Below are 228,714 nucleotides of genomic sequence, written 5' to 3'. Positions count from 1 at the left end.
CCCTGGAGTCGGGAACAACTAGCACATATGTGCAAGGGGAACCTTTTTTATGTGAGCAAGGTGACTTCAGGGCATCACAGCCAACTGATCTGTGTGATGTAATAGATACTGCTGGTTTTCCCAGCTTCCTTCAGATACCGTATCGGAACGGGGGTCCCCTAACTTAGCGGCAATTAGAAGCATCTTGTATTTCTTTTTCATGTGGACTAGAAGCATCTTCTGATGTTTCATGCAGACTTATTCTATATTAACCAGTTGACTTGGCCAGCAAAATGTCAGCCAGACAACTCATTCTCCTTTGGGTGTAAATTGGTGGTTAGGGCCAAAGCGAGAAATTATTTTGCTGCAGCAGGCCAAGTTTTTACTTGGCTCCGTTCCCAACAGCTGATGGCCAGATGTTATACAGAAATGCCTGGGCAAAATAGGATGATGATTCATCTATTGTTTGTATCCAGACTAAATATATGTATAAAAAAGTTTTTAGAATTGTTTTTTTTTTAAATAATTATTCTCCTCCTCGTTTCATGGCATGTGTCTCCAAACTGTAGTTCTTTATTTATTTCATTAGTAAAAGCAGTCGATCTATCTTTATAACTGACATTCTGTTTCATATTAAGATAAGATGTGGCAGTTGTATAAAATAGGGGCTTTGGAAACGTGACATCAGAAAAAAGACACCGCTAGCACAGGGGGAAATTCAGCAGGTTCTGGAAATAGCGGAAATTTTGAATAGTTTGGAGAACCGGCAAATACCACCTCTGGCTGGCCCCAGACTGTGGTGGGAATGGGGATTTTGCAGTATCCTTCCCCTGCCACTCCCACTGAGCCATGGCCACAGAACCAGTAGTACTAAAAAAAATTGAATTTCACCAGAAGTAGCCCCCAGCTTACAACTGCTTGTATAAGGACCGTTCAAAAGTATAAGAGCACCGAAAATGTGATGTAAGTGTTCCCCTGCGGTCATGTGATTGCGATTTGAGCACCTGCCAACTGGCACGTCTTAAAGAGGGGTTGCAGCGTTCTTCAGCAACCAGAAGAGCAAATTTTGGGGTGGCTCTTTTGCACCTCTTTTCCCTCCAATCTTGGTCCCCAAGTTGGAGCAGGGCCACACACATCCCCCACCCCCACCCATGGGTGGGGTTTCCCACATTTCCATCTTCTGCTTTTGAAGAGTCCCTGTTGCGGGGGGGGGGGGGGCGTTGGGATTTCCTAGTGGTCTCCCATCCATGGATGTCTGGTCTACAGAACAGCAAGCGGGGCACAGACAGCCTCTTCAATGGTGCTTCTCAATTTGCTCGGTGTGCACAGGCAGATGCCCTCCCTTGCCAAGGGAGGCGAGATTTAAACATTTTTATTTTTTAAAAAAATATTTTGATTAGGGTTTTTTTCCCTTTTTTTAAAAGCATATCATCTTTGCAACATTTCTACATCATTAAGCATGCATTATACTCCTTTTATCCATACATATATAGCCTTTATATATCTATATTTATTTTTACAAATTTTTCATCTACTTATATATATTTCTTCTACACATATTATTCTTTCCATGTACTTATTTCTATACATCTAATATCCCTTGTATGTACATATATTTCTCTTATAATTCTTATTCAGTACTATTTTATATGCAAACTATCTTACATTTTTTCCCCTCTTGTTAATTCTGTGGTTTTATTAAATTTTTATTTTATTCGTGTGCTGCTCATCTCATCCAGATGTGACCCTGGGCTGCTTTTGCTCCCTGCATTGCAAACCAGACCCTTTAATAAAGGCCTTTTGGGGCTGCAAGCATGCGCACAAGGAGTGGCTGGGGATGATGGGTCTGGATCCCTGGCTGGAAGGATCTGTTTAAAAGGAATTTCCCATAATGCTTCGGGGTGGGACAGAGTCGCCCGCGCAGGGCATCATGGGAGGCGCTTCAAAGAGGAACCAACTTCTTCGCTTGCAGTCACTTTGGCCGGCTCTTCGCGCGCGGATTTCACTCCGGCCAATCAACGAGCAGCCTTTTCAGGTAACTCCGCCTGGCAGGGAAAGCGTAGCCAATCGGCGTCAAGGTAGCCACGCCCCCCTCCTTTACCTCAGTGTCCCAGCGTAGACTCCTTAGGCACCTTCACACCGCCGGGCGAGAAGATGCATGCTTTGTGCGCCTGCGCTGTTTTCCCGGCTGAGCATGCGCGACGGGACCCGCCTTTTCGCGCACGCATTTTTACAGGCCGCTACGATTTCCGGCCGCCGTAAGGGAAATAAACCATTGCATAACATTCACGGAGGGGCGTTTCGCAAGAATCGGGGAAACCCCTTCCTGCTTCGCATTTTCTTCCTAAAGAAAGCATCCCGTCAGAAAGCATCTGACTCTGAAACAAACCCCCTCACCTCACAAACACACACCGCGCGCCGCTCTACCCCCCCTCCACTCGTTGGTGGCGAGGGCCGCATGCGCACAGCCCTCCCGGGCAAGAGCCCGCTTCCTTTCGTCGCGCGGCCGGGGGGCGTGGCTTGCCCGCGCCTGCCCAGTGAGGCGCGCCGGCAGCTGCGCCTGCGCGGGAGGCGCGGCTTGCGCTCTGAGGAGAAGGCGGAGAGGAGGAGGAGGAGGAGGAGGATGCCCTGAAGTTATTTATAATGTCGGGCCGGCCGCGGGTGACGTAGCGAGCCGTCCGGGCAGCGGGAGCAGCGGCGGCAGCAGCTTCGTCCCCCTCGTCCGCCGCGCCTGCGCCGCCATGAAGGGAGCCGGGCCGGCGCTGCGGCCGCAGCCGGGTGAGGGAGGCGCGTGGTGAGGGAGGGCGAGCCGGCCGGAGCGCGGTGAGTCCGGCCGGGCAAGGCCCCGGCGCCCTTCCTGGCCTGACACCCCACCCCCCCCCCCCGTCCGGAGGTCCCTTGGGGGGGGTGGCGGTCGCCTCATTGACTCTGCTGGGGGGGGGTCGCAGCCTGACCACGTGACAGAGAGGGGGGAGGGGTGCCCCAGGGGGTCCTGCGGGGTCTCCCCCTCCTCCTCCTCCTCCCTGGGGGAGGGGAGCCTTGGGGAGAAGCGTCCCCACCTGGCCAGACCCCCCACCCCACACAGACACCTTTTGGGGAGGGGGCGAATAAGTGGCAGAAAGCAGAATCGGGGTGGGGGGGGAGGAGGATGTGGAAGGATCCGCAGAGGAGGAGCTGCCCCCCCTTCTCATTGCGGGGGGGGGGGGAAACGGCAGGAGCATTCCTCCCCTCCCTCCACCCACCCCTCCCAGGCTGCCTGAGTCACTTGTGGGAGAATCCCCGTGGCCGCGCTTTCCCTGCTGGTGTCAACGGGGCCACTTCCTGCTCTGAGCCTCATGGAGGAGGAAAGAAGGGGGAAGGGCCTAAGCGGCTCCTTTTGGGGGAAGAGGGGATGGCTTGGCTTGCCTCCTTCAAGGGAAGGGGGGAACAGGGTGGGTGGGCTTTGCCCTTCTCCTTGTCAGCCCCTCCTGACTTTTATCCTTTTGCCCAGGGAAAGAAGGCTGGCAGGATGGGTTCCCCGGGGCATGTAAGGACTTTTTCTCAGCATCCTGACCGACTCCCGTAACTTCCTTCTCCCTGCAGGTGAGATCTCTGAGGTCTTGGCACAAACGTCGGAGGAATAAAATTGGTGGCTACAGGTGGAAATGCCGGGCTCGGCGCCCGCCTCCTTTCAAGCCTTGGGCTGAAAACTGAATACGTAGCTTTCTCACCAGACTTGGGGGTCCCCTTGCCCCTGTTCTGGTGGTGGGCAAGGGGAAACTCTTGGAAGGGGGAGGGGGCATCCTCCCCATCCGGAAGGGCCCTTGATTCGGGGCGGAGGCCAAACTGTAGGCCTTTGGCTTTCTTTCCTCCCGAGGCTCATTCTGCAACGCCGGACCATGCCGTGAACATTATACCAGGCCATCCCGCTCACCAGCCCTTCCAGCCGCACCTCAGGGGATTTAACCGAGAGGGCAGCGGTGACCAGGGGACTGGCCATGGCTGGGAGTGGATATACGGACCTACGAGAGAAGCTCAAATCGATGATGCCTTACCGGGACGGCTACAAGAGTAGCGGTGGCGGCAAGAGCAGGCGGGATCCTGCCGAGTCCCCCTACGGGGCTGGGGGGGGAGCCCCCGAACGCAAGCGCAAGCACCACCACGATTCCGACTCCGAGCCCACCGACTCCGAAGACCCCCTGCGGGGGGAGGAGGAGGAGGAGGAAGAAGAGGAGGCCCAGAAGGTCAAAGGCGGCATCCGGCAGCTGCGCTTGTTCAGCCCTGAGGAATGCGTCAAGATCGAAGCGCGCATCGACGAGGTGGTCTCCCGGGCCGAGAAGGGCCTCTACAAAGAGCACACGGTGGACAGGGCCCCGCTCCGGAACAAGTACTTCTTTGGGGAGGGCTACACCTATGGGTCTCAGCTGCAGAGGCGAGGCCCCGGCCAGGAGCGGCTGTACCCGCGGGGGGAAGTGGACACCATTCCTGAGTGGGTTCACGACCTGGTCATCCGCAAGCTGGTGGAACACCGGGTCATCCCCGAGGGTTTTGTGAACAGTGCGGTGATCAACGATTACCAGCCGGGGGGCTGCATCGTCTCCCACGTGGACCCCATTCACATCTTCGAGAGGCCGATTGTCTCGGTGTCTTTCTTCAGTGACTCAGCCCTCTGCTTCGGATGCAAGTTCCAGTTCAAGCCCATCAGGGTCTCCGAGCCGGTCTTCTTCCTGCCCGTGCGGAGGGGGAGCGTCACTGTACTCAGGTAAGGAAACGCCGGAGTGCGGACTCTGCCTCCCCTGCCTGCCCAGTGACTTGGTTTGCTCTGAGCTCTCTGCTTTTTGAGCCATTTTCCCTCTCTGCAGTGGATTCTGAAAGAGGGGATGTTTGACCGCCATATTAGAACAGAATAGAGCTGGAAGGGACCTTGGGGATTTTCTAGTCCAGCCCCCTGCTCAGACAGGAGAACCTATGAGATTTCGGACAAGTGGCTGTCCAGTCCCTTCTTGAAAACCTCCAGTGACCCACAACCTCTGAAGGCAACTTCTGTCCCACTGTTAATTGTCCTCACTGTCGGGAAGTTTCTCCTTAACCACCCAAGTTGCTTCTCTTCTCGATTAGTTTCCATCCATTGTTTCTTCTCCTGCTCTTTGGTGCTTTGGGAAATGATTTGGCCACCTCTTCTTTGTGGCAACCCCTCAAATATTGGAATAAATATTGGGTTAGGGGATTCCTTGTTGAGCCACGAACGGTTTTGGTGGCTCAGTCTGCCTTGGATGCAAGTGGTTCTCGTTTATTGAAAGGCTGGTTTTCAAGCTGTCTTCCGGGAACTGTCTTGAGTCTTCTAAGTGAGGCTTAGTTCACAAGTTCTGTAGTGATGAACAAGCCTCAATATTTGGTTTTAGCCATGTCGCTCGTACGCGGTCGGGCACAGAGAAGTCGTTTCACAGCACCGTCCCAGATTTGCGTAAGAGAAGACCAAAACCCGGTCTGTGAGGTGAACTAAGCGTGCAATTTAGATTGCAGCTGGCAGAACATTTGAGTTCCAGACTTGCTGTGGGGTGACCCCACGGAGAGCAGGCAGCCTTGAGAACCGTAGAAGCCGAAGGAAGCTTGACGTTGAGCAATATGGGCGGTGGAAAGAGAATAATAAGGGTGGAAAGTCGTTCCTTTTAAGATAAGTGCAGAGCAGTGGGTCCAAAATAAAAAAAATAGCTAGTGCCTTCTACGTTAGAAGAAAGAGCAGCGTGGGGAGGAAACCCCAGAAGATCACACTGTAGACAAGGGGAACCGAGGCAGGAGAAGGGACCTCCTACTCTACTCTGTGCACCTTCTGCAAGAGGCTCGTGTGGGTTTGTGCCTCTGCTGGAAATGTTTTGACTGCCAGGGTGCACCTCCCAGCTGAATGGGAGCCTAATGACTTGTTTGCGTTCAGAATGCAAATCGGAGAACGGCATGACTGATCAGTTCCCTACGGCAGCATTTTTAAGAACAAAACGCAGCCTCGGCAGCGCACACAGTAAGGCAAGGGAGCCAATGAAGGCTGGCATTGCTAGGCCCGAGGGTCTCTCCTGAGTCAGCAGTTGACCCCTGGCTTTGGCCCCTAGGGAGGGCAAGGTGAGGAGGACTTACCTGCCATGCTCGTCATCCAGGGCCCAGGCTTCTCCTTTCCTATCAGGTGGATTTTGCAGACGGTCTTAATTCTCTTAAAACAATGAGTTCTTTTTCTGGAGGAGGGAATAATCATTCAGCCATTCTATCCAGAACAGTTTCTGCTAAAGCTGTAAAGCTGCCGCTGGAACTTGCAATCCTTGGCTCTTTTTTCCTTTTCCTGTACATCCCACCACCCCCCTGTAAAACAGAGGATGGAGATGATCCTGGTTAATAAAGAGATAGCATTTCCTGTGGCAATTAGGACCTCGTGAAGATGGTGCTGCTGCTGCTGCTGCTTCTTCTTCACAAGCCCCGAGTGTGAATGAGTACGAAATGCTGGGTCAGGACAAACTCGTGACAAACTGTATTTATAGGCTTGTAAGCCTGAACCATTTTTCTGTCGGGATGAGTCAAGCCTCTCCAATGATTCAGGGTTGCCATGGTAAATGGGAGGGCAGCCGATCTTTTTTTTGGGGGGGGGGGGTCTTAGGAGGGAAAGCTTGGAAGTGCTCCGTGAGGGGGTAAGGTGATCCCCTGCTTGCCTCGGTAAGCTGATCTGCACACGGTCTGGGAGGAAACGTAGCACAAGCAGGGCCTTACGCAACAGCCCAGGTGCATCAATAATAAAGAGAAGCAAAAGCTGAAGTGTTACATCCAGGGCGCCTCGTACATATTAACTAAGGTTCGTGCAGGAGGCCAAGTAGCCTTGACGGTCAGGAAGAGGCCAAGCCGCCGCGTGGAAAAATGACCTCTAAATCTCAGGTGGTTTAGCTAGCAAAGGAGTTTTAGGCAGGTTGATAGCTGGGGATACTTCGATTTGTATTTGTACAGGTAGCAAAACACATTCTTCTTTTAGTTGGCCAATTTTCAGGTGGCAATTGACCACCTGCTTTCCAACAGGAAGCTCCTAATTCACCTGCTTTTTCACCTGCATGGCACAGCCAGCGCCCCCCCAAAGATACCAGGACAGTTGCCCCAGGAGAGCATTTTTACTAGCACGGGTAGCTGAGCAGGTATTATTTCCACCGCTTTTGCATTCTGTCTAGAAGTTGCTCTTTGGGGGGGACCTTCTGGTTGTTGATTTTGGCTGGTGGGGGGTCACCGTGGCGCTCCGTTTCCTGGACCTTATAAGAAGATGGGTATTGCTAAGCCCACCTGTGTTTCGGATTAACCCAAGTTGGGAGAAAAAAGGGGGAGCCCTTTGGTGAGCAGGTTTACAAAGTCACCTGTTACAGGGAGCTGCTTGACTCAAGATAACCTCCACTTCCTCTGCCAGTTTACCAAGGCAACCAGTGGGGTGTTCCCCCCCCCCCCCCGGTCCCCCCGGAAACCTTGTCTGGTTGCAATAGGGCCAAGGGCGCCGTGCAGCGTCTTGACATTTATTTCCTGGCAGGCTGGTTTCCAAGGTAAGGGGCAGACATCTTGCCACTCGATGTCCTTTAAACAAGGCGTTTATACTTCAGTCTGCGGGGAGTAAGTAGAAGCAGCCTTCTCAGGCATTGAATTAAAGGAGGCCTTTAAAGTTGGAAGCTTTGCTGGCTCAGAAGGGGGACAGATTCTGGTTTTCTTGAAACTCCCCGAAGAGTCTTCAAATCCAGCCAAGGAGCCGGATCTGAGCCTTCAGCCGAAGAAGCAGCAACTTCTGAATGCAGCTGTCTTTTTAGGAGCTCTGGAAAGGAGGAGGGCAGGTAGGCAGGGCCAGCTTCTTAATCCTGCTTAATCGGAGGCCTCCTGCCAAGGTGGCATTAGACCAGTGTTTCCCAACCATGGCAACTTGAAGATGTCCGGACTTCAACTCCCAGAATTCCCCAGCCAGCGAATGCTGGCTGGGGAATTCTGGGAGTTGAAGTCCGGACATCTTCAAGTGGCCAAGGTTGGGAAACACTGCATTAGACGACAGAAATTGCGGCCTGTATGCTTTCCCCATAACCTCTGGTGGTGGAGTGTTGATTTCTCTTGGGTTTCCCTGCCTTTCCGTCTTCCGACACCGCAGCTTCTCCAAACCCATCCCCTGCTTCTTTGGCAATGAGGCTTCTCGGCTGTGCTTTCTAATACTGACAGCTGCGAGGCTTGTTCCTGCGTTTGTGTTGTTTGCGGTCGGAAAGGACGAGCCTCGCACAGCTACACACAGCCTTTTGCAACTCATCAACCAAGTTGGAATGTTTTCTTTCTCTTAATAGGTAGCCAAGAATTTTTTTTCTTTTCTTTTGTTTTTTTTGCATTAAAGACAAATGAGAACCGTTCCGTTTCTATCCAGTTCTGGACAAATCTTGATTGTGGACACTGAGTGAACCGGATGAAATTTATAGGGAATGTCACCCTCTAAAGGTGTGCCAAAATTGTGTGTGTGCGTGCGCTATTGCACGCACATGCGTGCCCACTCATTTGTGCATGCGTGCGCGACCCCACCACCTGCTCATTTTCGTGCGCCCCCTGCATGGGGTGGTGGTGGTGGAGTTTTTGCCCTCCCAGGCTCTGGAGGCTTTCCTGAAGCCTGGGAAGGGGGAGGAAACAGCCCAATGGCCCAACCGGAAGTTCAGGAACAAACTTCCGGTTCGCCCGTTGGGTATGTTTTTGCCCTCCCCAGTCTTTCCTCTGGTGGCTTTCCTGAAGCCTGGGGAAGGGGTGGGGTGGGGAAACCTCCTGCCCTGGACCTCCGGAAGGCTGAAAATCAGCTGGCCGGCGCTTGCAAGCACACCAGAGCTGAGGCGTGGAACAGATTGGCCATCCAGGCCCTATGGTGACACTCTTAGAATAGCCGAGATGGGAACTCCTATGGGAAGGCAATGCAATTGACGTGTGTTTCCACTGCAGGCCAAGGCCGGATTAATAGCCGTGAAGGTTCCAGTGGATCTTAGTCACAAAACCAGAGTCTGAACCACACTGCCTTTTTTTTTTTTCTTTTTCTTTTTCCGTTCAGCTGCGTCCAATTCTCAGAAACTGCCTGGCCAAGTCCCTGCAGTTTTCCTGGCAAGGTTTTTCAGAAAGGATTTGTTGCATTGCCTCCTTCCCAGGCCTGGGAGAAAGTGGGCTAGTCCAGGGTCATTCCACTGCTTCATACCCAAGGCAGGACTAGAACTCGGGTCTCTCCGATTTCTGGCCTGATGCCTTAGCCATTTCACCAAACCGGCTCTCATGGAGAAGTTAGCAGGCTGCAAATCAAACATGCCCCGTAGGAGGCTTTTTCTTGGAGGGTCTTGCCGCCAAGCTGTAACAGCTGGTTGTAAGAGAGAAGACACCCCCCTCCCCAAATTGTCACTTCTGTCTTCTGGAGATACCTGCCCCAAATCCTATTTACCGGCCCGGCCTTTTAATCTACCCAATCTTTCAACTTGGCACTCACCTGTTTGGCCTCAAATTGTTTTCATTCTGTTTTTACTTCACACATGAGTGTTGCTTAAAAAAAACATCCTGCGATCCATAGGCTTGGTATTTTCTTGCATTTAAGTGTACCAGACATACCTTTGGGAGGTGTGTCCCAGTTAGTACCGGTTAGTACCGACCAGATAACTTACAAAAGAAGAAGAATTGGAGTTTAGTCCTGGAACTTTTTTCTCCGAATTGGGGTTGATTCGGCAAAATGTTATCCTAGCTCAATACATTTCCTTAGGATCCTGGTAGCTGGCTAAAGAATGCCCGTGAGCTTATGCTACGTGATCTGCCTTGGCCTCTTGAGCTGCTGAGAGCCGCCCTTTTAGACCACAGATACTTGGTTACACAAGCTGTGCATAGCAAAACATTCCTAAGTTTGTCAAACTGACCAAGAGCTGAAGAGTATAATTTTTTTCACAGAGAGATCTAATAATCTAAATCTGGTATCTAGCAAAGTCAGGCTTGGCTACCACATGGGGGTCTCGATGATGACGTGGTGTAAATCCAACCTGCCAAGGAATTTCAACGCCGCCTAATTTTTTTGGAACTGTCATCCCTAGGAGAGCCGTTGCGTTCTTTTGTCTCCCATCTCCTCTGTAGCCTTGTCGGAATAGACGCTTACCTGACCTTAGGCCAGAAAGGGATCAGAATGGAATATCAGGATATAAATCAAACATCTTTATTACCGTCTTTGACCAACCCATGATATCAGGATATTGACTGGGGCTAGGAAAATTCAAAGCAAGTTGACTGGAGATCCGGAGCACGCAAGAGGACCCCACTTGTGGTGGGCCAGTATTTGTTAGAGTTAAGGATTTGGGGGAGCCAGTGGAGTGCTATAAGTAGTATTGAAAATGGGGGAGCCCCAGGTAATTTTTCCTGCAAATCTTTGACCAATCTTTGAAATGATGTTTAGCAACCCTCCAAGGAGCAGCTGTGGTCGCAGACCTGGTAAGAAAAATTCCCAAAGTAAACTCCTGTGCTCTAAAACCCCTTTTGTCTCACACAGTGGCTACGCAGCTGATGAAATCACACACTGCATCCGACCACAGGATATCAAGGAGAGGAGAGCCGTGATCATCCTTCGGAAGTGAGTGGCGGGATCTCCGGGAAGGGAAAGCTGTTTCCCTGTTGGCCTCATTTGCTGGTTTTGGAGTTAGCGCAACTGATGCTGACTCGTTGTCCGTGCTTCCCCCCGTCCTCCTGCTCCTGAGGTGTTGCCTCTTGAAACATTTATTTAAAGAGGGGGCAAGGCTTCTCGGTCCTTTCTGTGGATCTGTATCCCTGAACCATGAGCAGTTGGGGCCGGGGAAGAGGCCAAGAAAGGACCTCCTTGGTACACAAATGTCTTCCCTTGTTTCTTTTAAGAACTTGCAACTGGGGTGGTTGGAAGCCTGCTAGGTCAGCGCTTGGCAACTTCAAGCCACGCGGACTTTCAACACCCAGAATTCCCCAGCAGAAGGCAGAGGCTCTGTTTGAAATTGTGTTTGGAAACTTGAGCCGTTTTATACTCAAGGGGAACTTGGATTAAAGTCAGCCTTGTGATTCCACTATGGCATCGTGCTGTCATCCTGCCGATAGTCGCATGCGGTTATCCCAGGATTCCTGCCTCCTGCTATCAAGGTCTTCCGTAGGCTGGAAGTAGATTAATTACTGCTGTAGTCCAGAGGGAAGCAACGGTGTCATCTGATTTTCGTTAACCTTTTGAGATTAGCGTCTCCGGTAATTTGTATCGGGAAAGCAGCTAGAAAAAGAGGGAAGAGGCTGTGAGACTTGCATAGTAATAATTACCTTGCCCGCTTATACCTCGTCATTATGCTCCTGTAAGCACTTGAGGTTACAACAATGGATCAAAAGCCTAGAATATAAACTAAAATTATATCCGAAACTAAACCATGAAGATCAACAATTGAAAGCCTTTTATGGGAGAGTGGCAGCTAAAGGCATCTTCCCACAAAGTGCATTCCAGTACGGTATTGCATGCTGCAGCAATACCTGTGCTAGCCAAGTCGATTTCCTTTGTTGATTTCAAGCACCTGGGCAGATTCATAGCGAGAGAGGTGTTGCTTTTGCACTTGTGATGCCTGCGCCAACATCTTGAGTTGTGCGCGTGAAGCCTCCGGCTGCCAGACAAATCTTCTGGCGCACCTTCTGCCGGTCAGCACTGGCCCTGCGCTTATCCAGCAGTGCAGCACCGCACTGCGTGCCAAGATCGGTGCGCACGTCTCGGTCGTCTGGAGATCCGGCCTTTTGCCAAGAGAGACGAGAGAGAGAGAGAGCACGTTGCGTGGAAAGGATCTGGCATGGATGGAGTGGAAATTCCCTCCAGCTGCCTGGTTACCGTGTGGACATAAACACTTCAGGGCAGCTGAAGGGGTTTTTTTTGGGGGGTGGGGGAACTCTTCTTCCAAGCCAGGAAAGTCGTTGATGAACTTGGAGCAGAACAAAAAAAATGTGCCCCAGTTTATAGGGTAAACAAGAGACCAAAAACCACTTCGGTGCACTTTGGTCCTCGGTGGCTTCTGCAAATGATTGTGTGAATTTTCCGCTGTCCTCTTCTTACTGGGAGGCAGAACTTGGGTGCCTGTTTGAATGTTAAGGTCGGCACTGACATTTCTAAGGGCGTTTCGGTTTCAGGGCCATTGGTTACTTTTCCGTGGCTGCTTCGTCCCTTTAAAATCTCCTAAAAGTAAACCCGTCAGCATGGAGCAGTTGGGGCTCTTTAAAACACAAGGGAATTGGGACAGAAGCAGGTTGAAAGTGAAGGATGAGAAATGATAGAAGGGTGTTTTTTTTTCAAACTAACAACAAAAGGGCATCTTTTGAAGGCCTTTGCTCTAAACCAGTGTTTCTCAACCTTGGCGACTTTTAATTCCTGTGGGCTTCAACTCCCAGAATCCCCCAGCCAGCTTAAAAGTTTTTAAGGAAGTTTTAAGTTTTTAAGGAATTAAAAGTCACCAAGGTTGAGAAACACTGCTCTAAACTGAAACATTCCCCCCCCCCCCCGATGCTTCACAGAAACGTTCTTCCCATTTTAATGTGAGGTTAGAAGTTTGTATTTCGCCCTTATAGAATCTGGGTTTTTTAAAAAAAAAATTGCATTTATGTCCTAACTGCTGTGCTTCAGTCATGCGGGATGGCACAGAGGGCTTCACCTATTGCAGGGAGTCCTCTACTTACGACAGTTCACTGGGAAAAGTGACTTATGATCGTTTTTCACACTTACGACCGTTGCAGCATCCCTGATGCTTGGCAACTGTCTCCTCTCATAATCCTCTTTTGACGAGAGGGGGAAGCTGAGTTTCGTCCCTGAGCCCTTGGCCTTCGGGCTTGTGTGGCTGTGTGAGGTGCAAGGTGTTTTGTGTGTTGAGTGGCCTCTGGTGACAAATGCCGTTGTGTTGTCTCTAATGCTTCCAGAACCAGAGTAGACGCCCCCCGGCTGGAGACCCGATCGCTGAGTAGCTCTGTGTTGGTCCCCGGCTACGCTTCGGACCGCCTGTCGGGGAGCAACCGGGACCCCATCCTGAAGCCAAAGAGGTCCCATCGCAAAGCAGACCCCGACGCAGCCCACCGGTAAGAGGCTCCACGGGAGGCAGGCTGGCACTATGGGGGGGGCGGGGGGGATAAGACTCTGGTTGGGGGGGGGAATCTCGGCCTCTCCGAGTTAGTCAATTTATTAACCAATTTCATTGTATTTATTGACATAAGTTTTTATTTTCCATTTTCATAGCATATAATCACATGTATACTATTACATAGTCAATATCAAGTTGTATTATTAAGTAATTAGATCAATTCATCTTACCATCAACTACCAAAGGGGGGAAAAAAACCCAGTTATTGGCTCTTCTGCTCTCCATACACCTTATTTATACCTTATCCGACACTTTCTTCCCCCTCTCTCCTCCCCCTTTCTACCTCCTTTCTTCCCTCCATCATTTTCTACTCTACTTCCTTTCTCCTTCTCCTCTCTCCCCTTACCACTCCTCCTTATACACCTCATCTTCCCCCCTCACCCTCCCTCCTGTCACTCTCTTCCTTTCTTTCTTCTCTCCTCTGCTTCCAACTCTTCTACATCCTGTCTTCCCTCCATTATTTTCTACTCTACTTCCCCTTCCTTTCTCCTTCTCCTCTCTCCCCTTACCACTCCTCCTTATACACCTCATCTTTCCCCTTCACCCTATCTCCTATCCCTCTCTTCCTATCTTTCTTCTCTCCTCTACTTCCAATTCTTCTACATCCTTTCTTCCCTCCATCATTTTCTACTCTACTTCCTTTCTCCTTCTCCTCTCTCCCCTTACCACTCCTCCTTATACACCTCATCTTCCCCCCTCACCCTCCCTCCTGTCACTCTCTTCCTTTCTTTCTTCTCTCCTCTGCTTCCAACTCTTCTACATCCTGTCTTCCCTTCATTATTTTCTACTCTACTTCCCCTTCCTTTCTCCTTCTCCTCTCTCCCCTTACCACTCCTCCTTATACACCTCATCTTTCCCCTTCACCCTATCTCCTATCCCTCTCTTCCTATCTTTCTTCTCTCCTCTACTTCCAATTCTTCTACATCCTTTCTTCCCTCCATCATTTTCTACTCTACTTCCCCTTCCTTTCTCCTTCTCCTCTCTCCCCTTACCACTCCTCCATATGCACCTCATCTTCCCCCTTCACCCTCTCTCCTGTCCCTCTCTTCCTATCTTTCTTCTCTCCTCTGCTTCCAATTCTTCTACATCCTGTCTTCCCTCCATCATTTTCTACTCTACTTCCCCTTCCTTTCTCCTTCTCCTCTCTCCCCTTACCACTCCTCCTCATACACCTCATCTTCCCCCTTCACCCTCCCTCCTGTCACTCTCTTCCTCTCATTCACTTGGTGTGTTTCAGCTTCTGAGCAAACTCCCTTTTGTGTTGATGGTATTTATAATTCCATTTCAATATACATAAAAAAGAAAAAATAGCAGTATACATGTACAATAATCCAGCACCCCTCCTCCAACTTAGTAAACTCCCCCCCCACCCCCCACCCCCACGTTCCCCCACCTTGACTTCCCAGAACCAATACAAGGTATAAATCTTTAACAAAAACAGTTTAAAATATACTTAAAGAGAAAGTAGAAAGTTGTATTTATTTTGTACAGTGACACTAAAGGCTATACTATACTACAGATCTCTCTCTCTCTTCTTCCGGCAGACCTCGGATTTTAGAGATGGATAAAGAGGAGAACCGGCGCTCGGTCCTCTTGCCGAAACACCGGAGGCGGAGCCATTTCAGCTCTGAGAACTATTGGCGGAAGTCTTCCGAGTACACAGAAGACTTGGAGGAGGAGGAAGAGGAGGAGGACGACGAGGGGAGTCCGGCACGGAAAGTGAAGATGAGGCGGCATTGAGGAATTCTTTTGACACCCCCCCACATCCTCCTTCCCCAGCCTTCGAGGTGATGAGACTGGCTTTCAGGCTGTGAAATGGGATATTTCTTCCCCTTGACTTCCCCTCTCTGAGTTATTTCTCCTTTAGCTTCAAGGTTATCTTGCCCCTTCTCTTCCTGTTTTATCTTGAAAAAGAGCTGGAACAAATCTGGCTTCCTCCCTCCCTCCCTCCCTCCCTCCTTCCGCATCCGTGCTGGCTAGGAGGTCTGTGGTGCCGCCTGCCTGCTTTCCCGGGGCAGGTGGCCATGCCTCATAGCAGAGGCAGCTTTTCTGTTTTTTAAGAAAAAAGGAAATAAACAAAGCTCCGTGGCTCCCTCAGAGGCCTTGGGCTGGAGCGGATTTTGGAGATGCCAAAAAGCGATGCGTGGCGAGTACGGCCGAGGGGCTGCCAGATTCCCCTCTGCTCTGAAGCTGCTGCTGCTTCCTCCGAAGGCTCCCTGCCCCCCCCCCCTCCTCCCCGCGCAGCCTTTTCACACCGCCACGGACACGGCGACGACGCCTGCCTCTCTCTCGCGCCTCTCCCTCTCCCCCCACTCGCTCCGTCTTGCACCAAAGGGCTCCCAATGCTGACTCTCTTGCGAGAATTTTTCTCCCGCGGTGTTGAAAAAAAAAGCTGCTTTCCTCCAGCAACTGGAAGTCCCATCCGACTCCTCTCGACAACACCGGACGGCAAAGCGTATAGGACATGTTGCACTTTAGTGTCAGGGTTTATTCCCCCCACCCCTCTCTCCCTCCCAGCCCCCCCCCCCCTTTTCCCCGTTTTTGTGTGTCCTGTTCGATGCCATAACATTTCCCCGTTCCCTCCCTTGCTTGGGCTAGCAAGGCACCCGTGTTTCCCTGCGCTGCTGCTGCTGCTGCTAAGAATTTAGCCTGTTTTCTTTCTGTGGTCCGGCAGTCCCACCTTGGCTCTGCTGCTGCTGGAGGGCTCTTTTAAGGGAGGTGGGGGGGGGGGCGCTTGCCCAGAAACCCCAGGTTCTTCACACTAACAGCACGGGGGGCTGCAATTCCAGCATCGGGGAGAAGAGGATAATGACCTGTTGAGCTAGGGGGAGGGGGGGTCTCTTCGCTGCTCTCGTGCCCATGTTTTAGCAAAGAATTTTTATTAACATTGCTGTTGCTTCCGATGCCTGAAAGTCAGCCTTAGGCAGCTGTCCTCGGTCCTTCAAGCCAGGTGGTCAGTTATTAGAAAGCATTGATACTCCAGAGGCCGAGGGTGGAGCTGTTCTCGGCTCTTGGTCCTCTTCGGTCTGGAGTCTCCAGCCTTGGCACCCCTGAGACTCGTGGGCTTCGGCTCCCAGGATTCCCCAACCAGCCACTCTGGGAGTTGAAGTCCACAGGTCTTAAAGTTGCCACGGTTGGACACCTGTCTATTAACCTGAGCTATTTCCTGGTGAACAAGGATGGAGCTTTGCCCCACGTGGGAAGCGGGAAGGTCCTTCTGCCCCAGGCAGGAGGGGAGGTTAGGTGGCATAATCAGTCCGGTTCTCTACCCCCCCCCTCTGAGGCGTCCTGCCAATAATCCCCATGTCTCTGCCTGCCAACCTCACCTTCCGTGATTTTATTGCCTGTTCTACCTGCACGACAAGGTAAGGTCGCCACCAAACACCAGCCCTCGCTTAGCCTCCGACAGAGGGAGCTTTCAGGGAAATCAAGCCTGGATTTCCCTCTTTGCTCTGTTCTACTCGGGAGGTGGAGATGCCGTTTTCCCTGCGGCTGTGATCTGAGTGCCTGCTGATCAGGAATGGGCTTTGGGATGTGAGAAGGTCCTTCCTTCCTTCCTGTCTTCCAGAGCAGAGAGCAAAGTTTGTCCCATTGGTGGCTTTGAAGCACCTCCTTGTGCGTCTCCTTTTGTTGATTGTGCGACTGCCGCCGGGGAGCCGAGAGAATTGTGTTGGGAGAAGGAGCCCCCCCCCCTTTCTCGTCTCGCGTACCTGCCTAGGTGAGTGAAGCAGAAGACCTAACCCCGCACGCCTCAACCTGGGCTGCTTGAAGATGCGTGGACTTCAACTCCCAGAATTCTGGCTGGCTGGGGAATTCCGGGAGCTGAAGTCCCCGTCCCCCCCCCCATCCTCAAGCGGCCACGGTGGGGAGTATTCTCCCACCATCCCTGGCAGGTCCTGGAAATGGCTCTGATCAGCACCTTACGGCCGGGGTAGGATTTGGTATCTCGGAATACATTCAGGCATTTCCGCTTGGCTCTTTGCAGAGAGCGGCCAGTTTTGGAATTCTGACTAAGCCAAGACGGGCATTTTGGCCTTCTGGTGTTTTGAACCTTCTCCCTCTGGGGCTTTGAAGTGGCCGCGTTGTGTCTCTTTGCCCAGCAGCCCAGCCTAGCTCAGCCTTTCCCGGCAGGGAATCCCCGGACCTTGAGCAAAAGCGGAATCTTCTACCCTGGGAACAGCTGGCTTGGTGGGAAGGTCGGCCGCCCCCCCCCCCCCCGGTCCCGTTTTTAGTTTTTAATGTTTTGGCTGGAGGGTTGTTTCTCACGGCCAGGGCCAGGTCAGCTGAGAAAGCAGAAGGAGCTTGTTGTTAGCTAGATCTGCTGCTTTGTTTTTATTCGGTTTTATTTTATTTCTTTCGGCCTCCCCCCTGAAGCCTTTCCTGCCAGGAGGTGGGAATAAAATGCGTAGGTGGCTTCTCCGAGCATCTGGGCGACTTTGATAGTAGACCCGTGGCCTTATCTGGTCCTTGCACCTGGCTGCATCTCCCCGGGAGCTCCACCAACACCGCAGTGGCCGACATCTGCGTCCCCCAAGGCTTGATATTCTTGGAACAGCCTGCAGACAGTTGAACAGGAGGGGGGGGGGTCTCTACGCATGCTCTTTCCTTTCCCTATAGATCTCCCCACCCCACCCCCCGCCCACCTCCTCCCCTTTGTTGGTTGGTTTGGTTGAACGAGGCTGATGCTCCAAGGGAAACACTCCGTTGTGCGAGTTGGGAGACCTCCGAAGGAGAACCCAAATCCCGGTTTTAGTGCTGTTAGTGTGAGGTTTCAGAGGAGCCTCCCCGGAAAAAGGATCCTGCCTTAGCCTGTCAATCATGCCCAAACTGTTGCTGAAACCTGGAATTGGCACAACTGGGGTGGCTGGTTTAGCTTTTTCCCAGGGGGTGTTGAACCCGCGTCACGAGCTAAGACTTTTTTTTTTTTATTTTGCTTTAAAATGCACCTGGGTTTTCTCTCCTAGCACCACCCGTTTCCTTCCAAGCACACACTTTAAAAATAAAAGTTCTGGCTGACTTTTTTTTGTGTTTTTTAAAATAAATAAATAAAAAATCTAATTGTTTTGTTACAAATAAAATAAGTGGCAATATTTTTTTTGGTAAAATTTTTCATAGGAAAAAAAGTGTGATTTGTAAACAAATTGTACAGTTCTGAAGTTTGGGATACATAAAATAACTGTACTTGAGTGGCAAATGGGGTTGGGGGGGAGGGAGAGATTATTTTCCGTACAGTGTATTTGGGGAGAAATCTTTTAATTCGGGTTGATTTAGGAAGAAATATAGTTCCCTGTCAAGGGTTTGATTTTTTTTTTCTTGTATAGAATGCTGCATTTAACTAAATAAAAGCTGAAAGCACCACTTGATTGACTTTCGGTGTTTGGAACGGTGTTTTTGTTTGTTTTTAATTGTGCGATGCTAGTTCAACACTTGTTTATGCTTTGAAAGTTTTCGATGGGTTTCTTATGCTAACCGTAATACTTAATTACCATAGTAAAAAAAATAATACAAGCAGAAGAGATTGGAAAGAATGAATGAAAAGTGGAAAAAAGAAAAATATTATAAAGGATCTAAGGCCTGTGACTTCCAACCTTCATCACAAGAAGTATTGACAAATTTAAAAGCTCTCCTTCGCCCCCCTTTAAGGTTAAACAGATCTCTCTTCATCCCACATCCTGGCGCTCACCTACAAGCGAATCTGTAAACCAACTTTTCAATCCTAAGAGTCAGCAAAACTTCCACAAAGGGTTTCCAAAACGTTGCGCACAAATGTTTTCGTCTTGATCAAGTAAACCGACTCCTTTTACTTCAAAACAGGCTCCTTCAATCAATCAAATGTTCTTGTAGGACTTGATTTCTCCTTTTTCTCGGAGAAGCCGAGATTTCTTCAGGGTTTTATGACAAGCTTCTTCATACATCGGATCAGGAAAGCATTTTCCATGACAAATTCCCTTGCCTTCTCATTGGCATTCCCCTTTTAAAATTGAAAACTTTGTCCAGTTTTCCTTCGTATATCCAGTAAAGTGTTGTTGTTTTTTTTCCCCGAATCCTTCTCTTAGCCTGCCGTTTGAAGTTTCACTTTCGGTACTTTCTCCTGCCTTGTCGAATAAAATTTTCCCAGCCCTCCTGGTTTTGCAACGGGCACCCAGGCAGTTTCCCTTTCGTGAAAGCTGGACCTTAAAACGGGCAAAAGCAGCCTTTGGGTTTTTGCATTTTTCTCTCAACCCACAAGGTGGTGCAGAATGCCAGGCTGAAGGCTGGAAAGGAAGCGAAGAATAGGACGATGTGCAACAGTGCAAATAAAAAAGAAACTTGGGAGCAGTTTTGATTTGCACACCCGGCGTTCCACTCTTAGTCCTAGGAAGCCTTAAGCTGCGACGGGGAAAATTGGAACGTTGGTCGGATGATGGCCCAGATTTGCAGGAGGCAATTTTTTGAACATGGCCATGAAACGTGGAAGGGGAAGAAGGCAAATCCTTTCTCCCCACTACTGCCAGACTCAGAGAGGGGGACTCTGGCATCCCACAGTGGCTGAGCCTCCAAATAACAGAGGGAGCAGATGAGGATCCTGCCCCTGTGACTAACACAATTAATTCTGCAGGAAAAACCAAAGCTGTCGCTATATTTAAACTTGCCAAGGAAAGTTTATTTACAGAACTATTTCTATTCTGCCTTTGCTCTCCAAACAGATGTCCCTTTCATCTTTTATCTTTGTTTGGGGAAGAGTACAGTATACCAATGTTTCACAACCTTCCCCTCAGTCCCTTCTATGGGGCTGGCCGCCTCTTAGAAATCGTTTCTTTAAAAGCTTGAAATTTTAACCTGGGCAGGCACATCCCATCCTTACATTTAGAGAGTCCCCAGTTTACTGTCTCCGTTCACCCTTTCCTGGCACATTTCTCCATCCTGGTGGGAGGAGGCACCTCGCCCACACAGGTGCCCTTCCCCACCTGGTGCCTGGTCTTCTGCCAACATTGATTGAGCCGAGGTGGCGCAGTGGTTAGAGTGCAGCACTGCAGGCTACTTCAGCTGACTGCAGTTCTGCAGTTCGGCTGTTCAAATCTCACCGGCTCAGGGTTGACTCAGCCTTCCATCCTTCTGAGGTGGGTAAAATAAGGACCCGGATTGTTGTTGGGGGCAATATGCTGACTCTGTAAACCGCTTAGAGAGGGCTGAAAGCCCTATGAAGCGGTATATAAGTCTAACTGCTATTGCTAACATGGCCTCTCTCCAAATTAGGCCTTGAAGGTGCCTGGCTGTTAGGGATGGCGTGGGTCTCCTCGGAATAAAGCCACGCATGGTTGGAAGGGGGCCCCTGTTCTTTTCGACAGGGGAGGCCCCCTGCTTTTCTCAGGCTGGCCCCCCCTCTCCCCGCCACTCTGCCCTGCTTACGCCAGGCACCCGTGCCCTGGGAAATCTTTGCCATCGCAAGCACAGAGGAGCGATTGTCAGCCAGCATCTCCCAGCTGCAGTGGAACAAACGGTTGCTTTGACACACGTGTAGCTGAAGCTACTGAGGCAGCGTCAACAGGCTGGACCTCTTAAGCCCCCTCAAAGCAGCATCGTTGGGGGGGGGGAGTTTGCCCCTTTCAGTGGCTCCTGAACTCAGTTTAAGGATAAGCAATCATAATAGAGCTGGGAGGGGCCTTGGAGGTCTTCTAGTCCATCCCGCTGCTCAAGCAGGAGACCCTATATCATTCCAGCCAGTCTCTTCTTAAAAACCTCCAGTGGTGGAGCACACACAACTTCTGGAGGCCAGTCGTTCCACTGGTTAATCGTCTTCTCTTGTTAGGAAGCTTCTCAATTCCAGGTTCCTTCTCTCCTCGACCAGTTTCCATCTGTTGTTTCTTGCCTTAATGGAAATAAAATAAACCCAGGATAGGTTTGTTCCTAAGGATGCCCGTAGAGATCTGGGCAGGAAAAATAAAGGTACGTGTCTCGGGGGGGGGGGCTGCGTGCCCACCTCCTCTTGCAAGGAGCAAGATGGTTGATGTGTCTCTCTCAACATCTGATGCCCAGCTGCAGCCACAGGAATGCTGCTCAGCTCCCATCTGCTCTCTCTGGCTGCAGAAACCATCCTGTTGTCCCGCCACACTCTGTTTCTCTGTTATTTCTTCGATAAATGTTCTGTATTCACGGGGGGCTCAGCCGGCCTGCCCTCCCACCAGGAGCCCCGTTGTAGGCCCCGTGAAAGGGTCCGTCTCCCACTGTATCCCTGCAGACACTACACGGGAACTCCCTAGTTCTCCTCCAGGAAAGCCCAACCGTGGCAGCTTTTAAGACCTGTGGGTGTTCAAAGTTGCAGCAGCACTGAACATTGACTTATGGCCAGTCCTCGTACTTATAACCATTGCAGCATCCTTACATGTGAATTCAGGTACTTCAGGCAACGGGATTTACAACGTGATGTGAGGCATCCCAGAGGACATCTTATCATTGGTGGTCTTTTCCCAATTAAGCACAATTGCTGCTGACAAATTTATTTATTTATTTATTTACTTATTAGACTTATATACCGCTTCATAGGGCTTTCAGCTCTCTCTAAGCGGTTTACAATTTTTTTAGCAAATTGAGTCAGCAACTTGCCCCCACAGTCCGGGTCCTCATTTCACCCACCTCGGGAGGATGGAAGGCTGAGTCGACCTTGAGCCGGTGAGATTTGAACCGCTGAACTGCAGATCACAGTCAGCTAAAGTGGCCTGCAGTACTGCACTCTAACCACTGCGCCACCTCGGCTCACAAATATCCTGGCTTACTGCTACTCTCTGTCCTTGTAGCTTGTTCACCTCCTTGGGTTCCTCTCCAGAAACGGCTACCCTGAGGTAGACTGCATGTGGACATGGAGGCTTCATTCAAGGGCATCAACTGGTCTCTCGAGGCCTGCAAATTTGCTGCTGGATTTCCTGCTTTGCGCCAGGACCCTTAGCTGGGCCCTTGATGCCTTGATGTGCTCCTAAGCAGCAAACACCCCCTCCCCACCCTGTTTCCTCCCACCCCCCCTTGCCCCACTCTGGTCCTCCGTCACAAACTCTGAGTAGCAGCCCTTCCCAGCAGGTCACTGTCCTCATGATACAGACACTCAAGGCCGCTTGTTCCCTTCCGCGGCGACTTCAATGCTGTGTCGACACTCTCCGAACTGCTGACTGGAGAGCCGGGTGGCGTTGAATCATACGCAAGAGGCTTGTTTTGTACCCAGAAACTGCACATCTGGTTGGGTGGGAGGTGGGTTCAAGAAAGGGAAATACTGGAAGTGAACAGACATTGGCCCGGCAGAAAAGACCGACGTGGGTTAACAAGAGCCGGAAGCAAACTGCAATCTCTCGGTGTTGCAACAGCGTCAAAATCTGGAAGGATGCATGCTCGCTTCGACATCTGTGGCATCGTCTCTGCCATTTGAAATGCGCTCCTTTAGGGGTGCAGATGTGTTGGCTGCTTGTCCTACCTTTGCCTGACTCCCAGCAAAGGGTTGTTGTTGTTGTTGTTTTGCATCACTGCGCGAGATGAGCCAAAGACAGACATACGAACACAACAAAACCTTTTTAAAACTCCTGTGCTTCCTGCTTCCTTGCCTGACATCCCGGCCCTCCGCGGTCTTTTCCCGCAGGAACGCCTTCTTCCCGTTCCAGATGAGGATCCCAAGATGGCCTTGATTTTGCTTGCGCAACCAGCAGCCGGCTGGATCTCCCGCCGCCGAAGCATGTTGTTGTCGTCGAACTGGTTGTCTGTAGATCTGGCCCAGTGAATGAATCATCCCTTCCGAGCAGCTCGTTAGCTGCTCGGTTAATTGCGAACAGCCCTTGTTTTTTGACGGGACTTGGGGAGGGGGATTTGGCAGAGATCCGAGGGGAGCCTTATATGAGGGGGTGGGTGACAATGTCACCTTTAGGACCTGTGGATTTTAATTCCTAGAATCCTGGGAGTTGAAGTCCAAAGGTGGTAAAATTGCAATAGCTGCCTACTCCTGCCTTATGTGGTACCCTAGACCAGTGTTTCTCAACCTTGGCCACTTGAAGATGTCTGGCTGGGGAATTCTGGGAGTTGAAGTCCAGACATCTTCAAGTGGCCAAGGTTGAGAAACACTGCCCTAGACCCCCCGTTTCCCCTGTTAAAGTCCTCGGTCTTTGGGTGCGAAAGGCAAGCCGAAGACTACAACAACAAACCACACCCCACAGCACAAAACCACACATCCAGCTCTTCCTTTTCCATCCTGCCAAATAAAACCAAGCCGGCTTATCTTGAAATATCAAATAAAGAGCCCAACTCACATTCCGGGCAAGGCCTCCTTTAACCCTGATGGGACAGAAGGTAGGGACTTTCATGTTCCAGATTTTCTGGAGTGGAGGCGGATCTTCAGGCCTCCTCCAGGCACACGAAGCTGCCTGTTAATGAATCCAGATGTTGTTTGGACCAAGTCACCCCCAGTCTTGTCAACTCTCTCCCCGGCGCCACTCGGCCCTGGCGTGCCAGAGACACCAGTTGTGTTTGCCCAACTCACCAAGCCATTCTTTTGACCACGGTTTATTGAACCCAGCACAGTTAGCAGGATTCACACAGCCTGCTAAGCCAGAAGTAAAACCTGGTTGGAAGCTCAGGGTGTTGTGTGACCTCAGCCCTAAAGGTGGGATGCTTTCTTGGACTGCTGCAGAAATCAAAGAAGATAAATGATATTTTGGTATCTGATGCTTGCTACTTTCTTCATAGAGTCAGTTTGCAGCCAGCCTGCCTCTCTTTCCTCCTCCTCAAGCATGTGTGAAACAATTCTCCCTGGTTTTCCAGCAATCACCTCCGTCCCAGGTAAGCCAAGACACCATCCTGTTCTAGACCTTTGACTACAATAACTTACACTGCTTACAAAGTGGATCCTGCGAAGAGCCCCTTTTATTGCTAAAGCCTCCCCTGTAATTTACTCGGCTTACAAAGAGATGATTTACACCAGGTGTAGATGCGGGCCTGTTGGAAAGAACCGAGCACCAGATGCTCCCTTGTCTGCAAAGGCAAATGTTCCTAATTATACTTTTTCCACTGCAGTGCAATTTAAATCCCTTGGAACGGTGGCTCTGCTAGAGAGGGAAGCCACGACAGCAATGTTTGGAAAAGCAGAGCCGCTTCCACAACCCGGGAATCTCATCCTTGGTTTAGTGAATCCAGGATAGAAGATGGTCAGTTGAGGAGACTGAAAGAATGTGGAAATACTGTTGGGAACAAGAGGAAGAAATCTGGTTCAGCAGCTGTGCAACGTGACAGCATCTGGAAAATAGTGGTAGATGTGAGATGAAGCTTAACGATAGTGGGTCAAAAGTTTGGAAAGCTAAAGTCACATAATGGTTATATTTACAAATGACTCGATACTCCAGCATTTCACAAACAGATTGTGTGACATGCTCATTAGATATTCTGGGTCTTACCAAGCTTGCCCAAAGTATGAAACCACGATGGCCACTTGGAAAACTGGCCCTCTAATTTATTATTTATATTTATTTGTATTTCTAAATGTCCATCTCTCTCTCTCTCAAAAGAGGGGCCCTTTAAATTAGACATTCACTTGCCAAATTCCTCCAAGCTTGCTCATCTTCAGGAGCCTTGAAAGCACAAAGAGGCAGAAAAGATATTTAATAAAAACCTTCCGCTTCTAACCAGAGGGGAAAAAAAGTGGGAGGGGGGAAGGATCATCATCAGTGTTTGCAGTCACAGATCACATGGGAAGGAAAAACGAAATGCCTACAGGTTCCGTGGGGAAAGAAAATCAGCTGGTGTCAAGGCGTGGGGGATTAATCAAAGGAAATTGCCCCTGGCTGAACCTGTTTTCCACTTGTGGCCAAGATCCTTTAAAGGTAAACTCTGGTTGGTTTGAAGGAAAACTGGCTGGCCCAGCCAAAAAAATGAATCCAGCTAGTTAAATGAAGACAACAAGGGACAGCTGCCAATTCATTACGCTGATGTGTTTCCTCTGGAAAGCTAAAGCAGAATTGGTTGTCCAGCCCAGCATGAAACTTGGGTAGCCAAGAATGGCCGATCCCCTCCCGCTTTCTCACCCTCTAGAAACATACCAGATTAGAGGCAGTTTTACTTTTTAGGCCCCTAAACATCTACATGTCGGAATAAGAGAGACTGAATCCTGCGCGTTTCACTTTAGCTGGATGGTTTTTGAGTGCCTCTCCAACTTGCTAGTTTGACAGGAGACGTGTGGTGCGGTGCCAGAACGAAACCAGCCCACATTATGACTAAGTGCTCCGTGGGAATTGGAGGATGGAGGCTGCAGCCATGTTTGAGATGTTACTGGAAGTTCCTACACATTCTTGGCTCCCACGTAGAAGCCTTTTAATTTTGCCACATTCCTTTTTCCTTACAGCGTAATGATGCTCCCAGTACTTGTAAATAGGCACTGGAACTTATTGGGAAATTTTTAAAAAAGGACTACAGGGTGCAGTCTTGGTGGACTTCAACTCCCAGAATTCCCCAGCCAGCAAGGGGAGTTCTGGGAGTTGAAGTCCATCCATCTTAAAGATGCCAAGATTGAAAAATTCTGGACAAAAGAGACTTATAATATCCGGAGTGGATCTGCCCAAAAAGGAATTTATGTCCCATCTATACACTTAATACACACAAACCTTTGACCTCCGAGGTCCCTTCCAACCCAGATGTTGGAAGGCATCCATCCAGATGTGCAGCTGGCAAAGGGAGGGGGAGAGAAGCAACTTTGCTGCTGGAGAATTCTGGGAGTTGAAGTCCACAAGTCTTAAAAGTTACCAGGTTTGAAGACCTCTGGGCTAGATGGATGTTCCCTAGTTGGGCCATGATGAAACCTCTGCAAGGAAACCCACCTAAGCTCGAGACCACCAAGGACCACCACCCCCAGTCCTTCCTTCTCCTTCTCTTCCTCCTCCTCCTCTTCCTCCTCTCTTCTAACACCGATGATGTCGCCTTGTTGGGCCATGAGACGTCTGCAAGGAAACCCCCGGAGCACAGAGAGCACCAAGGAGACCGCACAGCCCTCCTCTTCCACTCTACAACCCCCCCTCCCTCCTAGCACTGACGATGATGCCCAGTTGGGTCACGAAACGTCTGCAAGCAAAGCAACCCACCCCCCCATTGAGAGCGCACCAAGGACCCCTCGGACCAGCCCCGCGCTCCGAAGAGCCTCCTTTCTCAGGACTACATTTCCCGGCAGGCGGCGGGAGCGCAGCAGTGCAAGGCACAGCTGGAAAGGAGGGGCGGGGCGGGATCACCTCCCTCCTCCTCCTCCTCCTCCTCCTCCCCCTCCCCTCCCCGCCCGTCTGCTCCTCGCGCTCGTCGGCAGCCTATTGTCTGGCCGGGGTCTCGGCTCCCGCGGGACGCGCTGATTGGCTGGGACCGGCCCCCCTCGCTCCCCCCCGCCCCTCCCCAGCGGCAGGAGCCCCCCGCCCAGCCGCCGCCGCCGCCGCCGCCGCTCCTTTTTCTGCTGCTCCCGCCACCGGGGCGCATCTGCGCTCCTCGCCCTGCTGGATGCGGAGGGCGCCGCCGCCGCCGCCGCTGCTGCATGGGGGAAGCGCCGCCGCGCCCCCCGCCTGGCCGCCTCGCCCCGCGCCCCCCGCGCCCCTCGGCAAGATGATGAAGTTTCGCTTCCGCCGCCAGGGCCACGACCCCCAGCGGGAGAAGCTCAAGCAGGACATCTACGCCTTCAACAAGGTGGGCACCCCCCGACCCATCAGCCCCGGCCAGCCCCGCCGCGCTCCTCCGCGGCCCCAGCATCCCCTGCCGGCCCGGGGAAGCGGAGGGGAGGGGGTCCCCGCGCCTCTGGGTGGGTGGGTGGGGGGCGCCTGGTTGAAGCAGGCGGGCAGTGGAGGAGGGAGGGAGGGAGGGGAGGGGGCGACGGCTCTTGGTCGGCGTGAGGGGTCCTGGGGCTGGAATTGGGGACGGGGGCGGGAGATGGGACGCGCTCCAAGGCGGGCGGCTTCCCTCCGCCTTCGGGGCTTGGGGGGAAAATGGGGAGGGGGCGAGAGAAGCCGGGCCTTTTCTTGGCTGTGGGATTTGCTCTCTTTGGCGCGAGGGGCTTGGTGGCTGGGGGGGGGGAGAGAGCTGAACTAGCCCACCCTTCCCCCCCTAAAAGGGGAGGGGGAGGCAGTTTTTAAATGCTGCGTCTCCAGGAAGAAAGGGGTGCTGGGGAGAAGACCCCCCCCACTGCCCCTTTTGCATGTGCTTGTTTCCCCCCCCCAATTGTTTGCATCTGGGGCTGCTCCTCCCTCCCTCCCTCCCTCCTTGCAGGGGTGAGAGCCCAAGGGAGGGGGCGCCGAGAGAGGCAGGGTCCTTTCAGGGTGGGTGGGGGGCTTAAAAGGAAAGGAAAGGAGGGCCGGGCATGGGGGCTTCGGGGAGGGGGGCACAGCCTGAGGAGGCAGCAGCTACATGCCTCTCCACGGGAGGGGGGAACTCCCCCAGCCTAGATGGGCTTTGTGTTCCTGGCATAGCCCATCCATGAAGCTTGGGAGGACCGCCAATGTGTGCTGTTGTGTGTCTCTGTGTTTGTGTAGCTGTCTTCTTCCCTTCTCCTTCTCCCCTTCCCTCCCTTCCCACGCGCTCTCGCTCCCAGCAAAGGTGTCTCTCTCCTCCTTTCTCTCTTCTCCTCCTCCTCGTCCAGGGAGGGGTGGCTTGGGACCTCCTTCCTTTGCTAAAGAGCAACTTTTACCGGCTCTCTCACCCCAAAAGCCAGCATCCATCTGACTCTGGGCTGAGAAAGGAACAGACCCAGCATCTCCCCCCCCCCTCCCACCCACCCCAGCTTCCAACCCCGCCCCCCTTTCACATGCACACACAGACACACACAAAACACACTATTGCACAAACCACGCTATTGCTGCTTTCCAGGAGTGGCTTCTCTGGAGCTTCCCTGCTCTTTCCAGCCCCTTTGGTCCAGAGGGGGAGGCCGGCTGTCCATTGTGAGGAGGCTGTGGAGTTCGCCTCCCCCCCCCCTTCCCTCGGCCATCTGCAGCCCTCCCGCCCCTTCCCCACCCTCCTTTTCAGCCCCTTCCCCCTTTGAGTGAATGGAAGCAATAAAAAAAACCCTGCAACTGTAGGATCTGTCTTAAAAGGTGCTTGGGGATGTTTGGCCTGGGTGGGGAGATGCTTCTCTGCCCCCAAATAGCTCATCCCTCCTCCTCTTCCTCCTCCTCCTCTTCCTCCTCCTCTGTAGAGTTTTAAAGCTTTCTTTTTTTATTTTGGTTGCAAGACGGTGTTTTGTCTTCGGCTTATTCGTGCCAACCAATTGGGACTGGTGAGGCACTTGGAAATGTCAAAAAAAAAAAAAAGTTGTACCAAGAAGAGCAGCTTCTGTTCACCCCCCCACCCCTCCCCCAGCCACAATAGTTTGGCCACTTTTGTCCAGAATTTGGAGCATTTCGGGAGGAGTGTGGGGGGAGGCTGGAAAGCACCCGTCCCCTTTTGAACTCCCTCCTGTTTGTTGCAAAGCCTCTGTTTTTGCAAAGGGTGGGTGCGCTTGCTGGAGGCTTGGGAGAGAGCCCCCTCCCGCATTTAGCCTCCCCTGATTGTGGTGGGCTTCAGAGCGCCTGGAGAGTTGGCCAGAGCTAGTTTCAGGAGGCTAAATGGCCCCAGTTGGCACCTTCAGGGATCAGCCAGGATTCCTGGTTTGTCACTTGAACCGCTCTTCTGGTGTGAAGAGGAAAGCCAGGCTGCCTGGGCCAAGATTTCGGTTAGGGGTGGAGGGGAGGACATTAGATAATACACTGCCTGGGCTGGGTTCAAAACTTGATAGCCCAAAAGATTTATTTCCATTGCTTGCTGGTTTTTCCCCCCCTCCTCTTAATAGTTCCACCCACTTTACAGTCTTCCTTTTTCCCATTCTTTACTTTTATTCTCTTTCGTGCTCTCCAATAACACTCTGGTGGCCTCTTGGAAGAAGCCTTCCAAGGTCTGCGTTGTTGGGGAGGGGGGAACGAAATCCAAGCGGTCTCTTGGATACCTCGGCTGCTGTGTTTGCGCCTGGCAAACATCCTGCTTCGCTTTGGGTCAAATTCGGGGCTATCCAAAATAGGGGCTGCATGAAGCCCACCCACCCCTCTTGGGAATGGCCGGCTGGTGTCCCTCCTCTCCACCCCCACCCCAGTAACGTTGCTTGAGGGACATTGTGATTTCATCTCTGTTTTCCTCGAGAGAAACCGAGTTAGGCCCAGTGGTGGGTTTCAAATAATTCACCAACCCTCGTGATTTCTTCCCACAACCAGTTCACCAAACTGCTCGGAAAGTTAACAGCCGGTTCAGCCAGTGCGAACTGGCTGAATCCCACCACTGGTTAGGCCTAAGCCTTGACACGGCTCCCGTGCAGGCCAGGAAACTGAAAACTGGAGGTCACCCCCCCCCCCCCAAATCTGGGATCTGATTCCATTCTTCCCTCATCCCTCCTGCTGCTTTTTTCCTTGGTGCAGGACGATACACTCTGTGAGCCAGTTGTGCTTCCATGCAGATGTGCATTTTATTTCTCTGCATTTCAATCGTGTCCTTCCTCCTGGTGTGCTCTCTGGACTTGTCTCTTTCCTTTCTCTCCCCCCTGTTGGGAATCCTCACAACGTCCCTGCGGGGTAGGCTGTGGCAGCAGCAACCCCCACAGTTCCAACATCACCCATCCCAGCATTGCTTCAGTGGGGAAACTGGTGGGCAGCCTATAAATTTAACAAACAATAAACAACGGGTGAGATTTGGGACGGAGGAGGAGTTGAGCTCAGGGCTGGCTGGGGTCGCCTCGCCCGGAATGCATAATTGGGGAGGGAGGGAGGGAGGGGAGGGCGGGTTCCAAATTATATTTGCACCCCAAGACACCTGTGTGCAGTGCAATCTCAAGGGGAGGCTGGCGTGCGTCTCCCTTGCAGGGCCAAAAAAATGAAATAATCTGCCAGCCGAGTTTCCCATCTTGGGGGAAGATTTCGAGCCCCCCCCCCGCCCTCTCCCCGCCCTGCATTGGCAAAGCAGAGACGCCCCTTCCGGTGTCTCTGCGTGTTGCAACACGGGACGGGGTGGAAAAGGTTGGGGATTTGCCCGAGAGCCTCTGCGTGGCAGCAGCCAATACGAAGAATCGGGAAGCGGCGTGACTGATCCTGTTCCTTGGAAGGATCGTTTTGAACTCTCCCAGGCAGCCTGTTGATCTCAGCCCAGCTCGCTCTGTGATCCCACCGGCGGCACGTGGGGCTTGGGCAAACACCGCAGGCGCACGGCCCCTTCGCGGGTCACCAAAGGCTCCCCTGGCTGGTGCCTTCCTGGATGAGAGGATGGCCATGTGCCCTGGAAGCACCTGGAAGCTGAACCCACCCCGGGCTGGGTTCAGCAACCCATGGTTCCCAGCTAAACGGGGACTGGGTGGCTTGGGGTTCAGCGGGTGACGGGGAAATCCAGGCAGCGTTAAGGCACCGCAGGGAATCCTCGACTTACGACCGCATTTTCGTTGCTATTCCGTAGAGTTGCGCCCGATGTGACAACCTGTTTTACCACGCTGCTACGGGAGCCGTTGCTGTCGTTAAGCAAGTCTGGCTTCCCCCATTGAGTGCTTGGTGGTGGTTGGGTGGGACAGTCGCGAATGGCCGGCGGTGACCCTTTGGCCACTCCAACCGTCCGGCCGTTTGCCAGGCGCCTGGATTTTGACCAGGTGATCCTGGCTATGCCGCCAACTTCAAAGGCTGATTGCGAATGAGCTTTTTCAGTCCTTTTGTAACTCTGAATGGTTGCTAAATGTTGGTTAGTTGAGGATTGCTGGTTTTCTTTTTCAAGTTGTATCTGAAAAGGTTAACTGGCAGCAACTGGACCAAAACTTACTAAAGTGAGAGGTTTTCCATGCCCCTCCAAGGAGCATCTTCGTGGAATGTTGGTTAGGGAAAGAGTCCGAGAGTCGTTTGAATGTACTAACTCTTCCCACAGTGACTGCAAGGGTTTCTCCCCCCCCCCCCAAATCTTTTAGATATTTGTGTGGCCCGGGTGATTGAGTCTCCCTTTACACGCAGGCAGCCAGTTGTATCGGCTGAGGACTTTTCGGCTGTTGACCTGAGATTAGTTTATTTTGTGATGCCGAATATTGACTAACAGTCCTGGTTGACTTTCTTCGGAAGCCGATCGGCTACCTTTAGCAAAGTTGATTTTTTAAAATGATGCTTGTCCCCTCCACATGCAGACTTCGGGGGACTCAAGCCCCTAGTCCTCATGGTTGCAAAAAAAAAGCAAGGCTATGCCGCCGATTCCCCGTTTTCTTTCCTCTCTGGAGGAAAGTTGAAAACTGAGCAGCCCGACTGCCACAGTGGTGCCGAGCAGATGGCGAACGTGTGAGGCCTTTCCTCGGCTGTGCTGTTCCTGGTGTATCCATGGAGCTCATAGCAGAAGGGAGACGTCAGACTTTTAATCGCTCCCCCGTCCAGAAGACGATCCAAAGATTTCTCCTGCCAGGTGTGCGAGGCCTCGAGTAGGATTAGCCAGGAGACGTAGTGCTATGCGCAGGCTCCGTGGGAAGATCTGGGTGTGACCTGGGTGTGTGTGGGTGGGTGTTACTAAATTTATGTCCGGGATGCCCACTGGACGCAGCTAAAAGGTTTCGCAACTCCGGGTCTGCTTGAGGAGATGCTGGGGGAGAAGAGGGCATCTTCTCCTGTCCCAGTTTTCCTTTTAAAAAAGAGAAAAAAAAGTCTTTGGGAATGAATATCCCAGAATAAGAATGTTCCTCCTTCTCCCCTCTCCGTCTTTCCCAAACTTGGTGACTTTAAGACGGGTGGACTTCAACTCCCAGAATCCCCCAGCCGTTTAAGATGGGTGGACTTCAACTCCCAGAATCCCCCAGCCGTTTTAAGACGGGTGGACTTCAACTCCCAGAATCCCCCAGCCGTTTTAAGACGGGTGGACTTCAACTCCCAGAATCCCCCAGCCGTTTTAAGACGGGTGGACTTCAACTCCCAGAATCCCCCAGCCGTTTTAAGACGGGTGGACTTCAACTCCCAGAATCCCCCAGCCGTTTTAAGACGGGTGGACTTCAACTCCCAGAATCCCCCAGCCGTTTTAAGACGGGTGGACTTCAACTCCCAGAATCCCCCAGCCATTTAAGATGGGTGGACTTCAATTCCCAGAATCCCCCAGCCAGCTGGAACTGGGTGGGGGGGGCATTGCAAATGCAAGGCTGGTTCCCTCTTTGGAAAGTGGGGGCATATTCCTGGGTGGGAGGGGCAACCGATCTCAATCTGAGCGTTTGCAGTGAATTCCTGCCTGCAAAGAGTTTTCGGACACAGGTTTCCCACGCTTGCCAGGCGACTGAAAACACAGGTGCAGGTTTTGTGGGAGGTTCCGTGCGGGCAGCATGCCAGGCAGAGGGCAGATTCATGGCCAAGGAGGGGCAGAGCTCGGCTGCTCTCCGTTGTGGTGCGTGTGTGCGTGCGTGCCAGGGGCTGCCTTGAGTCCTCCAGTGGAGCCCTTGTGGGCAAGGAGTCTCTTTCCTTGGGTGGTTGAGAAGGTCCCTCTGCACAAAGACCATTCCCTTGGTGGAGAGGAGCGTTTTGGAGCTCCCCGTTTTCTTGAGGACCAGATGCTTTCTGTCTCTGATGGGGGGCTCTGATGCTGGACTGGCTGTGTGTGGCTTTCCAGATGTTGCTCCATGATCACCACTCCCTGCCTTCCTTTCCGTTGGGGCTGTTGGTGGGGACAACTGTAGAGCCAGAACATCTGGAGATGTCCGATTCCGCCGCCGAGGTGGCCTCTTTCTGGCCTTTTCCTACAGGCTGTGCGAGGGCTGGTGAGGGGCAAGGGGGAAGGGATCTTGACATGAGCAAACTTGGCCGGTGGGGGGGGGGAGTCCAGCAACGGGGGGCCGTTTAGCTGACTGGACATGGGAAGGGGCCACTGGAAGGCTCCCTCCAAGGGTGGAGAGCTTGAATTGAGTCCAGAATGTAGGAGGACGTCTTCTCTGAAGGAAGGCAGTTCTCCTTCTGAACTGGTGCCAGTCTGACCAGGAAGTTGCTCTTCACCCATTCTGGAGGTGCTGAAGGTCCTCCTAAGATCTTATCTGCAGCCCCATCATCTTCCCTGCTCATCATCAAGGCGGGATCTGGAAGGGAAACATGCACTGGGGGTTGCACTCTTGACTCAACCCACGCTTGACTGTGAGGCTCCCAGCGTGGCTGGCTGGCAGGCAGGCGTATCTCCGATGTGGCAATGAAGGTTGGCACGACTTCCCCTATCTGGCCTTCGCCACCCACTTGGCTGCCTCTTTGCTCCCCAGTCCCGAGAGGGAAGTGTTGAAGCCGGCCTGGCCACTGCAGAGACCCGCATGGATGCCTCTGGCCTATTTCCTGCAGCTGCAGAACTATAGAAGAATCTTCTTTTTTCGATGATAATTTTTTTTAATTTTAAAACACATAAGCACATCAAACAGAAACAAACACATGACTTAAAAACAACATAGGAACAATAAGTTTCCATCGTATATCATACCGCAGTTCCGAATCGGTTTCTTTGCAGTTAGTGTTTTCCCTTCTATACATTTCTATCTTTCATTCATAATCTCCTTATTCGTTATCCATTTTTATGTACTATTCTATATTTACTTATACTTAGCTACTTATGACCAAATATTATTTACCTATATTATGCTTTATATTTTTACTGTCATTTATTCTCTTACATACAGATTATGGATATACATTCACATAGTTATTCTTTTTCTTTGCCATTCTTATATTATTATTATTCCATTTAAAAGGTTATAAGGTATAGTTTGGAATGCTTTGTTTACCAGCCTTCGCACCTGCTAAGACACCACCTTGTTTTCTCTTTCTTTTCTTTTCTCCCTCCCTTCCTTCTCTACTTCCTTCCTCATCTCCTTTCCCTTCCTTCTTCCTGTACCCTTTTCCTACTCCCGCTCTTCCTCTTCCCCTTCCTACCCTCTCTCCTCCTCCTTTCCATCCTCCTCTCCTTACCTCTTTCTTTTCACCCTCTCTCCCTTCTCTACTTTCTTCCTCCCTCCTCTCCTTCTCTTTCTCTCCCTCCCACCCACCTCTCCTTACCTCTTTCTTCTTCCCCTACCTCTCCTCCACATCTCACCTTATTTTCTCTTTCTTTTCTCCCTCCCTTCCTTCTCTACTTCCTTCCTTCCTCGTCTCCATCCCCTTCTTCCTTCCCTTACCTCTTCCCTACTCCTACCCTTTTTCTTCTCCTTCCTACCTTCTCTCCTTCTCTTTCTTTCTCTTCCTCCCTCCTCACTATAGAAGAATCTTCTATTCTTCTGCCCCGCGCTCCCAAGCGTTGTCTCTCTTTCCTGCTCTTAGATTTTGCTTCAGGATGCAGAGTCTTGTTGGCGCAATTCCTGGCTTGCAGGAAGCACCTTAGTCGGCTACAGTCCTCTCCGCACCTTTGCAGGAAAATGCAGTGCACCTTTTGCCACGTTGCAAGGTGATTGGCTGTGCGCTGCACTGTCTCCTCGCACTTCTCCCCTGCAGGGACCGAAACGCCGACGGGGTGAACCTTGCACAGCCAAGGGGTTTTTGATGTCTTCTTAATAGACCGGCTTCTGAAAAAGACCAGGTTGCGAGGAAGGAGAAAGAAAAACAGCCTTTCTTGCAAGCTCTGGTAGCTCTCCCTTGGCTGTGGTCCCTTTTAAAACCCACCTGCACGAGGATCAGAACAAGGTCCATACTGGTCCATTGAATTGAATTCTTATTTTAATGGCTTGGGATTCTCGGTTAGACATTTGCCTCGGAGTTCTAGGACTAGGCCAGGCGGAGGTCTCTGGAGAGCCCCCTTGGCACTTCAGGGGTGGGTGTTGTGCATTGGATGGTGAATATTATGGGAAATGGGCCGTCCCTAGAAGGCCTGGGCCGAAGGGACTTCAGGAAGTTTTGCTGAGTTTTAGGGGAAGGGAGCGAGGGAGGGAAGAGATGGGAGGAAGGGCAGGGGAGTGGATGGATGGATTGAAGAAAAAAGAAGAGTGGGTGAATGAAAGGAAGGAAGGAAGAAGAGGGAGGGAAGAAGGGAGGGAGAAGGAAGGAAGGAAAGGAGATGGGAGGAAGGGGAGTGGATGGATAGAAAAAAAGTGGATGGATGAAAGGAAGGAAGAAGGAAGGGAGGGGAAAGGAAGGGAGGGAAGGAGATGGGAGGAAGGGGAGTGGATGGATGGATGGATTGAAGAAAAAAGAAGAGTGGATGAAAGGAAGGAAGGAAGAAGAGGGAAGGAAGAAGGGAGGGAGAGGGAAGGAAGGAGATGGGAGGAAGGGGAGTGGATGGATGGATAGAAAAAAAGTGGATGGGTGAAAGGAAGGAAGAAGGGAGGGAGAAAGGAAGGAAAAGGAAGGAAAGAAAGGAGATGGGAGGAAGGGCAGGAAAGCAGATGGATGGATGGATGGATGGAAGAAAAAAGGAATAGGGGGTGGATGAAAGGGAGGAAGAAGAGGGAGGGAATGCCTTTAAAAGGCGTGTACAAAAACCCTTGAGACTTTAGGGCTGACTTCTTCAACTGGTCTCCAGTGAACTTGCATTTTTCATAAATAAATTCCACCCATGAAGATAATCTCGCCTCACCCAGCTTGAATCCTTAGACGTTCCTATTCTTTTAAACTAAGGGGAGGATCAAAACTCTCCTGCTTCCAGATCTCCTCCTCCTCCTCCCCCCCCACTCCTATAATCTGGGGAGGTTGGGGGCCTTTTACTTCAAACCTGCCAGTGATGGGGAGGGGGAAGGTTCCCAGTTCTGCTGCTCCTCCAGGGGGGCTAGAGACCTTCCCCCCCCCTCCGGCCAGGACATTCCTCGTAGGGTCCCCTCCCCCACTACGTCTCCTGTGTGGTCTCCTGGGGTGGGGGGGGGAAGGGGTCCTCCGGGGCTGACCAGGGAGAGGAAGCGGGGAGCGTTTTGCCGGAAAGCCCTTTAAGGGCTGCCTCCCTTCCTCCCTGCCAACCATTCACTCGCCGTGACCCCGCTGCGCCTGGGAGAAGGGAAGTTGGAATTGGCTGAAAAGATTCGTTTGTCCGTCCACTCCTGCCGGGCTGGGCTGAATGGGGGGGGGGATCTTGGACGTTGCTCTGGGCCAGCTCTTCATTAATCAGCCCTTTCTTTCGGAGTGGGCTCGGCTCCACCTCCGTGCGTGGGCCGCCTTGGCTTCCTCCACTCATTAGCCGAGGGGTCGCTCAGGCTGGGAGACCACCGGCGTCTCTGGACCGGTTCTGAGAACATCGGACCGAGCCTGCCCCCCCCCTTACAGGAGGCAGCAACCCATTCCAGCTCAGCCTCCCTGACTTTTGAGCCAGCTGTGCAGGAATAAAAAAAAGATGCAGAGTTTTTCTTTTTTCCTCTCCATCACTTTATTTCCAAGCCTGGAAAATCTTCAGCCGTTGCATTTCTGTCTCTGTGGCTCGATAGAAGTAGAGAGGGTGGGAAGAAGGAAAACATAGCTTGGCCTTCTGAACGCCTTTGGGTCAGGAAAATCAAAAAGCCTTGGCAACTTGGAAGAGGAGGAATCTTCCTTCCAGGGTTCTTCCTCTCTCTCTAAAACTGGTAGGGTCTAAAAATGGCTCTGGCCCGAGGCTTGTTTTCTGGAAGGGAAGAGATGGAAAGGACAAAGAGAACCAAAGGATTCTCCAACCCAAGTTGGGAATAGCAACTCTCTGGTGTTATTAAATCACAGCTGCAAGTTGAGATGACGGAGAATTAACCAGCCGAAGCTTCAGCGGGGCTCTGGCAGCCTCCCTGGAATCTAGGGCTGAAAGCTGGTGAGATAGTCCTCCTCCATGGAGGAGACAGCACTCTGCAGATCATGGCCCTTTTTCAGGGTCTTCAAGTCAATCACAGCACTTCTCTGTTAGGGTGGATGGCAGCTGGATTGGATGGTTGGAGGACCAAGAATTGAAGGGCCAAGGGTTGGGGGACCAAGGGTTGAGGGACCAAAGGGTTGAGGGACCAAAGGGTTGGGGGACCAAAGGGTTGGGGGACCAAGGGTTGAGGGACCAAAGGGTTGGGGGACAAGGGTTGGGGGACCAAGGGTTGGGGGATCAAAGGGTTGGGGGACCAAGGGTTGGAGGACCAAAGGGTTGGGAGACCAAAGGGTTGGGGGACCAAAGGGTTGGGGGACCAAGGGTTGGGAGACCAAGGGTTGGGGGACCAAGGGTTGGGGGACCAAAGGGTTGGGGGACCAAGGGTAGGGTTTGGCTAAGATGGGGAAGGAACAGCAGCAGGAAGAGGAAAGGAAGAGGAGGGGACAGATTGGGGGGCTTCATAAGAGTCTCTCCTTCCTCTCTGTGGCTCAACTGGCATGCCCTTGATAACACTTGATGATACGTTATTGAGACTCAACAATTGGAGGCCGGCTTGGTGCAAAGCAACAGGGCTTCCTGTCTTGTGCTGAGCGATCTCTGACCGGGAATGAAGTTTGGGGGTGAGGGATCTGAGAAGGATCTAGCTGGAATCCACTGTTTGAGAAGCTTCTGTGTTTCTTGGGCCAGCCAGTCTTGGAAAGGAGGCCCATCCACCACCACCTCCTGCTTTGATGAGCCTCCAACAGGATTCTCTTTCTCCTTTGTCTTCCAGATGGTGGAGCATGGCTTCCCCAACCAGCCCAGTTCCTTGGCCTTCGACCCCAAGCTGCGCATTATGGCCATCGGAACCAAATCGGGAGCAGTCAAAATGTATCCTTCTTGGCATGGCAACTGCGGCCTTTCTGGACATGGAGTCCCCTTCCGAAGGCGAAGAAGGTCCTTGTGAAGCCTGCAGAAGGGTTTGGAGAACCCCTGGGGGTTGGGAAAGGACCCCCAGTTCTCGGGGGGGAGACGGGGATGTGGGTTGGTTCGTCCTGTGGGAGGACCTGTGCGTTGGTGTCCACGGTGTTTGTCTCCTGGGAATGACGAGTGCGACGTTTTCCAAGGTGGAGTTCCCCAATTTGAGTGTCTCCAAAGAGGTTGGCATTGCAGCTTCTAACTCAGTGTTTCTCAACCTTGGCAACTTGAAGATGTCCGGACTTCAACTCCCAGAATTCCCCAGCCAGCTGGGGAATTCTGGGAGTTGAAGTCCAGACATCTTTAAGTTGCCAAGGTTGAGAAACACTGTTCTAACCTGATGGGGAATTAAGGTGCCAACTTAAGGACAGCTTGATTGATTGGAAAAACAGGCGCTCCCAGTTTGGCAGTCTGGTGATAATGGTCCCAACAAAAATACAGGTTGTCCTTGACTTACAGTCACAACGGAGCCCAAAATTCTTGCCGCTAAGCGAGACATTTGTGAATTTTGCCCCGCTTTACAACCTTCCTTGCCACATTAAGTGAATCGCTGCAGTTGTTAAACTAGTCACCCGGTTGTTAAGCGAGTCCGGCTTCCCTGTCGACTTTGCTTGTCAGGATCGCATGACCCCCCCGAAACGCTGCAAACCGTCACAAATATGAATCGGTTGCCAAGCATCCAGATTTGGATCACGTGGCCATGAATGGATGCTGCGGTGTGAAAAACGGTCTTGTCGCTTTTTCAGTGGCGAGTTAATTTTGAACAGTCACAAACTTTCGAACCGTTTGTAAGTCAAGGACTTCCCTGCACTGGGTCCTTTTTGTGAGCAAGGAGAGCAGAATTTCGCCACGATTGCAGGATTTTCTCGTGCTGATATTCCAGATTGCAGAGATTTAAATAGCGAAGGAGACCGTGGGCTTCCCTTTCTGTGGGCTCCTGGAGGTGGAGAGGTTTTTCCCCCGGGTTCTTGCCTGAACCCACAATCCACCGTTGTTGTTGCGTTGAGGCTGGCGGTCTGTGTGTGTGTGTGTGTTGTGGAAGGGGCATTTGGAAAACCACTCCAAATCTCCACGGCTTCAGCAGCCTCTTTTCAAGCTGCAGCCTTGGCATGCTTGCCCGTCGATGCCGCGTCTCCATGGAGTTGGCAGCTTCTGAGTACAATACGCCGCCGTTCTCCCCGTCCAGGTTGCTCCTGTTTGATCTTTCCTGCCTCCCCTCCCCTTTCCTGGGGAGGGGGGGCGCCTGCGGGCTCAGAGCAGTGTCCAGCCTGTGGGAGCGCTGCCCACTCTCAAATTTTTATCCGTTATAAAAGTCCTTTCTCCCTCTGGCTGAAATAGGGAAGTCTTCGATTCAGTGTTAGGAAAGAACCTCCAAGAGAGGAGCTGGAGACGGAGAACTGGATGGCCTTCCTTCCCACTGGGTCGAGTTTTAGAGAAATGGTGTAAAGAGGCCGCTTGGGATTTCTCTGGAGTCATGCTTGGCTAACCCCCTGTTTCTTGAATAAGCCAGCACGGGCTGGCTCCACAGATCTCTGCTTACAGGGACTCTTCAGTCTGGACTAAGATAAGACAGGGACAGAAATGTTTTGTTGTTGTTTTTTCAAAATTCAGTCTTTTATTATGGTTACAGACGAGCATAATGTGTACAAAATTAGTTGTAGGCTTCCGAGGCCGAACAACTTTGGAGTTTCATTGAGTCAATTTATTTGTTTATTGAGATTTGTGGACTTCAACTCCCAGAATTCCCCAGCCAGCCAATTCTGGGAATTGAAGTCCATATACCTTAAAGTAGCTACTATTGATTTAAACCAGAGGTGGTATTCAGCCGTTTCTGACTGGTTCTAGAGGACCAGTAGTAGAAATTTTGAGTAGTTTGGAGAACCAGCAAACACCCCACACTGGCTGGCCCTGCCCCTGTCTATTCGCTGCCTCCAGTCCCCAGCTGATCAGAGTCCCAGCTGATCGGCTGGGTCTTCTTCCGCACAGGAGAACGGACAGAAATGTTGAAAGCTGGGGCAGTAGAATCACATCAACAACTGGAATTTGATGGTGGCCAGGGGAATTTAAAAACCCAATGCCATTGTACGCATATATTTTAGGATCGCATCTCTTCTGCCTCCCCAAGGGTTAGAGTCCCCACTTCCACACCAGTTGCTGTTTCGTGTTTGTCGTGCACCCTCAAGCCCCTTCTTAGCCTTAGCAATTTTTCAATAGTTTAAATTTTTAAAGGCAATTTTTGAAGCAAAGGAGGCTCGGAGGGTGCAGCCGATGTCTTGGAGGCGTGGATGCCTCTTTGATCTGGGAAAGGGGCTTGCAAGGAGAGTTGGCCATTTGTCCGGTAGGGTTTTCAAAAGTCCCAGGAATGCTGTAGTTGGTGTTTGCATGTAAAAGCAGCTGGTGTGTTTGCAGAGCAGCTGAGGGTCCCCCACCCCACTCCCCGCCACCCCGGTTGTGTTTGGAGAATAAAGTTGGCGTTTGGGGCATCTTAAGTTGGGGGAGTTTTCCCCCAGTCCTTCTGCCATCAACCCCTTCCTCACTGCCCCAGCCTTTCCTTACAGCTTCTGTAGTGCATTGGAAGCCTGGCTTGGTGGCCGGACAGGATGGGTGCAGCTTGGCATGACAAGGTCTTTCTCTGTAGCTGCTCCGGCCCTGTGGAACGATCTCCCTGCAGAGATCCGGACCCTTCCCACTCTCCTGGCCTTCTGGAAAGCCATTAAAACCTGGCTGTTCCAGCAGGCCTGGGGCTGCCGACCCCTAAATACCGTCCAGCCCCATTTAGAAGGGAGTGCATGGTTTGCTGTTTTTTAAATCTATCTTTTCTTTCCTTGTATTTTATTTTTTTGATTTATTTCTGTATTGTAAGCCGCCCGGAGTCCTACGGGATTCGGCGACATATAAATGTTATTAAACTTGCAAACAATGGGGGAAGTGGCTGAAGATCCAGTCCTTTTAGGGGGGCGGTCTCAGCAGGGCTGGTTGGAAACAGCTGAGGCAGCTTTAAAACAAACTTTTGGTCCAGCAGTTTCTCTGCTTGGCATCTTTCCCCCCCCCTGTGGCCCTTTGGCAAAGGAAACCTCTGTGTGTGTGTGTGTGTGTGCGTGTGTGTGTGTGTGAATACTGGTGTCACATTCACCCCTCCGGAAACTGAAGTGCCAAACCGTGCCAATATTGGCTCCTGGCACCCTTGGCAAAGGGAAATGCCCCTGGTCCGGTGGTAGAGCACTAAACATAATTGCCAGTGAGATCTCTTGCAAGGGCATTCGTGGGTTTTTGGGGACTGGGGACGGCAGAAAGAATCGGAGTACATGAAAATCCTCCCTTGGGTTCTGCGCCCTCTGGGACTTCCCGAGGGGCAAGAGGCAATGTGCTTTCTGCACTGACCAGTCCAGCGTCCAGCCCCCACCTCTCCTCCTCCTGCAACGGGCAGGGCTGATGCCAGTTCTCCTAAGGCAGGCCTCTCCTCTCTTCCTCCTCCTCCTCTGGGCGGTTGGAGCAGAGGAGGCTGGATCCGCAGGGGACGGAGCTGATTCTCCACATTTGAATGGCTGAATGAATTTTGGGGTTACTTCCCCAGGAACCGGGGCAGAAAATCACGGGGTTCTTTTGCTTCCCCTTCAAATGGCGGCCTTGGCATTGCTCCGTTTGTCTGGCCTCCGGGTGCAGGAGGGGGAAGGCGGATGGCTTGGTTCTGCTTTAGTCTCCTCTGAAGGGTCCCTTCATCATTTTTCTGGGGGTGGGACAGACGTACCCCATTATGGGAACAGGCAGAGTTTGCATTGAGGTCTTGCAACAGCTGCCCTGAAAGGCTAATGGAGCAATTCTAGAAGGCTTCGGAAGTTTCTCAAACTGATCATTTCTTCTTTCTTTAAAGTTTTTTTTAATTTCTCATACATACATTCACAAATATACGCTCTCATAGCTATTATTAATAATGTGTGTTCCTTTTTAACATTTATAACAATTTGTCTCCCTCTACAATTAACAATATGATGGAGATTGCGTTTCTACCATCCGTTACACCCATCTTATTTTACAACATCCCTGCTTCTTCCTTCCTTCCTTCCTTCCCTCCCTCCCTCCCTCCCTTCTTCTCTCCTTCTCTCCTTTCTTCTTTCCTCCTCTACTTCTCCCCAAGTGGGAAGACCTGATTCCCTCCCAGTCAATATGGGGCTGGGGGGAAAAAAGGGTGTCCCTTTTTGCAATGCTCTCTCTTCGCCCACCAGGACACCCCAGGCAGTTCTGGGGGGGGGAGGGGGCGTTCCTTAAAAGTTGTGGGAGGGGTGCCATTGCCTTCTCCTGCTTCTCGGGGTCAGCCAGGGGTGCGGTTCTCCTTCCTGGCTTGGCTGCCGAACTGGGGTGTGGACTGTTTTCTCCGTTGATGCAAAGATTTTTCTCTCCCAGAGGAAGCTGTGAAGATGGCTTGGAGCATCCGACCTCTGGCGGACCTCACCTCTCCCCTGGTAGAATAGAATAGGATAACAGAGTTGGAAAGGGACCTCGGAGGTCTTCTAGTCCAACCCCCTGCCTAGGCAGGGAACCCTACACCACTTCAGACAAATGGCTCTCCAACATCTTCTTAAAGACGTCCAGTGTTGGGGCATTCACAACTTCTGGAGGCAATTTCTGTTCCACTGATTTAATTGTTTTGACTGCTAGGAAGTTTCTCCTTAGTTCTAAGTTGCTTCTCTCCTTGATTAGTTTCCACCCATTGCTTCTTGTCCTGCCCTCGGGTGCTTTGGAGAATAGTTTGACGCCCTCTTCTTTGGGGCAGCCCCTGAGAGATTGGAAGACTTCCATCATATTTCCCCTGGTCCTTCTTTCTATTAAACGAGACATCCCCAGTTCCTGCATCCGTTCTTCATATGTTTTAGCCTCCAATCCCCTAATCCTCTTTGTTGCTCTTCTCTGCAGTCTTGTGATGGTTTAAGGGGGCTGCTAAGCCCCAGCCCCCCGTCCCCCCGTCCCCTGCTGTGGTCCTCCATGTAATGACCCTATGGATCATCCCCAAAAGGACAGCTGTGTGGCTCTCCGTGAGCCAAGTGGGCTTATTATTATGGGATGCGACTGTGTTTGGGTCAGGGATCTCCCCTCCAGCCCTCTTTTCTCCCCCCTCCCCCCTCCCCCTCCCCACCCCCAATGTGCCAGCCCTTCATTGGCAGGAGGTTCTTTGGGGGAGAATATTTGCAGCTTGGAATGAAGGGGTCCTGGGGTGCCCTCTGAGCTTGCTGGTCTTCCTGCAGACGTTTCATTGCCGAACTAGGTAACTTCATCAGTGCTGGTATAAGGAGTAGCGTTTGCTCTCGGTTTATATCATAGTGCAGTGATGGAGAATCTTTCTCTTATGGCGTGCCAAAATTGTGCGGCTGCGTGCTATCACAGACACACCAATTAAATCATCCCTGCCCACACTGCGCATGCACCCACAACTACCCCCCCCCCAGGTTTTTTTTAAGCCGAGGGGGGGGAAATGGCCTCCCCAGCCTCCCCCTCCCTAGAGGCCCTCCGGAAGCTGGAAACGGAACCTCCGGTTGGCCCAGGAGAGCCGTTTTCCGCCCTCCCAGGCTCTGGAGCCTTTCCTGAAGCCTGGGGAGAGCCTAAACAGCCTAAAATCAGATGGCCGGTGCCCGACTGGCGTGACAGCAAATACGGCTCCCCGTGGCACCTGTGGCAGACGTGCCATGGGTTCTCCACCACTGTTGCAGTGGCTTGTCGTGTCGGTGCGGGCGAGGCTGGTCTTGGAAGCTCTGTAGGCCAGTTTTGCCAGCCCAGGTGCCCTCACAACGCCAGCCAGTCTCCCGGATCTCCTTTGCAGCCAGCTGGGCTTCCAGCAGCCCCCCAACAGCCCCTGTGCCCGTTTTTTCCCCCTCCGCGGCTTGGCCAGATGGTGTTTATTCTTAGAACCCGTCTGGAGCTTTTTCTGCTCGTCTGAGAGCAGCTCCGCTTGGGGAAGGAGGGAAGGGGCTGAGCTGGTTTGCTTTCGAGCCAGGGCTGCTTGTGCCCCTGCCTTGGCAACCATGCTGGGGCCCTACCTGGCCAGGGCAGGGCCTCGGGGGCTTCCTGGTGGTCCCCAAAGATTTTGCCTTGTGGGGTCAACTTGCTTTCCAAAGCCCCAGAAGGCAAGGCAGGGAACCATGGGTGGAAACTCATCAAAGAGGGAAGAAACCTGGAATGAAGGGGAAACGTCCTAAAGGTGGGGACAATTAACCAGGGGAACAGCTTGCCACCAGAGGTTGTGGGTGCTCCTGGAGGTGTTTAAGAAGAGCAGCATTTGTCTGAAACGGTACAGGGTTTCCTGCTTGAAGAAAGGGTTGGGCTAGAAGACCTCCAGGGCCCCTTGCAAAGCTGTGTGGTGGGTTTGATTGATTGAAATGACGTGTCATTTGTAGATGAACTCTTGTGGGAGGCGATGAATCATCTTCCCAGCAGTGGAGAGAAAAAGGGGAAAGAATTCAAACCTCCTTTGACTGTTGAGGGAAGCAAAAAAATCTTCTGCTCCGGCCTCTCTGTCTGGCGAGCACAAAGGGTGTGTGTGTGTGTCTGTGTGTCTGTGAGAGGCTGCCCTTTTGTGCTTCCTACGAGTCGCCCCACCACGAAGGGCTGGTGGTGCAAGGAGGGCCTGGGAGGAGATCTTGAGCAGAAGACGGACAAGGGGAGGAGGGCCTTCCCCCCCCCCCCAGGTCTTCTTCCCCAGCAGCTCCTGCCTGAGGAAGTTGAAATGTGTCGGTCAGCCTTTAGAAGAGGGGCAGGTGAGCATGTTCCTGCAGCTCCAGTTGCCCGAGCAGTGGGCATGCGTGCCCACCTTTTGTGCAAATGGGGCTGTGCATGCATGCTCACCCACCACTCGTGCATAACCCTGCCCTCTCCCTCTGCCCCTGCCCCCCCCTTGCCACAAGTCCCCGGAAAGTTTGGGGATCTGCATGGTTGAAAGGGGGCAATATCCAGGATCTTGGAAGCAGAGCAGTGGTGGGATTCAAGTAATTTAACAACCGGTTCTCTGCCCTAATGATTTCTTCCAACCACCGGTTCACCAAACGGCCCAGAAGGTTAACAACCAGTTCTCCCAAAGTGGTGCGAACTGGCTGAATCCCACCACTGAAGCAGACCAACCCAGGCGAAGTGCATAAGGAGTCCCCTTCCCGTTTTCCCAGGGCTGTGTGTTTGAGGGTGCAGGTGCCCCCCTCCGACACCTCATTTCTGAACTCCTCCTCGGCCACCCAACTCAAGAGGGATGCTGCTGCCCCTCTCTGCGTGATCTCCTGCTCCGAGGTTCACCTCTGCCTTCTCAGCCTGGGCCACAGCTGCGATTTCACTGCAAGTGTCTCACGGAGATGTCGGGCTTGCCCCTTTTTGAGAGGAAGGGTCTGCTCTGCTGCCTCTGTGGAAGACACACTTCTGACGTCCCCCATCCCCAAATCCACCTGCAGAGAGAACTGTTGATCCAACCTTTGCGATCCAGCGCAGAGCTCTGGTTCCCAGGGGGACTTGAGTCACCCGTGGACCTTCCCCTTGGAGAATAGGATTGGTCCCATAACCAATCCTGCTTCTATTCCCTTCAATCTACCAATACTAATGAGCCGAGGTGGCGCAGTGGGTAGAGTGCAGCACTGCAGGCCACTTCAGCTGACTGCAGTTCTGCAGTTCGGCGGTTCTAACCTCACCGGCTCAAGGTTGACTCAACCTTCCATCCTTCCGAGGTGGGTAAAATGAGGACCCGGATTGTTGTTGGGGGCCATATGCTGACTCTGTAAACCGCTTAGAGAGGGCTGAAAGCTCTATGAAGCGGTATATAAGTCTAACTGCTATTGCTATTGCTATGTTATATAACTAATCAAGGAATTATAGTATATTGTTAATTGTAGAAAACAACTGAAAGAAATGCTCTTTGTGTTAAAACTTAAGTAGAGGATATATATATATATATATATATATATATATATATATATATATATATATATTGCTTATAGTAAAATAGACCAATAGAGAAACATGAAGGGATCATTTGGTGTAATTTTGGAAGGGGCAATGGGAGACCCTGTCGATGTATTAAGAAAAAATAAGTATAACAATGGGAGAAACTAATGAAATAATGAAATAATGAAAGTGACAACTAAGCTCTGATGTAAAATGGATTAGGTCAAGGAGAGGATGTAAAAGGAAAGATCCAGTCAACATTCTTGTTTCAATAATATTGAGAATATGAGTGGTCCAAGATGCAGTTGAACTCTCCTCCCCCCCCCCCAGGGGGGGGATTTTCCCTATAGCTGGATTGTGGCTTGGACTGTGTGCACCGCCAGAGACCCCCCTCACCCCCCCCCATTCTTTGAAAAGTAGGTCACACATCAAGCGTGGTGGGGAACAAAAGCGCAGCGTGGTAATTTATGCCTGGGGTGGGTGGGAAAAGGAGGCTGCAGAGGGGAGCGAGGTGGGAGGGGGTGTGTGATGTGTGCCGAAATCGGATTCCTTCTAAGCCAGCAGTTAAGCCGAGGAGTCGACCTTAAGAGAAATCTCCCTCCTTCGGCGATTGGCTCCAGTTCTTAGATAAATAAAGCCAGCTGGTTCTGTTTGCGCCCGTCCCCTTCGGATAGTTTTTGCTGGTTTTTTTGTTTTAAGCAAGAAATGATTTTGGTTTTGCAAGGCAGAGAAAGCACTGGGCGAAAATCAAATGAGCTCTTTTTTAATTTTTCTCCTCCTCCTCTTCCTCCTCCTCCTCCTCTTCCTCCTCCTCCTCCTGGCAGCTTCGTTCAAAGATGAAGCGATGGTGTCATTTCCTCCCTTCGTGTAAACAGGCACGCTTTGGAGAATCCCCAGCCAGACCAGAAAAGTTGCTGAGTCTCTCTCTCTTTTTATTTTTTATTTTTAAAAAAAGTGCTTGGAAAAGGCTTCCCAACCTGTAGAATTGCAGTCGAAGCACAAGCGCCTTGTGGGTGTGCACACCACGTCCCCGTTTGAACCTCCTTGTGCAAAGCCAGGTGGGGCTGTCCAGCCTTAGAACTTTTAAGACTTGAGGACTTCAGCTCCCAGAATTCTCCGTGCTGGCTGGGGAATTCTGGGAGTTGAAGTCCTCAAGTCTTAAAAGTTACCAAGGTGGGAGAGCCCTGGGCTATAAGCCGTGGACTATATGAGCTGAGCACAAATGGAAAGGATTAGGTATTTTGGTGACTAGTATTATGAGATAGACTCAGGAGCAAAACAGAGCACGTAGCACACACCTTTAGACAATTAATAGTGGTTTATATATACATATATACCACCTATACACATGGTAGATGAATCCCTTATCATTCAGCTAGGGACACAAGGATTTGATTGATTTTGATTTTTGATTTTATTTGTCTTGTATGCCGCCCACTCCCGGAGGACTCCGGGCGGCTCACAAAAGACAAGGGAAAGGGGAAAACAAGACAAAGACAACATATTAAAAACAAGCCAACATTCACAAGGAGAGAAATGAGATACACTAAGAGAGAGAGAGAGAAAACGGCCTCTAATGGCCACATATATATATATATTTGAACTGAATTTTGAATTTATTGACATTTGTATGCCGCCCACTCCCTTGGGACTCTGGGCAGCTCACAGACAAGACAAAAAACATATATAAAAATTAAAATAAGAATACAATTATTAAAATTTCACACCATGCATACAGTTAGCGTGGGGCTGGATACCAATCAACAGCCCCATGCCTGCCGGAACAGCCAGCTTTACGGAAGGGATACACCTCTTAAGATGGTAAAAGACCTGTGCGGACCCCCCACCAGAGTCTTAAACTGGCTCTACATGTATTGCTGAATCATCCTCATTGCATCAGCTTACAGTTTACAGCTTACAACCTTACGTCAGCTGGCAGCTATTAAATCCTCAGTTCCTGACACTCCTCCCATTCAAAGCTGAACAGCTGATAATCCAAACGGTTTGACACAGTCTTTATCCTTTCCCACAGATACGGGTTCTGTTAACATATCAGCTATATTACACTAGAACAAGGCCGCAACTAGCCCCTTGCAGGAGATCCCTATTGTGTGAATGCAGCCTCTGGGTCTTTTTGCTGACCCGGGCAAACTTTTTGGAAGAAAGTAGGATCTTAAGGGGGTGGGCAAGATAGGAGTTGGGGGTCCTTTGGCAGTGGGTTGCCAGGTGTCCATTGTCGGTGATCTTTTCTGGGAAGTGTTTGGAGAAACCGAGTCGGCGAAAGACCCTTCCTGGGGGAATGTCCCGACCACAGCTGAAGGGTCAGCCAGGAAGCTTTCAGGGACGGTTAGGTGGAGTTGCAGGGCATGTAGTATTGGTCAAGAGGTGGGTAAGGGGATGGCAGAAAGAAACAAATGCGGGCAGCACCCTGCAGGGGTTTGCTTGTCCCAAGAGCTGGCAAACCTTTGGCATCTTCAAAGAGAATCTGGCAAAACCCCTGGAAGGAAATATCTTTCTGTTCTTGAGAAAGCCTCCACGCTCAAGAGTAGGCTATCTTGCATGCCTTTCAGTACCCTAAAAAGAGTCCCTAGTGCTTGTGCGTTGCACCCACGGGGTCTCGTCACAGCTTCCCACTGTCCCCAGCTGGGAAATGTTCAGCTAGGGAGGTTTCTCAGGGCTGCAGGGATGGTGGACCTGCTGGGTTGAAGTTCTTCCTTTTCCCTTGGCGAGAGATTCCTCCTTGACTCTGGGCCTCCTTAAGCTACGGGGCTCCCGGCGTGGAGTTCACGGGGCTGCACAAAGAGACAGCGACCGTCACGCAGATGCACTTCCTACCTGGACAGGTAAAATAAGATATAATGAAGACTTGGTGGGTGAGGTTGCAAAGATCCTCCTTGTTCGTGTGGCTGTCTAGACCAGTGTTTCTCAACCTTGGCAACTTGAAGATGTCTGGACTTCAACTCCCAGAATTCCCCAGCTGGCTGGGGAATTCTGGGAGTTGAAGTCCAGACATCTTCAAGTTGCCAAGATTGAGAAACACTGGCCTAGACTGACCCTCTGAATTAGGTTAGCAGCTGTAGGAATCATCTAATTTATTCATCTATTCATTTATTCAATTTTCACAGCCACTCAACTCAATGACTCTGGGCGGCTCACAGTTGTGAAATCATAAGACAATTAGAAACAAAACAACAATGAAACAATAACACCCAGGAGATAAATAAATAAACTGTAATATAGGTGCTCCAAGATTGGATTTAATAACCTGAAGGAGAGCCACTTTGGTTTACTGGTTAGAAACCACTAGAAACTGGGAGATGGCGAGTTCTAGTCCTGCCTTAGGGGGGCTTTGTGCCAGCCGCACTCTCTCTCTCAGCCCAACCCACCTCGCAGGGTGGTTGTTATGATGGGGGGGGGAAGAGAAGGAATGTGCTGGATGTGTTTGGCCACCTGGAGTTATTTCTAAAAATAATAAAAGGTGGGTTAGAAATGAATGAATGGTGAGGCAGTGGGAGGGAGGGGACTTTCTGGAGGCGAGGCTTGGGAGGGCCCTTGAGAATGACTTAAAAGCCCCCCTCCCCTGATTTCCTGCAGGGTCTCCTGCTTTCCCTTCTGGATGACAACACGCTGCACCTGTGGGACGTTTACCAGAAAGACGGCTACTCCCACCTGGAAGAGAGCCGGAACTTTGTCCTTCCCGGACGACCAGGGTTCGACAACGCTAAGTACTCATGGCTTCTGCCCCCCCTTTCCTCCTCCCTCCCTTCCTGGTTGGGGGTGCAGAGAAGGGGCAAGGGTATCCAGCCTCCCACCACCTCCTGGCTGTTTTCTTCTCCCTTCTTGGCTCTCTGCAGGAGAGGAAGTCCAGCTGGGTGGAGAAGGCATAGCCCCAAATGGGCAGGAGGGCTGCTGGGGAATCTGTGGGGAATAACAGATTAACAGAGTTGGAAGGGACCTTGCAGGTCATCTAGTCCACCCTCCCTGCCCGAGTAGCAGACTCTGCTCCAGATTTTGAAAGAGGGGTGGGCGGGCTGCAGGAAGTGCAGATGAGGGTTGGGCTGCAGGAAGAAGACACCATCCTGATCCTCCACCCCTTGCTGGCACCATGACACACCTTGGTGGCACGATGTGTTGAGGGAGGAGGTTTTTCCTTGCAAATCACCTTTGGGGGGGCTGGTTCCCCATCCTTGCAATGGGGACCTAGCACTGGTTTCACTGGTTTTCGGTGGGGGTGCAACTATGAGCCGAGGTGGCGCAGTGGTTAGAGTGCAGTAGTGCAGGCCACTTCAGGTGACTGTTATCTGCAGCTCAGCGGTTCAAATCTCACCGGCTCAAGGTTGACTCAGCCTTCCATCCTTCCGAGGTGGGTGAAATGAGGACCCGGATTGTTATTGGGGGCAATATGCTGACTCTGTAAACCGCTTAGAGAGGGCTGAAAGCCCTATGAAGCGGTATATAAGTCTAACTGCTATTGCTATTGCTAGAGTGCTGTACTGCAGGCCACTTCAGCTGACTGCTATCTGCAGTTCAGCGGTTCTAATCTCACCGGCTCAAGGTTAACTCAGCCTTCCATCCTTCCAAGGTGGGTGAAATGAGGACCCAGACTGTGGGGGCGATATGCTGACTCTGTAAACCGCTTAGAGAGGGCTGAAAGCCCTATGAAGCGGTATAGAAGTCTAACTGCTATTGCTATTGCTATCCACTTGGGTGTGTATGTGCCACAATCTGGGAAGGCCGTTTTCAGACTGGGTTCTGGATTCTGTTTTGAAGGACCAAGTTGCCAGAAGCATCTCAGAGACCCTGATTGATTTTTCCATGCAGTCTATGCTGTAGGGAAGAGCCAAAGACATCCTGAGTCCATAAATTATGCACCCTCAGCGCCCAAGCTGCCCATCTGCTCTGAAATAACTTTCCCAAACGATTCCGAAAACTGCTGGCCAGATGATCCAGCTGCCGCAACAGTCCTGGTTACAAGAGGCTCCCCTTTCTTCTGACAGTTCTCCTCCCAGCATCACCCGGGTGACGGTGATCCTCCTGGGCTCCGCTTGCAGTATCGCGTACCTTGGCACTGAAGGAGGTGGCGTCTACTTCCTGGGGCTTCCTGGTCTAACGCTGCTGGAGGACAACACCCTGTACCAAGATGAGGTCCTGCAGAGGTAAGCGGCTCTTAAGAAAGCCAGCGCGTGAGGTCAGCGGGCATGGGTCTACCTCGCAACAGTCACTTACGCCCTCGTGACCTCAAGACTGGACTACTGCAATGCGCTCTACATGGGGCAGCCCTTGAAGAGTATTCGGAGACTTCAACTCGTCCAGAATGCAGCCGCGCGAGCGATTGTGGGTGCACCTCAGTACACCCACGTTACACCTATCCTCCGCGAGCTGCACTGGTTACCGATCAGTCTCCGGATACGCTTCAAGGTGCTAGTCGTAACTTATAAAGCCCTTCATGGTATTGGATCTGGGTACTTGAGAGACCGCCTGCTGTCAATTACCTCCCAAAGACCCATTAGATCTCACAGGGTTGGCCTCTTCCGGGTGCCATCTACCAGCCAATGCCACCTGGCTATTACCCAGGGGAGGGCCTTCTCTGTGGCAGCTCCAGCCCTCTGGAATGAGCTCCCCGCAGGGATTCGGACCCTCACCTCTCTCCAGGCCTTCCGAAAAGCCGTCAAAACCTGGCTTTGCCGACAGGCCTGGGGGTGATGAGTTCCCTCCCCTCTCGACATGTATGGTTGTGCGACTGTTGTCTACTTTTATTATTTGTATTTTGTCTTTTATGTTCCCCTTTTTTCCCCCTTGAATTGTTCGCCGCCCTGAGTCCTCCCGGAGAAGGGCAGCATACAAATAATAAAATACCATACCATGGGCAGCAAGAAGAGCCTTATCAATGTGTGAAGACATAAGGTGCCTTCTGAGGGAAGCACCAAATGCGGGAACAAGAGCTCAGAGATCTTGGAGAAGGCTGCTGCTGATGTCAGGTCAAATCACCTAACTGGGGTCCTTCAGAAATGGTGTGTCAGTTGTCGAAAAACACACATGCCTCTGGGTGTCTTCATTGCTTTGGACACCACACGCATGAGGGGTCCTGATGTTGTGAGGTCCTTTTCACAGAAGGTTCTTCTGTCCTCACTCCTGATGCACACAATGAGGTCACATCCGCAGAAGGACACCTTGTGACACTCGGGTTCCCATAACTACCTTAATTCCCTGGAAAGGGAGACCACAGGCCAAGCGTCCCTCTTTCTCCCACCTTCCTAGTGTGCCTGAAGACTACCGATGCGGGAAGGCCCTGGGACCAGTGGAGTCTCTTCAGGAGCATCCTCAAGACTCATCCAAAATCCTCATTGGATACAGCAGAGGCCTGATGGTCCTGTGGGACAGAAGCTCAAGAGAAGTCCATCATCTTTTCTTGGGCAACCAGGTAGGTTCCTTGGCTGGCTTGGATGGAGCCTTCCTCCCGCCGTGTCCCCATCCTCTTTTTTCGCAGGGAGTTTCTAAGGTCGGACGGGACGGAGCTAAGGAATATCTCCTGCCAGCTGAGGCCTTGGGGAGCTGAAAGTAGCCATTAGGGGAGATAAGCGGGCAGTTAAAGGGACCGGGGAAGGACTTCACAGATTACCCGCCCTCATTACCCAGGATTAAAAGCTGATCCCTTTGGGTAACCAAGATTAAAAGTCTGCGGTGGCTGGAGGGAAGCCAGTAGGGCCCTCTCTAAATGCCCTGTAGCCATGTGACAGTGACCGGCCGGCCTCCTTTCAGCCTCTTTCTCTCCTCTGTGCCCAAGGCTTGGTGGCTTAGCTTGGGTCTGCGGCTTTTTTGCAGCAACTGGAAAGCGTCAGCTGGGAGCGGAGCGGCCGGACGCTGGTCAGTTCTCACAGCGACGGGGGCTACGCCTTGTGGTCGATGGCGAACGGTTCGGCCAAGACTCTGCAACCCACCACTTCCACCGTCCCTTATGGTGAGGCTAATCGGGGAGGAGCAGCTCAGGGAGAGGTGTGGCCCCTTTGGGGCGAGGGTTGGAGTCCGGAGGCCGTCTCCTGTCCCAAAGCGCGGAAGATTATTAGCCAACCCTACGGAGGGAGGGTTTCACGCCTGGAGAAACGGAAGGGACAACATTTAATCGTTGTGGAAAGTCAATTATGCCCTCCTGGACAAAGGTTTCCACTGCTCTGCAAAGCTCCTAATTTCTCCCCTGCTCAGTCCACTCAATGGATTTATCCCCTTTTGTGTCGATTGTCCGAGGTGACCCTGGGCTGAGCATTGCTACTGTTCCATGTAGAGACAGATCCTCTGAAACTTCATCCGCTCCCCACTGATTTCACCCCAAACTCTTTCAAATCCACCCTTTCCCCTCTCCGACTGGATGTCAGTTTTGTCCCCCTTCCAGTTCCCCATTTCTGGGAGAGAAAGAGCGAAATAAGGGCTTGCCACGAGGACAAGCGCCTTTTCACGGGGCGGGGAGTTTCCCTCTCTGCTCAGATGCCGATCAGTCTCTCCCTTCTCCCCTTCTAGGTCCTTTCCCGTGCAAAGCCATCACCAAAGTCCTGTGGCAGAACTGCGACTCGGGGTGCGTTGCGTTTGTCTGAGTGGTTCCCCCCCCCCCGGCTTTCCCCCTCCTCCTCCTCCTCCTCCTCCCCCCGTCTCCGATCTCCGCTTTCCTTTCTCATAGGACAGCATTTCCCTTACAGGCAGTTCTTAAGACTGCTCCCTTAGCGACTGTTGGAAGTTACAATGGACCTTCTTCCTTGGGGCTACTTACGATCCGGATTCTAATGGTCATCCCCCACCCCTCTGCTTGCCCAACAACATGGCAGTTTTACCGGGGGGAGGGGTACCAAAAAAGAGCCCTTCTGATTTTCAGCAAAGCCCATGGCAAACCCTTGATTTGCTTAATGACAATGTTAGCGTTCCAAGTATCATGTAGAATTAAATCAGAGTCCGAAGCAGAACGATACTTAAAAATGTTCCAATTTAATAGATCAGACATCTTGGCATTATGCTATGAAATCCCAATTCTGGAAGTTACGTCAGAATCCCACCCAGTTAAAAGTTCATGATCTTGTCACCACACCCACAAATCCATCACGTGGTCCAAACTTCTTCTTCCACGCTGGCGTAAAAGTGCGGAGATAAAAGATGATGTTGAGCTTCTAGAAAGGAATTTTTTATTTTGAAAACAACACATTCTACCCCTTGCTATTCCCCCCTCCCCTCTTAATGAGTGTGCGGCAGGCCAAAGATTCTTAAAGGAATCGCGGCAGACCACAGTGTTCGCTTAACAAACAGGTGTTCGGTTAACGACTTCTGCAAAATATATATCATAAAATCGGATCGATCATGTGGCCAACCCCATTTGATAACCATCACGACTTAATGACCACGATGAGCAGGGTTTGCTTATGGTCATAAATTGAGGACCTGCCAGAATCCTGCCGATTACTGCAGGCATCCTTGTTGGGGGGGGGGAGGAAGGGGGGCGCACAGTGGGAAGCCGTTGCACCCCTGGGTGACTGATCTCTGCTTCCTGGTCTTCTCCGAAGGGGCCACTTTGTCGTCTTCAGCGGGGGGATGCCCCGGGCCAGTTATGGGGACAGGCACTGTGTGACCATCCTTCAGGGCCAGACCCTGGTCACTCTGGACTTCACTTCGCGGGTGATTGACTTCTTCACGGTGGGCAGCGCAGAGAGAGAGGACGGTAGGTAGAACGGCCGGCCGGGGAATTCTGGGAGTCGAAGTCCACAGGTTTAAAGGTGACCATGATTGGACTCTCCTGATTTAAACCTTGGAGAGATTCCTGTCGCTCTTCGCCAAGAGCGTTTTTCAGGGCTCCAAAGCGAGACCTCCTCCTCCTCGTCCTTCCACCCCGGGGGGGGGGTTCTCCCCTGGCTGTCCCTCGTGTCCATTTCCCCCCTCCCTCGGCTGCATCCTGGAAGCCTCACTGAGAGGTGTGCCCTGTTTTAATCGGGTGGTTGCAGAATTCGACAATCCAGCGGCCTTGGTGGTCCTGGTGGAGGAAGAGCTGGTGGTGATCGATCTGCAGACGCCTGGCTGGCCCACCATCCCCGCACCCTACCTGGCCCCCCTCCACTCCTCGGCCATCACCTGTTCCTACCACATCTCCAACGTGCCCCTCAAGCTGTGGGAGAGAATCATCAGTGCCGGGGAGCAGCAAAGCCCTCGCCTTTCCTCCGTGGTGAGCTGGGAAATGGGCTCGTTCATCTCCGGGGCCAAAAGGGTGAAAGGGAGCCCCTCAGCCAAACCTAGAGCTAGGAGGGGGGGGCTGTTTGGGGGGGGCAGGGGCCAGAAGCAGCTAGCCCTCCCACGCCCGTCTTCTGCATGGAGGACTCTCCGGGTAGCAGTCGGAAGGTTTTGGGACCACATGGATGTAAACCAAAGCAAGTGTTGTGTTTGTGTGTTTGTGCCCTAAACAGCCTTGGCCCATCGATGGGGGGCGCCCCCTGGCTCAGGAACCCACCCAGAGGGGGCTGCTCTTGACCGGGTAAGTGGTCATCCTCCGGGTTGCTGGCTGCAGAAGGTCCCTTGCGGGAGAGGCCAGGAAGCCAGCAAAGCCCTTGAGGGTTTTGGGGGGCACCCACAGTTACAAGGTGAAGCCAAAGATTGGGGGGCAGTTTTTGTGCTAGGAAAGGCCGGAGAGGGAAGGATGGCCGAACGTCCGGAGGGGATCCTGGAGAGGGGAGAGAAAGAGCCGTCTGGGCGATACAGGGAGTCCTCAGCTTATAACAGTTTGTTTAGTGACCAAAGTTACAACAGGACTCGTGGCCATTTTTCACACTTACGACCATAGCGGCATCCCCATGGTCACGTGACTCACACTCGGATGATTGACAAGGGGTTCCTATTTATGATGCTCGCAGCGTCCCGGGACCACGTGATCCACTTTTGTGACCTCCTGATGTGCAAAGGGGACATGGAAGCCATAGTGGCTTAACAGCCAAGTGGCTGGCTTAACTCTGGTGATTCGCTTAACAAACGTGGCAAGAACGGTCGTAAAACGGGGCAAAACTCACTTAACAAATTTCTCACTTAGCAACATATAATTTTGGGCTCAAATTCTGGTCGTACGTTGAGGACTCTCTGAATGGCCCAATGGGAGGCTTCCGAGGGAGAGTCTCTTGAGTTGGCCAAGGCGGAAGAAATGCCAAGCGGGAGTAAGGGATGCTGCTTCCGAGTGCAGAAGCGGAGACGTTGACCACGAGGAGCCAGGATTAAATTCCTCCTGCGAGTAGTGGAAGAGCACCGGCGTGTTGTGGTTGAGGAAGGGTTCCCACAATGGCTCCCTTCCACTTCTGCCCCTTTCCTCCCCTCAGGCATGAAGATGGCACCGTGCGTTTCTGGGACGCCTCCGGAGTGTCCCTCAAGCCGCTCTTCAAGTTGGGTACGGCCAACATCTTCCAGATGGACTGTGAACACAACGACAGCTTGAATCAATCCTACGAGGAGGAATGGCCGCCCTTCCGGAAGGTGCTGGCAAACCTCCCAGCTTGCGTGTGGGGAGGAGGGGAACCCCCCCACCCCACCCCCGGATGCGAAATCATTGCGGGTGGTTGGCCTTGCTGAAGTCCATCACCACTGGGTTCCTCCTGGGAGTTTGGTGGCGCCTGGAGGCCCACCTTGGCCCAGAACGTGTCATTTGATGATGATGGAATCAGAAGGTCCCATCTTCGGACTCAGCAAGGAGAAGACTGCGCCCGTTTTGTGTGTGTGCAGGATCTGACGTTGTTGTTGTTTTTTTCCTTCTGCCTCTTTGGGAACAACCCTCCACCTCCCTCCAGGTTGGCTGCTTCGACCCTTACAGCGACGACCCCCGCCTGGGGGTCCAGAAGATCGCCTTGTGCAAATACACGGCGAAGATGGTGGTTGCTGGGACGGCAGGGCAGGTAACAGTTGTGGTGCATCTGTTGAGCTTCCCACATCCAGCCTTTCCTCTCCAGGTAGTAGTAGTAGTAGTAGTAGTAGTAGTAGTAGTAGTAGTAGTAGTAGTAGTTCTTCTTCTGCTTCTGTTTCTCCTCCTCCTCCTCCTCCTCCACTGCCACCGCCACCACCACCACCAGTAGTAGTAGTAGTAGTAGTAGTTCTTCTCCTTCTCCTGCTCCTCCTCCTCTTCCTCCTCCTCCTCCTCCACCACCACCACCACCAGTAGTAGTAGTAGTTCTTCTCCTCCTCCTCCTCCTCCTCCTCCTCCTCCACCACCACCACCACCACCACCACCAGTAGTAGTTCTCCTCCTCCTCCTCCTCCTCCTCCTCCTCCACCACCACCACCACCACCACCAGTAGTAATAGTAGTTCTTCTCCTCCTTCTCCTCCTCTTCTTCCTCCTCCTCCTCCCCCCACCACCACCACCATTAGTGGCCTTCTCCAGTCAGATGGAGAAGACTTTGAAATGGTAGAAGATAGAAATCACTGAACGGGGATGGTGGTTGAACTTTGGGAGAAGATGGAGAAGTTACTTGATGGAGCCTTGTAGGTATTTGGTGGAGGAAGAAGAGAAGGAGGTGTGATGGGGTTATTTAAGGGCGAATAAGGTCCGTGATGCCTCAGAAATTAGGGACAAGAAGAGAGAACAATGGAGTTGCTTGAAGTATGGGAGCTCCCAAGGAATCTTAAGGGTCACAGTCATTGAATCATAGGGCTGAAAGGGGCCTTGGAGGTCTTCTAGTCTAACCCCTTGCCGAGGGAGGAGTCCTAATCCTGGAAAGAGAACGTGAGTTGTGTCAAAGTGCGAATATTATTGTCTTCGGGTTTACAAACCTTAGGTCTACTCGGAATGAATCGGTCTCCAAGACTTAAATGGGGGGTGGTTCTCTCTTTGGCAGGTGCTGGTGATGGAGTTTAACGATGAGAAGTCCGAACACATGGTCAACATCGCTGTGGTGGACCTACTCCAAGACCGTGAAGGCTTCACGTGGAAGGGGCACGACCGGCTGCCCCCCAAGAATGGTGCCCTCTCCTTTGCCCCCGGCTTCCAGCCCAGCGTCCTTCTGCAGTGCCTGCCCCCCGCAGCGCTCACGGCCGTCACCCTGCACTCGGAATGGAACTTGGTGGCCTTTGGGACCAGCCATGGCTTTGGCCTCTATGACTATTACCGCCGGAACCCCGTGCTGACCAGGTAGGGAGCCCTCTGCCAGGGACGCATCTTTGTGACCCCAGAAACGGAGTTGGCGCCCCCCTTGGATTAGTGTTCATAGCGGAAGTCCTGCTGATTGGGATGGTCGGTGATTGATTGTTCCGCTTTGATAGGTGCACCCTGCACCCCAACGATTCTCTTGCAATGGAGGGCCCCCTCTCGCGGGTGAAGTCCCTGAAAAAGTCCCTGCGGCAGTCCTTCCGTAGGATCCGTAAGAGCCGCGTGTCGGGCAAAAAGAGAGTCACGGCCAGCAGCCCCTCAAGTAAGGTAAGCGGAGGGAGGAGGGTGGAGATGCTGGCGGGGGAATTCTGGGAATTGAAGTCCACGTAGCTTAAAACTACGGGTTAGGGTTATAAGAGCCGAGGTGGCGCAGTGGTTAGGGTGCAGTACTGCAGGCCACTTCAGCTGACTGTTATCTGCAGTTCAGCAGTTCAAATCTCACCGGCTCAAGGTTGACTCAGCCTTCCATCCTTCCGAGGTGGGTAAAATGAGGAGCCGGATTGTTGGGGGCAATAATGCTGACTCTGTAAACCGCTTAGAGAGGGCTGAAAGCCCTATGAAGCGGTATAGAAGTCTATCTGCTATTGCTAAAACCTGCGGAGGTTGAGAAACACTGGCCTGCAACCTTAGCCGAAAGAGATTTGTTTGAACGTCTGTCGGGGCCCATCTTCTCTCCTCTCCTCTTCGGGGCTTCTCCATTTAACTTTCCTCATGAGGTTTTGGAGAAGTTAACTATTCCCCAACTTCTTCCCACTCTCCGAATTCCATGGAGGGGAAGAGGGGTGAAAAATCGACTTGTGTTCAGCTGAAGGACAAGCCGTCCTTTGAAGGAGGAAGGAAATGGGTGAAGGCAATGGCAATAATAGCAATAACAGTAGACTTATATACCGCTTCATAGGGCTTTCAGCACTCTCTAAGCGGTTTACAGAGTCAGCATATCGCCCCCAACAACAATCCGGGTCCTCATTTTACCCACCTCGGAAGGATGGAAGGCTGAGTCAACCCTGAGCCGGTGAGATTTGAACCGCTGAACTGCTGATCTAGCAGTCAGCCTGCAGTGCTGCATTTAACCACTGCGCCACCTTGGCTCTTCCCGTGGGAGGGAGAACATGGGCTTCTGTCCTGGGGGGGGGGGGGGTGGCTGAGCACTTTTCAGGCTCTGCTGGTAAGTTGCCTGGATCTGGGCCTTGGCCTCACCTGCTTCTCCAACTCTCACCAGGTACAGGAAGCGAACGCCCACCTGGCTGAGCAGTCTGGTCCCCACGAGGTGGAGATGGCCCCCGTCCAGCGGCGGATCGAGCCTCGCTCAGCAGACGATTCGCTGTCCGGGGTTGTGCGTTGCCTCTACTTTGCGGATACCTTCCTCCGAGATGGTAAGGGAGGGGTACCCTGATGAAAGACAATGAACCCCAAAAGGAAGGAAAAGCAGTTAGCATTCACGGAGGGAGACCTGGCCTAATTTGGACTCCCAAGCAGAGTCGCAGGAGTCTTGCTGGTTGTGAGTGGTGGGAACTATGGTGTATTGTTCGTAGAGGGGCTGGGACAGGCTGGGGGGGGGGGGACAGGCAGCCCCTCACTTTCTCCTCCTGTCTCTCGGCAGCTGCACATCATGGACCCACCATGTGGGCCGGCACCAACTCGGGCTCGGTCTTTGCCTACGCCCTGGAGATCCCTTCCCAGGAGAAGTTTTCGGAGCGCTCAGTGGAGGCGGTTTTGGGCAAGGAGATCCAGCTCATGCACCGGGCCCCGGTGGTCTCGATTGCTGTCCTGGACGGCCGAGGGAACCCTCTGCCGGAACCCTACGAGGTCTCTCGGGACCTGGCCAAAGCCCCCGACATGCAGGGGAGCCACTCGGTGCTCATTGCTTCCGAAGAACAGTTCAAGGTAACTCCGAGCGAGGGAGAGGAATGGCCAGGACTGCAAGTCTTGGGACCTTAAGCCTGCCACACTTTCTATTATTCTGTTATTCCGCTATGCCTTTTCTATGGTGGAAAAATGGGAGGGGAGGTTGTACGGAGTTAGATGATATGCAGCCATAACAACATTCTTTCTAGAAAGCCAAGGTCATCTTTGCACCTCTGCACCTGACCGGAACTGGATGGGTGGACTCTGTCTTCGTGGCAGTGGGAGATTGGACCATGGGATGGACTTGTGGGTGTCGGGGGGGCAAGATCTTGAACTTTCAACTGGGTGGGGAAAACCGGGAAGCTTTCAGATTTGGGTTTTCCCAGATGTGCCACCATGGCTCTCTTCATAAATTGGAACTTTGAGGAATCCTTTGCCTTTGACTCTGATTTAATTTTGGATGCTATTTGGGACCCTGTCATTAACCCAAATCTGACAGGAACGTCTAGATGTTCTTGGTAGAGTCTCTTCTGGGGAGGCCCTGGCATCTCAGTAGCCATTCCCTGCTTTCTTACTGTGACGATGGAGCGCAAATGGGCCCCAGAAGGGACCGACCATGATTGGCTCATTCAGAGTCAGCACGGGAAGCATTTCCCTCCCTCTGAACTGGCTTCCTGCCACAGGAAGTCCTCGGCTTGACAAACACCCCAGAATTTCCATTGCTAAGCAAGGCAGTCGTTAAGCGAGTCACACCTGATTTCATGGCCTTTTTCACCATGGTCGTTAAGCAAATCTCTGCCCTGGATAAGTGAATCAGGTGGTCATTCAATGAATCCAGCTTTCCCCGTTGACTTGGCTTATCCGAAGATGGCCGGGAAGGTCTCAAGTGGGCATCACGTGACCCTGGAATTCGGCAACAGGCGTAGTACATGCCAGTTGCCCAGCATCCAAATTTCGATCATGTGACTGTGGGGATGCAGCGACAGTCATCCGTCACTTTTTCCAGGGCTGTTGTAACTTGCTAAACAAATTGTTGTTGGTCAAGGACTACCCGTATGGTGGAATCATTTCCTTCTGGGCTGAACTGATTGTCCAGTTCAATGCAGCCACTGGTCATGGTGGTCAGCGTCCGAGAGGAAGCCACTTCAATCCTCCTTTCTCCGGCTTCCCCAGGTATTCACCCTCCCCAAAGTCAGCGCCAAAACCAAGTTCAAGCTGACCGCCCACGAAGGTTGCCGGGTCCGGAAAGTGGGCTTGATCAGCTTTGCCAGCGCCACCTGCGACGACTACTCGGAGAATGGGCTGGCCTGCCTCACCAACCTGGGCGACCTCCACGTCTTCACGGTGCCCAGCCTGAGGCCGCAGGTCCACTACGACTGCATCCGGAAGGAGGACATCAGCGGCATCGCCTCCTGCGTCTTCACCAAGTATGGCCAAGGTGAGCCAGGGGCGGGGAAGGGACGAGGGAGGGACGAACCCGCCTGGAGGAGGCCTCCGAGGCAGCCCAGCACAGCCGAAAGGGGATGGTTGTTTTTTTTTTGGGGGGGGGGGTGTCGCTTTGAAAACATCTGAAATGGTGGGGAAAGCAAGGGGGGAGGAGCGCAGAGGATCGACGATGGTGCTTTGGGGGGCGACTCCTGCTACCGACCCTTCGGAGGTGGAAATTTTTTAAGCTTATTTATCGATCCAATTTCTTCACTTAAGTAAACGACATAATAAAACAAGGTAGAAACAAGACTTAAAAGCACAGGTGAAACCCAAATGACGAACAAGGCTGAATTTTACAAGGTAAAAGTAAGAATGAAAGTTACAAAACTGCAGGGAAGGAAGGAGGGAAGGAAGGAGGGAAGGAAGGAGAGAAGAAAGGGGAAGGAAGGAAGGAGGGAAGGAAGGAGGGAAGGAGAGAAGGAGGGAAGGGGAAGGAGGGAGGGAAGGAAGGAGGGAAGGAAAGGGAGTAGGAGAGAAGAAACGAGGGAAGGAAAGAGGGAGGGAGGGAAGAAGAAGTAGGACCGTTGTAAGATAAGATGGATCTATGGGATGTTAAAAAAGCAATCTTATTGTTAACAGTAGGGAAAAATTGTTATAAATACATATTATTAATAACAGTTATGAGATCATATAATTGTAAATGTATATATGAAATTGATAAAATTAAAAAAAATAAAAATTTAAAAAAAAAGTTACAAAACTGTAAAGGATTGAATTTAAAAAAAAAAAAAACCCGCAAGGCTCAAAAGATGAACAAGGCAACTCTGGCCATTGTTGAATGAGGACCAGATGGGCTGCTGAAGGGAGAGAAGTTAGGCAGCAGCTAAACCGAGCCTCCTTGGCTGGAAGAAGTTTATCTTTTAAGAATCGGGGGGGGGGGGGCTGCCAGATGCAGAGTGGGTGAGGAAGGGGGTCTCTCCTTCCATGGGAACAGGCTCTGCTTTTGCGTTGCTGTGAATATTTGGGGGGAAAAGAGGCCTGCAAGCGGATCTCTTTTTTCTGTTCCCGTTGCAGGCTTCTACTTGATCTCTCCATCAGAATTCGAACGCTTCTCCTTGAGCACTAGAAACATGACCGAGCCGCTGTGTGTGCTGGAGACGAGCCGCACCCACGACAGCCTTTCTCCAGGGTGAGGGACCAGCTGAGCCTCTCGCGGGGGGACACGTTGTTCCTTTAAATACGCGATGGGGACCACTTCGGTGCAGAAGAATCTCTGCCAAGGCTGCCATAGTTAACCCCCGAAAGGACGTAGAGCTGGCTTTCTGGAAACCCGAGCCACATTTCTCACGAGGCAGAGAGGGGGCTCACGAGCGGGTGTGCCCCCCCAAAACAGCTTTGCATTTAACGACTAAACTCAAAAGAAACAGGGCTAGAAGATTGTTGTGCTTCAAAATCAAACTTGGGGAGTTGGGGAGGCATAACCAAGCTGTAACGGGGTGCATTTTGTGGAGGATTGATTAACAAAACCCAGCCGGGATGGGGCCTTGATCTGTCGTCTGTCCCACTTTGTGACGGCTGCAGTCCGCACCCAGAGGGCAATTCTGCTGGATGTGGGGGGTGGGAGCCATCCAGGTGAGGACCCTCAAGTGGGCCGAGGCTTAAAGCCTCCCCTGTCCCACCTCACAACTTAAAGCGGGGAACTTCACAACTTGGCAACTTTAAGACTTGTGGACTTCAACTCCCAGAATTCTCTGCTGGCTGGAGAATTCTGGGAGTTGAAGTCCACAAGTCTTAAAAGTTGCCAAGTTTGGGAACCACTGGTTTATGGTGTTTATTTTGACCCTGGAAGGGAGACGGATGTGGGAGGCATATAGAGGGGCTGGCGGGGGGGGCTGGGGTAGTAGATGGCAATTGAGATGCTGTTTCCTTTTTTTAATTACAGAAATAACTTTACGGCGACGCCAAAACTAAGCCAGGCCAACGGGACGCATGTTTTACAAGGCTCCGAGGCTAATCATTCCCCTGCTAGCAACGACAGTAAGGAAAACATCTTTGCAGATATTCGGGTAGACTGGCACATCACCCGGTGTATGACTGCCATGGGAACGGGGTGCAGGACTGTCTCTGTGTGTGTGTGTGTGTGTGTGTGTGAGAGAGAGAGAGAGAGAGAGAGAGAGAGAGAGAGAGAGAGAGAGAGAGAGAGAGAGAGAGAGGGAGAGAGAGAGAAAGAAAGAAAGAAAGAAAGAAAGAGAAAGAAGGAAAGAAGGAAGGAAGGAAGGAAAGAAAGAAGAAAGAAAGAAAGAAAGAAGGAAAGGAAGGAAAGGAAGGAAAGGAAGGAAGAAAGAAAGCTGGTTCAGCCTTAGTTGCACAGTCTGAAGTCTCTGCAAACTCTTGGTTTTATCATAACTTCTGATTTTTAAAATGAAATTTTGGCGTATTTATTTGACTCAATTTTAAGAGAGCCACTGTGGCTTCAGGGCTGAACCGTGGAGTTCTTGGTGCCCTCTGAAGCTTCCTTGGGGATGTTTCACTACCTAACTGTGACTGGCCTTGAATATCAGTCTGCCCCCCCTTGAGAAAAATTGCTCTGTATGGGTTTGCATGTTTTAAAGATAGCAATAGCAGTTAAGACTTATATACCGCTTCATAGGGCTTTCAGCCCTCTTTCATTCTCTTGCCATTCTTTCCCCATCTCCCGTCTTTTTCTTTCTTTCTTTCTTTCTTTCCTTCTTTCTTTCTTTCTTTTTTCTTTCTTTTTTCTTTCTTTCTGTCTGTCTTTATTTCCTTCCTTCCTTCCCTCCCTGCCTCCCCCCCTCTCTCTCCTCCTCCTCCTCCCTCCCTCCATGCTGAAGCACTTAACTGGACTTGATGTAGCAATAGCAATAGCAGTTAGACCTATATACCGCTTCATAGGGCTTTCAGCCCTCTCTAAGCGGTTTACAGAGCCAGCCTCTTGCCCCCAACAACAATACGGGTCCTCATTTTACCCACCTTGGAAGGATGGAAAGCTGAGTCAACCTTGAGCCGGTGAGATTTGAACCGCCGAACTGCAGAACTGCAGTCAGCTGAAGTAGCCTGCAGTGCTGCATTTAACCACTGCGCCACCTTTGCTTATCCTCATTTTGGTAGTGCATTTCCCCACCATTGTCCATTAACCTATCTATTAATAAGGGATCTATCAAAAGTTTTGAGGGAAGTTTTGTAACAGATCCAGTCTCAAAGAAGGAAGCATTTTAAAGACGGAGGAGGTTAAATTGAAATCCTGGGTGTTTATGGGAATATTGAAAAGCGTTTCTACTTTCAGGGTCTCCCGAAGACCACCCAGCATTGTTTGCCTCAACGCCGGTTGACTCCCCCGATAGCAGCATCGACACCCCCTTAAATACCACTGGAGATATTACAGTCGAAGAAGTGAAGGATTACTTGACGTAAGTCTTTGGTAGCAATAAACTGGAACTAAGGACATGCCTACCACCTTTGCAGAGGCCCACCTAATCTGGGGGCAACGTTTACAGAATAACTGAGTTGGAAGGGGCTTTGGAGATCTTCTAGTCCAGCCCCTTCTTTTCACTGGACGAGCCCAACCCAATTCCGGCAACTGTTCTTCGTATGTTTTAGCCTCCAGTCATCTCTCTTGCTGCTCTTTCTGCACACTTTCCAGAATCTCAAGGTCTTTTTTGAAATGCGGTGACCAAAACTTGGATGTAAGATTCCAAGTTAGGTCACTTCTCGGTCCCGTATTTATTCAATCCATTTTTTCCAGTCTCGTTTATATCTCTCATTTGAATGATCTTTAAGATATGCCGATATTTTAGCCATCTCGGCTAAATTTGTGACTTTCAATGTCCATTCTTGAGTTGTAGGGAAGTTAGGTCACTTCTCAAGGCGTTGTAAAGATGACTTCACGTGATCTTGACCCCATCCCTCTGTTAATGCAGGCTAGGCCTGGCATTAGTTGTGCCTGAAATGCCCCTTGCAGGGAATGTAGGAGAGAAGGAAGGGAATGTAGGAGAGAAGGAAGGGGGGAAGGAAGGAGGAAAGGAAGGGGGAAAGGAAGGAGAGAAGGAGAAAAGAAAGGAGGGAAGGAAGGAGGGAAGGAGAGAAAGAGGGAAGGGGAAGGAGGGAGGGAAGGAAGGAGGGAAGGAAGGGGAGTAGGAGAGAAGAAACAAGGGAAGGAAAGAGGGAGGGAGGGAAGAAGAAGTAGGACCGTTGTAAGATAAGATGGATCTATGGGATGGTAAGAAAGCAATCTTCAAGTATATTGTCAACTGTAGGGAAAAATTGTTATAAATACATATTATTAATAACAATTATGAGATCATATAATTGTGAATGTATATATGGAATTGATAAAATAAAACAATTAAAAAAAATGCCCCTTGCCAGTGGAGCTCTGCCTAATCATAGCCTTAATTCTGTGAGATTCCACTTCAGTGGGAAATAGAGGAGGAGAGGGTGGCTTTTCCAGGGTTCTTGAGATTGTAGCTCAGAGAGCTAAAAGCTTTGGAGAAGGAGTCGGACTGCTTGTTTTATAATGTTCTCTGGACTTTTTTAGTAGTTCAATAAATGAACCGTATGTTGGGGTTTAAATTTTGCTTTGAGGACTTCCCTTAATGCAAGTAATCGAGACTCCACTGTTCTGATGACAGGTGTCAGTCTCTCACGAGGGAACAGAACCTGAGGGCCACAAGTGAGCCTTGAAGAAGAAAACAGATATTTAATGGTTCCCTCCGTTCTCTCCAATAAAAGCTCTTTAGGAAATTGGAAGTCCTTCTCTGGCCTGGGATGCCTTGACCCCCCCTTTCTCGTTCCAGGCCCTCCGAGGAATCCGAGAGGAATCTGCGGAACCTCAGTGAGGAGGAGGCTCGATCATCTCCAGGGATCCTCATTAAATGAGGCACGTCCTTCTTTGAAGCAAGGGAAAGAGGGGCAGCTGGTTCTCGGGACGTGGGCGCGTTCTGAGCTGGGGCAGAAGGCCTGGGGGCAGCCCAGGCGGGGAGGCCGGACGGGACGGTCTCTTGCAGCCCAACAAAGATTGCAGGGAAGAAAGGGCCTCCCTTTGACCGCTAGTCCTCGACTTACGGCAATTAGTGAACTTTTGGGGGGAAAAAACGCCCGGGGGGACAGTTCTTCACACGCCTGTTGCAGCCTCCCCCTGGTCACACGATCAGAATTGGGAAGCTTGGCAACTGGCATGTACTTATGACAGTTGCTGGGTCCCGTTGTGTGACAAGCAACAGCGACGGGGGAAGCCGGATTCGCTTTTGGCGACGGTGTCACACAGTTGAAGAAAGTTAAGCAGGGAGCCGCTTAACCACCGTGGCAAGGAAGGTTGCAAAATGGAGCAACGCCTCGCTTAGCGGCGGGAGTTGTGGTCATAAGTCAAGGACCCACCTGTATTGCAACGTGGAGTAAGATAGGAGAATGGACGAAAGGTGCAACGTGCTTCCCCAGTGCCACCCAAAAGGGAAGAGATAAAGATGGGGAGAGGGCTGAGTTTGGAGAGAGGGAGAGAGGGAGGGAAAGAGAGAGGGAGGGAAAGAGGAAGGAGGGAGGGGGGGAGAGAGGGAGCCTCTGCCCACCTGTTTTAAGGTCTGCTCTTTTCCTTCGCAGGGCCCCTGCCCCGTCCGAGGGGATGCTTGGAGCTTTTGGACGGAGACGTCTTGCTGTCTTTGCAACGGACTCTTGGCCCTCCCCCTCCAGAGGACCCCAGGCCCTTCCCTGTCTATTTTTTTTTACGAAAAGAGTTGTGGTCTTTTTCTAACACGCGGCCTGGAAGCAGACAGGCGGCCTCTCTTCCTGGGTACCTCTCCAAGTTTGCATTTTTGATAGATTATATATATATATATATATATATATATATATAAATATATGTAAAAAAGAAAAAGAGAAAAACAAAAACAGAAAAATGTGCCAACGTCCTAGAAGAACCACTTTGGGAGCTCCCACTCTTCCATTGCACAGAGACCTCTGGGGGGGCTTCTATAAGCCTTTTCTTTGGGAAAGGAAACCACTTGGGGGGAGGGGGAAGACCTGGCTGAGGACTCCCCTCCCCCCCCCCCCCCCCCAAGAAAGCAACCGGGATCTTTTGGCCCCACGGCTCCTCTGATATGGGGGAAAGGAGCTTCCGATGGACAGGAAAGAGAGGGAGGTTTTTTTTTGCTGCGATGCAACGCTGGGCAGTTGGATGAAGGTGGGAACGGCTGCCAAGACTCGGATTCTCCTGACCTCCCTTGAAACCCCCTCTGCCCTCTTCAGAGCCCCCCCACTTTTTCTGGGCTGAACTGAACTGAGAAAAGTTGTACTGGATCCAATGATGAATTAAGTGGTTTTTTTTGCTCACTGGTGGGAACTTGGAGGCCAAGAAGAGATCTGAAGAAAACCCTTGGTGATACTGATGGAAGCCAGCCTTCCTTCTCTCTCACCATCGTTCCCTTCCTTCTTTCCTCCCTCCCTCCCTCCCCCTTAATTTGGAGGGAACGGTTAAATACTTTTTTCTTTCTTCATTTCACAAGGTTTCTAATTGGGAATATTTATCCGAGCACAAAGCAGATTGTGAAATAGGAAGCCACAGAGCTGCTGCAAGAAAATTATAGCAGTCCAAGAAATACTATCAAACCTTTCTGATATTGTTCACTTTGCCTTCCTCCCCCGTTATTTAAACATTCAGGACGAGTGGTGAGAAAATCAGATTCCTCCTATTCGCTTTCCAAGAGTTTAATGTGCAAACGAGAGCCATCTCGCCTCCTCCTTAGCCGCCACAGGGCCCGATTTGACTTTAAAGTTTCGTAGATTTGGGGTTCCTTAGCAATGCCAAAGTAGCTTCCTCTTTCCTTTCTGAAATTCCAATTTCCCGGGATTTTTATTTTTTATTTTTGCCTCGGGGAGGGGAAAATTAATTGGGCTTGGTAACAGAATTGATGTATGTCTCTTCATTCCAGAAGAGGAGATGATGGTAAAATAAGATCGGCTGATGGTTTTGTGCTTTTTATTTTTCTTTTGATTTTCAACCGGAGAAAGGACTCCCCGAGACTAGAAAGCGAAGAGTTTTTGCTGGGCTCAAGATGGGATTTTGGTCTGATTTGGATGCACTGAAGAATACAGGGTCTCCCTCGAATGCAGGAAGCGAGCCTTGGGACCCCGATGGGTGGGCTTGCCTTCTCTTTATTTGGCCAACTCCTACGAATATCAGGGAACCTCTGAGCTGCCTGGTTCCCAGCATCCAGTTTCTCTGACCTCCAGCTTCCCACATTAGAAATCCCGGCTTCGGCTGCCGGTGGTCAATTTGGCTGAGCCAGCTCAAGTTTTGCCTGATGATCCCACTTTCTGCAGCGGCTGCAGTCCGAGGTCTTCGTGGGGTATTTGGGTGGGTGGGTGGGTGGGGGGCTTCTTTCCTGCCTTACAAGCTGGGATTTTTTGCAAGCCAGATGGACTTTCCAAGGAGGAGCTGCAGGTGCCGCTGTGCAGATGCTGTGGTGAGGGTGTTTTGTTGCCGAGATCCCATTTCAAGGAAGGGGGGCTTCAACCCGCCCCCCTCTCCCACTGCTGCTTGGCATTATGGACCCCGTTCTCTGGGGTGGAGGCGGGCTCTCTCCTGCTTCCGCTCCACGTTTCCCCGTTGAGGTGGGAAAACGTCTTGTGCCAAAAAAGCCCATCGCAGGACCTCAAGCTCCGTTTTCTTCTGGGAAGGATTCTTTTTTTCCTTAACAGATGTTTTTGTGCCAAGGAAACCCCCCCCCTCCCTGGAGGGTTGATAAGACCATTGGGTGGGGGGGAAGCTAAGAAGTGGGGCTGAACCCTTTAAAATAAACCCCTTTTTGATGTACGTGAGAACAGGGCTCCCCAGGAAGCCTTTGCAAAAACCCACTTTGGTACAACGGTACGATTCGATCCTTGCTCTGTGTGTGTGTGTGTGTGTACGAGTGCCTGGAGGGTGTGTGTTGTGGGTGCCTGGAAGGTGTGCCATTGTGAGTCTCTCTTGTGGTAGCCACTGAGGGAGGGGGTGGGCTAGTTTCCCTTGTAGAATGGCCTCTTCGGATCCCCATCCCCTTTTTTTTTTCGGTCCAGAGAAATGGGCTTAGCATTGTTTAGTAATTAATGCAGGTTTTTTAATAAAGGAAGAATAAAGCATTTACTATCTAAAGCAGCCTCTCTCTCTGTGTGTGTGTGGAGTTTCTCAGCCCCCCCTCTTTGCAGGAGGAGGCAGAGAAAGCACCGCTTGGAACTATCGAACAACGTTTTTCTACTACCAGCCAAGTTTGGGGCAGGGGGGAAATGCCACTTATAGGGCATCTAAGAGGGGAGGACAAGCATTAAAAATGTTGGGAGCGAACCGGGGTTTGCTTATAGCTGTCAGAAAAGAAAGACAACATGGCAGCTCATAAACATCCATCTTTGCAATCTTTATTGAGACCTTCAGAAGGAAGCTTGTGTGAAGCCCTGGGACTGATGCCCCCCTCCGCTGTGTTTGCGCCAGGCCAGATGCAAGCCTGCGCTTTGCCGGTTGAATTCCTGCTTGCTGCTATTCTATCTGTCTGGAGGTAGGAAGCCTGCCATTTGCAATGCCTTTGGCCATGCGTTCCGCAGCTGGCACCAACTCCTGCAGATGCTTGGCGGGCACGGTGCCACCTCTGCTGCATTTTACTATTTCTTCCCAGTGTTTTCTTTCTCGTGGCTTTCTTCCCCACCCTTTCCAAAATGCGGATGGGTATCTGGGACGGAACGGAACGGGGCCCACTGCAAACGGGGCGCAAAGCAGAAAGTTGTAAAAAGAGATCTTGCTTTTCCCGAACCTCATGAGGACTAGGAGCAAAGCAAGGAACACGACTTCTTTGTGTGATCGAGCTTTTTTTTTTTTTTTTTTGAAACTCTGTAATTCAGTGCAAAAAAAGAAAGAAGGAAGAAGAAGAGCAGGCATTTCAACTGGAAGGCAATAAAAGAGAGTTGTGCTTTTAGTAGTTGTAAAAAATAATCATAAAAAAAAGAATTTTAGCAGCCAGGGGTGGCTTTGAGGAGCACAGAAAGCACCTGCTGAAATTCTCCCTTCTCAGGGATGGAAGATGGGGAGGAATCTTACATTCGCTTTGCAGATCAAGAGCCTCCCCCTGCACCCCCCCCCCCCAAACGAAACCCCTCTGCTTCCGCTCCAAACCTCATTCGGAAATCTCTTTGCAAGCCTTTGCCAGAGACCCCCAAGCAGGGAGATCCTCCTGGGTCTCAGCCTGCACAAAGTTGGGGGGCTGCTGCTCCTGAACAGGGGGAGGGGGCTCCAGAGAGCACGGGGGGACGAGGGGGCAAAGGAGGGTTTGAGCGGGAGGAAAGCCAAGATTTCTCCCCTCTTGACGATGGCTAAGAGGGAGCCAGGCAAAGTCTGACCCTCAAAGGAGGCGTGAGGGGCCTTGGGAACGGAAGCAGCAGGGGAGGGGGATTGGGGGGGGTGGTAAGCAAGGCGGCTCCCCCCACTCTCTGAGTAACCATTCCTCCCATCCGCAGCCGGAAGAGAAGCGCGTTGCAGTGAAGGGTGGGGATGGTCCACCCAGTGCTGGCAGAAGACTACAAAGTCCATCCGTTGGGGAGTCCCCCGTGGGGGGGGCCACCGCGGGTGGCAGGTGAGGTCTGAGGTTTGGCGCTGTGGGGGGCCCCGCCGTTAAGCTGGCGGCTTCCGGAAAACGCTCCAGGCGTGGAAGCAGCGAGTGAAGGGAAGCGGCTCGTTGCCCTTGCGAACCAGGCGAAGCTTCCGGGGCCGGCCGGCGTCCTTGGACCGCATGTGCTGGATGTAGACCTGGGGAGGGAGGGAGGGAGAGCGGTTCAAGGCCGGCAGTGAACAACCGGCCCTAAATATATTCAGGACTTGACCTATAACCTCCAGGCCACTTCCTGGATTCCTCAAACCACCCAAGTCCTCCACTTACAGCCGTTCACTTCAAAGTTGCCACAGCACTGGGAAAAAGGGGCACCCGGGAGCACGTTTCACAGTTACGGCCTCTGCAGCCTCCCCCGGGTCACGTGATAAAAACCCAGAGCCTTGGCAACTGACTCGTATTTAGGATGGCCGCAGTGTCTCTAAGCGAATGGTCGTAAGTCGAGGACCCCCTGTGCACCTTCATGCCCTTAAGAGTGGAGGAGGCCAGGAGAACTCGGGAGGCCTTTTCTCCCCCTGAAGCCAAAGAAGGGGGGGGGTGAACACGGAGCCTCCTTCGGTCTCCGCCCTGAACAGTCAGCAAGACTTTGGGGTCCTTACCTGGCAAGCTTTGAGGCTCAACTTGATTTCCACCTGGCTGGTCTGCGTCCCCACCCACATGTAGACCTGGAGGAAGAGAAGGAGGAGAATGAGGAGGAGAAGGAGAAGGAGAAGAGAAGGAGAAGAGAAGAGGAGGAGGAGAAGAAGGAGAAGAGGAGAGGAGGAAGAGAAGGAGGAGAAGAAGGAGACTGAGGAGGAGAAGAGGAAGAGGAAAAGAAGGAGGAGGAGAAGACGAGGAGAGGAGAAGGAGGAGGAGAGGAGAAGGAGAAGAGGAGAAGAAGGAGAAGAGGAGGAGAAGACGAGGAAGAGGCGGAGGAGAAGGAGGAGAGGAGGAGGAGAAGAAGGAGGAGAGGAGGAGGAGGAGAGGAGGAGGAGAAGAAGAAAGAGGAGAAGAAGGAGGAGGAGAAGAGGAGGAGGAGGAAAAGAAGAGGAGGAGGTGGTGGTGATGACGACCGGGCGGGGTCTCCTCCAGAGGCGACCAAAGCAGGCATCTCCTCCTGGTTCCCACCACTTTGCAAGCCGTTCATGCCCTCCAGGCCGCAGCCAGCCAAGGGTCCCGTCCGGCTCCTACCCCAGACTGACCTCACAGCCGTTGTCCAGCAACATGATGTCGTCATCGGCCAGGTCATCCTGGCAGAAATCGGAGCATTTTTCCGAGACCGCGAAGTAGCCCTTCTCGTTGGAGCACCTGGTGGGTGAGGGACAAAGCCAGGAAAAAGCCTTGAGACGGAGCCCCGGGCAGAAGGAGGAAGAAGGGACCCCCCTTCATTCCCCGCCCCCCAGGAGGAAATTCAGTCTCTTTGGGAGCCTCTTGGATTCTGCTACAGATGGGAGGGTTTGTTGGATGGTGATGGGGAAAAAGGGCAGCTCCTTCTCTGGCCTGTTACTCTCCAGAAACTTTCCTTTTATTTCGTTTTTTAATTTATATTTATTTATTAAATTTATATGCCAGTAAAATGACTCAGGGCAGCTTACCAACAGTAAAAAGACCCATATAAAACAAATAAAAGCCATGTAAAGGGAGGGTGGGTTTTGGCTCTTAGGGGAATTAGGGGAGCTCTTTGGGGGAAGAAGGGACCCTCCCCAGGGAACCCACTGCCCACCTGAAAAGACGGGAGAAGTTCATGTATTCGGCATCTCCGTCGTAAGGTTTCTGGGCTCCAATCCCCACCCAAAAGAAATTCTCTGGTTCTTCTCCCTCATTGATCACCTGCAAACCAAGGAGGAGGGGAGGAGAAGGAAGAAGAGGAGGGGAGGGGAAGTGGGGAAGATTTGCTTGTGGGTTTTCCCCAACCGCATCATCTTCACCTGTGGGGTCCTTGGAGCTTGGTGGTTTTCTTGGGAGACGTTTCATGACCCAACTAGGTAACATCATCAGTGCTAGGAGGGGGGGTTGCTCTCTGTTTATATAGGAGTAGCTGGCCCCGAGTCGTGTTCCTTGTGGTTCCTCACTTAGGCTGTCGATTGCTGGCCAGGAGGTGGTGTGATCCAGTCGCACAGCTTGCCACCGTATGTAAATATGGAGCAATCCCCACTCCCTCCTCCTAGCACTGATGAGGTTACCTAGTTGGGTCACGAAAGGTTTGCAAGAAAACAACTCGGGGGCCTGGTGCTCTGAGCTGCAAATGTTCTCCCCCTTGTTCTCTTTACCTGTTTACTGTACGAGTCGTCAAACATGTGGTTCATGACATCTTCGGCCAGCTTGGCTTCATCCGGGTTGGCAGCTCGGCCGACCCAGGTGTAAACGATTCCCTGATTGTCGGAACTCTCGAAGGGAACCTGGAAGGAGAATTCTGGGAGTTGGAAGTCCACAAGTCTTAAAAAGTTGCAACGGCTGGACCTCCCGGGGCCAGAGGTCAGCCTTCTCCCACCTGGCTTCCACCCGAGGGCTTCAGGCTACGTGAATTCAGAGCCAGCCTGGGCGGTGGGGGGTACGAAAGTATTAGCATTCTGGGGGCACCCATTTTGGGGGGATCGGTGCCCCGGAAAGAGGCCTTGAATTCCAACCTGAGAGACCGCCTCCTGCCATTCATCTCCCAACGACCAATAAGATCACACAGGATCGGGGGACAACAAGAAGCTGAGCTCAACGTAGAGATCTTATTGACTCTCTTTTTCCCCCCGTTAATTTCCTTTGTTTTAACAAATTTTAGACTGTGTTTGTTAAAAAGCTATACCGTGTATGGGCTCTGGGAAGTCGGGGGGAGGGAAGGGAGGTGGGGTCTTAGGGGGGAGGGGGGAAATATAGTACATGTTAGATTTTAAAATAACACGATTGCACTTGTATACTGTTGCTCTTTAACTCTAGTGTTAAAATAAGACAAGCTGAATATATTGATAGATAGCAGAGATACACGGAAGGGAGGAGTAGAGGGATAGAAGAAAGAGGGGTAGAGAGGGTGGGAGAGAGGATTGGAGGGAGGGTGAGAAGGAAGGGAGGGAGTGTATTGGGAGAGAGGAGTGATAGAGTGAGAAGGGAAGTAGGATAGAGGGGAACGTTGGAGGGAAGAACGAAAGTTGGAGGGGGGGTGAAAGAAAGGGTGTATGGTGGGTCGAAGTGGTGTATTGGGTTTGTATTTTGGGGGGTATTGTTGACAAGAGGGTGGGCTGTGTTTATTGTTCAATGTTATATGCCCCGGTTATGCCGGCTGGTGGCCCCCCGGGGAAGGGCCTTCTCTGTAGCTGCACCGGCCCTGTGGAACGATCTACCTGCAGAGATCCGGACCCTCACCACTCTCCCGGCCTTCTGTAAAGCCACTAAGACCTGGCTGTTCCGGAAGGCCTGGGGCTGTTGATTAATATCCAGCCCCACTTAGACAGAAAGGATGGTGTATTATTTTAATAATTGTATCTTTCTTAAATTCTTTTAAAATGTTTTTATCTTGCTTGTGAGTCCCAATGGGAGTGGGCGGCATACAAATTCTATTAAACTCGAAACTTAAACCTGAAACTTCCGTGATGCATTTTACAAAAGAGCATGATTAAAAAAAAAAGGAAGTTCGGTTTTCATCCATTGTGTGGCTTAGGTTACCTTTAAAATGAAGCAGAATTCGGAGTTGAGAAGGCTGGAGTCCGTGTTGATCTGGATGCACCTGGAAGGGAAGGTGAGGAGACCATCAGCACCCACAGGGACAAAGGGAAGGAACCCCAGTACCTTCCCATGTCTGGGTTTTGGCCCGATTTGGGTTTGGGGAGTTGGGTTGATGGACCGATACGTGGCCAAAGAAGAATGACGAAGGGAATTCATTTGGTTCACAAAGAAAGAGCAGGAACATCAAGGGAGGCAGCTTTGGCCAAAGGCTTAGGGCAGTGTTTCTCAACCTTGGCAACTTGAAGATGTCCGGACTTCAACTCCCAGAATTCCCCAGCCAGCGGATGCTGGCTGGGGAATTCTGGGAGTTGAAGTCCGGACATCTTCAAGTTGCCAAGGTTGAGAAACACTGGCTTAGGGGTATCCTGAAGATAACAGCATTTGTTCCGGTGGTTTGACTCCAGAACATAACAAACTCTCTCTGGATGGTCTCTGGGTGGTGGTGGGGAGGTAGGATTTAGCAGAAGATGGCCAAGCTTCTTTTAGAAATGCCCAAACGACATTAGCTCTCCATCTCTCACTTATAAAGCCCTTCATGGTATTGGACCTGGGTACTTGAGAGACCGCCTGCTGCCAATTACCTCCACCAGACCGATTAGATCCCACAGATTAGGCCTCCTCCGGGTTCCGTCTACCAGCCAATGTCATCTGGCTATTACCCGGGGGAGGGCCTTCTCTGTGGCAGCTCCGGCCCTCTGGAACGAGCTCCCCGCAGAGATTCGGACCCTCACCTCTCTCCAGGCCTTCCGAAAAGCCGTCAAAACCTGGCTGTGTCGGCAGGCCTGGGGTCGATGAGTTCCCTTCCCCTCTCGAATCGTGTGGCTGTTGGTTGTTTTTACATGCCCTGTACTTTCTGTGTAGTTTTTGTGTTTCCCTTCCCCTCCTTGGGTTTGTGCGCCGCCCTGAGTCCCGCTGGGAATAGGGCGGCATATAAATAAAATGAACCTCGAACCTCGAACCATCTCTGCGTTCCAACATCCAAACTCTTGTGTAAACCCAGTGGGGGGTTCCCAAAATGCAAGGAGAGCAGAAATGGGAGAACTTCTCCTAGGTGTCTAGCAGGACCCTCCATCCCCTCCGAGGCTTTGAATGGTCTCAGCGAGTCCAGAGGCCCAAGACCCCCAACCCTGCCCACAGGGAATGGCACCCCTCACCGGGTACAGAGCGCGCTGCCGTTGGTGCGGATGTGGTAGAGGCTGGGCTGGAGATTGTCATCCCTGGCTTTCCTCTTCCCCTTGTGGACGATGAATTTCCTCTTGAAGTGGGAGAGGAACTTGGGGTTCTCCTGCTGCTGGGTCATGCGCACAACCTGGAGGATTTGGGGAGGGGGGTTGCAGAAATCTCAGCTGTACTTAGCTGGCTGGAGAATTCTGGGAGTTGAAGTCCACAAATTTTAAAGTGGGCACCTCTGCCTTAATGTGTTTGTGTGTTTTTTTTAAGAACGGTCCTTTCCAGGCCAGATTAATCAGGGAGCATTTCTCATTCTGGGTGGGGATGGGGGGGATTCTGGGAGTTGAAGTCCAGCACACCTGGGCAGGTGTGTAGTACCCCTGCCTTCCTCTGGCCAAAACATCCTGGTCAACGGTGCAGAGATATGGAGGGCAGGATGATTTATTCCAGCTCTGCTCCTACAGCAGTCTTTCTCAAACTTGGCTCTGAAGATGGGTGGACTTCAACTCCCAGAATCCCTCATGGGGCCAACCTTAAAGGGGCCAAGTTTGGAAACACCAGCCCAGAAGACTGCGGAGAGGATGGGCGCCCCCAGTTCCCCACTCTCCTTCGGGCCCCAGGGATGATCCTCTGGCTCACCTCCAGCTTGCCTGGGAAAAGGTTCTCAAATTTCTTCTGGAGGCTGAAAGTGAAGGTCAGCCAGCCCATGTTGGAGGCCTCACGGCCCTGCCAGAAATAAACCACACACTGGAAGTCTTCTTCTGGCTGCTTCTCTTCTTCTTCCATCTCCTCCTCCTCGTCCTTCTCCTCTCCTTCAGCGCCCCCTTCCTCTCTCTTCTTCTTCTTCTTCTCCTCCTCATCTTCCTCCGTCTCCACAGGGATCCAGTACCTCTCGGGACAAAACCAAAGTTACTCAGTTACTTCTCCTCAAGCAGCAGAAAAGAGGAACCTTTTCCAGCACCAGGATCAGCTCCGAGGAGTGGAGACTTAGGAGAACATCTCAAGGAAGGGATGGGGTTGGCCAGGCCTTGTCCAAAGGGCCCACGTAGGACCCAACAGGAAGGGCATCTCTTAAAGGTTGAGTCCCAGCAAAGAAAGGTCAATATCCATGATCAGAGTGTGAATTTCAGCCCACCAGGAATCGGGGAGGAGGGTCCCCCAGAGACTCCTACACTGGAATGGGAGAGGACCATTTCTGAAGAAGCATCTGCTCTCAACCCACTTCCCTGCTTTGAGGAACGCCATGCACTGATTTGGACAGAGGGAGAAGGCAGGATGGAAAGACACCTCCCCGGGAAACCAAAGTCATGGAGCACCTGGGAAGTTGGCGAGATGACCTACCGGCAGAGAAAGACGTAGCAATCCTGGGTGTAGAAGTGGCCAAATTCCTCTTCAGGCAGCCGGGTGAACTTCTTGTTCTCCAGGACAAAGCCTTCCATGCCGTCCAGATCTTCGTTCCATTCTTCCATGAGCTGCTCTGCCTGGGGGAGGAGGGGAAGCAACCACCCGCCCAAAGACTTGAGTCATGGAGGTGGCCTTCAAGCGAGAGACGGAGGAAGGGCAAGAAGGGAGGAATGCTTTGGGTGGGGAAAGGTTCTAGGTGTCTCAAAGAGATGCTTCTTGTTTTTGCCAGGAGCAGATCTGGGTCATAAATGATCCCATCGTCCAGTATTTGGAGGAGTGTTCCTCAAACCTTCAGCAAGTTCAAGATGGGTGGACTTCCAAGTCCCAGAATTCCCCAGCCAGCCAATTTCTCTTCCGGCTGGTGGATTCTGGGAGTTGAAGTTCACCCATGGTTGGGAAACGCTAGTTGGGAGAATGCTTTACCTATTTCCACACAAGGGCGCCAGAGTGGTGGGCCTAGCTTAGTTATCTCTCCACCTTGGAGGGCCTACCTCGCTCAGAGGCATCGGGGGCTGGCGTGGAAGAAACAGGGCAGTCAGGTCGGCCTTCAGCTGGTCCTTCTTCTCAGCATCCTTCTGCACTTTTCCTGAGAGGCCACCAGGCTGATGGACGGCCTCAGCATTGCGGGTGTAGTCCACCTTCAGGACGTCGTCCCAGTTCTTGAATTTGGATTTGAAGACCTGGCAGGGACACGGATCCCCATCAGAAAATCCAGACCAAATCTAGACTGTTTTTGTTAAAGATTTATACCGTGTATGGGAAGTTGGGGGAGAGAAGGCTGGGGGGAGGGGAGGGTTTGGGGGGGAGGGTGGAAGGGAGGGATGTATATTAGGCTTGACGAGGGGTGTTAGATTTTAATGTAATATGATTGCACATGTATACTGTCTTCTCTTATTTTTTCTTTAAAACTAAGATATGTTACGTATATTGATATGGAAGCATAAATACCATCAACATAGATTGGAGTTTGCTCAGAAGCTGAAATACACCAATGAGAGGAAGAGTGGGAAACAGAGGAGAGAAGAAAGATGGGAAGAGAGGGATAGGAGAGAGGGTAAGGTGGGAAGATGAGGAGGATAAGGAGGAGTGGAATGAAGAGAGAGGAGAAGGAGAAAGGAAGGGGAAGTAGAGTAGGAAAGGATGATGGAGGGAAGAAAGGATGTAGAAGAGTGGGAAACAGAGGAGAGAAGAAAGATGGGAAGAGAGAGATAGGAGAGAGGGTAAGGGGGGAAGATGAGGAGGATAAGGAGGAGTGGAATGCAGAGAGAGGAGAAGGAGAAAGGAAGGGGAAGTAGAGTAGGAAAGGATGATGGAGGGAAGAAAGGAGGTAGGAGAGAGGCAGAAGAAAGAGGTGTATGAAGAGCAGAAGAGCCAATAATGGGTTTTTATCTTTCTGGGCGTTGATGACAAGAGGAACTGATGTAATTACTACTTAATACAATAGGATATTGGCTATGTAATAGTATACATGTGATTATATGCTATGAAAACGGAAAATTATATATATATATATATATATATATATATATATATATATATATATATATATATATATATATAAAAGCTAGTTCTCTTTTCTTGTAGGATCATCTCTTCAGCAGAGACCTTTCTCCTCCAAAGCTTCACATCAGGCTAGGAGAAGCCCCCTCGCTTCGCAAATCCTGCCCCCTTACTTTCTGAACCCTGCAACCTTCCCTATAGCTTCCTTCTCCTGGCAAGTGGGCAAATGTGGCCCGAGTGACCCTTGGAGAGGGTTAGAAGTCCTTTGGGACCAAACCATTGTCCCTCCTTGCCAAATCGCCCTCCTTCCAACCTGGCACTCGTTGCCTTCCAGGTTCCGGATGACCATGGCATGTTTGGGGCGGTGAAGCATGCTGCACAGCTCCTGTCCCAGTTTGAGAGCAGCCGCCCGCACCAGGCGTGAGGACTTCCGGCCGATCCAGATGAAGACGTCTGACCAGCAGTCCAGAATGTAGACCGACTTGGTGTCCAACAGGCTCTGGAGCTACCAAAGGAGAAGAGAGAAGGAGAATGGTTGAGGCTCAACTGGACCACTTGGAATCTCCTTTCAGGAAGGTAAGAGAGGGAGAAACCATCTAGATCAGTGTTTCCCAACCTTGGCGACTTTAAGTCCTGTGGACTTCAACTCCCAGAATCCCCCAGCCAGCTATGCTGGCTGGGGGATTCTGGGAGTTGAAGTCCACAGGACTTAAAGTCGCCAAGGTTGAGAAACACTGGTCTAGAACTTCTACTCTGGTCCCATCAGCACTTCCCTTGTCCCTACCAGCCTCATCTCGGGCAACAGGTCCACCGGTGGCCTTTTCTTATGCTCCACGGAGAGCTTGTAGTTGATCTGGGGCAGCTCCAAGTAGCCCAGTCCCAAGCCAACCTGCGCAGGGGGAGGAACGGAGAAGAAGGAAGAGCATTTACCCAGAGAAGGAGGCAAGCCAAGCCCAGTTTGAGCCATCCTGGAGGTCATCCAAACCCACATGGCATCACTGGTTTTCCAAAGACCTGCTTTCTCTCACAATCAACCCCTTTAGGCACAAATGCCCCAAAACTAAAGTCTAGAGCAGGAGGGATTTGATTGGCAAGAACAAAGCAGGTTCCTGGAAACTCCCTACAGAAACGGGCGGAGGAGGCTGGCATCCACTCTTAAGATGTGCCGGCACCTCCTTCTCTTTCTCCTCAACTCCCTCACCTTGTAAAGCTTCGGCCTGGGTGGCTTGAAGTCATCTGGGACGTGGGCTTTGATCTCTTCTGCCTGCCCACCCAGGAGGTCCCAGAATTCCGGGGTCTCCTCGGTCTGAGTCAGCTGCAGGATTTCCGCCTTGCCTTTCCTCTCGTTCTTGTTGATTTTCTCAGCAAAGAGCCTGAGAAGAGAAGGGGTTTGGGCGGGAGGGGAATCCAGAAGCAGCAGAATGACAGAGAGCCTGGGTCTCCATTGATAAAAGCCTCCCTGCTTCCATCTCTGCCCAACGTTAGTAGCCTGTTCTGTCCCCCCCCCCCTTCTCCGCTCGTTAACAGACGACAGGCAGACAAACTTAAAAGGAAAGAACTTTATCAGTCCTCGGCTCAGACTGGCTGCGAGCCCAAAAATAAACATAAATAAAGTCTCTGGCAAGAAGATAACAGAATGCAAAAACAAAACTCTTACAAAGCAATTCACTTCTCCAAGTGTCTCCTTGAATCAGGGTTACAGAAAGCAAATCACTTCTCCAAGTGTCTCACCACAACCGATGAACAATGAACGTTGAATGAACGAATGAATGAACGTTGACTCCTGCAACCAGGGCGTGGCACCATCCGTCCTTTTATCACCAGACGACGCCACTAACGAGCCCCAGCTGCATTGTTAATCTTGCATCCCGACTCAACTCACAGCAAACTTCTGCTGAGTCACAACATAGCCTTCAAAGCTTTTGGCACAGTTGCTTTTACACAGCCAAGCCTTGAGAAGGAGACACACTGGCTGGGCTACCAGATCTCTCTCCCTCCCCCCCACCCATCCCTGTGATGGACTGTTGTCCAGATTCCCAGGAGGGAAGGAGCGGATTCCAGAGGAGCAAGAGACAAAGCAGCTTAGAGAGCTTGTGTGTGAGAAAGAGGGTGAAGTCAGCTCCTCCTTAACGGTTCCCAGAGTCTTTTCTGTTTTATGGTCCAAGTAGTCGGCTTTAGCTTGGCAAGGTTTTTATCCACGGGTGAGGAACAATAAATAAATCTTCCTAAAAAAATCTCTTTTAGTGCCTTTCTTGCTTTTGGGAGAGTGACATCACCATGAAGGTTCTATTTTTTGGGGGGTGCTGGCAGTAATGGCAAAGTCAGATAGCGATGTAGCTAAAATCAATGCACCTCTGCAGGCCTGGGGCTGTTGACCCCAAAATATGGTCCAGCCCCACTCGGAATGGAGTGCATGGTGTGTTTTTTAAATCTATCTTTTCTTCTCTTCTCTTCTTTTTGATTTATTGTATTATCAGCCACCCGGAGTCCTACGGGATTGGGCGGCATATAAATGTTATTAAACTTCTAAACTCCTCCAGATGTTTCAGAGAGCAGCTGGGCCACGCCCTTCTTTTGGCACTCACCTGGCCTTGGTGGTACCATTGAGAGTAGCCTGGCTGCCCCTCCAGATGTAGATCTCAAGGCCGTGATCCAACAGGAAGACAAAACTAGAAGGAAGAAAAGAAAAGGGGGAGCAGAGAAACGTGTTTTTTTTTAACATAGCCAGCGGGCATTTTCCCAGCCACCCCGCAGCAGCCGACGGAACTCAAGGCTTCAAAAGGCGGCTGCTCCGCGTATTTACCGAGGATCTAAAGCGGTTGCTTTCAGAGGAACTGGTTCCAATTTGATATTCTTCTTTCCATAAACACGGTAAAGCCTGCGTTGAAATTGCAGAAACAACAGTTTGATCAAATCCACTTTGGGGGGGGGGACGGGGATGGACAGACGGATGGAGAAAACAAGAAATGAACGCTGTGCAATTGATAATCCTCTCTCTCTCTCCTCTAAAGCCATTCGAAGAAGGAGGCATTTGAAAAACAAGAGGCTGGAACAATTCCTGCAGCCTCTTCAAAGGACGGATTTGCGGTTTATAAGTTGCCATCGCAAAATAGTCAAGCTAGAAACGTCCATAACTGGCAGGGTTCCAAATAGCACCCAAAAGTAAATCAAGAGTTGAAGGCAAAGTATTGCTCACAGCTCCAAATTATTAAGACCTTGCCCCCACACCCACAAGCCCATCCCATGGTCCAATCATCCAGTGCCATGCTGGCAGTTCCACCCATCCAGTTCCAGTCAGGTGCAGAGACTAAGGATGACCTTGGCTTTCTAGAAAGAATGTTGTTATGGCTACATAGCATCTAACTCCTACAATGCCCCCCTCCCATTTTCCCACCATAGAAGAAATGCGTAGTAGAATAATAGAAAGTGTGGCAGGCCAAAGGCCCAAAAGGAAAGATGGGAATAACTTGTAGATTTGCAAGCTGGCTCATTTGGGGGCGAGTCAGGATAGCAGGCAGGTCCCACCCCTAAATTGCCCAGGGAGCCACCAGTTTTGAGCCCAAAGACCCCAACGGTCTCCTGAAACTCCACCAGGTAATCTTAACTGCTGGGGGGGGGGGCTGCAGGTAGAGGAAGAGCAGAAAAGTTTAATGGGCCTGTGAAATCATTATTTTTGAACTGAGAGATTCGGGCTTCCTTTCTAACTCCCAATCGTAACCGCCGGCTTCCTCCTGAGCACCTGGAGCCAAGCCTGAATGATGGGGACGCTTCAGGTTTACCTGGTGACATAATGGACGTCTTCCACCGTGTAGAAGCCACTCGGCGTGCCCCCTTCGATGTAGGAGATCTCGTGATCAAACACCTCGCGTCCAAAAAAAGGGGATTTTCAAAAGCGGAAAGACAGAAACAATTGCATTAAAGCCAACCTGCCACCTATTAAGTCATTTTGCTCTTCCTTTGCCCTCTTTGCTCCTGTTCCCAATTTCTTGGGGCCGCTCCCTGCAGTTCGGAAGGCCTGGGTCTTTGCAAAGATCTTTGGAAGGGAAGCCCCTCTCCCCCCGCCCCCAGAGAAAGGTGGGTACCTGGCTGAACTCATCGCTCTCGTCCCCCATCTCTTCCCGAATACTCCGGCACTCGGCCCCCAGGAAGTTCCGCAGGTTGACGGCGTGGATGGCCGAACAGGCCTTCTTATCCAGGGAGGACTCCTGGCCGATCCAGTAATAGATCTCCCAGTTCAAGGATCCACTGTCATCCAGGAAGGTCTGGAGAAGAGCAATTAGGAGTTGGAGAGGGGTGAAGGCCTGCCTCGGGCCTCTCCCTACGCCTGCTCTTCCTGAACAGGTAGCCCTCGACAGGACCCTGCCTATCACACATGGCCATAAAACCACGACCAACCCAATTTGACCATCCTTTTCATGGTGGTTAATGAGATCTGGTTACTTAGTACTCAAAATTCGGTCACAAGATCACCCCAAGTTTAAATCTGGGGCGTACGTAACCTAAGGTAGGTCTGTCGTAACTTCGGACAATTGTTGAGCAACCGGTCACAAGTTGGGGAACTGCCTGCATGTTCTCCAGCTCTAGAAAATGTCTCCCAAGAGGATTCATCTCTGGGCGATCTGCTCTCCATAACCTTGAAAGGCCACAGCCAGATGTGGACAGTGGACTGGATATCTGGCCCAACTTCTGAAAGTGGTTGAAGGACATTGCCCTAAACCAGCCTCCGATGGGGAGGTTAGGGCTGTGGGCATATCATACTCACACACACAGGCACACACACAGCCCGGCCCTTCGGCAACGCCCACCTTCAGCACAATGTAGCAATCGGCTTCATAGAACTTCCCATGGAAAGCCTCGTCCACCAAGATGGGCACGAAATTCTCAATATGCCAGACGGTCACCCCCGGCAGCTGCCCCACGTGCTCCGTGAAGAACTCCGAATAGTTGAGCTGAGGCTTCTCCAGACTCTTGTCCCAACGGCGGGTCTTCAGATCCGTGTATTTGAGGTCTCCGTTCTCCTAAAGGGGAAAAGGGGAAGGGGTTTTCCTCTTAGCCCCCATCACAGCTTCTCCGTTTCCTCCGCAGCCATGGGGGGGTGGGGTGGGGGCGAGGGTCACCCGGGCAGGAATCCAACCTTGTGGTCGTCGCCTTACCTCCAGCTTCTTATTCTTCTCCTGGGCCACGTCTGACATGCCTTTCAAGACCTGCTTGGCTTGATCGTCTTGGGCTGAATCTTTGCGTCTTCGCAAGCGCATTTTCCGGGCCAGGGGGTCCCTTGGGCTGCTCCCTGGAACCCAAGGAGGGAGTGGGGAAGAGTTTTAGAAAGCAAGAGAAGGAGAGGAGAACATTGGACGGAGAAGTTTTAGCTCCCACCTGGAAGTAACAAGATCGGGAAGATCGGCGTGCTTCTAGTTTACAAGGCAGGTGGAAGTTCTTGAGATGATCGGGCTGAAGGCAACAGTTTGACCTTCTCTTGTGGCTGTTTGCTGGGGAAGGCTAGAAAACTACACACCTACAACCGAAGTGTGTCCTAACCTACATCCAAAGTGTGTCCTAACCTACATCCAAAGGGGGTCTTTAGGACCCAAAAGAGGGTCCTAAACTCACCTCCAGCTGCCGCTGCCACCGTAGCAGGAGATGCCCCAGCCAGCCGCAATTGATTCTGCAGGGAGAAGTCAATGTTGTACCACTCTGAAGTTCGGTCCATGGGCTTTGGAGGCATCACCAAGTTTGGGTTCTCCCGGACATCCAAGATCTGCAGGCAGAGAAAAGGACCTCAGTCAGGAGCAGAGAAGACAATAAGTTCTTCAGCGACAAGGCTCGGGCCTCTGATGTGAGAAGGGAAGTCTCTCCGCCACAACCCACTTTCTCTCGCTGTCCCTGAGCCCTCAACGGCCATCTGGGAGACTTTCTCAAAACTAAAAAGGTTCTTTTTTTGTGTGAAATATTTTTATTTCCATTTTCATAACATACAATCACATGTATACTATTACATAGCCAGTATCATATAGTATTAAATAATAATTACATCAGTTCCTCTTGTCAACAATGCCCAGAAAGATAAAAACCCATTATTGGCTCTTCTGCTCTCCATACGCCTCTTTCTTCTGCCTCTCTCCTACCTCCTTTCTTCCCTCCATCATCCTTTTCTGCTCTACTTCCCCTTCCTTTCTCCTTCTCCTCTCTCTTCATTCCACTCCTCCTTATCCTCCTCAGCTTCCCCCCTTACCCTCTCTCCTATCCCCCTCTTCCTATCTTTCTTCTCTCCTCTGTTTCCCACTCTTCTACCTCCTTTCTTCCCTCCATCATCCTTTTCTACTCTACTTCCCCTTCCTTTCTCCTTCTCCTCTCTCTTCATTCCACTCCTCCTTATCCTCCTCATCTTCCCCCCTTACCCTCTCTCCTATCCCTCTCTTCCTGTCTTTCTTCTCTCCTCTGCTTCCCACTCTTCTACCTCCTTTCTTCCCTCCATCATCCTTTCCTGCTCTACTTCCCCTTCCTTTCTCTTTCTCCTCTCTCTTCATTCCACTCCTCCTTATCCTCCTCATCTTCCCCCATTCCCCTCTCTCCTATCCCTCTCTTCCCATCTTTCTTCTCTCCTCTGTTTCCCACTCTTCCTCTCCTTCACTTGGTGAATTTTTTTTTGTATGGAAAACTAAAAAAGGTTCTTGTTTACAGCTGGTCCTTAACCCTCAACTCTTGTCCCAAAGGGGCTTTTTCCCCAAGAGGCAACTGGACTTTCTGGTTTTTTTCCTTGAAGAAGTTTCGCTCTCAACCAAGACGCTTCTTCGGCTCTGACTGGATGGTGGGTGGGTGGGTGGATCCAGTCAGAGTTGAAGAAGCTTCTTGGATGAGAAGCGAAATGTCTTCCAAAAAAATAATAATAATAACGCAGAAAGTCCAGTTGCCTCTTGGGAAAAACTTCCTTTTTTTACAGGACGCCCCATTCTCCTCCTCCTCCTCTTTGCAGGATTCCTCTGCCCCCCAAAACTCTCACCTCGACGTCTGTCAGAAAATGCACCGCTTCCGGCAAGGTCACCAAGCGATTCTTGTTCAAAACCAGCTTCCTGAGTTTCACACACCTGGGGACGGAGGAGGGTCAGCGGGCTGAGCTCAGCTGAAGAAGTCCAGCTTTTGTCCAGAGAACAACGGCCCTGCTGCCGGGCGGAGGAGCCCAAGCGTGACTTACCTGCAAAGGCTTTCGGGAATGAGCTCCAGGTTGTTATTGGCTGCCATAAATTCCTCCAGGTTGGCCAGCTTCCCGATGCCGGAGGGGATGCCATCGAAGTCCAGCTTGTTGGAATTCAAGTAGAGCTTCCTTAGTTTGGTGAGTTTGCAAATGGCAGACTGGAGAAGGCGGGGGGGGGGGGGGAGAAAGAACGGATGAAACATTAATTTCAGGAAGGAAATATTTGTATTTGTATTTATTAATATTTGTATGCCGCCCTTTTCCCCAAGGGGACTCAGGGCGGCTCACAATTCAAGGGGAGGGGGAGACAAACCGAGTTACATATAGGACAATACATCATTAAAAGCACAACATTCATACAATTCGGGTACGGTGAAGGTCTTTAGCCCCAGGCCTGTCGGGACAGCCAGGTTTTAAGTGCTATGCGGAAGGCCTGGAGGGTGGTGAGGGTACGAATCTCCACGGGGAGATTGTTCCATAGTGTCGGAGCCGCAACAGAGAAGGCTCTCCTCCGAGTAGTCGCCAGTCGGCACTGACTGGCGGATGGAATACGGAGGAGGCCAACTCTATGCGATCTGATGGGACGCAGGGAGGTAATTGGCAGAAGGCGGTCTCTCAAATAGCCAGATCCACTACCATGGAGCGCTTTATAGGTGGTGAGTAGGACCTTGAAGCGCACCCGGAGATCGACAGGCAGCCAGTGCAGCTCGCGGAAGATAGGTGTTATGTGGGTGAAACGAGGTGCACCCACGATCGCTCGCGCGGCCGCATTCTGGACTAGCTGAAGTCGCCGAATACTCTTCAAGGGCAGCCCCATGTAGAGAAATCCCCATTTCAGAAGCTGCTTTTCCACAAGACTTTGTCCAAACGCATCCCTTGTGGCACGAAAGATCCAAACGGTTTTTTACAAACATAGAACAAAAGTCTCCCTAAATTGCAATTGCAAAGGGAGAGGAAAAAAAAATGGATTTACTGTTCTACATTCCTCTTAACATTTCTGAAGCCTGGCAGCTTTTAAGACCTGTGGACTTGAACTCCCAGCATGCTGGCTGGGGAATTCTGGGAGTTGAAGCCCGCACATCTTCAAGGTACGAAGGTTCGGAAACCCAGGCCTCTTATCCTTATCCCTGGAATGTGGCCAGTTCCTGAACATCTCTGCTTTTTCTGTAACAGCAACGTATCCAGCATAGCCCCCTTCCCCATTTAAGGAAGGGTGAATCCTGGCCATGCGTTCCCCTTTTTATATCGGTTGTAGCTTCAAATGATTCCTAAGTGATTGGTCGTAAATCAAGGACTACCTAGATGCTTGGTTGAGGGAACTCTGATGCTTTAGAGCCGAGGTGGCGCAGTGGTTAAATGCAGCACTGCAGGCTACTTCAGCTGACTGCAGTTCTGCAGTTCGGCGGTTCAAATCTCACCGGCTCAGGGTTGACTCAGCCTTCCATCCTTCCGAGGTGGGTAAAATGAGGACCCGGATTGTTGTTGGGGGCGATAGGCTGACTCTGTAAACCGCTTAGAGAGGGCTGAAAGCCCTATGAAGCGGTATATAAGTCTAACTGCTATTGCTATCTCTCTCTATCTCTCTATCTCTATCTATCTATCTATCTATCTATCTATCTATCTATCTATCTATCTATCTATCTATCATCTATCTATCTATCTATCTATCTATCATCTATCTATCTATCTATCTATCTATCTATCTATCTATCTATCTATCTATCTATCTGGGTGAAATGAGGACCCAGACTGTGGGGGCGATATGCTGACTCTGTAAACCGCTTAGAGAGGGCTGAAAGCCCTATGAAGCGGTATATAAGTCTAACTGCTTTGCTCTTAGACCTGTGTCAAACCCCTCAAAACCACCGTTGGTTTAACCTGCTGGCTTTAATTAAATACGATGATGGTTTAATAAAGCCATCATTGGCTCCTGCTCCAGTTGCCGGTCTTGCCCTTAGCTAGACTCCAGGAGCCCACAAGAGGCTGGTGGTCTCCAGGAAGGGCCACCCACCGGTAGGGAAGTCAGCTGGTTCCTTGACAGGTTGAGGGTCTCCAGCTGCGTCCACTGGTCGATGCAGAGAGAAAGCTCTGAGATCTGGTTGGTGCTCAGGTTCAGACGCCGCAGGTTGGACAGAGTGTAGAGACACTCCGGGACACGGATGAGGTCATTGCAAGAGAGGTCCACATCTGTGCAGGGCAGAGATGTTGATGTTGATTTTATTTATATGCTGCCCTTTTCCCCCGAAGGGGACTCAGGGCGGCTCACAACTCAACCAGGGAAGGGGGATACAAACAAGAATTTAAACGACATAAAAAACAATGCATAATTAAAACACAACAGTCATACCAATTCGAGACGGGGGCAACAGCTCTTTAGCCCCAGGCCTGTCGGAACAGCCAGGTTTTAAGGGCTTTGCGGAAGGTCTGGAGGGTGGTGAGGGTACGAATCTCCACGGGGAGCTCGTTCCAGAGGGTCGGAGCAGCCACAGAGAAGGCTCTCCTCCGGATAGTCGCCAGTCGACACTGGCCGGCGGATGGAATTCGGAGGAGGCCTAATCTGTGGGATCTAATCGGTCTAGTGGAGGTGATTGGCAGCAGGCGGTCTCTCAAGTACCCAGGTCCAATACCATGAGAGAGGAAGACCAAGTCGCACAAGGGAAGGGGGTTCACTGGGAGGGGGGGCCAGGTGGTCGTCCACGAGTGCAAGTTCTGGGGCCCACAGTGCCCCCACTTGTGTTGCAGTATCTCTCCCCTCGCCCCACTTTCAAGGTGTTCCTGTTACTATAAGTAAACATGCGCTGTTCTCCCAGCGCATCGGAAGTGCGGTTCCTACAATTGCTTCAAGCCAGCTGGAGGCTGCAGGATTTGAGGTCCAGCCCCCTTGGAGGACGCCACGGGGAAGGGGGGGAAGGCTGGGCTAGCGGAGTCTTTCCAGGCCCCTGGCGGGAGGTGGGGGGGAACACAACTGGTACCTGCCAGGCTGCTGAGGCCGTCTAAACTCGTCGGCAGGTTGGTCTGGGTCCTCTGCGTGTTCCGGAGGTGCAGCGTCTGCAGAGCCGTCATGGTGGGGAGTTGTCTTCAGGGGAGGGGGGAGAGGAGAGGGGGGGAAGGGCTGAGACAGGACCACCAGGCGCAGGGAAGCAAGGTGGGCTTCTGCCCCCATTTGGCCTTCCTCAACTTGCCCACCTGCCCTTTTTGCCCCTGTGCCCAGGTCTCCCCTGAACCCCAGGGACTAGCGCCTTTAAAGTGAGCAAAGGAGAGGGACTTCCCTTTAGGCCCTGATGGCGAAATCTATGGCACGCGCACCGCAGGTGGCATGCAGCACCCTCTCTGTGGCCACGCGAGCCATCGCCCCCCTTCAGCATTGCTGTGCACGGACGCCTGCCTCCCGCCGGCCAGCTGGGTCTCTGTCGCGCACGCGTGGGGGATAGGTGCAGGCAGGGGGGCTGTGTACATGGGGGGACGGGACCACGTCCATTGCATTTGGGGGGTTTCGGCCGCACGCACATTTGCGCACACAGAGGGGCTTCGGGCACTTGGCCCGGAAAGCTTTAGGCCAATGTCTGCAGCTTGGAAACGGGACCCCCCCCCCTTGCAACTCCCAGGGGAAGAGACACGGAGGGTCCCGGCTGCCCCCCCCTCCTACCTGAGCTGGGCGTGCATCAGAGGGTTGTTATTCAGGAGCAAAGTCTGCAGGTGCACCAGGCGCCTCATTTGGGGGGGGAGGCTCTCCAGCTTGTTGTCACTCAAATCCAGGTAAAGCAGGTCGGTCAGGTTGATGAAGAGCTGGTTGGGGATGCTGTCTATGCTGCGGGGGCCGGGCGGGGCGGGAGGGAAGAAGAGGGACACGCCTTGTTTACGCTGCCAGGGAGGGGCCCTTCCTGGTGCCAGCGCCTCGCCCCGCTCGCTCGCCAGAGGCGCTTCAGCAGCCGGGCGGTCCACACCCCCGATTTTTTCCCCCCTGCAAGGAGCCCTTCGTTTCCCCTCCACCCCGAATGCCCTGGGGTGCCTCCCTCCGTGGAGGGCTGGGCCTAGAGGCCTAGAGGCCTGGAGGCCGCCGCTGGCTTCTCGGTTGAAGCTGCCGTTTGCTGGGTGCTTGTCTGAGTTGGCAGAAGGGCAGAGCGGACGGGCCCTTGAGATGAAAGGAGGGAGTGGCAGAATCCGCCAATAATACCTTTCCCTCTGCTGTCTGTTTTGGGCAAGTGGTCATTATGGTTTGGCTCTGGTTTAAGCTTTGGATTTGGGCCAAGGAAGGAAGGGAAGAGGGAGGCCATCCCAACACACAATTTCCCCCTTTGGCGAATGCGAAGGGCCCTTCCAAAGGCCTCCGTTTCACTCGTGGCAAGAAAAAAGGCTTGCAACGTTAAACCCTTCTCTCCAGTTGCCTCTTCCCTCCCCATGTATGGCGGTCCTTGACTCACGACCAGAGTTTGCAAAGCCCTGGATTTTAGCTAGGAGTTGTTGTGGGGTTCAATTCAATTCATTAGATTTATAGGCTGCCCAATCCCGGAGGACTGGGGTTACAGGTCAAGGCATCCAGTGACTGGACCCGATATTTTGGCCTTCTTGGCAGCCGCTGTGCCGTGGTCGTTAAGCAAACCCTCTGGCACTAAGCAAACCCATTTTATTTATTGCTTTTGGAGGAAGCCAGGAGTAAATCTGAATATTGGCAAAATCCCAACGGAAGATTGTGGCCATGGGACCACAGTCTCGGTAAAGGAGAGTCAGCTATTAAGTGCTCCAAATCATGGGATCATGTGGCCCTGGGGAGTGTGTGGATGTCATAACTTTGAAATCAGGTCATAAGCAGCTTTATTTCGGGGTGGGGGGAGTGGGGCGCCTGTTGTAACTGCTAAGCAATCGGTTATCAGTTGAGGACCCTTACCTGTTATGTTTGAGGTTGAGCACAAGGATATTCTTGGAGTTCTCCAGCTCCCGGGGACACTCAGTCAGCTGGTTGTAGCTGAGGTCCTAGAGAGACAGAAAGGGCACATCAAGAGGCCACGGGAGCATCACGTGGCTGGGACTCCTGCCACGGCTGCCACGCAGGCCACGTTTCTCAGGGGCCCAAAGGAAGACAGCAAAAACAATGGGGGCACCTTAATTTAGAGCAATTATCTCCAACGTGGCCACTGTGAGAATCCCCCCCCAGCCAGGGCTGCCACCTACCAGGACCGAGAGATCATCCAGCTGGAAGATTTCATAAGGAATCCCAGAATTTTTCAGCGCATTTGCCCGAGCGACGATGGCCTGGGGAAGTGGGAGGAGAGAGAAGAGGGCGGGGTGTCAGGCCCGCCTGGGACCACGCAGAGGGGCAACAGGGGAGCTCTTCGGGGGGGGGGCAGAGGACTTACCCGCAAGCAAGGGAGGCTGGAGAATTCTCCGTGGAGGGTGGTCAGGTTGTTGTGACTGACAGAGAGGTGTTCCTATTGCGGAAGAGAAGCAGAAAGGGTCTGGGGGCTGCACCCTCCCCACTGGAGAGTTTCACAGGGGTTGTTCCCTGTGGACAAAGTATCTGGGTTTGTGTACTGAGCCCAAATCCAATGGAGGAGGACATGGCTTGGGGTAGGATGTGAGAGTGAAGGAGGCAGGAGGAAGCGGGGGGTGGGGGGGAGATCTTTGGAGGGAAATCTGTCCTCCCCCCCTCCCCAAATCCTCCACCCACTCTCTCTCTCTCACTAGTCCTTGAACCAGAAGGCTCCGAAGGCCCCCTTTGGGCACATGAGTTTAGCCTTAAAAAGAGGGAAAGGTGAAAGGGGAGGCTGGTGGGAGGACATCGTCATAACTCTTCCTTGCAAAAAATGCAATGTTAACACTTAAGGGGGATTTTAAAAAAAAGACTCTGAAGCTGAAATACACCAAGTGAATAAGAGGAAAAGTGGGAAACAGAGGAGAGAAGAAAGATAGGAAGAGAGGGATAGGAGAGAGGGTAAGGGGGGAAGATGGAGCCGAGGTGGCGCAGTGGTTAGGGTGCAGTACTGCAGGCCACTTCAGCTGACTGCAGTTCTGCAGTTCAGCAGTTCAAATCTCACCAGCTCAAGGTTGACTCAGCCTTCCATCCTTCCGAGGTGGGTGAAATGAGGACCCAGACTGTGGGGGCAATGTGCTGACTCTGTAAACCGCTGAGAGAGGGCTAAAAGCCCTATGAAGCGGTATATAAGTCTAACTGCTATTGCTATTGCTAAGATGAGGAGGATAAGGAGTGGAATGAAGAGAGAGGAGAAGGAGAAAGGAAGGGGAAGTAGAGTAGGAAAGGATGATGGAGGGAAGAAAGGAGGTAGGAGAGAGGCAGAAGAAAGAGGTGTATGGAGAGCAGAAGAGCTAATAATGGGTTTTTATCTTTCTGGGTGTTGATGACAAGAGGAACTGATGTAATTACTACTTAATACAATAGGATATTGGCTATGCAATAGTATACATGTGATTATATGTTATGAAAGTGGAAAATAAAAAAAGTATATATATATTTTTAAAAAGACCCTTCTGGGGCCCCATGCCCCCTCCCCCAAATGATCCCCGGGGAGGCTGCAAAAGGAAACGCCCCTCTCTCACCAGCTTGTGGAGGGCCGAGAGTTCCTCCGGCAAGTAGCAGAGTCCCGTCCGGTTCAGCTTCAGCCATCGCAGGCTGCTCATCGACCTCACGTGCTCCGGGAAGAAGCCGCCCTGTGCAGGGAGAGAGACGTCGGAGGGGTGTGTGTGTGTGTGTGTGTCAGATCTGATAAACCAGCTGGAGGCTGTTCTGGCAAGCGACCAAGGGGGTGTTGCGGGAGTCATAAGTGCGAGGACCAGGGGGTCACTTTTTTCTGCACCATTTTAACTTTGCGTGGTTGTTAAACAAATAGGCATAACGCTTAGACTTATACACCGCTTTACAGCCCTCGCTAAGTGGTTTATAGAGTCGGCCCCTTGCCCCCCAACGATCCGGGTCCTCGTTTTACCCACCTCAATCTGGAGCCTGGTGGGATTTATTTATTTTTTAATTCTTTTTTTTTTTGAAAATTTTATTAATTTCATATATACATTCACAATTATGTGATCTCATAACTGTTATTAATAATATGTATTTATAACAATTTTTTCCCCTACAGTTGACAATATACTTGAAATTGCTTTCTTACCGTCCCATAAACCCATCTTATCTTACAACATTCCTACTTCTTCTTCCTTCCTTCCTTCCCTCCTTCCTTCCCTCCTTTCTTCTCTCCTACTCTCCTTCCTTCCCTCCTTCCTTCCCTCCCTCCTTCCCTCCCCCTTTCTTCTCTCCTTCTCTCCTTCCCTCCTCCTCCCCGGCTTCCTTCCCTTCTTTCTTCTCTCCTCCTCTCCTTCCTTTCAACCTTCCTTTCCTCCTACCTTCCCCCCTTCCTTCTCTCCTACATTCCCTCCTTCCTTCCCTCCTTTCTTCTCTCCCTCCCTCCTTCCTGGTGGGATTTAAACTGCCAAACTGCAGTCAGCTGGCAGGCAGCAGGAGGAGCCTGCAGTACTGCACTCTGACCACAGAGTGCGCCACCACAGCTCATAGAGCAGTGTTTCTCAACCTTGGCGACTTGAAGATGTCCGGACTTCAACTCCCAGAATTCCCCAGCCAGTGAATGCTGGCTGGGGAATTCTGGGAGTTGAAGTCCGGACGTCTTCAAGTTGCCAAGGTTGAGAAACACTGTCATAGAGTCATATTTCTATATTTCTATTCTATTTCTATTCCTTGTATTAATTCTTATCCTACCCTCAATTCTATTCTGTTCTATACTCTACTCTATTTTCTATTCTTTATTCTATTAATTCTTATTCTATTCTACCCCTACCCCTACCCTTCTCCTTCAATGTCCATTAAAATATAGGATCCCTCGCAGAGCCTCCTCTCCCGGGAGATTCCCTAATCTGGTCCCTGAACATTCACAGAGAGGAAGAGAGAAGCACCATTCAAAACAACCGTTTCTGTCTCAAGGAATGGACAAGTCTGAAATGTTATGACGCCCGATCCCTCGTCCACGCCAGGCGCACAGGAGCCAGCCAGGGAGATCAAGTGTCCAGAGAGCCTGGCTCCCCTCCCCCTCCCCGAGTGACGTCACTATACATAAGCAGGGTTCCTGCCGTCACTCGAGAAGCATTCCTGACCTCCGGGATATCTCAAGGCAGGCGTGCCTTCCCCCCCTCCCTCCCTCCCCACTCCCCAAATGTGGCTCCCTGCTAATTATAATTCTGATATCAGCCCCGTAAACTTTGCGAGAGGAAATGAGCTGGGCAATTGAGAAACATGGAAACTCTGAGGAAGGTGGAAAGGAACGTGGAGGGAGGGAGGTGCGACTGTAGGAAACATGAGGAACCTTCAGTAAATGAATTGTGCAAGATTTCATAATATTTTGGGGTTGAGTGGCAAGGCCTCCAGAAGTTGTGAACGCGCCCAACACTGGAAGTTTTTCAAGAAGAGATTGGATAACCGTTTGTCTGAGACGGTATAGGGTTTCCTGCCTTGGCAGCGGGTTGGACTAGAAGACCTCCGAGGTCCCTTCCAACTCTGTTGTCCTGTTCTATTCTAAAAGGTGATCTATTTCATATCTTCCATTGGGGAATGGGGATTGGGGATATATACATTTAATAAATGACTCTTATAATGATTAAAACATGATGTTTTTTTTTTCATTTTAGGCAAACTTTGCTAATATCCGCCAACAATTGGCGGATATTACCTTTTATGGATTTTGTGGAATCATTTGTGAATATTTGCTTTCTTTAGGAAAGAAAGAGCCTATATCCCACCCCCTCCCCTAATGAAGGGGCTTCTCCGAATTCCATCCGCCGGCCAATGCCGACTGGCGACTACCTGGAGGAGAGCCTTCTCTGTGGCTGGAACGAGCTCTCCCCGTGGAGATTCGAACCCTCACCACCCTCCAGGCCTTCTGCAAAGCCCTTAAAACCTGGCTGTTCCGACAGGCCTGGGGCTAAAGAGCTTTTTGCCCCCCTCCTCGAATGGTATGGTTGTTGTGTGCTTTTAAATTGTGTATTGTTATGTTCGTCTTTTTTATTCCCTGTCTGTACCTCCTTCCCTGATTGAATTGTGAGCCGCCCTGAGTCCCCTTCGGGGGAAAAGGGCGGCATATAAATGTAATAAATCCAATCCAATCTTCTGAACTGTCCCAGGTCAGACTCTGCAAAGAGGAGATGGCTTCGCTCTCTTCCACTGAATCACAGCACAACCCAAAGACCAGATCTTAAAATGACCAAGAGAGGCCTGGAAATGCACCCTGACTTCACAGGACCTGAATCAATCAACCCTGACCAAAAATTAGGAATAACCGGTCACCCGCTTCCCCAGGGGAAAGGGCCTCCTCTATTTGACATTCTGAAAAAGGAGGTGGAGCCTCCAAGGACAGGAGCAGTGTACCACACATTAGCTGCAGGGTGATGCAGGCAGCCACCCTCCAATCCGATCAGGAGGTTGTGAGTTCAATCCTAGGTAGAGGGGCCAGATGTGGGCTCTCCTGCTTTGTGAAGGGGGGGGGGGCTCGTTGGGAGTAGATGACCTGCAAGGTCCCTTTCCAACTCTGCTCATCCGAGATCTGAACTCCGATTCTGGGGATTTGGAGAGTTAAATCGGGGTGGCGGCTTTCCAGATGGGGTGGACTTCAACTCCCAGAAGTCCCCAGGGGCCCCCGAATGAAGCCCACCCCCCCTGAACAAAGTCGTGGAGGAATCCCCCCGGGGGTTAGACTGGAAATGTCACTTGCCTCTTGCTCTGGATCGGCTTCCATTTCATTTATTTAAATCCATGGGAGAAAGGCAGCTCCGCCGAGGGAGGCAGGCAGGGGGGAGAACAGCCACCGGCCCAATGGGAAAGATGCATGGGTGTGTGTGTGTGTGTGTGTGTGTGTGTGTGTGTGTGTGTGTACGTGTACACACACACGAACGATTTGGGTGGATGCAAAACGTGAAACCCCAAACTTTAATCTTACTTTCGAAATTGCAGGTATTTCCCCCAAAAGTCCTCCGGCCTTTTCCGCAACGCGGGGCGCGGCGAGGGAGTCTCCGACCTTTGAGAAACTTCCGACGGGGCGGCCTTTCCCGACGGGCCGAGGAGGGGAGGACTCCTGGACGCCCCCTCCCCACCCCGCCGCTCCCAGGAAAGCCCCCTCCAAGTGTCGCTGCGGCGAGGCAGCGGGGGATCCCGACTCCCATCCTCCGGGCGGCGTCGGCGGGGGAGGATGGGAGTGGGAGTGGGCAGGAGAGGGGGCTTGGCCAGTCCACGCGGCGGGCGGGCGGCTGCCCGGCTCGATCCAGCCCAGCGCGGCCGGGGCTCCGCGGAGGGGCTGAACCCAGCCCGCCTGCCTGCCTGCCTGCCTGCCTTCGCGGGGCCCGGCTCACCTTGAAGTCGTTGCCGCTGAGATCGACGCCGCGGATGAAGGGCAGCACCCCGGTGGAGGCCATGGGCGGCGGCGGCGGCGGCTGCGGGCGGCGAGCGGGGAAGCGCGGCCGGGGAGGCGGCGGCGGCTCTTTCCGCGGACGGAGGGGGCGGGGCGGGGGCGGGGCCTGGCGCGGACACGCCCCTCGTTAACCCCTTCCTCTCCCCCCGCCTCCCCCGGGCATTCCACCGGTCCTCGACTTACGACCACCACGGAGCCCCATCCTCCTTTCCGCTGCTGAGCGAGAGGGTTTATTAAGGGGGAGTTTTGCCCCGTTTTATGACCTCTCAACAGCCACGGTTGTTAAGCGAATCGCCGCGGGTCGTTAGGTTACCGACTGGGCCAAAAGGAGATCACGTGACACCCCCACCCCCACCCCCGGGACTCTGCGGCCGTCATAAACGCGAGTCCGTTGCCGAGCATTCTGGATTTGGAGCGCCTGCAATATGTTGTTAAGGGTGGAAAAACAGCCATAGATTCCTTTTTTTCAGTGCAAGTTCCATCGGTCACTATGCGAGCTGTTGTAAGTCGGGGACTGCCTGTAGGGCGTTTCAATAATTTAAATACATAAAAAGGGAGGATTTAAAAAAAAAAGAAGGAAATTAAGCGCCGTCCTAGATTTTTTTTTTAAATTTTTAATTTTTTCTATGCTTTCTATGCTATTTTTTTTTAATTTTTTCTATGCTTCTCTGGCCGGACTCGGGGAGAGACAGAGGAGCCTCCTGGCTTCAGCATCGTCTACCTGCACAGCGCCTGCGGGCGGAATAAGCGCGCGGCCCCTTTAAGGCGGCGCAGTTCCGGGGAAGCGGAAGCGGCAGGAGATACTCGGCGTTCGGAATCGAACGTTGGGAGCGGGCGGGCGCGCTGCTATTGGTCGCGCGGGGAGAGGGGCGGAGCTTCTCGCTGCCGTTCCGTGTCGGACCGAGACCCCTGCGCGCTTGGCTGCGGGCGGTGGAGGGTCGGCGGGAGCCGCTCCGGAAGGTACGCTCGGGGGTCTTTGGGGGGGTCTGGTCTTGCAAGGGGAAAAGGCGGGGGTCTTGGAAGAGGAGGGGTCTTGAGAATGGAGGCGGTCTTGGGAGGGCGCTGGGGAGGGGAAGGGTCTTCTCGGCTGGGCTCAAAAGCCGCCTTGAAATGAGGAAGGGCTGAAGGGCTGCGGGATTTCCCATCTCCAGACCTGCCTCTGTTGGTTTAATGTCCGGGAAGCTGCGCACGTCTACGTGCTCCGGGCCCTTCAGCCCCAGGTCAGAGTCCTCCTCCAAGGAGCCTCGGGCTTAAAGGGGGGCTTGGCCCGCGAGGAGACTGCTGGGGGCCGCTTTGTAACGTGGGGGGGGAATCCCTTTGGTGGAGAGGAGGGGGCTGAGGTGCCAGGGCCCTTTGAAGACAACCGACAGGGGGGTTGCTTTCAAAGCCTTCGCCTTGGGTCTCTTCTTAACAAAGACCGGCCGTCTCTGCAGGGTTGGCGTGCCTTCTTTGCTCTGCAAGCTCTCCTCCTCTGTCTTGGCACCTGCCCCCCACCCAAAAAAAAACCTATAAGGTCCCAAGTGCTGGCTCTTCCCCAGGCGTCAGGGCCAGGAGGTTTTTGTGGAGCCCAATTGAGGGTTTTTTCTGTTATGGGTCAGTTATGCAACGGCTAGATGATTGCATTATTATTTTTCACCTTTTGTTCAGCTTAGGGGGTCATATTGTGCGGTGTTTTCCTTGCGTGCTGGTTGTTAGCCACCCAGAATTCTTTCCCACTGGCAGCTGTGGGCATTTCCTAAATAAACACATTTTTCTAGTAACCACAAAGGCCTGAGCGGATTGGAATTTGCAGCCTCTGCTAAGGTCTCTAGCGTGACACCTCCTATTATAGCTTTTCACAAAAAAAGGGGGGGGGGGAATCTGCCTCCTGGCTTGCTAAGGCAACTCAATTCCGTGCTGCATCGCCCCCCGTTCATTTTTGGATTCCACTTTAGGGTCCCTGATATCACCATCCCACCGACCCATTTTGTACCACGGATCTAATTTCCTGCCCCAAAATTCTGAGATTTTTGCTTTCTGCTTTCCGGACGCGACCGTAATTTTGCAACAGCCTTGTGGGCACAAAGCTCTCGGACTCTCAGAGAGGTGGGCGGGTGGGTGGGATCAGTTTGGTGTGATGGAAAGGCTGGGGTGGGGGGATGCAGAGCCTACAGACTGTCGCTTTGCTGGCTGGTGCATTACTTGATGGTGCATATTGAGATCTGGAGAGAAGGGGTGAGACCCACCCCTGGATCCCCGGCCTCGCCCAAGAGGTGCCAGATTCTAGGACTAAGCCTAGGAAAGGTCTTTTTCTAGTTCCCCCTCCCCAAAAAATATTTTTCAAGCATACCCAAGGTCATAAACAGAATTAAAACAATAATAAAGGGGGAATTGAAATGGCAGGGATGGGGAACCTGGGATAGCGGATCTATCCCTAAAATTGCAGATCTGGTCCAAGTAAGAATTCCTTTGATCCCAGAAGAAAGGGGGGGGGGGTAGGTTAGTTTCCCCTCTAAGAAATCGGCTGCTGGAAGCACCGCAGGCACAAAATGAACCGAGTTTGATGGCCTGCATTCAGCTTGATGGAAAGATCGGAAGGGAAAGAAATCTATAAGCCAGTGTTTCTCAACCTTGGCAACTTGAAGATGTCTGGATTTCAACTCCCAGAATTCCCCAGCCAGCATTCGCTGGCTGGGGAATTCTGGGAGTTGAAGTCCAGACATCTTCAAGTTGCCAAGGTTGAGAAACACTGCTATAAGCCTTAGCTTTAAGATCCTCTCCTATGCATGTGTGAACTGGGCAACTAAGGCCGATGGCCGTGATGGCGAACCTCTGGCATCCTTGCCAGCCCTCTCTGGACACGCCTGCTGTCGACAGCTGCTTTTCTGGTTTAAAAACCAGGCTGTTTGGGGGGGGGGCTTTTTCAGCCTGTTTTTTGACCCATTTTCTGGCTGTTTTTCAGGCTTGAAAAGGCCCTGAAAAACAGCTTGAAAAGGCCCTGAAAAACAGCTTGAAAATGGCCCGAAAAACGCCCCCCAAATCGCCAAAAAAACAGGCATGTGCACAGGGGCCAGCTGGTATTTGGGCTTCTGGTGCTCCGGTGTTCCAGTTTGGGCATACAGTGCCAAAATGGTTCACCCCCTTCTGGCCTCTGTTGTCAGTAAAAATAGAAGGCGACTGATCAGCTCAACTTGTTTTAAAATGGAGCAGACGCCTATTTCTCATATGCAAACCGGTTCTTATTTGTAAGCGAGTTACCGGGCGGTGCGCTCTGCACATGCTTAGGGGTTCTCTGGTTGAGCGTCCGTGGTGTCTGGCCCATCCCTGCCTTGATTCCAGCCTTGGGGACCGGCTGGCCATGGGAAGGCTGCCGGAGCACCGGGATATGGTTACCCTGCTTCACAAATAGCATCCAGAAACCTGACCCCGTCTGCTCCGGAATGGAGGAGTTGAGCTGTTCGTCCTTGGAGCGGGTGGGAGAACCCACGGAGCTCCAGGGAAGGACGTTTCCGGGGGCATCTGGTTGGCAGACCCTGCTGGCTTCAGGGCTTCATCTGTAGCAGAGGACCTCTGGACCTGGACGAGGGAATAGCAATAGCAGTTAGACTTATATACCGCTTCATAGGGCTTTCAGCCCTCTCTAAGCGGTTTACAGAGTCAGCATATCGCCCCCAACAACAATCTGGGTCCTCATTTTACCCACCTCGGAAGGATGGAAGGCTGAGTCAACCTTGAGCAGGTGAGATTAGAACCACCGAACTGCAGATAACAGTCAGCTGAAGTGGCCTGCAGTACTGCATTTAACCACTGCGCCACCTCGGCTCTTTTTAATATAGATATATAGATATAGATATACAATATATATATATAGATAAATAGATAGATAGATAGAGAGAGAGAGAGAGAGAGAGAGAGAGATAGGCATTCAGATAAATAGAATAACGTATGTATGTATGTATGGAATAGATAGATAGATAGATAGATAGATAGATAGATAGATAGATAGATAGATATGGATAGATAGAGATATCGGTAGAGATAGAGATATAAATAGCAGTTAGCAATAGCAATAGTTAGACTTATATACCGCTTCATAGGGCTTTCAGCCCTCTCTAAGCAGTTTACAGAGTCAGCATATCGCCCCCACAGTCTGGGTCCTCATTTCACCCACCTCGGAAGGATGGAAGGCTGAGTCAACCCTGAGCCGGTGAGATTTGAACAGCCGAACTGCAGAACTGCAGTCAGCTGAAGTAGCCTGCAGTGCTGCATTTAACCACTGCGCCACCTCGGCTCCAAGCCATCGGGACCGATTTTCTGTGGCTGGCATGATCCGGGCTGGATTTTGCATGGTTCTGGATCCCCACGGCGACGTCTCACAGTGTTCCGACTCATAAATGCCAGTGGGATTGTGGTGGGGGAGGGAGGCACCGCCCTGGCCCCACCAAGGTTGGCAGCTGGCGGACAGACTCTTGACCGACTCTTCCTTGGGTGGGTACCGTGCAGCAGATGGGCTGGGGCATTCTGGGAGTTGAAGCCCACCCACGTTAAAAGGTTGCAAAAGATTGCTTGATAACCCAGCTCTGACTAGTGGAGACCCCCCCTCCCCCCCCCCCCCCGAAGAGAAGCTCCTACCAAAATAAGGATGTTTTTTGTTCACTTTGAAATCATCCCAGGTTGATATTTATTACATTTTTGGTCCCTGGTGACTTTGGGGCAGCCTCCAGCAATCCTTCAACGTGTAACTAATGTTGGCCAGGGCAAAATATATATATATAATCTAAGCTGTCTGGGGAATTCTGGGAACTGAAGTCCACCCTTCTCAAAGGTCCCGAGGTTGAGAAACACGATGATGACAGATAGATGGTAGGTAGGTGGGTAGATGAATAGGTAGGTAGATGGATGGATGGATGGATATAAAGATGATAGATAGATGGATGGATAGATAGATAGATAGATAGATAGATAGATAGATAGATGATAGATGATAGATGGAGAGATGGAGAGATGGCTGAATGGATGGAGAGATAGATAGATGGGTGGATGGATGGATGGATGGATGGATGGATAAATGGAGAGATAGCGATAGTGATAGAAGTATGGAGAAATAGACAGAGATAGATAGATAGATAGATAGATAGATAGATAGATAGATAGATGATAGATGGAGAGATGGCTGAATGGATGGAGAGATAGATAGATGGGTGGATGGATGGATGGATGGATAAATGGAGAGATAGCGATAGAGAGTGATAGAAGTATGGAGAAATAGACAGAGATAGATAGATAGATAGATAGATAGATAGATAGATAGATAGATAGATAGATAGATAGATAGATGGAGAGATGGCTGAATGGATGGAGAGATAGAGTGATAGATAGATGGATGGAGAAATGGAGAGATAGAGAGATAGCGATAGAGAGCGATAGAAGTATGGAGAAATAGATAGATAGATAGATAGATAGATAGATAGATAGATAGATAGATAGATAGATATAGAGACAGACAGACACAGAGAGAAGATAGATAGACAGATAGACAGAAGATAGGTGATAGATGATAGATAGAAGATAGATAGATAGATAGATAGATAGATAGATAGATAGATAGATAGATAGATATAGACAGACAGAGACAGACAGAAGATAGATAGACAGACAGAATATAGGTGATAAATGATAGATAGATAAATAGACAGACAGACAGAAGATAGATAGATGATAGCTAGATAAGTAGACAGACAGATGATAGAGCAAGAGAGAGAGAGAATGCAGACTGGGGACTTCTGGGAGTTGAAGTCCACCCATCTAGAAGCTGCCACGGTTGAGAAGCACTGAGATTGCCAGGTGGATCATTCTGTAGCTCATTCTCTTCTCTGTCTCTTTCCAGGTCTGAAGGCTTCCAAGAATGCCCCGGTCCTCCTTGAATCTTCCTGCCTTCTCTTGCTGGCGCCCATAAAGACTTTTCTCTGGCACTGACTACTTTGGCACTGGCTTCTGAGGACGGACGATGGCAACCTTTGCCGGCAAGCAGGGCAAGAGGCAGGAGGAGAGCAGCCTGGGCAGCCTGGTGGACCTGGTGCTGGCCAACGCCCGGGTGGTGCTGGGGGTCAGCGGCGCAGCTGTGTTGGCCCTGGCAACGCTTGCGGTCAAGAGGGTGAGACCAACCGGCCCTTCTCTTTTGTGTGCAATGACGAAGCAGCCTTTAAGTGGTGGTGGGGGGGGGTGTCCTGTTTGTTGTTACCTGCCGTTTGCTAATGGTTGTTGTGAGTTGCGAGTGTGTAGCATACGACGTGCGTCTCTGTTCAGCTGGCCAGGCCCACGGAAGCGCATCCTCCATCCTCGCTCTGGACGGGTTTGGGAAATTCTATTTGCGCCCTAAATATTTCCGCTGGCCTCTTTTTGGCTGGAACGCACAGCGGAGATTACTTGTGGATTTGTAATTTGTAAAAGACCCACAAATGCCATTTTTCTTTTAATGCTTCCCCTTCTGTCGTGGCTCAGCGGAGCATTAAATGGGTGGGACCGAGGGGCGGGGGGGCACCCCTGCGCCTGCTGTGCGTGCGTTTGTTGGGATAGTTCGGGGATAAATAAAATCCTTCGTTCGGCTGCCAGCAAAACAGGCCGGGAGTCTCCTATCTTGAAAGCGGAGGGATTAACCGAGCAGAACCCCCCCCCTACCCCACCCCGTTGCCATCTCCGTTTCAATTTCATGACGCAGGTTACGGCCTTTCCAGCCAGTTCTTCAAATATCCCACTTTTGGCCTCTTTAGAAGGGTAAAAAGTAGGGAGGGGAACAGGGAGTCCTTGATTAAAAAGCCACAATTGAGCCCTGAATTTTTGTTGCTAAGCGAGATGTTTGCTAAGTGAGTTTTGCCCCATAACCCAGTTGTGAAGTGATGTTTTTTCCCCACTGACTTTGCTTGTCCAGACGGTCATAAATATGAGTCTGTTGCCAAACGTCTGGATTTTGATCAGGTGACCCGGGGGGTGGGGGGAGGAGAGGGGAAGAGGCTGCAACAGTCGTGAAAAACGGTCATAACTCCCACTTTTTTTTAGTGCCGTCGTTAACTGGTCAGTAAATGAACTGTTGTAAGTCGGGGACTTCCTGTACTTTGAAAGGGTTGACCAACCAACCTGAATACTGCAAAATGAACTCGGGGGGACGGTGACGAGGGGGGGGGGGGGGCTAAAGATACAGGCAAGATGTTTAGACATGAAATGGGCAGCTGGGCAAGATTTAGGGTTGCTTCAGTCCCTTCTCAAGATCTTTGCCCTTCAGAGCTTATTTTGACATTGGGGTGTGTGTGTGTGCATGTGCCTGGTTGCAGAGCAGCCTGGAAGTAACCTGTTGGGAGACCCAGATGTTTCCCCGATGAAACCTCGTAACCGTCTGGCTGGGGGCGAAAAATCCCCGTTCAGCCAAGGGTGGCGTTGCCTCCGGAGAAGAGCAGCTCCTGCTAACTGGGGAGTGGGGGGGCTTCTCTCCTTCTACAGTTCATTGACCGAGCCACCAGCCCGCCGGGGGACGACGACGACATGAAAGCCAAGCAGAAATCCCTGGAGGAGAGCTGGCAGGAGCTCAGCCTGATCAAGGGGGCGCCGAAATCCCGGAGGCAGGATCTGGAGGAGCCCCTGCTGTCCCCCGCCAGAGCTGCACCTGTGCCAGGTGAGGTTGAGTTGGGTGTGTGTGTGAGTTGGTCTTTCCAGGATGGGGGCCCTTCATGAGGAAACATGCTCCAATCCTCCGGTGGTGGGGTGTATTTTCTCCTAGGTGGCCTTGTACAATTGAACCCCAAATACCTAACCCCCATCCTCCCCAAGAAGTACCAAAATCCAAATAAAAACATTCCTGGTTAATGATTGTCCAGCTTTGGCTTGAACACAAGTAAGGAAAGAGAACCCAGCAGCTCTTCGGGCCTCTGGTTCAGGACTGAAATCCAGCAGGTTCTGGAGAACCGGCAGCGGAAATGTTGAGTAGTTTGGAGAACTGGCAAATATCGCCTCTGGCTGGCCGAGTGGGGAGGGAATGGGGATTTTGCAGTGTCCTTCCCCTGCCACGCCCACAGAACCGGTAGTAAAAAAATGGGGATTTCCCCACTGCCCTGGGTCCATTCTTGACCTGCTCTCAGAAGAACTACAACAGGGGTCTCCAACCGTGTCCATTTTAAGACTTTGCTGGCGGAGGAACTCAGGGAGTTGAAGTGGCCAAGACTGGAGATCCCCAGAGCTAGACCATCTTTCTGGCCAATGAACCGGACGTTGGCTTCCTGTGACGGTTCCACCACAAAACCGCGCTCGACTAAACCGCGCCCGACTAAACCGCGTAGCTGACGTCATCAATAGGGCGACAACAGCGCGGAGACAGAAGCACGCTGTAAACCCTAAACCTAAAATTAACCCCTAAACCCTAAACCTAACCCTTAACCTAACCCTAAACCTAATCTTAACCCTTAACCTAACCCTAAACCTAACCCTAAACCTAACCCTAACCTAACCCTTACCTTAAGTTGAATCGGCTTGCTTTCAAAGCGCTATTTAAAGCACCCTTCTTTCTCCGCGCTCGCTGTTGTCGCCCTGTTGATGACGTCAGCGACGCGGTTTAATCGGGCGCGCTTTAGTCGAGCGCGGTTTTGACGGGTCACATCCTGTGACTGACATCCTTTTCTCTGTCTTCCTTGCAGACTCCAAAGACCTCATCCTGTCCTCGGGAGTCTCCTCGGGGCAGTCCCTGCTCTGCCTCACCCTTCAGGAGAAACTCCTCTCCTTCTACAGGGATCACGTCTACGTCTCCGAGACGGAGAAGGCTGTGGGGAAGCAGCTGGCAGAAGACATCCGGGTGGAGCTGCAGTCCTTCTTGAAGAACAAGTCTTTGGACCTGCCCTTTGGGAATATTTCCCTGAGCGGCTACCTTTGCGATGACCTCGTTGGCCAACACCAACTAGAGGTGGTCTTCAACCTTCCCTTGGTCCTAGAAGACCACCTTTGGCACTTGATCGGTGGGGAAGAGACGCTCCTGGACAACCCGTGGTACGGGATGATCAAACGGAGTAGCCTGGAGTACTTCACACGGGGGAGTAGCCCCTGGGACAAGTTCATTGTAGGTGGGTACCTATCGTCCAATTCTATCAACGATGCCCTCCTGAAGACTTTGGTGGCCTCGGTCAACTGGCCGGTCATCGGCAGCCTGCTGGATTGCATCGTGCGCCCTTCCATGGCTCCCAGGGAGCTCAAGCTGGAAGTCAGGCACGAACAGGTCCTCCTGGACATCACCCTCTGCCCGGTAGTGGAAACGGAAGGCAAGACCTTCCTCGCCACCTTCTCTGGAGAAGCGGTGGAGAACCTCTGGCGGCGGAGTTTTTACGCGGCGGAGGTTTCAGAGCTGAAGGAGCTGGACGCCGCGGACGGAGGCATCCGGCGGTGCTGCCTCCTCATCTTGAAGGCCACTTTTGAAAAACACCCGTTCTGGAGCAGAATCACCGGCAGTGACTTGACTCACGTGATCCTCCACCTGAGCCGAACGGAGACGGACTGGTCAGAGGCCGTGCTGGCCCTCAGGCTCCAGCAGGTCTTGGAGGAGCTGGTCCAGTACCTGGCCAAAGGTTCCCTCCCTTGCTTTTTCGACGAGAGGGTTGACCTGTTGAGCCATCTGCTCCCGGAGGAGATTGACGAGATCGGCTGCACCTTGTACGAGGCTTTGGCCGCGCCAAGCCTCGCGGAGGGGCTGGGTCTGTAGAGTGGACAGACCTTCCTTTTCGATGGAGAAGACTTGAAAGGGACATCCGTGCACACCCCTCCCTCCCTCCCTCCCCCCATTGCAATTCTTTTGCACCGAATGAAATGAAAGTATTAGCTGCTGGAAGTAAAACGGCCCTTGATTGTAAGCCCTTTGTACTCGCTCTCTGACCGGATTCTTTCCCCCATTCGGAGCGGATCTCCTCCGGGGAGCAGCGTGTCCTTTCTCCCTAGGGCAGGATTGGAGGGCTGAGGTGGCAGAGGGTAGCTGATCCCCCCCTTCCCTCCTCTCGGCTTTCCCCATTGCTTGAGTTCTGAAATCGTGTGGCTGGGCACCTCTGAACGTCGTGCCCTCTCCAGGGCCCCCTGAGCGATGGGGTCTCTGCTTGGCAGAAGATTTTTCTGATTTTTACGAATCAATCAATCAATAAAGCGAGCGAGCGAACCAGCTCAGGTTGCTTCTGAGCACCCAGGAACCAACTTCTGATGTAAACTTGTGGTGTTTTCAATACTGCTTACGCAGGGGGTTGAGTACCGGCACACCCAACACACGTAGCTTAAGCCAAATATATATTTTAATTAAAAAAAACGATTACCCACCTCAGCTGAGAGCAGAAATTAGCTGCCCTTAGCATAACAATACAGCATTGAGCAAGGCAGTGAGAAATATTAAACTCTCTGGGTTTTGTTCACATATATTTTCTCATTTTGAATAAATTATGGAGGCTGGTTATTCCAGTTAGAGGGAGGGTGGAATAGGATTTCTACAGGGGGAAAAGCTTGCTCAGCTTTGAAATCACGTCCTCTAAGAGAGCATCAGCCTTACAGTGAGTTCCAGGACTTTTGAGAAACATCCCCGTCTCATTTCAATTCCCCAAGAGAAGAAAAGCTTTTTAAAGTCAAAACACCAGCATAGCCTTCTTGCATGGCTCTCCAACCTTGGCAATTTTAAGACTTGCGGGATTCAACTCCCAGAATTCCTGGGAGTTGAAGCTGGCTGGGGAACCGTGGCCTCTGGAAGATGGGTAGGCTTCCAACTCCCGGAATTCCAAGTGACCACAGTGGAGAAACCCCCAGCCTCAAGTTCTCCCACAGTCCCACCCTCTATTTTAAAACTGAAGAGGAGGGGAGAACTGGAGGCCTGCAAGAAAGGAGGCCCAATCTTTCAGAAGCCTCTCGTTTGCAAACGGGCCTTTTCGAGTTCTCCCTGGCCCAACCGGCCTTGTCCGTGGGCCACGCCGCTTCAGCGATTTTGCGGACACTTGGTTTTGGTGTGGCCGGGCTGGTGGCAAACGCTGCACGTCCTTGGTCTCTTCGTAGGCGCAGTCACAGAGGAGTCGCTGCCTGGCCTTTTGGCTTTCTCCCCGGGCCCTCGTTCGGGCCACCTGCCCACAGAAGAAGGGAAAGTGGAGGCAGCTGCAACAGGAGAGGAGAAGATTAGGGGGGTTTTAAGTCACCCGAGAATGGATTCTCCCCACTTTGCTATCCTCTGATGGGCAGAATGTGTTTTCCCTGACATCTGTGGATGTGATGAGGTTGGAGCCACAGCTGGAGAGAGCTACACCTCCCTCCGCGCTCTCCTACTCCCAAGCATTCCTATCCTTTGGAACCGGGCAAGATCTCCAAGGCAGAAGGAAAAGTGTATTTGAAGGAGCATCATGCAAATCTGTGGCTGTGGGGCGACACGGTGAGATTCACTCGCGTGCAGCTCTTTATTTATTTATATTTCTTTATTGAGCCGAGGTGGCGCAGTGGTTAGGGTGCAGTACTGCAGGCCACTTCAGCTGACTGCTATCTGCAGTTCAGCCGTTCAAATCTCACCAGCTCAGGGTTGACTCAGCCTTCCATCCTTCCGAGGTGGGTAAAATGAGGACCCGGATTGTTGTTGGGGGCAATATGCTGACTCTGTAAACCGCTTAGAGAGGGCTGAAAGCCCTATGAAGCGGTATATAAGCCTAACTGCTATTGCTATTTGCTGACACCCAAGAGGTGGAATCTTGCCAGATTAAAGCTAAAACTTTCTAACCCAGAGGTGTCCAACTTTGGCAACTTTTTAAGATTTATGGACTTCCAACTCCCAGAATTCCCCAGCCAGCTTCAATCGGCAGGGTTAGGGTCTCCTCTCTTTAAGGCTCTGTGTGTGTGTGTGTGTGTGTGTGTCTCCAACCTTGGTAATTGTAAGACTTGTTGACTTCAATTCCTAGAACTCCCGAGGCAGCCATGCTGGCTGTGGAATTCTGGGATTTGAAGTCCACAAGTCTTAAAAGTTGCCCAGGTTGGAGACCCCTGTTCTACCCTCTTGTCATGCCCCCCCCTCTCCCAGAAAGCTATGCCAACACTCCCCTCCTCCTTTAGTTGCATGCCCCATCGTGCCCGCCCACCAACCCTGCTTATGCCAATCCCAAGATGCCCACTTCTCCCTTACCTGGGAATAAGCTCTCGTCCGCCCACTCGAAAAAGCCGCACTGCTGCTCCCTCGGCTTGGAGCAGGTGTGAAACTGGCGCCCCTTGTTGGGACCTTCTTTCTGGACTGTCCTGGTCACCACGGGCTGGTCACACCTGCAGAGGGGGCCTCCTGAGCCAGCGCCGGGTCCGGGATCAGAGCCCGTCCTCCTGGGCCCTGCTGAGCTCCTTTGCCCTGGCAGGGAAGAGCCCGGTGCCGGTGCCAGGAACCCAAGTGCCCCGTTTGGCCTGTCGTCGGGCTCCTGCTGCTCGGCCCACAGGAAGAATCGGCAGCTGCTGGAGCCGCATTTGTAGAACTGCCTGCCTTGGTTGGGGCCTTCTTTGCGGACGGTGAGGAGCAGGGCCGCCTCGCCACAGTTGCACATCACGGCATCGTTCCCGGCCGCGCCGGCGAGTGCTGGGGGAGCCCTGTGTGCTGGTGCAGGAGGAGGGGGCGGGGGAGCGAGCACGCGCTGGCCACGGCTGCGGATTGTGCCGTTAAGGGAGCCGGGGGCTTCCGTGGGGAGATTCCTCGGCTGACTTGGAGCACTGGCTGGGCCTTGAAGGTACTTCAGGCCTAGGATCTGCCTGAGATTTTCATCGCAGCCACCAACGCAACCCACAAATTCCAGGGGCATCACGGCTGGGAGGCTGCCTCGCTTGAACTTCAGCCTCAGCCTGCGGGGGAGAGAAGGGGAGCAATTAGCCCCGGACTTCTGGCACTGCAGCCCCACGGCATGGAAGGGTCTGCTGGGACCCTGCATCCAAGTGACCCCCCCCCCGCCAACGGACCTCCACCTCGGGATCTTCCCAGGGTTATTAAGACGTGGGAAAGGAAAGCGAGGGAATGCATTGGAATCAAGTCTCCTGATACAGCTGTATGTTGTCAGGCAACGAATGGCAATAGCAACAACACTTATATACTGCTTATAGCAAGAGCAATAGGGCTTTCAGCCCTCTCTAAGCGGTTTACAGAGTCAGCATATCGCCCCCAACAATCAGATAGATAGATAGATAGATAGATAGATAGATAGATAGATAGATAGATAGATAGATAGATAGATAGATAGATAGATAGATAGGCAGGCAGGCAGGCAGACAGACAGACAGACAGACAGACACACAGGGATAGATAGATAGATAGATAGATAGATAGATAGATAGATAGATAGATAGATACCGCTTCATAGGGCTTTCAGCCCTCTCTAAGCAGTTTAGAGTCAGCATATTGCCCCCAACAATAATCTGGCTCAGGGGGGGATAAATCCCCACTCCCCACCCCCAGGTTTCCTGAACTGGAGGGCCAGGACAGGGCGAATACTCAGCCGGAGTGCAAACAGCGCCTGAAATTCCGAGGTGGCGCAGTGGTTAGGGTGCAGCACTGCAGGCCACTTCAGCTGACTGCTATCTGCAGTTCGGCGGTTCAAATCTCACCGGCTCAGGGTTGACTCAGCATTCCATCCTTCCGAGGTGGGTGAAATGAGGACCCAGACTGTGGGGGGGGGGGGGGGTGATATGCTGACTCTGTAAACCGCTTAGAGAGGGCTGAAAGCCCTATGAAGCGGTATATAAGTCTAACTGCTATTGCTGATCCAAAGGGTGCAAAACTTGGCAGCTCGGGACATCCCCAACGGCAGCAGAAAACGGAGCTCGAGGCCTCCCCTGCGCCGAGACTCACCGATGCACCGGAGGCGGCTGGCAGACGTCACAAACAGAGTCATCCTTGCTGACTTCCAGCACAGAGTCGGGAAACCAGAGGGAGGATTTGCAAGCAGGGTAGCCCAAGCAGCTGAGATAAAAGCTAGAGAAACACAAGAGGAAACGTCAGAACGAGCAGGAGGGACGGCAGTTAACTGACTTGTCAAAATGGGTCTGGCTGGCTTGATATTTTTTTTTTCCAATTGGCGCTTTTTTGGGGTGGGCAAAGTGCCTACAAAACATCTCCTGTTTAGAGCAGGCAGGGCTTGTGTTCCTGGCAGCATGCCAACGCCTACCCTCCGTTCTTCTTGGTCTTCAGGATCATGTCCAAGTTGCACTGCGGGCATTTCCTAACCGGATCGGGCATCGCTGGGTAAATGTCCTCCTCCTGAGCCACCTGAGCCATCTCCCCAAAATATTGAGCCAAAGCTTCATCCAACCTGGAGGGGGGAGGAAATGGATGGAAGCTGGTTTATTTCTTCCTGCCATCAGCTACACCCAGCGAGGATTCCTGGATCCTAAGTATTTGTGCAGAAAACGGGAATGCATAAAGTTTGATTTCAAGGAGAAAGTTCTGAGAAACAGCTTGTGGCTTTCCATGTGTCATTGGGTCGCCCTCCCTGAAACTGTTGGCTTTTCCAGCAAGCCAGCCTGGCCTGAACAAAACAAAATAAATTATTGATCATTGTTAATTTTAATTTTTTAAAAAAATGTTATTGTCAATTCTAATTGGGTTTGTTTGGGATATTCTATTTAATTTTTTTTAAAACTTCTGTATTATGTGTTTCTTTTAATGTTGTACGCTGCCCTGAGGCCTTGGGAGAAGGGCGGCATATAAATCTAATAATAATATAAAAAACTGTTGTTTTAAACGCTCATTACTGTGTATTTATTTTGCTGCCCGCCCAATTTCTTTGGGGCAGCTAAATAAATACAGGAATTACCCAGTTCTTTGCTTACATAATTGATCTTGATCAAGGAAGGACTTGCACCGAACACCGTCCCGCCCTGAACTAGCCACACCAACTCGATAAAAGTTCTACCTTTTAAAAAATTCTGAAATAGATACTTCCCTTGTAGACAAGAAACAAAAGTTTAAAGAAGGATTTATTTGCAGCTTCCCCTGGCCTTTTAACTGCCCTTCCTCTCCTCTCCATCCACTGCCAACCGAGGGGAGTACAGGCAGGGGCTACCAACCCCCCCCCCCACCTCCGGGGCCCCAATTTTCCTTGATGGGGGTGGGGATTGTTCAGCCCTCACTTTTTCGCCTTGGCCACGGCGGCCACAAAGACTTGCTTGTATTTCTGGATCTGTTCTCGGAGCACGAGGGCCTTGTCCTTCTTCCCCTCGCAAATCAGCTTCAAGTCGTTCTCGAGCTCGGCTCGGAGGTCCGGCTTGGACATCTCGTAGCCCATGGAGTCATAGCCTGGAGGAGGAGGAGGACAGGCGGAAAGAGGAGTGGGCGGAGGAAAGGCTCAATGGGGGAGCCAGGTTCCTAGAGAGGGTCAGTCCTTACCTTCCACCAGCCCCATCCCCAGGTGCCCTGGAAGGAAGCGCTGGTCCGGGGTGAGCCCCACGTACATGCGGGACTTGATGGTCTCGATGTGCTCCGCGTGGGTGGCGTCGGTTCCTGAAAGCCAAGCGCGGCGTGAGCGGCTCTGGTTCCTCTGGGGCTGACATTCCTTAGAGCTTCTCAACCCAGCAACTTTTAAGATGGGAGGACTTCAACTCCCAGAATCCCACGCAGCCCAAAGCCCTTTCCATCCACTGACGTCAAGCCCAACCTTTTGCCTTCCAGAGACGCAGCTCTCAACGATTCCCCAACTGGGAACTGTAGTTACACCCACTCACAAGCCCTCGAGGTGAGCTCTCTGCACCCCTGGCAATATTTACGTCGTAACCCAAGGAGGCCCTGGTGCCAACAGGGACCCAATCCAGCCCAGCCTCAATATCCCTGCCCTCTGCTGTTGGCCAGGATGCCCACAATCCTTGCCCCCCCCCCCCCTTTCTTCTCCCAAATCGCTCTCGGATTGGCCTGTTCAGTCACCAGCGCTGGCTTCCCAAACAGAAAAACGCTCTGCAGAGGGGAATCCAAAGCTTCTGGCAAAGAAGCCGTCGGTGTATGGAAAGACCCTTAAGCCTTTGGCAAGATGGGCAACATACAAGTTTGAACGTAAATTAAAATTAAAAAAAAACCAGCAACACACAAACTCTAAAAGACGAAGCGAGAAAACATCTCTGCTCCGCAGCTGGGGCAGAACTGACCGATGCCATGTTTCTCCATCAGGGAAATGAGATCCGCTTCGGTGAGCAGCTGGGGTGGGCTGGTCTCCCCTTCCACCATCTCCATCGTGGTGGGCTGGAAGCAGGAGCCCTCCTGGTAGAGGGGGATCACCTGCAGAGACAAAGTGGTGGGGAGGGGGCGAAGGGAGACAAGGCAGGGAGGAAACGAGGTTACATGAAGGGGGGGAGATAAGGAAGGACGGGAGAAATGAGAAAGGGATACAGTAGACCTCCACCTCCGACCGGAACGGAGTCTGCCCATTACGCTCCTAAGTCTCACAGGATGGGCCTTCTCCGGGTGCCGTCGACTAGACAATGTCGTCTGGCGGCTCCTCGGGGGAGAGCCTTCTCTGTAGCTGCCCCGGCCCTATGGAACGATCTACCTCCTGAGATCCGGACCCTTCCCACTCTCTCGGCCTCCTGAAAGTCTACTAAGTAACCTGGCTGTTCCGGCAGGCCTGGGGCTGCTGATCCTCGATTGAGTTCCAGCCCCACTAAGAATTGAGTGTATGTTGTGTTCTTTTAACTTGCTTTGTCTTTGTATTTTAAATTTTTTAGTATTTTTAAATTGTTTTTTATGTAAGCCGCCCAGAGTCCTTCGGGATTGGGCGGCATACAAATTTATTAAATCTTAAATCGTGATCGTCATAAAGTGAGGCTTTGTAGTGGTCTTGTAGTAATGATCTAGGAGTGAGCGACTACCTCTGCACTGATAGTTCAAATGGAGACTACGAATGAGTAATTTTCTCCCTCTCTCAAGAAGGTTTGAAGGTTTATTTTATTTATATGCCGCCCTATTCCCTGAGGGACTCAGGGCTGCTAACAAACCCAAGGGGGGGTGGGGAGGTAAACACAAAGGAAATACAACAAAGAAGGTACAAGGGAATTTAAAAGACAATCAACAATCAAACGATTCGAGAGGGGAAGGGAACTCATCGACCCCAGGCCTGCCGACACAGCCAGGTTTTAACGGCTTTTCGGAAGGCCTGGAGAGAGGTGAGGGTCCGAATCTCTGCGGGGGGAGCTCGTTCCAAAGGGCCGGAGCAGCCACAGAGAAGGCCCTCCCCCGGGTAGTAGCCAGATGACATTGGCCAGTAGATGGAACCCGGAGGAGGCCTAATCTGTGGGATCTAATGGGCCTTTGGGAGGTAATTGGCAGCAGGCGGTCTCTCAAGTACCCAGGTCAAGATACTACGGCCTCTCCTAAGGAGTTGACCCTCGAGCGCTCCCACCTTGTCACTCCACCTTTCGTAAGGGTAGACTTCCAGGTAATTCCTGGCCAGGATCATCAGCCCGTGAGCCACGAAGCGCTCGCCGGAAATCTCTATCTCCACCGTGGTCTCCTGCCCTTTCGCATCTTCGGAACAGCAGGCCAGGAAGTGGCGGACGATGAATTCGTACAGGCGCTGGTCATTGCCCTTGTAGGACGCAAAGGGTCAACGGGAGGAAAACGAAGAGATTTTTGGCAGGAGGAGAAAGACAGGGGGGAAACCGATTCGTACAGATGTTTAAGATAACCCCGCTCTTCCACACAAGCAGCAAGGAATTCGGCACACCCTCCCTAGACATTCCCCCCCACCGCCCTTTCAAATGAGACCTGGGGTTTGCCTGAAAAGCCCACCTGGAGATTCCAGGAATAAATATTCCCGCTTTGAACCACTTTGTATTCCCGCTTTGTATTCCTGTCCTCTTAGGAAAGGGCATTTTGTAAGGCTCCGCTTTCTGCTTCATTGACTTTCCAGATTCCTCAGGGTTAGCCAAACACACCGGTCACAAACCGCTCTCTCTCTCTCTCTCTCTCTCTCTTCGGAAGCAAAGCTGCGCCAGTCAGTCTCGGGACTCACCTGGAGGTTCCCGGCGTGTTTGGTGGGATGAATGGGAGGGTGAGCCTGATCGGATTTTGTCCCCCGCCGTGGGGTGGGCCCACCTTGGTCCAGGATCCTTTGTGCAAAGGCTCCCCAGTGGGGGTCTTGGGTCTGAAGCTGCACCAGCTGGGAGAGGTTTAAGTCTTTGGGGAAAATGTTGGTCTCTGTTCGGGGGTAACTTATGTACCTTTAAAAACCAGGAAAGGAAATGGGGGGGTGTTACTTTTTAAGAAGTGCTTTTTATGAAAGACGGCGTGTGTGTGTGTGTGAAAGACGGTGTGTGTGTGTACACCCATTAAGACTGTTGCTCATTTGCTATAAAAAAAAAATCTCTCGTATCATTTCAACTACCGAACTATCCTTCCTGTCTATTTTCAAAAGGAATCTTTTTCTGTCCTTTAGACCAGTGTTTCTCAACCTTGGCAACTTAAAAGATGTCCGGACTTCAACTCCCAGAATTCCCCAGCCAGCATTTGCTGGCTGGGGAATTCTGGGAGTTGAAGTCCAGACATCTTCAAGTTGCCAAGGTTGAGAAACACTGCTTTAGACAATAACCTCTTCGGCCCGCTAGGAAACGGGACTTTAATTATTTACTCAGCTACAAGCAATTCCAACTAGGGGATTGCAAGGCCTCGCAGTTCGTCCCATGAGAGCTGCCCTAATGCCCCCCCCCCTCCCCTTTCTCAGAGCAACACGGGGCAATCTCTCCTTTTAGGAGATGCGTTTTCAGCCTCCTGATGCTATCTGGTTTCACACAACCCATTGCTCAGTTGTGTTTCTAGCTTGCACCAACCATCTCTAGAGATGGGGCACAATGGGGGAGAAGATATATTAAAATAAATCTTCCTGGTGGAAAAAAAACACACCCCCATGGAACTGAAAGTTCGTGATCCTATGGTGTTAGCCCTTATCAATAGCAGGCTTCATCCTACAGGGAGTTTACCCACAGAAAAATAGCTGCTTCTATTACCCTTGGGTATACAGCTTCTCGGCAATCTTCATGGTTTCCTTGGCGTTTATTTTCAGCTTACGGGAAGCCAATTTCTCAAGTTCCTACAGCAGAAGAAGAAGGGGGAAAACACGCTTGATCCCTACATGGCAAAATGTGCCTCTCTGCGCCCACATACAATCAATAGGATTCCTGGAATCAGGAACACGAGCATTGCCTCCGTGCAGGGGTGGGTTTCTCGCCCCGTTTGAACCGGTTTGGTTGGAACGGGGCCGGCGGCGTCCTCGCGCACGCGTGCAACGCACGCATGTGTACTAGCGTCTGTGCGATGCTCCAGCTGCTCCTGGAGGATCGCGCAGGCGCTGTATGCATCCTGCGCATGCGTGGAAGCGCAGAACTCGTCAAAACTGGGTAAGGAGCGCGCGCAGGTGCGCGGGTGGGCCCTTCGCCGTTCCCGGAAGTTACTTACTTCCGGGTTCGCCGATCAACCGGTTCGCAGGGACCGCCGCGAACCGGTTGAAACCCACCCCTGCCTCCGTGGCACTTGAAAAACAGTGATTTTCCTCCAGCCAGGAAGACTCATGCAATTCTCTCCATGACACATTTCCACGGTTAAAAGATTTAATTTAGGGACAGACTTCCCACCCAGGGAAGGAGGCCAAAACATTCCTCGGATTTAGTCACTTCCCTGTCCCCTCTGAACGTCCAACTTCCAAGAGAGAATCTACCAAGGGGGGGGGGATTGGATCAGAAGCTGAGCTGAGAGCTATTCTTATCCGGACTTTAAATGGTTTAAATTAGAGCCGAGGTGGCGCAGCGGTTAGGGTGCAGTACTGCAGGCCACTTCAGCTGACTGCTATCTGCAGTTCGGCTGTTCAAATCTCACCGGCTCAAGGTTGACTCAGCCTTCCATCCTTCCGAGGTGGGTGAAATGAGGACCCAAACTGTGGGGGCGATAGGCTGACTCTGTAAACCGCTTAGAGAGGGCTGAAAGCCCTATGAAGCGGTATATAAGTCTAACTGCTATTGCTATATTACACTATATTATATTCTAAGAGCCAAGGTGACGCAGTGGTTAGGGTGCAGCACTGCAGGCTACTTCAGCTGACTGTTATCTGCAGTTTGGCTGTTCAAATCCCACCAGGCTCAAGGATGACTCAGCCTCCCATCCTTCCGAGGTGGGTGAAATGAGGACCCGGATTGTTGTTGGGGGCGATAGGCTGACTCTGTAAACCGCTTAGAGAGGGCTGAAAGCCCTATGAAGCGGTATGTAAGTCTAACTGCTATTGGTTTTCTCCCCCAAAGCCTACCACAGTGTCCAGCGGAAGAGGTCTCCATTTGCTCTTCGGTTTGCTTCCAACCTCCACCACGGTGGCCCGAGGAGCCTAAGACAAAGGCGTGCAGAAGGCAAGGTTCTTCACAGCTCCTTGCCAAGCGCAAAAGGAAGAAGACAGGTTGGCCGGCTAAACCTACCTCCATGCACAGCTGGTAGAGGACGAGGCAGGCCGTGTGGTTGAAGAGACGGTGCCTCTTCCAGCTGAAGTCCACGGTGCCCTCTTCGTGGTCGTGAGTCACTGCAGGGGAGAAAGACGGATCAAGGCTCGGCCTCACCCGAGGCGACCTGTGCCACCCTTCTGCTTGCCAGCTGCAGAAAGAGGCCTGCGTGTGGGAGGGAAGGAGGTTCTTCTGCACAGCTGCCGGAGTCCAAAATGGTAAGACGGAAATGGCTGGCAGCCTCTGTGTCAACCCTGAAGCTGACCTGACTGAAGCCATCTTGGAGTTGAGAGAAGGGGAAGGTGGGGATTAGAGCTAGCTGGGGTAGCCAAAATAAAAAGACTTTCTCTTGGGAACCAAGGACATTCCCACACCTGGCCAGAGGAAGGAGGAGTGATGTCACCAAGCAACCAGACAGCCCCGTGATTGGACCATGTGACTGACTGACTTGGAGTCGAGGGAAAACGTTTACTTTTACTGCAGGAACCTGTAAGAGCCGAGGTGGCGCAGTGGTTAGAGTGCAGTACTGCAGGCCACTTCAGCTGACTGTTATCTGCAGTTCAGCGGTTCTAATCTCACCGGCTCAGGGTTGACTCAGCCTTCCATCCTTCCGAGGTGGGTAAAATGAGGACCCAGACTGTGAGGGCGATATGCTGACTCTGTAAACCGCTTAGAGAGGGCTGAAAGCCCTATGAAGCGGTATATAAGTCTAACTGCTATTGCTATATTACACTATATTATATTCTAAGAGCCGAGGTGGCGCAGTGGTTAAATGCAGCACTGCAGGCTACTCCAGCTGACTGCAGTTCTGCAGTTCTGCTGTTCAAATCTCATCGGCTCAGGGTTGACTCAGCCTTCCATCCTTCCGAGGTGGGTGAAATGAGGACCCGGATTGTTGTTGGGGGCAATATGCTGACTCTGTAAACTGCTTAGAGAGGGCTGAAAGCCCTATGAAGCGGTATATAAGTCTAACTGCTATTACTATTGCTATTCTGAGTCGGTTTTCACCAGATCTGGGCCAATGTGATACATCCAATAAAGCTATTCTTTGAGGAATTCGTCTGCCTCGGAGTTTTTGCTTGCTACGGGCTTATTAATTGGAATTCTGACACTTTGCACTTTAAGTAGACAATGCAATTTCACGGCAAAAGCCAAAGTCGCCCCAATTCCAGACAAAACAGGAGAAGCCAGACTGTGGTGATAAGGGCGTGTGTGGGCAGTGCTCAGGTGGAATCCATTGCGAGAAGGGCACCTGCCCTCAGCCCAGAGGGCAGCCCCAAGGATGGCCGAGAAAGCGAGGGATGGAACTGCCTGCATGAAGACACACCAAGACGTTAACAGGCCAGACCAAAGTGGTGTGCGAAACACAAAACTGCGATATGGCGGGAAGAACGTGAAGAACAAGGGGATGGGATGTGAAAAAGCCATTTCCCACTGCAGGTTTCTCAGTCCAGGTGCTTCCCTGCTTGGGTTTCCCCTTCTGAACCCCAACCTTTAATTCTGTAGAAGGTTTCTTGAACGAAGGCTTGGATGGCTTTGAATCTCTCCACCACGAAGCCCAGGGTGGGAAACTGGCAACTCCCGTAGCTGATGAGCTGCTGCGCTAACACCTCCGGAAAGATCTTCTGGAGCCTCAGAGTCTGGAACCGGGTGAAGGCAGCACCTGGGGTCAAGGAAGCAGAAAAACCCGGGCCCAACATGAAAAGGAAACTACAACGCAAGGGGGGGGGGGGGAGAGTTATTGGACAGGACCAGCGGAGTGACAGCAGCTCTTCCAAAAAAAGCTGGGGACAAAATGGCTCCGGGGAAAAACAAGAAGTCACTTTAACCAACAGCTGTTAGAAAGTAAATCAAAGTGTTTGGTTTTAGGAAGTCCAAACAACAGATATTAAGCAATTTAGTTAGCTTTGACAACAACCCGTGTTTGGTGACATCATTCTCCTCCGTATCTCAAGCCACCACTTGGGTCTGCGGTCCGACTGCTCTGCTATTTCTCTTACCTATTCTGAGATCCAGCTCTTGCCTCACCTCCACAGCATCGTTGACGTTCGGATCTGGCTGGGTGAGGTTCTCGCAAGCGGATCTGATAGCCCGGGGTGTGATCTCTGAGAAGCGGGCTCGGAAGACCTGGAGGTTTGGTTTCACTGTCCAAGAAAGGACACGGGAGTCAGGGGAAGCCGAGCAAAAGCATTGAAGAGCAAGAAACTCCTGGTGATTTGCAAGACTTTCTTAATCTCACTCAACCAATAAAAACTCTTTGGCTTCCTAGCCAAAAATCTCTGTCCCAGAGAATCACACAAGGATGTGTGAATGTCCAGCCCTTCTCCCTTTCTCCACACACACCTGCTTTGCACACGTGAATGATTTCAAAGCCAATGTTCTCCCCTTCGCGATCACAATCGGTCCAGATCACCAGGGCCTGGCACGGCTGAACCTCTCGCTCGAGGGTGCGCTGGAATTGGCAATAGGATATAGCAACATGAAACAACGGAGGAGAAAGAGTCACTCTTCTGAAATAAGCCAATGATATTTTATCTTATGTCCATGGCTGGACACAAAGGCACACTCTTCGTCAGCCAGAGATTGCAGCCACAGAAAAGGAGGAAGGATACCTTGCCTCTTATTAAAAGAGGAGGCTGCAGGCAGCACAAACCTTAATATCCATGTAGTTTTCAGGGCAGAATTTCTCAATTTCTGCATCGAAAAGGACCAGGGGGTTACAGCTATGCCTATTGGAAGAGCATCAGAGAAAGGCATTCAGGAAACAGAAAAGATTTAAAAAAATGCTATCTAGATTCTAGAGACATCTATTTAGGATTTTAGGATTTTATTAACATTTATAGGCCGCCCTTTTCCCTGAGGGGACTCAGGGCGGCTTACATAAAATAGGGAGGGGGGGGTACAAAACAATAAACATAAAACAATACATGAGAGTAAAATAGAACACAACATTCATTCATCATCCGGGTGGGGACAGATTGTGGTCTTTATCCCCAGGCCTGACGGGATAGCCAGGCCTTGAGGGCTGTGCGGAAGGCCTGGACGGTGGTGAGGGTACGAATCTCCACGGGGAGATTGTTCCAAAGGGTCGGAGCTACTACTGAAAAGGCTCTCCTCCGTGTGGTTGCCAGTCGACACTGACTGGCAGATGGAACTCGGAGGAGGCCTAATCTATGGGATCTAATTGGTCGCAAGGAGGTAATTGGCAGGAGGCGGTCTCTCAAGTCTCTATCTATGCCTATAAGGAGAGTTGCCTTGTTCAAAGTCTGATTACATAACTGCAGAAAGTTAATCATCCTTCCTGTTCTGCTGATACATACCATTTCCGAAATGGTGCCTTGAAATCATGAGCCAGCAAATGTCCGGACACAGATGTCATAATCAAAGTTACATTCTGCATAAAACAGAGGAAGATACATTATTCTCGGTCATGCTGAGCGTCGTTCTGCAAAAGTGGATTCATATTTACAGAGTTAAAAATCCATTTTAGACTTTAAATCCATTTAGATTCTTATTATTTTTGTTTTGCCACTTGGCTGCATCGTTCAAAGCAATAAAGTAAAAGTTATTGATAACACCACTGTTGTATCCAGTAACGGATGTAGTGATAAGAGGCACAGGGAGAATTGTGATGGACTGTTTGACACAAACCTGTTTAAACAAGTGATACTGGAATTCATAGATCTTGTTGTACTTGGACATTCCTTCCCTCTGGAAAGGAAAGCAAACAATTCTAATCCACAAAAAAGCAACTAAATAAACAAATAACCAATACAATACTCAGATAAATATCCTGAGAAACCTCTCAGGATGGTTATGGCATCAAGCAGTAAGCCATGCTATTTATATATAGGATGTAACTTTGCTACTATTGGCTCTATGTAGAATTTGACTAGACCAAATTCTGCTTGATCCGTTTACTTCTTTCTGCAGTCTCAAATAAAGGCATTATTCCCCCCCACCCCAAAATCCCAGGCTGTTGTTTTACAGTCCTGGGCTGGATCTTCAGCTCACAAACATGCAATTATAAATCGCTCCATTACTCTTACAACAGGCCCAGATTATTCCCTTGAGGGACATTACCCCCAATTTAGGAACCAATGGACTAGATGTAAAAGAGCTTTCCAGCCCACCAACAAGGACAGAAATAAACGCCTGGGATCCTAGCAGATTTTCTGTACTTTTAACAGCTGTTCTAGGAGAACTAATGGTAGAAATGGTGTTTGAATTTCCCACGCCTCTGCCAGAATGATTTTTCGGCTCATTTAATAAACTGGAATTCAGGTGAGCAAGTTGGATATTGATTTCAGCTTGAAGTGAATCGGGTCCTGGCAAGTCATCCCAAAGACGGTGTATCTTCCCATTGACCAGGGGAAATCTCGCAATCAGGGTCAGAAAGCCGTCTTCCCTGGCATATAAATCCCATAAACCAAACCAAACGAAACCCTACCCTCCTCATCCTGCTGTTCGAAAGGATGTCTGCAATCCCACGGGCGGCATCGTTTTTCTCTGCCACACAGAGAACCTTCTGGAGGTTGCGGAGCTCCATGGTCTTCGCCGTCGGCCTGAAGCCAAGGCTGGAGGAGCAGGAGAAGAACATCACGGTTCTCCAAGCAAACCCTCTGGCCTGGCCCAGCATCCTAAAACCCAGCCGGCCGGCCCATCGTGAGCCCTCGGCAGCTCCTTTTTTCCAGGCAATGAAGGTCCGTCGGCACAAGGGAGGAGAACTCTGGTCCGGTCCGAAAGAGAGAGAACGGATCCCTTCTTGGGGCTGGTCCCCCAAGTTTCCACAGGTTACAGGGGCGGATGAGGAGACCCCCAAATGTTCTCCGAAGCGGAAGCTCTGAATCCCAAGGGCAGCTGCGGAGGTGGGTGTGGGGGGGTGCAGCTTCCCTCAGGCAATCCCAGGCTATGGTGGTTTTTTTTTGGGGGGGGGGTCTCAGACGCCAGTCTCTCCCCCCAGGGCTGTTGGGGTAGCAGCTCCTCTTCTACTTGGCCCACAATGGGAGAGACCCTCCCCAGATCCCCATCATCAGGCTCCCACCAGCGCTGGGCTGACCTCAGGCCCTTCTGGCCACCCACCTGCCTGCCCTGTGAGTCTCCCCCTCCCCACTTTTTATTTCCCCCAAGATCAGGGTGGTGCCCCCAGCCCCCTCCTCTGCCCCCAGCCCCCTCAGCCTGCAAGGCAGAGCTCCCCCCTCCAGGCCTGTGAGACCCTCCCCCAGCGACCCCCCCCTCCTCCACTTGCTCTTCCCACGCTTGGGGGGTGCTTGATCTGCTCCCCCTCCCCTCCTTTCCCTTCCCGCTTCAGCTCCCAGCCGTATTTCGCGCCCAGCGCCGTCGTAAGCGGCCTCGGCAAAGCGGATTGGCGGAGAGGCGAAGGGGGCGGTGTTTCGCTCGCTTGACGGCCCTGCCGTGAAAGGGCGGCGATTGCGCAACTTCGGGGACTCCCTCTGCGGAAGGGGAAGCAGCCGCTGGTCGCAAATGAAGGGTCGCTGTCGCTCAGCCCTGCAGCCCACCTCTCTCAGGGCGGTTGCTCTGGGGAGAACAGGAGGGAGGAATGATATCTAAAAATCATCTCACCATCCTCTTAATAAGCATATGAAAGTCAGAACTACAACACCCAGCGTGCCCTTCGGCCGGGCCTCTTCTCGGCTCCGCCCCTACTCCGTCCATGTCAATCAACCCACTCAGCCTATCAATCGCAGAAGGCGGCTGTCAGCCCCCCCCCCACTTTCGGCGCGACTGCTTCCGGGGCCAAGGTCCCCAGCCCACGGGTCATGTGACTCGAAGATGGCCGCCTGGCGGCGGCTGGCAAACTGAGGTAGCGGCGGCGGCGGCGGCGGCGGTTCGGGCGGGCCAGGCCGCGATCCCCGTTCCCCGGCCAGGATGATCGGCGCGCCCGACGTGGTGGCCTTCGCCAAGGAGGAGGCGGCGGCTGAGGAGGCAGCGGCGGCGGCACGCGAGCCGGGCTTGCCCGAGGAGTACTCGGTGCCGCTGCTGCCCGCGCCAGGCCGCGGCGCCCACCCGTGGTCCCGGCGAGGCGGCTTGGGGGGCGGCCCGGAGGGTTCCCCGCCGCCGTTCCCGCGCGACTTCCTGCTGGTAGCCGAGTTCTCGGAGCAGGTGGGCCCGCAGCCGCTGCTGACGGTGCCGGCAGTGGAGGCTCCGGGCGGCTTCGACCTGAACTACTTCGCGCTGCGCATCATGTCGGTGGACTACCAGGCCTGCGCGGCGGGGGCGGCCCCCGGAGGCCCCTACCCGCGCCTGCGCTTCGCCCGGGACTCCCAGGTGGTGCTGGGCGACTCCAAGGCCGGAGCCTTCGCCTACGTGCACCACCTGACGCTCTACGACCTGGAGGCGCGTGGCTTCGTGCGGCCCTTCTGCCTGGCCTACGTGTCGGCCGACGAGCGCAAGGTCATGCACCTCTTCCCGGAGCTCTCGGCCCAGTTCTCGGGCACCTCGGAGGGGCTGAAGGACGGCAACCGCAGGGCCTTCGCCCGCGAGCTGGAGAAGAAGCTGCACGACCTGGACTACACCCGGGCTGTGTTGCACCGTGAGACCGAGCTGCAGAAGCACAGCCTGGCCAAAGGGTGCTACTCCAGCCGGGCCATCGAGAAGGCCAACGAGCTGGCCAGCGTGGAGAAGGCCATCATCGAGCACCGTGACCTCCTGCGGCAGATCCAGTCCTATCCACCCGGACAGCGGAAGCAGGCCAGTGGGCCTCCTTGCGAGCCGACCGGAGAGGACGCCCAGCCGGAATCACCGGTTGATGATACGTTGCCCCCGCCCTCTGCCCAGGGCTCCTCCTACACCCCGAAGCTCATCCCAGCCAAGTCCAGCAAATGCTTCGACAAGAAGCTGAAAACTCTCCAGGAGCTCTGTGAGGAACAGTCCTTCAGCCAGACCCTCGACCGGTTGCACCGCATCGAGAAGATGTTCCGGGGCGACGTCTGCTACCTCCTGATCAACCGCATCAGCAGAGCCCTCCTGAAGCAGCAGGCGTTCGCCGGCTTCCTTTTCGAAGACGTGTCTCTCTTGGACGAGGAGCAGCAGGAAAAGCCCTTTGAAGTCAGTCCGGGGCAGAACCTGGAGCCGCCCAACGTGGCTTGTTTGGAAAGCTGCCCGAGTCCTAAGATACTCGTCGATCTTGCCTCTTACAAATCTAGTGTGGAGTCTGTGCCGATTAAGATGGATCCAGAAGTCGGAGGCGGCCAAGACCCAGAGGTCTCCCACCCCGTCCCTTATGACAACGTCGAACTTCTAGATGTCGACCTGAAAGGGAGCGTCAGCAGCGGCGAAAGCATTGAAGTTTTGGGAACGGAGAGATCGGCCACAACTTCCGTCCACTCTGAAAGTCAGTCTGGCTTGCTACAAGCGCCCCCCAGCCCCCCCGTGGTGAGGGACAAAGCTGCCAGCAACAGGACCATAAGCGGGGACAGCATCGAAGTCCTCAGTACCTGCCCCTCGGAGGCCCTGATCCCAGACGATTTTAAAGCAAGCTACCCAAGTGCCATTAACGAAGATCCTTACGGTGGCGAAGAAGAGGAAGGCTTCCTGTTCAACCGCGAATTAAATCTGGACAGCACCGAAGAGGAAGTGGAAGGCAGCCCTGCGCCTGAAGCTCCTGCGGGGGATGCTTCTTGCTGCATCGGCAAAGAGAGCCCCAACTTCCTCGAGGGTCAAGCCAGTGTGACTCCCGGACACGGTGATGACGACGGCGTGGTCAGCATCCCCCCACAGCCATACAGACCGGGTGACGCGGGGTTTCAGGTGAACTTCACAGACTGCTCCCACGATGGGGTCCTGGGAGGCCTCCTTGCCTATGAACTCGATCCCCATTACCTCTGTGACGGCCGAGAAACCAGAAAAACGAGCCTGGATAAGTGCTCGGATTCCATGAGTTACATGAGCAGCGCGGCGTCCACCAACTCCGACCGGACCCCGTCCCCTGCTGCTCTCGCGGGAGAAAAGTCCAAGAAGGCCGGGCAGAGCGCCTTGCGCTTCATCCGGCAGTACCCCTTCGCCCAGCCCGCTATCTACTCTCTGCTGAGCGGGAGGACCCTGGTGGTGCTGGGAGAAGACAAGGCCACTGTGGAGAAGCTCATCACCGCCCTCTCCATTTTCATCCCCAATTCCGGAGCCTACGCCAAGCCCGTGAAGCACTGGGCCACCTCGCCTTTGCAGATCACGGACTTCCAGAAGTGGAAGCTGGTGGGGCTCCAAAGGTAACATTTCAGGCCCTCGGACCTTCTCCCATGAGGGGGTTACTTGTGGAAATGTCCTGCCTTAGCACCTTTCCTCACCATATCACACCATGGAGAGAATTGCCTGCTCCTCCTGTCCTCTGACCTTGCTTTCTTGAGTGGCAGGATCTGAAATGGGCCTCTGCTGGTATTGGCCGGCTGACTGGACTGGCCAGTGAAGTGTGGAAGTAGAAGAGTGCTGTGTATTGGCATGTTTATCCTTCTTATACATAAATATCCTGTTCAAATATGGTTTGAGGGATGTTCTTTAGCCAACACTTGGGGGTCGTAAGGAAGGTGGATCGAAAGAAAGCTGAGCCTGGAGAACTAAATTGAGAAATAAGGCCAGGGTGGAGCAAAGTGGCGAACCTGTTTTGTTTATTTATTCTGTTTCTGTAGCTGCCCATCTCAGCAAACAACTCCGGCAGGTGTGCCTGACAGAATCTTGTCTGCTTGTCTCCTGCCAACCAGTTGATTAGCTGGTTGAAGAGCCGAGGTGGCGCAGTGGTTAGGGTGCAGTACTGCAGGCCACTTCAGCTGACTGTTATCTGCAGTTCGGCTGTTCAAATCTCACCGGCTCAAGGTTGACTCAGCCTTCCATCCTTCCGAGGTGGGTGAAATGAGGACCCAGATTGTTGGGGGCGATATGCTGACTCTGTAAACCGCTTAGAGAGGGCTGAAAGCCCTATGAAGCGGTACATAAGTCTAACTGCTATTGCTATAACTGACTGAAAAGAAAAGGTTGCTGGTTTCCTGTGTTTGGGCAGGCACTAAACCTGAACGACAGCCTGAGAAGAGAAAGAGGAACTTGCAGTTTTGCTAAAAGTCACCAGTAACTTTCTCAAGTTTCGGTGGACGTGGCCAGGCTGAGATTTGAACAGCCACGATCATAAATTCATTTATGTATTCAATTGGTTTGTCTGCCCCATTAAGTAAGCAAAGGAGGAAATTGTGCAGGCGTGATCTCCGTTCCCTTCATTCTGTTCTAACCAATGCTGGGATATGGGGAAGAGGTTAGGTAAACTTAGATAAGGGAATGAGCTGTTGAAAGGCAATAAGGTATCCTATTCTTTAGCTAAGATCTCCCCAGAAAGTGCACTAGAGAAGGGCCTATAAAATCCTTTTCAATAGTGGCCTTTGAGAGAGTTTAATGTTGGCTCCTCCTCTTAAGACGCTTCACTCTGTCTCAGCCTCCCCATTTGCCCCTGTTCCTTCTTCTCTTTCCAGGTCAACCTCTCCAGGTGGCCCCAACATGATGCATTCTCTCAGCCGATACAGCCGATACATCAGCGTGCTGGACGCCGACCACAAGACCCTCCGCTGTCCGCAGTACCGGGGGCATCTGATCCTCCGGCTGGCCGACCACCGCACCCAGATCAAGCGGGGGAGCACCTACCACATGCACGTCCAGGCCCTCCTCACCCAGCTCTGCTCCAAGGCCTTCCTCTACGCTTTCTGCCATCACCTGCACCTCCCCATCCGGGAGGGAGAGACGGAGGACTCTGTCACCGCGCGGCGGGAGAACTTCTTGAAAGTCCAGCTGGGTCTGGCAAACGAGGACCGCAGAGTGGTCCAGTATCTGGCCGAGCTTCTGAAATTGCAGTACATTCAGGATCCCATCCGCGGGGTTTGCCCCGTGCTCAGGTTCGATTACCTGCCCAGCTCTTTGTACAAAATTTAGGCGGCATCCATAGCCTGCCCTGCCAATGTCTCCCTCCTCATCCCACATTCGTCTGTGGCCATTAACAGGCTTCCACCGTTCCAGGACTGTCCCGTGGGAATCCTGAGAGCGATAGAGATTACAGCGAGACTCCAGACGTCGGGTACCACTGCCAGGTTGCTCTTAAAAGGCAGGAGAGTGGCATTGCACACGGGGCATGAATGTGGCGGGCAGTCATAGAGTTGAGGAAGCTGGGACACCGAATTTGTGAGCAAGTTTTTCCTGTCGTGTCTTTTGCAGATCGGTGGGGTTATCTCCAGGGTATCTCCTTGCATGTGGGATAATATTCCAACTAATGTGAATTTATTATTTGGGCAATTGTCTTGTCACATTTGAAATGACACAGCGGCCTTGTTGGTTTTACTCCCCTTTTTTGAACAGAGGGCAGCGTTCGGAAACTGAATAGGAAGTTTCTGATTCGCTGAGGCGGCTTTGGGAGTTGAATTGGGGGCGGGGCGATCGACTCAAAAGGGAAACTCACTATTGTGTTGCACTTCTGAATGTGGATACGGGTGGCCCTTGGGTAACAACCTAACGTGGCTTGGTGTTTGGGCAGGGCACAGCCTAAGAGTTGCTCAGACTGTCAGCTGCATTGTGTAGACCCTTTTGTGAAATTGAAGCACTGCACTGTTCCCCATAATCTGACACCTAAGAGTTTTGAACCCCACATTGGCCGGGTCCAGTGACCTCCCAGCATCGGCATGGATGCACCCAAAGACAACAATTCCTTTGCTCTAGATAGCGGCTTAGATCTTGGCTAATAAAGGAAGCGGCTCAAACAGCCCTTCGCTTGCTGGCAAAGAACACTGTAGATCAAGATCTTTGTTCTTTGCTCTTGAAAATATTCCAGCTCATGCTGAAAACATACCAGTTTTTCCTCCTGTGGAAGGTCAGGATTGCACAAGACCCAAGTTTGAGAAAGCTTTTGGGAGTGCACTTCGTTTACTCATTTGGAAAAGATTTCCAACATCGATTTCTTCTTCCTCCCAATGAAATGTCTGGGGAGGGTTGGTTGTGTTGCCAGTTTCATTGATGTCATCCCTACTGGCACAGCAACAAAGAATTGTTGCATTTCAGCAAGACCAGGGAGCAGATTTGGAAATAAAATGTTCTGTTTCTGGGCATATTGAAGAAACCCTAAAACTTGTTTCCCTGCAATCCCCCGAGAGTTGGCTGGAAAGCGTCATCTGATTTTTTTTAGGCACCAGAGTGTTTTTAGGGGGCTCCTTTAACTTTGGGGCAGCGTTCCACAACCTTGGCCACCGTCAGAGGTGTGGACTGCTGGCTGGGGAATTCTGGGAGTTGAAATCCCCCACCTCTGATCATGGCCAAGGTTGCGGATCACTCCTTTAGGAATGCAGCTCGGTAGCTGAGTGGCTGTGCCCTTCCAGGGCCTTTTGAGAGCCACCTGGAGTCGCTTTGTAGTTGCTGCGACTATACGTAGACCTCGCTTGAGTTGGCCTGGTGCTGGCTGGCCTGCCCTTGTAGTATCTGTCGATGTAGCACAGCCCTTCCAGGGGTCCCTAGAGAGAAAAGGCTCCACCTCCCCACTTTCCTCCTATTGCCAATTCCCGCCCCCCCGTTTGCCACTCCCCACTAACACCCTCACTCCCCAGGCAGCGTCTCTCATCTCTGCATGTTTGGTTTTCTGGTTTGGTCCCAGGGCTTTCGCAGTAAAAACTGGGACCCTTCAGAGAAACCCAGGCAGCCTTGACGCGTTCTGGCTATTGAGTCACATCCTGAGCAAGAACTGGATGAAATAATATTCCACACCAAGTGACTGTGACTTTAAAAAAAAAAGTGTATATTTAAAAAGGAAATTATTTATTTGGGCGCAAATATTTTTTGGAATACAAATATATATCTATATATATTGTTGTATTTTTTAAAGCTTATATAACCCATGCACTCGTGGTAAAATCCTTAATTTTATTGTGCTTAGTAAAAAGTGTCCTGACCGTCTGTTTGGGCTTCTGCATCTAGTACAGTGAAGGCAGCTGTCGGTGGCGGGTGGGGAGAGAAATTGCAAGTGGGGAGAAATTTGGTGTCAAATATGTTGCTCGGCTTGTCATTAAAAGCGCCCCTTTCCTTGAATGGCACATCTGCTTTTTGGGAATTGGAAGTACAAACCGTGGGAAGCTCAGGCATACCAGAGGAAATTAAAATCCCCACATTGTTTAGCTTCCTGCCTCCCTCCCTGGCCAACCGCCAGGTTTCCCAAAAAGGCTGCGAGGTGAATGGAAGGTAGGCCACCTCCTGCTTCAGCCATGTGGTCATCCCTATAAATTGTGGCAATAAATTCTGTAACTTGACGCAAAACAGTTTGGAGAACAATTTGCTCCCCCCCAACTTCTCTCCAAAGGATCTCCAGAAGAGATGCTTCTCCTGTGGCATCAACGTGTTTGTTTATTTTTTCCGGCAAGAGGCCTAGGTAGCATCTTCTGCTTGAAAACCTTTTACACAATTGTGCTATTTCTTCTTTTTCCCACGAGGTCAAAGGGCGAAAGAGCACAATGTGGAAAAACTCTCTGAGACGAGTCCGAAAACTTTTCAAGGAGTATCTGAAAAGGGTTAAATGATGGCAACTGGACCAGAGTTTATTAAAACTGAGACATTTTGTGGCTCATCCAAGTGTGACTTCTTAAGTCAGGATGAAGATTTTGGGTAGGCAGAGTCCTTGGAATGACCCAACTCTTGCCATACAGACTGCAGGGAGTTTCTGAAGGAGTTATTTGGACGAGTAACGGAAAAGCTCCATTTTAATAAACTTTGGTCCAGTCGCCACGATTTAACCTTTTGAAGATACTTTTGGTCTGATGATTGAGCCTTAATTTACACATTTTTTTTAAGGAATCTTGCAGAATTACTTTCCCAAAAGCCATTGACTATAGCAATAGCAGTTAGACTTATATACCGCTTCATAGGGCTTTTCAGCCCTCGCTAAGCGGTTTACAGAGAGTCAGCGTATTGCCCCCAACAACAATCCAGGTTCTCATTTTACCCACCTCGGAAGGATGGAAGGCTGAGTCAACCCTGAGCCGGTGAGATTAGAACCGCTGAACTGCAGAACTGCAGTCAGCTGAAGTAGCCTGCAGTGCTGCATTTAACCACTGCGCCACCTCGACTAAACATGGAGCCGTCCCTCAAAATAACACCTCTGCCCCAGATGCCAAACTCCATAAAAATACAACTCACTCAGCTGGATTATTAACTTTCCTTCTCTCCCATTTAAAATGATTTTTTTTCCCCTTTCCTAAGAGTGAACCTCGCATTCATTGACCTGGGATTTCACTCCCCAAGAAAAGAAGGCAATGCTGCCTGGAGGGGCGCGGGGGACACACACCGGCCTGTCATTAATAGTTCCAGAGAGGATGGGGGCTAAAATCCGCCTTCCTTCCATTTCCCTTGCCATTTCCTCTGGCGCATTTTTCTTTTTACAAAGGGGGAGGAACAGAATTTGGTTAAAAACGGGTTATAAAAGCGGAGGCCAAGCCAAGGGAAACCAAAGACGATTATTGGGGGGGCAGGGAGGGTCCCGTTGCAAGAGGACAGCAGGGGTGGGGGTGCCGCCATTCCAGATGTGGCTCCTTTACAACACAGGCAAGCCGGGAAGCGGGAAGGAATCGGCGAAGGCCTCCACCTCTGCCTCGAGGGACTTCAGCAGCCCTCGATACTTCTCTTCCGTCACCAACTTCTCCTTGAACTCCTTCAGGGTGGCCTTGGGGCTCATGTCGCCCTGGACCTGCAAGGTGAGCTCGATACCTGTAGGGGGGAAGAGAGAGACACCTGCCTGATCTGAAGCAGCTCACTGAAAACAAGACCGAGGAATAGGGTGGAAGGATGCTTATTCCCACCGCGTGGAATGAAATCTCTAGGAGGCAAGAAACAAAAGGGTTCCTCTGATTGGACTTGGCCTCAATGATGCCAGAGGAGGGGAGCCCCCCACTCCTCAAAGGAGCCTGTTCTAGGTTAAAGATTACATTTCTGCAGCTTTGCAAACCACAAGCAGGCAGGGAGCTCTCCCCTCCCCTCCCCTAAGTTCTCACCCAGTTCTCTTAAACGCAGTCTCCTTCTCTCCTTCCCTCCTCCTTCCCTGCTTCCTTCCCTCCTTTCTTCCCTCCTTCTCTCCTCCTCTCCTTCCTTTCAACCTTCCTTTCCTCCTACCTTCCCCCTTTCCTTCTCTCCTACATTCCTTCCTTCCTTCCCTCCTTTCTTCTCTCCCTCCCTCCTTCCTGGTGGGATTTAAACTGCCAAACTGCAGGCAGCTGGCAGGCAGCAGAAGGAGCCTGCAGTACTGCACTCTGTCCACAGAGTGCGCCACCACAGCTCATAGAGCAGTGTTTCTCAACCTTGGCAACTTGAAGATGCTGGCTGGGGAATTCTGGGGAGTTGAAGTCCGGACATCTTCAAGTTGCCAAGGTTGAGAAACACTGCCTTAAAAGTCAGGTTCTATCAACCTTGGCAATTTTAAGACATGCGGACTTCCAACTCGCAGAATTCCCCAGCCAGCACAGGCTGGGATTCAAACTCCACAAATCTTAAAAGTTGCCAAGATTAGAGAGCTCTGCCTTAAAGCACTTCACTACCCCCCCCCCCTCCAGGATTCACACAATAAGCGCTCGGCCTAAGAAAGGGAGGAAGGGAAGAGGGCAGGCAAGCTAGCAGGTAAAATGACCAGCCTACCTTTATGAATGAAGTGGGCCACTTTTCTAAAGTCTTCTTCCAGGAGTCCTCTGGAGGTGAGGGCCGGGGTCCCCAGTCTCAGCCCACTGGGGCGCAAAGCACTTTTGTCTCCTAGGGATTCGATGGCAGGAAAGAAAACAGGTGGGGGTTTAAGCGGAGGGTCCTTCCTGAAAGCAGCTGTGCTCAGTGACTGCGGTTCGGTCTCGAAGGCCTACCTTAAACCGGCTTTAACACGAGGGTGGCTGTGTTCCAACTCCCCTCGTGACTATCAGTCTGGGGATGGAAGAACGCGGCTGTCCGATTTCCGTCCCTCCCACTTCCCATCTCCTACCCCCTAAAGGACGGAAGCTGGGATTGCCAGAATTCAGCTTCCCTGACCGCAAGGCTTGGGGGGGGGTCGCTGTTAGCCACTGCGTTGTCTTCCCCGGGTAAGAAGGTCCTAGCGGTGGCACCAAGCAAAGCCCACCGTCCTTGTAAACCCCAACGCTAGCAAAAAAACCCTGAAGTGCGTCCCTCCTGGCTGAGCCTCCCTCACCTGGACAGGTGTTCTTGTTGCAGGCGATGGCGCAGAGCTCCAGGACCCGTTCAGCTCGCCCACCATCCGTGCCCCGGTTGCGCAGATCGACCAGGATCAAGTGGTTGTCAGAGCCCCCTGCAAAGAGAGACGAAAGGGGGGGGGGGGAGGAACAGCGGCTAAAGCGTTGCCCCGTGTGCTTTGGAGAAGACGCCGGAGGAGAACTATACAGGTGGCTGCCGAACAACACAATCCTGTTTGATGTTTATTCGGAAAGAAACGGTGTGGGAATTGTCCCGGAGAAGGACATTTTCTTACCGGTGACGATGTGGTATCCCAAGCTGGTGAGCGCGGCTGACAAGGCTTTGCAGTTGGCCACCACCTGTTGCTGGTAGGTCTTGAATTCAGGAGTCATGGCTTGTTTCAAAGCCACGGCGATTCCTGTCCCGACCCCCCCAAGAATGGAAGATGGATTCAGTAGTGGCTCTGTACAACAACACCCCTGGGGGACGGGCCGTGCCAAACAGGGATTGGAAATAGCAATAGCAGTTTGACTTATATACCGCTTCATAGGGCTTTCAGCCCTCTCTAAGCGGTTTACAGAGTCAACATCTCGCCCCCACAGTCTGGGTCCTCATTTCACCCAGATAGATAGATGATAGATAGATACATAGATAGATAGATAGAGAGAGAGATAGATAGAGAGATAGAGAGATGATAGATAGATAGATAGATAGATAGATAGATAGATAGATAGATAGATAGATAGATGATAGATAGATAGATGGATGATAGATAGATTGATAGATTTGATAGATTGATTGATAGATGATAGATAGATAGATAGATAGATAGATTGATAGATAGATAGATTGATTATAGATAGATGATAGATGATAGATAGCAATAGCAGTTAGACTTATATACCGCTTCATAGGGCTTTCAGCCCTCTCTAAGCGGTTTACAGAGTCAGCATCTCACCCCCAACAATCCGGGTCCTCATTTCACCCACCTCGGAAGGATGGAAGGCTGAGTCAACCTTGAGCCGGTGAGATTAGAACCGCTGAACTGCAGATAGCAGTCAGCTGAAGTGGCCTGCAGTACTGCACCCTAACCACTGCGCCACCTCGGCTCATGCATTCATGCAAAGCATTCTGGCCACAAGGAACGGACCTCCGGTGGTGGGAATGAAACCCATTTCCCCAACGTTTTCTTGCTCTGAGTGCGAAGGAAGTGGGCAGGAACACGTTGGCCAATTTTCCTTCTTCCTCCCTCCCTCCCAGTTCCCAGGATCTGACTGTCTTCTTCTCCAGGGAAGCTCACCTGCGATGGCGTGATTGTGAGGGCCTCCCTGGAGACCGGGGAAGACCGCCTGGTTGATGAGACTTTCCAGGTTATACAGGACCTCCTTCCCCGTTTTGGGGTCCACGCTTCGGACGCCTAGAGAAGGAAAGAAGGGTGCTTGGAAGACGCTGGGTGCCTCCCCATCTTCTCCAGGGGTTCCAGCCCAGGAAGCGGGAATATCAATTACCTGCTCGCTTCAACTCTCTCACCTTTCCGGTAGAAGATCATGCCAGCTCGGCAGCCCCTCAAGGTTTTGTGGGTGGTGGTGGAGACCACGTCGCAGTGCTGGAAAGGGGAGGGCACCACGCCGGCAGCCACCAAGCCACTGATGTGAGCCATATCGGCCATGAGGTAGGCGCTGTTCTCGTCCGCGATCTTCCTCATCCGGGCGTAGTCCAAATTCCGGGAGTAGCAGCTGACCCCTAGGGTGGGAGAGAGGGCGAGGGTGACTCCGAAGGGCTCCAGGGAAGGAGATGCCAGCGGGGGGGCCCCCGGGCCTGCTTCTAGGACGGGGCTCCTCCTGACACGGAAGGCCCTAGAGCCGAGGTGGCACAGTGGTTAAATGCAGCACTGCAGGCTACTTCAACTGACTGCAGTTCTGCAGTTCAAATCTCACCGGCTCAGGGTTGACTCAGCCTTCCATCCTTCCGAGGTGGGTAAAATGAGGACCCAGATTGTTATTGGGGGCAATATGCTGACTCTGTAAACCGCTTATAGAGGGTTGAAAGCACAACCTGGGGAAGGGCGCCCAGGCCCAAGTAGATGACCTCTGAGTAATAACCCCGGGGAGCGGAAGAGAAGGAGCCTCACCTGCAATGATCAGCTTTGGATGAAAGAGGCGGGCGTTCTCCTCCAGTCGGTCATAATCAATGTAGCCCGTTTCCGGGTTGACCTGAAGCGAAATGAAGAGGTTAAGAGGGGGGCTTTCAAAATAAGAGGGGGGGGGAATGAGAAGCCAGGAAAAGCTCATTGAAAACACATTGAGGCTCCCACCATCCCCAATTCTTTTCACCAGGAGTTTGCACAAACTCTAGAGCCAATTTCCCACAGGCGAGTCTCTCTGTCTCTCTCAAGATGGCACGAAGCTCACCTTGTAGGGCATGGATTCGAAGAAGATGGACGTGGCAGAGATTTTCTTCTTGTCGGTCATGAAGCCGTGGGTGAGATGACCCCCATCTGGCAGATCCAACCCCATAATCCTCCCATGGGGCTCCACCAGGGCGGTGTACACAGCGAAGTTTGCGGGGGACCCTAAAAACAGAGGGACACCGAGTTCAAACTCTGGTTCGGTCTGGTGAAACTAGCCCTGCTGGGCACGCGTAACGACCCCCACCGACGTCCGTTCCAGAAGAGCTTGCGAAATACCTGAGTAGGGCTGGACGTTGACCCCCCACTTCTGTGGGTCTAGCCCATAGGCCTCCAGGGCTCTCTTCTGGCAAAGCCTTTCCAGCTGGTCGACAAATTCTGTCCCACCGTAATATCTAACAAAGAAACGAACAAAAACAGACGCTTTAGCCACCGATGGATGGCTGGGAAACTCTGGGAGTTGAAGTCCGCATAGCTTAAGGGTGAGAAACACTTGGGAATACGTGTATTTGCAGGGAGAAATCTCCAAAGACAAGAAGACTGAAAACAGCCACATTGAGAAGGTTGCACAGCTACGTGTGAACCAGAAAACGTCCCCGGGAAGAGACTAGAAGACCGTAGATCTGATTATTACCCACTCATAACGTAGCCAGTTCTGACCCCCACCACAGGGCCAATAATTCTGCAAATCAAGTGCCCGGTTTTAAGTCAAGGACTGCATTCAATAACACGGATGGGGAAGAGGGAAAACAGGTTGCTCCTGACATCCCCTTTACAGGCCTCAGGTGCAGCCTGGGGGGGGGGGGTGTTGTTTGGTCAAAGGGTCTTCTTCAACCCCAGCCCCTATCCTTCCCAGCCCCACCTTTGCCCCGGATATCCTTCCGAGTATTTGTTGTTCAGGCAGGAGCCCAAGGCTTCCAGAACAGCTCGGCTGGCAAAGTTTTCCGACGCGATCAGCTCCAACCCGACCCTCTGCCGCCGTTTCTCTTTCTTGATAATATCGTAGACCTGGGGAGGGCAGAAAAAGGGGCTTGCTGGAACAGGATCCAGAGGGGTCTCTATCTGGGGGGTGAGAAGGCAGGGCATGCACCCCCTTCCAAGGGAAGGAAGTTCTTCACCACCGGTCCCCAGCCCGGGTCGGGATGTAAAGGATGTAGTAGGGAGTATAGTACAAAGGTTATAGTTCATCTTGAGAGAGTGAGGCGCTTCGCATATTTAACTGCCCACAGATTCCAAGTTTCCTAAACAATTAACGATAGATCTTGCTTTGCATTGGGTGGGCCGCCGTGAATATCTGGTTTGATCAGTTGGCATGCTATCTTTGTAGCATCACAGTAAATATTTTTGAACATCCCTTGTGAAAACCTCCTGTCTGAAATGATATAGGGGTGTCCTGCTTGAGCAGGGAGTTGGACTAGAAGACCTCCAAGGTACCCCCCACCCACCCCCAACTCTGTTGTTCTGATTGCGAAAGATTTCTGAAGCGCAGGTATAAAATTCCCTGAGTGAGTCAATTACAGCAATTCGGGAAGGTGAGCCAATATTCCGGTGACGTTCTTCCCGGATAGCCAGAGGGGAGAATGGAGGCGTCCCCTGGAGCTTCCCACGTGAGCTGAACCAGCAGTGACACTGCAGCTCTTTACTCAGAGGAGCGCAAGCCACCGATTGCAACAAACCCAACCTTGGGACACTTTGTCCTCGCTGCTCTTATTCCCTACGCAAGGTTGGAAAAGCTGAGCCAGCTTAAAAACGTTCGATTGAACGTCACACCGCCGGTCAGTGGCCTCTGCCCGCCCGGATCAATACAGTCCCCTCCAAGTGGAGGTCACCAGTCAAAGGGAACGGACGAGCCACCTACCTCGGGGTCATTGGTATCCAGGGCTTCCATCACCATCTTGTTGTGAGAGGCCCAGAGGTCCCTGGTGGCCTGGTCTCCGCCGGCGTTTGTGCTGGCCATGGCAGCGGGAAGTGCTAGCAGCCTGCAAAAACTTGATTTTGTAAAAAAACAAAAACACCAATGCTGCGTCTCGCAAAGTTATTTTGCAACGAAGAACAAAATCTGCATTCCGTTACCGCCCTGAAAAAGGAGTGTATCTGCTTTGCATTTAGGCAATGATTTCAGGTGTGTGTGTGTGTGTCTCTCTTGAAAGCAGAGTTATAAGATGGGAATCAATGCAAACCAGAGTTATGTCAGTGAGACGGGCGATGTATAAATTTGATGAATGAATGAACGAACCAGCCGTTCTAAACATCCAGGAAGGTGGGGTGCAGATCTGCAGCCCATGTTGTGATGTTGTGGCTTGGTTCCCTAACCAGTGTTCCAGATTCACAAGGGGTGCGGCTTGGTTGCCTTCTGAATTCTACACAGTTTGTAAAACCATTAGATTTTGGCTAGAACAGTTCTTTCACACTCTGGCCAACTTTTCAGATGGGTGAACTTCAACTCCCAGAATTTCCCACGTGCCAGGAACTGAAGTCTGCACATCTTTTAAGTTGCTACGGTAGAGAGGAAAACTGGTTTAGGGGATTGCGTGGATTCATCACAGTGTTTGTGCTTTTAAGCCATCTTCTTTTTAGCATGTTGTGTGAATAAAGGACGGGGTAGGGGGTAGTGGAATAAAAAGGGAAGGAACCAGCCGAGTCTGGTTCTTACTGGATAACGGCCCAACTAACAGCTGCAGAAAAAGAGTTCTGGAGATGCCTCCCAAGAGGGTGGGGGTAGCAAGCGTCCCTAAGGCAGGGATGTCCCATGACAACTTTAAGACTTGTAGACTTCAACTCCCAGAATTCTGAAAATTGGAAGTCCACAAGTCTTCGAGTTACCAAAATTAGACAGCCTTGTCCTAAGCGATGAGCTCCACAACCAGCCCATCAGCTGACTCCCCTCCCTCCCTCCCTCCCTCCGTCCAGGAATTTCTGCCTAGACAAAGAAGGGCTGTCTTTACCACTTCCAAGTTATACATTAACTTTCTAAGAGGAGCAAAAGTCTGCGGGAAGCTCCCAGCCCTGTTGTAATTAGTGCTGAAATTCTGCCTGGCCTCCGATCCTTCTTTTAGCTTTCCCATTTCCAGGGCCCTGGATGGAAAGGGACCCTGTCAGATGTGGAGGGCACCAAACTGCCAGGTCGCACACAACTTTCTGTGCAAACTCCTGTTGCTTCCCAGAGTTCACACCCTACTCCTACCTGGCATCTCGGGAGCGAATCTGGATTTGTTGCATAGCTTCTAACTTTTGCGATGCTGAAAACTGACATTATGATCAGCAGCTTACCCCGATTCCTCTCTTTCACCCTCCCTTATCACCTTATTCAGTTATTTAATCACATTTTGCATAACTGCCTCCCTCTCTCTGTTCTCTTGCCAAGTTTTTAAAATCCCCGCTGCACCCGTCTAACATCTGCGCACAGCAGGCAGATTGCATTCTCACAACGAAGGCAAATTACACGTGTCCGAGGAGGAGGAGGAGGATGTGAAATCGATCCCCGGGACCAGAGATCCATTCTATTAGATTGCTCGTATATTGTAATAATATTCTGATGCATCTTTTCCAGGCAGGCTGACCCAGAGGCAGCGTCCCATAGCTGCCAACGATCTGCAACCGCCCGAGCTGGGAGTGACAGCCTGGCAGGGCTCCGGGGCTCTCGTTTTTTGCAATGGGCTGCAAAGGCCAGGGAGGCAGGGGAGAGAAAGCGGGAGCGACCTGTTGAATTTCCGCCTGTTGTGCAGAGAAGCAGCCCTCCTCTGCACAACAGAGAAAGGGCGAGAGATCCTACAGGAAAGAAAAGGGGAAGGATTCTCCCGCGCCCCCCCCCTTTCCAACCCATAATACTTACTGGGAAGATCCTCGGTGCAACGGCGGACGCCCCCGCGAAAAAGAGGCGCCTCCCTGCGAACCCCGGGCTTAAATCCACGAGGCCCCGCGCGCTCGGGGGATGGAACGTCCAGCTCTTTCTTGTCCCGCGCCGCAGCCAATCAGCGCGCTCGCCTGGCCCTCCCGGAGGAGTCTACCGAGCTGCGTCACGGCCAATCAGGAGAAAGCGGCCCGGCCCGCCTCCCGCGCGCTCTTTTGCACGGGAGAGATTTTGCAAAGGGATGCGCGGATGGCGCAAGAGAATTGGACATCCTCCGGGTTGAGGTTTTTTAAAAACACTTTTTTCTATCCAGGGAGTTGAGATCCAGATTTATAAATCCAAGGAGAAAAAATTCTGCCTGCATTCCTTATGCATTTGCCCCACCCGGAAGGCGAATTTTAAAATCCACTTTTTTATTTGCAGAATTTTTATTCCTAGGCTCCATCCGCCCCCCCCCCCCAAGAATCTTCGGTGGGTTGGCTGCAAATTCGAGCAGTAATTAAACCACAGAAGTCATGAGCTACTCGAACAGAAAGAGTGCGCTACTATGGCCCTATTCAGTAAAATTTATGATTTTTCAACTTTGGAAAAGTTTTGTGGACTTTTAACTCCCAGAATTCCCCACCCAACCTTTGACTGGGGAGTTGAAATCCACATATCTTAAGTTTGTGATACGCTGGTGTGAATCCTTGCAATTGGGACAAATTTATCACGCCTTTCCTCGTTTTGTAGATTTGTTTTATCCCACTTTTTATTATTTTTTATAAACAACTCAAGATGCAGGTGAAGCTGCGTAACACTCCTCCACGCGGAGGAGAGCCTTCTCGGTGGCAGCTCCGACCCTATGGAACGAACTCCCCGTGGAGATTCGTACCCTCACCACCGTCCAGGCCTTCCGCACAGCCCTTAAGATCTGGCTATCCCGACAGGCCTGGGACTAAGGACCTCAACCCACCCGAATTGTATGAATGTTGTGCTTTTAACGATGTACTGTCTTATGTGTTTAATTTGTTTGTCCTCCCTTCCTTCTGAACTGTGAGCCGCCCTGAGTCCCCCCAGGGAAAAGGGCGGCATATAAATAAACTACCTATACCTATACCTATTCCTTCCCCCTCCTATTTTTCCCCACAGCGACAATCCTGTGAGGTGGGCTGGGCTAAGAGAGAAAGAGGGCCTGGGGTTTCCCAGCCAGCTTTCATGCCTAAGCCAGGACCTATTAAGTATTAATAATAATTAATACTTAATAAAGCAGTTTCTTTCCCTCCCTGTAAGTGAAACCAGACAATATAAGCAGGGCAGCCAGCCTCCACCACCAATGACCCGCATTCCAATAATTCGCAGCTTGAATATATATATTTTTAAAGGCTTAAAGTTCCATCAGTAACAGATTGAGGAAGGAGAGGTGGAATATATTAAATAAATCAAATTCCCCTAAAGTCACACTTATGGAAAGGAGAAGGAAGATCTTCAAGCCACCCTGAATCACCACTGGGACAATCCCTCTCTTCCAAAATGCGACACGGAGGGGGTAGCGATCCAGAATTCGATCCAGGAGAGGCGTCGGTTGGAAGAGGAGAAAAGAGGGGTGAGTTTTCCCATATATTTCCCCAGAGGATGGGAGAAATAGAGGAAAAAGAACAGATAGTCAGATAGTGGGAGGATTTGTGTCAGCACAGAGGAAGAGAGAGGGAGGGAAATGATTTTTTAAAAAAATCAAAGGGAGCAAGGGAAATCAATATAAGTATAATCTTTATTGTCATTGTACTTAAATACAACGAAATTGGTTATGTTAACAATAAAATTTAAAAAAGGAGTTTAAGCAGAAAAACATCCCAACAGGGGACAATGCTTGAAAATGCAGGCCACAATATTCCTAATTAAGAAAAGCAATTACTGATAATGTGTCACTTAATATTGAAATAAAATTAATGCTGTAATTGCCGTTAGGCTAAATTTTGCTTCAATCCAAGATTGAGGGCCATTTTCTTCCTCTTGGATTGCTTTTCTTCAAGGAGAGACTGGACTGCCATCTCTCAGAAATGGTGAACAGGATGAGGGGTTGGACTAGATGACCTACAAGGTCCCTTCCAACTCTTGTTATTCTTCATAATTTTTAAACCATTTTTGGCAACCTCCAATGAGATGTGGCTAAGACGCTGAGCTTGTCGATCAGAAAAGTCGGCAGTTCGAATCCCTAGCGCCGCGTAACGGAGTGAGCTCCCGTGATTTGTCCCGGCTTCTGCCAACCTAGCAGTTCGAAAGCAGGTAAAAAATGCAAGTAGAAAAATAGGAGCCACCTTTGGTGGGAAGGGAACAGCGTTCCGTGAGCCTTTGGCGTTGAGTCATGCTGGCCACATGACCACGGAGACGTCTTTGGACAGTGCTGGCTCTTTGGTTTGAAATGGAGATGAATACTGCCCCCTAGAGTCAGGAACGACTAGTACATACATATGTGCGAGGGGAAACCTTTACATTTACACAATGAGATGTGGTTTATCTGAGAGGTTTCTCTCATTTCAGGATTCTCTCTTCCGGATGGAAAACTTCTCCCTCTCGCCCTTCCTGACCCCTCCCACTCCGGGGCCCGAGAAGTTCACCCCTCCAGCCCCCCCGGACCCCTCCCAGGGCATCGAAAGGACCCTGTATCTCCTCTCCATCGTGGTCTACGGGGTGGCCTGTCTGCTGGGGGTGACCGGGAACGGCCTGGTCATCTGGATCGCCGGCTTCAAGATGGAGAAGACGGTCAACGTGGTTTGGTTCCTCAACCTGGCGCTGGCCGACTTCGTTTTCACCTTCTTCCTGCCCCTGAGCATCGCCTACACGGCCCTGGGCTTCCACTGGCCCTTCGGACGCTTCCTCTGCAAGCTCAACAGCAGCCTGGCCTTCCTCAACATGTTCGCCAGCGTCTTCCTCTTGACCGTCATCAGCCTGGACCGCTGCCTGTTGGTGGTCCTACCGGTGTGGTCCAGGAATCACCGGACGCCCCGGCTGGCCTGGGCCATCGCCCTGGTGACTTGGGGGGCCGCCTTGCTCATCAGCTCCCCGTATTTCCTCTTCCGGGACACGGCCCTGAATGCCAGGAACGCCACCAGCTGCTACAACAACTTTGCCCTCTCCAGCAACTACACCAGCCAGAGGAGCCGGGACCTGTGGCGGAAAAGGCACAGGGCCATGATCCTGGCCAGGTTCGTCTTTGGCTTCCTGCTGCCCTTCACGGTGATCGCCGTCTGCCACGCCGTGGTGGCTTTCCAGCTGCAGCGCAGGCGCCTGGCCAAGTCGCCCAAGCCTTTGCGGATCATCGCGGCCGTGACGGCCTCCTTCTTCCTCTGCTACTCGCCCTACCACGTCCTCTCCCTCTTGGAGTTGTCCAAGATGTCCGGCAGCCCAGCAGTCAAGAGAGTGCTGCACCTGGGCGTCCCGCTGGCGTCCAGCCTGGCCTTCTTCAACAGCTGCCTCAACCCGCTTCTCTACGTCTTCGTGGGGCAGAAGAGCTTCCGGCGGTCCGTGCGGGGGGCTTTCGAGGGGGCCTTCGGGGAGGACGCCCTCCTGTCCTTATCCAGCAAGAGGAAGTCCAGGGCCGTCTCCCAAACGGAGATCCGGATGGCTTAGCTGGGGAAGCAGGTTTCAGAGGGGATGAAAAAGGAAGCCCCCCCCCTTAAGAAAGTGTCGTATAAGGTATAAATATGGCAGTGTTTCTCAACCTTAGCAACTTGAAGATGTCCGGACTTCAACTCCCAGAATTCCCCAGCCAGCATTCGCTGGCTGGGGAATTCTGGGAGTTGAAGTCCGGACATCTTCAAGTTGCTAAGGTTGAGAACACTGAAATATGGTGTATGGAGAGCGGAAGAGCCAATAACTGGGGTTTTCCCCCCCCCTTCTTTGATAGTTGATGGTAAGATGAATTGATGTAATTACTTAATAAAACAACATGATATTGACTACGTAATAGTATACATGTGATTATATGCTATGAAAAATGGAAAATAAAAAATTTTCTATCGCAGAAAAGAAAGTCAGGCTGAAAAAAATTTTTAAAAAAAAGTAAAGACGAAAAAGGAAGCCCCCCCCACCCCCCCATAATGCTGCACTTCTCTGCTACAGTTTCCACCCAACTGGACCCAGCTGTTCTTGGGGTGGGGGGGTGTCAGGTTTGAACTGACCAAGAGGCCGGCTCCTGTCCAGGGGGGGGGGGGGGGGCTTCCTTCCCTCTGCGCATGCCCAGGAAACATTTCTTTGTGCAGGTGCTGGTGGCAATGAAGCGACTTTGCAGCCGTCTTGTGTAGTGCAATTGTTGTGATGTCCCCCCACCCCGTCCTACTAGCAAGACAGGATTTCCAGGAAACCCCCCCCCCCTTGCCTGAGCAAAGCCCCCAACCTCAGCAGGGCAGGGAAGGCAGGGGCAGCCTACCTAAGCTGCCAATCCCCCTTGCGAGAAGAGTTTTGCAGCCCTTGGGGGGTGGGCTTCAACAGCATCTTGACCCTCTGTGGATGCAAGCACCAGGCTTACCCCAAAGGAGAGGGAGAGGGTCTTTTGGGGGAGACTCCCACCCCTTTGAAAGCTTTCCCTGCACCTCAAACTCCCTTTTTCCTGGCTGAAGCCCCCCCCCCGCTCCTTCCTCAACACAACCACCCCGCGAGGTAGACCGCCGCTCGCTGCCTCCGCAGACGCGGCCGCTTTAAGGCTGGTGGAGTTTGCAGACCCTGAAGGCAGGAGGGGGCGGGGCCAGCCGCCGCCACCGCCCCCGCGGGCTGGGATTGGCGGAGGCTGGCGAGGGGCGGAGCCTGAGCAGCCCCGCCCAGCCGCCATTTTGCAGCCGCCGCCGCCGCCGCCGCGCCAGCCCCGCCACGGGGCGCAGGTGGGTGGTGGTCGTCGCGGGGGTGCGACCCCCCCCTCCGCCCTGGGAGGGGGTCTCCAGGCGTGGGAGGGGGGGAAGAGTGGAGCCAGGCCGGGCGGACACGGAAGATGCACGTATGAATGCGCCCGCGCCGCCCCCCCATCGGGCAAGAGGGGGGGGGCTTGAATTAGGGGGGAGGGGTCTTTGCAATGGGAGGGGGATGCAGAATGGGGGGGCCGTCCCTTTCAGCCCCCTATTGACCTTATTGGAGTCTGGGCTGGGCTAATTCTCATAGGAAGCATTAATTCTCTTTATTCCTGTTCTTGAAGGGTGGGGGAGGGCTCTGTGCTGCCCCCTCCCCAAATTAACCTGGGAGGGGCCTCGGGTGGTCTTGTTCCCTGGGATGATGCTCTGGTCTGTCATTAAACTGTGAATAGTGGGCTTGCATCTTATCTGAGCTGCCTCTCCAAAAATTGGGGGTGGGGTGGGGTGGGGAGGGGGTGAAACACCCCCTGTAATATTCTTTTTTTGCCTAATTTTAACGATATGGCAGATTTCCTGCAGCCCCAGGAGTTTGGGCTGCCCCTCCCAATTGCAAGGAGTATTAGTATGTATAGCCTTTTTATTGCCGTCCTACAAAATAAATGCAAGGAAATTGGCTTTTTTAGCCTCACTGGTGCAAATGCATGACAAGAAATGCAAGCAACATAAATAGTATAAAGCATAATCCCCGATGCAAATAATTAGCGGAAAAGAAAAAAAAAAGAAAAAACTAGTCATACGTGTGTGTGTGTGTGTGTAGTGATTGCAGTTGTGTTTAAAGAGTTAAAGCTGTTACAAGTGTAAATTTGTGCTTGGTTTTTTTTAAATGTTGGAAAATGCAATAAATACTTATTTTTAAAAAAAGGTCTGACAGAGGGGTGGGGATATTCGTCCTATTATTCCATAGCTTATTCCCTCTTCTGCTGTATAATCAAATTACGCCGTATATTACAGAGTTCCTGGGCGCTCGATTGCCCTCCAGGAACTAAATGGGAAGGGCGATATTATTTCATTTATTTGCACCTTTCTATAGGCACTCGTCTCTCTCGAGCAAGGGATAGCTTCCTGTTGGATTGATAAGTGTCTGCTTTTCCTCTGGAAACTGAACTGCAAAGAGCAATAGGATAGGGGATCGAATAGGTTTCTTCAGGGGGGGTGGGTGCGTGGAGACATTCATACATGCCTCTCTTAAACCCCCCCCCCAGCCTTAATTACAAGGGAATATGTAGCCTGATCTATTTTACATTAAACTGTATGGTCTTATATTTTATTATAACATATGTGTTATGTTATGTTTATTATACTTGTATGCCGCCCTATTCCCGAGGGACTCAGGGCGGCTAACAAATAAGTGGGGAAGGGGAAAATACAAAAAACGAACAAGAAACAGATTAGAAGCTACACAACTATCGCAACAATTCGAGTGGGGCTGGGAACTCATCAGCCCCCAGGCCTGCCGGAACAGCCAAGTCTTGACGGCTTTGCGGAAAGCCTGAAGGGTGGTGAGGGTCCGAATCTCCACGGGGGGATCGTTCCAGAGGGCCGGAGCAGCCACAGAGAAGGTATCCGGAGGAGGCCTAATCTGTGGGATCTGATTGGTCGTAGGGAGGTAATTGGCAATATATATATATCATAATGTGTCTGCTTAAGCGCCCCAACATGTTTCTGGTATCCTATTTGTCTCATGCCCCCCCTTGTGTTGCTTATCCAGGTACCCTGGAAAGATGGATGGTCTTTTTTGGGGGGGGGCTGCACAGCTGGGCAGCCCTTTAATGGGAGCAGATGAGGGTCCCCTCCCCAGTTCCACATCAGAGCCTGATTTATTTGAGGTTGCTTTTTTCCATGTGTGTGTGTGAACTTACATGCACCTCCCTTCCCACCCACCCCTCTGTTTGAAATTCTGGGAATTAGTCCCTTTTAATGAAGTTATAGTGGGTGAGGCTGGTTGAGGGCTGGAAGGGGAGAGAGAATGCGAAGGGGCAGCTGAAGGTTTTGTCCTTTCGTGGGTGAGCAGCGCCTGGAAGAAACCTCCCTGGGAAGGAGGAGGAGGATGTGGGGAAGGAGGCTGTGCGGTTTTGGGGGTTTGAAGGACTCAAAGCAACAGCTAAAAAAACAACATTGGAGGCCAGAGAAAGCAGAGGGAGGGGAGGGCTCAAGCTGAGTGGAAACCCACCCTTGCAAAGAGGCCCAGCCATTTCTGGAGAAAACCTCCGTGGGTGTTTCCCCGCAAAGTCGCTCGGACTTCAATCCGGCTCCAAAGAGGCTGGACTTTCTCCTCCCGAAGGCCGATTTGTGTGTTGTTTACCGTCTGGCCGATGTTTTATTTCCCCTGCAGAATTTGAACATGCAGCTGGTTTTGCAAAGGGACCAGAACGGAGAAGGTGGCTTTTCTGCTGCCCCCTTACCTGTTGCCAAGTCCCACCGCTCAAAAAAATCGGAAGGGAGGGGAGAAGATGGGACTGTCCCGTTTCCCCCCCCCCCCCCCCCATGACGTTCAACCAGGTTCAGATCAGCCTCTGCTGTTTTACAGGCTCTCTCTGCGCCGGCTGACTTTCATTCGATTTCTGTGTTGTTGTTCCCTTCTGTCTCACTTTTACAGCTGCGTGTGCAGTTTTCATTCGTGGCATCTGCTTCCCACCTGGGCCTTGCACATCCCAGGCTGTGCTCCTCAGATGGATTTCTTGCAGTTTCCCCTCCTGCTGAGGCCTGTTTCTAAATCCAGATGGAGCCCCTTGCATTTATAACACCTGCCCCCCCCTCACCTCCCGGGGACCTGCCTCCCTTCCTGTGCCAGAATAAAACCTGCTTGCGACTTGAAATATCCATTACTCTCAAGTCAACGAAATAGAAGGCTGCTCTGTGGGGAGCAGGAATGGCGTGTGTTTCCCCAGATGGATATTCTCGCTGATGGGCAAGGAAGAGGGTGCGCTTGCTGGATTTCAGCACACCCCTTGTTTAAATTCTGTTTAGGGAGAGAGAGAGACGAGGAGTCACGGAATGCAAAGAGCCGGCAAATCCTCTGGAAAACAAGTTGGAAATAACGGCTTCTCTCTTCTGGGATGCTGTGAATGAAATGCAGCTTTTTCGGGGGCCCCAGGACCAGCTCAGCTCTAGGATTGCAGGGGTCTCCGAAGCGGATCCCAGGAAGGAAGCAGGACGGTTCTCCTGACCCCTTTCTGCTGTGAAAAAACCAGGCTTGATTACAGGAAAATCCCAGGGTGACCGTTGCAAAGATTTCTCGCGTCGAACGTGGAGATTTTATTATTCCACGGAGTGAATCCGAGTATGTGAAGCTTCGTGCGGCTTCAACCGTTCGCCTAGTGGATTTGCACCGTTCACGAATCCGACCCTGGATTTTATTTTACAAGCTCATCCTTGCCCTGCGTCTCCCTTGTGGCTGCCAGTCTTCCTGAGCCCCCACCCACCCACCCATAAGGTCCGGGCCAGGTTGCTGTTGGCGCCTGTGTCACAAGACACGGGTTGTGCGTTGTGGTTTTCATTCCCCACTGCATTGGCTCTGCTGCCTTGGACTTCCGCTTGAAGGAGTCTTTGCCAGGCGTTTTGGTTTATTTTCTGTGCCTTTCGTCGTCTCCCCCCGCCCCCCCCCCCCCCCTCTCTTCCAATGGCTGCCTGCTCGGAGACAAAAGGCTGATTTGTGTATTTGAACGGAGACAGGCAGAAAGTCTTATGAAGCACGAAAGAGATTTTCCAAACTGCTTTGGGCTGGGAAACAACACCAGACTTAAACAAACAGAATGTTTTTGGTTTGCCTGGGAGACGGTTAGGATAGGAAAAAAAAGATGTGCTGGATGCACTTCTGGCTCAAATTACTTCTTTTCTCAATAGATGCCATAATTAGGAGGGGCAGTTTTCCTGTTAGGGTCTTTAATCTCTTTATCGGCCCGACAGTTCTGGATTTTAGCACAATTTGTACATTCCACCTCTTGTTCGGAGTTGGTAAACTAATCCTCTCTGAGTAATAAAGTTGGCCATTGGGTGATGTCCTGGGACTGGAGTACATTTTAAGGAACATCCTTAGTTTTGGCACTTTGTCTTAAGCCTAATCCGACACTTGCTGGCAGGGGACGGACGTTGTTTTCCAGTTTTGGTGTTCAAAGATAGTAAACAGATTTCTTGAAGCGGGGCTGCTTTTTAATAGAGAGATCTATCTTCTTTTTTCCCGCAGGTGCTTAAAAGCCGCATTCTAGAAGAAGCGTGAAGCTGGTGGGCTGAATTCCCCTAAACTCTTTTCCTGGATCCCATCTTCATTTGTAAGTGGAAAGAACTGGGAGTGATTTTCTGTGCTTGGAAGCAGCCGTGGGGAGGGGAAACGGCCGAGTTAACTGTCGGTGGTGTGTGTGTAGGACATTGTTCCCCTGTGGAGAAGCCTAAATCTGGGGGTTGGGGAAGCCTTAAGGTTTAGGTTACCGCATCTGCTTTTATTCCCCCCCCCTCTTGTTTGTCTGGCGGTGGCCTTCCAATTCTCCAGCTGCTGGTAAACTGAGGTTCCTTGAATGATGGGAGGTTATACATGAGATTTCTCTCCCTTTTTTATATTTTTTCTCTTACATACAATTATAGGTAGCAATAGCAATAGCAGTTAGACTTATATACCGCTTCATAGGGCTTTCAGCCCTCTCTAAGCGGTTTACAGAGTCAGCATATCGCCCCCAACAACAATCCGGGTCCTCATTTTGCCCACCTCAGAAGGATGGAAGGCTGAGTCAACCCTGAGCCGGTGAGATTTGAACAGCCGAACTGCAGATAACAGTCAGCTGAAGTAGCCAGCAGTGCTGCATTTAACCACTGCGCCACCTCGGCTCAATGGCAAACATTCACATAGTTGTTGTTTTTTCTTTACATTTGTCATTCTTGTACTTTTGTCATTCCACTTATAAAATTATAGTATACAATTTGGGTTGCTTTTATTTACATTCCTTCCGTTTTAACACCACCTCCTTTGCCCTTTCTTTTTCCCCTCCTTCCCTTCTCTACGTTCTTCCTCCTCCTTTCCCTTTCCTTCTTCCCTTCCCTCTCCCTACTCTTGTCTTCCTCTTCCCCTTCCTACCCTTCTCTCCTTCTCTTTCTCTCCCTTCCACCTTCCTCTCCTTGTCTTCCTTCCTTCCTTCCCTCTTCTTCCTCTCGTCTCCTCTTCCCCTTCTTCCTTTCTCTTTCTGTTGTCACGGGTGTCTCTTCTCCACTCTAGATTTATGATTTCCTGGGATGGCATTTTCCGCAAACCCAACTTTAATTTGATCTCATTTCTTGTTCCTTTTCCTCCACTGGTCTGTCCCAACTATATTTTTCCCTTTTATGTCTCACGCTTGAATATAAGGAGCCGAGGTGGCGCAGTGGTTAGGGTGCAGCACTGCAGGCCACTTCAGCTGACTGCTATCTGCAGTTCGGCGGTTCAAATCTCACCGGCTCAGGGTTGACTCAGCCTTCCATCCTTCCGAGGTGGGGTAAAATGAGGACCCGGATTGTTGTTGGGGGCGATATGCTGACTCTGTAAACCGCTTAGAGAGGGCTGAAAGCCCTATGAAGCGGTATATAAGTCTAACTGCTATTGCTATATATTGCATACTGATATTTTCTTTTCTATTCCCCCCCCCTTTCCCACCTAATAGTGTGTCGTCTGGGTTCTGTATCTTTCCCTCACTTTCTTTTCTTTATTTCTTTCTCTAGCTAATCGTACAATCTTCCCCGTGTTCTTGAAGTAGACCGATTCCTCTTTATCCTTTATTTTCAAAGTCAACCTGTTCATCTCTGCACAGTCTAGAATTTTTTTTAATTATCTCTCCTCTTCCGTTGGTACCTTATTTAATTTCCAATTTTAACGCAAATACAAGGGAGGTTTATAAATGAGATTTCTGCTCAGAAAGGCAGAGCTTGTTGTGTTGCTGGGTGAAAAGCTGGTAGTGTGAGGGGCCTCTAAATCAGCTCTGCTGGCTGGTTGGGGGATTCTGGGAGTTGAAGTCCACCCAGATTGATTAAGAAGCATGGCTTTAAATGCTCCAGGGGAGAGATCCCCATCCTGCTGCAGAAGAAACACCTTGAAATGCAAATTCACTTTTCTTTGGTTGCTGAAAGTTCTTGGAGGAATATCGTTATGATTTTCTATTTTTTATTTTTGGGCAGTCTATCCAAAGGCGGGACGACAAAGGCAGTTTTGATGTTTTGCGTGGCACCCGTTGGAACAGGGCCCATCATGAACGTCACGAAGGGCGGCCTGGTCCTGTTCTCGGCCAACTCCAATCCCTCCTGCATGGAGCTCTCCAAGAGGATTGCTGAGTAAGGCTTCCCTCCGTTCCGCTCCCTCCTTTCCCCTGGCTGTTTCAACAGTGGAGTTTTGATATAGAGGGGTGATGGAGGATAGTCCCTCTCTGTCTCTCCCCATCCCTCCCTCCCTCCTCCCTGTCTCTGTTTCTTTCTCATGTGCACAAGCACATAAACACACACACAAACTGAGTTTAGAGCAGTGTTTCTCAACCTTGGCGACTTTAAGTCCTGTGGACTTCAACTCCCAGAATCCCCCAGCCAGCCGAGCTGGCTGGGGAATTCTGGAGTTGAAGTCCACAGGACTTAAAAGTCGCCAAGGTTGAGAAACACTGGTTTAGAGTCTTTTGGTTGAAATCAGGGTTTGTTCGATAATTGCTTAGAGATCAAGCCAGTTGAACTCTTCCAATGCAGAGATTTCTCAACTTGACGATAGATGGACTTCAACTCCCAGGATTCACTAGTCCACCTGCTGGCTGGGGAATTCTGGGAGTTGAAGTCCACAGGACTTAAAGTCGCCAAGGTTGAGAACACTGGTTAGAGTCTTTTGTTGAAATCAGGGTTTGATCGATAATTGCTTAAAGATCAAGCCAGTTGAACTCTTCCAATGCAGAGATTTCTCAACTTGACGATAGATGGGACTTCAACTCCCAGAATTCACTACTCCACCTGCTGGCTGGGGAATTCTGGGAGTTGAAGTCCACAGGACTTAAAGTCGCCAAGGTTGAGAAACACTGGTTAGAGTCTTTTGTTGAAATCAGGGTTTGATCGATAATTGCTTAAAGATCAAGCCAGTTGAACTCTTCCAATGCAGAGATTTCTCAACTTGACGATAGATGGGACTTCAACTCCCAGGATTCACTACTCCACCTGCTGGCTGGGGAATTCTGGGGGCGGGGTTGAAGCCCGTCCTGCTGGATCCTCTTCCTCTTCGGACCTATGTTTTCTCTCTTTCGCAGGCGCCTGGGTGTGGAAATGGGGAAGGTCCAGGTGTACCAGGAGGCAAACAGAGGTGAGTAGAGAGGACACCTGTTTGCCTCGCTATGTGGAGGTTGAAGGAGCAACCTATGCCTCCTCCTCCCCCCCTCCTGCGCAGACACAAACACAACACTCAACGCTTTGTGGGGGGAATCCTGTCGTTTGCAACGATGGCCCCTTCTTTTGATTTCAAAAATCACTTGGCGCGCTTTCATTTGACGTCACACCGCGATGTAATCTACTTTACACGTCTGTTAAGTCCTGGGCACATTCTGTTTTGTCATCTGTTTGTGTCTGTGTGTGTGTGGCAGAAACGAGGGTGCAGATTCAGGAGTCCGTGAGAGGCAAAGACGTTTTCATTATCCAGACCGTTTCCAAGTGAGTACGAAGCCTTCTCGGATTCCTTCTGCTGGTCTGTCTTGGTCCTGTTTGCGAAAATGAGGTTTTACAGTTTCGCGTTGTGTATTTCAGAGTCTCCTCCGATACATTAACCTGTGGGTATTTGGACTCACTGCTTGGGGCAGTGGGGGGGGCAGTTGTTAACCTCGGGGGTGGGGGTGGGGAAAGACCCACCCACCAGGCAGATCCAGCCGCAGGAAACCCGGAGCCGCAAAGGGAAGGGCGGCGGCTGGATCGGCGTCTCTTCCTTCCAGGGACGTGAACCACCATCATCATGGAGCTGCTGATCATGGTCTACGCCTGCAAGACCTCATGCGCCAAGAGCATCATTGGGGTGGTGCCCTACTTCCCCTACAGCAAGCAGTGCAAGATGCGTAAGCGGGGCTCCATCGTCTCCAAGCTCCTGGCCTCCATGATGTGTAAGGCAGGTAAGAGCCTTCCGCCTCGCCCCGGCTGTGGCAGGCGGCCCCCGGGATGGAGCCATGCCCACCTGATCGATTCCCTCTGCCCTCCCCAAAAGGGCTGACTCACCTGATCACCATGGATTTGCACCAAAAGGAGATTCAGGGCTTCTTCAACATGCCGGTGGATAATCTGAGAGCATCGCCGTTTCTGCTGCAGTACATCCAGGAAGAGGTGAGCCAGGCCGAACCCTCGGCCTCAGGGGCTGGGCAGCTGCAGGGGGCACACACCAGTGCAATCGGTCCTCAGCCGGGAAACGGGGTGGAGGTCAGTCACACACCTCGGGGTGTGTCTGTGTGTATAAAGACACTCCCGCTTCTTTTAGGAGCGATGTCCGAGTAAATGTGTTTTTTATTTTCCATTTTCATTTTCATACAGTCACATATATACTGTGCATAACCGGGGTCATATAACATTAAACAATAAACACAGCCATTCCTCTTGTCAACAAAACCCCCCAAAATAAAGACCCAATGTACCTCTTCGACCCTCCATACACCTCTTTCTTTCGCCCCCCTCCAACTTTCCATCTTCCCTCCAACATTCCCCTCTACCCTACTTCCCCTCCCCCTCTACACTCCCTCCCTTCCTTCTCACCCTCCCTCCAGTCCTCTCTCCTACCCTCTCTACCCCCTCTTTCTTCTATTCCTCTACTCCTCCCTTCAGTGTATTTCTACTATCTATTAATATATTCAGCTTGTCCTATTTTTACAGTGGAATTATAGAGCAACAGTGTGCAAGTGCAATCACATTACTTTAAAATCTAACACATACTGTATATCCCCCCCTAAACACCCCACCTCCCTTCCCCCCCCCCTCGACTTCCTAGAGCCCGTACACAGTATAGATTTTTAACAACACAGTCTAAAATATATTAAGACAAAGGAAATAATTTAAAAAAGGAAATTAATAACATCTCTGCATTGAACTCAGCTTCTTCCCCGGCCCATCCCTTTTGTAGCCGAGGGAAAAAGGCCAGCCCTGAGTGTGATTCTTCTGTTTTTCGTTGCGTAGATTCCGGACTACAGGAATGCTGTGATTGTGGCCAAGTCTCCTGCGTCTGCGAAGAGGTACAAGGGGTGTCCCTAAGCCCATCTAGTCTTTCCCCAGAATTCAGCAATAGCAGCAATAGCAATAGCAGTTAGACTTATATACCGCTTCATAGGGCTTTCGGCCCTCTCTAAGCGGTTTACAGAGTCAGCATATCGCCCCCAACAACAATCCGGGTCCTCATTTTACCCACCTCGGAAGGATGGAAGGCTGAGTCAACCCTGAGCCGGTGAGATTTGAACCGCCGAACTGCAGAACTGCAGTCAGCTGAAGTAGCCTGATGCAGAAGATCAGGGGTGTCCAACCACGGCTGCTTTAACACCTCTGGACTTCGACTCCCAGAATTCCCCAGCCAGCCTGTGTAGATTCTGGGCTGCAGCCTGGCGGGCTGGGGAATTCTGGGAGTCGAAATCCACAGGTGTTAAAGCGGCCATGTTTCAGAGGACGATCTTCCTTCCCCCCTGAGACCTTTCTTCTACGTGCCGTGCCCACCTGTGGCGTCTGTGTCCGCGCCAAGAGCACGGTGGCCTCATTGTCCTCCTCGGCAGGGGCGCAGTCCTTTGCCGAGCGTCTGCGGCTGGGCATCGCCGTGATCCACGGAGAGGCTCAAGATGCGGAGTCCGACCTGGTGGACGGGCGCCATTCGCCCCCAACAGCCAAAAGCGCCGCTGCCATTCACCCAGCTTGGAGATACCCAGTAAGTACCCCCACTCGGGCAGGAGAGTGGCACGGCTCCCCTTCCTCCCAATAGGCTGCAATCCATGGCCCGGAAGGCAAAGGGGCATTTCTGGGAAGGGGGAATCGACCTGGTTTGGGTGTCTGTGCTGAAAAGAGAAGCTGTGAGTGGGATGGGATGAAGTGCCAACGGCCTTGGGAGGAGGAGAAGAGGTGCTGAACCATCGGAGAAGAGAGGGACGTTACCCAGAGCTGCAAAACGGCCAGGAGGGGAAATTCAGAAAGGGACCTCTCCAGCTTCTCAGGCTCTAAAAGGGATTGGGGAGGGGGGAGATTTGTTATTTTAAATTCAGAAAGTGGATCCCCTCCTCTGTCTCCCTTGATCAGACTCCGGTGGGGCCTTGTCCAGGGTGCCATCATTTTGCAGAGGTCGAGGAAGAAATCCCCCACCCCAATTTTCTCTCATTTACCTTCCTTCTTTTTTTTTTGCCAGTGCTGATCCCGAAGAGAAGCCTCCATCACTGTGGTTGGAGACGTTGGGGGACGAATAGCCATCATTGTGGTAGGTGGCTGCCACGGCCGGGAGGCCTGCAAGTGTCAGGGTCCCCAGAGACCCCCCCCCCAACGGAAGAAAACCCCGAGGCTTCAGTTTCTTCAAAGTTCCAATTTATTTAGAGATGTCTGTTTAACTGTTAATAAATTTATAGGCCGCCCAATCCTGAAGGACTCCGGGCGGCTTACAGAAATGCATATTAAAAAAAAAATTAAAAATAGAGAAAAAGAAACAGATTAAAAGATCACTTCATGCACTCAATCTAAGCGGGGCTGGACCTCATTTCATGAGGTCAACAGCCCCAGGCCTGCCGGAATAGCCAGGTTTTGGTGGCCGAAGGCCATGAGAGTGGGAAGGATCCGGATCTCCGGGGGTAGATCGTTCCATAGGGTCGGAGCGGCTACAGAGAAGGCCCTCCCTGGGGAGCCGCCATACGACATTGTGGAGAAGGCCCACCCTGTGTGATCTTATCGGCCGTTGGGAGGTATGCGCAGGAGACAGTCTCGCAGGTATCCGGGTCATGTTAGTGCATCTGGGGAAGACCCAAATCTGAAAGCGTCCAGGGTTTCCCCACCCGGTTGAAAGTTCAAGACCCTGTCCAGCACCCACCTGTCCATCCCATGGCCCAACCCTTCATTGCCAGGAAGGCAGGTTTCCTCCCATCCAGATCCATCCAGGTGCAGGGACAAAAATGACCTTGACTTGAGAGAAAGAATGTTGTTATGGCTACACATCACCCAACTCTCTGCAATCCCCTTTTCCCACAGTAGAAAGTGTGGCAGTCTGAAAAGGTTAAAAGAGGGCTTCCAGGTTTGACAGCGAGGTTCAGAGGATGCCTGTACAAAAACAGAGAAGAGTTTGGGGTGAATCTCCACCTTGGTTTGAAAAAAAAAAAAAACCCACCCATTTCTCCTTCCTGAACTCGTGAAAGCGGGACAGCTTCGTAATCCGGGGATGCCAATCCTGGCTTGTCTGCTCTTGAGTGATGTTGGGTGCCAGGCCTAAGCTCCCTTTCTTCTTCCTCAGTACGTGAACCTGCCCTGCGCAGAGGGGCCCTGAGGTCAGAAAAGTCAAGATGGCGGCTGCAAACGATGGGATTGATGGTCCCCCAGAGGGAGGCAGAATAAACCTCCCTCCACCGTCCCCTCTAACGACATCCTTGGTCTCTCCGGTCAGGACGACATCATTGATGACGTGGACAGTTTCCTGGCGGCCGCAGAGACCCTGAAGGAGCGAGGCGCCTATAAGATCTTCGTCATGGCTACCCACGGCCTCCTCTCCTCTGATGCCCCCGCTTGATAGAGGAGTCGGCCATCGATGAGGTATGCAGGAGGCCTCTGGCCGAGCGGCTGCGAGGTTGAGCAGTCGTGGGAAAAGGCGGCCTGGCTCGTGGCCGCGGGAGGCCCTGGGTTCAAATCTCTGGACTCCTGGTCCATTGCTTCAGCTCCTGCTCCTACCTCGCCTGGCCTGAATGCCCAGGAAGGGAGGAATGTAGAGCACGTTTTTAAGACTTCAATTCCCAGAATTCCCAGCCAGCCAAGCTTCTTGGCTTCTTGGCTGCTGTTGTGAAGAATATAGCAATAGCAATAGCAGTTAGACTTATATACCGCTTCCTAGGGCTTTCAGCCCTCTCTAAGGGGTTTACAGAGTCAGCATTATTGCCCCAACAACAATCCGGGTCCTCATTTTACCCACCTCGGAAGGATGGAAGGCTGAGGTCAACCTTGAGCCGGTGAGATTTGAACAGCCGAACTGCAGAACTAGCAGTCAGCTGAGTAGCCTGCAGTGCTGCATTTAACCACTGCGCCACCCTCGGAAATATTAGAAGCTGCTAGTTTATATATATCTCTCTTTTTTCTCTTTTCCTTTTTTTTTGTATTAGGTTATTCTAATAATCTGATAGACAGCCAAATTGGACACAGAAAGAGAAATAATAGAAAAAGCTTCAAGTGCAGTTAAAAAAATCCTCAACACCTGGGGTATCTCTGTGTTCACACACACACACACACACACACACACACACACACACAGTGTAACTTCTGGTCTCTTGCTTTCTTTCAGGTTGTGGTGACCAACACCGTTCCTCACGAGATACAAAAACTGCAGTGCCCCAAAATCAAGACGGTGGACATCAGCCTGATCCTCTCGGAGGCCATCCGCAGAATCCACAACGGGGAATCCATGTCCTATCTTTTCAGAAATATCGGACTAGATGACTGACGGTTGCTTGCGCGGGCTTGAAGGAAGGAAAGAAAGAGAGAGAAAGAGAGAGAGAGAGAAAGAAAAGAAAGAAAGAAAGAAAGAAAGAAAGAAAGAAGAAAGAAAGAAAGAAAGGGAAAAAAGAAATTTTTAGGGGCCAAACTGGACATGGGACAGAAACCCAGCTGTGAATTATTATTATTTTTTTGGTGGCTTAATCTTTGTATTGTGTTTTTTTTTAATTAGATGGCTTTTATCCCCCCTCCCTCTCCTTTCCGGTGGTTTAAATGGAGTAGATAAAATCCTCAGAGCTTATTTCCTCGCGATTTTGTTTTTTTCGAGAAAGAGAAAAGGATTTTATAAAAGGTTTTTAAAAACAGCAAACAACAACCCTCTTTTCACTTCTAGAGACGGTTCAGGTTAGCTGCGCTATTTTGCAAGCAAGACCCCTTCCTCCCTCTCCCCCCCACCCCCCGCCCAGCAGAGGTTTTTCTGCTGCAGCTTCATTGCAAGGAATCCATGGATGGTTGTCCTCTTTTTGGGGTGTGTGTGTGGGGGGGGGGGGATTGGGGTGATCTTGGCAGCAGGAAGGGCTGTACCTCAAGGGCATTTATTTCTTAACATGGATCCAGAACTGGGATGGAACCATGCTCATCATTTTGTCCCAGCAAGCACTCCATTAGAGCAATGTTTCGCAATGTTTCTCAAATCTTGGCCCCTTTAAGGTGGGTGGACTTCAACTCCCAGCATCCACGCTGGCTAGGGAATTCTGGGACTTGAAGCCCATCCATCCTCCAAAGTGGCCGACCTTGGGAAGAACTGCTATAGAGCTTGAGATAAAGGCAGCCGTGTCAGAGACGCGGCTATTTGTCCCGTGAAAGCAGCGGGAGGGGAATGAACGGAAGCGGCTGTTTTCATAGGGGTTGAATCCTGGGGATTTGAAATCCACCCGTCTTAAAAGTGGCCATAAAGCTTGGGAATGAAAGCACCCACGTCGGATTCGGCTCCTCGTCATTGAAAGCAGCCGCTTCTGTTCTTCTTCCATCCCCCTCGTGCGTCTTCGCGTTATCTTTCCGTGAGATTCTCACAGGGCCCATTCTCCTGCGTTAACTGGAAGACAAGGTAGCCCATATCCTCCTTCCCAATCCTCCCGGCTTGCTTCCAAGTGCTTTTGTGTGTTGTTCTACAAGCTGTAGTAGTTACGGCGTGGAGTTTTGTCTCCGGGACCAGCCAAACAAGAAAACCGCACCGTTGTATGCAGTTCCGTGTCTTTTTTCTTTTGTAACCATGCTTTTATAGGGGGGGGGAAAAAAAGACCACGAGGAACCTGCACTGGTATTTATTTTCTGGCACAAATAAAACGACTCTGGGTTTTGCATGAGCTTTTTAGGAAATATTTGTCCGATCGTTGTCCTCTTGGGCGTTGGGAGAGAAAGACGGGTGGAAATGAAAAACAGAGGAGATAGTTCAACATCTGGTGAATTCTGACCGTCCCAGTTGAATTCGGATGGTTGGGCGGGGGAGAGAGGCATCCCTTTTTCTTGCCAGCCATTGTGGATTTTGGAATGTGTCTTGACTTTTTCAATCTTTCCTGCAGCCCTTGGATCTCTTGGTGGCCTCCCATCCAGGACTGATAGCAATAGCAGTTAGACTTATATACCGCTTCATAGGGCTTTCAGCCCTCTCTAAGCGGTTTACAGAGTTGGCATATCGCCCCCACAATCCGGGTCCTCATTTCACCCACCTCGGAAGGATGGAAGGCTGAGTCAACCCTGAGCCTGGTGGGATTTGAACCGCAGAACTGCAGAACTGCAGTCAGCTGAAGTAGCCTGCAGTGCTGCATTTAAACCACTGCGCCACCTCGGCTCTGATCCACTCTGCAGATCAGCTATTTACGTCTATTGAAAAGAGAGGGCTTGGCGCATTGAATGTCCCCTTAGTTTGCCTCCCAGGGGGTAAAATTACAATTTGGTGATTCCCTTCTGTGCGTCTCAGCTGAAGGAGGTTCTGCATTCAGCCCTCCGGAGTTACACTTTAACACAACCCACTTACTAAGCTGTGCCACAAGCAAATGAAAAAGGTTGACCCCATTAACAAGATGCATCAATGTTTGTAAGAGAGCAAAAGGGACAGTGGACGGGATGAACAAGGGAGATTTGTAAGATTGGGCTGAGCAGTCCTCTTAAGACGAAAGAATGGATCCCATGATCAAATATGCAAGCCAGGAAGAGGTCGGTTCTTCTTCCCTGCACATGTCGGGTGTTGTGGTTTTTTTGAAATTTTAACAGCAATGGTTTTCAAAGGTTTCTAGCCATCTTTAAAGGCCGTGTTTCACAATCTGAGAAACTTTTTAAGAGGTCTAGACCAGGAATGGCTAACTTTTTCTAAAAGCTGTGCCAAAACTGTGTGCTCGTGTGTTATCGCATGCGCACATGTGCCATCTCTCGGGGGGGGGGGGCGTTTTCCCGCCTGGCCTCTCCGGAAGGCCAAAAGCCGCTGGCCGACACGCACTATGCGTGCGGAGCTGAGGGCTGTCGTGCCAGCAAATACGGATTGCGTGCCACCTGTGACATGCGTGCCATCGGTTTCCCCATCGGGTCTAGACTTCAACTCCCTACAATTATCTATAGATTCCCCCCCCGCCCCCCCAAGAGGCAGCAAGCTCTTAGCCTTCCTCACAAGCTGAATGAGTAAATAAGTTCCTTTTGAAGGAGCAAGTTTTTAATGCTCTCCAAAAAGTGTATTCAGATCGTGGTTGCGAATTAAGCTGAACATCTCCACATTTTAAAATGTATGTTTACCTTTTTTTCTAAAAGCATCCGCCACTAGGGGCAGCCCCGAGCCATTGTTCTCTGCTAGGCCAAGTCAAGAAACATTCCTCCTTGGGTGGGAGGCCACCAGGTGATGCCAAGTCACATTGACCAGCCTGGGAAGTCATATAATCCTCAGATTATTGCTGTTTGTCAAGAAACTAAATTGGAGTTGCCCAAAGGGGTTCACTTTTAAGCTTTAACCCAATACGGGAGAGAGATTTGCTCCCTGTGAAAGTGATTGACTTAATTCCTCAAATGCGTCCTTGTGTCCTTCTAACCAGCATGGACCCACCGAGGTCCGCCAGAGACAGAAGCTAGCATCAATTTAGGCCCCTGGATTTCTCCCAGGTGCCTTCCGAAAGTTTGAGAAGCTTCACTTCAGGTGGCTGAATTGTGTGTGTGTGTGTACGTGTGTGTGTGTAGCCCCCACTCTCCATAGCAGATGGAGGAAAAGCTCCCAGAGACTTGAAGGATGAATCCAAAAGGCAACTAGACTTTCTTGGGTTTTCGGTTTTTCTTTTCTTTTACTTGAAAACATTTGACTTCTCATTGAAGTTCTGAAGAAGAAGCTTCTTGGATGAGAAGCGAAACGTTTTCAAGGAAAAAACAGCAGCCAGAAAGTCCAGTTGCTCTTTGGAAATCACCTGGGACAACCATGACCTGGAGATGGAGAATCTCCGTAGACACCCGAAGGAGAATGGAAGCAGGCTCAGCCTCGGCTTCTGAGGAACGTGTCTCCTGGCCTCCTGGCCATTGCAAAGTCCAAACAACCTGGGTCGAATCTGAGGCTGTCTTAACCGAAAGGTGGGCAGCCTCTGAGCTCCGGAGGGAGGCGTGGTGGTTTAATCATCATTCCCTCGCTTGGAAGCAGCTAGAAGGAAGCCACGGTGAGCTGCTCTTCTCTTCCGGGCTGAAACGCAGCGTCCTCCATGGAGAACAATCCCCACGCAGAAACGCCCCGCTCTTTCGCCGCACTTTGGCGCTCCAGATGTGGTGGTGTGGTGATGTATTTCCTCTTGAACCTGGCCGTTGGCATCTGGGTACGGCAGCCTCGGTCTTTAAGCTGACCCTTCTGAATTCCTCCGAGTGGAATTCCTCTGCGGAATCTACGGGAGTTGCTCTGTGGAAGATGTCCCCTCTTTGAGATGTCCCTTCTTTCCCAAAGCGTTGTTTTTAATTCTGGAGTGCTACTGGCCATTATTAGTGGGGTCCGATTATGTTTCTTTTCAATTGGGGCTAATTTGCAGCCTACTATATAAAAAATAAAATGGGGGAGGAAGAGAGAAAGGAGCTAATTAATTGATGGTGGTGGGTGATAATCTAATTCATTGGAAAATCATGGCCTCATACAGACAGTCCACACCAGTGTTTCTCAACCTTGGCAACTTGAAGATGTCCTGGACTTCAACTCCAGAATTCCCCAGCCAGCGAATGCTGGCTGGGGAATTCTGGGAGTTGAAGTCCGGACATCTTCAAGTTGCCAAGGTTGAGAAACACTGGTCCAGACTGAATTGATTTGGTAAAGAAGAAAATCAACCAGATAAAGGGCCACTACGGAAAGAATCAAGGTAATAAATAACATGGGGTGAGGTTTTATTGCAAAGCAGGGATTCAGCTGAGCGTTGGAAATGTTTGGAAAGCAGGAGGCCTATTCCCAGAGGGAGGCAGGGCTGGAAAAGAAGGGAAGGGGAGACGGAAAAGGCAGACAATAAATCTCAACCCATTCCTGGCTCACTTCTCTCTCTCCCTTGCAGTCGTCATGCCGGGCAAGTAGGAACAGCGTGAGTGGGTACTTTCTGGCTGGGAGGAACATCGCCTGGTGGCCGGTGAGTAACTCCGACTGGGTGTAACTGATTCGTACTGGTCTCTTGCAAGGAATATGGGTATAGATTTGTTGCTGTTTATATCTGTCATCTGTGTCTGTCATAGCTGGGAAAGTCTGGGAGTTGAAATCCACTTATTTTAAAATGGCCAAGGTTGAGAAACATCTCTCTTTCTTTTCTCTTTCTTTCCCTTTTCTTTTCTTTTCTCTTCTTTTTTCTTTCCCTATCTATCCATCTGTCCGTCATTCCATCCATCGCATCCATCCATCCATCCCTCTCTCTCTCTCTCTCTCCATATATGTGTGTGTGTGTGTATGTATTTAATGTCACAACCCCTGGTATGCCCAAATGGGAGGAGGCCTACTGATTCCCTTTCTCTGTCTATCGGCCTCGTCACAAGAGACCATCCAGACAGAAACCCAATATTTTACTGTTGCCTTTGTTACATTTGTGTTGTATTTGAGCTGATAATATCTATAAAAGATCTATACTAGTCTCCCTTTATTTATTTATCAGCACAATACAACACAACACACACACACACACCACACACACACACACACATATTTAAAGTCACAACCCCTGGTATGCCCCAATTATGGAGGAAGCTAACTGCTTACATTCTCTGTCCATCGGCTCGTCACAAGAGACCATCCGACAGAAAGCCCAATATTTTTACTGTTGCCTGTTGTAACATTTGTACACATACATACACACATACATACATATCAGCATTTGTGCTGATAAATAAATAAAGGCACATATGTCTATCTATCTCATCTATTATATCTTTTCTTTCTGTTTATCTAACATCTGTCTGTCTGTCTGTCTGTCTGTCTGTATCTACTTACCTACCTACCTACCTACCTACCTACCTCTCTATCTATCTACTAGCTATCTATCTATCTATCTATCTATCTATCTCTATCTATCTATCTATCTATCTATCTTCTCTATATCTACCTATCTATCTCTATATATCTATCTATCTATCATCTATCTATCTATCTATCTATCTATCATCCATCCATCCATCCATCCATCCATCCATCCATCCATCCATCCATCCATCTATCATCTATCTATCTATCTATCTATCTATCTATCTACTATCTATCTATCTATCTCTATCCTATCTATCTCTACCTCCCTATCTATATCATCATGTACCATCTATCTATTTCACACAGCTGCTCAAGATGACTGGGGGCAGCTTACAGTAAAACCAACGATTTGCATATTTTACAAAAACCAATTAAACCGAATGCAGTTAATGATTAAGGCCGGAGTCACAGTTTCTCTTTGCTTTATTGTTTTAATCGGTTAGTGGGTCAGCTCGTGACGCTCAGGTGCCCAGGACACCTTGCTCCCTGAGCAAACAACAATAATTTAACGCAGGCCGCAGAGAGTCGCTTTGGATAGCGATAGTGGGCAGCCCAGATAATTTAACCAATAATCAAATATCCGTCCCCCACAAGGAGTTTTGCTCCTGTTGTCGTTTGGCGGAGATGAACGTCCGGGGTTTTTCCTTTGCAGATCGGTGCTTCGCTCTTTGCCAGCAGTGAAGGAGCCGGCCTCTTCATCGGGCTGGCCAGCAGCGGAGCGGCCGGGGGGGTCGCGGTGGCCGGCTTTGAGTGGAATGTAAGGGGCTCAACTTTGCTGGGCCAGATCTGGGTATAAGCGGCGTTCCCCTTTGGAGCGTCCCTGGGGGGGTGGGGGGGTTGGAGCCCACCCTGGCTGCATGCCTGGCAAAGAGGGTGGGCCTGGCTGAGGCTGAGCCCTTCTGCTGATGGCCTCTGTGTGGCTTCTCGGCCCCTTTTAGGCCACCATACGTGCTTCTGGCCTTGCCTGGCTCTTCCTTCCCGTCTACCTTTCGTCAGAGGTGAGTGGGAGCCCCCCCTCCTCTCTCTTGCACCCCCCCCCTTCACTCCTGGCGCTGCGTGGGGGGGTGTCCTTGTGGCTTTCCCCCTTGGGCACAATCCTGGCTTGCTGAGCCAGAGGTTGCCCACCCCTTCATGGGTGGGCACAGCAGATCCTGAGGGGCATCTTCACGGGCACACAACCGGTAAACTCCGCAACTCTTCCTGTTGGTGGGTTGATCTGGTACTAGGTTGCCCCGCCCAAAGCTCTTCATCCGTTACCTCCATCCTCCTCCTCCTGGTTCCCCACGGTCCCCTCCAATCTGCCCCGTCCGTTTCCTCCAGGCTGACCTTTCTCTCTCCCCCCCCCCCCCCCCCGATCGTCACCATGCCGGAGTATCTCCAGAAGCGCTTTGGAGGGAGCGAATTCGGATCTGCCTGTCCTTCTTGTCGCTCCTGCTCTCCATCTTCACCAAGATCTCTGTGAGTGGCCCCCTTTCCTCTGCATCTCCAGGCTGGACCCCTTTTTAGCCTGCCTTGGGGTGATGGGGGAGGGCAGCCTGTAGGTCCAACTGGAGTTAAAGCATGTCGAATTATAGAGCTCCTTTTTTTCCTTCCTTCCTTTCCTTCACTTTTTCCTTCCTTCCCTCCTTCCTTTTTCCTTCCTTCCTTTCCTTTTTCCTTCTTCTTTCCCCCTTCCCTTTTCCTTCCTTCCTTCCTTTCCTTTTTCCTTCTTTCTTTCCCCTTCCCTTTCCTTCCTTCCTTCCTTTTTCCTTCCCTTCCCTTTTCCTTCTTTCTTTCCCCCTTCCCTTTTCCTTCCCCCTTTTTCCTTCTTCCTTCCTTCCTTTTTCCTTCCTTCCTTTCCTTTTTCCTTCTTTCTTTCCCCCTTCCCTTTTTCCTTCCTTCCTTCCTTTCCTTTTTCCTTCTTTCCTTCCCCCTTCCTTTTTCCTTCCTACTTTCCTTCGTTTCCCTTCTTTCTTTCCCCTTCCTATTTCCCTTCCTTCCTTCCTTTTTCCTTCTTTCTTTCCCCCCTTCCCTTTTTCCTTCCTTCCTTCCTTTTTCTTCCTTCCCTTTTTCCTTTTTTCCTTCCTTTTCTTTCCCCTTCCCTTCCCTTTTTTCTTCCTTCCTTCCTTTTTCTTCCCTTCCCTTTTTTTCTTTCTTTCCCCCTTCCCTTTTTCCTTCCTTCTCTTTTTCCTTCCTTCTTTCCTTCCTTCATCCCCCCATCCTTCCTTCCTCCCATCCATCCCACCCATCCATCCATCCCTGCCTCCCTGTGCCATTGGACAGCAAGTAACCTCTTTGAACCCTTGGAGGAGAGAAGAGCTCCTTTGGAGATGACCCCATGTTGCACCCCAAGCCTTTGTCCAGCAGGGGGCGCTGTTGACCACCCCATTCCCACCAGGCACCCATTCAGCCCCCTGCTGGGCAGCCTTCATCACCCGGATGGCTTCCTGCTTTCCAACTCCTTAAGACCCCAATCCCCTGCCCTGCCCTCAACAACCCTTCGACCTTCCTGCAGTTGAGCCTCCAGGTTTCAAAGTCCCTTCAGAGGATTTTCCTGCCCCCTCTGGGCCAAACCCCCCCAAACACAAAACCCAACCTCCCGTTTCCTTCAGGCCTCCTTTAAAACCATGTCTGTCCTGCAGGGGTTATGACGTCTGTAATGATATGTTGGAAAGGATTTTGTTTCCTCTTTGGAAAGGCTGCTGGCAGCTGGCTACAGTAGAGCCTCCTATGCAGTAGCAGTCTATCTTTCTAGGTGGATTGTTTGGGAACGAAAGAGAGAGAGAGAGAGAGAGAGGGATTGTTTTTGACTTGTGGGTTTCCTGGAGAACGCCTGGCTGGCCCTTCTGGCGATGTGGGAGGTTGAAACAGGTCCAGGTGGGGCCTCAACTCACCCAGAAAGACTCTTCCCACGGGAAAAGGGTGATTCTTTTTTTTAAAAAAACCATAACAATAACAACCGTTATGATTGGTCACTCGTCACCCAGATGTTTTAGACTGGGTTTGGTGTTTTGATCGCGTCCTTCCCAAGTGGTTGGATGGAGTTCAAAGGAATCATAGCAGGATGGAGGTTGCTCCCTTCTGCAATTGACCCATGGAGATTTGATCAATGCCGGTGGTCTTTGGATCCCACCAGTGGAAATTCTGTGCAGATTTGCTAAGGGTGTGCTGACCACCAGGGCTGCTTTATTTATTTAATTTATTTTATTTTATTTTATTTTATTTTATTTTATTTATTTTTATTTTATTTTATTTATTTATTTTATTTATTTTATTTATTTTATTTATTTTATTTATTTTATTTATTTTTTATTTTTTTATTTTTTTATTTTATTTCATTATTTTTTTATTTTTTTATTTTATATTTTATTTTATTTATTTTATTTATTTTATTATTTATTTATTTATATTTATTTTATTTATTTTATTTATATTTATTTTATTTATATTTATTATATTTATTTTATTTATATTTATTTTATTTATTTTATTTTATTATACGATTTATAGGCCGCCTAATCCCGGAGGACTCCGGGCAGCTTATAACGAAAGAAAAAGAAATAATAAAAAATGAAAATAAACACAGGTTAAAAACTACACACATACATTCGTTCTAATCGGGGCTGGACCTCAACGGTGAGGTCAACAGCCCCAGGCCTGCCAGAATAGCCAGGTTTTAACAGATTTTCTGACGGCTCTATATCCATAAACTTCCAATTTCCATTTCCAGACGGCCATCCTGTCAGAAATAGAGTAGGGTCACCTGCTTTGGGGGTGGGGGGGTGGGGTGGACTAGATGACCTACAAGGTCCCTTCCAACTCTGTTATTCCATTTTATTTGCTGCGCTTGGAAGGCCCAGGAAGGATGCCTTTCTCAGGACTTTTGGCCAGCACAGCGACCGCTTCCCTTAATTGGAGGCTTGGCCCTGAGAGTTGGCTTCAATCAGATAATTCCTGCAACGTTTTTAATTGACGAGGGATAATAAAGCGATGATTAGCTGAAAGGGAAGCTCGAGGTTCTATATTTCATTTTCCCTTTATTTGTATGTCGCCCTTTTCCCTGGGGGGACTCAGGGCGGCTCACAGTTCAAAAAAGAGGGGGGGGGGAAGGACAAACAATTTCTAACATAAAGACAATACATCATTATTAAAAACACAACCGTCACACAATTCGAGTGGGGTTAGAATCTTAACCCCAGGCCAGCCGGGACAGCCAGGTCTTGAGGCTTTGCGGAAGGCCTGGAGGGTGGTGAGGGTCCGAATCTCCACGGGGAGTTCGTTCCAGAGGGTCGGAGCAGCCACCGAGAAGGCTCTCCTCGGGTAGGAACTTGAGTGGCTGCAGGGAAAGGGGGGGGGCAGATCCCAAAGCAGGCTTGGATTAGAGATCTGCTCTTCCTTCCAGGAACTGTTGAGATCAAAGGGCTTCTTCCCAGCTGCTGTTTTATGAATGGGCCAAACTCCCTTGGGGGGAATTTCTCCTCCTGTTTTTGAAGGAGGGGGGCGAGCCTTCCCTTCGGACCCCCCCTTGGTCAGCCAGAGTCCTTCTTTTCCCTCCCGCCGCCGTCGGCTGGAGAGACGCTCCGCTGGCAAGAGGAAGGACTTGGTCTTTGAGGCTTTCGAGGCAAGAAATGCCCCGTGTGTGTTTTAAGCGGGGGTGCAGCGCTGCCAACTCCTCAGCGGGCATCTCCACCCCTCTGCAGTAATTACAGAACATTCCCTTCCCTTGGGTGCTGCTGGCAGCCATTCAGGCAGCTGCTGTGTGGGCTGAGAAAGGGGGCCAGGTCGAAGGGGCTGGGTGTAAGGAGAGGGCCAGCCGCCCCCCTTCCCTTGACCAGCAGAGCTGCCACCACGACGGCTTCCTCTGAACCATGCCGGGCATTTCCTGGAAAGGCGGATTGTGGAGGGTGGAGCCATGTTGGTGGGGTCGATGGAACTCTTCTCTGGCTTGGAGAGACGTTCATGGGGGCCCTTCTGTGCCTCCCTGAAACTGGGGAGGGGAAGAGGTGGCAGCAGTGGTTAAATGCAGCACTGCAGGCTACTTCAGCTGACTGTTATCTGTAGTTCGGCTGTTCAAATCTCACCGGCTCAGGGTTGACTCAGCCTTCCATCCTTCCGAGGTGGGTTAAAATGAGGACCCGGATTGTTGTTGGGGGCCATATGCTGACTCTGTAAACCGCTTAGAGAGGGCTGAAAGCCCTATGAAGCGGTATATAAGTCTAACTGCTATTGCTAAGAGGCCGGGCACCCTCCCTCCAATTGCAGAATGAAGGGATGGAATGGCCAGCCAGTAGATGAAGACAATGGACGGCAACTGAATCCGTCTTTAAAGGACATAAATCAACTGGGCAAAGGGTTGGCCTTCGCTTAGAAGGAAGCATAGACAGCCGAGAGTTTGTCCTCAGCTCTGGGACTCTGGGAAAAAAACCTCTTTGCGCAGCGGGTGTGTTTGTACGAGCCACAAAAGTGTGTGTGTGTGTGTGGGGGGGGTGAGTGGGCATTGTAGGGCAGGGCCCATGAATGGACCCACAGGACCTTGGGAAGAGCCGCTGGTCCCTCTGCCAGCCTCCAGGGAGGGCCAGCAAACCTTTTTTTGGGTAGCCCGCTGCAGAGCTGGGCGTGCAGGAAGAGCTTGGCAGCTGACTGGCAGGTGGGGCAGATGCTCGAGGGAGGAATTGTACGAGCCGGGAGAGTGAAAGCACCGGGCATCGCCTGCCTGCCGCCTTCCGCCTTTGCCTGGCAGGTGAAAAGAGGCCAGCTGGGCTTTTTGCTGAGCCAGCAGGAACCGGAGAGGAGACGCCACCCATCACGCCGGGAAGCTGGAAGCGTCAGCAGCCGAAGGGGGTGGCTGCTTCCTCTCCGAGTCCCACCCACCCACCCACCCGCCTCCATGGGTTCTTCCTACGCGGAGGGCTCTACGTGAATAACAATCCAAAGTCATCCCGGTTTGTAATAGGCGTCTTGGGTGTCGTCCCAAAACATCTGGAGCAGCACGTGGACATCTTGGCATTGACACAATCGGTCAATTGCAAAAGGCAGCTTTGCTTGCAACTGCTTACATTCAGGGATGAAACCTTTAGCCCCATCAAAGCATCCACATCTGGCCCATCCCAGGTCCTCTGGCAGGTGGACATAATGCCAAATCGAGCCTCAACCTCTGGATGACTAGGCAGCCAACCATAAGTGTTTATTTTTTTAAAAAAGATAGCTTTGTTTTCTTCCTCCCCTCCCCTCCAAGAGTCTTCCCTGGATTCCGGTTGACCTCCCAGACTCCGAGACTCAGAGCTTAACCATCCGGCTAATAAACCCTTGGTGCAGCTCCTCCTTTCCCTGTGTTTGTGTTGTCTCCTCCGAAAGCCATCTGGGCTTCGGGATCCTCGTACATCTCAGGGCAGTGGTCCCCAGGTAATTACAGCTGCGAGGCCAAGTCTCGCCTCAAACGTTTGTGGCATCTTCGTATCTGAAGTCTCCGCGAGTCTTGAAAGGGCCTCTTTTGATCTGACAAGCTTTCTGGGGTCTCGGCCCCACCTGGGCTGCTGGATGTGCCTCCCAGAAGCAGCTAATGAGGGAACGTGTCCCAAATCTCTCTGGGGACATCGCCACCCCTGGAGTCGTGTTGGCGAGGGAGTGGGCAGGTGCACAGCCAGGAAGCCTTTGGTGGGGGGCTTTTGCATAGAAGAGAACAGAGAACTGATTGAATTAGCGGAATAGGAATAGTGAATAGAATGGAATAAGAATAAAACAATAGAATAGAATAACAGTGTTGGAAGGGGACCTTGGAGGTCTTCTAGTCCAACCCCCTGCCTCAGCAATAAACCCTACACTACTTCAGACAAATGGATATCCAACATCTTCTTAAAGACTTCCAGTGTTGGGCCATCCACAACCTCTGGAGGCAACTTCTGTTCCACTGATTCATGTTCTCGCTGTCAGGAAATTCCTCCTTGGTTCTAAGTTGTTTCTCTCCTGATTAGTTTCCACCCATTGCTTCTTGTTCTGCCCTCAGGTGCCCTGGAGAATAGTTTGACTCCCTCTTCTTTGTGGCAACCCCTGAGATATTGGAAGAATGCTATCATGTCTCCCCTGGTCCTTTTTTTCATTAAACTAGACCTACCCAGTTCCTGCAACCGTTCTTCCTATGTTTTAGCCTCCCGTCCCCTAATCTTCTTTGTTGCTCTTCTCTGCACTCTTTCTAGAGTCTCCACATCTTTCTACATCGTGGCGACCAAAATTGAACGCAGGATTCCAAGTGTGGCCTTCCCAAGGCCTTATAAAGTGGTATTAAAACTTGACAGCCTCTGTTGCTTCCCAGGGCACGGCTGGAATTCCCGAGCGGAAATCTTTTGCCGAAACCAATGTTTAGGTGTTGGGATTCAGGAGCAAAGTGTTTCCTACTGGAATGTAGGGCTGTGACCATTGTGTGGCTTGACCCTCCTCTTTGGTCTCTCAATGCAAAACCCCAATGCAAAGGTGGCCCTTTACCTCCCCCGCCCCCACCTCTCCCCCCCCCCCCGGCTTAAAGTGACTTCAATGGCGTTTGGGTTTCCTCCTGCAGACAGACCTGTACTCCGGAGCCTCTTCATCCAGATCTGCCTCGGCTGGAATCTCTACCTTTCCACCCTCCTGATGCTGGGGGTCACGGCTGTCTACACCATCGCAGGTGAGATGAAGAGGCCCTGCGCGAAATCTCTCAGGCTCTCAGAGCCAGGTTGGGCTCCTGCAGGATGGGGAGGGGGCCGTTCTCATCCCCAAACAGAACCAGAAATTCTGGTTCCAGCTGTGCTTGCAAGTGCAGGATTAACCTATAGGCTTGGTTGCTTTGAGGCCCCATATACAGTATTTTCTGGAAACAAAGCAAGCTATTTCCTTGCCATTTTTACCCAGACTAGCAATTGGCTGGCTCTGCTTATCTCAGGCTCCAGGTGAGGACTGAGAGCTGCTACCTGCTGAGCCTCACCTGTGAAGCCGCCAGAAGGTGACTTCCTAGAGGTTGGCTTTTGGTTCCAGGCAAACTAGAGTTTTTTTGGGGGGGGGAAACCAACCAATTGTGCGCTGGATGCTCTCTGAGCTTGGCAGTTTTCCTGCAGATGTTTCATGACCCATCCTCCATATCTTCAGGTACCACTGATGGTGTTACCTAGCTGGGTCACGAAGCGTCTGCATGAAAACTGCCAAGCTCGGAGAGCAACGAGGGATTTCCCCCCCCCTCCCCGGTTCAACCCTGAGCTACAAAGATCCGCTTCTCTTGGTGCCCACCCGTTGTGCCAACCCTTTTCCAAGTTGCATCCTACATCGTTCCAGGTGGGCTGACGGCCGTCATCTACACCGACGCTCTGCAGACCCTCATCATGGTGGTTGGCGCGATCATCTTGACGGTCATTGTGAGGGCCGAGAACTTTTGCTTTCTTCCCTTCGCAACCCAGAGGGAAGCTGGAGACAACCCCGGGGACTTGGGGAAAGGCAGTGTTCTGTCGGAGGAGGAGGACCCGGGGGGGGGGGGGGAAGCAGCACAAGAAGTTTGTCTGCCTTTCTCCTGCATCTCCACCCACACCCCAAGAAGGCTCTCCCGGTGCCTTTCAGGGCAGGGGTGCCCCCCTCTTCTATTCCAATGATCTCACCCGTGGGGTGGAAAGAGCGAGGCGTGTTTCTGCAGCTTAAAGACCTTTATTCTCTTTATACATTTGTAAACAATTGTTTTGGATGTGGTACACGAAGGCCACCCCCAGGCATCTCTCAACTCTTGAGCAGCATTTGTGCTGGAACCAGGCAGCCAATCGAAGGCTGAGCCAGCCAGGGCTTCCGAGGCCCCTTCTGGCCGGCTGGTGCGCTGCCACATCCTCCAGGGCAGTGGTTCCCAAACTTGGCAACTTTTAAGACTTGTGGACTTCAACTCCCAGAATTCTCCAGCCAGAGTTGGCTGGAGAATTCTGGGAGTTGAAGTCCACAAGTTGGCTGGAGATTCTGGGAGTTGAAGTCCACAAGTTGGCTGGAGAATTCTGGGAGTTGAAGTCCACAAGTCTTAAAGTTGCCAAGTTTTGGAACCACTGCTCCAGGGGAATATGGCCATTTCCTGGGACTTCCCTGGAGTTCCTTTCCCTGCTCTTAGAAGTTATGGGAGCTTCACTAACTGGAAGCTTTCAAGAAAACTGGAGAGAAATGGTGTCGGGTCTCCTGCTTGGCTGCGGGGAGGTTGGACTAGATGACCTTCAGGGTCCCTTCCCAACTCTGTTATTCTCTTCCGTTCTCTCTGCTTTGGGATGCCTGGCCCCCTTCTCCCTAAATTCAAGTCATAGGTAGTAGGGTGACGTTTGAATGTCTTTAGCTTCCTGTGAGTGAAATCTGTCAAGGGGCAATTCAAGTGAGATGACCAGTTGGGGCACAGTGCCCATGTGCATTGGGGAAGTTGTGGGGAGATGCCAGAAGGGAAGGTGGGGGGGGAAATGCCATCACCGCATTGTCATTATGGGGCATGGGATGCCACGGTGGCTTTTGTGGTGTCTGTGGTGCCACTCTGGCTTCATCCGAGGCCCTGATGCTTGGGAGGTGCATGGCTGCAGGGGAAAAAAATCTCGGAAGGTGGGATTCACCCCCTTGCTGAAGGTACAGATGGGGGGGGGTGTCTGGGAACATTGCGAGAAGCTTCCTTTGGGGGTCTCTGCTTGAGATTGAGATTGCTGTTAGTGCCACTTTCCTCAACCTGGTGCCCTGTAGATGCCCCATGGATTCTTCGGATTATTGAAAGGTTTGGGGCAGCTGTGGAGTTGACGGAGGATATGGGGATCCCTTGGTTGCTCCTCATGCTTAGATGGAGCTTCAGAGGTTGACCCAAGACTTGGGATCAACTGGAGTCTGACTCTTGAATGGGACCGAACCGAAGATGGCCTACAAAGAGACCCAGCTCCTTCTCACCCGCCCATGACCTCCGCTTTCAAACCTTTTGGGGCACAATGTGTTGGCCCCCTTCTTCTTCTCCCACCTCATCCCGAGTGGATAGGAAACCCAATTCCCATGATGTCAAGGGTTCTCCTCCCTCATTCTTTGGGGCAAAGGAAGGAGATGGGACCGTTGACTTTGGAGGGACACAGACAAGGGTGTGTGTGTGGTGTGTGTTTGATGTGGCTCAGCCCAGCCATTGTTCATTTGCTTCTCTCCTCTCCCCCCCATTGAGCCGAGGTGGCGCAGTGGTTAAATGCAGCACTGCAGGCCACTTCAGCTGACTGTTATCTGCAGTTCAGCGGTTCTAATCTCACCGGCTCAGGGTTGACTCAGCCTTCCATCCTTCCGAGTGGGTAAAATGAGGAGCCGGATTGTTGTTGGGGGCATATGCTGACTCTGTAAACCGCTTAGAGAGGGCTGAAAGCCCTATGAAGCGGTACATAAGTCTAACTGCTATTGCTATTGCTATTTTTATTTTGGGCAGCCTTCCAACGGATTGGGGGCTACCACAACCTGGAGGAGGCCTACTTAGCTGCCGTCCCATCAAAGATTGTCCCCAACACGACTTGCCACCTGCCCAGGCGGGACGCGATGCATCTCTTCCGGGATCCCACCAGCGGAGACTTGCCCTGGACGGGCATGACTCTGGGTCTAACGGTCTTGGCCACGTGGTACTGGTGCACTGACCAGGTAATTGCAAAGCAGCCCAGCGCCCCCCCCCCTCCACCCCATTCCATTGGTCCTTCGGCTGCCTCCAGCGGCCTTACTGGTCCTTGGGGTGGGTGGTCCCCGGGGGCTTCCGTTTGGACTCCCACTGGAGGTCTTGCTCTTCAGGTGCTTGGACTGGGAGAGCTTGGACAGAGGGATGCCCAGCGGTCCTTGTTTCTTTGGCTGACCCCTGGCCTTCGGGGAGTGGCGTCAGGGGCTGACCAGTGGCTCTCGGGGTGCTTGTGCCACCTCTGTGGGGGACGGGGACGGGCTGGGCGTTCTTAGCAGCGGTGAAGTTCTTCCTTTGCCAGGCCAAGGGGTTGGCTGAGCCTGGGGTGGCTTTCTTGGCCCCAGTTCTGTCTTGTGGCCGTTTGTCCTCCTCGGAGCTTTTCCGCTGCTGGGGTCGGCTTTTGCCTCGCTCAGCCGACACTTGCACCCGGGATCCATAGCAGAAGTGGGGCCCCTGTGGAGAGCAGAAGGCAGCAGCGGTTAAGCATCAGCATTGATAGGGAAGACCCTTGAAACATCTGCATGCAGTTGTGTCCAGTGCGTGGCTGAGTTTTGCAAAGGGCTGAGAGAGACTCCTGCTCCCATAATGTATTGGAAACGGCTGTTGTGATTCACTTGCAGACTCTAGATTCAATTTAAAGCAGTGTTTCCTCCAGTTTGGCAACTTTTAAGATGGGTGGACTTCAACTCCCAGAATTCCCCAGCCAAAATACCTGGCGGGGGAATTCTGGGAGGTAAGTCCATCCAACTTGTAAAGTTGAGAAACACAGAGATGGTTGGTTGGCAGGCAGGCAGAGAGATGGATGATGGATGGATGGATAGATGGATGGATAGAAAGAGAGAGAGCGAGCGCTAGATGATAGATAGATAGATAGATAGAGATAGATAGATAGATAGATAGATAGATAGATAGATATATAGATAGATAGCAATAGCAGTTAGACTTATACCGCTTCATAGGGCTTTCAGCCCTCTCTAAGCGGTTTACAGAGTCAGCATATCGCCCCCAACAACAATCCGGGTCCTCATTTCACCCACCTCGGAAGGATGGAAGGCTGAGTCAACCTTGAGCCGGTGAGATTAGAACCGCTGAACTGCAGATAACAGTCAGCTGAAGTGGCCTGCAGTACTGCACCCTAACCACTGCACTACCTCGGTAGGCAGGCAGGCAGGCAGGCAGAGAGATGGATAGATGGATGGATGGATGGATGGATGGATGGATAGATGTGTGTGTATGAGAGCAAGGGAGGGAGAGGGAGAGAGGGAGCAAGGGAGGGAAAGTGAGAGAGAGAATGAGAATGGAGGGAGGGAGGGAGACACACAGAAAGAGAAAGAAAGAAATTCCCTAGCCAACCTGGGGATTTTTCAATTATGGGAGAATTCACTCTTCTGTCTTTCCAGGTCATTGTCCAGAGGTCCCTCTCGGCCAGGAGTCTCAACCATGCCAAGGCCGCCTCCATCCTTGCCAGCTACCTGAAAATGCTGCCAATGATTGTCATGTTATGCCGGGCATGATTAGCCGAATTCTCTACCCAGGTAAGCTGCCAGGAAAATCCTTCTGGTTTTGTTTTTTTTTCATACTGAAGAGGCCCGAAGGCTTCATAACTGGGGCACCTAGCAGAACCCAGCCTGGCCCAGGGAAGTAGCTGCAAGAGAGCTTCCAGGGTGGGCATATGTGCCCAGCTTGGCAAATTGCAGTTGGGCCGGGACAGGAGAACGGGCCTTTAACTTCTCCAGTGCCCCAGCGCAGGACAATTGACTGGCCTCGTTGGAGGTCCAGTTCTGCTCTGCTCTCCCTGGAATGGGTTCACTTGCTCACTTCCTGAACGCAGTTACGAATGCCTTCCTCCAGGAATCATCTCAAGGGTGCAACCTGATTGACAGGAGGGTGAGCTGTGCACGAAACCTGCCAGGCATCTGAGGAAGCGTGTGTGGGTGGGGAGGGGAGGCATTTCTACCCATAGCTTGTCTGATGCCCATCAAGGTTACTGCACTTCTCCTCTGCTAATGTTAGAATTCAGGACTGTCCGGTATTAGGAAAGCCTTGTTAGTCAACAGTGCTTGTTGACTACGCTGGAATAATAATAATAATAATAATAATAATAATAATAATAATAATAATAATAATAATAACCAGCAGCCTTGCACAACATGCTTCTTATATCTATGCACGAGAGGCCTTTTGTATAATTGTTTCTGCTGTTGTGTTGCTTTTATGGCCTTTCCCTTGTTTTTTTCCTTCTTTAATTTGCTGGCTGGGGAATTCTTGGAGCTGAGCTCCTAACTTTGAGTAGCTGAGGCTAAGGAACCCTGCGATAGAGGTTAAAGTGGAGCCCTTCCGTTTAATTAGCTGGTAACTGCACTGGCGTTTTATGTAATTATGTATTGCTCCATTTTAATTTAATTTTGATGGCATTGTTTTTTATTCTTCCTGTATTTTATATGCATGAGTATATATATATATTATATATATATATATATATCATATATATATATATATATATATTATATATATATATATATATATATATATATACTATATATATATTATGTCTACATCGCCAAGAGGCGCAGATTGATTGCGGCAAGGATGTAAACACTAATGACCTAATAAATTCATAAATAAATTCAGGCCAAGCCGTGAACGGAACCAATCAGAACACGGCTTGTGTGAACCTGATGGGGGGGAAAAAACACCAATCAGAGGTTGTTGGTCACAAGTTCTCCTGGGGAGCCCCAAAGGCTGTGGTTGGCTTTAGACACCCCATAGCAACCTTTGCTGAAGACCTTCTCCTTCAGCTACCACATATGTGGACCCTGAGGCTTTGGGTGGAAGAGCTGGGCACCTTGGAGGTCCGTGGCAGACATGACACGGCCCGGCGTCTCCACTTAACCTTGGTCCTAAATCTGGGCTTGAAGCACTTTGGGAGAACAAAGGTTGACTTCTAGACGACTCTTCCCCAGGTGCAGATCAAGATCTTCTCAAGAGTTGAGCTCTTGGGAAAGGCTTGATAAAATTGGGGGGTGTGGGAGGGACTTAAAACTATGGAGCTGGGTGTTCTGATCCCATACCGAGGTGGCGCAGTGGTAAATGCAGCACTGCAGGCTACTTCAGCTGACTGCAGTTCTGCAGTTCGGCGGTTCAATCTCACCGGCTCAGGGTTGACTCAGCCTTCCACCTTCCGAGGTGGGTGAAATGAGGACCCGGATTGTTGTTGGGGGGCGATATGCTGACTCTGTAAACCGCTTAGGGAGGGCTGAAAGCCCTATGAAGCGGTATATAAGTCTAACTGCTATACCAGAAGCAGTTCTGGAGAAGAGGTCCGCTCAACATGAGAGAGTGTCGCAATCCAAGATGGGAGAGAAATGTGGGCCTGGAAGAATATTGCCTCTGGGGCCATGAGATTAAGCAGGCAGAGCTAATTGCCGTTCTCAGAGAAACGAACAATTGCCGCTTCCAGTTGCCTCCTAACTTCCCTATTGGGAGAGGAGAGCGACTGCAAATGATTCCCACTTGCGACCAATGGCTATAATAGACGGCCACCCCCTCAGGACAGCTCCCGATATCAACCATTATTTTACAACTGTTCTATTCCGCCGCCCCATTGGATGGGTCTGGCCTGAGTTTCCATTCCCATAATTCCCAGCCAAAGGATCTTCTTCGGGGTTCCAACCCAGCCTCTCAATACCCCAATGAAATGTTGGTGGATGCAAAAAGCGTTTTTATGAGCTGATGGTGTTGGGTTGGGTTGGAAGGCATGGCCAAGGCCAAGGGTTGGGTGATCGATTGGTTATTGCTATTGGCATCTGATCTAGAGGGATATTTCCTAGAGCTGGTGCCCTCACCGGGAAACTCTGGAACTGCTGGCCCAAAGGGTGGTGAAGGCCATCAGCTTGGATGGCTTCTGACAGGAGAAGAGACAAAGAGGATGAAGCTCTTTGTGGCCACTGATCTTAAGGCCTATACTCTGACCCTCCAGCATTGAGAGCTCATTGGCTCTGGGAATCATGGGCAGAAGGGAACAGTTGGGCTGATGCCATGTTTGGTGGCCTACTGAGAAGCTACGATGGTCAAGGAGACAGGATTCCTAATCTTCTCTCCGTCTTTGCAGCTATTTAGTACAAGTGTGTTTCTGAACAGCAGCACTCAAGGGTCGTCCTTGCCCCCCAGCCCACCTCTCCGAGGAAGGTTTCCCACAAGGAGCACCCTTGGAAGTGGCCCTTCTCCCCAGGGATGGCTGGGACAGTCCTCACACCCACATTCTGTGTTAAGAGGACAGTCACGTTTCCTGCTAGGGAGCCCTGCTAGAGCTGAGCCCACATGCTAAGGGTAGAACGCTCCCACAGAAGATGCCTACCTGTGGAGCCTCGCTCGTACAGGTAATGTAGCCAGCAGGTAAAGCATGCAGGGGGTGGCCCCTTCCCAAACGCACCTCGTCTCCTCCAGGCTGTCACTTTTCCGCCTCCTCCTTTGAGTGGCTTCCTCCAGAGGCGGAGGTAAGCCTTGGTGGGGGGCTCCCCAGGGGGCTTACAAAGGTTCCCCGGCTGACGTAGGGCTCACTCAGTTTCCGTGGCAAGTGGTGAAGGCCGGGCCCCTCTCCGTTGAGAAGGAAGTCGGAGTTGGTCCTCCGCAGCGGGCACATCTGGGCCGCCCCCCGTGTTTGTCACAGTGGACGGAGGACGCGTTTGGAGAGGTCGCAGCTATGGGCAGGGGAGCTGCCGGAGCGGCTTCCGTGGTCCCTGGGGGTCTCGTAGTCTTCTCCTCGTCCTCTTCCGCCTCCCCCTCACCACTCTGCACCCCGTTCATGGGGAAGACGTTTCCTTCCTCCGTCCAGCCGTTTCCGTGCTCACCTTGAGGTGGTTCCCTGCGTGGGCAATCTGTGGGGTCCCTTCTTTGGCGGATGGGTGTGCAGGGGTGGTCCCTGGCTGGTGTATCACGGGGCCTTCCGGCCTCCCCGTTCTCTCCTCTGCGGGTCCTGCTTTCTTGGAGACGGGGTCCTTTGCGTGGGCCCTCCTCGGCTTGGGCACTGGGGCAGCCTGCGCTTCCGCCTTCTCCTTGGGGGTCCAGCATTTGCTTCAAGTGCTTGTTGTTGGCCAGAGTGGCAATCGTCTCCCCGTGACCAGGTGCCTGGGAGACTTCTCCATGGGGCTGGTGGCCAAGGGATTGGAAGGAGGCGGCTGGTCGTGGGATGGAGAAGGGCAGAATCCCAGCAGGGGTGGGGGAGAAGTCTGGGGCACTTTCTCGGTGGCCCCTTCCTGGGCAGCTCTGTTCTTGGCCTCGAGGGCCTTTTGCTGCTTGAGAGCAACCCTGTGTGGGCGTTGGCCTTGGAGACATCGCACACCTTGATGCGGTTGATCTGAGAAAGTGGATGTTCTTCACCTGGGGTCAATGATGTGATGTAGCCCAGAACTTCGCTTCCGGGTTCCGGATCGGGCTCCACCCAAGTGGGCAGGTACTCGAACATGTGGCCTTCTCCAGGTTGAGGAGACCCGGGTGGATGGTCGGCACCTTCTCCACGAGGTTGCTGGGCCTCTCGACACGCGGTCCTCGGGGATGACCTTGACTTGGGCTTCTGGACGTTGTTCAGCCAGGGCCTTCTCACTGCTGGCTTTGCTGCTGACTGCCTCTGCTCGGTGCTTTTGGCCTTGACCAGAGCATATTTCGGATTGATCATTTTCTTCACCACGGAGTTGGTTGGTGTCAGGGAGACAACGGAAGGCAGGATGACCGGCTCGGCTTCCGGTTCCTCTCCCATGGGGATGGACTTGAGGCTGACGCTCCGGGACATCAGGTACAGCTCCTGGAACTGCTTGTCGAAGGCCTCAACCACCTGGCCCGAAAGCACGGAAATGACGTTCCGGTCGGTCCGGGGCTGACCAGGTGAACTGAGGGAATGCGGAGGGTACATTGGGGGCCTCAGAGAAAAGGCTAGAAGGAGGTGGGCTAAGGAGAAGCCCTGCCCGAATGGGGCTCCTCAACCGGGGCAGGTTTCAAGAGGTGTGGACGCTCAGCCTGGGGGATTCTGGAGTCGAAGTCCACCACCGCTTAAACCTAGTGAGAAGCACTACGACAAACAAGCAAGAGTGAATTTTTACAGCCAAAGTGTTTGGGCCATGCCATCCTACACCTGTTTTCTGCACAAAATCTAGATAGCTGTTGCTTGTTCATCTTGGTTATGGGTCAAGAGAAGAAGCTAAGTATGGACTTTGGTGTGGCCCCCCGTTTTCTGCCTGTCTGTCCATGAGAGAGGTAGCTTCCTTTTGGCTGCAGGGTCTCCCACAGGGGTCTTTACGCCAATAGCCCCTTCAGGTATACAGTTTTATATTTCTTCCTTTCACAGACACCACACAATAGACATTCTGTAAAGGCATCACCATTATCACTATCTCTTACAATATAGAAAACAGAGTTGGGGGTCACTTTCTTGCCACCCCCCTGCACCTCCCTCTGTTTGCATAATCCTGCTCCTTCCATCTTCCCAACCTCCCTTCTCCCCTTCTTTCCTTCTCTCCTTCCTCTTTGCCTCTCCCCTCTCTCTCCCCCACTCCTCTCTCTTCTCCTCCTCCTTCCCCTCTCCTACTCTTACCTCCCTCCCTCACTTCTCTGGTTTGCCCTTCTTTCCTTTCCCTCCTCATCTCCCTCCTTCCCTTGGTTGCCCAGGGGCCTCATTCCCACCCACAAAGCCCAAAGCCAAGGTAGCTGGACCCCAAATCAGGGCCTCTCCAGGTTCTCCACTACCTGACGAGCACACACGGCTTTGGTCCCATCCACAAACATGAAAACTTCTGAGCCAAGGCTCCTTTGAACGTCATGGCGGGCGGGTAAAAACTCCGTGCCCCCATTGTGCCGATGCGGAGATGCTGCAGACACAGAAGGGCAGAAATAAGCCGGGTCGGCAGGTAAAAACGGCTATCGGCACTTAAAGGACATTTCTTTCATTTGGGGCACTGGGAGCCAGAGTTGTGGTTTCAAACACGGATGGCGAGGGGGGGGGGGGGTGTGGGGGGGTGGGCCAGAGAAGGTTGGCGTGGCCATTCCGGTAGGCCCTCCGAGTCTGACTTATTCAGCACAATACTGCTTGCTGCGGATGGAAGAGGCAGCCAAGTTGATTACCGAAGCATCTTTGCAAAGCCCAAATAATTTGGGCTGTGCGATGCCTGTTTTGCAAACCTCCTTGCTGGTGAAGGGAGGGGCCGGGGCGAAAGCGGGAAGTGGGAAGTTGTGGTGCGTGAAAACCAGAAAAGTGCAGCATTGCAACATGCCGACATGTGTTGGGTGCTGCCCGTAATGGAGCCTCCCCATATTGAGAAAGTGCTGAGCTAAACCTAATTCGCTTTATTCCACCCATGAATGCACCTGTGTGGCTGAGGCGCTTAGGATGTTCCTGCTGGAAACTGAAATTTGTTTTGTTTTGGCAAAAATCACCTCATTTGCAAACTGGCTGCCACGTTTGCCGAACAACTACTGTGGGAAAAAACAAGTTGGCAAAAGTTGGGTTGGTTATGTGATGAACCTCTTTATGACCATCACGACTTAAAAGAACCATAACGGGCAGCCTGTGTATGGCTGTTCAGCTGAGGACGTTTTAAAGGGAGAAGAAGAGAGAAAGAGGGAAGTTGAAGGAAGGAATATAAAAGTTCCCTTGTAGAAAAAGTCAATGCGTGCCAACGATGGGCAGGTTTTAAGGAGCAGCCCTGAAGCTGGAAGAGGATGTGAGGGACTAGTCAAAGGCCACGAACAGAGTTCTTAGGAAAGTTAATAAAAAGCTGGATTTCCCCGTCTTTATTGCCTTTGCTATGACTAGGCTCACATTTCGGATGTTCTGAACTCAAGAAAGGCGATGGGTTGGCAAAAAGTCAACAAGTGGCTCATCCGGAAGAGGGTGCTGCTTTAAAAGTTCTCGAGAACTTTGTTAAACGTTTGGGTCAAAGGGAAGAGCCTCCGAGGGGAAATCTCCAGGAAGAAGGTGGAGACCATTAACTCCTAATTGCTCTCGTTCCAAAAACATATTTTTTTTTTCATTCTTCAGGCCTTTCCTCGCCCCGCCAGCATTTTAAGGCTGAACGCCTTGTTTTGTTCTGAAGTGAATGAATGACGTGATGAGATATTTATTTTCCACGGAAGAAAAGCCAGCACAGTCCATTGAAAACCAGCAGCCCCAACTGACAACAAGAGGGGGAAAAAATGCAGTCGGGGCAGCTGTCTTAAATGAGAGCAATTTGTTGATTGAGCCGAGCCGGAGCAGAACAAAAAAGAAACCGGGGAGCAAACAGCCAAGACGGATGGTTGGCAGGGAAGAGGAGCAGCGTCGCAGCTCGAGCCAAAGGCTGAGTCACTGGGCAAACATGTGCTGGAGGCATTTCCCAGGGTGCCTTGGGGCTGACCCCTCGCACCTGCGTGCCGACTCTTGCCAGGTGTGATGGTGCCGAAGCTCGGGTGTCCTCAGATGGACACCGAGGTTGATGGGAACGGAACTGTTGTTCCCCCAAAGGGAATCGTGGAATTTTAGGATCTCGGAGGTGGGACCGTTGGAGTCAATTCCCAGAAATCTGGGAGTTAAAGTCCCCAAATCTTAAAAGTTCCTGAGGTTGAGAAAACTAGAGAATCCAGCTTCCCCCCTGGAGCCCACGCGAGCAAACATCTCCAGATCTTTGAAGCAACTGAGCTGGCTTTGATTGGGAGCAGCTTATGAGCTTTGAAAAAGGTAAACAGATGCGAGCTCCCTTCCACAGCCTTTTGTCAGCGTTATGTGCTGAAGGTGGAGCCGCATGGAACCGAGTTTTCAAAGAAAACACCCGAGCAGGATGAGGCCTCCCTCCAGGGCGATGCAAGGCAAAGGTGGCTTTTGTTTATAACCGCCCGATGGGTAAGTGCAGCTCCATGTTTCGAAAAACGAGACCAAGGGAGATCTCTCATCTTTGGCCCCTGGAAGTGTGTGGTGTGTGTGGGTGTGTGTGTGTGTTGGTCTAGCAAGAGGGCAAAGGGCACAGAGTGAACCCATCGGCTCTGCCCCGTATCTTTTCGCCGTGCTTCAGACCACCAAGAACGCTCCGAGGGGAAGACTGTGCGACAAACCTGTCCCATCCCCAGCCGCTTCTGACGTAGCATGTTGGAAAACCCACCACCACTCAAAACCACCCGTGGCCTTAGCCCGCCCTTCTTTCCCCCCCAGCCCCGTGTGCTTCGTTGCAAAATGGGTGCAACGACTCTTAGGATGTGTGTTTGGTGGTCTCACCGTTTGAAACAACCAATCGAGGTGTAAAAAGTCTTTCTTTGTCCCAACATACCAAGTATGATGCAAGAGGTTTCCTGTTCTCCCACCCCCCCCTCTCTCGGCTTTTATAACTTTTTGTCATCCCCTGCAAGATGCAGCTTTGTTGGCCATTGGGAACAAGGAGCTCTACAATTGGTTCTTGGAAATGGGAAATGCATCTGGGCGCCCTCTTCACCCATTTTGGCCTACACGAGTTAGAAAACTGTGAGGGCCATTAACCAGTGGAACAGATTGCCACCAGAAGTTGTGGCTGCTCCACAACTTGGGGGCTTTTTGAGAAGGACTGGACAACCATTTGTCTGAAACGGTAGAGGGTCTCCTGCCTTGAGCAAGGGGCTGGACTAGAAGACCTCCAAGGTCCCTTCCGACTCTGTTGTTCTGTTCTGTTCGGATAGAAGCTGAGAGACCTTGAGTTCCAGTCCTGCCTTAGGCATGAAGCCAACTGAGGGGGCCAGTCGCTCTCCTTCTATCCAAGAAGGAGGTTCTGGCAAAGTCGCTTTGAGCTATGGCCAAGAAGAGTGTAGACACTTGCCCCCAACGTCCTCGGCAGTCGGAGTTTGGCTTGATTCTGGGGGGGGGGGGGAGAAGCTTTCTAGGCATTAATCAAGACTCTTGAATCTAACCTTTCCATTAGTGAGGGCTACGGCTGTGATGGAGACCGTGGCATGTGTGCCAGAGGTGGCATGTGGAGGGCCCTCTCCGTGGGCACGCTCACTGTCACCAGCTACTGTTCATGGCCACTGTAGTGCTGGAAAACAGCTTGAAAATGCCCCCCAAAATGGCCAAGAAAAGGCATTCCAAGTGCCAGCTGGTAGTTGGGTTTCTGGTGCTCTGGCACCCACATGTTGTTCCAGTTTGGGCAGGCGGTGCCGACAAGGTCCGCCGTCCCTGGGCGGGGTCTTGGTTAACTGAGAAAGTGGAATCGTGGTGAAGATCTGCTGCCTTCCCCTCTCATGGCTGCTGAAAGGGACGACGGGGAGAAAGCAGGCAGAGCGAAGGAATGTGCTGCTAAGAGATCCATATCGTGGCCACTGGTGCCATGAGACTCTTCTCGCAAGCTCTCGATGCTCCAGCATGGATGGGATTGGCTGGCAAGCGCCACCGTCTCCGGAGCCAAGGCTTAAAGGAATTTGGGAAAGTTGCAATTATTGCAAAACGGGGAAAGTATTATCCCCTGAATTGGGCCGATGAAAACATCCTCCCAGACTACAAAAGCACCCCGAGGGTCTTTTATCTCTCCCCTTTTTTGGGGGGGGGCAACGTTTCAACGGGACCGTTTGCCAGACTCCGGGCTGATTTACCTTCAGGTGGCCGGCGTGCATCTGGGCTCGCTCGCACATCTGGAGAAATATCTCAGGTTGGATTCGTCTATGATGATGTAGATGGCCACTTTCCGCTTGAAGCCTGCGTCCAGGAGGTCCTTGAAGATGTCAACGTCCGTGAACATGTCCATCACCACCCGCGACCACCTGCCGAGAGGGAGAAAGGAGACGTCAGCCCACGGGAGCGAAACGTATTTCCAGATGTGGCCTTACCTCTTAGTTGGCTGGGGGATTCTGGAACGGTAAACCCAGCATTTCTGGAGGTGCCTGATTCACACTAAGCGTGGCAATAAATCTTGACTCTCCAGCTCCCATCGCCCCCAGGTCAAGAACTGGCTTACAGCAGAAGCTGAAAGACTCAGCACGGCTGTCTTAATGGCTTGATTGCAATTAAGACAGAAGCTGCTATCTGCATAGAAGATCTGCCTCGCGCCAAACGTAGCAATTAAGCTCTTTCTCCATGCCCACTTGGGGGTTCAAATCCTAGATCTTGTCTTCCTCCCCTTTCAAGTCTACGGAAATTGGGCTGTTCTCTTCCCGGTTGGGAGATTTCGGTTCAGGTTTCCCTAAACGATTTTGCCTGGCCTGGAAGTCACTGGTTCTCATTCCCACCGGTCTTTACAGGAGGGAACCACGTAGAGGGAGAGACTTATGTGCTGGAGTAGAGCAAATGGTTGCTCCTTGATTGCACCCCGTAAAGCTCCTCGAATGTTCTCCTTGGATCAACGCACACACACAGCAGTTCTCCATTTCACCCCAAACATTCAAGAGCCCAGGACTCCGTGGGTGGCCCCAAGAAATCCACCCCCCCTCTCTGAGCCGGTGGCATTTGCTAATTGCTTGGATGGGGACCACATTCCAACATTTGGGGCACAGAACAAAAACCCATTTTCCCATGACAAACCCTCAACGCAGGACCGTCTTTCCGCCAGGAGCCCTCCTGGCTATCAGGTACTCAATGCACAGCACATCACAGACTTTTCCCAAAAAGCTTCTTGCGGGAAAAGCGAAACACCTTCAAGAAAAGAAAGGAAGTCCAGCTGCCTTTTGAAAAAGCCTCTTTGGGGACAACCGGGACTTGGATGACTCTCCATAGGCAGGGCAAACTTCGCTTTTCCCCCCTCTTCAGAGGCTGAGCTTGGGGCGGTTTCAACTTCCAAAGAGAAGCGAAGAGTCCCAATTCCTTAAAAACCTCTGCTTTGGCTGATCGAGGCTTGCTGTAAGCATAAAGGTGTTTTCATATGGCCTGGTTCCATGTTGCACTGGGAAAACAAACCCCTCTCTTGCTTTCTGGAGCCTTTCTGGAGGTTCCTTTCAGATGGAAAGGAACCTCTTTTCCATCTGGGTCCCAACTGTGTGGGTGGGCTACTTTCTCAAAACAAGAGGCTGGAAAAAACACCTTTTCTTCTATGCATTTCGTGGAGAAACGGAGTCGACCTCTGATGCAGCCTTAGCTGCTGTGAAAGGAGCCGAGACGTGTTTACATCTTGTAAGAGAAAAGGGGGGGGATCATATTCTGGCATGATCTGACTTCGGGCTGCGTAATGTAGCTCTTACGAGAGTCGGCTCTCGACCCGAGAGATTCAATTCAAGAGCAGGAAAGTCACTGGGTCAGCAAAGGGAAACCGAGGCAGGCGGCAAATTAAAGAGAGAGAATTGAAAACATGATCGGGAGTAGACGAGGTGAAGCGAGAAGGGAGCTGGGGCTGACTTGCTCCGCTTTCCTTTGTAGAGACTCTGAGAAAATGTGGGAAGAAGGGGTTTTTTTTTTGCCTCTAGGAATGTGTGGGTTCAAGACAAGCCCTTTCATTTTCCCAGGAATTGTGTCCCACATAAATTAAGGGAAAGACACCCCCTTTTTCTGTGAGTTTTTCCACCCCGGTCCTCCAAACCTTGCCAGCATCCTAATTGTGAGAATTGCATCGTTGGATGTAAGGCAGTATTTCTCAATTTTGGCAACTTTTAAGATGCGTGGACTTCAACTCCCAGAATTGAAATGCACACATCTTAAAATTGCAAGACTGGAAAACATTTCTGTAAGGCATTCATGCCTCCCTCCCTCCCTCCCTCCCCCTCTCTCTCTCGTGGGATTTATTTACAAGCAAAGGACATTCATTCAGTTTGTGCAGCCACACATTTTACATACACAACTATCGGCTGCTCACAGGTTTTAAAACAAAACAACCGAACAATAACAGCAGTGGTTCCCAAACTTGGCAACTTTAAGACTTGTGGACTTAAACTCCCAGAATTCTCCAGCCAGAGTTGGCTGGAGAATTCTGGGAGTTGAAGTCCACAAGTTGGCTGGAGAATTCTGGGAGTTGAAGTCCACAAGTCTTAAAGTTGCCAAGTTTGGGACCACTGAATAACAGCAACAGAAAAACACCCAAACGCTAAAAATTTTAAATGTAGATGGTTCCTGGTTCTTCTGGCCAAAGACTTTTAAGGGACTTTTCTGCCGAAAGGGAAAAAATCAGGATCTCAGTAGCCAAACCTCCTTTTTAAAAGAAACAAAGGACGTGTTGCTGTTTTCACACCACAGTCCCAGGATTCTGGATCCTCACAATACAACAAACACGAACCAGCCAACAGGCTGGATTTGAGGAACACCCTCAAGCGATCCCAGATTGAATCCAGCTGAGTCTGCACGATTTGACTTGATGGTCTGGTCAGTGGATTGGGGGAAACCGCAGGGGCAGAATAAGGTTTTGGACACCTGGGAGAACCCGAAATGAGGTTATGGAGGGGGGGGGGTTTCTAGGAAGAGGCAGGACCCCCAGTTTTGAGCGAAGGTGTTCGGAGTGGCTCTGCTCTGTTGCTCTGGAGCCCCCCGTTCTTGGTTGAAAGAAGGAAAATGTGAGAAAAACATTACAGGAGCTGATTAAGTTCAGAACTGTTTGTGCTAGGAATTCTCTCTCTCTCTCACACACAAACACATCCGGACCCTTACTACCCTCCCGGCCTTCCGCAAAGCCACTAAGTCCTGGCTGCTCCAGCAGGCCGGGGGGGGGGCTGTTGAAATACCCAGCCCCACGATAACTAAGAATGTTGTGTATTTTAAAGTGTTGTTTTGTCTTATTTATCCCCTTCCCTTGTTTATTGTAAGCCGCCCGGAGTCCTTCGGGAGTGGGCGGCATACAAGACCAATAAACTACTACTACTACTACTACTACTACTACTACTACTACTACTACTACATACATGAAAAACCCAGCAGAAGATACTTGGGTCTGTGTTGAGTCCTGAGATAAGCTGTGAGGTTGCAGTGTGGGGACACGTTCTCTGACAGTACATGTTGCAAAAATCTCAACTCTCTGGAATAGTCAAAAGTTGCCTTTTGGGGAGAGGGTCTTTTCTCCCCAGTTCCCAATGGTGGTCTTGCAGGAGGCCCTTGGAAAAATTGCCATCCAGGAATGATGGCAGAGTCTGTGGCTCTCGTGTGTCATACTTGGGGGGGGGGTGCCCATTGTGGTCCTTGAAAAAAGAGGTCCTACCTACTTATCTTGACCCAAGAACCAGAAAGTCCTTCAGGGGCAAAGCAGTCCAGATCTCTAGCGTGTCTCCTCCTGCCCACCCACCCCAGACACACCAGATGGACCACAGGTGCCCAAGGGGCCTCTAGAAGTGGTTTGAGATAGACCAGTGTTTCTCCACCTTGGCTACTTGAAGATGTCTGGACTCCAACTCCCAGAATTCCCCAGCCAGCATTCGCTGGCTGGGGAATTCTGGGAGTTGAAGTCCAGACATCTTCAAGTTGCCAAGGTTGAGAAACACTGAGATAGACCATCGCCATGCCGAACTCCCAAATCGCGAGACCTTCATGAGGCCATCCTTTCCCTACATGCTCCTTGTGGATCTGTTGCAATCGAGATGCACCAGGATCTGGCTGTGGTGCCAGCTGTTTTGGTGGGAAGGGGCTCCACTTTGAACAAGCTGTCTCAGCCGCCTTTTCTCAACCATCGTCTTTCGGATGCTTTGATCAGCTGCGCCTTCATTCCAGGGTTTGGAAGATGTCTCTCTGGGCGAGGCGATCGTGATTGAACAGGGCCTACCTCTCCATGGGAGGTCAGGACACAGCCATCTAACCTGCTTTCGGCAGATTGGGCATTGAGGCACGCCTGGGAGGCTGAGTGCCTTGCTACACCACCAAGCCAAGCTGCTAAATGCCATCTCATGACCGAACGGCTGCCTCTCCTGTGGCCTACTTAAGCCTCCCTTGTCACAAGGAGCAATTAGTTCTCTGTCTCAAGACGCCGCCTTTTAATCACGCTTAATCATCCCGCTCCGTCGTGTCAAGATCAGCCAGCGCCTTGAGTGTCTCACAGATACTCCCCATGTGCCACGCAGGGCACTTATATCGCCATGCAAATAATCCGAGCGACAACTGTGTAACTGTGACTGGTTTGGCTCAGTCCCCGGGTGCGATGGGAAGAGCAGGAGGGGAGAAGCAAGGAAACAATTTGCCGGGGAGACTATTTCATGGGCTGGGGGTCTGCAGAGGGTGACCCCAAGATGGTGGGATTGAGGTTCCATGTGGACTTTCCACCACACAGAAAATATGGACCTGTGGCACGAACATGATGCGTGTAAGTGTGGGTGGACTTTTTGTGACCATATCCATGTTGGTGTGTAGCTGTGTGGTGACTTTTGGGCCCTCGGATTCCCCCCGCAAAGTATTTTTTTTCCCTTCCTCCTGCGAACCCCACTGGCGCCCAGAGCTGAGTGGAAATCTCACCCGGCTTCCCACATCTGGGACCCAAAGCTGAGGAAGTTGGAGGAGATTTGTTGGCATAATTAAGGGCAAAATCTCCCTCCAGGCGCCCACAGATGTTGCTGCCTCCCGCTTTCATCTCGGGCCAGGCACACGTCACCTGTTTTCGAAGCTCTTTGGAGAACAACGCTGAGTGTCTCTTGGGCCCCAAGTTTCCTCCTGAAGCAGCTTCTGCTTGCCGGAAAAAGATCCCGTGTTATTATTGCTTTCCCAACGGGTAAATCTGTTGTCCCATTTTCCGGAGAGGGATTGCTTGGGCAAGAGAGCGTTCTCGAAAGCTCCGTTTCTGCACAGGGAAAGGTTCTTGAGAGGTTCTCAGGTGCTTTGCCTCTGCCTTAGCAGCTGGAGGAACATGGTTAGTTCGGGTGAGGGCTCGCCGAGGGCCCCTGGCTAGCTAGGGAACCACCGAAGCATCCTTGCAAACAGATGGGACCGTCCTCTTCTCTCTCGCTGCTAAAAACCCTGCTTCTCCACATCCTTCTGTCTGTCCATCTTCTGGCCGGCTGTCAGTCCCATACCACCCATCAGTTCAGTGGCTCTGAATAGGAATGACCCATCCCGTATTCTACCCAGCATCCGACCTCTTCCCTCTTCGGCCTATTCCTCCTCCCATGCTCCTATCCCTGTTTACGGTTCCTCTGGTTGCCGATGATGGTTCTATGCCGCATTTTGCGTTCTTGCAAGAGAGGAGGGTCTTCGGAAGGGGTTGATTCCAGACTGGCGGGAAGGCGGTGGGCCAGGAATTGTGCAGCTGCTGTTCGGTGCAGCTCCACCGGCTTCGTTTTGCCGTAGGAAAAAGCAGAGCGGCAAATTCCCCAGGATTGAAAGCAGATGAGGGAGCCTCTGAGATTCATATAGTTTGCACACCACCGCAGGGATTTCCTGTGGTTTCAGTTTGCCGGCTGGGGGATTCTGGGAGTTGAAGTCCAGGCATCTTAAAAGTTGCAAAGACTGACAAAACTGCCCTCGAGGTCCCATCAACCACAACCATCCTTGGAAATTTGGGGAGCGGGGGGGGGGGAAGCTGCCTTATAAACCCTTATCCTCCTGTGCATCCAATTCTCTGCCTTGGCTGACCAGACCCTCTGAGATCAAGTCACCTAACCCTGCAAACTTGACATTGTATATGCAGCTAGACGGCCTCTCCCTGGGGAAGCCCTGGGGCTCTGGCAGAGGCGTGAAAAGGTGTGCATGTGGATGGGGGGGATTTGCTGAAGGAATCCGGGGCCAGGGGCTTTGCTGTTAGCAACGGGGGTTAATCCGGAGGTCAGACTGAGTAATCCTTGCTGGATAAACAGCCCGGAGGCCTCAGCTGTTGGTTGCTTGCAGATGCCCCAGTGCAGCCTTTCAGTCTTTGTTCCCTTCCTCTGTGAGTCAATAATTATTTTTACTGCTTTGGCTACCAGGGAAAATAGGCAGAGCCCGGTCAATTCAGCGTTTACCTGCTCCTGCTAGGTAACTAGCATCAGCAGCTAATCTGAGGGCCTAAGACACACTTTAATAGACTGGGCGGCCATTCTGGGATAGGGATCTCCTACCTTGAGTAGGGGGTTGGACTAGAAGACCTCCGAGGTCCCTTCAGCCTCTGGATTCTACGTTCTATGTACCAACAGCAGAAGGCAAGAAGACTTTTCTTCTGATGCAGCTTTCCAGGCAGCCGAGCGAAGAGATTATCCGGTTAAATTATCGATTAAAACGGAGACAACGAGACCAAAATCCCTGCAAAGTGGTTGTTTTTTTAACTTAAAAGTTTCCAGGATTTTCCAAAAAGGGAACGAGAGGAGCCAGGTATCCTTTTCCCAGACCAAAACTGGATTTCTGCTAAAGATTCCGTGGGATTCGTAATCCAAAAGAAACCAGGATATCCTGGCTTGTGGTTTCCTTAACCAGGTTTCTGTCTCCAGGTCTCCAAGTCGAAACTGACAGCAGTTTCTCTCCGTAGAGTAACACCATGCGGAGTTTGATTGATTCGTCTGTAATACTATTTATATAACGGCTTCCAGACAGGATGCTGTTGAACGCTTCACGAACCCACCCAAGGAAACATTTCAGGATATCACTCGCATCACCACTCAAACAGCCCATTAATGGTTTTCTCCCCCTCCCCCCCCACCAGCTGATCTGCCAAAAGAAATCCTGCTCTTTGTCCAGAGTCAAGCTGAATTTTATTCTCTGGTTGTCAAATGCCAGAGTAAGAAGCCAACTTTCCCAAGCACTCTCCCCAGCTTCGCAAGGGATTTTTTTTCCTCCTTTGGGAGTCTTCTCTTTGCCGCGTTTTGTCTACCCTAAAACCAGCCACTCTCCCCCCAGAGACCCCCAGTTGGCACTGGCCTGCTGTGAACTAGAGATCCCACGGCTGGATTTTCACTGAGCTGCTGCAGTTTTCAGACTATGCGCTGGTCTGCATTTTTGAGTGGATTAGGAAGCAGTGTCAGAGTTAGATTCCTCCCAGCCTGTTTATGGCCTCTGAAGACGGGATGGTGGCCTCCGTTGCTTCTGAAATCAGCTTGTCTTGAATCTGGAGGATGCGTTGAGGAGCCAGCCAAGACGAAGCTGTTTTTCCCACGCTCTTAACCAAAATAATTGTCATGAAAAGCAGGGCTGCCCCCCGCTGCCATTGTTGGGGCTACTGTGTCACACGTGCGGGTTTGAGAAAGAAGGATTACGATGCTAGAAAGACCTTTGATCTGCCTTTTTCCTTGATTGCTTCCAAGAAAACCTTTTCCTTTTTTTTTTTCCAAAGGTGCGATTGTGTCTAGGTTCATTAGATCACACTGAACCGCTCAGGAGGCAAAGTCGTATTTGTGGAAGAGAGGTTCAAACCGGTTTGCAAGGGTGCAGGAATGGAAGAGGACAAATTGGAGCCTCTTGTTTGGCGAGAGAGAGAGTTTCTCATTTGTGAGATTTGCAAAAAAAAGAAGAGATGAAACCGTGGTCTCCAAAATATCCATCTGGAGATCTGGAGCAACGTTCGAGAACTGCCGTTCAGAGAAGGATGAACAGATGAACCCCGAAGAAACGTGTAACAACAGAGAGGATCTCATCAGCACTCAGCTGCCCTGAAGGAGCCCCTTAAAAAGCAAAAATCCCCCCCCCAATTCGACCAATGGTCTCATAAACAATGGCACCGGAGGTTTCTTTTCTGGATTTTTGCAGGACTTTTTCGACTTCCCAATCTAGGCTGCCACCCTAACGATTTGCCAATGACAGCTGTTAGCAACAGATCTTGAAATTAAATGTTGTGAGAAAATGTGACACAGAAATGACGTGGAATTTGACCTGCCTTAAAGGCGTCTGGTCTGTGATTCAGTGGCCCGAAAAGAGACAGGTGGAATTGTCCCAGACAATATGAGACACTACTTTTGAATGTTGAGATTTAATGATTTATTAAATTTATATACTGCCTGTCTCACTTTCCAACTCTAATTTCCTGGCCTCCTGCTGTCGCTCCTTATGAGTGCAATCTAGCCAGTTCATCTGAAAAGTACAAAACCCAACAGATCATGTTGTTGACGCAGCTCTGAGGATGCTGAAATTTGGGGAATCACCCAACTGAAGCCATCCACACCTGTCCTCCTTCATAAGGTCCCACTGATGTGTTTCGGGCTCCTTGGTCAAGCCAGCCAAGCGGTCAACAGCTGCCAATCTCTCTAGAGATTTTGAACATTTCTACACCGAAGGCTCCATTGATGCTCAAAAAGCACATTTGAACCTGGGGGTGGGCCTTTTGTCCACAAGGAGACCTCCTTGAAGTAGGCAGATCCTGGAGCTGCATATGACCTTTCAGGAGACCGTGAAGGCAGAATCTCCCACCTACAAGAGTCACGTTACCATCCAAGACCTGACACCAACATTTCTGACTCTCCCCTACGAGAAACACCTGGGGACAAAAGGCACCAGAATCCCCTAGGAAAGCTTTGAATACTGAGAACTATTTTCATTTTATGTTGAAAAAAAGTGGAAGTTTGGCCATTTTCCCGGAGGCTTCTTAGAAACGCACGATGGTCGCTTTTGCTACCGCAAATAAAGCAGATTCTTGGTGCCTAACCAATCCTGGGTTAAGCCAAGGCAGCTCGAAAGAGAAGCTTAATCTCCTAAGGACACTTTGATGTTATGGCTAGAAGGGTTTCACAAGCCCAAGCTTGTCCAAGAGAGTTTTTGGTGGAGTCCGGATGGATCAGCTCAACAAAAACTCAGCGCCTGAGATCCAGTGTGAAGCAATCATGGGCTTGTTGATTTCTGGAGATAAAACTTAGCCCGAATGTGTGAATTTAGCTGCACTTACTCACCAAGAGTCAGGCCAGCCTGGTCCATGGAACCAATCAATTAGACAATCCTGGCTTAAGGTACTTGTGAACTCAGATTTCCAAGTCGATTCGCTCTAGTTTTTCACCATTTACGCCTAAACTTGCAGTCACTCACTCTGTTTCCCCCCCTTGGATGCACTTCCACGGTCTTGGCTACATTAATTTCAGTTGACAACAAGATGGCAACAACATGGCATCATTTGCATATAAAATACAGATGTGTCCACATCATCAAAACAAAACATGTCTCTGTCACCAAAGGTTATCCTGACATGTTTATCCAGAAATGCAGTAAACAATCTTGTGTGAAGTCCTGCTTTCAGCTGACCCATTCACAAAACATCCATTATTCTCAAACCTCCATTCTATGCCATTTTTTTCACCCTTAGCAACCAACCTTTCTTTCCATGTTTGCGGAAAACATTCCACACGTCAAGCCTATTCAACTTTATCAAATGCTTTCTCTAAATTAATAAACACAAGGTTTATTGTGTTTATTTAAACTTACTTTCTCATAGACAGGTATGTTTCTCAGCAAAGAAAAACTAAAGAACAAGAATCTGAACAACACCTGCCCACCATAAAGTTTCACTGAAGTTTCATTCTTGCTTCTTGTAAAACGTCTGTATTCTTCCGATATTTTGAAACGGCCACTTTGATACTATATTAAAAAATTAGCTCCACATTTAGAACATCTCATCATTCTTCAAGCTACTAATTTCCTCCATCGTTCATAATAAGCAATGAAATCAGTTATGCTTCTAGATTATATTAAGTCATTTTCATGTGAAGACTTGTTATTAATATTTTCATGAATAGACTTGTTATTAAGCCATGGAAACAAAGATTTTGTCCTAAGCAGAGGCTCACTGTCATAATTATTCTTGGATTGTTGATGTCCCAGTGATTTCCTTCACTCTCTCTCATCTTGTGTTCAGTTATTCTTGTTACCTATAGAGCAGTGTTTCTCAACCTTGGCAACTTGAAGATGTCCGGACTTCAAACTCCCAGAATTCCCCAGCCAGAATGCTGGCTGGGGAATTCTGAGAGTTGAAGTCCAGACATTTTCAAGTTGCCAAGGTTGAGAAACACTGCTATAGAGTGTTTTCCCCTGGACTGCATCTATTCAGAATATTTCAATTTTTTCCCTTCAAGACCATTCTTGGTTTTGCAATGGAGTGTAACATAATTGTCATCAATCTGTGGATGTGCGTTTCCATCCACATGATAGGCTAGATGACAGCAAAGGACGCTCTGTAACTGATATCTTAGCCAGAGAGGCCCGTTGAAATTGATCTCCAATGCCCACCAAGGCTTTGGTCAATATCCAAGTTTCATGCCGTGCTTTTTGGTAGGCCGTTGCCACGGGCAACTTTCCTGGCAGGTGGCAGTCAAGGGCCACCCAAATCTCATGTTCTCCCAAGGATGTCCATGCTCCTTTCTGCAAAGGACTCAAAATGGCAGCCACACAACCACAAACCTCCATCCCTTTTACGCACAGCCCACATCAAAAGTGGGGAAGGGTCTTGATGGCCTGTTTGTAGCTGACATCTCGACCCTTTTGATCCACGGACCCCCTTCCATGCATGCTGGGGTCTCTAATCTTCCCACAAGCCCAACTTCTCACCACTTGGAATGCAATGGACTGGCAAGAGTCTCAACATCTTTCAAATATAATTACAGGCATTATATTTCACTCCTCATAATACATTTAATTTCTCATTATGGCTCGATGACAGGTAGCTGATTTTTTTTTTTAATTGCTTTTTGGCTCCCTTCCCCTCTACAAACTACCCTTTGATAACTGCAGTTCAAGAGGGATATAAATGTGTGGGAATCCGCCAGCAGGAACACGCCGGAAAAACACCTTTATTTGCCCGTTGACAGGTTTCGTTTCCCAACCTAATGTGGTAAAAGTAAATAAATTTATGTATTTATTCTGGGATGGCAGCTTCGTCTTTGCAACGGCCATCGCCTTTCCGCCAGCTGCAGATGCTTGATTGCTAAACATCAACCGAAGCGCTAAAGATAAAGATGAATCTGGACCTGGATCACACGCTCCCGATTTTAATTAATCTGAGTTGAAAGTGATTAGGAGGAGGAGGAGGAGGGAAAGGTATGTCCAGGGGCTGGACCGGAGGTTTTGAAATATGTTAATCAAGAGAGAGTACATTTGCAGTTACTTTTGATTGAGGTCGTTGTTTATAATTTGGGCTTGAATTTTTAATAAGTAGCCCTTTTATCTCTTTCTTGCAACAGCCGGAGAAATCTAGGTCACAGTTACTCCCATTTTACAGATGGGAACACTGAGACTGAAAGTTGCCTGGGGCCTTTGAACCACGTGGCCTTTTCCCAGCTGTGCATCGTACGAAATTCTAGGAGGCCCAGATCCAATTCCCTTCCTGTTTCATTTCTTTTTCCAAGCGAAAGAAATAAGGCTGGTTTTGGGCAATGTTTCGCCTGGGGAGATGCAGAGGCCAGACACAAAGGGAAACGTAAAAGATCGCCTTTCAGCAAATATGGAACCCACATTCCGTTCAAGGAGTCCATAAGAACAAGAGTGCTCTTGAGCATCTGCAGAGGACCTTTCCCCACGATTAAGCTACTTGGGATTACGGAAGGCGAGTAGCTGGGTTTTTAAAAAATGAAAAACTGAGATTTTGGCTCCGTTTTGATTCATGTTCTTGGGAGACAGACGATTTCTGGGAATGGGGGCCTCTTCCTTCCACCCCATTCTATCTCCCCAGGCTTTCCAGCATCATGGATGCTGGCTTCTAACCATTAGCTCTTCAGCCTGTCACTCATCCCGTCCCACCTCTTCTCCCATCTTCTGGGAGATGGGATGAAATATGCCACCAAGTCAGAGAGCGGCCATAAGCAAAGCCCAGGATGAGCTCAGCTCTATGGTGGCTCATCCTTCAGGCAGACCTTCCAGGAAGCGCCTGAGATGTTGAGGTTGGTCCAGGGGACATCTACACCCCCCCCACTCCTCACCTTCTGAGCCTGGAAGATCATCTTGCGCACGACCTCCTTGATATGGGGCTGGCAGTCAATGGGGGGCTGCATGTAGACGGCTGCCCGGGTCACCCCACGGTAAGCAATGGCTTCTGGCCAGCCAAGGTCCAGTTGCGGGATGGATCGGTCAGATCTTTCCGGCCAGTATTCCAAAGAAGGCCCCGGGCCTTCGTCATCGGTCTGGCTGCCACTGTCCACACAGCCACTCCTGTCCTTGAGGGGATGCTCCGCTCCAGGGTCGTAGGTTTCCAAGTTCTCCAGGACTTTCCTGAGCTCCAGCTCGGAGAGGAAGTCTCGGATGTTCTCCTTCTTGAGAACTTCGTAGAAGGCCTCCGGCCCTCTGGCTACCAGGGCTTCTAAGGCCAACCTCTGCTCCTCGCTGTAGAAGAATTCGGGCTTGGACTCGCTGGATCTCCAGTTGACGTGGCTGTTGTCCAGACACTGAACCTGGGAGAAAGCCATGTTTGGACTCAGAAACCAGGAGGAGCCTCTGCTCCACCAAGAATAAACAGGAGCTCAGATGGGCAAAGAAATAAGGTAGTGGTTGGTATCCCTGAGTTGAACAGTTAGCAGCAACGAATGGAGTCCTTCAGCTCCTCCAAAGGCTCTTGAGAAGTCCTCCCCAAAGTTTCGGATGCTTCTGGCCTCCACTCCAGTTCCTCCTCGCCTGGTTCCTCATCTCATCTTGTGGAACCCAAAGTCTCCAGGAGTCTCCAAATGGGTCTCCAGGACTTCCTCTCCCAGAACTCTTGTCAACGGCCCCGGAGGTCTCTCTCTCTCCCCGAATGAGGACTATCTGGGCCGATCTTCCTCCTCCTCCTCCTCCTCCGTCAGAAGCTTTTCGGCAGTCCCCTCTCTCCTCCGCGCCACCCTCCACTTTCCAGATGCCCAGAGGCGCCGGGTGACGAAAGGTGGAGGAATTCAGTCTGAAGTGCCGGACGGGGCTTCGTCGCCTGCCGCTCCCCTCCTGGGCGACCGTCGCCCGATGCCCTCCAGTCCCCCTGGACGTTCCCGGGGCTCTCCTCGTCCTCCCGGCCGACCGATCTCCTCTGCCAGCTGGGCTGCCTGGCCAGGCGCGCTGCTGAGATGCCGGATCTCGCCGCGTGGAAACTGCAGCGGCGTCTGCCGGGAATGAAGTCAGCGGGAGGAGAGGAGGTGGAGAAGGGAGGGGAGGAGGAGAGAGCCGGCTGAGGAAGGCGCTCCTCCTCCTCCTCCTCCTCCTCCTGACTTCACCTGCAGTCCCAGGTGGCCCCGCCCGCCTCCCGCCCGTCCCTGTTCCTGCCTGTCCCACGCGGAGCTCTCCGGCGGGCTCCGGAGGGGAGGCAGGAAACTGACTCACCGCCCCAGTCGGAGCTCCGCTCTTCCACGTCAGGCCAGGCTGGGGGCCGTGAGGGGCAGAGGCTGCTGGCCGGCCAGCTGGTCAGACTTTGGCCTCCGGAGGGCAAAAGGCAGCCGGCGCCTTCTCCAAACACGGGCAAAGTTTCCCTCCCTTCTTTGCAAACAGGAGGCGCGGGGAGCTGGAGGGGAAGAGTCGCAGCCCCCTGGAATGCCCAGGAAGGGAGGGAAGGGCGGCCTTTCTCACGTTGGCACTGCCCTCTTCAGACACGGGTGCGCTCCTAGGAAAGTTCGCTGTCTCGTGGGACTGAGGAACCCCGCCTTTTCCACCCCCCCCAATGGAGCAGCATCCCCCCCCCAGACACGCGTGGCATCCTCTCTCCCGGGATTCCTCCCCCCCCCCCAAAAAACACCCCCAGATCGCTTCCAAGCCTGCCGTTCACATTTGAACGGGGGTTGTTCTCTCCCCCCCCCCCACTTTCAGTCGGGTTGTGTTGTTTCATTTGGTTTGTGCGTTTAATTGTTTTAATTGAAGGGGCTGGACTGGGCAGCTGATGAAGTGGTGAGGACGGCAATAACAAAATCACCCTCGGCCCAATTGCAAAAGTCAGCTTTTTCTTCTTTCCAGGAGACCTTGGAGGTTATTCAGCAACAACATATGTCTGTTGCCAGTCCTTGGGAAGAAGGGCCCAAACATCTGGCTGACTCTGCAACCCACAACAACAACAATAATAATGGGATTTGGGTTGCAGTTTCTCAAGGGAAGCTGGGACCATATTTTCTGTCTCCCCTTCCTTTCTTTTGCAGGTACCCCCGCGCCCACCTTCTCTGTCTAGGGCAGGAGGGCCAGTGCATTGCTCCCGATGGGTCCTGACCCTCTGAGCTAGTGCTCAGAGACCTTCTGGTTGTGTGGTGTTGTGTGTCTGTGTGTCTGTGGCCCTTCTTGCAATGCCTGCAGGAGGCTGGGGAAGGTATTTTTGGTGTGATACCCATGGCAGTGCTGGGCTTCTGCGGAAGTTGCTGTTCTCGCCTTGAATGTCTAATATAATAATCCCTAATGAGTCCCCATTATTATTATTATCATGACTTGGGCTAGTTAATTATCAGGCGGAGTCTGGGAGCTCCTAATTTTCAGGCTAAATAATTTCATGAAAAGCCTTGGAGAATTATGTCTCACTTCATCAGGTCCCGTGGCCACTCCGCAGATCTAATGAAGCCAAGATGTAGTTTGTTTATTTATTTATTCATGGACCTAGGCTTAAAAAAAAACACACTCTGCTCCCACGGACACCCACGGGTGCCTTACATAAGAAAAAAGCCGTAAGAAGAAAGAAAAGGAAATAAATTACACGTATCGGGAAAGATTGTATAATATGACGGGGCAAAATACCAGAAAGGTATCATGGTTCCAATGCCATCAATTTTGGCCTCTGGGTCTTGGGAGCAGTTGGGTCTTTCCCAAGTGGGGGGCAGCCCGTGGCTGGAGGCCCAGTAAGTTGAGGGTCCTTCGTGTTTGTGTTGATTTCAGATGCTGTTGGGTGTGTTGATCCGGAAGAATGCACTCAAGTCTGTGGGACAGAAGTTGGATGTGCCAACATCGCCTACCCCAAGTTGGTGATGGAACTCATGCCCAGCGGTAGGTGGAGACTTGCTTTGAATGAGGCGGCTTCACACCGCAGGTGGCCTTCCTCGTCTTCTTCTTCTTCCTCTCCTCCCCAAATTTAGTTGGTTGTATTGAACACCTCACCTTTCCGCCACCTCCCAGGTCTACGGGGCTTAATGGTGGCGGTGATGATGGCTGCCCTCATGTCGTCCCTGACCTCCATCTTCAACAGCAGCAGTGCCCTCTTCACCATGGACATCTGGAGGAAGGTCCGGCAGGAGGCCAGTGAGAAGGAGCTGCTGCTGGTCGGAAGGTGAGGGCGATGTGGTATTGGCGGATTTGTCTCAGGCCATCAGAGAAATCGACAATTCTACGAAGTCCCAAGTTCTGTAGCTAAACCAGCACTGCCTACTCTAGGAGAGGAGGAGGAACGTAAGCATTTGCAGAAGTTTGGTAGAATATCAACAGAGGTAGGCTTGTCCAGAGCAGCCCACTGAGGGCTGAGCCAGCCAGATGAATCTCTGAATGTTGGCTAACTGTTGGATGAGGAGGAGAAAACGGGAAACTGAGATCAGAGACGAGGGATCTAATTCATCTCCAACTTAGCACATCTGGACTTTATCCCTGGGGTCATATTGAAGGGGGAAGCTGAAGAGACAAAAGGAAACCTTGATGGGATGTGTTTCTTCTTCTTTTTTATGAAGTTTTTTTTATTTTTCCCTTTCAAATTCATTCATAGTTATACATTCTTATAATTGCTCTTTAACATTCGTCTGTTCAACATTAGACTCTATGATTATTTTTACACACACACACACGCATATATAATACAGCTTGGGTCATTTTTTTTGCCACACTGTGCTGAAGAGACAAGCCATGATTCAGTTGCCTTATCAAAACTCTGTTTTTGTTTAAATCTGGGGCCAAAACAACAGTGGTTCAGCCCGATGTCATTGGCCAAAAAGGGAGGACCAAAATCCAGAGGTGTGAATGTGCTTCTTCCAAAGACATACTAGATGCAAGCTTGGAATGATGGTGCGATTTGCAGTCTATAAAACTATTGGGCAAAACTATTTTAGCTTCGGTCCCAGGTCGGAATTCTTCTCACTTTCCCTCTTCTTCTCCCGGGGAATTTTCCCGTCTCGCCCGTCACTCGGTTTCTCTTCCTGTAAAATGGGCTCAACAATCTCAGCAGCATCTGCTGACTTCAGCGATTGTTTCATTGTTTATGCGACGGCGCAGTGAGAGCTCGAGTGATGATTGTCAGAATGGCACACAGACCTTAATCACCATTAATCACCAAGCGAGGCCCCCCCATTTCATCGGCCTGTCTTGCAAGCAGGGGTGGAGGAAGAGGAGTCACCAAGGTTGTTGTGGCTCTCCTCCCCTGGAATTTATCGCCCTGCAAAGTTTCAAACCGTGTGTGTGTTTGTGTGTGTGTTAGTGTGCTCTATGTTTCTAGGCATTGTTGGGTTTCTTTTTAAAAAAATTTATAAGTTCTTGTTGGATTGATTGGCGGAAGTGCAGTGCTCCCCATGAGTGATTACTCTTCATTGTGTCTGCATAAACCTGATTTATGGACCATCTCAGGCTGTGTGAATTAGACAATGCAGGGTGACAAAATAGCTGATTAAACAAGTTGGAAGGGACCAACTTGGAGGTCTTCTAGTCCAACCCCCTGCTCAAACAGGAGACCCTAGACCATTTCAATCAATCAATCAATCAATCAATCAATCAATGAATCAATCAGAATAGATCTGGAAGGGACCTTGGAGGTCTTCTAGTCTAGCCCCCTGCTCTGGCAGGAAACCCTATACCATTTCAGACAAATGGCCGTCCAGTCTCTTCTTAAAAACCTCCAGTGATGGAGCATTCACAACTTCTGGTGGCAAGGAGTTCCGCTGGTTAATTGTTCTCACCGTCAGGAAATTCCTCCTTTGAACTCACGGTAAGCTTTCTGTACCAGTCATACTGTGAGGTCGCCCAGATTTCTTGTGTGATTATCTCAACCTCAAGCTACCCTTTGGCTAACGGCTAGTCCTCGGCTTACGACAACAACTGGGCACAGAATTTCCATTGCTAAGCAAGGAAGTAAAGTTTGGTGAATCATGCATGATTTTTATGACCTTTTTTAACCATGCTTGTTAAGCAAATCCCTGCGGCCGTTGAGTGAGTCATGCAGTCATGAAGCAAATCTGGCTTCCCCCCCAACCCCGCCCCCTCGACTCTGCTTGCCAGAAGTCTGCTAGGAAGACGGCAAGGAGTGCGATCATGTCACCCCTGGCTAGAAGGCTCTACGACGGTCATAAGTGCAAGTCTGGTCGTGAGCCTCTTTTTTTCAGCGCCGTAGCAACCTTGAGAGGTTGCTAAATGAATTGTGGTGAGCTGAAGACTCCCTGTGGCTAATGCAAGCCGGGAGCCTTGAAGATGCTTAATGTTAAAATGGGGTCTTTAGAATTGAAGCCAGCTCCCCCTTTCAGGGCTCTTGGAGGAGTCCTGCTTTTCCCACTTGCCCGAGGGGGGGGGGCTGTCCTGCTGGGTTTACTGCCCCTCTCCCTCCGGCAGCTGATCTGCGCAGGGCACGGCTGGGCCTGGCACCAGTGGCAGGGCAAACAGTGCCATCGCCCGAGCGAGTGGCAGCAGGTTGGACTCTCCGGATTACATTGGGGAAGGTCTGCCCCTCCGGGAGTTAATTGTTTTCCTCTCTTCGTGGCTCATCGCTTCGCTTGTGATGTGCATAGAGGGACCAGGATGCCAGCTGGGTGCAACCGGGCGAGGAAAGGAAAGCTGCGGGAGAGGGGCACGCCCGAGCTTTAGCCGAATCCCTGTGGGGGGGTTCACAATGTTGAACTGGGCAGGGGGAAGGGCCGAGGTCGCCTGAGGGCTACAGACTTTCCTCTTTGCTGGTGGAGACCGGGGTGGGGGGGGGGGTGGGGAGATGAGGCAGGCCCCCTCTGCTTCCGGCAGAGGCTCCAGCAGAGCTCGGATTGTGACCTGGGATCAGGAATCTTAAGTGGCACCTCTGTGCTCTGGCATCTCTGTTCCCCTCTGGGAAATCGGGTGATTTCCTTGGGGGAAGGAATCACAGGATGACTGGAGAGAGAGGGGGAGGGAGGGAGGGAGAGAGAGAGAAAGAAAGAGAGAAAGGAAAAAGAAAGAGAGGAAAGAAAAAGAAAGAGAGAGAAAGAGAGAGAAAGAGAGAGAAAGAGAGAGAGAAAGAAAGAAAGAAAGAAAGAGAGAGAAAGAAAGAGAGAGGGAGGGAGAGAGAGAAAGAAAGAAAGAGAAAGAGAGAAAAAGAGAGAGAGAAAGAGATAGAAAGAAAGAAAAAGAGAGAAAAAGAGAGAGAGAAAGAGAGAGAGAGAAAGAGAGAGAGGGGGGAAGGAAGGAGGAAGAGAGAGAAAGAAAGAGAGAAAGAAAGAGACAAAAAGAGAGAGAGAAAGAGAGAGGGAGGGGAGGGAGAGAGAGGGAAAGAAAGAGAAAGAAAGAAAAAGAGAGAGACGGAGGGGGGAGGGAGGGAGGGAGAAAGAAAGAAAGAGAGAAAGAAAGAAAGAAAAAGAGAGAGAGAAAGAGAGAGAGAGAGGGAAGGAAGGAGGAAGAGAGAGAGAAAGAAAGAAAGAGAGAAAGAAAGAGAGAGAAAGAGAGAAAGAGAGAGAAGGAAGGAGGGAGAGAGAGAAAGAAAGAAAGAGAGAAAGAAAGAGAGAAAGAGAGAGAGAGAGAAAGAGAGGGGGGGAAGGAAGGAAGAAGAGAGAGAGAGAAAGAAAGAAAGAGAGGGGGGAGGGGGGAGGGAGGGAGAGAGAGAGAGGGAGAGAGAGAGAGACTCTGATGGGTTGGGTTGAAAGCAAAAATTATATCACTAATTATTGTGTTTAACTGGGGGTGGGCATACCGGCTGGGTTTGAAATATTTACAAGCAGTTCCCGACTTGCATTCATTTAGCAACCGTTCAAAGTTACAACGGCACTGAAAAAAGGGGACTTAGGGCTGGTCCTCACATTTATGACCGCCATAGCATCCCGATGGTCCTGCAATCAAAATTTGGGCACTTGGAACCTGGCATGTATGATGAGGGTTTGGGCATCCTGGCATGACGTGATCCCCATTAGCCCCTCCTTCCGTCTGAAATCAATGGGAGGAATCCGATTAGCTTAATGCAGTGTTTCTCAACCTTGGCCACTTGAAGATGTCCGGACTTCAACTCCCAGAATCCCCCAGCCAGCGAATGCTGGCTGGGGGATTCTGGGAGTTGAAGTCCGGACATCTTCAAGTGGCCAAGGTTGAGAAACACTGGCTTAATTCCTCTGCCATTCACTTAACAACTGCGGGGATTTTCTCAACAATCATGGTTGAAAAAAGGTCATAAAATGCGACTCACGTCACCCTTGCGTAGCAGTGGTGGCCTGCCGTATGTTGAGAACTGCCTGCATTCTTCCCCTTTGGAATCCAAGCCCCATCGCCCCCAGTGGGAGTGCCAGGGGAGGGTGGGATTTATAGTCCCAGGAGGCCAAGTTGGGAAAAGCTGCTCCCCTTTAGTGGGAGCCCTTCCTCCCCACCCTCCTTCCGTACCCAGGGAGGAGGGGCTGGTTTTGCAGAGGGTGAGGCTGACGCTGCCAGGTGGGGGCCGAGTCCCAGGTTGCCATGGGGAAGAAGCAAACAGCCCCACTTGGAAAAACAGAACTCCTGTCCTGGCAGGTAACGCAGAAGCTCCGGTTTTCCTTATAAGGATGCGGCGTCTCTTCCTCCTCTCCCCTTTTGTCTACACGATCAATATCCTTGCGTCATCTCCCCCCTCCTCCCCGGGAGTGGTACGCAAGGAGGAGGGGGCTAGGAGCCAAGGGGGAGGGAGTGGGTCATTCCAGCATGGCAGGACGGGGGCTCTGCCACCTGGGATCCAGGACTGGCCCGTTCAGTCCCCTGGGGGACACAGAAGGGTTGCTTGAAGTGGGGCCGGTGAACTCAGCTCTGGCCCAAAGGAAGAATGTTTTTTGGGGGGAAGCTTCTCTGCCATCCCGTTGCTTCTGATGGGAGCCTCGCAGTCCGAGGGAGGGGCGCTATCAGCCATCGGAAACCTCCCCTCTCGGAACCGGTTGGCAGGCTGGCTGGTGGGAGCTGTAGACCTGAGTGGTTAGACACCAGATGGTGTCTTCTCAAGGGTGGTGGTGATGGCTTCCCACTACCTGTGGCTCTCCCCAGGCTGAACCAGGGCTCCCTGCACCCCTAACACTCCCCCCACCACCACTGTGGACTCCGTCCTTCGTGGGGGTGAACCTCCAGCTCCAGAAGATGCTGTGATGACCTCAAACACCTCGTAACCTCCTGGTGCCAACCAGGCCAATGCCGTGTTCAAGGCTTTCTCTCTTTGCCTCCCTGGGCCTGGAGAACCTTCTGGTTCTTAATGCTGATGGAGAAATGCCTGCAGTGGGCAGAACTGGGCCACTGCCCTGTCTTGGCTTTGAAAATAGCAGGCAGGTACGATCCTGACTCACCCAAAGGCTGGGAGATGGGTGGGCAGTTATGCCAAGGCTCCTTTCTCCAGGACCTGGCGGGCGTTTGAGGACAGCCCTGCGCAGTTGGCTAACCCAGCAGGCCAATTAAAAAGTCTGCTTGGCACTTTCTCATCCTACGTTCGGAACGGTAATAATCAGAATTATTAAGCTGTCAAACCTTTGAGAAGATTCTCCACCCAGCACGGTCCAGGTGTGCTGGACTGCAAATGCTCACCTGCCAATTAGCCTCCTTGGTTTCTAAATATACCAAAACGTCTCAATCTTAGCAACTTTTAAGCCTGTGGACTTCAGCTCCCCAGAATCCCCCAGGGCTGGCTGGGGAATTCTGGGAGTTGAAGTCCACATGTGTTAAAAGTGAGCAAGGTTGAGAAAGACTGGCTTATACTTTCTTTGGTGTTCCAGAAAAGCTTACAGCCAGACCAGTGTTTCTCAACCTTGACAACTTGAAGATGTCCTGACTTCAACTCCCAGAATTCCCCAGCCAGCATTCGCTGGCTGGGGAATTCTGGGAGTTGAAGTCCGGACATCTTCAAGTTGCCAAGGTTGAGAAACACTGAGCTAGACATTTCGATGCCCAGAAATTTTTAAATTTTAAAAAAGTTAACTGCCTAATTGCTTCCGGAATTGGGGAAAGCGTTTCTGTCAACAGCCATCCCTGGCTGTCAGGTGCTTTCCATAAAAACAACAGGAAGCTGCCACAAGTGACTATTCAAAATTAGATAACAAAAGACATTTGCAAGTGTGCACTAACGATGTGCTGCGTTTCTCATTGACGCGCCTCTCCCTTCTGCCGTTTCCCCTTTTGCCGTTCCTAAAATTTCATGCCCGAAGCCCGTTCCCTGAAATGCTGATTTTTTTTCAAGGTTGAGTCGACTTTACGTCTCCGCCATCTCTCTCCTTAGTAATAATCTTCCGTCTCTTCCCCAGGAGAGCTACCAGAATTAAGGGGGTGCTTTAATTAACACCTGATTGGCTTTTTTGGCCCGAGGTATAAATAAAAGAGTTATCATCACGATGTGCCCGGACTTGTCAGCTTTCCCTTCTGTTTATTGTGGATTTTCTCAGTGCTGATGGTGCGTTGAGAGGATTTGTGGGTTGTGCCTGTTGTGGGTGGAATTGCCCCGTAACCTCTTTTTTTCTTTGGTGGCTTCCCAGAAATTTGGTGGACCTCCTGGTGGGGATCAGAAGCCATGAGACACAGTTCCTGGCTGGGGCGTGGTTGAGTGATGTCTTCAGAGGTGTTAACAAGCTTTTGCATCTGAATTCCTTCCACAGTGACTCTCATGCGGTAACGCTTGGGAGAAGGTGACACAGTCACTTCCGAATTTGGGTGCCATGAGTGGGTTCGGTTAGGGTTGCCCCTGAAATCCAGGGTGACTCAACTGAGTTTCCAACAGCTTGCAAAATCCCGTTGTAAGGGGACGTGGGTGTGCTCGGAAGGGCGTGTCAACCCTCTGAAGTAGTACAGACTGGGAAACCGACACCATGAATAGCAATAGCAATAGCAGTTAGACTTATATAGCGCTTCATAGGGCTTTCAGCCCTCTCTAAGCGGTTTACAGAGTCAGCATATCGCCCCCACAGTCTGGGTCCTCATTTCACCCACCTCGGAAGGATGGAAGGCTGAGTCAACCCTGAGCCGGTGAGATTAGAACCGCCGAACTGCAGAACTGCAGTCAGCTGAAGTAGCCTGCAGTACTGCACTCTAACCACTGCGCCACCTCGGCTCTTCAAGGCTACCTCAGTTGTAGGAATGGAGGAACAGGAAGTGGCAAGGCTGGAAAAGCTTCCATTCTCCCCTCCCCCTCTTTGCTTTTACTTCTCTGACAATTGAGAGGGTCATTTCTGAGACCCTTCCTCAAATTACCCTCCTAGGTTGGATTCAGATTCTGTTTTTATCAGGGGGCTCTCTGGGCTGCCTGTCAAGCTCGCTCTCACAGCCGTTTCCATCTATCGGATGTTCAGGTTGGGTCCTGCCCCTTATTTAACCATTCAAGGTCTTCCTTGGTTTCGAAGAAGTGCGTGGAATTTTAAGGAAATAGAAGCCTTAGAATAAGGAGCCGAGGTGGCGCAGTGGTTAGGGTGCAGTAATGCAGGCCACTTCAGCTGACTGTGATCTGCAGCTCAGCGGTTCAAATCTCACCGGCTCAAGGTCGACTCAGCCTTCCATCCTTCCGAGGTGGGTGAAATGAGGACCCAGACTGTGGGGGCAAGTTGCTGACTCAATTTGCTAAAAATTTGTAAACCGCTTAGAGAGGGCTCAAAGCCCTATGAAGCGGTATATAAGTCTAATAAATAAATAAATAAAATAAGTGAAAGCTGGAGTTTTGCTCAGCGACATTCAGGTGTTATTTGAGTTGGGGGAAACCTGTGTAATCAGGAAGGTGGAGAGAAGAAAGGGAGAAAAGAAGGGAGAAAGAAGAAGGAAAGGAGAAGGAAGAAGGAAGAGCCGAGGTGGCGCAGTGGTTAGAGTGCAGTACTGCAGGCCATTTCAGCTGACTGCTATCTGCAGTTCGGCTGTTCTAATCTCACCGGCTCAGGGTTGACTCAGCCTTCCATCCTTCCGAGGTGGGTAAAATGAGGACCCAGACTGTGGGGGCGATATGCTGACTCTGTAAACCGCTTAGAGAGGGCTGAAAACCCTATGAAGCGGTATATAAGTCTAACTGCTATTGCTATTGCTAAATGAAGAAGGAGGGAGAAGGAAAGAAGAAGGAAGAAAAGGAGGGAGAAAGAAGGAAAGGAAAGGAGAAGGAAGCAACGGAGGAGGAGGAGAAGAAGGAAAGAGAAGAAAGAAAAGGCAGAAAGGATGGAGAGGAGAAAGAAAAAGGAGAAGGAAGAAAAGAGGAGAAAGAAAGAAGGAATGGAAGGAAAAGGAGAAAAAGGAAGGAGGAGAAGGATGTTTATTAGTGACCATCCCAGGAACCAAAATGATCTTCAACAGGGACACCACCTTTTCAGGCAGGTCAAACAGAATCCCCGAGAAAGTCCACCTTTGAGGATCCTGCTGTGATCCCTTTCTGTAGCCCCTCGGGGGGATTCTGGAGGGTGGGACAGTGGGGAGGTGCGCAGGGGCAGATGGGGCGGGCAGAGTGATTTGTGCCTTTGCTGCTTCGGCAGGGTGGTGACCGTCGTCCTGGTGGCGGTGAGTGTGGTGTGGCTGCCCATCCTGCAGAGCTCCAACAGTGGCCAACTCTTCATCTACATCCAGTCGGTCACCAGCTACCTGGCCCCTCCCGTCACCGCCGTCTTCCTCCTGGCCGTGTTTTGGAAGAGAGCCAACGAGCAGGTGACTTCGGTGTGCGTGTGTGTGCGCGCCTTCAACAATGCCAAACCTCTGGCTGCCCCAACAACGCTCGGAGAGGCGAAACCAATCCATGCAGCAACTTGCACACCTGGCCAGTGTACAAAACCATTGGCCCCATTTCAGGAGAGCCTTGTGGTGTGTTGGGTGGTGGTTATAGGAAGCTACACTTGGAAAAGATGGTGGCCATGTTTGGCTCATCTGCATTCAGAGTGGAAGGTGCGGGAACCTCAATGAAGGACTCTTCCCATAGCCTTGTTTGGGGAATGCTGGCTGGGGAATTCTGGGAGCTGAAGTCCACAAGTCTTACCCTTAGTCTAGGCAGGGGGTGTCCAATTTTTGGGCAACTTTAAGACCTGTGGACTTCAACTCCCAGCGTCGCTGGCTGGGGAATTCTGGGAGTTGGAAGTCCACAGGTCTTAAAGTTGCCAAGGTTGGAGGCCCCTGATCTAGACGGTTTTCTTGTGCAGGGGGCCTTTTGGGGCCTGATGGTGGGGCTGGCCGTGGGGCTGAGCCGGATGGTCTTGGAGTTTGCCTACCCCGTCCCCCGCTGCGGCCTCCCGGACCATCGGCCTTCGCTGATGAGGGACCTGCATTACCTCCACCTGGCTCCCCTGCTGTGTCTCCTGACTGCAGTCATCGTGGTGGGCACCAGCTACCTGACGCCACCCCCGACTGAAGCCCAGGTGAGTAGAGGAAGGTGGGGAAGCAGAGCCCGTGTGGGGCAAGAAAACGGGGGGCATCCGTGGAGGTGCCCCGTGGATCCCGAGGGCCAAATCCCTTTCCAAACTGAGTTTCTTCTTTTTTATTTTTCCCTTTCAAATTCATTCATAGTTATACATTCTTATAATTGCTCTTTAACATTCGTCTGTTCAACATTAGACTTTATGATTATTTTTACACACACACACGCATATATAATACAGCTTGGGTCACTTTTTTTGCCACACTGTGCCTCCACCTTATTTTGCAACAACCTTACTCCTTCCATATCTCAACCTCCCTTCTCTGCCTTCTTCTTTCCTCCTCTCCTCCCTCCTTTCTTCTTCCCCTCTCTTTCCCCCTCTCCTACTCCTCCCTTCTCCTCCTTCTTACCCTCTCTCCTACTCTCAATTCCCCTCCCTCACTTCCTCTGCTTTACCCTTTCACTCTTCCTTTCCCTCCTCATCCTCCCTCCTTTCTGTCTCTGCTTATTTACTTCCTCTGATGGGTTCTCAGGGTGGCGTTTCAGCAATCCCAACTTTATATTTTCGTGCCAATAATTTTCTCTGCCAAACTGGGCTTTTGGGGGCCAGGAAGGGCTGAGTTAGTGGCAGAGCATTTGAGGGCAGAGGGGAGACTAGGAGGGGGGCTTGGAGAGGGAGAGGCGAGGTTGATCTGCAGGCTGGAGCCATGCCTGATGCTCCTCCGTCGGCTGACTCAGAGAAGGGCTTGGCTGTGTCCCTGGATGAGCTGAAGCCACAACTGAGAAGCCGCGTGGCAGGGGACGCTGAACTTCAGAGCCTCCGACCAGCCACGCCACGGCTGAGCACGATGGGTGAGCCGGCCCTGCATTCCTGCACTGGCGGGAGGGAGACAGGGCTGAAGCTGCCCCTCCCAACCGTCAGTCCGCGCCCCCCCCCCTTCCCCGCCTTCAAAACAGCCACCTCCCCCAACAAGGCAGCCTTTTGCAGAGAGACGTTCTGGGGAAGAGCCCCGTCCTGGAATCCCCTCTGGGTCCTCCCCTTGGGAACCCAACCAGCATGGTTTCCTGCACTGGGTCTGGGGGATTTTGTGCTCGACGACGGGAGAGGCAGCCTGGGCTTTGGGGAGGGGGAATAGAAGTCATTGGATGGGGCCGGCCATTGGCTGGAAACTGACCCCCTTCCCCCAAAACAGCCCTCTTCCTATTTCCCCAGGCGAAAGCCAGCCTGCAGGTTGGAAGGCAAAGGAAAGGAGAGGAGAGAAGAGGGGAAGGGAAGGAAGGGAGGGGAAAGGGGGGAGGAGAAGAAGGAAATGAACAAGGGCAGAGAGTGGGGGAAGGAAAAGGAGAGGAAGAGGGGAGGAAGGAAGGGAAGGGAGAGGAGAGGAAGTAAATGGATGAAGAAGGGCAGAGAGTGGGGGAAGGAAAAGGAGAGGAGAGGAAGAGGGGAGGAAGGAAGGGAAGGGAGAGGAGAGGAAGTAAATGGATGAAGAAGGGCAGAGAGAGGGGGAAGGAAAAGGAGAGGAGAGGAAGAGGGAAGGAAGGAAGGGAGAGGAGAGGAAGTAAACGGATGAAGAAGGGCAGAGAGAGGGGGAAGGAAAAGGAGAGGAAGAGGGAAGGAAGGGAAGGGAGAGGAGAGGAAGTAAATGGATGAAGAAGGGCAGAGAGAGGGGGAAGGAAAAGGAGAGGAGAGGAAGAGGGAAGGAAGGAAGGGAGAGGAGAGGAAGTAAACGGATGAAGAAGGGCAGAGAGAGGGGGAAGGAAAAGGAGAGGAAGAGGGAAGGAAGGAAGGGAAGGGAGAGGAGAGGAAGTAAACGGATGAAGAAGGGCAGAGAGAGGGGGAAGGAAAAGGAGAGGAAGAGGGGAGGAAGGAAGGGAAGGGAGAGGAGAGGAAGTAAATGCATGAAGAAGGGCAGAGAGAGAGAGGAAAGGAAGGGAAGGATCCATGTTTTATCAGCTGCCACAATTCTGTTTTTCTCTCTTGGAAACCGTTGCAGATAAAGGACGTGACCTGGTGGACTCGGCGGTCCCTGGAGGCGCCTTCACCTGCCCATCTCTCCAGCCCCTCGTCCCTGCCTGGCACGGAGAAAGAGGGTGGGTCTCTCTGGGGCAGGGGCCAAACTCCTTTTTGCATCCTAGAGTGGATGCCAAACCAGGCGGGTCTTCTCTGAGGATGAAGACCAAAAAAAGGGGGAGCAGTGGTGGACTGGAACTCCGCTTCCCAGGGACAGAAAGGGGGGGGCACCCAAAGGCCATCCATCCCCCCGCAGGGCTGAAGGAGGGGAAAGAGAGAGACAGAGGCACCTGCATGTGCCAGGCATGGCAGGGTAAGGAAATGGCTTGCAAACTCATGTTTCTCAGTCCACGGCGAGCAAGAGGCAAACCTCCGGATGGTTCTCCTTGGCATTCCTATTGCTCCTGCCCACGGAGGTTAGGTGGCCATTGTGTCTGGGGGAGGGAAAGCGCCATCTCTGGGCACCCTGATTTTTACCCGAGGTTTCTCCTCCTCTCCCTGCCAGCTGTCCCAGGAATCCTCCAGCCGGGCTCCTTCTGCATGGAGAGGGAGGCGGAAGGCGCTCCCAGGAAGGCTGGCCGGAGCGAGCAGAGGGCAGCCGGCTTCTGGTCCCAGGTCTGTTCTGCCAACGCCGTGATCCTCATCTGCGTCAACCTCTTTTTCTACGCCTACTTCGCTTGAAAGAGCTTGTTTGGGGTGGGGGTGGGGGGGGCAAGAAGGGTGAAACCGGGGGGTAAGGGGAGGGCTTGTGTTCCCAATGGACTGGAAAGCAGGGTTCGTGGGAGATTTTCTTTATTATTATTATTTTTGTTGTAAAAGGTTTTTATTTTCCATTTTTTCATTTTCATACACTCATATATATACTGTGCATTAGCCGGAGCCATACAACATTAAACAATAATCACAGCAATTCCTCTTGTCAACAATACCCCCCAAAAATAGAAACCCAATATACCTCTTCCACTATCTTTTCAAGAGGTTTCGGCCCTTGGCAAAGCGAAGGGAGGTGTGGAAAAAGGATCCGGAGGATTTAATTTTTTTAATTAAATTTTAAAAAAATTAAATTAAATTAAATCCGGAGGAGGGATCTAGAGGATTTCTCCAAAGGGGTTTCAATGGAAAACTTTATTTCCCAAAGAGAGATTATCCCTAGGAATAAAAGAAATGACTTGGGGGCAGGAGAGAGTTCTGAACAGCAAGGAGTTTGTAAGTCCTGCTTGCCAATTTCCCCTCTCGGGACTCAAAGGCTTTTCAAGTAGTGGCGGCACAGAAGGTAAAACCCAATAAACCACTTGGTGAAACGTGTCTCTCTGGCAGAGAACGGCAGCCTAGGAGGACAAGAGCTATTCTATTCTATTCTATTTTACTCTACTCTACTCTACTCTACTCTACTCTACTCTACTCTATTCTATTTATTGAATTTATAGGCCGCCCAATCCCCGAGGACTCCGGGCGGCTTACAGAAATAAGAAATATTAAGAAAAGATTAAAACAAATAAGACACAGCAGATTAAAAGAAACACAACATGCACCCAGCCTAAGCAGGGCTGGACCTCGGTCGAGAGGTCAACAGCCCCAGGCCTGCTGGAAAAGCCAGGTTTTGATAGCTTTACGAAAGGCCATGAGAGTGGGTAGGGTCCGGATCTCTGGGGGTAGCTCATTCCATAGGGCCGGAGCGGCAACAGAGAAGGCCCTACTCCGAGGCGTCGCCAGCCAGCATTGTCCAGCTGATGGCACCTGGAGAAGGCCCATCCTGTGCGATCTTATCGGTCTTAGGGAGGTGTGCGGCAGGAGACGGTCTCGAAGGTATCTGGGTCCTAAGCCATGTGGGGCTTTAAAGGTGATAACCAGCACCTTGAATCGTGTTCGGAGACCGATAGGAAGCCAGTGCAGCTCGCGGAGGATAGGTGTAGTGTGGGTGTACCTTGGTACACCCAGTATCACTCGTGCGGCTGCATTCTGGACTAATTGTAGTCTCCGGACACTTTTCAGGGGCAGCCCCATGTAGAGCTGCCGTCCCATCTCCTGGGAGGGGCCCCTGGTGTGGTCCGAGGGCCACGAAGAGGCTGTATCGGGGCCAGCCCCCACCAGGTGGAAAACAGCTTCCAGCCCTGCGCAGTCCTGATAAGCTTTGGAAGCACCTCTGCAGGGGGCTGAGCAAATGCTCAATTTAGGGCAGGCCTCATAAAGATTAGGAGGGGAGCAGGAGGTCAAGGAGGGGGACGGTGGACTTTCTGACCCGCCGGATGATCAGCGCTTTCCTTCCTTCCTCCTTGCACTTGGCGGCTGACCAAGGGGGCTGCGGAGCAGAGAGAGCTGGATTGGACAGCAAAACGCTGAGAAGAGAGTTAGAAAGAGAAAGCAACAGGAGGGGATTTCCCCATCTGCTTCCTGAGTCCACAGGTCCACTGTTGGGAATCCGCAGGATCACTTTTTGAGGATCTCCTCCAAGGTGTGAGATCAAAACTCAGGAGGACACCCGGGACATGTCTGAAGATTGGCAGAAAATATTCTGCGGCAGTCAAGAGGGGCTTCAAGACCAGGGCAACCGGGGGGGTGGGGAGGGGGCCGGCATCCAGAGAGCAGTGTTTCTCAGTCTTGGCCACTCTAAGACTCCAACTCCCAGAATTCCCCAGCCAGCATGCTCCGCAGGGTCTCTCTAGGAAGGCCCTCTCCACTGTAATTTTGCGGTCCACGCATCTTGTCAAGGGATGCTGGGAACTGTAGTTTTTCCCCCCTACAAAGGTGGGGCGGTAAGAATTGATACTGAATTTTCTCAACACCAGCACCATCAGATTTCTCACTGTAGCTCATTCCAGTGTGTCAATTCAGGGAAGGCTCCCAGCTCTTTGAAACCATCAGAGGGTGGAAAGGTAAACCTGGACCAGAAGGCAGTTTTGAACAAGGAGTGACCTTGATGGAAACTGGATTGCAGTTCTAGAAATACATTGTTTTATGAAGCAAAGTAGTTAGGATTCTCCAGAGGTTGGTTTGGGCTCCAGGTGGGTGACGGGGATCGGTCTGCAAAGTATTTCAACCTGCCATGAAGCCCGAAGGTTCCAGCTTCCGAATGGCCGTCCGGGTGTGCCAAGGGGCCTCTTTTAAGGTCGGAGTGTGAAAGTGGAAAGTTTGGCCTGGCTCTGCTTGAGGGCGAGTCAAAGCATCGGTTGACTTTGTGCAAGAGAAGAAAAGGTCCAGATGGGACGTCCGACCACTTCCGCCAGCCAGCTAGGTCACATGCGCAGGGGGAAAACGTAGTTCCGAGGAAAAAGGCCCGTCTTCACCCCCAGCTTCCCCCTCCACCAGTGGGGGTCAGAGCAGTCCAGAATCTTGAGGATGTCCCCTCGGCTGAAGCTCAGCTGCGAGGGGTTCTCGGCCAAGAAGTCAAACTGGGCTTGGACGAATGTTGGCTTCTTGGGCTGCGGGCAAAAAGGTGAAAAGACATGTGGGGGTCTTTTTTTTTTTTTTTTTAGAAATATCCTTTTTTTATTTTCCATTTTCATAACATATAATCACATGTATTACATAGCCAATATCCTATTGTATTAAGTAGTAATTACATCAGTTCCTCTTGTCAGAAAGATAAAAACCCATTATTAGCTCTTCTGCTCTCCATACACCTCTTTCTTCTGCCTCTCTCCTACCTCCTTTCTTCCCTCCATCATATTTTTCTACTCTACTTCCCCTTCCTTTCTCCTTCTCCTCTCTCTTCATTCCACTCCTCCTTATCCTCCTCATCTTCCCCCCTTACCCTCTCTCCTATCCCTCTCTTCCTCTCTTTCTTCTCTCCTCTTTCCCACTCTTCTACATCCTTTCTTCCCTCCATCATCCTTTTCTACTCTACTTCCCCTTCCTTTCTCCTTCTCCTCGCTCTTCATTCCACTCCTCCTTATCCTCCTCATCTTCCCCCCTTATCCTCTCTCCTATCCCCCTCTTCCTATCTTTCTTCTCTCCTCTGTTTCCCACTCTTCTACCTCCTTTCTTCCCTCCATCATCCTTTTCTACTCTACTTCCCCTTCCTTTCTCCTTCTCCTCTCTCTTCATTCCACTCCTCCTTATCCTTCTCATCTTCCCCCCTTACCCTCTCTCCTATCCCTCTCTTCCTATCTTTCTTCTCTCCTTTCCCACTCTTCCTCTCATTGGTGTATTTCCGTTTCTGAGCAAACTCCATTCTATGTTGATGGTATTTATGCTTCCATATCAATATACTTAACATATCTTAGTTTTAAAGAAAAGAGAAGACAGTATACATGTGCAATCATATTACATTAAAATCTAACATCCCTCGTCAAGCCTAATATTCATGCCTCCCTCCCTCCCCCCTCCCCCAACCCCTCCCCAGCCTTCCCAGAACCCGTACACGGTATAAATCTTTAACAAAAAACGTCTAAAATATATTGGAAAAAAGAATAGAAAATTCAGAAAATTGATAACATTTTTACATTGAACTTAACTCCTCCTTGGACATGTGGGGGTCTTATTAGCTATTCCCTCCTCCCCCCTTTTGTCCCAGCTCTGTGGTTGACATGGGGTGGGAGATGAGATGGTGGTTCTTTCTCAGAATGAGAGGATGGGGACCATTCAATGAGACAGAAGGACAGAAGGTTTGGGATGTCTTTGTCCACCTCATCTAAACGTGATTGTTAGACGCTCCCAAGGCAAGATGTTCTCCAAGGTCAACCTTGGCTAGGTGGACAGTGGCAGGAGATCAAGAGGGGCTTCAGAAGAAGCCATCTTCTAAATTAAGGAATGCAATTCCAAGTAGCCCTTGATGTAGCAAGCACTTGTTTAGCGGCTGCTCACGGTTAACAACAGGACGGGAAGAAAAGAAATGGGGAATCTGGGTGGTTCCTTACCTCCTCGGCTTCTACGTGGTCTCTCAGGAAGACCTGCCTCTTCTTATCGATGCTGGTGGTTCGGTAGAAGTCCACCAGTTCGTTGATGGAGTTGAACTTCTCCTCCCAGAGATGCCACTTGCCCTTTTTGTCCCGGAGGACCTTGAAGTGCAGGACTTGGTCTCCGTAGCTAGGAGAGAAGCAGAGGATGAAGTGTAGGGGTGGCGTGGGGAGTGGAGGAGAACGGGGTGCCTGGAGTACAGCTGGGCATTTTGGTGATGGATTGGGGCTTCTTCTATGGAGCAGAGGTTGACTTGATGGCCTCAATGACCCTCCAGGTTGATGGTTCTGGGAAATGATCTCATGGACCAGAGTCCTTCATGGAGGAAGAAGTAGGATGACCTTACTTATCACATGTCTACCGCACAGACCGGATAACAACGAAGTGTCCCCGGCCCGTGAGATTGGACAACCATTTGTCTGAAATGGTAAAGGATCTCCTGCTTGACCAGAAGGTTGGACTAGAAGATCTCCCAGGTCCCTTCCAACTCTTTTTTTTTTGAATTTTTATTTTTGTTACATAGACAACATAATCACATAACAATAGAAAAAGAAAGGCAGAGGGAAAAGAAAAAAAAAAAGAAAAGGAAAAAACACACACACACACACAAAAGAAAGACAAAGCCCATCATTAGAGCCAAGGTGGCGCAGTGGTTAAATGCAGCACTGCAGGCTGACTGCTAGATCAGCAGTTCAGCGGTTCAAATCTCACCGGCTCAAAGGTTGACTCAGCCTTCCATCCTTCCGAGGTGGGTGAAATGAGGACCCAGATTGTTGTTGGGGGCGATATGCTGACTCTGTAAACCGCTTAGAGAGGGCTGAAAGCCCTATGAAGCGGTATATAAGTCTAACTGCTATTGCTATTGCTAGAGTGCTGTACTGCAGCCACTTCAGCTGACTGTTATCTGCAGTTCAGCGGTTCTAATCTCACCGGCTCAGGGTTGACTCAGCCTTCCATCCTTCCGAGGTGGGTGAAATGAGGACCCGGACTGTGGGGGTGATATATGCTGACTCTGTAAACCGCTTAGAGGGGGCTGAAAGCCCTATGAAGCGGTATATAAGTCTACTGTTATTGCTATTATTATTATTGTTATCATCCCATGCAGTATGTCATTTGATTACAGGTGCTTTAACCTTTATCGTTCTTATACATTCGTTGTTTCATTTAATAGATTTTGGTTTCGTATCGTTTCTTACTCCCCTGCCTGTAGCAATCCATCCCTACTACGTTTCCCCCCATACACACACCCCGTATCTCTCTGTTATATATTTAATAGACACCACAATAACCTAGGGTTAAAAAAGAAAGAAAGGAAAAAGGGAAAAAACACACACACACACAAAAACCATCATCACATGCAGCATGTCGTTTGGCTACAAGTGTTTTAACATCTACATCTTCAAATAATATTTACCGTCTCAAATGTTTCATCTAATATAACTAAAGGCCTCATTTCCATTCTACAATATATATTCAGTTAACATTAGCATTATTTTTCCCCAGAAAGTATACTTATATTTATTGTTAACCTTGCATTTCATACCTTCAAACAGAGATCTTATTCCTTCATTGTTCAACAAAACATCGCTGCCTATATATACCAGTTTTCATTTGTTCCCCCATTAGAATTGCTTTATCAGGTCCCTTCCAACTCTTGTTATTCTGTCTTGCTAAGCAACTGAGATTCATGTTATCCATTTTGTGCCTATTTTTATCATTTTATTTAGAGTCTGTTTTCCGCAGGACGGACACAACTTGGCCCAAATGAGTGTTTCGGCCTCTCGGCGGGAACCTCACGCAAGCTCTCCCAGCTGAGGCTCCCCGGCCTCCTGTCCTGATGACTCGGTTTCCTTTTAAGCCAAGAAAAGGAAGGAATGGGAGCATTTGCCTGCAGGCTGACTTTTGTAGCTCCTGCTAATCCCCCCGGCCTTGACTCACAAAAAGCACAATCTCCGTGGTGGGCAAGAACCTGCTTACCGACCTTCGCCTGTTCTCAGTAGGAGAGGTGAGGTGGACGGCCAGGTGGCGTTGGTAACCCTCAGTGTTGTGTTTGCAGATATGACCGCAAAATGCCTTATTTCTAGCTAGGAAACGGCTGCGTTTGGTCTCCTTGGGGCAAAATATCAGTTGACTGACCCGAAAAACCTCTGGAGGTGGTGGAGAACTGGTGTCTTTGATGGGGGTCTCCTACGTTGCGAGGATTCAACCCAGTATTTTCCAACGGTGGCAACTTTAAGTGGGAGAGGGCCTTTAATGCCCAGGATGCCACACCAAACCCTACAGGCTGCAGAAAACCTGGGAGTTGAAGTCCAGCCCTCTTAAAGTTGCCCCCTTTGGAAAATACTGAGTTGAACTCTGTGCAGTTCTGCACATCTGCTTCTGAGTGCTCAGAGAAGCCCCAACCCCCCTTCCAACCTCTAAAAGAAACTTTCATTCTGTTTGTTTAGCTTCCCAGCTGGGCTGCCCCCCTCCCCCCCGCCGCTGGCCAGTTGCCTTTTCTATAGAGTCCCATCCTTCGCAATCCCAGCGCTTGGGTTCAGCCATAATTACACCCTGTTCTCATCAACTCCGCCTTAGAAGCTTTCGGCTGCTGAAATAGGAGAGATGCAGAGCAGATCTAAACAAACAGGCGACGGGAAACGGCTCGGCTTTCACAGCTCCTGTGTCAAGTGACAACTTGCATCTGCAAAGTCGCAGAATAAACCTCTGAGCGGTGTTTTGATTCATGCAATAGGCCAGGAAGCCCATTTCTGGGCTCTGGAAGCCTATGCCTGAAGGGCTCACCTTCCTGAGAGCAGGAAGTGTATTGAGCCTTAAGCAGGTGAAGCACATGCTCAGGGCACCAGGTCCAAAGGGGGCACCCCAAAGTTGAGAAAGAAAGAAAAAACCCAATGAAGATTTGTACAAAGGGAGGGGGGACCCCAAGACTTGTCAGTGCTCAGGGCACCAGGGATCCCCAATCCGCCACTGCCTGGGAGAGAGAAGGAGAGAACCACCTGGAGATGGTTGGAGGGAGGGATGGGCCCTGCTAGTGGTGGGGGGGGAAGGGAGCAATTCAGAAAGCTTTGGGGGACTGCTTGGAAGAAGAACCCCACCGTAAGGGAAGAAAAATTGAAATCTTGAGTTGAAAACTGCCCAGACGGGATAGAAATTCGATGCAGGGATGGATTTCCTTGCAAGAGCCGAGGTGGCGCAGTGGTTAGGGTGCAGTACTGCAGGCCACTTCAGCTGACTGTTATCTGCAGTTCAGCGGTTCTAATCTCACCGGCTCAAGGTTGACTCAGCCTTCCATCCTTCCGAGGTGGGTGAAATGAGGACCCGGATTGTTGTTGGGGGCGATATGCTGACTCTGTAAACCGCTTAGAGAGGGCTGAAAGCCCTATGAAGCGGTATATAAGTCTAACTGCTATTGCTATTGCTAGAGTGCTGTACTGCAGCCACTTCAACTGACTGTTATCTGCAGTTCGGCTGTTCAAATCTCACCGGCTCAGGGTTGACTCAGCCTTCCATCCTTCCGAGGTGGGTAAAATGAGGACCCAGACTGTGGGGGCAATATGCTGACTCTGTAAACCGCTTAGAGAGGGCTGAAAGCCCTATGAAGCGGTAGATAAGTCGAACTGCTATTGCTATTGCTATTTCTTCAAGATGGGTTTGGGTCAACCTCAAGAGGAGGGAAGCCCACCTCCCTTCGTTTGGACACTTGGGAAGGGGGTGCAGCTCTCTTTCAGGCAGAAAATTCCTTATTCCACCCTGAACATGTTGGTTAAAGAGATCCTAAATTGCAACAGCTGGGAAAAAGCCTTCTCAGATTTTGGAGACCCACCATGTGGAGGAAGACTCAACCGGGACTCCAGAAGAGGCCACTTTGCCAGTCATCCCTCATAGAGCCGAGGTGGCACAGTGGTTAAATGCAGCACTGCAGGCTACTTCAGCTGACTGCAGTTCTGCAGTTCGGCTGTTCAAATCTCACTGGCTCAGGGTTGACTCAGCCTTCCATCCTTCCGAGGTGGGTAAAATGAGGACCCGGATTGGTGTTGGGGGCAATATGCTGACTCTGTAAACCGCTTAGAGAGGGCTGAAAGCCCTATGAAGCGGTATATAAGTCTAACTGCTATTGCTATTGCTATCAATCTCCTCAACCCACAGCTCTCCTGACATTTTGGGGACGTAGCCCCCCTAATTCTCAACCCTGCTGGCAACAGGGAAACCAGAGTATTGGGCAGGAGAAGGAATCTTACTCGGAAAGATCCCTTTCTGGATCACGGGGCAGAAGATCAACCGTGTAAAGCTGCTTCCTGCCCTTGGTCGTCCTTCCGAAGCCACCGGCCTATTTTCTGCTGAGCCAGGAGTGGGCTGCAGAGGTGTCCTTTCTACGCCTTCCTAGCCCTGCCGATCAAAACCTCAGCCCCTAAACTGGCGGAAATGATAAAGTTAGATAGCAACCACATCTTAACTTTGGCGGAGAACTCAACGCAAGTTTAAGCCCGGTGGTTTTCCAAGTCGGGAGGATAGGATGCCTGTTGATATCTCTTGGAAAGAGGCCCCAGGATGGAGCCACACAAGAATGCAAAAGTTGGCCTGACTCTGCAGGTTCTGGAGCACCTTTGGTAAAACCGGTCTGTTCCCGGTCTGGTTCTAAGCAGGGGAGGAGACCTCAGGATTGGAAGAGGATCTACTTTGCCCCCTTTTTCCTAGAAGGGCAGGTCCGTCTCCTCTTCTGGAACTGGGCAGAGTCAAGAAGGCTGGAAGGTGATGAGATCTCAGCACATCGAAGTGTTTTGGATCCCGGGACTGGATTTTGACAGCCCTTCGGCCTCGCAGATCCACCCAGGGTGACTCTGCCCATTGTGGCTGTATGATTGAGGGCACAAAGGAAGCGTCTTTTCACTGCTGTCTCTGGAAACGCAACTCCCTTGTTGATGTAGGAGGAATCATCGCAGCCTCTTCCACAAGCCCAGCTCTGCTTTCTTCCCCTCCCTCTGAACAGGAGGCACAAGGGCAGGTAAGGCACCTGAGCCTCTCACCTGGGGCCTTTCGGAAGCACACCTAGGAACTTGGAAAGGGGGTCAGGGACGGAGACCCCCTCCAGCTCAGAGCCCTGGTCCCCGGACACCAGGAGAGGCTTGCTGGACGCTTCCCATAGCAATAGCAATAGCAGTTAGACTTATATACCGCTTCATAGGGCTTTCAGCCCTCTCTAAGCGGTTTACAGAGTCAGCATATCGCCCCCAACAACAATCCGGGTCCTCATTTTACCCACCTCGGAAGGATGGAAGGCTGAGTCAACCCTGAGCCGGTGAGATTTGAACAGCCAAACTGCAGAACTGCAGTCAGCTGAAGTAGCCTGCAGTACTGCACTCTAACCACTGTGCCATCTCGGCTCAATGACTTTGCACATCTAGCTCAGCTGGAAATCTTGGCTTGCGAAACCCCTGGGCCAGTTTGTCAATAAGCGAAGCCGGATTTGCTTAAGGACTGCATCATTCCCTTAATAACCCCCAGTGATCTGCATAATGGCAAAAAAAACATCGCAAAATTGGGCACGATTCATTTAACCGCTTAGCAACGGAAATTCTGGTTCCCAACTATGGTCATAAGTCCAGGACTCTTTGAATTTAGGTCAGGGGTCTCTAACCTTGGCAAGTTTATGACTTGTGGACTTCATCTCCCAGAATTCCCCAGCCAGCAAAACAAAGAATTCCCCAGCTTTGCTTTGCTGGCTGGGGAATTCTGGGAGTTGAAGTCCACAAGTCTTCAAGTCGCCAAGTTTGGAGGCCCCTGATTTAAATCCTGAAACTGGGTGGTGCCCCCCCCCCACTCCAATAAGCAGCATGGAAGACTAAAAGCAAAGTGGGAAATCTTGGCATTGTGGCCTCGGTGCCTCCAGAGAATGCCGGCTAGGGGAGGGGAGTTTGGGAGGGGGAGGGCTGATCGAGGTCCTTCAAGAATGTGCAACTCGGCGATGAGTACAAGGTGAAGGAGCCATTTCTCTGGCCTGATGTGCCTGGTCGGTTCGTCGTCCGGGGGAGAAGGGAGAGCAGAAGGGAGGCCTCTGCTGTGTTGGGAAGGGGGGCAGAAATGCCAGGCTAAATCCTACAGGTGCCCAAGTGGCAGAATGGGCTCCAGGCGCCTCTGAGAATTGGGCTCACGGAGAGCAGAACCACACCCTGGTAAATACAGGAGAGGTCAGTCCTGTCATGCTTAACGGATAGCTTTGGGGCTTGTTGCTACAAGTTTCTAGTTCCTTGGAAGTAGAGGAGGTGCTGTGAAGTCTCTTCTCGGTCACATTTCAACAGGGCAAAGAGAAAGGAAGAAAATGCCCGGATTTGTCTTTGAATACAAAATGAGTCGAGATGAGGAAAAGGTGCCAGTCATATTCCCCCCCCCCACCAGGGTTTCTCTCCCTAATAAGTTGCCCTTGACACAGAAAATGTGCTGGGTGGTTGGCATGCCAGGCTCTGCGCATCCGTCTGAACATGCAAGTGGAGGGTGTCCTCTCGCCACCCTCCCTCCCGGGCATCTCCTTCAGCACTTTGTTTGGAAAGTGGCATCGCTGCCTGCCTGTTTTGTGCCAAGATGGTCGTGGCAGGCATGGGAGGGACCGAGGAACGGCTGAGAGCCCCTCCAGATGTGCACGGATGGGGTGGGTGGCCTTCCCCAACTTGTCACCCCCCCAGATGGGCTGCAGAACAATGGGACGGGAGGAGAAAGACGCCGGGTGACCCCAAGCAGCTTAGACCAGCCTTTCTAACTTTGGTGGCTTTAAGACGGGTGGGCTTCGACTCCCAGAAGTCCCCAGCCATTGAAGACGGGGGGATAGGCAAAATTATCTGCTGTTGAATAGAATAGTGTAGGACAGTGGTTCCCAAACTTGGCAACTTTAAGACTTGTGGATTTCAACTCTCAGAATTCTGGGAGTTGAAGTCCACAAGTCTTAAAGTTGCCAATTTTGGGAACCACTGGTGTAGGATAACAGAGATGGAAGGGGCCATGGAGGTCTTCTAGTCCAATCCCCTGCCTAGGCAGGAAGCCCTACATCACTTCAGACAAAGGGTTATCCAACATCTTCTTAAAAACTTCCAGTGTTGGGGCATTCACAACTTCTGGAGGCAAGTTGTTCCACTGATTAATTGTTCTCACTATCAGGAAATTCCTCCTCAGTTCCAAGTTGCTTCTCTCCTTGATTAGTTTCCACCCATTGCTCCTTGTCCTACCGCTTTAAAGGATAGCTTGACTCCCTCTTCTTTGGGGCAGCCCCTGAGATATTGGAAGGCTGCTATCCTCTCTCCCCTAGTCCTTCTTCTCATCAAACTAGCCATGCCCAGTTCCTGCAACCGTTCTTCATGTGTTTTAGCCAATTAAGTTTACTGTAGAAGTGGAAATAGGCTTTGCACTGCACTGCTTTCCACTGGTAGGACTCCTCAGTTATTTATTTTAATTGCTCGCTCATTTCCCAGAGCTGGGAAATGGGCTCCTTCCACCCGCCCTGAGCAGGATATTTTTCCCTGGAAAAGTTTCTTGGGCTCTTTCCATGTCAGCCGAGAGCGCCCTCTGGTGCTCCGAGCTGCAGCCGACGGCAACAGTTGTCCAAAGCCGGAGTGTCCTCAGGGTTCCCTTGACGGCCCTTGGGGGGCCTTCCAACACGGGTGTGTGCCCACATCAGCAGAAGGACCCCCCCCCTCACCTCCCCCCAGCAACCAGGCACTTACTTCACAGAGATGGAGAAATCTCCCGGGCTGCTCTCGCTCTGCCGGATGAGAAACGCGCCCCGGAACCGTCGTTTGAGGAGGGCCTTTTCGGCACCTTGCCTGGAGATTTTGCCACAATACCACCTGGAGGGTCAGAGGCAAGGGGGGAGGGGGTTAGTGGGGGAAGCAGCAGGTCGAGGTTCCCGTCTTATAAAACGCCACAGCCACCGGGGTTGCAAAGAAAGTTTCAGTTCCGCTTGCAGCTTCAGAGCGCCTGGGCGCCCACGAAGGCAGCCCGCTCTGGCCTGTCACTCTTGGTTTGTTTTTTGCTCCGTGAGCTGCTCTTTCGACGAGAACTGGGACTAAACTCTCTTTGTTACAGGGCCCACCGCATTCGAAAGAGGACGGAAACACACTTCGTGCCTAAGCCTGCAAAAGTTGCTCGTAGTCGGGGTTCACATGACCGCTCCCTAGGGACGACCGCTGGACAGCTGAGTCTAGATGGGGAGAATAGCACCGTGTCCCAAAAGGGGAATTAATGGGGATCCACGGTGTGGCAAGAGATCCTGGTCAGAGATCAGGCAGCCTCTTAATCAATGCTCTCTGAGCCGGAAAGGGACCCAACCCAGGGGTGAAATCCAGCAGGTTCTGGAGAACCGGTAGCGGAAATTTTGAGTAGTTCAGAGAACTGGGAAATGCCATCTCTGGCTGGCCGCGCCCCATCTATTCTCTGCCTCCCGAGTCCCAGCTGATCAGGAGGGAATGGGGATTTTGCAGTATTCTTCCCCTGCCACGCCCACCAAGCCACGCCCACCAAGCCACGCCCACAGAACTGGTAGTAAAAAAAAATTGCATTGTACCACTGACCCAACCTCAGTCAGGGGCAAATCTAGCATCGTCATCATCTATTCACAGGATAGCAGTCTTCCAATATTGGAGAGGGGCTGCTACGAAGAAGAGGGAGGGGGTCCGCCTCTTCTTCAAAACCCCTGAAGGCAGGATAAGAAGAAACGGATGGAAACTAATCAAGGAGAGAAGCAACCTAGAACCCCGATGGAGAATCTATGGCATGAGCACCAGAGGTGGCACGCAAAGCCCTCTCTGTGGGTTCGCGTGCCGTCGCCCCAGCTCAGCCAGCTGGTTGTTGGGTTTTTGAGGGGCACATGTGTGCCAGCCAGCTGGTGGTTGGGTTTACAGCACTCTGGCCTTCCAGTTTGGGTTCTCTGTGCCTAAAAGATTGGCCATCCCTGGCCTAGAACTCGGGAGAAATTTCCTGCCAGCGAGAACAGGGAATCAGTGGAACAAGAAGTTGCCTCCAGAATTCGATTTCGATTTTGATTTTAATAGATTTGTATGCCGCCCAATCCCGAAGGACTCCGGGCGGCTTACATAAAAACAGTTAGAAATATTTAAAAAGATTATAATATAAGACAGAAACAAATTCACAGAAGTTGTGAATGCTCCAACACTGGATGTTTTTAAGAAGAGTCTGGACAGCCATTTGTCCGAAATGGTCTAGGGCAGGGCTGTTCATGGAAACTTTAAGACTTGTGGACTTCAACTCCCAGAATCCCCCATCCAGCCAGGGTCTTCTGCTTGAGAAGAGGGTGGGGGGGTTGGACTAGGAGAACTCCAAGGTCAATCTTCCATCTCTGTTGTTCTCTTATTCCTTCTCTCTCTCCTGTTTCACAAGGCAAATGCATGGCTGAAGCTCATCTTGGTTTCCCTTCCCACAAACCCCCATTTGAATATTGAAATGGGGGGTTGGGTGAGGAGAGAAATGTCCACCACAGCCCTGGGATCATCCTATCTGATCTTTGGGTTGTTCTTGCAATTGTCCATCTATCTTGCAAAGGGTTGGGGGCTTCGGGCTTCGTGTGGGGCCAACTGTGACCCAGAAACTGCATTAAATAGCAATAGCAATAGCAGTTAGACTTATATACCGCTTCATAGGCCTCTCAGCCATCTCTAAGCGGTTTACAGAGTCAGCATATCGCCCCCAACAACAATCTGGGTCCTCATTTCACCCACCTCGGAAGGATGGAAGGCTGAGTCAACCCTGAGCCGGTGAGATTTGAACAGCCGAACTTCAGAGAACAGTCAGCTGAAGTGGCCTGCAGTGCTGCACCCTAACCACTGCGCCACCTCGGCTCATAAAGACTTCTGGCATTATTGATCTGGATGGGCTGAAACCAACAAAATCATGGGTGCTCCGTCATGGGAGGTGAGGCTGGACGGGACCTTGTCTAAGATTGTATAGGTTCTCCTGCAGAGGGCTGGACTAGAAGACCTCCAAGGTCCCTTCTAGCTTCTATTCTGATTCAGAAATGTAGACACAGATGGGCAAAGTGTGGTTGAAGGAATGCTGGCTTATTTTCTCCCCCTTGCTTCAAACCGAAGAGGCCAGGTCCCTGCTAGGATTGAACTAACTGAGGACAAGTCAAGAAGAGCCAGAACGTTTCTGCTATTTCCTCTCTCTTGGCCGAGTGGGAAGGAAAAGGCTACTCACGGATGAGGCTTCATTTTGATGTAGTTTTTGGGGACGAATCCTTCCAGCCCCAGAAGCTCCGCTTTGTACCAGTTCTGGTCCTCCTCCATGTTCAGAATCTGTGGACTCAAAAGGAGGGATAAGCAAACATTGGGCTGGAGCTGGGGGGGGGGGGGGGGAGAACAACAGAAGGCTGCCGGGGGGGGGGGGGGCTGTCAGGTAGACCCCATCTTGGCATGGAGGAAGCCCAGGGGAATTTTTAAAGTTCAAGGATAGATTATTTTCCCGAAGCTCAGAAGCCCAAGGATGCAGTCAAAGTGGCTCTGCTTATTTGAGGTTCTAGGCACACTTTTTAGAAACAGAGAAGGCTCTGTAGAAAAGGAGGATTAATAATGCTTTTTTTACGTTTGGGAATTTAAGCAAGATGGATCAGAACTATATCCTCTCTCTCTCTCTCTCTCTTCCTGTCTGTCCCTCTGTCTGTCTCTCTTTCTCTTCCCTCTATTTCTCTCTATAATCTGTCTGTCTGTCTGTCTGTCTATCTACCATCCATCCATCTCATCTCTCTTTCTCCTAATCTAATCTATCATCTCTAATATCTATCTATCATCTATCTATCATCTATCTATCATCTATCTATCTATCTATCTATCTATCTATCTATCTATCATCTATCTATCATCTATCTATATAATCTATCGTCTATTTTCTATCTATCTATCTATCTATCTATCTATCTATCTATCCTCTATCATCTATCTCTAATATCTATCTATCTATCTATCTATCTATCTATCTATCTATCTATCTATCATCTATATAATCTATCGTCTATTTTATATCTATCTATCTATCTATCTATCTATCTATCTATCTATCTATCTATCTATCATCTATATAATCTATCGTCTATTTTATATCTATCTATCTATCTATCTATCTATCTATCTATCTATCTATCTATCTATCTATCCTCTATCTCTAATATCTATCTATCTATCTATCTATCTATCTATCTATCTATCTATCTATCTATCTATCTATCTATCTACCATCCATCCATCCATCCATCCATCCATCTTCCCTTTTTTTCTCTATATTTACCCATCTATCAAAACCCCTCTCATCATCATCATCATCATCATCAACATCATCATCATCATCATCATCTCTCTCTCTCTCTCTCTCTCCCCCCTCTCTCTTTCTCATATCTCTCATCTCTAAACCTGCTTCAGAGGGCTGATTTTGCTCAGCTGTCCAACTGGATCTGATTTTTGTGCATTTCAGAACAAATGCAGCGGAGGTTTCATCTGCCAACAGCCCTGACCCCCCTCCGCCCCCAGTTACCTTCAGCGTGTCTCCCTTCTTAAAGGCTAATTCATCCTTCTCGGACGCCTGGAAGTTGTACAAGGCAAGGGCCTCCATGCTGGGCCTGGTCCTTCTCGGGCCCACAGTGAGACCTCGAAGGCGCCCCTTCCCCAGCCCAGCTGGCCCAACTTCCTTGTCCAGCTAAGGCCCGTTCGAAAAATCCGGCCAGAAGTTTCTTTTGAGAAGTTCTAGGCTGAGTTTCCTCCCGTCTCCCGTGCACAAGAGTTTTGCTTCCAGCCACAGGTCAGGAGGTAGTTTGGGGCCAGAAAAAGAAAAAGGGGAAAAAAAATCTGTGCGTAAAAATGAGACCGGAAATAGATTTGAATATGTTGGCCCGGGGGAGGGGGGGGCATGCAAGTGTGTGAGGAACAGAGGCTGCACCTGCAGAAAGCAGGCTCACCGAGGGGAATTCCTCCCCCCCTCCCAGGAGGCTTCAGCACAAGGCTCCTGCCCCCTGCACCGCTCGCACTCAAGGCAGGCGCGCGTCTGCTCGAACCCATCACCAGCTTCTAAAAAGCGAAAACAACTTGTGTTTTTTTTTCCCCTGGCCAAAGCCACAAACCCAAGCGAGCCTCTTTCCCCCTCGGCTGGCTCCTGTGGCTTCTCTAGGGGAAACACACACACACACACGCATATTGGTTGAGTTTGTGTAGTGGATGCGAAAGGCGAGCCCCGGAAGATTCAGTTCTTATTTTTTCTGTCCCCAAACCAGATTTTCCCCACTGTCTTGCCAGTGGATCTGCAGGGAGATTATTCCACCCTCTGGTCAGGAGGCTGTGGGGGTGTGTGTGTCAGTGGCCCTGCTGTGCCCCAATCCTGCCAGTTGCCCGAACATCTGCACAAATCCTTCTCAAATGCCTCATTTGGCCACTAGGTGGCGAGAGGGCCTTGGACAATCTTCTGACTACCAAGATGCTTGATGTGATCAATCAATCAATTGGAGTAGAGCTGGAAGGGACCTTGGAGGTCTTCTAGTCCAACCCCCTGCTCAAGCAGGACACTCTACACCACTTCAGACAGGTGGTTGCTGAGTCTTCTCTTAAAAACCTCCAGCGATGGAGCCTTCACAACTTCTGGAGGCCAGTCGTTCCACTGGTTAATTGCTCTTGCTGATAGGAAGCTTCTCCTTCATTCCAGATGGCCCCTCTCCATGTTTAGTTTCCATCTGTTGTTTCTGGTCTTGCCTTCTGGAGCGTTCTGGTGCACACAGAGTTAGCGTTTTTTAGAGTTAGAGTTTAGAGTTTATTCAATTTGTAGGCCGCCCTATTCCCCGAAGGGACTCAGGGCGGCTGAACAAAAGCCAAGGGAGGGGAAATTACAAAAAGTGAGACAAAAACAATCAGACAATACGAACAATTTAAAAGCACAACAGACACAGCAAATTCGAGTAGGGGGTGGGGGAACTCAACCCCAGGTTTGCTGGGACAGCCAGGTCTTCACGGCCATCCGGAAGGCCCGAAGGGTGGAGAGGGTCCGGATCTCCACGGGGAGCTCGTTCCAAAGGGCCGGAGCAGCCACAGAGAAGGCCCTCCTCCTCCGAGTAGTCGCCAGCCGACATTGGCCGGCAGATGGAATACGGAGGAGGCCTAATCTGTGGGATCGAATGGGTCTGTGGGAGGTAATCGGCAGAAGGCGGTCTCTCAAGTACCCAGGTCCAATACAGGCTACAAGACGCTAAAAGCCCCCATCTGTCACTCCCTTGACAGAACAGGAGTGGGTCCAGAGAGACGGACAGAGAGAGAGAGAGAGAGACAGACAGACACAGAGAGATAATGTTTCCTGGCTGACCTCATTTCAAAGGCTACAGGATGTGGATGAAGCAAACAGCCCCTGATTTCTCCCTGGGGCATCCACAGCATGAGTGACACCCACAGCTTTGCTCTGTCACCAGCCTTTTAAATGGGTTTGGGTCGGGTTATTGAGCGCAAAGGCAGCTGTCTAGGCAGATGTGCGTGGGGCACACCCAGTCCCTTGGGTCTCCTTGTGCACAGCTGGGGGAGGGGAGCTGCGTCTGTGTTGCTCTGGCCTTTTGTTCTCTCCTGGCTGGGCAGCATGGGGCACAGGGTTCTGGGTGGATGCGAAAGGTGAAGGCGCTTTGCCAGGCCACATGGGGCTGGTGTCCCTTAGCATCCCATGGGTGCCCCCTTGGCCTCCCGTTTGGCAAATGCCAGGACCACGGAGGGATGCGGCTCAGAATAAATGTTCTTGATCTCCCTTAAGCCTTTTGGCTCCCTCTGAGCAGGCTGGTGAGTTTCCTGGTTCTTCCCCTGCCTGGAGAAATGAGATTCCCAGGCTGGCGGTGCTCACCGCACTCTTAAGCCGGTGGCTGAATTAACCCCTGGTCTGGGCTCCCGAGAGGCTCGCTTTTTAACGGTGGCTGGTTACTTATTTGAGAATATATCTGCAAACTGCCCCCTCCCACTGCATTCTGGGCAGCGCAGGGCAGGCGCAGCACCGTCAAAGTACCCAGCTGACTGACTCCGAGTGCTGGCCGATGCCCATCAAGCTTAGCATGCTGTGGAAAGGCACCCGCTGTTCTTTTCTCCTCCCTTCTCGCCCGTCTCGTGTGAAGGCAGCTGGTGGGTGGGTGGCAGGATCTGCAGCCTGGCGTTCCAGTTCCAAAGGAAAACCAGGAACGAACCAGGGGATGGAGGGCCAAGAATCTGCGCGAGAGGCGGAGAAAAGGATCCACGGGCATATTTTTACTTCGCACGGGCTTTTATTGGCTCTGTGCAAGCCCTTCTTTTGCCCTGGACAACGGCCCTGCGAGGCAGGCTGAGCTGAAAGAGGGTTGGCTGGCTCAAAGTCTGCAGGGTGTTGCGTGGCTAAGAGTTAACCAGAATCTCCATCAGTCCAAGATCTTAACCAAAGCACCCACGGGTCTCTCTCTTTCCCCCAAAACTATTTATTACTTCTCTTTAGGTATTTAGGATTGGGGTTTTTTTGGACTGGTGAGTGACAGCTCCAGCAACAGCCCCACCCTTGGGACAGGCAGGGCCGAGATTCCGGTTCTGAAGGCTGCTTTTCGTCAGTTCCCACCGATGCCTTGCAGAGTTACCAAAAGCTTCCTTGGCTGCCATCAGGAAGCCATCCTCTGTAGTCATGCTATTTTTTAAAAAAATTATTTTTCACGGCTTCCTTTCCTTTTCCTGATCTCTGGTGGAAACAGCCTGTTTGGCTGAGCACCATCAGAGAAACATGACCCCAACGGTGTGAAGAGACGTAGAAATAGGGGAGAGGAAGTGGGAGAATTGAATTGAATTTATTATATTTCTATGCCACCCTTTTCCCCTAAGGCAGTGTTTTTCAACCACTGTGCCGCGGCACACTAGTGTGCCGTGACATAGTGTAAGGTGTGCCGTGGGAAAAACACTTTATATATAGTCAATATAGGCACAGAGTTACATTTTTTTAACATTTTGTAATGGTGGTGTGCCTCGTGATTTTTTTCATGAAAAAAGTGTTCCTTTGCACAAAAAAGGTTG

The 228,714-nt window shown here is 51.2% G+C and overlaps 11 protein-coding genes across 15 annotated transcripts; 6 read left to right on the top strand and 5 right to left on the bottom strand.

The window, feature by feature from the left end:
* Positions 1 to 1,721: 1,721 nt before the first annotated feature.
* Positions 1,722 to 15,180, top strand: ALKBH5 (alkB homolog 5, RNA demethylase). Of its 3 annotated transcripts, none has more exons than XM_032230659.1 (5): positions 1,722 to 2,014; positions 3,562 to 4,720; positions 10,490 to 10,570; positions 12,898 to 13,053; positions 14,660 to 15,180. In XM_032230659.1, the coding sequence occupies exons 2-5, from the start codon at positions 3,957 to 3,959 to the stop codon at positions 14,853 to 14,855; spliced, it is 1,197 nt and encodes a 398-aa protein (XP_032086550.1). In that variant the 5' UTR covers positions 1,722 to 2,014; positions 3,562 to 3,956; the 3' UTR covers positions 14,856 to 15,180. The 3 variants fall into 3 exon arrangements, with proteins under 3 accessions (XP_032086550.1, XP_032086548.1, XP_032086549.1); XM_032230657.1 differs by lacking the exon at positions 1,722 to 2,014 and adding an exon at positions 2,564 to 2,757; XM_032230658.1 differs by lacking the exon at positions 1,722 to 2,014 and adding an exon at positions 2,564 to 2,802.
* Positions 15,181 to 26,379: 11,199 nt separating this feature from the next.
* Positions 26,380 to 69,291, top strand: LLGL1 (LLGL scribble cell polarity complex component 1). 2 transcript variants are annotated; one of them, XM_032230850.1, is made up of 23 exons: positions 26,380 to 26,777; positions 37,633 to 37,730; positions 48,490 to 48,571; positions 49,323 to 49,438; positions 50,726 to 50,884; positions 51,987 to 52,149; positions 52,551 to 52,686; positions 53,241 to 53,295; positions 54,269 to 54,423; positions 54,704 to 54,921; positions 55,160 to 55,227; positions 56,057 to 56,210; positions 56,522 to 56,626; positions 57,565 to 57,857; positions 57,989 to 58,142; positions 59,095 to 59,248; positions 59,476 to 59,759; positions 60,894 to 61,158; positions 62,223 to 62,337; positions 63,091 to 63,185; positions 64,453 to 64,576; positions 65,963 to 66,045; positions 66,762 to 69,291. In XM_032230850.1, exons 1-22 carry the CDS (start codon positions 26,595 to 26,597, stop codon positions 66,042 to 66,044), a joined length of 3,258 nt encoding a protein of 1,085 aa, XP_032086741.1. In that variant the 5' UTR covers positions 26,380 to 26,594; the 3' UTR covers position 66,045; positions 66,762 to 69,291. The 2 variants fall into 2 exon arrangements, with proteins under 2 accessions (XP_032086741.1, XP_032086740.1); XM_032230849.1 differs by having other exon boundaries at positions 49,323 to 49,453.
* Positions 69,292 to 69,531: 240 nt separating this feature from the next.
* On the bottom strand, positions 69,532 to 96,237 carry FLII (FLII actin remodeling protein). Its single transcript, XM_032230848.1, has 30 exons — positions 96,099 to 96,237; positions 92,295 to 92,405; positions 91,097 to 91,168; positions 90,912 to 90,992; positions 90,628 to 90,713; positions 89,389 to 89,550; positions 88,715 to 88,818; positions 87,754 to 87,929; positions 85,743 to 85,900; positions 85,551 to 85,635; positions 84,161 to 84,308; positions 83,707 to 83,840; positions 83,359 to 83,571; positions 82,636 to 82,815; positions 82,333 to 82,415; positions 81,357 to 81,431; positions 81,139 to 81,222; positions 79,755 to 79,926; positions 79,338 to 79,442; positions 78,867 to 79,058; positions 77,545 to 77,733; positions 76,991 to 77,130; positions 76,289 to 76,538; positions 75,634 to 75,788; positions 74,420 to 74,480; positions 73,039 to 73,167; positions 72,492 to 72,598; positions 71,971 to 72,076; positions 71,389 to 71,454; positions 69,532 to 70,929 (listed from the first exon to the last, which is right to left on the bottom strand). Exons 1-30 carry the CDS (start codon positions 96,159 to 96,161, stop codon positions 70,795 to 70,797), a joined length of 3,822 nt encoding a protein of 1,273 aa, XP_032086739.1. The 5' UTR covers positions 96,162 to 96,237; the 3' UTR covers positions 69,532 to 70,794.
* A 744-nt stretch (positions 96,238 to 96,981) lies between these two features.
* Positions 96,982 to 106,343, top strand: MIEF2 (mitochondrial elongation factor 2). Its single transcript, XM_032230671.1, has 4 exons — positions 96,982 to 97,117; positions 102,024 to 102,290; positions 103,631 to 103,802; positions 104,818 to 106,343. Exons 2-4 carry the CDS (start codon positions 102,144 to 102,146, stop codon positions 105,867 to 105,869), a joined length of 1,371 nt encoding a protein of 456 aa, XP_032086562.1. The 5' UTR covers positions 96,982 to 97,117; positions 102,024 to 102,143; the 3' UTR covers positions 105,870 to 106,343.
* Positions 106,344 to 106,576: 233 nt separating this feature from the next.
* Positions 106,577 to 121,742, bottom strand: TOP3A (DNA topoisomerase III alpha). The gene is made up of 19 exons (XM_032230670.1): positions 121,050 to 121,742; positions 120,251 to 120,310; positions 119,920 to 119,993; positions 119,253 to 119,328; positions 118,943 to 119,051; positions 118,600 to 118,743; positions 118,092 to 118,262; positions 116,579 to 116,679; positions 116,416 to 116,490; positions 115,127 to 115,209; positions 114,136 to 114,343; positions 113,524 to 113,709; positions 112,274 to 112,403; positions 111,525 to 111,638; positions 111,269 to 111,434; positions 110,305 to 110,448; positions 109,989 to 110,111; positions 108,294 to 108,988; positions 106,577 to 107,284 (listed from the first exon to the last, which is right to left on the bottom strand). The coding sequence occupies exons 1-19, from the start codon at positions 121,236 to 121,238 to the stop codon at positions 107,112 to 107,114; spliced, it is 3,021 nt and encodes a 1,006-aa protein (XP_032086561.1). The 5' UTR covers positions 121,239 to 121,742; the 3' UTR covers positions 106,577 to 107,111.
* Positions 121,743 to 122,381: 639 nt separating this feature from the next.
* SMCR8 (SMCR8-C9orf72 complex subunit) lies at positions 122,382 to 129,429 on the top strand. Its single transcript, XM_032230656.1, has 2 exons — positions 122,382 to 124,824; positions 126,070 to 129,429. Exons 1-2 carry the CDS (start codon positions 122,489 to 122,491, stop codon positions 126,521 to 126,523), a joined length of 2,790 nt encoding a protein of 929 aa, XP_032086547.1. The 5' UTR covers positions 122,382 to 122,488; the 3' UTR covers positions 126,524 to 129,429.
* A 358-nt stretch (positions 129,430 to 129,787) lies between these two features.
* Positions 129,788 to 138,128, bottom strand: SHMT1 (serine hydroxymethyltransferase 1). Of its 2 annotated transcripts, none has more exons than XM_032231374.1 (12): positions 138,022 to 138,128; positions 136,048 to 136,168; positions 135,052 to 135,197; positions 134,469 to 134,584; positions 134,194 to 134,354; positions 133,914 to 133,995; positions 133,313 to 133,525; positions 133,083 to 133,199; positions 132,078 to 132,200; positions 131,781 to 131,897; positions 131,246 to 131,356; positions 129,788 to 130,324 (listed from the first exon to the last, which is right to left on the bottom strand). In XM_032231374.1, the coding sequence occupies exons 2-12, from the start codon at positions 136,144 to 136,146 to the stop codon at positions 130,152 to 130,154; spliced, it is 1,458 nt and encodes a 485-aa protein (XP_032087265.1). In that variant the 5' UTR covers positions 136,147 to 136,168; positions 138,022 to 138,128; the 3' UTR covers positions 129,788 to 130,151. The 2 variants fall into 2 exon arrangements, with proteins under 2 accessions (XP_032087265.1, XP_032087266.1); XM_032231375.1 differs by having other exon boundaries at positions 136,048 to 136,177; positions 138,022 to 138,123.
* Positions 138,129 to 140,510: 2,382 nt separating this feature from the next.
* LOC116518117 (chemokine-like receptor 1) lies at positions 140,511 to 141,721 on the top strand. The gene has a single exon (XM_032231376.1). It carries the CDS (start codon positions 140,521 to 140,523, stop codon positions 141,646 to 141,648), a length of 1,128 nt encoding a protein of 375 aa, XP_032087267.1. The 5' UTR covers positions 140,511 to 140,520; the 3' UTR covers positions 141,649 to 141,721.
* Positions 141,722 to 142,855: 1,134 nt separating this feature from the next.
* Positions 142,856 to 156,889, top strand: PRPSAP2 (phosphoribosyl pyrophosphate synthetase associated protein 2). The gene is given in 14 exon segments (XM_032231378.1): positions 142,856 to 142,895; positions 147,103 to 147,187; positions 149,055 to 149,207; positions 150,152 to 150,204; positions 150,482 to 150,548; positions 150,824 to 150,833; positions 150,835 to 150,997; positions 151,090 to 151,205; positions 152,046 to 152,112; positions 152,630 to 152,804; positions 153,264 to 153,318; positions 154,486 to 154,594; positions 154,597 to 154,631; positions 155,371 to 156,889. Coding segments are annotated over 12 exon segments (1,128 nt in total). The 5' UTR covers positions 142,856 to 142,895; positions 147,103 to 147,187; positions 149,055 to 149,088; the 3' UTR covers positions 155,530 to 156,889.
* A 19,409-nt stretch (positions 156,890 to 176,298) lies between these two features.
* On the bottom strand, positions 176,299 to 195,679 carry FAM83G (family with sequence similarity 83 member G). The gene is given in 7 exon segments (XM_032230507.1): positions 176,299 to 177,528; positions 177,530 to 177,543; positions 178,394 to 178,438; positions 178,441 to 178,518; positions 182,234 to 182,277; positions 182,280 to 182,396; positions 194,323 to 195,679. Coding segments are annotated over 7 exon segments (1,722 nt in total). The 5' UTR covers positions 194,810 to 195,679; the 3' UTR covers positions 176,299 to 176,591.
* Positions 195,680 to 210,736: 15,057 nt separating this feature from the next.
* Positions 210,737 to 225,461, bottom strand: GRAP (GRB2 related adaptor protein). Its single transcript, XM_032230852.1, has 5 exons — positions 225,209 to 225,461; positions 223,883 to 223,980; positions 221,395 to 221,517; positions 213,646 to 213,814; positions 210,737 to 212,208 (listed from the first exon to the last, which is right to left on the bottom strand). The coding sequence occupies exons 1-5, from the start codon at positions 225,284 to 225,286 to the stop codon at positions 212,023 to 212,025; spliced, it is 654 nt and encodes a 217-aa protein (XP_032086743.1). The 5' UTR covers positions 225,287 to 225,461; the 3' UTR covers positions 210,737 to 212,022.
* Between the last annotated feature and the right edge of the window lie 3,253 nt (positions 225,462 to 228,714).

The sequence above is a fragment of the Thamnophis elegans genome, chromosome 14 (genome assembly GCF_009769535.1).
Source record: "Thamnophis elegans isolate rThaEle1 chromosome 14, rThaEle1.pri, whole genome shotgun sequence".
Classification (NCBI taxonomy): Eukaryota; Metazoa; Chordata; class Lepidosauria; order Squamata; family Colubridae; genus Thamnophis; species Thamnophis elegans.
Note: the sequence above shows the minus strand (reverse complement) of the source record. Positions and strands in the feature narration are given on the sequence as shown.

What these genes read in the sequence shown, in the direction of transcription:
- ALKBH5 (XM_032230659.1), top strand. Translation starts at nt 3,957, where the DNA reads ATGGCTGGGAGTGGATATACGGACCTACGAGAGAAGCTCAAATCGATG. An exon ending in GCCGTGATCATCCTTCGGAA is followed by an intron (nt 10,571 to 12,897) that starts GTGAGTGGCGGG and finishes TAATGCTTCCAG; the next exon opens with AACCAGAGTAGACGCCCCCC. An exon ending in GACCCCGACGCAGCCCACCG is followed by an intron (nt 13,054 to 14,659) that starts GTAAGAGGCTCC and finishes TTCTTCCGGCAG; the next exon opens with ACCTCGGATTTTAGAGATGG.
- LLGL1 (XM_032230849.1), top strand. Translation starts at nt 26,595, where the DNA reads ATGCGGAGGGCGCCGCCGCCGCCGCCGCTGCTGCATGGGGGAAGCGCC. An exon ending in ACATCTACGCCTTCAACAAG is followed by an intron (nt 26,778 to 37,632) that starts GTGGGCACCCCC and finishes TTTGTCTTCCAG; the next exon opens with ATGGTGGAGCATGGCTTCCC. An exon ending in CAGCGCAGAGAGAGAGGACG is followed by an intron (nt 54,424 to 54,703) that starts GTAGGTAGAACG and finishes GGGTGGTTGCAG; the next exon opens with AATTCGACAATCCAGCGGCC.
- FLII (XM_032230848.1), bottom strand. Translation starts at nt 96,161, where the DNA reads ATGGCCTCCACCGGGGTGCTGCCCTTCATCCGCGGCGTCGATCTCAGC. An exon ending in ATTGCTACATTGTGCTGAAG is followed by an intron (nt 82,816 to 83,358) that starts GTGGGCGTTGCC and finishes GCTCTTCTCCAG; the next exon opens with ACCTTCCTGGATGACAGTGG. An exon ending in AATTCTGCTTCATTTTAAAG is followed by an intron (nt 73,168 to 74,419) that starts GTAACCTAAGCC and finishes TTCTCCTTCCAG; the next exon opens with GTTCCCTTCGAGAGTTCCGA.
- MIEF2 (XM_032230671.1), top strand. Translation starts at nt 102,144, where the DNA reads ATGGCAACCTTTGCCGGCAAGCAGGGCAAGAGGCAGGAGGAGAGCAGC. An exon ending in CAACGCTTGCGGTCAAGAGG is followed by an intron (nt 102,291 to 103,630) that starts GTGAGACCAACC and finishes CTCCTTCTACAG; the next exon opens with TTCATTGACCGAGCCACCAG. An exon ending in CAGAGCTGCACCTGTGCCAG is followed by an intron (nt 103,803 to 104,817) that starts GTGAGGTTGAGT and finishes TCTTCCTTGCAG; the next exon opens with ACTCCAAAGACCTCATCCTG.
- TOP3A (XM_032230670.1), bottom strand. Translation starts at nt 121,238, where the DNA reads ATGCTGGGCCAGGCCAGAGGGTTTGCTTGGAGAACCGTGATGTTCTTC. An exon ending in AGTATCACTTGTTTAAACAG is followed by an intron (nt 119,994 to 120,250) that starts GTTTGTGTCAAA and finishes TGTTTTATGCAG; the next exon opens with AATGTAACTTTGATTATGAC. An exon ending in AGAGCTGGATCTCAGAATAG is followed by an intron (nt 118,263 to 118,599) that starts GTAAGAGAAATA and finishes CCTTGACCCCAG; the next exon opens with GTGCTGCCTTCACCCGGTTC.
- SMCR8 (XM_032230656.1), top strand. Translation starts at nt 122,489, where the DNA reads ATGATCGGCGCGCCCGACGTGGTGGCCTTCGCCAAGGAGGAGGCGGCG. An exon ending in AAGCTGGTGGGGCTCCAAAG is followed by an intron (nt 124,825 to 126,069) that starts GTAACATTTCAG and finishes TTCTCTTTCCAG; the next exon opens with GTCAACCTCTCCAGGTGGCC.
- SHMT1 (XM_032231374.1), bottom strand. Translation starts at nt 136,146, where the DNA reads ATGGCCAGCACAAACGCCGGCGGAGACCAGGCCACCAGGGACCTCTGG. An exon ending in GGGATACCACATCGTCACCG is followed by an intron (nt 131,898 to 132,077) that starts GTAAGAAAATGT and finishes CTCTCTTTGCAG; the next exon opens with GGGGCTCTGACAACCACTTG. An exon ending in CAACAAGAACACCTGTCCAG is followed by an intron (nt 131,357 to 131,780) that starts GTGAGGGAGGCT and finishes TCGAATCCCTAG; the next exon opens with GAGACAAAAGTGCTTTGCGC.
- LOC116518117 (XM_032231376.1), top strand. Translation starts at nt 140,521, where the DNA reads ATGAGATGTGGTTTATCTGAGAGGTTTCTCTCATTTCAGGATTCTCTC.
- GRAP (XM_032230852.1), bottom strand. Translation starts at nt 225,286, where the DNA reads ATGGAGGCCCTTGCCTTGTACAACTTCCAGGCGTCCGAGAAGGATGAA. An exon ending in ATCAAAATGAAGCCTCATCC is followed by an intron (nt 221,518 to 223,882) that starts GTGAGTAGCCTT and finishes CTGACCCTCCAG; the next exon opens with GTGGTATTGTGGCAAAATCT. An exon ending in GATTTCTCCATCTCTGTGAA is followed by an intron (nt 213,815 to 221,394) that starts GTAAGTGCCTGG and finishes CTTCTCTCCTAG; the next exon opens with CTACGGAGACCAAGTCCTGC.